Source organism: Rhinichthys klamathensis, unplaced genomic scaffold (genome assembly GCF_029890125.1).
Source record: "Rhinichthys klamathensis goyatoka isolate OS25496 unplaced genomic scaffold, OSU_Roscu_1.1 h1tg000281l_1, whole genome shotgun sequence".
In the NCBI taxonomy this organism is placed as follows: domain Eukaryota; kingdom Metazoa; phylum Chordata; class Actinopteri; order Cypriniformes; family Leuciscidae; genus Rhinichthys; species Rhinichthys klamathensis.
The window spans coordinates 8,000,031-8,258,314 of record NW_026606800.1 but is presented as its reverse complement, the minus strand read 5'-3'; the positions used below and the strand labels follow the sequence as shown (position 1 = coordinate 8,258,314).

Sequence of the window (258,284 nt, the reverse complement as noted above, 5' to 3'; positions counted from 1 at the left end):
ATGTGAACACTAGAGGGAGATGTAGGCTAGTCTCAAACATGCACTGCCGTTCAAGGTCAATAACAAAAACAACAGAACATAGTAAGGTTTTAGCCAACCTTGACGATTGGATAACAGTTTCACGTGGACAACATTTGCCGTTTAAATATTTGTAATGCGGTTAAATCTGAATAAACCTGGTTGTCACTTCTCTCTCTGTTTTAATTCCATTTTTGTTCCCTTTTTTGTCTCCCTATACCAGGGATGGGCAACTTCGGTCCTGGAGGGCCACTGTCCTGCAGAGTTTAGCTCCAACCCTAATTAAACACACCTGAACAAGCTAATCAATGTTTTCAGGATTACTAGAAAAGAGTTTTTGTCAGGGTTGGAGCTAAACTCTGCAGGACAGTGGCCCTCCAGGATTAAAATCGAATATCACTACAATGAAATGCGCAAAATAATTAAAACATTCCAATAAGTAAAATGTCTTTATTGTTGATTTATGGATTGATTTAAAACAATAAGAATAAAGTGTACAGAGGCCTGTTTCAGTATTGGCTCGTTTCCACTGAGTGGTACGGTACGGTACAGTTCGGTTCGGTACGCAATTATTTGCGTTTCCACTGTCAAAAGTTGTGAATGGTACCAAAAAGCCGAACGGTGATTGGTTGACAGAGTATCGTCACTTGCGCGTGCTACAAGGGCATTAGAAGCATACAGTTGAAATATAATACTACTGTTATTGTGTCACGAAATGTAGTTTAAGAATTTGTCAGGCGAGAAAGTAGTTTTTTAAAGCTCAAATCTGTGGTTTATTTATAGATTTATGATAATTTGAAGATCCATTCATTTCCAAGCAATCACCGGACGCTCGGCGCTCGTGCACCCCGCCTGGAGCAGCCTTTCCCCGGCTAGTCATTCCGATGTTTGCCGCTGACTCTGACGTCTCTGTAGTGGTTAAACATGAGATATAATTCGTCTTGTAGGCCTACAGACCTAACAGGCGATCTTTGGTCTCGTGAATCTATAATTCGTTCCCTGGCCAATAGTTTTGGCAGAAGGCTAAGTGAAGTTTCATATATTTGAGCGCGAATTTGTATATTTGACTGAATTGTTTGCTTTATAAAGCTTTACTGTATCTTTTTGTACCTTTTACTTATACTTTTATAATGGCTATTATTGATAAAACTGAAATTCAACAAAAATACCGGTAGACAGTTGTCATTTATTTTATTTTATTAAGATCATCTGTAATGTTGTTTATTGCAACATTTGTACCAATGCAATCTGCAATACATTGCCTGGAATACGTTTAATATTTTTAAATTTAAACGAAAAGAGGCAAGGTTGTGTTTTATATTTAGTTTTGTTATAAATACAACGTTACATGCAGTGAACATAATCGGCTATGCGTTGCCTGAACCACATTTGTGTGCTTAATGTTTAAAATGTATTTAAATTAAATCGAAAAGAAGCAGAGTGGTGTTTTGTAACATATTTTGTTTTATTGTTGCCTAAAATGTACATAACCGGAGTAGCAGAGCGAGCTGAGTGCGCATTCAAGAACGCGCTGTTCCATTAGCAGAATTACTGGACTCGCGTCCTCGGGTCATCTCCTGAGTCGGACTTTGCGTGGCTACTTGGTATTGAGAAACGCCTAATGCCAGCGCTTGTTTCTTGTGACAAACATGCCGAGAAGCAAGAACAAGATATGCTGTCTGTCATCCATTGTTGTTAACTATGTCGCTTTCTTCGCGCGAAAATGACGTCGGTCGCTAATTTCCGGCAAACGCCACGCCTATCAAGTAAGGGTACTGTTGGCAGTGGAAACGCTAGCCGGATCATGCTGTACCGACCCGACCCGACCCGTACTGTACCGTACCGTACCGTACGCCTAAAGCCTTGTTTATACTCGACGCGTCCGCACGAGCGCGAGTCTCCGCTGACTGCGCGCGGACCTCTCCATATGGACGAGGCGTTTATACTTGACGCGCTCGCCGTTGTGCTATTCTGTGAAACGACAGGGGGCGACTCGGAGTAATTCTCCTCTAAACCACCAGGAATCAGCAGTGAAGAAGTAGTTTGCCATTTATTAGTAGTTTATTAATTTCTGATTCATATAAAAAGAGTAATAAATGCAGTAGGTTTATTGTACTTTCACTGCATGTAAACTAGTAAACAACTGAAGCCTTATTGAAGAGTGTTTAAACCTTAATTTCATCAGCAGGGCTTACTTCTGCTATTGTAGGCTTATTTTGTAAATATAAGCAGTTACTTTAGAGTGCAAACTAGGTGCTTAATGTAAATGTGTTCCTATTCAAAAAATGAGAGGCTTTTATGGTCGCCCATCAATGCAAATGTCTCTGTGTATAGAAGGATCATAAACATGCTGATACAGACGCACCAGTTCGGCCAGATTCGGCTCGAAGTCGTTCATCTTCGGATGCGGCGCCGCGCGCGATGTTACAAAAAGTGCCGTGCACACCGCCAGGCGAAATGGGGTCTTGCGCACCCAACGCGCACGACCGCCCACACCGCAATGACGTCATTTTTGCCGCGCGCACTTCGCGCTCTTGCGGACGCGTCGAGTATAAACAAGGCTTCAGTGGAAACGAGTGGAAACGAGCCATAAGTTAACCCTAAAATGAGGGAAACTCTGGTTCCCTTTCGTTGTCACTCCGAGTTCCGTCGGATGACGACGAATGGGGGTTTCGCTTAGAAAGCCTATCGACTTCGAGTATACAAAAACGAGCCAATGGCAAAGAAATGCCATGGGTCTGCGGAATTTGCCCAGCGTAACTCCGCCTCACCTCGTGGGTATTTAAGGAGAACGCTGGCAGCAATTCAGACATGTTTTCGCTTCGGAGCCAAGAGTATCTCTTCACTCCACAGCCATTTCTGACTTCACTCTACGAGACGAGCCACTCTCTCCGGTGTTGGTGTGACGGCGATCTGCAGCGAGTTCACATTGCCTGCTGATCTGTGCAGTGATCTGCCAATGAGTGTGTTTCTCCCTGCTCGCTTCAACATTGCAGAGTTTTTTTCTCCTCTCATAAAAGAGCTTGCACGCGGCACGTCTTTTTAAAGACGGCTCGCCCGTGCATTTCTGGTTGCGGTCGACTCATTTCCGATTTTGATGGGCACATTCTCTGCTCTGCGTGCTTGGGCTTGATCACGCTAGAGCAGCGTTTGTGGATGACTCACGTTCTCCCCGCGGGAACGTGACCATCGCGTCATTACGGTCGAGACTCAATGATCTCGTTAGAGAGAGAGTCCCCTCATCCACACCCCGATCTAACACTCTCCACGTGAGGTGCTACTTCGGCTGGTGGCCAGGGTGACCTGAGGGTGTGAGTGTGGAACAAATCCCCCGACTGTTTGTCCGTGGACCACGCCCCCCTCTTCAGTGACGCAACCCGCGAGTGTTCAGGGGATTCCCCGTGTCTATTTTCGGATGCCCCGCGGGTTTCCCTTGACGCTCCAGAATCGGATCTGTTGTCCATCACAGCATCACAGGGCGGGCTAGAATCTTCAGGAAGTGAAGATTCGACAGTGCTGCCACTTTCGGGTGTGCATATGGCATTTGTCGAGTCAGATCCTGAGATGACGGCCATGCTTTCCCGGGCCGCTGCGAGCATCGGACTAGAGTGGAACCTTTCACCCTGTCCGAGCGCTCGCTGCTGGACGATTGGTTTTGGGTGTGGCCGCTGACTCCTGTCGGCGTCCACTCCAATGCCTTTCTTCCCGGATGTGCATCAGGAGTTCTCGAAATCCTCGAAGACCCCCATGTCTTCCAGCGATCCTTCGTTGATCTCCTCCGCCCTTCCTTCCCTCGACGGGGCCGCTGCCCATGGGTACACTGGGGTCCCCCCGGTTGAACGCTCTGTTGCGATGCTACTGTGTCCTCAGAGTGCTTCCTCTCGGCGCGATCCTAAGCACCCGTCCAAAGCCTGTAGTTTTTCGTCTACACTTGTGGCTAATTCCTATAGCGCTACAGGACAGGCAGCCGCCTCACTGCATGCCATGGCCATTCTGCTGGTCTACCAGACCCAGATGCTTACGGACATGCACGAGGGCGGGACTGACCCAAGGCTCTGCAATGAGCTGCGCACCGCCACTGACCTTGCTCTCCGAGCGACGAAAGTGGCCTTACGCTCCGTGGGTCAGGTGATGTCCAGCATTCTGTGGCTGAACCTGTCTGAGGGCGGACCCTTCTGCTTGACACCCCCATATCCCAGGTCGGCCTCTTCGGCGGTGCGGTTGAGGGCTTTGCCCAACAGTTCTCAACCGCCCACGAGCAGACTGAGGCTTATTCTGCCCCGACGGCCCCGCCGTCCGAGCAGATCCCTCGGTCTGCCCACCGCCGAAGGCGCCCTCCTGCGGCTCCCACCCCGCCCGTTCACCCGGGCTGGCTCTGGAAGCCGCAGGGGGACGCCACAGCCCTCTCCACCCCCGCCCGCTATACGCCGGGTTAAGCGGCACTCTTGAGATGGGCTGCTCAGAGATGGGACTCAGTTCTTTCCAGGAGCTGGTAGCAGGGCCACTCCTTTCCCTGGTGGAGGGCCGGGGAAGAATCCTTATTCCAGAAAGAACTGACTCTCCCGTCTCTGAGCACACAGAGTTCTCGGACGACACGGTGCGCCGCCCCCAGGCCGTGCACCCCTCGTCCTCCTCTGTCCCAGAGCCGGATGACAGTGCGCGCCGTCCCCGCACCGTGCCGCTCTCATCCTCCTCTGTCGCCAGACCCCTGGCAGAGCAGACCCCCGTGGAACGTTCGTCCTTCCCTGGTCTCCTCTGTCAGGACGCGGTCTATGGCTGTACCCCCACACAGGGCAGCTATGCCGTCCACGTCTGGGTCAGCCATAAAGCCTCGCTGCTCCACCGACGGAAAGTCTGTGGTTCGCATGACCCCGCTGGTACAGTCCTTGGGAGCCTGGCTAGAGCTTCCCAACCTGTCGCGCGAACGATCAGGCTCGGCTCGGCTCGGCTCGGCTCGGCTCCTCCCCGCTTCAGGGGAGTCTGCTCCACTATGGTTGGTGGCAAGGCCCCTATCATGAGAGCGGAGGTTGCTACCCTGATGGCGAAGGGTGCGACCGAGACTGCCCCTCCAGCCGAAATGAGGACCGGCTTCTACAGCCCGTACTTCATTGTCCCGAAGAAAACCGGTGGGTTACGGCCAATCCTTGTCCTGCGCGTTCTGAACCGCTCCCTTCACAGGCTGCCGTTCAAGATGCTCACCGCCAAACGCGTTTTCGAATGTGTGCGGCACCAGGATTGGTTTGCAGCGATCGACCTGAAGGACGCCTACTTTCATGTCTCCATCCTCCCTCGACACAGACCGTTCCTGCGGTTTGCTTTCGAGGGGCAGGCATATCAGTACGCAATACTCCCATTCGGGCTAGCCCTGTCTCCTTGCGTGTTCACGAAGGTCGTCGAGGCAGCCCTTGTTCCCCTCCGGGAACACGGGGTTCGCATTCTGAATTATCTCGACGACTGGCTAATTCTAGCTCACTCTCGAGATCAGCTTTGCGAACACAGGGACTTGGTGCTCCGCCATGTAGCCCGTCTGGGCCTTCGGGTCAACTGAGAGAAAAGCAAACTTTGCCCCGTGCAGAGGATCTCTTTTCTCGGTATGGAGATCGACTCGGCCGCCATGTCCGCGCAGCTTACGAGTGAACGTGCGCAGTCACTGCTGACTTGCCTGAGACAGTTCGAGGGCAAGAGTGCGGTTCCACTGAAACTTTTTCAGAGGCTCCTGGGGCATATGGCATCTGCAGCCGTGGCAACACCGCTCGGATTGCTTCATATGAGACCGCTTCAGCTTTGGCTTCGCGACCGAGTCCCGAGGTGGGCATGGCAACACGGCACTCTCCGAGTACCAGTTACTCCGACCTGCCGTCAGACCTTCACTCCGTGCTCGAACCTCAGTTTTCTACGGGCCGGAGTGCCCCTGGAACGAGCTTCCCGGCATATTGTTGTAACAACAGATGCCTCTACCACGGGCTGGGGTGCCATGTGCAATGGACGTGCTGCCGCAGGCTCCTGGACAGGACCCCACCGCCTATGGCACGTCAATTGCCTCGAGTTGCTGGCTGTACAGCTCGCCCTGCGCCGCTTCCGAGCCGTGCTCAGGGGCCAGCATGTACTAGTCCGATCAGACAATACAGCGTCTGTAGCGTACATCAACCGTCAAGGTGGTCTGCGCTCCCGCCGTGTGTCGCAACTCGCCCGCCACCTCCTCTTATGGAGTCAGAAGTATCTGAGGTCGCTTTGTGCCGTTTATTTTCCTGGAGCCCTGAACTGTGCAGACGAGCTCTCTTGGTTTCAGCCCCTCCCTGGAGAATGGCGACTCCATCCCCAGTCGGTTCAGCTGATTTGGGACCAGTTCGGGGACACACAGATAGATCTGTTTGCCTCTCACGACTCGACCCATTGCGCCCTGTTTTATTCCCTGACCAAGGGCACGCTCGGCACGGATGCACTGGCGCACAGCTGGCCGCGGGGCAGCAGACCCTGCGCAAGGTCAGGGAGGACGAGGAGCAGGTCATTCTGGTCGCGCCGTACTGGCCCACCCGGACCTGGTTCTCCGAACTCATACTCCTCGCGACAGCACCTCCTTGGCCAATTCCCCTGAGGAAGGACCTCCTCTCTCAGGGACGGGGCACCCTATGGCACCCTCGTCCCGATCTTTGGAACCTCCACGTGTGGCTCCTGGACGGGACGAGGCAGGTTTGAGTACCCTACCACCAGCGGTGGTGGCTACCATCACTTCCGCTAGAGCGTCGTCCACGAGACACGTCTATGCGTTGAAGTGGAACCTCTTCGTCAACTGGTGCTCTTCTCACCTAGAAGACCCCCGGAGATGTTCGATCAGTGTCGTGCTTTCTTTCCTCAAGAAGGGTTGGAGCGAAGGCTGTCTCCCTCCACCCTCAAGGTCTATGTCGCCGCCATTGCCGCACATCATAACCCAATAGAAGGTAAGTCTGTGGGGAAGCACGAGCTGATTGTCAGGTTCCTGAGAAGAGCGAGGAGACTGAATCCTCCTCGCCCTCCTCTCGTACCCTCTTGGGACCTCGCAGTGGTCTTAACTGCCCTGCGCAGTGCTCCCTTTGAGCCTTTGCAATCGGTCGCGCTTAACTTCCTGTCAATGAAGACAGCGCTTCTGATTGCATTGGCCTCCATCAAGAGGGTAGGGGACCTGCACGCATTCTCCGTTGACGAAGCGTGCTTGGAATTCGGGCCGGCTTACACTCACGTGATCCTGAGACCCCGGCCTGGATATGTGCCCAAGGTTCCTACCACTCCCTTCTGGGACCAGGTGGTGAACCTGCAAGCGCTGCCCCCGGAGGAGGCAGACCCAGCCTTGGCACTGCTCTGTCCAGTACGTGCTCTTCGCATCTATGTAGACAGAATGCAGTGTTTCAGGACCTCAGACCAGCTCTTTGTCTGTTATGGTGGGAAGCTGAAGGGAAAGGCTCTCTCCAAGCAAAGGTTGTCTCACTGGATAGTGGACGCCATTGCTTTGGCATACCAGCATCAAGGTCGACCGTGCCCCCTTGGTGTGACTGCCCACTCCACCCGGAGTGTGGCGTCCTCTTGGGCTTTAGTGCATGGCGCCTCGCTAACAGACGCTGCAGAGCTGCAGGCTGGGCGACACCTAACACATTCGCCAGATTCTACAATCTCCGAGTGGAGCCAGTCTCCTCCCATGTACTGTCTTTTTCAAGCTAACATGGGAGCCGTTCAGGTGTCTTCGCTTGCTCGCCATTCCACTCCACGGACTGGATACGTGCGATATTTCCTCAGGTGAGCCTTCCTCTCTGAAGCCCTGAGTTCCTCCAGCACTGTTGACGCTGGCGCCAGTGTCTATTGCCTGTGCGTCGACTAGGTGCCTCCGTGTGCATGGTTCCTCCTCTGAGTAACCTCCACATGTGTATTTCCACTGTAAGCCTCTTTGAGCATGTGTCTTTCCCTCGGCAAGCCACCTTGCCACCCCTGGGGTTGAAATATTCCACCTGCGGCTGGACGGAACTCGGAGTGACAACGAAAGGGAACGTCTCGGTTACGGATGTAACCCTCGTTCCCTGAGTAGGGAACGGAGACGTTCCGTCTTCCTGCCACTTCCGCTGTACCGTGGGGATCGCCTGAGCTCAGTCTTGGCTCCTCAGCAAAGAAACATGTCTGAATTGCTGCCAGCGTTCTCCTTAAATACCCACGAGGTGAGGCGGAGTTACGCTAGGCAAATTCCGCAGACCCATGGCATTTCTTTGCCATTGGCTCGTTTTTGTATACTCAAAGTCGATAGGCTTTCTAAGCGAAACCCCCATTCGTCGTCATCCGACTCAGGGAACGAGGGTTACATCCGTAACCGAGACGTTTTCCATTTCAGAATGGGAGGTATGCCTATGCCAAACCCAAGAAAGCGGGTAGGCTATAGCCTAAGTGAAGCCCATTTCTGAAAGAGAGGTAACTTATACTCAGAGTCATTTATGGTAACTTACTCTGTGAACTTAACCTGGTCGGGAGCAGGTTTCCTTCGGTAAACCCACAGTCTTCTCCCCCTTTTTAAAGCATAAGTGGTGTTTAAATAGCCTACTTCATTCATTCATTCATTAATTCATTCATTCATTATACACATTTGTCACACTGAGACTGTCTAAAATGCATGTAGTTTTTTTTATAAGATGAAGTTTACATAACTCCAAGTTATTCAATTAAACTTAAATAAACAAGATTGAGGTTACATCATGACGTTCTTTGAATTCAACTCTGGCATTTACTGAATATCACTGAACTGTGTTCATCTTTGCTGCAGAATTTCATGATGTTGCTCCATGCTGTTCTGCCACGCTCTGTAAAAAAAAAAAAGAAGACATGAATGTCCGTTTATTCTAAGATATAAACTGACACAATAGGCTACTCTGCACAAAAATGTGAAGAAATGTGAATGTGTAGATTGTGTGATGTGTAGACACACATAGTATTAACATTACCTCTGTAGGCCTCTCTGTGGTAGCAAACACTATTTCATCATCCCCACACTCAAAAAAATGCTGGGTTGTTTTAACCCAAATTTATCGACAAACCCAACTGTTGGGTTAAAAGTGCATCATCCTGTGAAGATGAGTATTTGGTTTAGTACACGTTAAACCTTATACTACTTGTCATAATTTCTTGTGTATTGAGTATGTTCTACTGGTAAAAAAGTATGGGGACCTCTTTTTTTGGGTGCTGTTGCCATGGTGATTCATAATGTCAGAGCTCCATTGATCATGGCTTTTTATAGTCATGCTGCAGTCGCTTAAGTGTGATTTGAGACAATTCAGAGTTGATTGAACTAACTTAAATCGGCTGTTCTTAAACCGAAAACTCAGTTTCACATCTCAGGATAAATCAAGTCAAGAGTTCACATTTTAGCTCAGAGTTGGTTGAACTTCCTTATGAAACGTACTCCCTGTTTTGTTCAGTTTGTTGTCCTGTCTCGTCAGTGTTAGAGTGTTGCTATTCTGTTTCCCTGAATGTTCCTGTTATGCTCTTATGCCCCATTCATCTCTACACTCTTGGCTTCCTTCTCTCTTTCATGCTTTTCTCTTTCAATTCCTTTCAGTTTTCCATTCCGTAGACCAGTCATAACACATCAATGTGACCATAGATGATTAATCAATATGGAATTTTCAAATGGAAGTAAAAAAAAACATTAAATAGTTGTTAATGCTCTCAGTGCCCCTCAAGCACTGGATATTATTTACAGTAAGACTGTCTGAGATAGTGTAACCTCGCCTCTCTTTGCTATGCAGCCTTAACCTTGAATCAGCCAAGCAACACTCTCTCTTTCACCTCTTTCAAATGGCAACACACTCTAGAAAACAAAGACCCATGGGGATGTCTCAAGACCTCACACCTCATTTCATGCTTCCTTTTTGTTGCTGGCTTTGCCTTTAGGGCCAATGCATTAAAAATCACTGCACCAATAAAGAAATAATGTAAAATCTTGTTTGCTCATGATTCAAATATTTTTTGGTTAAACACAGAGCCTATAGCTGCCTGTTTTCAATATCCCCAAAAGGCAATCGTGCTATTGGCTTCCTTTACTAATGGAAATGTTATGTGTTTAGAATGTTTGATCAGTGATTTGTTGCATTTTTTAAGCCCAAATCCTGGTTTCCATAGCGACATATGGGGAAAATAAACTACTACTTCACCTTTGCGTGACAAAGCTATAAAATGTTGAGTAAGAAGAGGGTAGGAAGTTTTCAAGTATGTGTTTGTATGTGTGGGTGGTGAATGCTTCTGTGATTTTCACACAAATCAGAGTTAAAAAGCCTTGTGACCTCATATCCCCTGACTCCACCTCCATCCACCCCTTCACCCATGGCACCATTTACACATGTCATTAATATCCATCATATCTGTCCACCCACTACCCCTCTTTTTGTCCAATGTCACTCCCAAAAGGCATTATATTCAGAGCTCATAAAAAACCTTCAAACATTTTTTTTAATGTTTTGCCTTGTTTTTGAAATTAGAACAATATTATAATTTCTGCTATAATTCATGACTCACTTGTTTTCTTCTTTGCCTATTATTAGAATGTTTTATACCATGTCATTTTTGTTTCATTCTCGTGTCTAGCATGATTCATTCTGTCATAATTATTTTCAGAATTCCTGTGGATTTATCTGGGTTAAATTATTGCTTATACCTCGCAGGCTTACACAAAGCTTTAAGTTTTCAGTTGGACCACAGTGATGGAATACTGCTCTATGTCATATGGTATCATGAGGACCGATTATATAGCTTATAAATAACCACAGATCTTCTGCATTAAAGGAGTAACATGTTCTGAAATAATCTTTAATTTATATAAATGCTAGTGTAGTGTGCATTAAAGTGATATTGATTAAATGTTTGTGGAGGGAATGTCAATACCTAAACTGAATGCCATGAAAAATAATTCTGGATCAGATGAAAAACAACAAATGGCAAATATTTGAGTCTGTAGTCAATATTTTTAAATATGATTTTTTTTTAAAATATATATTTTCAAAACAGTTTCAGTCTTCTTGGCTACTATATATATATTAAAGGGGTGGTATAATGGCCCTTTTTACCAGATGTAAAATAAGTCTCTGATGTCCCCAGAGTGTGTATGTGAAGTTTTTGCTCAAAATACCACACAGATAATTTTTTATAGCATGTTAAAATTGTCCCTTTTTCAGGGTGAGCAAAAACGCGTAGGTTTGTGTGTGTCCCTTTAAATGCAAATGAGCTGCTGCTCCCGGCACAGAGGCCCGATCTCAAGAGATCGTGTGTGTTAGCATGCAGCTCTGATTACTTCACACAGTCTACAGACACTAAAAATTTCAAAAACTTTTAGCCTTTTATGTTCAAACTGGAATGAACAATGATGGAGAGATTTAAGAAGAAGTGACAACATGCAGAACGCAACATGACGTTTCTGAATGGTTAGTTGATGAATGTATGTATCTGATGTGGAGTTACCGGTAACTATCTTTTAGTCATTGATTAGCATATTCTGTCATGATAATCTATAAATCGCTCGTGTCGGAACTGTTGTAAGATGCCTACAGAGTGACATGCTATTGTATTTGTGTTACGGAATGTATTGCAAAAGACTGATGAGGCAACTTGACCAGACTTCCAAATGTGCTCTACTACAACAACTCTTCCTCTTCTCATAGCCTTTGTTGCGTGTTCCCGGGGTCGGGGTTTAAAGGGGTCATATAATGCCATTTTTGTACAAGCTAATATGATTCTTTAGAGTCTAAATTAAAACTTTGTAATATACTTTAATTAAAAATTCTCATTAGTATTGTAAGAAAACACTTATTTTACCTGGTCAAAAACAGCTGTTTTCAGCACGCCGTTTCAGTGCATATGACTTTAAATGATAATGAGCTTTGCTCACCCCGCCTCTCTGTTCTGTGTACACGTTTTATTTTTTTACAGTCTATGTTTGTAACACAATAACCATAACGCCTTGTTCATTATAGACGTGGGATTATGAATTATATTGAGAACGTCGTACATAGAAAACATGCCGTAATGTACCCTGAGTGTAAACCTTAGACGCATCCATTGTGAAGCGTGCATCTAGCGATTTGCAAAGATTAATATAAATATTAAAGATTAATAAAACGTTACACTCACTTCAGTTATTTTGGAGGTTCAGCAGGAACACGAATAGTTGGTACCGGTCCAGGAGCAGCTTCTTAGCAAAACCAGCTTTATACTGACCCTCCTCGTTTATAAGCAGGATGGTGTGTGAAATGATTCGCGCAAATATGAAAGCATTGACGTTGCTCGTGGGGAATATTCCCTTCGAAAACAAACTCAGCCACTGAGTCTTCAGCGGTTCGGATTTAGGAACATTAAAATGACTGCTGTGTTCCTTATTGCACCCAAGAACAGAACACCACAATCGCTTAGACGCCATTCTGCTCATAGACAGCTCCAGCATATCAACAATGACCGCGCCGCGCAGACTATGATTGACAGCTGGCTCACGAGTGAGGGCGGGTCTGTGTTGAAACCCGGCTGTCAATCAACAATCGCGGGAGGGGCGTCCTACCGTGTGACGTCACACGGTCGAACGGCTTGATTTGAGGCAGGGGAAAACATATAAGGAGATTAAAACAAAAACACTGGATGGATTTTTATCATTTTATGATGTTTGTGTACAGGCACTGCCAACACACATTTCAGTACAATCAACTTGTAAAAGTGCATGTACCATTATATGACCCCTTTAAGTAAATTTGAGGGATGTAATGTCACCCCGGGAGGAATGTCGTGTAATCCCTATCAGTCGTTTGTTGTAGTCCTTAAAAAGCGATTTCTTTAAAAGAAAATATCTCCCTTTGCTTTGAACTTTGTAACTTTGCAGATGTTGTTTATGCTCAAACAGCAACAAATAACTTAAGTTAGAAAAGTGAAATCATAATCAACCACCCCTTTAATATAGGCTATTAACCCATGAAAAGCATATAACATATTAGGCATGTATTCTGTGATAATGCGTTTATTTTGAAATAGTACAAAACACAATAAACCATAGGCCTATATTACAATAAAATATGATTAAAATCCTTTCAGAGTTCCAGGCCTAAAGATCTTATCTGCAAGCTTTATGATCGGGCTGTTACATACTGAAGAAGATCTTTGTGAAAACCAAAGAAAATAAACAGCACAGCAGTGTGACCTTGTCTAACTGCTTAATCACTGTTACGGCAGTGACATATGTAAATAGCCTATTTGTGTCAGAACTGTATGTGAAAGTGAATTATATTAATACAAATTATACAAACTCAGCTATATTAGATGTTTTATTTCCATAAAGATCTGTTGTATACTATATACACACACACACAAACACATATGTATATTGTTTCTATATGCAAGCTACTTTGCTTAGCCTATACAGTATCCATAGAGTTTTTAATCTTTAAATGTCTGAGCCATGAACCCGTAACAACATGTCTTAGGAATTAGGTCCAGACGAGGACTTGGATGTTTGAGCTACTCCTTCACGCATGCAGAGAGGATGGGAGCAAATATGGTGCAGGTGCAGATGTTGTCAGAACATGTTCTCGTGAAGCGCAGACGACCTCGTCGCACGATATAGCAAGAGCTCGGCGTGAGACACACAATACGTTACCACAAAATCACCAAACCCTCCAGGCCCTCTGTGGGTGTGTCTGCATGGCTTGGCCCTCAAGAGAAAATATGTTAGTCTCAAATTGGTTTGCATGTCTTTTTCAAATATGGAACAGACGGGGGGAAAAAATTGCTCAGCTACCCCACAAGCTGATGCAATATTTTTGCAATTGCTGTTGAATTTTTTCTGAACTATGGTGAAATCAAAAACTCAGCCCATATTTTGACACTGATCAAAATTAGTTCTTTAAATCCACTAATAAGATTACTTGACTAAGCCGATCAAAAAAGATCACTACTGCACACTAGGGGTTGAACGACTTCAGATTTTTTTTCAAGTCGACATTTGTGTGATGAAAGCATAGGATGAAAGTCGAGTCGACGTCGACTAGTCGCTGATAACGTCATTAATGAACAAATAAGCCTGAATCTCGAGCCGAGACTCAAATACGGGTTGCCATGTCCAGAGCTATATTGACACAGCGCTATACATAACTGCTTACTTTTATCCGTTATTTTGTCTTTTGGTCGTTATAGTTTTTACAGATTACTGCTCGTTCTAAATCAGATAGGCTACAGATAAAGTAGCACAGTAAACATTTATATGAATGCATTAGTATTGCGTGCGTGTGAATTATTTCTACCTGGCAGCCTCTCTCTAATAGCTGTGGGTTTTAGGTACTAATAAATATACGCTTGAACTTTTCAGTTTCCAAGCTATTTTATTAATAAATCACAGATCAGTGTTGACAACTTAATGTCTGCACTACTGAATGATTCTCCCTGTGCACGCGATCTGCGAGCGATACAAGCTTCTGTAGGCGTGTGCATTACAATGCTGAACGACGATTCATTTATGTGTACAATAAGCTGTTTAAAACGTGCATTCTCCCGATAAATTTTGAGCATATACATAGAAGCCTATAATCAAACATCTTATGGAGCACTCTAAGAGTATGCATTTATTTGTCATTTTAACTGTTTGGACACAGAGCTTTAAATAAAGGGGTCATTTAATGATACATGCACTTTTACAAGTTGATTGTACTGAAATGTGTGTTGGCAGTGCCTGTACACAACCATCATATAATGATAAAAATCCATCCAGTGGTTTTGTTTTAATCTCCTTATATGTTTTCCCCTGCCTCAAATTGAGCCGTTCGATTTTGTGACGTCACACGCTCGGAAGCCCCTCCCACGATTGTTGATTGACAGCATCGTTTCAACACAGACCCGCCCTCTCTCGTGAGCGAGCTGTCAATCATAGTCTGCGCGGACCGGCGCGGTCATTGTTGATATGCTGGAGCACTGTCTATGAGCAGAATGGCGTCTAAGCGATTGTGGTGTTCTGTTCTTGGGTGTAATAACGAACACAGCAGTCATTTTAATGTTCCTAAATCCGAAACCGCTGAAGACGCAGTGGCTGAGTTTGTTTTCGAAGGGAATATTCCCCACGAGCAACGTCAATGCTCTCATGTTTGCGCGAATCATTTCTCACCAGACTGCTTTATAAACGAGGGTCAGTATGAGCTGGTTTTGCTAAGAAGCTGCTCCTGAATAAAGGATCGATAGCAGCTTTTCGTGTTCCTGCTGAACCTCTAGAACAACTGAAGTGAGTGTAACGTTTTGTTAAACTTTATATTAATATTTATATTAATCTTTGCAAATCGCTAGCTGCACGCTTCACAATGAATGCGTCTAAGGTTTACACTCAGGGTACATTACGGCATGTTTTCTGATGTTCTCAATATAATTCATAATCCCACGTTTATACTGAACAACGCGTTATGGTTATTGTGTTATTGTGTTACAAACGGTGTACACACAGAACAGAGAGGCGGGGTGAGCAAAGCTCATTATCATTTAAAGTCATATGCACTGAAACGGCATGCTGAAAACAGAGCTGTTTTTGACCAAGTAAAATAAGTGTTTTCTTACAATACTAATGAGAATTTTTAATTAAAGTATATTACAAACTTTTAATTTAGACCCTAAAGAATCATACTAGCTTGTACAAAAATGGCATTATATGACCCCTTTAAAGTGGACTTCCAAGAGTTCTTATCCTGTTGCGCCCTCTATAGGCCATGACCAGCAACTAGTCGATGTCAAGCTTAAAGGGATAGTTCACCCAAAAATGAAAATTCTGTCAGTAATTACTCACCCTCATGTTGTTCCAACCCTGTAAGACGTTCGTTCATCTTCGGAACACAAATTAAGATATTTTTGATTAAATCTGAGAGCTGGATCACTCCTCCATAGGCTTCTTAAGGGATCGAAACTGACTGGCCCAAAAGTTATGAAAGACATCGTTAAAATAGTCCGAGTGACTACAGTGGCTCAATCTTAAGTTTATCAAGCGACGAGAATACTTTTTGTGCACAAAAAAACAAACAAAAATAACGACTTTATTCAACTAATCATTTCCTTCTCTGTTCAGCCGTGATATTTCACGTAGTGAAACTACGCAAAGCTTCTAGGTTGTACGTCACGCATCACACACATGACCAGCGTCGGGCAATAGTGAGCCTGCGTGTGACGTGCAACCTAGAAGCTTTATGCAATATCACTACATGAAATATCACGGCCCACAGCGAAGGAAATGATTAGTTGAATAAAGTCGTTATTTTTGTTTGTTTTTTTTGCGCACAAAAAGTATTCTCGTCGCTTGATAAACTTAAGATTGAGCCACTGTAGTCACTCGGACTATTTTAACGATGTCTTTCATAACTTTTGGGCCGGCCAGTTTCGATCCCTTAAGAAGCCTATGGAGGAGTGATCCAGCTCTCAGATTTAATCAAAAATATCTTAGTTTGTGTTCCGAAGATGAACGAAAGTCTTACGGGGTTGGAACAACATGAAGGTGAGTAATTACTGACAGAATTTTCATTTTTGGGTGAACTATCCCTTTAAAGCGTCATGGACTCATGGCAGAGCATTAAAGTCGACTAGTCGGTGCAACCCCTATATTGCACACACCAGTCATAAAAGCTTGACAATATGGTAGTCATATATTGATTGTTGTTAACTCTACAGACATTTCATTTTAAAACAACGGCGTAATTTTATTCACTCCGAAAAGCCCTGGCTTCTTTAGTATACAACCTTTTAAAAAACGGTAGCACACATGTCTTTGGCTGGCTCACTTCTCCATAACCCATGGTTCATCTGGAGTTCAACTAAATTCTGATCATTTCCCATTACTGTACAACTCAACTCAATGGAAGATTCCCATAAATACATAATAAGAACATGTCAAATTATGGGACAATTATCGGAAAATGTGCAAATGTGCATTATGGATTTATTCTTTTAATATATAGTGGAACGTTTGAATCTGCAGGTCAGAGTAAAGTCAGTTCCAGTGATTGCGTTTCAGCAAGTGCAGTCTCGCTTCTCAAACCACATTAAAGGAAGGTGCAAATTCTCTGGAATTTTACTTTATTGCTCTCTTGATTGATTCTGTTCTTCAAATGCTTTTTTTTTTTTTGGAGTGACATGTAATTTGTCTGTAAGTGGAGCATGTGTTTAGGTAATCAATTCTATTTGAGGTCTACATTTTTTTTACTAAATCTATAATACAGGCTATATAATATAGGCTATAGAATGCTGAACGTTTCCATTTGAATTTATTTACGTATGCCTAAAAAAATACAATTTACATCAAAACCTCCTGGTTTATGCAAAATTTTAGCCAAACCAGTTTACAGTTAGACAGCTTGTGCATGCAAACCAAAAGTAAAACAATCAAATTTTACTCAGGATACTGCTTAAACCTCATGAAATTTCTGTACACAGAAAATCAAAAAGATGGGCATGCATAGTTTAAGACAGTTTAGAAGCCATTAGAAAATATAATGTTTTGTTGCTTCTAAAGAAAGAGCTCTAAAAACAATCCTGGGCCATTCTTATTTGCATAATATTTTGCTACATGCAATCACATACATATGTGCATAAGTAGACACTAATTCATTCTTATTTATTTCAGTCATGCAGTTATAAGAGAAAACATGATAGTTTAATTAATATGTCATTATCTTTCTTGACTTAATTCCATTTATGTTGCTTTTTAAACTTATAAAACATTTATAGTTTTCTCTACCGTGCTCAAAGAGATCTTTATGTTGAGCTGTGTGTGCAAACGGATGCATCTCATCATGTTAACTGAAGAATAATGAAACTTATTCTTGTCAGATTCCTCCCATTCATTTCATCCATTCTTACTTTCTGCCATCTTTCATCACTCCACATCTGCTTCATCCTCCTCAGCTCCAGCGCCACACTCCTTCACTGGCAGCAGTCCATATTCATTGAGGAAGGCCTCTACATCAGTAGCAAAGAACTCCTCGTTGAAATGCTGCGTAACAGCCAGGAAGTTCCCCAGCAGCTCTCCAGCCTTGTACACTAACAAGGTAGGCAGAACGTCATCTGAGAAACGCTCGCCAGCTCCGGTGGCGGCTGCTCGAATCCGGCAGAATTTAACACTGGTATATTCGGAGGCCAAGCAATCCATGCAGCTGTTAAGCGCATCGCACCCCTTCACTCCATCTTTGTAGATGTGCACCACCACCACTGTGAGCCGGTGCTCCTTCTCAATGACCTCTAGAAAGGCCTCGCCACTGTCAAGGTCATACACAGTCTCGAATTTGGGCCCGAAGCTCAGGTGCTCGTGCATCTCCTGCATGCATTGCTTACGGTACTTACGCAGACTTTTTTCATCATCTTCCTTTATTAACTCATATTCCTGTGCGCTCATCTGGAAAGGGAAAGAAAAGGAGGGAAATTCAAAGCTTGCAGAGTTTTGGGAGTAACTGCATTTATATTTGGGAGCAAATCCATTAAATCAGGGGTTTTCAGTTTTTGATGCCAAAGACCTTGTGAGGAACTAAAGAAACATTGACCCCACTTTTTACATCCTAATTCAGAAATGCATAGTTTTTTCTCCAAAGTGCTAAAATTTTTTTATTTTGAAATCATAGTCAAAAGGGGCAACCTTGCGATTGAATCCACCCACACAAGTGTCTTTGGGTTTCTGAGGGGACGACATCTGTCTTAGCAGCTCTCTCTTGCTGGGAGGCAGAACCTCCTGGTCCATGCTCTCCAATTTAAATTTACGCCAGTCATTGATGACACCCTTTGGGCCTAGAGATGGTTGGAGAAGAAAATTCCATAAATGAATGAACTAGATTACATCAATACGTAGACAGCCAAGCATAAAGACAAGCTATATAGCCTTATAGTCAGTTCAGTTTCAGTAGCGGATGATATCAGTTCAGGTCAGGTCAGACATATTAGAAATGTATTTTGTCTCTATGGTTAAGATGGGGGGTGGGGGAATGAGTAAATGTCCACACACTGATGTCATTTCAATAATTCAGTTTCCTGCTCCTAATGCAGGGTTTTCATGTGTGCACTAATCTTTGATTTATACACAAGAATACCATGCTGTTCAGGAAGCTGGCAACCGTTGGTGTAATGCAGGGATTCCCAAACTTTTTTGTCCGGTAAACCTCTTTAATCTTAAAGGTCCCGTTCTTCATGTTTTTTTGAAGCTTTGATTGTGTTTACAGTGTGCAATATAACATGTGTTCATGTTTCGCGTGTAAAAAAACAGTATTTTTCACACCATTTTTATCTGTATACCGCTGTTTTCACTGTCCAAAAAACGGCCTGATGACTACCTTGTTCTATGAAGTCCCTCCTTCAGAAATACGTAACGAGTTCTGATTGTGCCAGCGGCTCCTGTGTTGTGATTCGACAGCAGCTTATCGCACGTTGCCTGGAAAGGTCACGCCTCTTACCATAAATTGGAGATGCATGCGCAGCTGAGCCGTGGGAGCGCAACAAGACCACGCCCCCTTTTTTGTGTATTACTGTGGGCGGAGATTAGTCAAAAAACTGTTCTAGTTACGTCATTAAAAAAGGAAGTAGAGGGATGTAGTCCAAACCGGCCGTTCGCTGTAGGCTTTGAAAGGGGACTTCTGTTAAATAAAATATCTCGCTAGGCATTGAACTTTGAGCTTTATAATTTTACAGGTATTATTTATGCTCTAACAGCAACATTACACACTAATTAAAGTTTGAAAAATGGAATCGCGAAGAACGGGACCTTTAAATATTTTCTGAGATTTTAAGTTAATATATAAATTATTTAACAATACATTTGCATGTTCATGTATATGATTCTCTGATGTCGGTAAATGGTCACATGACGAGCAGGTAAACAAATCTTTTTTATTTTTTTATTTAAGCGTTTTATTTTGATTGGGTCTATTTTTAAATGATTTATTTTATTTTACATTTTTATGATTTCATTAATTATTAGCTTTTCATCAACTTACAAACTCCCTGCAGTTCTATCACAAACTTGAGTTTGGGAAACCCTGGTGCAATATATATGTATTTTTTTCTGTTCCCATTCTGCATGCTTTTGATTCTTTAGATTACTTCCCTTACCCTATGACATGTTAACTTTACAGTCTCACAAACAATAAGAGCCATACTGACCTGTGTGAGTTACCATCACTGGTTCCTCGTCCACCATTCTGTCAGACATTTGTATCTGTTGATTATCTGTGGGAAAAGATCAAATCTTTATCACATCTATCTTTATCACATCTATACAAAATAAATCAAATTCTCCGAATTTTTTCAACAAAAGTAACAAAAGATATACGTCTCTGAACTACTATTTAGTTCCTAACAAAGAAAACAAAAGACATATTAACAGTTATGTTCAGGCTTTTAAGGGACTCAAGATAAATGTATTAAATTCGAACAAATAGCATCAAAACTACTTAAGTTGGCATGTGGACAGTGTCTCTGTGTCGCCGAACCTGATCACTCTTTCTTGGAAGAAATAGGTTTATCAGGAGTAAGAAGATTAGATTACCCCATGATCCAATTTGTTTGCACGAGTGGACGTCGGCGATATGATGTCATGGAATGACAAATTAACTGTCCTCGATTCATTCAGGACATGCATCAACTTCCATTTCAACCCTGACACTTTAAATTGGATTTAGTCAGTTTACTTTTTAGTCTTTTTAATTCACCTTATTAGCCTATTTGATTCTACAAGCAATACCAATAATAGCATTACATAAAACTCTTACACACCACCTTAATGCCAATATTAAAATGATCAATGTAGATAATTGTTTGTGTTCAGATCAGACATTAAACTGATTTTTTTCCCCACTTCAAATGCGTGGATGTCACTGCAGCGGATTAGCAGCTTAATACTAGAGCTTAGAGTCTTCATTTTGCCCCCGCAGTACCAGTACCTTTCACTACTCTCAGTAAATCACAATTGCTAATTGAGATTACAGCTATGATGCAATTCATCGGCTCAGGTGGCAACAGTTAGAATCCTGTCAAGTTGCTTTGGAGGTTGCTTCAGTTTTCTTTGTTATCTTTTTTAAAACTTTGACAGTTGTTTTGAGCACACAGATAACTGGTTTAAATACTCATGATATTATCACAGTCTAAGATTCTTATCTTTTCTAAAAAATATATATAGGGGTTTCAGGATAGGACACTTTTCCCCAGTCATCTCAATTGCAAAAAGTGTCCCAATAATCCACATTTTCATGTTTAAACATTGATGATTATCGAACATTAAATTTGAGTTCCTCAAAAACTGTTCAAATTTGATGATGGAAATCAGGCTTTGCAATACTCTTTCTAGCCACATTGATTCTTTATTACTTTATCAAAGTCTTTCTGAATGTTTTTCTTTCAGACTGATCTGAATCTTTAACTCTTGTTGAATCATGCAGAATAATACACATGGCATGAAAGTTTGCATACTTTTCTAAGATAAATATACCGTAGACAACACTACTGCTATCCACAGTACATCAAAGCATCTGAGCCAACCGCTTAAAAAGCCAGCTCCAAGGCTTGCTTTAGATTCAAAAACAGGAATTCTGCTGTAACTTTTAATGTGTTAATCAAATGAATAAGTGTTTTTTTAAGTTTCATGCAATCTATATGGCGGTTACCTTATAGTTCATCAAAAATATGTTCAGGCCTATGATTACATAGACTTTAGTTAAATAACACTGTGACTGACTTAAAACTGTGAAACAAAACAAACAGGAAATTAAGACTATATAACATGCATATAACATGAAACTGAATAGACTTTAAAAATTCTGTAACTGTATGAGTAAATCAGTTATAACCTGCAAAATCAAAACGTTTGCCTGCTCACCTTTTTTGTACCGTCCGAGTACGTCCCTTCAGTGAGCTAGCCTTCCGTGAACTGTTATGTGGTCACTATCACCGTTGGATTGTCCTTCATTCTTTTTCGAGTGTGCATGGGGAGGGCACAAAGAAGCTTTCTTAAGTCAAGATACTTTGGGCAACTCTCTAGTGCAGAAATAGCACTGGGAACTTAAGAGGATTTAAGTGCAGTAATTAGACACTGTTTAGAACACAACCAATGATAAAGGTACCATAGAGAGGAGAGTGGTAAGAGTACAAGAGGATAGGTATGATATTGAGAATAATGTGGGGAAGAATGAGGTAAAATGTGAAAAAATGATGCTGAAATTAAAGAAAAAGGTTTTGGTTTCTGACACTAGCCTACATCAGATCTGCTTTGCATCTAATCTTAAAACTAATCTTAATTTATATAGAGGGATAGCAAATATATTAAGTGTTTTGGACACTGCAATATTTTAATAGTTCTAATGCTGATGACTGTTAGCCAGAATGTAACTTAAAGTTGGTGAAAAAGGATAACACTGGGATCTGATGTAGTGATTGAAAGGGTTAATTTAGCCTACTCTCTCTCTCTCTTTCTATCTCTCTCTCTTCTATAATTAAAAAAATATATATACACTACCTTCAAAAGTTTAGGGTCTGTACAATTTTTTTTTAAAGAAATTAATGCTTTCATTCAGAAAGGACACATTAAATTGATCAAAAGTGACAGTAAGGACGTTGAATGTAAACGCACAGATGGTACATAAATAGGATTGGCCTCATTAGTGCAAAAAAAAAAAAAACCACTCATCTTTTCAGCCTGTATCTCTAACTGTATCTCTAACTGATACCTAGCACACATTCACGTTTAAATTGAGTAGGCTACCACAGGCTAATTTAAAACTAAACGAAATTGTAGCCTACGCACGCTACTGTTGCTAAAAGCGTCTGATATCACGCACTTGGATTGGCTAGCAAAGTCCAACTGCGTCCTGTAAATCGCGAGTGGCTTGCATTGGAGGTGGTTAAGCCGAGCGTCTCTCATAGACGATAAGGGTGTTGTTGAAAATGGCAAATAGACTCCTCTTTGAAAGATAACAATGCCTCCTATGGTGTAGGTAATCCTAATCATAGAGCAAACATAAGTCATTGTTGCTGAAAACGTCTTTAGTCTGTGCAGTCGGTCAATGTTGAGGTGAATTGATAACTGGCGAAGCCCTGAGCGTGTAATAACATCGCGGATGGTTTTTACATCGAAGTTGGTTGAAAGCCATGTGCGTGTCATCTATAGAGGGTATGCGCATGACGTCAGCGTCGGCCGGAGTGAATGCGGTCACGCCCACAAGTGGCAAAAAGACTGTGCGGCAGCATTTGTTTTCAGCGTGAACGCCGTGAAAATCACACAAAACACATCTAAAACGGGAAAGAGCTTTGCGATTGACTGTACAACTAGATTTGACCAGAAATCTGAGGTACTGTATATTTTTACAGACTGCAAAAAGCTACAGAACAGACTATATTCTACATAATTGGATGTTTTTAAATAAACACTGACAAAAAACTATACAAGTTTTAGGGCTGGACGATATGATGATATACAGTATAACATTAATGTAAGTGATCACTTGGATTTAGACCTATCTATATTGTATTTATATAAAACGTTTACAGGCAAATTTTCTTAATTTATTTCCCCGGCGTCGAAATCAGGCACATATAAATGTCAGGAAACACGATTCCTGGCTGCATGTCAATATCCATGGATCACTGGATCTTTGATAAGTTGTAAGGAACACTATATCGAGTCCAACTTTTAGTTTAAACTGATAATAGTTTGTTTTACTCGCGTTAACGCAGTTTCCCCTATTAACTCCAGTCACGCAGCAGCTCTTCTGCCACTCAGTCCCGCTGAGGGGGGCGTGTTCCGGCGGGGAAGTGACGTTAATGCATTCCCTCTATATTCAAAAGGGTGCTATGCGTGGGCAGAAAAGCACGTGACAAAACGGCCTTATATGACGCCCTGAGAGATGAGAACGGGGGGCTGTTCCATAAATGAATCTTAGAAAATCGGGGATTAAACTCCAAAACCGGACTTGAATGAGCCTAACAAATAAGTTGGGGCTAAAGTGGTTCCATAAAAGGTAATTGAAGTTCACGCAATCTCACTAATTTGATCCAGGTTTATCTAGTCTAGATAATTGCGTGTGCACGCGTTTCTGAAGCAGCCCTAGAGGTCGATCGTGGATCAAATCGATCCACCATCAAACAGCGTATTTATGCGTTTGTGACATTTGTAATTTTTTTGAGAAAGCAAGAATCCCCAGTTTTAAATGAGTGGTTAGATTTAGTTTCTAAAGTACATTATGGAGAGGATAACATTAAATTAAGAACAAATGTATACATTTTGAAAAGATATGTGCAACTCTAAAATCAAAGAATATTCCATAAAATAAAGGAATATATATTGGCCTACATTAACTACATTTTTATGTAACCTTCCCTTTTATTTCTAGTTATTTGTTATTTTATTTATTTACTTATTTAATATATTGAATATTTGATATTTAAATAATATTACTTGAATAACTATTAGGAATTATGTGTCATTCATTATAAGAGTTTGATATATGTGAATGTTATATTTTTATTAATATTTATTTATTGTTTTATTTATATGTATGTGTTGGTATTATCACAAAAGAAAAAAAAGTAGAAGGAAAAATAAGGAATATTTATTGGGGAAAAATATGATGTCTTTAAAGGAACTGTCCATTTGTATAATTGTGTTAAATGTGTTTGAATTGAAAGACATAATAAAGTACATTATATATATATATACACTCACCTAAAGGATTATTAGGAACACCTGTTCAATTTCTCATTAATGCAATTATCTAATCAACCAATCACATGGCAGTTGCTTCAATGCATTTAGGGGTGTGGTCCTGGTCAAGACAATCTCCTGAACTCCAAACTGAATGTCAGAATGGGAAAGAAAGGTGATTTAAGCAATTTTGAGTGTGGCATGGTTTTTGGTGGGCCGTTCTGAGTATTTCACAATCTGCTCAGTTACTGGGATTTTCACGCACAACCAATTCTAGGGTTTACAAAGAATGGTGTGAAAAGGGAAAAACATCCAGTATTTTGCAGTCCTGTGGGCGAAAATGCCTTGTTGATGCTAGAGGTCAGAGGAGAATGGGCCGACTGATTCAAGCTGATAGAAGACCAACTTTGACTGAAATAAACACTCGTTACAACCGAGGTATGCAGCAAAGCATTTGTGAGCCACAACACGCACAACCTTGAGGTAGATGGGCTACAACAGCAGAAGACCCCACCGGGTACCACTCATCTCCACTACAAATAGGAAAAAGAGGCTACAATTTGCAAGAGCTCACCAAAATTGGACAGTTGAAGAAAAATGTGGCCTGGTCTGATGAGTCTCGATTTCTGTTGAGACATTCAGATGGTAGAGTCAGAATTTGGCATAAACAGAATGAGAACATGGATCCATCATGCCTTGTTACCACTGTGCAAGGCATGATGGATCCATGTGGTGGTGGTGGTGGTGGTGTAATGGTGTGGGGGATGTTTTCTTGGCACACTTTAGGCCCCTTAGTGCCAATTGGGCATCGTTTAAATGCCACGGCCTACCTAAGCATTGTTTCTGACCATGTCCATCCCTTTATGGCCACCATGTACCCATCCTCTGATGGCTACTTCCAGCAGGATAATGCACCATGTCACAAAGCTTGAATCATTTCAAATTGGTTTCTTGAACATGACAATGAGTTCACTGTACTAAAATGGCCCCCAAAGTCACCAGATCTCAACCCAATAGAGCATCTTTGGGATGTGGTGGAACAGGAGCTTCGTGCCCTGGATGTGCATCCCACAAATCTCCATCAATATGGGCCAACATTTCTAAAGAATGCTTTCAGCACCTTGTTGAATCAATGCCACGTAGAATTAAGGCAGTTCTGAAGGCGAAAGGGGGTCAAACACAGTATTAGTATGGTGTTCCTAATAATCCTTTAGGTGAGTGTATATATATATATATATATACACTCACCGGCCACTTTATTAGGTACCCCATGCTAGTAACGGGTTGGACCCCCTTTTGCCTTCAGAACTGCCTCAATTCTTCGTGGCATAGATTCAACAAGGTGCTGGAAGCATTCCTCAGGGAGTTTGGTCCATATTGACATGATGGCATCACACAGTTGCCGCAGATTTGTCGGCTGCACATCCATGATGCGAATCTCCCGTTCCACCACATCCCAAAGATGCTCTATTGGGTTGAGATCTGGTGACTGTGGGGGCCATTTTAGTACAGTGAACTCATTGTCATGTTCAAGAAACCAATTCGAAATGATTCGAGCTTTGTGACATGGTGCATTATCCTGCTGAAAGTAGCCATCAGAGGATGGGTACATGGTGGCCCTAAAGGGATGGACATGGTCAGAAACAATGCTCAGGTAGGCCGTGGCATTTAAACGATGCCCAATTGGCACTAAGGGGCCTAAAGTGTGCCAAGAAAACATCCCCCACACCATTACACCACCACCACCAGCCTGCTCAGTGGTAACAAGGCATGATGGATCCATGTTCTCATTCTGTTTACGCCAAATTCTGACTCTACCATCTGAATGTCTCAACAGAAATCGAGACTCATCAGACCAGGCAACATTTTTCCAGTCTTCAACTGTCCAATTTTGCTGAGCTCTTGCAAATTGTAGCCTCTTTTTCCTATTTGTAGTGGAGATGAGTGGTACCCGGTGGGGTCTTCTGCTGTTGTAGCCCATCTGCCTCAAAGTTCGACGTACTGTGCGTTCAGAGATGCTCTTCTGCCCACCTTGGTTGTAACGGGTGGTTATTTGAGTCACTGTTGCCCTTCTATCAGCTCGAACCAGTCTGGCCATTCTCCTCTGACCTCTGGCATCAACAAGGCATTTCCGCCCACAGAACTGCCGCTCACTGGATGTTTTTTCTTTTTCGGACCATTCTCTGTAAACCCTAGAGATGGTTGTGCGTGAAAATCCCAGTAGATTAGCAGTTTCTGAAATACTCAGACCAGCCCTTCTGGCACCAACAATCATGCCACGTTCAAAGTCACTCAAATCACCTTTCTTCCCCATACTGATGCTCGGTTTGAACTGCAGGAGATTGTCTTGACCATGTCTACATGCCTAAATGCACTGAGTTGCCGCCATGTGATTGGCTGCTTAGAAATTAAGTGTTAACGAGCAGTTGGACAGGTGTACCTAATAAAGTGGCCGGTGAGTGTATATATATATATATATATATGAGACAGTGTAGAGAAAGAATTCTCTGATAACCGAGGGCCGAGGCACTCCTTAATTAAAATGTCTTTATTACAAAAATGACATGTCCTAAACGGACAACTTTAAAACGCCTTATATATGTGTCTATATTGTCTATATTGTAGCCTTATTTAAGTTGATTGTCTGTATACTGTGTATTTATAAAGTCCAATAATGGTATTAGAGACTGTCAGTGGTAATATCATTGTGTTCTTGTCGGTCAGTGTTGAGGATCTGTGTAACAACTGAGGCTTAGCCTGACAGTTAGCCTGCCCTGGACCAGGCTAGTTTCCCAGCATAAGTTGCCAGGGTAACTGAGTTTGAACTTTTTTAAGTTTGGTTTTATGAAACCGAATCTACCAAAAATAAGCCTGACTAACCGAAATAAGCCTGGCTTATACTCTAATCTTGGTTTATGGAACAGCCCCCGGGTTGAACTTAGCTAGCTGTATCCTTCCTACTGACACAAACACAAACAAAAATGATTTAAATTAACTCAGAGTCACTGACATGACACATCATTTTATTACTTAAACACAAAAAGCCATTCTTTTATCATAAATTTGACTATAAACAAAATTATGTAGTATTATTTAAATTTGGTTCATTTTTCAGGAATTTCAAGTAAAATGTAGAAAAGCATGATGTGCTCATCTTGAATGATGACACGATGAACAATGTAACAAAATACACAATTAAGACTGAATTTTAAAAACAATTATACATTGACATGGCCTAATTGGGGTATTTTTTCAAAAATGCATGATAATTGTATTTAAACCGTATGGTTTATGAAGACATGTGCCATTATTTCTTTTATTTTCCTTTCCTTTCATTTTCTTATTAATGTAATTGAGAATGTAATACGTTAGGTATACGACTTGAAATGAACAGTCAACAGAGCAATGATTCTGTTTTAATCACACTTTCTGTATTTGTCTCCTGTCAATGTCTAAAGGGAATATCTCTGCTGATCAAAGAGTGGTTTGACAAACCTAAAGTGTGGGAGGTGAAGTTATTAGTCATTCGAGGTAAAAGTGGCTTCGTTTCTGCTCATGGAGAGACACACCCATATCGGTATCACCAGCAGGTGAGAATGCACGCCGCCACCCCCTTCAGTAGTTCAAATGGTTTGTCATTGTAACTGGGTGTGGTGTAAATGTAAGTAAACCCCATTAGGATACCTATCAGGGCTTGCCATGGCACCATCATCAGGGAGTTGTGACTGCAGGTTTTAGGAGATACCTGCTATGGGTGGGCTTCCTCTTCTTTCCTAGCGTTTGTCCCGCATTGGCCCTGCAGGGTCTGCTTACCTGCTAGGAATGGGCAATATGACATAATTCTTATTTCACGAAATGAAAACTTTTATTTCACGATAACGATATATATCATGATATAGATATTTTTATCTAATTTCTGTTATTAAAAATAAGAAAAAAGAAGCAAATTACAGGAACAATATAACAAAAATATTTTTTACAGAAATTTGTAAAAGTACAGAAATTTAATAACCAAATGTGAAAAATAAAATATTGCATAGTCTTCACTGTAAGGTCTGTGTACCTTCTGGTCATTTGATTTTCTACTATTTTTTTTTTTTCGGTAAAATGAAAATTAAGCTAGATTTTTCATATTTTTTGTTCAAAAAATGTGATTATGCTTTACTCTTGAGACGCACTAACCCGACTTTGAGCTTGATTTGTTTCGCAGGTGTGGGCGTCCCTGAGACGCTCCTCTTCAACTCATCCTGTCTTCTGTACACTGCCTGTTCCATCATGCAGATTAAGAGTTCATCTGGGGCCTATACCATGAAGCCGGTTTAGGTGGCTAGCCAGGAATGTTTCAGTTTAGTTTGCGCCAACCCTAGGTTTTAAGCACCATGAAAGTGGTTTGGCTTTTAGCAGTGTTCATCGCCATAGTAACTTAGCTATGGCGCTCCACGGCTAACCTGGTCCGGGGCAGGTTATGTTCCAGGTAAGAGGTTGCAAAACGAACTTGGACCAATCAGCTGTGAGCAAAGTGACACATGTCTGATGGGATAAAGCCACTCCATCTGTTTCTACTCCAAATTAAAGGTCACTACATAGCAAATGATTTTTAAAGACAAAATCGTCAGGCTTTTAATGCTTATTTAGAATAATAAATTTGTATGATTTAGAAATTATGTATGTAATTATTATACCCTTAATCGATCACACATGTACAATTTTAGTTTATAAATTATTATTACACAGATTTTAAATGAATAAATATATAAAGGTAATATAAATACGCTTTAGAATTAATAGATGACGCTATAAAATGACTACATGTGAGCTTAAATGTTCAATTCTCTCTATACCTTTATCAACTGTATAAACTAACTTCACAACTTTTACTTGCACTGATATACAGTAGCGAGACTTTTTCTTTTAGTTGTCTTCTTTCATAGACAGCTATTTTCTTCTTGCTGTGTACATTTGTTTAAATTCTTAATATTTTAATACTTTTATTTAATAAGTGAATTGCGCTGCTTCTCTCGCGAGAAATGAATTTCAATGAGTTTTGAATAAGTTTCACTCTTTCTCAGCATGTGATTGGCTGTTCGCTACTGATGTCACACCTAAACTCCTAAACTCAGGATCAAAGCCTGAGTTGATAGAGAAAGTCTAGAGATCAGCATCATGGTACCAACAAAGCCTGGTTGGATTGGTTTGGTTTTGTCAACTCGAAACTAATCCTGCAACCCTGAGTTTGTTCAACTACCTTCATGGTACAGGCCCCTGATAAACTGCTTTGCAAATTAGTAACAATAAAGTTTCTTAATACTGTTTAGGTGTTGCATATATTTCTTGCCAATATACATCTTGTATAATAGAGCACATACACTCACCGGCCACTTTATTAGGTACCCCATGCTAGTAACGGGTTGGACCCCCTTTTGCCTTCAGAACTGCCTCAATTCTTCGTGGCATAGATTCAACAAGGTGCTGGAAGCATTCCTCAGGGAGTTTGGTCCATATTGACATGATGGCATCACACAGTTGCCGCAGATTTGTCGGCTGCACATCCATGATGCGAATCTCCCGTTCCACCACATCCCAAAGATGCTCTATTGGGTTGAGATCTGGTGACTGTGGAGGCCATTTTAGTACAGTGAACTCATTGTCATGTTCAAGAAACCAATTTGAAATGATTAGAGCTTTGTGACATGGTGGAAGTAGCCATCAGAGGATGGGTACATGGTGGCCATAAAGGGATGGACATGGTCAGAAACAATGCTCAGGTAGGCCGTGGCATTTAAACGATGCCCAATTGGCACTAAGGGGCCTAAAGTGTGCCAGGAAAACATCCCCCACACCATTACACCACCACCACCAGCCTGCACAGTGGTAACAAGGCATGATGGTTCCATGTTCTCATTCTGTTTACGCCAAATTCTGACTCTAACATCTGAATGTCTCAACAGAAATCGAGACTCATCAGACCAGGCAACATTTTTCCAGTCTTCAACTGTTCAATTTTGGTGAGCTCTTGCAAATTGTAGCCTCTTTTTCCTATTTGTAGTGGAGATGAGTGGTACCCGGTGGAGTCTTCTGCTGTTGTAGCCCATCCGCCTCAAGGTTGTGCGTGTTGTGGCTTCACAAATGCTTTGCTGCATACCTCGGTTGTAACGAGTGGTTATTTCAGTCACTGTTGTCCTTCTATCAGCTCGAACCAGTCTGGCCATTCTCCTCTGACCTCTGGCATCAACAAGGCATTTCCGCCCACAGAACTGCCGCTCACTGGATGTTTTTTCTTTTTCGGACCATTCTCTGTAAACCCTAGAGATGGTTGTGCGTGAAAATCCCAGTAGATTAGCAGTTTCTGAAATACTCAGACCAGCCCTTCTGGCACCAACAATCATGCCACGTTCAAAGTCACTCAAATCAACTTTCTTCCCCATACTGATGCTCGGTTTGAACTGCAGGAGATTGTCTTGACCATGTCTACATGCCTAAATGCACTGAGTTGCCGCCATGTGATTGGCTGCTTAGAAATTAAGTGTTAACGAGCAGTTGGACAGGTGTACCTAATAAAGTGGCCGGTGAGTGTATATAGAGTAGAGAGAGTGTATATGAATTGTATGAGTGTGATCCCTTGCATTGTTTCCTGATAACAGTGGAAATAACTTAAACTACTCTGTCATTTTTGGTCATACAGATCATCATTTGAAGACATCATTTGAAACTGTAAAGGGTTTACTTTTATTTGCATACACTCACAATAACAACAAAAAGTTACAAAACAACTTTCTGAAACTCAGCCAATACTTGCCTCAAAGACATGAGAAACATGTCTAAAGAAATGTTTACATAATTTTCTGATTATGTAATCCGTATGAAGCCAACGAGAGGTACAGTGGTTCCCCTCTGAGCTCATTATTATTGGTGAAGCGCAGGCTATGTGGTAATCATCCATGTGAACATGTAAACATCACCATCGACTTTTCATCGTTTTTGGAGTAATTTTCACTGAGGAATAAGCCTTGAATTTACCTCAGCCTCTGAAGCTCAGAGGAAGAAGGCGATGCGATGTGTGGTTTGATTCAGGATATCGTTTCTGATGAGTCACTTACATTAGTTAAAGTGCTATTTTTACATAAACTTGTACACATTTTACTAGTTGATTTTTTCCAAACTATATCCTACATGAAAGACTGAATCAACGCAGGACTTCAAATGATCTGGATTGGAATAGTGAAAGTAAAGGCATTAATATGATCTCGCTTCAGTTCATAATTCCAAAGTAGACCTATAGCATAATAATATTATATATTAAGACTAATTATTACGGTGGAAATTTAAGCAATATTTATAATATAGTTAGTTATATTGTTAACTAATAATATTAGTTATTTTTATGGGGTTGGGCTTTTCCCATGAAACACAAATGATGTTATTATTTAAAAAAACAAAACAATTCTGCTGTTGCTTGGCTCGCCCGAATTGAGCTTGCGGTTACTGCATACAATGTAGTACAGAAGACTGAGGAGGTTTGACTAAAGGGGTGTTTCAGGGCCGCCCACACATTTCCGTTTCTTAAAAAAAAAAAACATTTCTCATTTCTCTTTAAGTAGAAACTCAAATGACCAGAAGGTACACGGACCTTGACCAGAAAGTTATTTTCTCTTTTGTTTGACTCAAATTAATGACACAGAGCAGCAGGTAGGTATATTAGGCTGTTGTCACTTTAAGACCAAATGCACAGATCCATTATACTGATACACATCTGGTTTACACCCAACTGTTTACTTTCCCTGAGAAATAACTGGTTGTGTTTACATGAATACTCCACACGATGGGCATTTTGACTTGATTGTATGTGTATTCGACCATTCAAGCGCAATAAGACGTGAAAGAGAACTGAATTTGCGATCACATGCTGAGAGGTGAGGCTTTCTGTGCAAGCGTGTACGCAGTGTCAGTCAGCTTGTGCACCGCATTGACTTCTTTTATTGTGCATATTGCTTATTGTGCTTTTTAACATCGAGCCCATCTCAAATTCGCAATCGCTTCTGAGAGAGGCAGGTTTCTGTCAGAGCACTTTAGCAGTGAGCCAGTCAGCACGAGCTCCGCACCGAGTTCCTTTTCAGGATATATTGTGCTTATAACTCTTTTTAATTTCAAGCACCGCTCTTTAAATTCTCATCCATGCATTTCATCACTCTGAAGTGTCAATAGTGGTATATATTTATGTACCGTGATATACACAATATAGCAAAATCTCAAACAATATATATATACCGTGGATATATATCGTCATACTCTAATACCTGCAATTTATTTTGCAAAGCTATTCTAGACTTCTGTTTTTGAATTGCTTTCAGATTTGTACAGTCTTTTCTACACAGCTTACTAGACATTGCATGAATGTTTGCATACCAGTACTTCTGAGAGATAAGTGGACTAGGTAACGGTCCCATTTTCAGTCACTTTCATAGTTTTAGTTGTCGCTATTTCTGGCCATTTATTGGCTTAACAGATTAAAGGAATATTCCAGGTTAAGGAATATATGTGAACCTGGATCACAAAACCAGTCACAAGTCGCACGGGTATATTTGTGGCAATAGCCAACAATACATTGTTTCAAAATTATCGATTTTTCTTTTATGCCAAAAATCATTAGGATATTAAGTAAAGATCATGTTCCATGAATATATTTTGTAAATTTCCTACCGTAAATATATAAAACATTTATTTTTGTGAGTGGATGCAGCAAAAGCGTGAACATAAATGGACAACTTTAAAAGCGATTTTCTTAATGTTTCGTTTTTCACCCTCAGATTCCAGATTTTCAAATAGTTGAATCTCAGCCAAATGTTGTCCTATCCTAACAAACCATAAATAAATGGAACACTTATTTATTCAGCTTTCAGATGATGTATAAATCTCAATGTCAAAAAATGTACCCATGTGACTGGTTTTGTAGTCCAGGCCAGGGTCACATATAAGTTAAGATCAATCGACAGCATGTTGACCACAATATATATATATATTGACTCCTCTCTTGTTAACTTTTTCATTTTTGGGAGAACTATCCCTTAAAAATTGGTGTGCCCTCTTTTGAAACAATACAGGAAACACTCCCATTTCCTTTTTACAAGCATCTACAAGCCAGTATGCACTTTAAAACATAGTCTTAGTGTTTCCCAACCTGTCTGATCAACATATGAAAACCACTGCACTGACTCAGACTACAGTGGAGTTTCTATTTTCTACCTTTTCAAATGAATTAGGATGCATCACAATGACCCACAAAGTTACACCTCTCTGTCCTATCATACGCCCACGCAGGGGCGTCACTAGGCCCTTTTTAGGGGGGCTTCAGCCCCCCTAAACTTCTGCCTAGCCCCCCTAAAAATGTGAGATTAATGTAGGCTACACAATTTCGTGTTCGCTTCAGTCTTGTTATAATCAGATTCAGCGCGTTCTTCATCTTCAATCCGCAGCGGCGCCGACAGAGAGCACGTCAGAAACAGAGGACAGGGTGTGTGTGTGTGTTCATGTGTGTTCATCTGAGCCTCATTGGTCTGTCACTGCTCGTCAATGTCAGAATATTTGAGATGACCAATCAAATCAAAGTAGGCGGGCTTTATGTTCACAGACGCTGCTGAGCGCGAATTTTAACAGTGCGACTCGACGCGTACGGTCAAGTGCGAGATAAGATGTAAGTAGCTAAACCTAACATTTCATATTTTACTTTTTTTAGGTCATAAATGTTAAACGAATGACAAAAAATAATCAGGCAAACTAATATAGTTTTGTCTAATTTCGCCATTTTGAACTGAAAATAGGCTGTAACGTGACTCATGTAATGTAATAATTAGTTTACAAGAAACATTAACAAAGCCGTTTTCATCATGTTAGGCACAAGATTAATAATGAATGTGTACATATTGAGGATATAATACAAATTGTAGCCTTTAGTAAATTAAAAAAGCTCAGCTTTAGGAGGGGAAGAGAAAGGGACGAAGAGACTGAGAAAAAAAGAAAGAGTGATGGAGATGAGAAGAGAGCAGGTATTGACAAATAATCTGCCCGCACTGACATGGTTTTAAAGCTATTTCTTATCCTTTTTTGGTCTTCAAACGTCTTGAAATGCACATATCAGAGAAATAAAAAATTTGAACCCCCTACCAACCTCAAATTTAGGACCTCTGTGACTAAAGCCCTGTCTACGGCCCTGTATTAGGCATAAGATCAATAATAAATGTGTAGCCTACATATTGTGAATGCATTTAATAAACTTAATTACCTTTAGTAGCTTTCAGTAAATAAACGCGTCTGAGAAAATGATTCATAGGCAAAATCAACCTATCAGTTGACCCTATGTTTACTTTCTTCACTGACAGACAAAAATGAAAAGCCTATATCAGTCAAAGCTCAGCTTTAGGAGGGGAAGAGACAGAGCAAGAGAAAAACAAAGAGAAAAAGAGTGTGATGCTGATGAGGAGAGAAAAATAATCAGCTGCTGCACTATCCAAGTTTTTTTGCCTTCAGAACATCTTAAAATGCACATATGTAGATCAGAGAAATCAAAATTTTCTCGGGGAGACCCCGAACCCCCTTTTTTGCCCTACCTCACATTAGGGACCACAGTTATTATAAAACCGTGCCTTTGCATCGTAATGAAAATGGTTAATAGTGATCTTTAGATCCTAAACTAAAGTGTTACATTTTTTTATTTAAAAAAAAAAAAATCATATTGGGGGCTTAGCCCCCCTAAAATGAAAATCCTAGTGACGCCCCTGTGCCCACGTTTCCATTTATGGTGAATAGGAATGATCTGAATGCCCAAAATTGCTTTAGAGTAGGTCAGAATTCCTCAAGGGCTCCTCATTTTCTCTGGCCAGACTGAGAAAACACTCATTTATGCACGCTATGCGTCGGACAATATGTGTGGAGACCCATGCTGGCTGAAGTCTGTTTGATAAATAACATCTTTACCAGGAAATTATGAGTACTTACTCACTGTCTCTCTAGCTTTCCATTGCTCATGGCAGATAAAACCCAAGAATTATGAAGTGAGGGGAAGACAACCCAGACAGGGTCAAAAGTGTAAATGGGACTTTGTAGAGTACAGGAGGGGGTGCTCAAGGTGCTTATTGAGATTTGGAATTATTGCTTAGAGGACTTTGTTGTGTTGTATGCTCTTTTTTAGCATACAACACAATGGGTAGGGGGGTGATGGGTTGGACTAAATCAGGCATTCCTGCATTACTTTGGTTACAACAAGGGGCAAAGTTGCAACTTTTGATGTCATGGTCTGAAAGGTGATGATGCTCTGTGGAAGTAAAGATACCAAAAAATAAATATAATAATAATAAATTATTTATTTATTTATTTTCATTGTAGAAATTACAATTTGTAAAAATGTATTTCTTTGAATTTGATTCCATTTGAATTCTACTTTTTAATTCAGGATACTGTTCCAGAATAGAATTAAAATTTAAAAGGCATTCTCAGTTCATACACATATTGACCTGCACATTAAACACAACATAAACATGATTTACGCCTTTAATTTTATGCAGATATCAGTTGATTATATTGTTATATTCTATTTTAATGAATTTGATAAAATAATTACATTTCAGTGAAACAAATTAAAGAGTTTCGAAGGCCTTTGATTGAAAAAAGAGAAGAAAAACCCCAGAGTACTGGATTAACACAAGAACAAAATAACCAAGCAGGAGAGAATGGACCACGTCACTAGGCTTTGCGGATACCTTATGGTGTTCACATACACACTCAAAACAGCGTCATGACAATGACCTTTCATCTGTCACATCAAAACTAGCCGATTCATTGTGGAATCCAGTGGCTCTGCTCACTGCTTACGCAAGGGAAACGCGATGGTTCACTTTCTCGTTCTTACACACCGATCTTAGTCATTTACTTTGTAAACCTTCTCACGCTCATTCATAGGTTTTTTTATTATTCTTTTTGTCTGAGGTCCCCTCTCTCCCACTGCGAGAAAAAGAAATGACTCATGTAGGGTCTCTTTACCGCCACCAGGTGACAGTACACGCACATCAACAACTTCCTGTTTGACCTTAAACTGAAGAACAGATACAAACATCATGGAGACAAACTTTATTACACTGTAAGTTGTCATTTATCAGATGTTTGAACCCATAGTAACGAAAAGTATACGTATTAGGGCTGTTGGGGTTAAAGGGATTTTTCTCTCAAAAAGAAAACTATGTAACGTTAGTCATTATTTACTCACCCTTGTGCTGTTCAAACTGTTCGCAAACACAAAATTGTATTTAAAATAATTTGTATAGAATTCCCAAGGCTACTTTTTGTGAGAAAACTAAATTTAAGTTGTTATTCATCGTTAAACTTGACATCAACTGTAATGTTAGCTCTCCATGGTGAGTTTATGAGAGAGGTCTGATCTGGGGTTCCTACTTTTCGAACGTAATCTTAAAAGCAATTTATCAAATTTCTTAAAGCTAAGAATCACTCTTACTCTCCCAGTTATTTAAGACAGCTCGAGAGGTCTCTCAAGTGGTTGCCAATAGGGGCTTGTGATGGGCACTGAGGAGACAGAGACGTGCGCGAATCTTTCAGGAGAGGAAATGTGAACACTCATTAGCCGCAACGCGTCGGTGTGCGGCTATCTGTAAACTGATTTTAATTGCCTTAGCCATGACTAAATAAAGGCTTTTTATATAAATTTACTTAATTGATAAAGTCTTGCCTAAAACACAAAACAAGCAGAAATAAAATAATTAAACAGACACTTTATATAAAAATTGTATTTAAGGACTTTTAGATTAGGCCTACATAAAACAAGGAGTGCTAAAAAGCGCTAGCCTGACTTCGTCATACTCATATTCTAGTCAGAATGTGAGTCCGATACTGCTTCATAGGGCTTTGATTATGAGGCGTGTCTTAACCGAACCAGGAAAAAAAAAAACTCTGCACTCAATTGGATAGACCTACAACCAATGAGAGCAACGCAGTAAGTCAACTACTTTGCATAGCACAGTTGTCAACTACAGAACTCAAATGCACGCACGCTGGAAGAAGTAAAATAACGAGTGTTGCTTCTTTTACTTGGCCCTCTATGAGTGCGACCAAAGGAGAAACTACAACGACCACAGGGTTTTCATTGCGTCCCATCTTCTTAGTTACCATCGGAGCCAGCTGATAAATTAAACTTTTGCCGAATCCCGTAGGAAGGACGGCAAACACATCTTTCCGATCGACAAATGCCTTGATTGCAGTTATATGTTCGTCTTTTAAAATGAATGCGCTGTCGATTTCTTTTACAACAGACGCGATAGCGGAATCTCTACATCTCAGTTCTCCAGCGGCAGTCATCTGTGAGGGAAACCAGTTCAACCCAAGCGCTCTTTGATAACGTGAGGATTACGTCCCTGCAGATCATCTGTCCATCATCGTATAAAGCCCGCCCTGGCAATTTGATTGGCCCGACGATTTCTGAACCGATCATAATTACTCCTCAATGGAGCGAGTCCAGACCGAACTTCCCGATCAAAAAATGTTGTGGGCGGGGTTCGGGCTGGCATCCAGGCTAAAAAAGTGCTGCACGGGGTGTAAAATCCGTATCCCGGTGTTCTTTGGGTGTAGCAAAAACGTATCAAGCCAAGGCACTCTGGCACTCTGTCAATTTAAAGGGTTAGTTCACCCAAAAATGAAAATTAAGTCATTAATTACTCACCCCCATGGTGTACCAACCCCGTTAGACCTTCGTTCATCTTCGGAACACAAATGAAGATATTTTTGATTAAATCTGAGAGGTGGATCACTGCTACATAGGCTGCCTAAGGGAATGAAACTTGACGGCCCAGAAAGTCATTAAAGAAAATGTTTAAATATTTCATGTGCCTACAGTGGCTCAACTATAAGTTTATCAAGCGACGAGAATACTTTTTGTGCGAAAAACCCCCATAAATAACGACTTTATTCGACTATTCCATTACTTCCTTGTGGGCCTGAGACGAGAGTTCAAGAGATTTCCACGACGCATGCGCGAGAACTGAACAAGAAGTAGTAGAAGAAGAACGTCCTCTCCTCAGTTCTCGCGCATGCGTTCTGGAAATCTCTTCAACTCTCGTCTCAAGGCCCACAAGGAAGTAATGGAATAGTCGAATAAAGTCATTATTTATGGGGGTTTTTTCGCACAAAAAGTAGTCTCGTCGCTTGATAAACTTATAGTTGAGCCACTATAGGCACGTGGAATATTTAAACATTTTCTTTAATGACTTTCTGGGCCGTCAAGTTTCATTCCCTTAGGCAGCCTATGTAGCAGTGATCCACCTCTCAGATTTAATAAAAAATATCTTCATTTGTGTTCTGAAGATGAACGAAGGTCTTACGGGGTTGGTACAGCATGGGGGTGAGTAATTAATGACTTAATTTTCATTTTTGGGTGAACTAACCCTTTAAATTAACTTAACAAATGACAATTATTAACTATCACAAACTATCACGCATAATTATTTAAATTCATTAACTGAACCTACATTACAAAAAACTGACCCGAGATCTGTTAAAACTACATATTCAACACTGGTTCATGTGTTGAACCATGAATTCAAAAGTATGAGCATTTGCTGAAATCACGTGACTTGGCCAGTTTGATAGGTGCTCCGAGCTACTGTGGTTAGAAACGAAAGTTTTCAAATCTTCATGAAGAAGTGTTTCGAGAGTGCCCATCATTGTTGTGCTTCCTCAATGAATGATGAGTGAATAATACATTTTAGTCTGTTCATCACACAATGATATTATATGGCTTCAGAAGACATGGACTATAGCTCACAAGTCGTATGGACTTTTATGGTGCTTTTGTGTTTTGAACAAAACTTGAAAGCTCTTGTCTGCTTTCACTGAATAGAAAAATCTCAGACAAGTTAAGAAAGACATGAGGATGTGAAAATTTTTAATGACAGAATTTTTAATTTTGGGTGAACTATTCATGAGCATTGTGCATGAACTATGTCCTATGTGCATGAACTATGATGATCATTAGCCAATACCGCACATTAGCCCCAGCATCACATGAAATATGACAACACTTCCAGAATGATGCACTTCAAAAACATTTTTTTCCACAGGTGTTTTATGACTGATTTACCCGTTTCGCCTAAGCCTCAGGGGAGACGTGAGAAAATCCAGCAATTAGACAGCTGTCACCTACACATTTAGATCGGTTTAACCTCTGCAAAAGGTCAAAACATCCCTGTCAATCCCCAGCTCTTAAAGGGGTTGTTCACCCAAAATGTTTAATTCTGTGATTAATTACTCACCCTCATAACCGTAAGACTTCCATTCATCTTCGGAACACAAATGTAGATAATTGTAATAAAATCTGTCCCTCCATAGACACTAGCTATACGCAACTACCTTTACAAAGATTGTAAAACTAATCCATACGAATTGAGCGGTTTAGTCAAAATTTTCTGAAGAGACCATCGCTTTATGATGAACAAATTTAATTTAGGCTTTTATTCACATATAAACATTCAGCAACCTACACAACAGTTATGATAAACTGAAGCTCAAGCTTGGTCATTTGATGTGTGAGAACCAATGAGGTTCATTCTCGTGTTACTCAGCACGAGCTTCCTCAAGAACCAATGAGGTTTGTTCTCGCGCGTCAAGCAGGTTCGGTTGAGCTTCTGTTTTCGCTGATCAATGTTTATATTTGATTAAAAGCCAAAATTCAATCTGTTCATCATATAAAGTGATCGAGACTCTTCAGAAAATTTTGACTAAACTCACAATTCACATGAGTTAGTTTTACGATCTCTTTATGAACCTTTTGAAGCGTTAAAGTGGTAGAGTACAAAACTGGCTCAGATTTTATTAAAAAATACCTTCATTTGTGTTCCAAAGATGAACGAAAGCCTTACGGGGTTGGAATGACATGAGGGTGATTAATTAATGACAGAAATTTAATTTTTGTGTGAACTATCCCTAATGGAAAGGTTTTGCCTTTATTTTTAAAACTGACTAAATAATATGAATAGCTGTATGTGAAGAAGACTAAGAAATATTGATCTGGTATTTTATAGAAGATTGATCTTGAGCCGCACCCAAATACTTACAGTAGTTACATTAGTCTCTGATGACCTTAACATGATAAGAATACACCCATGAATTGACTTTACAAAAGCTTATTACCAAATACAGTTTGTCATGGCTGGATGTGAGTTGTATGACGTAAGTTCTTGTTTATGTGCACTTGTGTTTACATGAGCACATATGTGTGTGTGTTGACCTTTAAGAAGTCTTCATGATTCGTCAAGCTTGTTTTAGTGTTTTGTTCATATCTTTGGTTGTGTTTGCGATGATCAATAAACAAAATAAATCAAATGCAGTCTTGCCAGCAGCAGCCAACCATTTGCTTCAACTAAAAATGTTGTCTTCATGCCACCTGCTAAACATGCTGCTTTCTCTTCTCAGAGCCTCCTCAAAATGTTTATATAGTCTAAATCAGTTTAGTCACCCTGTTTACATGCTGTAAACAAGTGAACAAGTTAGTGTAAGTTACTCACCTGATAGTTCAGTTTTACAGCCATACCAAACCAAAAATTACCAACATTTCATATAAATTTTACTCTGTCTTTGAGACATTGCAGATGAGCAAACACAAAAAATACATCTTCCAGATGTAAATGCAGACATCAAATAGACATCTCTGTGATGTACGTTGTGTGCTTATAGGGTTAGTAATTGAATATAATTGAGTAATATAGCAAATAATATTAGTCTATTGTCTTAATTAAGAGCTATAGAGTGCTAAATTGTAAAACAAAAAACAAAAAAACAATTGGGTTCTGATACCCTCAGATTGTTGTCATTTTCCTACAAAAATGGGTAATTTTTGCACTGAAGCTCCTTATATTTAAAGGATGTGTCCGTTATTGACATGCATTTTATGTGGCAGCTTATGACTATGTAAGGATGCTATGCTGACCTGCGTATCTGTGTTATGGAAACATTCCCCCTTATACAAATAGAGTAAGGAAGTATCAAGGAAGCTGGTGCTGTCCCTGGGTCTCAAACAAAACCTCTCTGTTTCAGGGTTTCCTTTTATAACCAAGATATCAGTTGTATCAGAGATGTAGTCTGTGGGAAATTCCCCCAAATTACTTGATTAAGGTATTGGTGGCACTTTCCCTGAGCTCTCTCTCTCTCTCTCTCTCTCTCTCTCTCTCTCTCTCTCTCTCTCTCTCTCTCTCTCTCTCTCTCTCTCTCTCTCTCTCTCTCTCTCTCTCTCTCTCTCTCTCTCTCTCCAAGAATAGTCACTATTTGTTACGGCAAAACAGGTAGAGTTGGGCACTTTCTGATAATTTGTCATTGCTGTTGTTTTTAAAATATGATCCAAATGGCTGCCATCCCATTTTGGTTTAATGTGAACATAATGATAATTTTTCATCATGGAAGAATACACACATAATAGATGATTAGAATCCAATTTAGAATTCCATTTTATAGCTCTATCAATGTTTGGGACATGTCTAAATAGTTTTTAAAATCGCGATGTAACAGAAGTAGTGACAGATCTTTGAATTGTGACGTACATTCAAGTGAAATGGATATCGAAAAAGAAAAAAATGGTTCTATCCATAAGTTGTTGATTAGATGGAGCTAGATCTATATGAAACCTTGCAGACTAAATGATTGGACCAGCATACTGGATTAGTCCAGCATACTGTCGTTTCACCTGAAGATCAAGTTATGATATTTTGGTTAAGAATTTACGAGATCAAAAATGTATTAATTTAATTTCATGCTGAATTTAAAAACCTGATTTGTGAAATTGTGCTTCTATAGGAATACACAAACTTTTTTTCATATAAAGAATAATTAAATAGCCTATAAAAAAATTGGGAGTAGCGCAATTAGACTGCAAATAATGGTTGAAAATGTAACCTGAAGCTGTCCCTCAGTAGGGGATAGCTAGGTTGAGACCATGGCTTGTAGTTACTGATACATTTATATTCCTCATAAATAATAATAAAACATCTTTGTTTGATCTGTAGTTTTGCAATAACGTTGTGCTACAAAGTGTATGTGTTGACCTAAAATGAATGTGACATCGTTGTTCTCCCAGTGACTTATTTTCCAAATTGATCTATGAATGGGGATTTCCTATTCTTTGTTTTAGTTTAGAGATCAAAATTTCCAGTTTCAGGTGACTGATCACAAAATTGGAGATGCAAGCCAAATATTAGCAATTAAACAGTCACAATCAGATCTGAGTGTGTGCGTGTCGGGGTGTGTGTGCATGTATAATTATTTGGACGAAAAACCCTAGCTACGTGAACATTTTACATTTTAATTAACAGTGATTTTCTGTACAGTCATCTAAGGTTCTGACCTGACCTGATCTGAACTGTTCATTCATTCCATGAGAACAGACTGCTAATTTAATGCTGTATGGGTTTAATAAGTCATTTGATATAATTCAAGTATAGAAAAAAGGTTCAAAATTGATCAGAAATAAAATGAGCAATCATGATTAGTAATATATAATTAAAATTAAGAAAATTTATTGTTAGATAGAAAGGAATTCATGTTTTATCAATATCGGAATGCACCCATAATCAAAACTATTACATGTGAGAACAGTACACTATTTTGAACTGTTTGTTAAATTAATTGCACTCATTTGAAGATGGTTTTGTGAAGACAGAGGCTTTCTAGATGATAGATTATTTAGAAGATTATTTATAGATTATTTAGAAAAAATATTTCGTCCCTGTAACAGGATTTTTAAAAATGATAGAATAACAAAAAATATTGTACAGTTTTTATTTTATTAAATTTTTTGGTGAAAAACAGAGGAAATTATTGTAATGCTGTACAGTGCGAGATCTGCATAAAGAAGGTTACAAAAGCACACAACAATCTCCTTTTATGATTCATACATTCTCTTATCAATTATGTGTATGGCCCATTTTTTTTGAGTAAATTCATTGCAATTTTTTTGGCTTTTTTATCACCTGTATGTCTGATCACTAAGCACTTCTCAAGAAACCGCACTATTTGGGGAATCATTCCTATTCATATCATGTTAAAAATGAAAGGATAATCAAATATGTAAAATTATTTTTAGAATGGAGCTATAGAGGTGACTAAGTAACTAGAGACAGTAAATGAATTTTCCCAAGAAAGAGTATGAGGAAAAGGTGTGCCATTGTTAATCTTATCACTATTTGCATAAGAAGCTAGACAGAAACTATCAAGTCAAGCCAAGTGGTATGTCTTTGTTGCAATGCCTCATTCTTGCCTAAAATATACACTAAAACCTGTAAACTGGCTGACGCATATTATACTGCATACTACTTAGTAATTTTAGAGGTATTTTAGGTAGTGTTTCATGCCTAGAGGACAAGGGGGCCAATTGACAATTTCAAAATATTAATTCTTGGGAATCAGATATGTATTTAAACATGCAGCATAAGAATTTCCTTTTAATTTGTAATGCATTCTTTTGAAAATGGTCCATAGCAGTGGTAAGAGGTATTTGTGACTAATCAAACACTCATTCGGTTACTGCTGCTCAAAGACTGGTGTGTTACTAAAACTTGTGTGTTAATACTAGTAAACTTAAAATGATATCATTTCCTTTCACACCTTGAATTAAATGCCGTTTTTTCTGGATGCCAAGAGGCATAAGAATAAGAGCAATTCTACACATAAATACCTTTTTGTAGCAAAGCCATTTTGACATTTTAGTGTTGTACTTTTCATTGATTCCAGTACACCTGCCAGAGAAGCATTACATTAACAATAGTAGTAATTGTCAAAGGTGGCTCCAGTGACGTGTACGACGAAGGAGATTAATAACAAAACAGTCTTTATTTAAATCTACAATACTCAGGAGATCATATGAGATCACACAAACACAACCACGTTAATAAGACGAAACCGGACACTGAACAGAAAGAACTCAAGGATTAAATACATAGGGAACGTAATCAAGGAGAACAGAAACGGGTGTGTGGAAACGAATTAACAACCAGGGAAATTAACTAGGAAGGAACTCAGACAAACAGAATGAAAACCAAACCAAAACATAACAGAATATACACGTTACAGTAATTAGGTGTTGTAAAATAACAAACACTAAAGTTGTCTTGCACATCTGTTCGCCTTATCTTGGCCAGGTCGCCGTTGCAAATGAGAATTTGTTCTTAATCGGGCTACCTGGTAAAATAAAGGTTAAATAAAATAAATAAAAAGTGAGCTAGCTTTTCTTTGGCTCCACATCTTTGAGTTAATCTTGAGAGCCTCAATAGAATCATTAACCATGTTATAGGTCTTAAAGGGGTCATTTAATGGTATATGCACTTTTACAAGTTGATTGTACTGAAATGTGTGTTGGCAGTGCCTGTACACAACCATCATAAAATGATAAAAATCCATCCAGTGTTTTTGTTTTAATCTCCTTATATGTTTTCCCCTGCCTCAAATCAAGCCGTTCGACCTTGTGACGTCACACGCTCGGAAGCCCCTCCCACGATTGTTGATTGACAGCAACGTTTCAACACAGACCCGCCCTCGCTTGTGAGCGAGCTGTCAATCATAGTCCGCGCGGACCGGCGCGGTCAATGTTGATATGCTGGAGCACTGTCTATGAGCAGAATCATTGGCGTCTAAGGGATTGTGGTGTTCTGTTCTTGGGTGCAATAAGGAACACAGCAGTCATTTTAATGTTCCTAAATCCGAACCGCTGAAGACGCAGTGGCTGAGTTTGTTCTCGAAGGGAATATTCCCCACGAGCAACGTCAATGCTTTCATGTTTGCGCGAATCATTTCTCACCAGACTGCTTTATAAACGAGGGTCAGTATGAGCTGGTTTTGCTAAGAAGCTGCTCCTGAATAAAGGATCGGTACCAGCTTTTCGTGTTCCTGCTGAACCTCTAGAACAACTGAAGTGAGTGTAACGTTTTATTAAACTTCATATTAATATTTATATTAATCTTTGCAAATCGCTAGCTGCACGCTTCACAATGAATGCGTCTAAGGTTTACACTTAGGGTACATTACGGCATGTTTTCTATGTATGATGTTCTCAATATAATTCATAATCCCACGTTAATAATGAACAACGCGTTATGGTTATTGTGTTATTGTGTTACAAACAGTGTACGCACAGAACAGAGAGGCGGGGTGAGCAAAGCTCATTATCATTTAAAGTCACATGCACTGAAACGGCATGCTGAACGGAGCTGTTTTTGACCAAGTAAAATAAGTGTTTTCTTACAATACTAATGAGAATTTTTAATTAAAGTATATTACAAACTTTTAATTTAGACCCTAAAGAATCATACTAGCTTGTACAAAAATGGCATTATATGACCCCTTTAAGGTCTTATGGAGACGATGGCAGTGGAATGAGGAAAAACCGCAAGGTCTCGAGACGCTTTAAAAAAAAAGTTGAACTGATTTTAACTTGAGCGTTTTTATAACTGTGTTATGCGCGAGACGCAAGACGCGAGCGCAACGTTATACACATCCGTCTAGCGGGTGTTTACATAGAAAAACAATGGAAAATTAGAGCATTGGAATGGAAAAACGTGTTCTGTGTGAACCGCCCCTTACTAATATGATTGGCATGTAGTCTGATGTAGGCTATAGACAAGAAGAGTTGCAAAGTAGCAAAGTGTGTGATGTGGCCGTGTTGTGGTGTAAAATGGATATTGAGACATGCTGGTTTCTCTGCAAGTGTTGTGCAAAGACTGTCTGGTCTAGAATGAGACACTTACCAGTTGATATAGCTGGAAATTTTGGATGGAGAGGTCCATTAGTAGTAGGGTCATGATGCTGATGCATGTGGATGTCTAGTTACAATGTTATATGTTTTATGACCAGAATGTCTCTACATGAAAGGGCCTCTGATATCACAACATGCATGGAAAAAAAATGTTTATTTATGAATTAAGGAAGACATCTTACCAAAGAACCTTTAACTGATTCATGTTTTTGGTTGGGTTTTCCCTTTCTGACTATAATATCCTCATTCCTGTAGTTTCTGACTTAGAACATCAATCTGAAACATGCTTCAAATAGCACTGACTGTAATTATAAACTCTATGATTTATTGTGCCAGGTCTTCTTTTTAAAATCATACAATATAGCTTTGAGTGAGGAACGTACTGACATTTAATACATTATTCACTGATGATTTTTGCATTCAAACTTGCCACCTCATGTTAAGTTATGAGACTCGCAAGAATCAATTTTGTTTTACAATATTGATCTCAAACGGCTTCTTCATGTGGCAGTTTATGTACACATATGTAAGGCCAAGATTTTCAGATTCACAGAGAGAATTACATTTTTTTATGAAAAACAGAGGAAAGCATCAGGAAAAATGACAAATGCAGATAGAATGCATAAGAATGTGGCTATGCATTATGCCATTGCATGGATTAATGTGTTTTATTTATTTATTGTTTAGTGTGTTCTTTGTAGAACATGCCACTGTACACTTGTATGGCTGAAATGTCAGTAAAGCAAAGTAAACTAAACTTTTGATTATTAGGTCAAGTGCATTTTTGGCAAAGTCCCTGGTTTAATCTGTTTTTATGTTTATTATCTTCCGTTAAGGAGACCACACAGAGAACAAAGTCTGGAATTTTGTTGAGAGATAATAAATTCTGAGGCAGTTCAGGGCAGGCAGAAACTTTTATATCATTTTAAACAAGGTTGTATTTTTCTGTAATTTCAAAGGGAAAAGTATAGAATTACATGTCTGTATGTTTCTAAGATTGATGAAAAGATGTCTGTTACTTATGAATGCCAACTTCCTGTTGTGCTTAACTCTCATTTCTTTTTTAATTCTTTTTTAGTGCTCGGAAGTTTAAAGGAAACCGGAAACTTTTGTATTCCGACATGCGGGGTGAAGTGTGAGCAGCATTTGCAAAGTATACACATGGCTCCTGCTCAAAATAAACATACAGTAATTTTATAATGAATATATTATTCATCTTTCAAGATAAGAGGGATTTATCTGTAAGGCGCAGATAGGCTTTGTGGCTCAGATTGCCTAAACTGGGAATTTTTGCTTCTTCCTTCAAGGAAAGTGAAATCATTTTGAATATGTGAGATATGCATGTGCAGACACAGGCACACTCTCCTATAAACACAGGCATACAGGAAGGTTCCTTCTTCACTGTCCTCTTCATTTTTAAACAAAGATATTACAAATTCAAAACAACCAAAGACACGCAATGTCATCTGACCTAATGAATGAGGCGAGTGGCACATACTGAAGATGTTATATATTTGTCTCTCCTTTTATGGTCTGAGAATGTTTACAGCATTAAATGGAGGGCCACAGACAGTGTGGCACACTGTAGTTTCAGTAATGATGAGTTAACACTCTGTCATCTTGCTCCAGGACCCAACTAAAAGCATTTTTATAAGCATTACCTCATTTGTGTCAGATGCATGGCAAGTGTTGACAGGTTTATAGTTTTCTCCAAATATGTTCATCTATATTCAAATTCCTTTATAGTGTGTGTGTGCTACATGCAGTGTTAAGATTTTAATATTAGAGGGTAGTTCACCCAAAAATGAAATTTCTGTTATAATATAATCACTCTCATGTCGTCTGTTTTCGTTCGTTTGTTGTTGTTTTTTTGGTCCATGCATTGAATGTGTGTGTTATTTTTGACCCCATTGACTTTCAATGTAGGCTACAGACAACAACAAATAAAATTAAAATATCTTCGTTTGTCTTCTACAAAAAGATGTGAAGTTAAAGTAAATGATGACATAATTAAAAATGTTTGGTGAACTATTCCTTTAACATGTAATGTGACTCGTGGCGGTTGTCGATAGTTTTTTACTATCATACACTGTAAAAATGATTTTGTAAAAAAAAAAAAAAAAGATACAACAAAGATCACTGGAGTAAGTTAAAACAGATCATTGTAGCATGGTATACAAGAAAATACTATTTCAGCTTACGGTTACATTTACTTGCAATTTCTGATTGAAAATGATTTCTACACCAATTTTATTTTATTTTTTTCAGTTAAAAAAAATCATTGTATTTTTTGTTAAAATGAATGTTGAAAAGTGCTTCTTCCTCTGATTCTATTTCTCTCTGCCAAGTTCTCACACTGGGAAGTGACCAGGGACCGGATCCAACTGCCCCTCATTTTCATCACTTGTCAAATGGCACGTATCTCCTCTCGAGCCACACAGGCTTTTCTCGGTGGCACGTCCCCTGGCCAGTGAAAAAAAAAAAACCCTGCGTACACTATCAATCGCTGAGGAGACAGTCTGAGGCAATGGAAACATGCGCTCCACAATCTTCCCTTCTGGCCCGCGGTGCCAATTTTATGCCAATTTATCACAGAGAATGGGAGCTTGTCCTTTAGTCTGCCCACAGAAGTGAGCTAGATGGACCTCATACAGTAAAGCTTTGGAAAGTCAGAGATGACCAGAAGCACAAATGCAAAGTCCTAATCACTTGCACAATTATGGGGCCTAATCGGACGCTTCTCGTCAAAAGCTTTACTGATTGCGGTACTTCTCTTCACTTTGATGTGGTCAGTGGTTCAGTTTTATGAGAACTGACATATTTACAGCTGTAGAAACAATGTGAAGAGAGCTGGAGGGGGTGCACACTGCATACTAAAGCTTGGATAATCTCTTAAAATAATCATAAAAAAGACCATAAATTAAGCTAGCTTGTAGCGCTGAAACCCTAATTGTTCAAATTTCCATAGATCAGCATTCTCCCCTAAAAGTGATTGGGCAGACCAAACTGTAAGTCGTATAGACTTGAGACTTTGAGGGCTGGTCGTACTCAGACTGTCTACAATGTCACCAAGGCTCGCCCCGATCGGCCTGACGGGGGCGCTACAGCGGTGAGAAGTATGAAACTCATAGGCATAGGCTCAAGTGTCTTATATCTTTGGAATCCTTGGCTCAAGATGAACAAAATGCATGCCTCGGATCCGATCGAAATGTTTTAAAATATTTTTCCACCTGAGATTGCCACCACTAACCTCCGACCAGATATTGTTTTGTGGTCTGGATCAGCACGCATTGTTCAACTGATAGCAGAGTTAACAGTGCCATGGGAGGATGCGGTAGATGAGGCATATGAGAGGAAGAAACTGCGGTATGCTCATCTGGCCACTGAAGCAGAACAGCGAGGATGGAGAGTCCAGGTTTATCCAGTGGAAGTGGGTTGTCGAGGATTTGTGGCACACTCCACAACCCGGTTCCTCAGAGACGTCAGATTCAGTGGCCAAGAGTTGCGTCGCACAGTAAAGAACTTATCTGAAGCAGCAGAGAGGAGCAGCAACTGGCTGTGGTTGAGACGGAAATATTCTGGCTGGCTGTGTACAGGCTGCCATGCTACGGTTTCATAGAATTCTTGAAAAATTCGAAGTGTCTGTTGGTTTATTTGTATAGTTTGCATAGTAATTACAGTTATTATGTTCCTGTGTATATTGCGTGAATGAGGGTTGGTGTTTGGGCAGATATCGTGTTTTGCGGTAGGTAGTATGCCATACGGAACCGTTTCCACTGAACCTACTTTAACGAAGACAGTGGGGCTCGACAGCCTTAGTCAAACGGGTTGGCGCGTATGGTTGGGTTGCGGAGAGATTGTGAGATTGTGGTTAGGTCACATGTGAACTACGAGGAAGGAACAACCTCAGCAGCAGGAGGGATGTAAAGGTCAGTAAGCTGGGCTGAGTTGAGTGGGGGACGGAGGGGGGTGATTCTGGGACGCCAGAGTCACTGTCGAGCCCTCTTGAGGTGTCGTGGGCTAGTCGACGAAACACTGAGGACAGAAGGTGCCCACTTGAAGACCCTAGAGATGTCCCCTACTCGGCTCAATCCAGACAGTTGTCGTGCTGGTCCACTGGGGAGACCGCACTGTAGTTGCAGCCGTTGTGTGTGCTGACGCGCCAAGTACACTGCAGCCGTTAACGCCGGACAGAAGGAGATTCACATCACCATATGGAAGGAAGTGTAAATACATGGAGAAGCATAAGTTACTGTAAAGCTACGTCTTAGTTTGTGCTTATCTTGGCGAAAGCCGAGTACAAATCAGTATGAAGTTTTGGTAACGCTTCCTTTTACAGTCCTGTTACCCATGTACTTATTATAGTAGTTATAATTACTGGGTAATAACTAGGTACTAACCCTGAACCTACCCCTAAACCTACCCCTAACCCATGTACTTACCTTAAATTAGCCAGTACTTTCTACTGTAAGTACACGTAAGTACTGTACTGTAAAATGAAGCGTTACCGAAGTTTTAACATCTACTCTCGTGTAATGGAAATCTTGGAATTTTGTGAACTAGTCCTAGGTTTTTGGCCTGATCGGAACCAAACCAGTGCAGCAAGATTCTCTGGAGTCTGATTGTCAATAATTATCAAACCAAGTAGAAATTTCTTTCATACATGTCATGGCGCTGCTCTGCTAATAGGGCAGAGACCGTCAGCAGTCGTGACGTCACATTGCTAGAATCTACAAACGGCTTGTTCTGAGACACTGCTTATGATTTATGGGGATTAAAAAAGGACTGGGTGGATTTTTACCATTAAAGGATGGTTGTGTGTACACAGTGCCCTTTAAATAAGAAAAAGGAATCACAATTAGTGGTGAAATAAGGGAGCCTGAAACCCTTATTGGTGTTCACTATACAATTTAGTATGTTGATAATGTATTGATAAATATGTTTTACATGTAAAAAAATAGGTATTCTGAGAATAAGAATACCACCTCCAGTTCATAGTGGTTAGGGTTAGTCAGAGCTCCTTATCCTCCCAGCCAGAGTTGTGTTTCCCAAAAGTTCAGTTTAATTGTGTTGGTAATGACAGAAAATGCAACCATAGTTGGCTTTGGGAAATAGACCCCAGCTCAGCAATTTATGACTACATCTCCCTCAACGAGGCTCGTCACCAATAATACAATCAATGTCTTTTGAACGATAATCTTTATTGACCACATCACACAGAACGTTCATGCAGATTTGTGTTCTAACATTGTGAAAGTCAGACCCTTCCTATCTGAGCATGCTGAACAACTCTTGGACTTACTACTGTGATGTATTTAAGCCTTCATCCATTCATTCCCAAACATCTGCAAATTATCCAGAATGCAGTGGTGCTTTGCAATTATTTTCATCCCTGATAATGTCATAGATGTGCCTTCAGCATAGGCTGTTGACTAACAATTATAACATCTGCCATCATAAAGACTAAATTTGTTGCCTTGGAATTTGCTGTGTGCATATTTTTATTTTATATATTTTCACACTACCACTCAGGGTTGTTGGAATTGCAAGTTACGTCTATTTTATTCGTGGAAATTGCTCAGATCGCTAATAAACCTTGTCTAATGATTTATACCAAATAAAATGATTATCTTGTTGCAAAATGTTAATACAAATCTTTTGAAGGAAATTCATTTTTTAAGAATTCACAGAACACAAGGTAAAAATATTAATTTATTGTGATTTATTAATTCATAGTCAAATTTCAAGTATAAAACAAGAAAATGTCAATACTTTTTTAGATTAAACAAGTGTTTAAAAAGTAAAAAAACAGTGTGAGACATTTTGTTAGAAAGAAAGTTGTTTGTTTAGTTAGTATTCTGAGATCTTGAGATGTTACATTATGGAGATTGAGAGAAACAAAGGAAGAAAAATGGCAGACAGTAAACAAACAACACAAGTTAAACCATTTAAACATTGTAAACAACTAGAAATGGGATTCAAGTAAAATCAAGACACAATATGACAGAATAAGCTGATCAGCATTATAGCGGTGCTGAAATCTGAGGTCTAATGTAAACATTTTTTACAATACATACAATGTACATAATATTTAATAAATAGATAAAAAATATAACATTAAATTTGTACAAAACTATTCATCAAAAATAGGAATTAAAAGATATTGTTCTCACAATAAATATCCTATAAATAAATAAATAAATAATTAATACATTTTCTTACAGAATACATCTGTCAGAGCTCAGACGTCCGTTCTTTTAGTAAAACTGTTGGGTTTACGTTTTGATCTGAGTGGGAAGTACTTGCATTAATAGTGGTTGGTACCGAATCTTTTACATTAGGCACATAGAAGGACGCCATAGGGCAGGACCCTTTGACATTATTGCAAACCAAATTCTGCAGAGAGGCAGTGTTTATAATCTCAAAGCCCACTTTGCCACCAAATGTGCTTGGTTTCCAGTACTCAGGGGAACAAATGGGATTTCCCATAAGTCCTTTGAGGGAGTAGGGGGCACCCATCTCCACCATGGTCTCCCCAAAGATGGCATTGAGCCTGGGTTTCTCAACCAGTAGACCAGTATAAAGCTCCACAGCATCCACGTCTCCGTACATCTCTTCAAGTTCAGCAGCCATTTCCTTTTCTCCTAAAACATAAAACAAGTTCAGTCAACTCAAATTGTCAACTGAAATACCACTCATTTTACAATATATGCAGGGTATGCTTATAAAATACAGCTGGGCTTAGGCAAGTTAATATGCAAATTTGTGTGTGTGCGCACTAAATACTGTAATAAATATTGTATTTATATTTATCATTATGTTTTAAAGACTTAAAACAGCTGCCTATGCTGAAGGCAAAATAGCTGCATTAGAAAACATCTATTTTCAGACCTGAGAAATATAAATATATTAACTCTCACCTGTCATGTCTTCAAAGGATTTGAATGGCTTCATGTTGAAACGTTTCCTGTAGGCATTGATAGATTGGTAGCGCATTTGCCTGCTGTCTTCAATTGACTTTATGGCCACCTTTAATACAGCCGGTGGAACATTACGCCCTCCAGCCACCTGGAGTAACAGAGAAGAGTTAAGATTCACCAAATCCTCACCACCAGTGGTAGACTTCTCCAAAATATGGTAAACTAAACGTATTTTTCTTGTCTTACCCTTCCAGCTATCTGATTGGTGAAGGACTCAACCAAGCTGTTGACGCCATGGTCTGTCAGTATAGATGTGTTAAAGAGAAACTGCTTGTAATTGTAGACTTCATCCTGGATGTGAAATTCATCAGGCATAAGGGGGTGCCAGTGGTAAAGGGTGTTGAACTCAGAGGAGATCCTGTTCTGGTACTGGAAACGCTCGTTGAAGAGAAGTTCAGGATCAAACTTGAGCTTAAAATTGTATCCACTAAGGTGCTGGACATAATCTTCAATCACAATTTTGATCGTCTCACCTGTAAAGTCAGAACAAACGTTAAAACCATAGAACCATCTTGTAAATGTGTTTTGAGGTAAATCCATTAACCAATCCTGCAAAATGTCCACTTTAAATATCGACCTGAATCTAAATGTCCTTCTCTACAGGACACTTACCAATAAGGATGAGCCGTGCGGTCTGAAACAGCCTCTCGTCATCCCAGTCAGGATGCTCCTGCTTTAGTATATCACACACTCGGTTGTGTTCACGTAGCCAGATGGTGGCATACATCATGAGTCCAGGAACCAGTCCAAAGGCCTCGTGACCCACGGCAAAACGTCGGGACTCAGGTATATGAGGAGGGTAGTGCATGTCTACTTGAACCTCACTGACTGTCGGAGGATAAACCTCACCATCCAGAATCTGGTTAAAGCAATGACCACGAATATAGTCAAATTTTCAGACGACCAGGCTTGCGATATTAAGTAACAAGACAGGAGAAATGTCAAAATTGCCTAATGGGGAGGGAGGGTGTGGTGACTGAGTTCAGTGACCTGGAGGAGGTTATTTTAGTTAATTCTGGGGTGGAAACATTCCTTACCTTATATCTCAGTTTTCCGTCCTTGAAAAGTCTCAGCTTGTGTTGGCGTTCAAGCTCCTGTCCATATATGTGACCCAAGTCAACCTAAAGACACCAAGCAAAGTCAGTCAGATACCAAAGTGAATGTGAGACGACCATTAATTAGTGCCACTTGAAAAGGTTATACAGTATGTATAAGATACACACCCCATGATTCAGGGCTCTTGTGAAAGCTGGACCTTTCTTCATGTCAGTTTTGAAAAACTGATGAGTAAAATGTTGGGCAAAGAAAGCGAACATAAGACTGGTGCGTTGAGGGTCTGGGATGAACTTCCTCCTGAGAAGCAGTTTCTCAGCCAGCAGCTTCACATCTGGCAGCTCTTTCTTGCCTGCAAAAGACAGAACAACAAATGAGTAAAAGACCTCCACTGTATATTTCTTCATTTTTGAGTGTTATACACCAGCCTAAAAGTGGACTCAGTGACTTTAATTGATGGACAGAAATATATATGCGCTTTTCTCGTCCACACACCCATGCAGGCTTCCTGTCTAACTGTGAAGCTAAAAATGTGAGAAAACAGGTCTGAGGAGAAAGAGACTCACCTGCGACTCCCATTGGTGTTGGGCAATCATTGGCGACAGGAGGCAGTGTACGAGTGTAGTAGGAGAGATTGGAATAGGCTTCCCAGCTTTTGTAACCATAGTCAGCATTGAATGTAGGGGGGCTGTCAATCAAATGGGCACGTGCTGGACCAGGAGGAAATAAACTTTTTAAAGTTAAAGTTTTAATTATAAATAAAAATGATCATTTAAATCATTATCATTTAAATCATTATAATTAAAAACTAATGTATACAAATAAATAAATAAATTATAATTTAAAGTATTTCAATTATATCAAAGATTAAAGTCAAATTGGAGGTTTTATTAAAAAGATTGTTTCAGGCATGAAAAGTGTCAACTTACATGTTAGCACGTATCGCATTATGCCATTTCTCAAAAACGACACTTTGTTGACAATATTCCACAAGCTTTTGAAGTGTGTGAGAATGTAATGCACCGTGTTGGGAGAAGGCTTCAGATAAACTTTAACTAATGTGAGAAACTCGGCTGTAAAAACGAAACCAAAGTAAAAAAGTTAGTTGGGTATTGATAGAGAACAGGAAGCTTATTCATTTAGCCTACAGAAGTCTATGCAGTTTTCACTTACGTGTTGTGCAGTTTTGACCGTAAAATCCAGTGCGTGTACAGTCACATTCATACGAGTCGGAGCTCATTTCAGTACAGACACCGCGATTCTGACATGGCTGAGAGCAACAGGGGTTGGCTGCATCACCAAAAAAATAGATTATTTTAGACGGCTTGACTTATATAGCACATAAGTAAATCATTTTTAAAAAATCATAATTGAATAGAATATCAATAAAAATGTATGAAGAAATGTCTTACCTCCTTGGCAAACCATGAACCCCAGGTGCAAAAGAATAAATAATATCAAACTATTCATTCCAGTGGCGTGTATTGGTAGGCCTATGTCTTGGGTCTTTCCTCTCCAGTTCAGATCAGAGAATGAATTATCTTTCGAGTGAGAGAGGTGTAGTTATATGAGCAGTCAAATGTGACGCAACGAGCTTGACTCATCGTTTAATGCAATACTGAGAATGACATCATGTTGGTAGCCAACCTGCTTATTATTGGATATCATAAACTAATATCCCGAAGGCTCTCGGAGACGATAGCCTAAAAAACCTTATAGCCTAGTTTATTTATGTTTTCCTAATTTATCATTGTTTGTCACTTACCAATAGAAAGCAAAACAAAACTGTTTTAATAGATTGTAGCCTGCCTAATAATAATATGCTAATCATATTTCAAGTTGTTGAAAAATACATTAAAAAAATACATTTCCTTTCAATCTATTTTTGTGGGGCGACATTAAAAACAGGCATGCTTTTATTATTAATTATTGAAAACATTCTACTATTAAATTAGTATAAAATAATCATCGTTAATGCATTAACTATATTTGTAGAAAATGTTTAATAAATATTTCTCAAAAATGTATGAAACCAACATGAATACAAAGAACTGCCATCTTGTGGAAGAAATGAAACATGACTCAACCGCTCAGCAGGTCCGCTAGCTAGAGAAACCTGTTTTCTTCTGCTACCTCTAGATAGTATCACTCTTTCTTACTGATTGTTTTGCACGAATTAACAGTGAGTTTTTTGTATATATATATATATATATATATATATATATATATATATATATATATATATATATATATATATATATATATATATATATATATATATATATATATATATATATATATTTCTGTAGTCTATTCTATATGATCAAGTTACGGGTATTTTGGCAGCAGAATGAAAAGCAGCAGCGGGATAAGAGAGACTGACGAAGATATGATTTTATCATTAGGAAGCCTGTAGTTCCTCCTCCTCTCTTCTTTAAAATCATAGTCTGACTCAAGCGCACTCTCTGCATAGAAGGAAAACGACAGATTTTTTTCTGGATTTCTGGCTTGTTGTACAGTCCAGCCCAGGGTAAGATGAAATGTTGATTACTCGGTCAGTCAGTGGTTACTGCAGGTAAGCTGTGCTTGTTGTTCATATAACGTCAAGTGAAAATATCGGTGCGTAGGCTAGTTCGAGGGAAACAGCTCTTATCTGCGGAAAGTTTTAAGTACGACTGCATTTTTAAGAAGTTTCCATTCGGTTCAGAATATGCTGTTTTATGTCAAAAGCACATCTCCGTTCATCTGGGACACTGAAGGACTGCTGAAGTTTGGCGATAGATAGGCGAATGGCACTGTTGACAGATAACCAATCTCTCTCAGATCTTCAGTCTTGAGAAGCGAGAAAAATACGGTGCAATCAAATTAACTTGTAAATTACTAATAGCGAGATTATAATGCACATCACAATGTACGAGATCTGAGTGTAGCGTGTTTGAAGTTTTACGTTTTTTAGGGAATAAAGTAACAGATTTAGAAGCAGCATCACTTCATAAACCAATTTTGTTACTAGCCAACATATGCTTAATCGATCACGGTACAATATAATATAATGTTTGTTAATGTTAATGAGTTTTGAGGCACTGTTATATTGATTTGATTTGCCTTCATGTCTACGTGACCATGTCCATTCAGCAGTGAGGTGAACGTGCTCAGCTCAGCGTGATAATGACACGCGCTGATGAGCATTAAAAGCATTCTGTGACACTCAATGTCCCAAGGGCCAGTTTGGGTAACAACTGATTTCTATTTGCCTTTTCTTTTCTTTTTTTGCGTCATTGTTTTTATGGATGGGCTAGTTTAACTGATCAGAACCCGACATTCTCAGTTATGCAATTTTAGCAAATATGTTGGATTGTGCAATAATATTCACTCCATCATACAAACAAATATAATGCTGAACTTAAAGCACATATGCTGATGATGTTTTTGCTGTAATTAATGTCGAAGTCATTGCAACTTAAGAAAGCAGTTCAGACTATGAAAGTCACTTGCACAATTTTACCCTCACCACAGACACTAGGCTATCTCGGTTGACTGGTTGCACACTTCCCGTTTCTATTATGATGATTTCCACGTCTTTTCATTCTGTCTGTAAAGCCTGCCTATGTATTCCTTCCTTTTTCTTTCATACACACACATACACACACACACACACACACACACACACACACACACACACACACACACACACACACACACACACACACACACACACACACGCATGCACCAAATTCCCTGCTACACCGGAAGTGCTCTGCTCATCTTAGTGCAAGGTAAGGAATGTTATAAGACAGACATAACTCAAAAGAAACCCTCATATATTACCTTTTGTAATACTGATCTCACAATATACTTTTAAACACTTTCAAACATGAGATCACAACACAAAAAGCTTCTAAAAACAATACAAATTTTAAAGCTTTTCAAATTTATGTAACTGCCCTAGTATTATATAGCACCTTTTCTCCCAGTATTTTATTATTTTATTTATTATACATAATATGTTAATTTGATATTTTAGTTGTTGTTATTCATTTTACATACTTTAAACTGTACCACAATGCCTTGTATTTGCCTCGTACATTTTTGCATTTTACTTGTCTGTAATTGTTTGTTTTCTTTAAGTAAGGGAGGTTAAATTTAAAATTTAAATGTATTTTTGTTAACTTTTTTAGAACTTGTAACATCATCCCAACCCTGTGTCTAGTCAGGATAGTGTTAAGTTATATTATGATAATGTACACTCACCTAAAGAATTATTAGGAACACCATACTAATACTGTGTTTGACCCCCTTTCGCCTTCAGAACTGCCTTAATTCTACGTGGCATTGATTCAACAAGGTGCTGAAAGCATTCTTTAGAAATGTTGGCCCATATTGATAGGATAGCATCTTGCAGTTGATGGAGATTTGTGGGATGCACATTGTAGGATTACAAATTTATTTAAATGTTTAATTTAGGTTCCATTACAATAGTAGGCTAAATAAACTGAGAAAGTTCTGTAGATTGAATTTAGCATTCAGATGTTGAGCACGAGATTCCTGTCCTGTTCTGTTTCTCTCTATACAGCCGCCAGACCTGTTTCTCTCTATTGTAAGTTAAATGAGTCAGATTACTGAGACTCCCACCTTTGTCTCTATGATAATTTAAAGTTTGAGCAATCTAGTCAGGCTGATTGGATTAGCATCTCAAGCCCCTGAATAACTGCTATGCTGATGAGATCAGGGCTGGGGGATTTCCGGTAACGAGCTGACTTCCGTACTACATTTGCATGTTTTGTTTCAGAGTGACTCCACCCCTATCTAATCCCGCCCTCTTATAATGTATATATACTACAATGTTTGACTCAAGACGTCAGACGAGATTGAGATGCTACAGCAACGCAATAAAGAACTTCTGCTTGAAAGATACCTCAACGTCTCCTGGTCTGCGCTTTTGACTTTTCTACACTTTAGAAGAAAATAGTTCACAACAACATCCAGGGCACGAAGCTCCCGTTCCACCACATCCCAAAGATGCTCTATTGGGTTGAGATCTGGTGACTGTGGGGGCCATTTTAGTACAGTGAACTCATTGTCATGTTCAAGAAACCAATTTGAAATGATTCGAGCTTTGTGACATGGTGCATTATCCTGCTGGAAGTAGCCATCAGAGGATGGGTACATGGTGGCCATAAAGGGATGGACATGGTCAGAAACAATGCTCAGGTAGGCCGTGGCATTTAAACGATGCCCAATTGGCACTAAGGGGCCTAAAGTGTACCAAGAAGACATCCCCCACACCATTACACCACCACCACCAGCCTGCACAGTGATGATGGATCCATGTTCTCATTCTGTTTACGCCAAATTCTGACTCTACCATCTGAATGTCTCAACAGAAATCGGCTTCACAAATGCTTTGCTGCATACCTCGGTTGTAACGAGTGGTTATTTCAGTCAAAGTTGCTCTTCTATCAGTTTGAATCAGTCGGCCCATTCTCCTCTGACCTCTAGCATCAACAAGGCATTTTCGCCCACAGGACTGCAAAATACTGGATGTTTTTCCCTTTTCACACCATACTTTGTAAACCCTAGAAATGGCTGTGCGTGAAAATCCCAGTAACTGAGCAGATTGTGAAATACTCAGACCGGCCCGTCTGGCACCAACAACCATGCCACGCTCAAAATAGCTTAAATCACCTTTCTTTCCCATTCTGACATTCAGTTTGGAGTTCAGGAGATTGTCTTGACCAGGACCACACCCCTAAATGCATTGAAGCAACTGCCATGAATGGTTGATTAGATAATTGCATTAATGAGAAATTGAACAGGTGTTCCTAATAATCCTTTAGGTGAGTGATGTTCTATGCATGTTATTAGACAGTGAGTATAACCTTAACATTATCTTTCCATCACATGTAATCTCTTCATACATTTGAGTTTAGTCCCCATTCAGATCATGAGGATCATGAGAAAATCACATTTTTATTATTTTTTGATGTAAAATAATTTTCTCTCATCCAAAAAAAGAAACGTATAGTGAAACTGTAAAAAAACATCCACAACTCAAGGTAAAACAATAAAATTATTTTAAAAAAACAAGATTCGAGTGTCAGTAATTTCAGTATAAATTATACCCTGTCATTGAAGAATTGATTTTATTTTTATTTATAGATATTACTTCTTATTTTTTTCAGTGCAATAGATGTCCAGTAGCATTGCTAGAAGATTTCTCTGGAAGCAAAGTTGTTTGAAGAAGTCTTAGGATAACCAGCCTGTTTTGTCTAATTTGACCGTGAAGCCACCATGTCACTCACAGATCATCACATCTTTGTAAGTAGAACACAAATCTTAGATTTATGCCTAAGAATAGCAGTAAAAGCCTAAATCAGTGGAGTCTGGCTTTCAAAGTGGTGAGCCAAAACATAAAACAGTTTGTCAGCACAGATATTTTTGGGAATGCACTATTTTGGTTTACAAGAACTTCTTATATTTCTGTTAAGTTTACACCAAGGATGCTGATGTCATGAAACGTCTCTGGTTGTCTAATGATCATACATAGGATTTTAGGATCTTTGTGCATATATAGATTGTTTCATGAGTAAGGAGCAAAATTGGACGTATTCTGTGGCATTAAATAAACAGAAACAGAGAAATCAAATGCTATCAGTCATACAAGTACATCAGCCTCCACATAAATTCTGGTGAATATATTGAGTTTAAAATAGATATTTGCATGCTGCTGGCTAACTGCCTCAAAATATGTACGTGTTGGTGTAAAAAAAGACATATTAATCACATCAACCTGACAGTGCTCGCATTAATCAGCACTTCCCTTTTTTTCCCTGTATTAAGACTACATTTCCAAAGTGAAAAAATATTTTTTTTGTATTTACGCTTAATGATGATTGTATTGAATGTTTTAAAATTAAGTGTTTATTTCTTAGGTTGAACAGCAAATTTCACACAAATTCCAAGTGAAAGTGTTGCGGGCTGAAAATGTCACCAAAGGAGCTCTCGGAGACCTGTGTGAGTATACTTTATATTTCATACTTTTAAAATGAAAAGTTTAGGTACTTTCAGAACAGTGATTGTATATTACACAGCATCATGCATTGCTTTCTTCAGTTACTAAACTTAAAGGATTGAGACCTGATTTGAGCACTTCAGAGAACGCTCCTAACACTAAACATGCTTGTAGTGGATACCCCTGACCCATATGTGGAGCTGTTCATCCCCACCGCCCCTGAGAGCAGGAAGAAAACACGACATATAGATAACGACATCAATCCAGAGTGGAATGAGACTTTTGAATTCATCCTCGACCCCAACCAAGACAACGTGCTAAAGGTAAGTAAAGAGCAGCTGAAAATTAACTTCCGCTTCTAATCTAAACTTAGTCAGCTCTTCTTGAACACCACAGTCTTAATAATAGTGTAATTTGTTATTCATTATATGCAGCGAAGGAGCAGAAATAAATATAAAATTGTAAATAAAAGATAATGAAATCTTCCACCATAAATCAATATCACAAAAAAAGTGTAAAAGTGCCCCCCCCCCCCCCCCCCCCCCCCTCCCAAAAACAAAACACAACAAAACAAAAACAAAAAATAGACCAAACAGAGTCAGAGGACACCAACCTCAAAATGTCTCTGCGTATTAAACTAGGATAGGAGAAGTGTTTTTTTAACACTGAATAAATTACACACTTCCTGATTCTTGCACTCACAATTCAGGTTACTTTAGTAAGGTCTTGCTATTTCCAACTACTTTCCAACTACCAATACTAAATGTAGTATGTTGAACCTTCCTTCGAATGTTTTATGCTGATCAGGCTTTTGGAACTCGTTGTTCTTACTTAGTAGTGTACGTACAGTACAGTCAGTCAATGATATGGTTTCTGTCTCTTGTTTCCAGCTGACATTAATGGATGCTAACTATGTTGTTGATGAAAAGTTGGGTACGGCCTCATATGACATCTCTAAACTCAAGGTTGGACAAACAGTGCTGGTGTCATTTCTTATAGGAAAAGTAAGTTATATCAATTTGAGGAGCACTTTCCCTTTAAGAGCACATGACACATGAGTTGCTTATATTTTCAAAGATTTCAAAAGGAAAACTGATCGAATGTACTTTTATATTGTACATTTTAATGCTGCGATGCCTGAATTTGCATACAATCATACTATTCATTTCTATACATTTATTTTTTAATGTTTACATTTTTTTATTATTAATTTTTTTAATTATATATATATATTTTTCATTTGTATAATGTCAACCATATTTCAGTTATTAACCATAACTTGAAACTAATCATTAGCTTATTATATCAGCAAGGATTTTGAAATCAGTGCATCCACTTTCTTTCTTTTCTTTTACTTGCGCCTAACTAGAAATTCAACATTAAAATCGACAGTTTGTAAACAATTCAATGGTGCATGTTACTCCAAAGAAAAAAAACTTTTGTCTTTGTAATCTTAAAACAAAATTTACTTTCTCTGAAACGACTTTCCTTTTCTGCTGATGTCAAATAAAATCGTTCTTTCTTTCCTCCGTGCCTTCTTCCTCCCTTGATCTGACCTGTGGTATTAATGTCTTTTCACAGATGACCAATGTGTACTTAGAGCTTTCCTTGGAGGAGTGGTACGTATCACAATGAACAAAACTGGCTTCTGTTGTGTATAGTAAGAACTTTTATAGTTGAACCGCCATAAATATGACTTACTTCTTAACTGTTCTCAGCTACACGATGGACCTGCGATTCAATCTGGATCTGTGCCCTAAAGAAAAGCTCTACAGACAACACCGGCGTGATAGAGTCATGCTGGGCATCAAGAAATTGCTGCACATGGAGAAACCTTCCTCCCTCCCTTCCTCTCCTCATGAGGTACCACGTATTAATCAACTGCTTTTGTAACCCCTCCGGTATTTCCGCAATAACAAGGACATTCTTGTGTCTATCGCTAGTGCGCCTCTTTAGGCCAGGGAAGTGAGGTTTACTCGCACAGCTGGCCTCGGTTACACTTTCTCCACTGGTCGTGCAGTTGCAGAAATACAGTATGTGTTTGATGCAGATGTCAGCTTACTGTCATGCAGATGGAGACACCTAATGAAGTACAGAAAGCCCAGACATACATGACATAGTGAGAAAAGAAAATAGACTGAGTAGAGCTGCTGACGCAGAACTCCCTCAAACAGCTCAGATTTCCACATAACTTTAGCAAAGTCATTATCTACCAGATAAGATATGTTGCCACATTAAGCAGACGTGACAAAATATTTCAATATTTAACCATTAAAACTCTTAATAAAAATGTTTTTGTGTTTCATTCTCTGTATTTCTTCATTATCAAGTTTGTTTTCTTTGGCGCATTTTTCTGACTTTGCTAGTTCCAGTTCAGTCTTGGCTCAGCATGTGAAAATGGACATAGTCCAAATATAAAGAGGAAGTGTTAGCTAAGACTTGTGAGAACTCACAGGACTGGTGTGTTACTTAGTGGATTTCATAAGCCTCAAAAAAAGAACCAGGCAGGAAATTACAAAAGTTGAACTGCTTTTCTGCACGTAAATCGATCTGGTTACAATGCTGTTAGAAATGCTAGCCTTATGGCTAAGGATCTGCAGCGCAAACTCAAAGATGCTGCGTTCACATCTTGGTAGCACAATTATGATTTTCTGAAAGCTTCAACTTCTCTCACTTTTAGCCAGGCAAAAACAATCAAAATTTATTTGGTGTCAACCTGTACACGTTTCGGTTTGGTGTCATTTATCAAAGCCAGTGTTACCTGGTGCGCTTTCCTTGTTCTGAAAAAGTTGAGATGTAACAGAAGTAGCAACAGATCTTCTCTTTTGCATTGTCATGTACATCTGAGTGAAATGGATTAGCAAAAAGAAAAATGTAGGGCGGATATTATTAATTATGTCCATCAGTTGTTCAGTGGATGGAAGCAGATCTGAATGCGAGTTTGCAATTGATTGTAAGAAAGGGAAGGGGTTTAAAGCGTTAGTTCACCCAAATTTTTTTTATTTCTGTCATTAATTACTCACCCTCTTGTCGTTCCATACCTGTAAGACCTTTGTTCATCTTTGGAACACAAATTGAGATATTTTTGATTACATCCGAGAAAGGTAGTAAACATATCGTTAAAATAGTCCATGTGACTATGGTGGGTCAAACTTTTTGTGCGCAAAAAAACACACAAAAATAACGACCTTGTTCATCAATTTCTTCTCTTCCATGTCAGTCTCTGACGCTGTTCACGTTGTAAACACAGAGCAGCGTTTTTCTACGTCAGAACGCCAGCTCAGTATTGGCCGGATCCTGCGTCAACATCACACGCATTCGCAAAAAGGTTGAACCACTGTGGTCACATGGACTGTTTTAACATTGTCTTTACTACCTTTCTGGGCCTTGGAAGTTGCAGTCTAAATGGGGGGTTAGAAAGCTCTCGGATTTCATTAAAAATATCTCAATTTGTGTTCCGAAGATGAACAAAGGTCTTACGGGTTTGGAACGAAATGAGGGTGAGTAATTAATGACAGAAATTTCATTTTTGGGTGAACTAACCCTTTAAGCTGACAAAATGATTGGAAAAGTACGGCGTACATCACCAGAGAGAAGTCTGGTCGCTTTCACCGACATACATGAAACATGCATGGATGAATCGTTCACAATCGGATTAATAGCATGTATTTAGAAAATATTCAATTTCATTTGGACGTTAAATGTTTTGCAAGAGCATGCTAAAAGTGAATTAAACTTCAAACTTTTAAATCAACTTTAAACTAGTTCTCATCTTGCATTTGCAATAACTCCACAATGACATAAACGCTGCACAAATTACTGAAATCCAAATTCGAGACAATCCCATTATTCTTTACACTTTGGAGTAATTGTACAGTAAATCTTTTTGGCTGAAAAAACTATGAAAAGGTAAAATGCTAGCTTATTGCTAGTATTTCACTAGCATACTGCTGTGCTGCTAATATTAGTTTTTTCTTGCATGCAGGTTCCAGTGATTGCTGTGCTGGGCTCAGGGGGAGGTTTCAGAGCAATGGTCGGGTTCTCTGGGGTTATGAAGGCTTTGTATGAGTCTGGAGTTCTGGACTGCGTCACATATGTTGCTGGACTCTCTGGATCCACCTGGTATGAGGACATGCTCATCTTTTAATTCCTTCTCAAATAAATCCCAGTGCAAACCTACATTTGCTTTTCTGTCTCTCACAGGTACATGTCCACTTTGTACTCCCACCCAGAGTTCCCCACTAAGGGCCCAGAGCAGATCAACCAGGAGCTGATGAGCCGTGTGAACAGTAACCCTCTCCGACTACTCCTACCCAAACACATCACTAAATACGTACATGCCTTGTGGAGCAAGAAGGCCTCTGGGCAGCCTGTTACCTTCACAGATATCTTCGGGATGTTGATAGGCGAGACGCTCATTCCCGCTGTGAGTATCTGATCTTTTGGAGAGAGTTTCCTTTGCCTTTACTTATTCAGAAACATACAACGCATAACTGGCAATACAAAGGCTTCTCTTTCTGCTCTCTCAACAGAGGATGGACACCAAGTTGAGTGAATTGCAGGAAAAGATAAATGAAGCTCAAGCTCCTCTGCCCTTGTTCAGTTGCCTGCATGTAAAACCAGATGTCTCTGAGCTCAAGTTTGCAGGTAAAAGGGCAATTTATTTATTTTTATAAATGAGACTTTCTTATTGCAAAATGTTTCATTATAAACCATATTATCAGTATAACAAATTTCTACAGTTTCTATGATTACAATATCAAGGATAGGTGTTTTTTTCTCACAACTAATTGTGTAAGGTAACTATACCTTGGAAATACATAAAAGATCATTATCAGCTACATTGTTGTTAGAGTTTTCACTGAATGAATGAAGGGGGATCCCATTTATAGTAGTCTGACCTTTTGAATTGCCTGGGGAGAACTCGATTACGTCAGAAGATTAGTTCAAGAATGTGAATAACCATGTAGAATGTCTTTTTTTAGTATACTTGTATTGTTTTTCTAAAGCCCTAAAAAAAACTGAAGTGCCACACGTTTTAGTTGTTTAAAGATCTGTCTGTAATTGAATATAGGCCACTCTTAATTCTGTTCACTCACCAACATGACTGAGCAGGTCATGCCTCGTGAGCTGGTGGCTGCTCTTTCTGGTTTGAGACTGAAAAAATGTACTATAACTATAACTATCTTACGTAAGAAAGTAAATAAAGTTCTCTAAATTCAGTCAAGTTTTTGTTATAAATATGCATCAGTACGGTTTGTAAAGTCTAACTGCGGCTGAATGAAAGTAACTATTTAGACACAGAGGCACTCAAGGGAATCACCCTCACGTCACGTTTCATTGAGTTTCCAAAATAGTCCTATGCAACAGAAAGACTTCCGAACCACTCCTACCTCTACAATAGACTAAAACTGTGGTGACTGTCAATACCTCAGACTTTGATTAATCCTTTTTTGTCTAAAAAAGCGTCAGTCGATTTTCTGCAGGCCTTGTCACACAAAGTAGCTTTTGTGTTGTAAGCATTTTGTTTAGTTGATTCATGCATCTGCCTTCGTCAAGTGACACGCGTTATCAACACTGCCAGGGAACTGAAATCTGAAACATTGCTTTCGCAAATTCCCAGAAACTATTTGAAACATGCTCTTTGTCATTGTGTTTATTTTGAAACTAGTTTTGGTCTGTTGTCCAAAATTATAATTCGACATCCTATTCTTACTGTGCTTGTTACTGTTTATTTGTTGTTATGGGCATGTTTCGCAGACTTCTGTTGATTGTGAATACATTTCTATTGAGGTTATGGTTGTGTTTTGATTGGCGTGTTTTAATTGACAGACTGGGTGGAGTTCAGTCCGTATGAGATCGGAATGGCTAAATATGGAACCTTCATGACCCCTGACCTTTTTGGAAGCAAGTTCTTCAGAGGAAATGTGATCAAGAAGCACAAAGAGAACCCTCTTCACTTCCTTATGGGTATGGGCTCTTTTTCTGAATTCCTCTAGTAAGCAGAGAACCATGATAAAACCATGTGTTTTTATGGAAATAGTGTCACCAGATAGTTGGAATCTTCACTGTCAGAGTCAAATGTCACCTGATTTAAGGGTGTTGGTTCAGTCATTTGCAATGATCCCATCCTTGCTGTATTGTAATGCGAGACAAGTTAGTGTTGTAATTCAGTGGCGCAAACTCAAAATTTACATAGTCGCTGTGACCGTAAAGAAACATTCTTCGAAGGGTGTATCGCAAGAGTTTCACTGGAGATTTACTCTTTATTTTTAAAACGGTGACGTGAAGATCAGCAAAAGTATTAATCTACTGTTTCAGGCTTCACATCGTCTATAGAACGGTATTTTTTTTAATTTCTTACATTTTACAATTTTGCTTCCTTGCAAAATAAAGACAAAGATTAAACAAATGATTAAATGTCTGGATTATATTTCATCCTAATATTAATAAGAAATTATGATAAGAAGAATATGAAGCCTCTTTTTAGGACCATTAGGTCCATTTTTTTTATAATCATTGGTTGTACTGAATTTATAAATAATTTTTAATACTTTTGGTTTTGAGGTAAAACATGATCAAATATACAGCATTAAAGCCCCGTTTACACCTGGTTTTAAGATGCGCTTTGGTCGATCGAATCACAAGTAGACGAGGGAGACACATTCCTGTTTACACCTGATTCCTTCGATGGGAGGGTCTATGGGCGGGTAAATGTATGTTTTTTTTTTTAGATATACATTTTTTCCAAAATAAGCTCACGCTATTTACACATGAATGAGGCAAAAAAAAACATACGCCGAGGAGCGGCTTTCGTTTTTGCTCTGAAAGCCGCAAGACCACACCGAATGCTGTGAGTTTGTGTTAGAAATCAGGAATGGTGAGAGAACATTGTGCTTGGTACGTTTTTCGTCTTCATATCAAATTGGGTCTTCAACCAACAAAGTTTAAATCCCATCTTCCCATAATGTTTACGCATTAGGTCATTAGGCATAGATTAGGCGGTCTTCTGTGGCTGTTTGAACACATTCGACCACATGAGCGTTTACACCACGAAAGCAATCCGGTCGAATGTATTTTTGACTACCTCTGGAAGTGGTCAAAAGTGGACAAGCTAAAAACATTTTAGACCCCATTTACACCTGTATTTAGCATCGTCCACTTGTAGATGGGATACAGTGTGTTTGTATATGTTGCACAGGTGTGTGGGGCAGTGCCTTCTCCATCCTGTTCAACAGAATTCTGGGATTGAATGATGCGACGAAAGGCAGCACCATGGAGGAAGAACTAGGTACGATCACCAGCTGTATTAAAGATCCAAGACCAGTTTGCTCTTCTACTCTTTTTAGCTACATGTGCATAATCATCTTTTTGCCACAGAAATTTCCATAGATTTATGTAGAATTTGAATGTCCTTCTCAAGTTTTATAAATTCTTTGTCCCATGTGTGTTATATCTATATGTATTAATAATATTCATGTTGTGTCAAAATAGCGATAGAGGAAGAAAATTTTGCAGAATGATGGTGCCTTTAGTGTTTGCATGTCTGATGGTAGGATGGTAGATTCATAAAACTGTGATGGTTATCAGACAGCTACACCAAAGTGTGATTACAGTTGTGCAGATGCAAACATCCTGGCACACACACACTCTGTATTCTAAGATGACCTGAGAGATTGTGATGATCTCAGTCAGACATCAGTTGGAGGTGGTTTGCACTGTGGCTTTGACGCTTGTTTTTACTTTTATTCTACAGAACAGATCAAACCGGAACACATTGTGGGAGAGGACAGTCTAGATAATGATGAAGACTCAAATAAAGGTGAGATTTTAGACCATGTAAATTACACAGTAAGTATCTTAGGGGTTTTCAAACATTTTGATGCCACGGATTCCAAATGTCCCTGCGGTGGACCTCCTTCTCAAAATATAAAGGCAGCTATGTATTTGCATGTATAAAGGCCAAATTTGTTCTGAGGAAAAATAAAGAATATAATTATGTGCAAAATATTATCTGGAAAATATAATTAATGTATACCATTGTGGCCTTTTTTTTTTTTTTAGAGAAAACCCTGATTAAAACGGCAACCTTTTGTTTAACAGCAAAGGCATTTAGGTTTTAGAAAAAACTTAATTTTTACTCAATGAGTTCAATTCTTATTAGAATATCAATGCAAATGCATGAATATAATGGAAAATGGATTTTGTTTTTTGTCTTACACGTACAGAGGACGAGTATCAGGCCAGCTGGATGCAGCGCATGGTTAGCTCTCTCTTCAGTGACTCAGTTCTTTTTAATACACGAGAAGGCAGAGCAGGAAAAGTACACAACTTCATGCTGGGCTTAAACCTAAACAATGACGTGCCATTTTCGTCTTTCACTGAGTCCGTCAGTCCCACAGAGGATGAAACTGATGCGGTCACAGGTCAGAGTTCATGTTTGTTATGGTCATTTAAGTTTACTGAATTAAAGGGTTAGTTTAACCAAAAAGGAAAATTCTGTCATTAATTACTCACCCTCATGACGTTCCAAACACGTAAGACTTCCGTTCATCTTCGGAACACATGAAGATGTTTTTAATGAAATTTGAGAGCTTTCTGTCCCACCAATGACAGCCTACGCAACTACCACTTTCAAGATTTCATCAAAAAGATCTTCATTTGTGTTCCGAAGATGAACAAAAGTCTTAGGGGTTTAGAACGACACGAGGGTGAGTAAATAATGACAGAATTTAAATTTTTTGGTGAACTAACCCTTTAACCTGAAGTGTTGCCTTATTGTTCTTTTCTGATTTTGGATATTTCAGACCCATGCGAGTTTGACCGTATCTACGAGCCATTAGACGTAAAGAGCAAGAAGATCCATGTGGTGGACAGTGGCTTGACCTTTAACCTCCCTTATCCTCTGATTCTAAGGCCTCAGAGAGGTGTTGACCTCATCATCTCCTTTGACTTTTCTGCCCGACCGAGTGACTCAAGTCCTCCATTTAAGGTTAGTACTAGGGCTGTCAGTTTAACACTTTTATTGAGACTGATAAATTATAAAAACAAAGCAGGGAACCATGTCACAGTATTGATAAATGTGATTTATTTTATTGATTAATTAATCAGCATATCATGTAAAATCACGATCATATGTGCACAGACAAGATGTATGACATGTAGGTTTTGTAAATGATTGGTCCTTTGTAGGAACTTCAGCTAGCTGAGAAATGGGCACGAATGAACAAACTTCCGTTCCCCAAGATCGACCCAAAGGTGTTTGACCGGGAGGGGCTGAAGGAATGTTATGTGTTTAAGCCCAAAAAAGGAGAAAGGAACTGCCCAACTGTCATCCATTTCGTCCTGGTCAATATTGAATTCAGGACATTTAAAGCCCCAGGTGTGTGTTAATTTGTTTGTGCAAGCGTCTGTTTACATAAAAAAAAAAAAATGTATGAAATGTCAAGTCCAGATTTACAGTCAAGACCAGGGATCTCCTTTCTAAAAAAAACGGAGATCTTTCCAGTTGCGTCTTTATCTGTTTACACTGTCCTGTGATTCGCACATTTGTTTGTGTAGGAAGGTCTGTGTTTGACGCTTTTATGAGCTGGCTGATTTACATTCCATTTTATGTAATGCATGAAGTGGGTGTGTTTCTATATGTATGTATTCAATCTGTTTATATGCTTTGGAAGACATAGATTATGTTTTTTTAACATTGAAAATCATAATGATCAACAGACTGGGGACTTGGTCATTTCAGATCACTCAAACTAGTTTAAAAAAAAGAAAAAGAAAAAAGATGTTTTAATCAAAAATCAAGATGTTTTAAACAAAAGTGTGGTTTATTTTGAAGGTGTTCCACGTGAAACAGACAAAGAGAGAGAATTTGCAGACTTTGACATCTTCGATGACCCAGAGACGCCCTATTCCACATTCAACTTCCAGTATTCCAATCAAGCTTTCACTCAGCTGCATGATCTTATGGAATTTAACACGCTTAACAACATAGAGGTCAGCCCAGCTCAGATTCATGCTTATTTATATTCTTGTGCAGGCTTGTTTGAATCAGGTTCTGAACGTCACTGTTTCTTTTGCTTCATGTTTAGGCTTATTTATGCAAGTCACGTTTTAAATAATCTTTCATACTTTATCTAGGTCATCAAAGAAGGCATAAAGGACAGTATCTTGTATAGGAAGGAGATTCCATCTCGCTGCTCTGTCTCTCTTTCTCTCAGTGAAATACAAAACAAAAAACTCCTGAAGAGGGAGTCCAAAGGACAAGCATACCAATAAGGAGGCGGTCTATCATGGCATTCTCGCCACAGGAAGTTTACAGATGTCACACATCTCATCATGGAAACTTTTTTTTTAAACTGAAAAATAACTTAACAGACTGTGAAACTAGATGGTCTGGTTTGGTGCCCAGAACATGTTTTCAAGTAGCCTTTTAAAGGAGGAGGGAGAACTTGTGACTGACACCATGAAAACAGCATTTACAATGTAATTGTTGTCATTAAGTTGTGCGGATGTAGCAATTCCAGAAAGTGTGGTGTGAAGTGCCAGAGTAAATGTAAACAAATCAACTATTTCTTCCATGATACTTAGTTTAAAGTGCTTAGAGGTTTACTTCTTGAAGACTTAAAAAGGTGTTTCCCCCCAAAAGAAACTTCCATCATCATTTACTCACCCTCATGTCATGAAGTTCTAAACAGTTTATCATCTTCTGCAGAATATAAAAGACATTTTGAAGACAGTTGGGGTCCAAACAGCATTTAACTTTCATCGTATATAGACAAAGAAGAAATTCATACATGTTTGGAAAGACATAAGTAAATGATGACAGATTTCTCATTTTTGGTTGAACTATCCCTTTATTGCAAAATTGTCTTCTGATTATAATAAGTGAATCAATCCCAAGAATGTGACTGAAAGCACCTTTGGGCATTTGGCGTGTTTGTGTATGGTTTAATGGCAACTGCTAAAACAAGATCCTGATTTATCTTTATGAACTAAGGGAGTGCCTCAAAAAATAATAAAATATCCTGAGGTACAAAACAAAACATGAAACCATGGAAATCCCACAATCTTGTGCGAGTCTGTTAAACAGGTGTTTTTTAACCCTGTCTTGTTTAATTTTAAGTTTCCCTTTAAATGCAGAGATAGTTTTTATTTCTAGCTGAGTCATTTCCTTTTACCCTTAACCACTATTGTCTGTTAGTAAATGAGTGAAAGAGAAAGGAGGTGTTAGTTAATCCTCAAACCGACAAATCAATTTCAGGAGGATGATGTAATAAATTATTTTTACACAGCACAACCATGCAGACAATCCCAGTAGGTCATGCAGGTAGCATAAAAAACACTGACTATAATATTTGCTCCACTATACCTGCTACATCAGTGAATGAGGACTGGCTGTTTTAGATGACTGAATGTAAAGTGTCGCTCTGATGTCTTACTATAGAGCATTTTTTAACATTTGTTAACATTATACCCTAATGGATGCTCATGTGTATTAGCTTATTAGATTTATTGAACAGGTTATTGGTAGTTTGTACGTGTAGACTCACACTGACTAAGTATTAATTCACTATTTATTCATATAACCATTAATACTTATGTTAAAAAGAGTTGTATGTTTTACTACAAAGAATTTGTATGCATTGTTTACACTTAATAAAACAGCTTATGATGGTGTGTAAATGGTGTGTGTACTTTAAATGTGTGAACAATGAGTTATTGTCCTTATAATGCATTTCAATGCCATATCATATTAGTCGAAACTGATGTTTTGAGACCTTTGCAAAAGCTAGGGGCATTTCTGACCTACATTTATAAGAGGATCTGTTTTCAGCTGAACGGTCTTTTACCCTCTTATATATTAGAAAAAACATCTGAATACTTTAGCAGATGCACATATGTTCTCACAACTTATATCATCTTTCATTATCATATAAAAATCCTACTGATAAGTTTCAAAACATGTACCATAATATTTATGTACAAATACACAAAATATGTATCATAAATATAAATGGCTTTTGTAAGTACAACTAAAAATGTTACTTTAAAGTAGAATATAACAAGCAATGTTACTTTAACTTAAAGTAGAATATAACAAGCAATGTTATTTTAACTAATCCAACGTTTATACCCTTTACAGACATAAACGCGTAGATAAAATGAAGGTTGTTTATTTGGACCTGGTGATGCTTTGTGGTTTCTCTTAATGAGGAACGTCATAAGGAATGCCTTTATGTATGTGACTGGAGGCGAACTGTAATGCAAAGTATGAACCTCTCATTTTAAACATCCGCTGCCAAACGGTTATTGCATCACAAACACATCACGCCTTACGTTGTTCTGAATATAATAGGTTTCTAAAAAAAGACACAACAGTAGGCTAAATTCCTAATGGGTATTGAATGTCTTTCAACTCGTTTTAAAGATAATAAGTCAGACAATACGGATGAGTGAATCTTCAAAAGCTTTGTTTTTTAACCAATTGTGGGCTGTCAAACAGTGTATCTGATAATGGCCAGGGTTAAGTATCGTTTCACACTAGTAGAAATGGGAACGCACTTTTAAATTATTATTATTATTTCTTTTACCTTGTGTCAAATACAGTATTAATATGAATTGTAATGCCACAATGTTGCACAAACTGCCTCAGCTTACCTCAATAAATATCCAACCACTGTCTATGGTTGCAGAAACTTTCGCTCTGTTTAGGCTATTCATCTCAGGGAAACAGTAAAAAATGTTCAATGTTGAGTTAACTGGAGTGATGAAGAGAGAATTCCCAGCAGTTATCAAAACAGGTCGGCCTAACTTACCATTCGAAGCGTATTCATTCAATTAATATCATTGAGCTAACTGATATGCAAATAAGAAGGTTAACCCAGGCCCCAGGGTTTACATTTACAGTGTGAAATCTCGAAACCTGTAGGATTAATTACTTACCGAGCAACAGTGTGAAACAATAAGATTAGATTAAATGAATACGTTTACCCGCCGTTTAGAATAGGTTAACATTTTGAAGTGTGAAAAGATTTAAAGAGAGCGAAAGTGTTCTGGCGCCATCTACCGTTACCTGACCACCACTGCATATTAATATAATAAATGTTGCTATTATTAAATAGACATAATTAATTTAATTTAATTTAAATCATATTTTAACATTACATTTTAATATTATTATTTTAATTTACAGACAGGAGCAGAAATTGAAATTATAAGCTGGAGGCAATAAGGAGCAGGAAATTATTTCAAGTCGTCTTGCAGACCCATTAGAAATTTGCTGAGGTGCCCTAGTGTTTTTTTTTTCTTTTTTAGGAACTTCACTGGACTATTTAGGAACCTTCGCTGTACCCGATAGAGGGCGCGCTATGCGGAAGTGATGGAATCCATCACTGACTACAGGGCTGCAGGATCCGCCAGGCTCGTTTACCATAGAGAACTGTTACATTGTGTCCGTGCACAACATAGGTGCAAAAGCGTTTAGCTTAACATCAGACGGGGAATAAGTTGCGCTCATCATGTCAAAGAATACAGTGTCCGATCGTTTCCGGAAAGTGGATGTGGATGAATACGACGAGAACAAGTTTGTAGACGAGGAAGAGGGGGGAGAAAACCAGCTGGGTCCAGATGAGGCAGAGGTGGATTCTCTCATCAGACAATATCCTTCTTTATTCACCAACGTGTGCATGATCCGATAAAGTCTTGCATTTTCAGAGCCTCCAGCTTATAAAAAAATCTCCGTGTGTGCTTGAGTGGGTAATTATGACATCAGTAATGGGCGTAATACGGCTAATTAAATATTTTGCTCCAGAAAGTGTGGATAAATAAATAATTAAAAGCATAAAGTGCTTATTAGCAGTAGAAGCAAGCGATTTAATTATTTTGTTTTCATTCAGCACGTTATCATGTCATGGCATGGCATGCACTGATTGTTCATAATTCATGAGTTGCCTGATAGACCAGCTGGCCTAGAGATTTCTGTACATCACAGACTCGACAAACACAGAACTGGGTTGTGTCCATTATTCTACTCATTTACTTTTATTTACTAGACGAACACCCATCCAGTGGATGCAACAATGATAGCGTGGTCTATATAGTATGTCCGTCTTTTACAGTTTACAAAGTGAGGGTCGTCACAAATGTCCTATAGTGCTGCATCATGAACGGGCAGTTGTTCACATTTAGATCTCTGAAATGTCCAGACATGTCTTGACATTCCAGACATTGTTTTAATAAAAGTGTTTCTGCAAAAAGATGCGGATCTATTAACTACAACATATTATTTTCCAGGCTGTGTGGGGTTATAAAAACGTTTCTGTAATTTGAAACGTGCATTATTTTAGTACAAGGAAGTTGAATTCATGTCCTTATATGTCCATTTTGGAGTACCCAGGGCTTTATTTCCTGTTTCTAATGTTTTTTTTTAGCCCCTGTGGTTGTCTTGTGATACCTCAAGTGCAGCCTGTCCACAGCATGCATAGATGTTGAAATTGTGTTATTATACAGTATACGGTGTTTTTCTTAACTGCACTCTGCAGAGGGAACCTCATGGGTGCCCTGCAGGCAGTGTTAAAAAATCCACCAATCAACACAAAGAATCAGAACGTCAAGGTGAGCCATGGCACTTTTTTTTCCTAAAAGGAAAAAGTATTTTCCTCTGATCAGCTATAGAAAATCATAGCATTTTTGTTCAATTCAACAGAATTTAAAATTGTATAGAAAATGTTGCATTACCGGTATTTGTGTTTGTTCTAGAGCTGCTGTAAAGCCCAAACAATCTCTGTTACTTTAATTTCTATTATCACTGTAAATCTGCTTTGAAACAATCTATATTGTTAAAATCGCTATATAAATGACTTGACATTTTGCTTATTGCCATTAATATGAAACAACACCTGTGAACATGCAGCTAACTTCTCTATTAATGCATCATACTTGTGAAGTGATAGGAACCAGATTTTATCTGACCTTTTGTAGGATCGTGCTGAAGGTCTGGTGCTGAAGGTGCTCAGCTCCTTCAAGAGTACTGACATAGAGAAGGGAGTTCAGTCTCTGGATAAGAATGGAGTGGACCTGCTCATGAAATACATCTACAAGGGCTTTGAGCGGCCGTCCGAGAACAGCAGCGCTGTCCTGCTGCAGTGGCATGAAAAGGTAGGGTTAATAGTAAACGTAGTAATGTTTTAATAGCAAAGCGGGTGTGTTGTGCTCTTAAAAGAGGCCAGTAGCTCAATTCTCAATTCTCCTCAGGCTCTCTCTGCAGGTGGAGTGGGCTCTATCGTGAGGGTCCTAACAGCCAGGAAAACTGTGTAAACTGCAAGACGATTAGCACAGCGCACAGAAAACAACAACAACCTGCCGAGACACTCAGAACAAAGCGATGACTTTCCACAGGGTACCGAAGAGGACCTCTCATCAAATTTCAATGCGTTTTCACCCTCTTCTGTTATATCACTCTTCACTCACATAGTCAAGAAATGCATTACTGTGCCATCAGTAGTATGTTAGACTTACCGTAGCTTCTCTCAGGAATACTTTTCTATGCTCTTCTGTATTGTATTCAGCAATTCTGAATACAAGGAACTTAAGTTTATTATTAATTTACACCATGTAACCTCTGTTCATTTCAAGCCATTCACACACATGCAGACTAAAATAACAGTCACAGATTGGTCGGTGTGTCTTACTGGCACTACGTCTGTCCACATTGACCGTGTCGGATTATGAATAATACTCTCTGGTGCATTAAACCTTCCCGTCACTGATCCCTTCTCGTTTGTTCTAAATCGGCAGACGTTATCCCATAGAATTGAATTTGTCATAAGCAAAGCGCATTTGCTCTTATACTCGTATAAGACAAAGTTAGATTGCTGATCTTATGCATCATCTGAAACAGCTGCTTTATTTTCTTAGCAGATGTAGTCATCTCACTAATCCGTGACTTTCACTAATGCTGTTATAAATGTCTTGTCTCAATGTACCTGTTTCAGCGTTCCAAAGCACTTATTGACATGGACCATTGTTATTGTATGTGTCAGAATGCATATGTCTGTATCCATTGTATGTCTGGATATGTTTTTAAGCCAACTGTTGAATACTGCCTCAAAGCAGATCATTACTGATCCAGTCTGATCTGAGACATATCGTCTGATCAGGGACCTGCCTCTACAAACGACAGTGCAGACACTCAATAAACCAAACCGGTATAATGACTGCCTTACAAAATATTCCTTTTTTATGTTTGTGCTTTTGTGATTGAATAATAAATTGTTAAATATACATCTGATGACCTGACTTGTATATTTTTTATTTATATGTTGGAATATTGAAAGCTCTATTGACAGCATGAATGTGTCAACTTTGTTTAAAAAAAAATCTTTTTCAAGATTATTTTTCCTAAAAATTGATATTGTCGGTGAAATAGCGTTTAACCCTGAATATTCTTTCCAATGTACACTACAATTCAAAAGTTTGGGTAGTAGTAGTTATATTTTATGTTTGTACCAAGGCTGCATTTATTTATTAAAAATACAGTAATACTGTGAAATATTATAAACTTTTATTTGAATATATTTTAAAATGTAATTCCTGTGATGTAAAGCTGAGTTTTCAGCAGCCATTCCTCCAGTCTTCAGCACCACACGATCTTCAGAAATCATTCTAACATGTTGATCTGATGCTGAAGAAACATTTATCATTATCAATGTTGAAAACAGTTGTGCTGCTTAATTTTTTTTTATGGAAACCATTTTCCAGAATTCTTTGATGAATAGAAAGTTCAAAAGAATGGCATTTATTTGAAATAAAAGTACAAGAAAAGGGCTCCGAGCTCGAAATTTACCCCCCTCCCCATCCCATCCCTGGCTGGGATAGGAATAATCGAGTGAGAAGTTTTGAACTTTTGAAGCTCAAAAATGAATGTATCAACAACAACAAAAATAGATTGTACATTTTATTGCTTTTTAAAAAAAGGGAATACAACATAGTATTACAAATAAAAAACCCAAATACTTATATACATATCATGACAATAGAATACACCTTGATTACTGACAAAGTTACAAAAAAATAACTATAAACCTGTAATGATAATGAGAAATTGCTATTATGTGCATAATTACTGGTTGACAATACTCAATTCTTGAGTAAAGGTAGTGCTTACCTGAGGTGGACTTCCTTTTCATTTTTATTGCAGATGCGGCTCAAACTCAAACCTCATCATCATGTTAACAAACACAAATTTAAACCGATAAAATCTTCCCCATCTCATTTCATAGAAAGCAATGGAGGGAATTGAGTTTCTTTCATATATTCAAGCAATTCCCAATAATTTAATAGGTAGACATATATGCAAAAGTATTCTATAACACCACCCATAGTCTTGCTGTACATTCTGATGAAGGATTCTTGCAGCCAGCGGAGTGGCTGAACCGTTAACCCGCCTGCGGTCTTAAAACTGGTTTCAAGTCTCTCCAATGAACTCCAGAGAGCAACGTCATCTGTCTGCAGGACTCTACAAAAGCGCTCTTCCAGCCTACTAGGCCTTACACGTCAACATGACCTGTGAGAATCTCTTCAAGTGGCGGATCTGCACTCACACAAACACACTCTCATGCAAAGATGTACAGGTCGCAGTCATGCTTGTACAAAAACGGCACCATTCTCAGAGGTTGCGCTATAAAAGATTTCATCCATATGGACTGGGTTGTACATTTTCTATCATGCTCTGTTTTTATCTATCAGTAAATTACTGATATGTCTGATTTTTCTTTTGTTGAAACGCCACTAATATTACAAGAACCATGAGCTCTTTGAGTCTTTTTTTGGCCTTTTCTTACACATACTTTGGTCTCACAAACTCGTCACTTGATTTAATGATGAATATCTCAAATTATTCCACTGGCATACACTTGCAATCTCTTGTTTCTCTCCCAAAATCCTCTCTCATGTCTCTGTCCTGGTTTATTTTCACAGGGGTGCTTCAAAACGTAATTTTCTTCCCTTTTCTCATCCCATTAAGAAACCCTTAATTTGGGAATATTTCTAACGTAGGGACATTTAGGAGACCAGATTCCTTATTTTTTATCTGTCAAAAATTCATGAAATGACAGATTTTTGTTTTAGCGCAACCTCTGATCATTCCCTCTCTTCGTAGGCTGTGGGATGTAGTAAAGTGCTCAGTACGGATAGGCTGAGACAGCGATGTAGACAATGAAGGTGGTCTGGTACTCTATTCCTCCGTCGGCACTGTAAGACAGGGCTCGTACCTTCATGCGGTACGTGTGAGGTTCGCGCAGAGGCCGGGTGGTGAACAGAACACCTTTGAGGTTTTCGTCCCGGAGGGCGAAGGGCAGAGTTGTGTCCTCGTCGACCACTAAGAAGGAAGTGCGGGGGTGGACGACTCCATCCTGGGTGTAGGCAACCAGCCGGATCAGGTCCTGATTGGCGGCGATGCCGAAGGGCAGGGACAGCAGTTTGTACTCCAGTGCATACGGGCTCAGGGCACACTCCAGATCATTGGGTGGACAATTCTTCAGGCAGAACCTGAGAGGAGAAGCAGAACTCACTTTATTTAGAATGATCAACTAAGTAAAACCTGACAATTGCAAAGAAAAGAGTGGCAGTCTCACCCTGTGGTTGGATCCCTCTGATAGTTGGGAGGGCAAGGTGTGTCGATGCATTGGTAACTCCCTCTCATGTTGAAACACATCCTGTTTGCACCACACTGAATGTTCTGCTCCAGGCATTCATCTATGTCTGTCCATATAAATACCAAAAATGAGCAATACAAAATATACTTATATTTAGTATATTTAGACTTTTCTTTAGATTTTGTTAGGTTGCTCTCTAGAGAAGTTAGCACATATATTATACGTTTTTTATTGAACGTCTTCATATTCTTACCTTGGCAGGTTTTGCCATTGTTCATAAGGCGATAGCCGTTGGGACACAAACACCTATGGCTGCCTGGTGTGTTCATACACTCATGTTGACATGTATCCCTCTGTTCACATTCATTAATATCTACAAACACAAGATGGGTAATTATTAATGGGCAATTTTCTGGAAATCATGCAATGCAAGTGTCTCCATATATATATATATATATCTTTTAAAATGTGTGACTTAAAAACCACATTAAAACTGAGAAATACTCAGTTTAGAAATCTAAATCTTGCACACACTGCATACACACTGCATACTTTTTAATACATTCGCTTATCAGTTACTGTAATAGTAGCAGTTTACAATACTCTAACCGTTTAAAGATCAAGAATACAGTATAACGTGTCATATCATACATATACATACATGTAGCATTTGACATGAAACCCAAACTCCACTACAGATCAACAGTTACTCTTGTAGTTACCTAAACACTGGCCATTTTTTGCCTTAAAACCAGGAGGGCAGGTATTAGTATCCCTACGACTGCGTGATGGGGCATTGTTCGGTCTGTTGGCCACGTGACCCCCCCCGATGGGGACATATGAGTGGTAACTCTGGGAAGTCAGGCTATGGTAGCGCTGCTGGTAGGAGCTCCGATCAGAGGAGGACTGTGATGTTCTGTACCCATATGAGAAACTTTCATAGTTGGGCAAGCGCTCGAGTCCGGCACAGGACTTGCCATCACCCAGCAGGTGGAGCCCCGGTGGGCACAGGCACTTGTAGCTGCCAGGGCTGTTCACGCACTGATAGGCACAGGGCACTGGTACCACCTCGCACTCGTTTATGTCTGCTCTCACAACAAGGCCAACACAGAGATAGAGAAAAAAAAAAAAAAAAAAAAAAAAAAAAAAAAGGGAAATAGAGTTAAAATTAAAATGGGGAGATCAAAAGAAAATAAAAAGAAGGGGATGAGAAAAAATACTGGACATGAGTAGATATCCCTCAAAAGCATGTTTCTCATGCAAAAAATATTATTGTGTTTTTGTTGTAAAATATTGAGTCTATTTAGTGATTCCTCGTTATTTATTTTAAAACCCCATGTTTTTGAAAATCAAGTTTTTAATGTTGTTTATATGTCTGTGTGGTGTTATAAATTTGCACATGGCTTGTCTTAAAGCATATTAAAAAGTCAACACCATTGCTGAGTATTTTCTCCTAAAAATCGCAGCAAAAAAAAAAAAAGACAATAGGCCTATAGTGGGTGAATTATGTATATAATGTAAATTACGATGTTATGTTGAACTATATGCCTTTCTCCAATGGCGTTCTAAGTTGTTCAAAGTGTTTGTAAGGATGCTGATTTTTAGAAGGCAGCTGTCTGACTGAGATGGCGAACGAGAACATGGTTTGTGTAACATTAGCTGTTTGATAACGTAGTCAAGCCAAAGGATTATGTGTCTGACATTGTAGAGAGTGACAGGCCTACATAAAACACATCACCATTCTGATACATCAACTTGTAGACGAGCATGTATGACTGAGTGGAGGCGGGGTTCATTAGCATATTCATGAATCCACGTGTACTAAATGAAGCAAGGGTGTAGAGTTACATTCAAGCTATTTTAAGTTTTTAGGGATAAAATTATTGACTACAGGGGGACTTAAATACATGATATTCAGTTAACAAACTCAGTGATTCGTTTTCTGAATTCAGAACTGAAGAAAAACTTTGAATGTCAAAACTGTCACTAAAGGAAATTAAAAAAATTGCCACAGCAAAGCATAGCACTTCTGGGGAGAATCCCAAGCAGGAAGTTGAAGGGTAAGGTCAAAGATGATAGACACAGATAGAGGAATGACAGAGTCATTATAGTCGTGCTGGCCTTGCTGTGAGTGTGAATCTACTTACCAGTATAATATCACTCACAATTACATCTGTAGCAGCTCAGAGAGACTTGGATCCTTGATTTGGTATCAGTGACTGTGCCTTCTTTGTTTCTTACGGTTATAGGTTGGTTAGTTTAAAAGCACTGTGGCAATATAAGCAAACTGTGTGGAAGGAAGTGACATCACAGGTTCTGAATGCTGTTTAGGTGAGGTACACAGAAATGAACTGTAGCAAAAGAATGAGGTAGGTAAAGATGAAGGGAGGGATGCAGGTTGGCATTTGGCAAGAGAGCAGCCCCGGATGTTGGTTTGTTGGGAGAGGATTAGAGTTAGGTGTGGGGGACACTACGTACCAAGGCAGGGGCGGCCCACACCCTGAGAGCGGTACCCCCTCGGGCAAGTGCAGTGGTAGCTACCTCTGGTGTTTTCGCAGATCTGATTATACCTGCACTGATGTGTGCCGTCATGGCACTCATCAATATCTACAAGCAGAATAAAAATGTATTATTTTATTTGATCATAATCTAATTATGTAAAAAAAAAAAGTATAAATAATAACAAAGAATTTATATTTATGCTAAATATAAACAAAACTTGTTTTATTAATTTAAAGTTTTACTCACACACACACACAAACACACACACACACACATATATATATATATATATTTTTTGTAACATAATGGCCCTCAGCCCCAAAACATAAGCAACAAGATCTTCACAAACCTATGCATGTGCTATTGCCTCCTTTGGTCATGCCAGTAGGGCAGAGGTCAATGCAAGTGTATCCACCACGTGTGTTTTTACACTGTTGATCTGAGCGACACACTCTCTGTTTGCATTCATTTATGTCTGAGGAGAAAGAATCAGCACATTAGTTTCAGTTGGATAATTTTACAAACCCAGCAAGACTAAGCTATAAACCACGAGACAGGTTTTTGATGTACCAATACAGCGCCGATTCCTGAGTTGGTACCCCGGCTCACAAGCACAGCGGAAGCTGCCAATGGTGTTTAGACAGTGCTGATGACAAGGGTTGGATTCCTGACACTCATTCACATCTGTAGAAGCAAGATAAAAGCAATTGAAATGCATGCTAGCATGAAGATAAATTAATAGAGAGAATTAATATAAAATGCAGTATGCCATACAAAAGTACACATATAAACAATATACATAAATAAACGTATAAAACTAGGGACAATTGTGCACCTAAGCAGCTCAGCCCATCTGCTGTCCTCCTAAAGCCCCGCCCACAGCGCATCACACAGCGATATGAGCCAATGGTGTTCTCACAGTCTTGTCCATCATGGCACATGTGCCCACCCTGTGAACACTCATCAATATCTACGGTAAACAGAAATTAAAGCAACTGTTCAGCTTAGATTACATAAATAACACATCATACACTACCGTTCAAAAATTTGGGGTTGGTAGGATTATTGTTTTTTAAAGAAGTGTCTTATAAATGAAGTCTCTTATGCTCACCAAGGCTACATTTTGTTTGATCAAAAATACAATAAAAACACTAATATTGTGAAATATTATTACAGTTTCAAATAACTTTCGTACCCTGGCATGTTCTACCATCAGCTGAGATGGCGAGACCTCTGGGACAGGAACAGTAGTACGTGCCTATAGAATTGTGGCAGGCATGTGAGCAGGGGTTTCCGTCCACACACTCATTCTCATCTTCATCAGCAAAAAAAGGACAAGCAAGCACATAATCTCATCAATAAAAGAACTTCTTGTGTATTCACAAATGGAGACTATTATCTGTATTATACAGTAAAAGCAATACTGTCTGACTGTACCTGCACAATATGGCCCAGCGGGGTCCAGTTGAAAACCGCTGGGACACTGATTACTGCGCTCTCCTGAGGACGAAAATATATTGTAATTGAAGAAGGATCGCTTTAAAAACTCATATAAACTATTAAATAAAACAAAACTAAAACATAATGATAGGCTAGAATTTAATGATGTTTATGGATGCACTGGACTAATAATTTTGCATTACATTAAATTAAAAAATATTAACCAGGCATTAAAACATTGCAATATAGAGAATAAAAATGGAAAAAGGTTTAGTATTTCATAAGTCCAGCATTGAAAAAGCTTGTTTTGAAAACAAATAGATGCAAATCAAATCAAATCAAATCAAATCAATCAGTATGATGACTGATATAACACAGATACTGAATGAAATTATTTCCTAATGTATTTGTGTATCGTACCTTTAGCAATAGTGGCATGGATGGCAAACTCCAGCATCTCTTCTAGTGGACGGTACAGAGCGCTGATAGCCGAGGCGTGGAGTGTCTGCACCAGATAGGGCATCTTTCCTCTGGAGGGTCCGTATGTGATGGTATGATTCCACGAGTAAGGCACGCTGACCCTGTCTATACTGAACATACGTGTAGACAGAGCATACAACTGACCAGGACCAGTCTGGATGTAGTCTTCAGTGTAGTCCTGGAGTTTAAAAATATATTTCAATGTGAGTGATAAAGTTTACATTGTTTAGCATTCTATTTTCAAAGTATAAAAAGGTAAAAAAAAGTTTATGAATTCAGTGATGGAGAATCAACCTTGAGACTGATGTCTGCATTGGAGGGCAGTTGCAGGATGTGTCCGTTTACTACGATGTCCAACAGAAGCGTTCCATCTGAGTCGAGCCCTCGTGCCACATGGGTCATTCGGAGAATCTCTCCTATAGTCAACACAAACAAATGAAACAAAGAAACCTTTGAGGAAAAATGCAGTTTACAAGGATTGCTACACATCAAGTTGATTCCTCTTACCTGTGGCAAACTCCACCTGAGTTTCACGTCTGAAGATGCCATCTGTGAGGGTGTAGCCATTGACAGCTTCCCCCAGCTCCTGTGCTGTGGTCCAGTAAATGGGGTTCAGGATGGAGATCAACTTCCTCATAGCAGACCCTGGATGATTTAGCAGAACATATACAAGCACCAACTTAAATGACAGTTTTCTTTTAAGTTTTTGATTCATAATCTTCAACTACAACCCATAAAGATTTCCACAAAAAAATGTCATATACTGACAAATACTTTACATTCGTAATATTAAATATGATGCATTGCTGCTCGTAACAAAAACTAAGCAGCAGAGACTGACCCAGACTCCTGGGTATATTAGTGATGGTGGCCTGTATAACTCTCCCTCCAGTGGGACTGCTAGAGATGGTGGCGTTGAGGATGGCAATGCCAAACTCCACATCATTAATGTTCCCAATGATACTTCCTCTTGCTTTCTGAGGGCCACCTTAGAGGGAAAAGTTCAGACAATGAGTACAATCATATCTTGTTTAGTTAACTTAAAATCAAGGTCAGAAATTAACCAGTGGTTGGGGAAAGTGTTTTGTCAACTTCTCTCATTCTTTTCTAGGCCTATATAAAGATGTATGCTTCTACAGTCACTGTAGTGATCTATAGCTGTCAAACACCTGTTTTCCTCAGTGTTGGGGGTAACGCATTAAGTGAGTTACGTAATCAGATTACTTTTTTCCAGTAATGAGAAAGGTAATGCATTACGTTTAAATTTACGACAAAATATCTGAGTTACTTTTTCAAATAAGTAATTCAAGTTAAGTAGTTTTCCCATTTATTGACTGACACCTCTCCTCTCCCAATGTTGAGAGAAATTGTGAGTAAGAGCAGAGGCGTTTTGTGCGCTGTTAACATGATGGTTATTGTAGTTCTAGACTAAATGTGAGCAGGCATTTACTCATCTCACTAGCACAAAACAGATTCAATATTCCTCAAAAAGCATAAAAACAGAGAAATGCTAACTCAGAATTTTATACAAACCTATGTTAAAGGAACACTCCGACTTTTTGGGACTTTAGCCTATTCACCTTATCCCCCAGAGTTAGATAAGTCCATACATACCTTTTTCATCTCCGTGCGTGCTATAAGTCTGTTTGACGCACCCACCGCTAGCCTAGCTTAGCACAAAGACTGGATGTAAATGGTTGCAGCTAGCATACTAATCCAAATAAGTGACAAAATAACGCAAACATTTTCCTATTTACATGTTGTGATTTGTATAGTCACAGAGTGTACAAAAAACAAAGTCACATGAGACACAGACAAATTTTAACCGTATAAATACTGGGAATTATATTCTCTGAAGGCGAAGCACTGCTACTTGGGCGGAGTGATAACCGCAGCACCTGAGACGCGCTCTCTGCTCCTCACCACGGCGCGTCTCAGGTGCTGCGGTTATCACTCCGCCCAAGTAGCAGTGCTTCGCCTTCAGAGAATATAGTCGCCTTCAGAGAATATAGTTCCCAGTATTTATACGGTTAAAATATGTCTGTGTCTCATGTGACTTAGTTTTTTGTACACTCTGTGACTATACAAATCACAACATGTAAATAGGAAAATATTTGCGTTATTTTGTCACTTATTTGGATTAGTATGCTAGCTGCAACCATTTACATCCAGTCTTTGTGCTAAGCTAGGCTAGCGGTGGGTGCGTCAAACAGACTTATAGCACGCACGGAGATGAAAAAGGTATGTATGGACTTATCTAACTCTGGGGGATAAGGTGAATAGGCTAAAGTCCCAAAAAGTCGGAGTGTTCCTTTAAATAACACAAATATACGTTATGTAAGTAATCTCACTGTCTTTGCTGCTGACCTTTGATGATCCAGTTCAACCATTCTAATAAGCAAAAACTACTTTACATTAAAAGCCCATTTGTATTTTATTTTTTGTTTTATTGCTGAAGTAAGAGTGTTGAACATTCTTCTTTTGTGTAATTTCACATTAGGTGTGAAAGGACCTTTACATTTGTCAAAAAAGCACTTTTGTTGTTTTGTTATAATAAACCAAACAAGCAAGGCCAGTACAGGAGAGAAAAAGTAACGTAATGCATTACTTTCCATAAAAGGTAACCAAGTAACACAAGTAGTTACTTTTTTAACTCAATATTGTAATGCATTACTTTTTAAAGTAACTTTCTCCAACACTGGTATTCTATGTTTCAATGTGTAGCTAATATAAGCAACGTAAAAACTCTGTGAGTGTTTTCTTCACATTCAGTTGAATTCATCTAAATTCATTACAACCTACTAAGACAGACAGCAGAGAGCTGTAAATTCTTACATAATGATAAGCCACCAGGCAATTATTAATATTATTGTGTTATTATGATATTATTTGACATTATTTACAGCTACAATTGTATTTGATTAGATTTTATAGATAAGTCATAATTATAAAAATAAACTAATACAAATTAATTTCTGACACTCCTCAAGATCATGTTAAATCGTTAAAAAAATTCTTGATGAACGTCTTGATTAAGAACCATACATATCTAGTGGTATGTACCTGGACATGGCTGTATGTTACATCTTGATAACTGGGTGGAGTCTCCTGGGCAGGGTCGGCCGCTGTTGCTAGGTGATGGATTGTTACAAAGTCTAACACGTGTCCGTTCTCCACCTCCACAGGATGCTGAACATTCACCCCAGGACTCCCATGAACCCCATTTACCATCAACTTCACACACACATAGACAGAGCACAGAAAGGTGTAATCAGTTATGGTCAAAATTAATTAAAAAAAAAAGGTCTTCTACATCTGACGTGGTTTGCATCCTCCATTCAAGTTTTTGTCAATCATAATCCCAAATTTAGGTAGATTCTCTTGTATATTTATTAATATATAGCAACTACAGAGTATGGGTATTTGTTGTGCAATATACACTACAGTTCAAATGTTTTGGGGTCAGTAAAATGTCAGTAAAAACTTATTTTTATTCAGAGGGGGTGCATGAAATTAATCAAAAGGGGCAGTAAAGAATTTTACATTGGTACAAAACCAAAGTCTATTTCAAATAAATGCTCTTCTTTTGAACTTTCTATACTAAAATAAATGCTAAATGAGCACCAAATCAGCATATTAGAATGGTTTGAAATACTGGCTAGAGAATTGGCAGATACAAATTCAGCTTTGCCATCACAGAAATAAATTACATTTTAAAATATATTAAAATAGATAAAAATTTTTGAGCATAAGAAACTTCTTTGAAAAGAAATAAAAAATCTCACTGATCTCAAACTTTTGAACGGTAGTGTATGTATGAGTGCTTTACCAGGGCAGTTGGCTGCGTTGCACTTCTGGATTTGAGAGTCTGATCCAGTACACGCTCTGCCTCCATTTGCTGGTCGAGGATTGTCACATGTTCTGTAGCGACGCATTTGTCCACCGTTGCAGGTCCTGCTACAACTGCCCCAGCTGTTCCATGGGCCCCAGTTTCCATGAACTATGAAGAGAGATTATTTGAACTTATAGCCTTCTTCAATTACACCAACATGCCTGTGTGTTTATCATATGTAAAATGTATTTCCTCACTGGGACAGGGCTCATTGTGGCAGAAATCAATGTGGATGTCATTTCCCTCACACTGCCGTCCCCCATGCTGGGGGGCGGGGCTTGCACAGATACGAGTCCTTTGCCTCGTACCGCCTCCACAAGAAACACTACATGCCCCCCAGCTTACCCAGGAAGACCACTTGCCATCCACTGTTGAAGAAGAGAAGAAAAGTCTTTTTAAATTCACACTAATGATGTGCCAAACTCGTATGACTTTGTGTAAAACAAAATAAGATATTTAGCTGAATGTCCAAGCTGGGAACAGCTGTTTAATGTAACATTTTCATCTCTTTAAATAAAAAAATTATAATTTTCACCAGAACGCTTACCAGGGCAATTCCTCTCATTGCACACTTGAGTCTGTGAGTCAGGTCCTTCACACGATGGTCCTTCAAATGAGGGCGGAGGGTTGTTGCAGAGTCTGAGTCTTGTCTGCATCCCTTTGCCACACGTTTCACTACAAGGGCTCCAAGGCAACCAGGCACCCCAGTTCCCTGCCACTGACAGATATGAAGCCAATCAGACTGATAAAGACAGATATACTCATGTTTAAGCAGGAGAAGATATGTTCCTCCACTCACCTGGGCATGGCCTTATACTACACATAATGGCCTCCACTGCTTTGCCCTCACAGGCTCTGCCCCCATGCTGGGCAGGAGGATTACTACAAGTCCGCACCCTAGTCCTGTTACCCTGACCACAGGTACGAGAGCACTCCTCCCAGGAAGACCACTCGGACCAATTACCATTCACTATGGGGACAAACAGACAGCATGGAGCCATGTTAACACCATCTAGCAAACCAAATATATTGCTAGTACAACTTTACAACACTTAACTCATTTTTACAGATAAGCACTAAAATATTCAAAAATATACACTGTTGTAGTTGGTAACATTTTTTAAGTTTTCTGAAAGAAGTCTCTTATACTCAAGGATACATTTATTCGATCAAAAATACAGTAAAACCGTAAGATTGTAAAATATTATTACAATTTAAAATATATATTTTTCAATTTTTATATATTTTAAAATGTAATTTATTCCTTAAACATTTTCATTCTTTTATGAATAGAAAGTTCAAAAGAACACCATTTAGTTGAAATAAAATTATTTGTACTATTACATGTTTTTACTGTCACTTTTTTTTTCAATTGAATGTGTCCTTGCTGAATAAAACTATAAAAAAAATACTAACCCCTAATTTTTGTGTATGTGTATGACAGTAGTGTATGAATCTAACAAATATAATGTTTGTTAATGTTTTAATAACAGTTATAACGTGTTAACAATATATCATCTATGAAGTGCACATAAACTTCATTGATGATATATGATACAGGCCTGTCACTTGCACTGGTGTGCCCAAATAAATAATTTGTCAGTTTTGCATACAGTACAATTTTCACTCACAAATGGTGAAATGCTCACAATGTAGAGCCCTGCAAAAGCAGCAAAAGAGATGAAAAGGTAAACTAATGTACCTGGGCAAGGTTTGCCTTGACAGCTGCGTGTTTCTCTTGCTGAACCAATGCAGTGGCGTCCTCCGTTCGCAGGAAATGGGTTATTGCACTGTCTCAGTCTCCTCTGCACTCCTGTACCACAGGAAACACTGCAGGCTCCCCACTCCATCCATTCAGAGAAACCTCCATGAACTGCGAAACACATAATTTAATCTTCCATTATAATACATCTAACTGCATTATAATCCGAATACTTACAAAAGTCCAAAGCTCACCTCGCACTGTTAGGGTCACGCGTACCAGCACAGAGCCTAACAAATTTCTTGCCACACACTCATACTCAGCCGTGTCCTCTTTTTGAGCACTACTGAGTCGAAGAGAACCGTTTTTCAGTCTGGTGATGTGTTCATTACCCAACAGGGGGCGCCCCTGACGGGACCACTCAATGACAGGCACAGGCTCTCCCTCTGCTTGGCAGTTTAACACGACTGTGGAACCAGCATCTACCACTGTCTCTATTGGCTCAACTGTGATGGTAGGAGAACCTATGGAATATCACTAATGTTATTACAGTAACAACATAAGCAAGTGCTTTTTTTAATATCCATATAAAGTTTTTTTTTTCTGTGCGAGTATTCTATGTGACTTTTACTGCAAATTAATAACTTTAAAGGACTCATTTTTGTTTTATACTGTAGACTTACTCTGTAAGGTCAGTGTAACTGTTCTCTCCACCACTCCTGCATCATTTGTGGCCACGCACATGTAATTTCCAGCATCTTCGCTCTACAAAAATTACAAATTGATACCATTAATTATTTATAAAACGTTACAAAAGGACAGAAATACAAAACATCTAGAAAATGAAAGATTTTTTTTTAATCTAGGATAGATGGGAAAAACGTTGTAACTATATTAACCCTCTTGTATCGTTGTAAAAATAATGGCTATTTTGGTATCTTCTTGTAGAAAAAAGTCTATTTTTTTTTGCTGTATGTCACAATTTTTCCCCATGATCTGTAAGGCATTAAATAAATATTGTTTTTGTTTGAGGTTGCAAGCAGATTTTGAAGGTTCATTTTATATGCCCCCCTACACAAAAATGGGAAAAATATGCAGAAAATTTAAAAAAATAACTAAGATAACTTCATAAGGCAGATATTTGACTCAGGCAGGCACTTAAACTTTTTTCAGTATATCATTTGCTTTGATATGATTAGCATTCTGTTGCAAGAGTTAAAGAAATATATCTTCTGGAACTACATTGGGGTGAGTAAAAAATTTAAACTTTAATTTTTGGATGAATCCTCCTTTTAAAAGATATAAATGCAGAGCAGTTTATATGCTTTTCATTTGTGCAGTTGTATCTGTGATTGTAGTGTGCAGTCAGGACTGTTGTGTTGTGTTGTGTTGTGTTGTGTACCACTGTGCCGTAGATGGCTAGAGATCCGTTGTCAAGCTGACGGATTCGATTGCTTATCTGGACATTGATGCCCTTTTTGCTCCACTGGATGGTGGGCAGAGGGTCTCCTCGCACCTCACAGTTAAGTATGACATTCCCTCCCAGGGGCTCAATGCGATTTGAATGAACATCTCCGTCTATTATTGGTGGTTCTGGAGAAATTGGACAAGAGATTCAAGTTTTTCACAATGGACAAGCAGAGTAGGTCATCATTTAATAGAAGTGCAAATGTATACCTTTAACAAAGACAAATCCCAGAGATTTGATGGATCCGACGCTGTTCTCAGCCATGCAGGAATAAGTGCCTGAGTCGTCTTTACTCACACGCTCAATTACAAGCTCACTGTGGCCATTAATATGACCATACTGGGCTGTGGGCAGAAACAATACTTTCCTGATTCTCACATAACAGCCTATTGACACATGCAGCATAACTAGTGTTGAACTATACAGGGGATGCAAATTGGGGATATCTGTAGGCTCAATTTGAGGGATGATCTATACCAGGGATGATATTGTTGTTGAATGCCCACGTGATCTTGGGTGAAGGGATGCCGGTGACACCGCAGGTCAGCAGGAGGCGCTCTCCCTTGTTGAGAGCCACATCCCCAAGGAGCTCAGTGAAGACTGGATGTGTGTGGATGGACAAATCAATGGTGCGACTGTCCTGCCCAACTGAGTTGGTTCCAACACACGTATAACTCCCAGAATCTTCCGGCTACATACAAAAACTGTCACAATTTTGTAAACACTCTGAATGCAAGCAGTTTAAAGATTGGGACTCTGACCTGTGCAGTGTCTATGAGCAGCTCTCCTGTGGGGAGGATTGTGTATTCTCCAGTGGTGTCGGTAAGAGCAATATCATCTTTCTCCCAAGTGATGGTGGGCTGTGGGACCCCTTCTGCCACACAGGTCAACAAAGCTTGGGTGTTCTCCACCACGGACACCTCTGACTCTCCTACACGGATGGAAGGAGGTACTGAGGTAGAGAGGGAGAAGAAATAAATAAATAAATGTATGACATTATTATAATAATTATAATTCACATAAATCATGAGTTAAATAAAAAAAATCCTTATTAATATTATTTTTAATCATATAAATCAAATAATTATTAAAAAAATGATTAAAAAATATTCTACTTATAAAAGTTATTCTACCGGATCATCATGATTATTATTCACATAAATCATTAAATAAATTATAATTACTAATAACATCAACTAATTAAAAATAATAATAAAAGATATTCTACCAACATTCTGCTTAATATTCTAACAATATTCTACTTGACAAAAGTTATTCTACAAGATAATCATGATTGTTATTATTACTATTTATCACATAAATCATAAAATAAATGATTATTACTATTATTATTAATAACATAAACAAATAATAATAATAAAAATTCTACCAATATGTTAATAAAAAAAATTATAATAAAAAAAAGTTAATCTACAAGATGATAAATGCACTAAACAATATTATCAGTCAATTATAATATTTATAAATTTGTTCCATCCATTTCAATTAGCCCCTAAATCACTCTGTACAATGAAGCCATTTATTTAATCCAGTCCATCTATTTCAGCATCCCACTGACTCACTGTGTACAGTAAGGCTCATCTCAAGACTGGTGGTTCCAGCCACATTAGCAGCAGTGCAGGTGTATCTGCCTGTGTCTCCAGATTGGGAAAAGGCGATCTGCAGCGCCCCTGTGCTGAGGACCCGCTGGTGCACGGACTCGCTCAGTGACTGCCCGTCCTTGTACCAGGTGATCGAAGGAGTGGGGAAGCCCTCTGAGTGGCATTGCAGAGTTACAGATGCATCTAGTGCCACAATGTACACCCTTATGTCTGATGTTATGACAGGAGGCACTGCAAGAGAAGTGAAACTTATAACATTTGAGAAACCATTTCCTACAGACATCTTAATTTTCCTTACAGCCTATGTGTGAGCCTAACCTTGCACTCTGAGTTTGGTTTTCCCTAGTGCAGTGCCTGCTGGATTCTGAGCCACACACATGTAGGTTCCAGAATCCTCAACTCTGGCTTTAGATATCTGCAGACCACCATTGGGGAGCACTGTAAAACCACCTCCTGATGATGAAAGGTATTAAGTTGGTGTCAAATTATTTAAAGGCCAATTCAATGAATCAATTCATCAGTAAGAATTTTTTTTTGTTAAAGAAAGAAATGAATACTTTTATTTGCATTAAATTGATTCAAAGTGACAGTAAAGGTGTTTACACTGTTACTCCCCCCCCCCCCCCCCCCCCCCCCCCCAAATTAATGCTGGGGGGGGGGGGGGGCTCTTGGTTGTGGTAGAGGGGGATGGACAGTTTCCACAAAAATATTAAGGCACATTGTTTTCAACAATGATAAGAGACTTTAAATAAAATGTCATTTATCAAATTATTAATGACCCCAAACTTTTAAATGGTAGTGTATGTAATACAATATAATTATATATAATTAATTAAATTATACAGAATTATTATATACATTAATTAAAATAATTAAGAAATTAATTAAATGGTACTGAATATATGATTAGCTTGTCACTTATCTCCATGGCATGCCGATTTTGCTTTCACCTGCGGTAAAAATGTTGATGCTCTCTTTCTGCCAGGTAATAGTTGGGTGAGGGGAGCCCGTTGCTCTGCAGGGCAGGGTCACATGATTGTTCAAAATCACATCCAGTGTTGATGGGTGTGACTGTATCACCGGAAGTTCTGTAAAATGTAAATGCAGACAATTATTCATTGCATAAATGTCCAAATTACAAAAATGGTATAGAGAAAAATGAATGTGGAGCCACACATGGGCATTTGTTATATGTGATCTTATTAGACAAAAATAAAATTAAGAGGCATATTTAAAAGCATGATATGTTTAAGTGTTTCTGCATATCTCATACCGTGTACTGTGAGCTGAACGTGTCGGTGTGCTGTGCCTGCAGCATTCTTGGCCACACAAGAGTAACGGCCTGAGTGACTCAGATCTGCAGCTGTGATCTCAAGAGGACCTGAGAGAAACCAAGGAAATAGAAATGTAACATTTAGATTAACTTCAAACATCAATTGTTCCTTTTTCTCACACTGTAACTACATAAAGCTAACCTGACGGTAGTATCGTATAGCCCTCTCCCTCTTTAGCTAGTCTCAATCCATCTTTGCTCCAGTATAGGACAGGATGAGGCACTCCGGATGCAGTGCAGCCAATGACCACCGGGGACAGTCTGCTCACCACAAGCTCTGTGGCCTCATCAGCAATAGAAGGAGGAACTGTAGAAGGGAATGAATATTACTTCCTCCTGAAATGCACACGTTGGCTGTGTCCGAAATCGCATACTTCCCTACTATATATGAAAAACTGTATGTACCAAAAAAAGTATGTCCGAATTCACAGTACTCATAAAAGACTAGGCAAAAAGTTACTGAATGACCTACTTCTTCCAGCGAGATTCTGAAGTGTTCATATGATGGACACTTTACTATCCCATGAGGCCACAGGAGAGGAGTGTGAATAGTAGTGAAGTGATGCTGGTAGGTCACATGACAGTGACAACAAGCTAAATATAGTATGTCCGGATCACAGTCATACTATACACAATCATACTATATAGAAATATAACATACTTGTTAGTGTCTGCAAAGTAAATACTTAATTAAAATAAGTACATACTTAAAAGAGTATGCGATTTCGGATGGAACCTCACATGTAAATGAATGTCATATATGGCAGTAGGGATTCACCATGTACAGTCAGCTGAATTTCTCGGCTCTCCTGGCCTGCCTCATTGGATACAACACACTTGTACAGCGCTGTGTCCTCTACTGTAGGTGCGATGACAACCAGAGAGCCTGAAGACAACAGCCTGAGGACAGATTACAAACTGATTAACTGGATACAAGCATGAATCTCAAGTGTCTTACTGTGCAATGTTGAGCATCAGGGTCATATTGTGACCCAAACCAGGAGTAATGCTCATTTGGTTGATGATACAGTAAGAGGTGATAAGAGGAGAGGGAGGAAACCTGGCTGAACCTGTACATATTCTGGTTCTGGTCAGTGTTAAGGGCTTGGGTGTTTTTGGTCCAGCTGACTGAGGGTTTGGGGATGCCAGTGGCCTCACAGGATAGCGTGGTCTGGACGTTCACCGTCACAGTGATGTTAGTGGGACCCTCGGCAATGGAGGGTGGCACTGGAGAAGGAAAGAATATTTGTGCTTACTGTATATTAGGACATTTCCTTGGACAAAGAGCCAATATATGAAACAGTGATAAACAAACAGTAGCTCAAACAGTACAGCATGACGCTAGCAACACCAAGGGAATGCATGAACTCATAAAAATGTAAAGCTTGAATTCAGTGCTATGAATGCGTAAATGTACATGAAAAGACTGAAAATACAGGACTGAAAATAAAGACTATAGGCTGTAGATCAGTAGTTGCCAAAGTGGGTGCCATGACAACTGGCTAGGGGTGCCGCAGAATCTCAGCTTTTTTCGAACTTAAACATCCAAAAATAACTATCCTACCTACCATATAATATTTTTTTATAGAATATATTTAGAACATATAAAAACACCAACATATGAGCATGCCCAATCGAATATAAATAAGCGAAACAACAACGATATATTTCATTCATATTTAAAGTTTAAATCGCCCGCTCTGCTCAGCTCCGCCCTCTGTACTGGTGCGCGCTCAGTTTTATATTTCACACAGAGACTGACAGGATAGGGCAAAGATGCGCTAGGGTTCTCATCCCTGGCATACGTGAAAAACAAAAAAGGCAGAGCCTGTCAGTGGAGCATGATCTATGAGTTGCACTATCCTCGATCTACCCCCGTATATCAAGAGGCTGTACTCGCAAAAGCAGGCACATGTATCCCATTAAAATGCCTGTGACAGTTCCATGCACAGATATTTTAGTTTCATTTTTTTAAGTTATAAGGTCAGGTTTGAACAAAGCAAATGAGAAACTAAAGAAAAAAATGTAATTGGAGTTGGTTATTAGCTATTATTTAAAGAGTTAAGTATCAATCTTTAAATGTGTTTTGTTCCAATGATTCCCACATAAAGTAATTGGTTCAAATCACTTACTGAAACAATTGTTGTCATGAAATACACTTGTCTGTTAACAATGAGTTGACAGTTTGAACGTTCTTGTTCACTTTTATTTATTTTGAAGATCTGAGGTGAATTGTTGCTTTCAGTACGGCTATAAAATACACAAAATTATATTCAAACTCACACAGACGCTTATAACATTAAATATAATGTTGCGGCGCGTGTCTGTTGTGATGCATTCATAAGAAATTCATGCTGCTGTTTATGCTTCATTTGTTGTTTGCTCATCTAGATTTAATTTTATACGGGTCAAAATCACTATAAAGTGCCTTTATTTTCCTCATCAGAATCACCATGAACATAATGCAAAATAATGAAATTCTGAGGTTTTATGATAAATCAACAAACATTTGAAGACCAATGATAAATCTCTTGAAATGTGTTTTTCTCATTTGGTACCATTTTCTTTGATTGGATGTATGTGACTTTGGCATGTCGCACACGCTGCTCAGCTAACTTCAGTGGGTGTAAAAAGTGGTTAAATGACAAAAAATTTAAATCATTTTTTTAATATTCTTATTTTTCTCAAGTTGTTTGATAAAACAAGTCAATTTTATCATTTATATGCTGTTTTCATAATAATATTAAACATATGTATGTACGCATGTACATTTAGTTTAATTGGGTTGGGGTGCCATGGGGGGAAAAAATGCTACAACGGGGTAACCTGGCCCTAGCCAGATGAATTTCGCTCCGCCTAGCTTCACTCATCCATCTGGAACCGATCCATTGAAATGGCGTTTCAGAAGGCTGGGCCTTATCAAAAATCCTTGCATATGATTGGATAAGCCACTTGTCTGTCATCTTTATCGACGTGCTATTTCAACCACTCACACTACCAGAGGAGCCATTTGGTAGATCAAGCTCTTGCCAAATCCGGTCGGGAGAAGGGCGAAAACATCGTTTCCACCAACAAAAGCCTTAAGAGCCGTTCTCTGATGTTCTTTTAATGAAACAATATTAGGTAGATTGGACAACACGGATGAAATAGCAGCATCAATGTTAACGCTTGCTTCCTCGATGCGAGCCGCCATTGTTGTCTGAATCAAAACAGTCTCACGGTCGCTTCTCCACTACGTCACATCTATGAAACTCCCGCCCTGCGTCCTGATTGGCTAAACCATAAAGTTGGTTGGAGAAATCACTCTCAATGGAAGAGGTTCCAGATGGATGTGAGTGAAGCTAGGCGGAGCGAAATTTATCTGGCTAGGGCCAGGTTAACAACGGGGTGCCATGCTTTCAAAAAGTTTGGGAACCACTGCTGTAGATATAGTGAGTTGATTAGTTCTAACTGTTAACTTGTGTTAAACAACCAGTTCAAAACTAATTTGTTTGTGATTTGAACTATATTAATTACGTTGTAGGGTTGTGTTTCAGTACAGCAAAAACTAGCTAATTTCTCTTTTTAGTTTCCATTTTAATTTTACTTTATGTTTTAGTAATTTTGTTATGTTATTTTTATTTTTCATTTATATTTTGCCAAAGCAAAATGTCTAATTTTCATTTAAGTTAAAAAAAAAAAAAGTGTTTCATCTAATATTTATCTTTTATTTAATTTCAGCTTTATTTCGATTATCAAAACGGATTTTTAATAGTTTTTAGATTTTGTTACAATAACAACACTGTTTTTTTTTATCATATTTAATCTATGTACAACTACAGTATTGCATGTATGTCTTACCATAAACTTGAAGACTCACCATAAACCTGAAGATCTACTCTCTTGCGCTCTGTTCCCGCCTGGTTGGTGGCCATGCAAAGGTAGCGGCCCGTATCTGTCACCTGGGCTGAGAAGATGTGGAGTGAACCATCCTCACCAAACCTGTATCTAAACGTATAGGGTGTTTGTTATTTCCCATGAACAAAATTGAGAGTTATGAAATGCTTTGAAGTGATATGTGGTGCTGACCTGGGGTTGTTTCCTGCCAGGATGGATCCATGCTTCCTCCAGGTAATGCGTGGGGTGGGTACTCCATTCACAACACACTCCAGAACCACTGGTTGATGTATATTAACCAACACAGATTGAGGACCATCCTTTATTGTGGGAGGGACTGAAGAGAGAATGTTTAAATTAGCATATTAGCTCATACACATAAATAAGCCCACAATATTTTCCTCAGGAACACAGGTGCCTTAACGTGTATAGAAATTGCTGGTCACCATTGACACTAAGGTTGAAGTGGCGTCTGGTTTCTCCAGCAACATTGCTGGCCACACAAGTGTACTGGGCACCATCTCTCAGCTCTGCATTGTTGATCTGCAGGTAACGACCGCTGGACAAAACACGCACTCGTAGAGACATCTGGAGAAAACATTGTAAAAGCTATTTAGCTACATTAATTTATATACATTTATATTCATACCTCATTTTGTGTCATATTAAAAAAAGAAGAAGAAATTAATACTTTTGTTTAGCAAGGATGCATTAAATTGATCAAAAGTGACAGTAAAAACATTTATAATGTTACAAAAGATTTCTTTTTCAAATATATGCTGTTCTTTTGAAACAGCACGATTGGTTGGTTTCAACATTGATAATAAGAAATGTTTCTTGAGCACCAAATCAGCATGTAACAATGATTTCTGAAGGATCGTGTGACACTGAAGACTGGAGTAATGGCAGCTGAAAATTATAAAACCTATAGAAGAATGGGGGAACAAATTATAAAACTAAATAGTCACTTAACCACATTCAATACTTGTTTAAAAAGGAAAACCTCTAGAAATAAATGGAAAAAAAAAACCTCTAAAAATAAAAAATACTGTTTCCATTGGATACCTTCAGTGGTGCTCCATTTTTAAGCCAAGTGAGAGTTGGAGGTGGAACTGCATCTGATTTACATTCAAGGGTCACCTGTCTGTTTTGCAGTACAGGCACATCTTGCACACCTGTGTCTCCAGCGATGTTGGGTGGCACTGTTGGAAAAAATTGTCGTTTGGCAAATTACTTCAAATGAGGTGACATTTTATGTTGATATGATGGGAAACTTTGTAACTGCTTTTAAGACTCACCATGTACTCTGACTAGAAACTCTTTATCATCATCTCCAGCAGGGCTGGTTGCCAAACAGGTGTATCTTCCAGTGTTCTCCACCTGTACAAAGATGGGAGATAACACAACATGATTTAGGAACATGTCACGCTTTTGTCACATTGAGCAACATGGGAGAAAAGATAGGAACAAGAATGCTACTACCCATTTTGACACCACATTTGTAGTTTTTACCTGAGCAGAAGCAACTCTGAGCACCTCTCCATCTCTGAGAAGCCGTATGCTGTCTGTCTGAGGCAGCGGTCGCCCATCCTTCAGCCAGGTAAGTGTTGGTAAAGGTATGCCGTCAGCCTCACAAACCAGCTCCAAGACATGATTCACAACCACAGAGACCTCAGCAGGCACACCAGACCCATTGATCCGTGGTGGGTCTGAGAAAGGGGATAAATGTCAATGAGTCTGTGACAGAAGGAGTCACTTTGGTCTTGTTTTATTTTGTCGTACTTTCTCTCACCCAGTACTTTGAGGCTGAAGTGGCGGCTTGCGTCCCCAGCCTGATTATGTGCAGTACAGGTGTAGCGTCCGGTGTGGTTGACGCTCACATGAGAAATCTGCAGGGTGCTGTTTTGGTTGAGGAGTGACAGGTGAGCATCTTTAGGTACTGCTGCACCATTTCTTAGCCAAGTAATGGTTGGACTGGGCATCCCATCTGAAATGCAGATGAAAGAGGCCGTATTTCCTCTCACAACTGTTACTTCTTCTGTGCTGCCCGCCCCGTCCAAACTGGGAGGAACTGAGAAGAATGACACAGTAAATTTATGGGTTTAATACTTTATGGCATTTTCTACATTTTATCTCTGAAAATGCACAGGCAAGTTAACTCACCATACACCTGAAGGTTGTAGTGTCTGTTGTCCACTCCAGCTCTGTTGGAGCCCACACAAGTATAGCTCCCACCATCTGAAACCTGTGCACGAGCAATGCTAACACCAAAAATGACAATCAGATGCCGAGCATTTAGTGCTATGAATCATGCCATCAGCTCCATTCATAGCGGGATATGAACACCTGCCACTAGCAAAATGCGGATACATGTTCGATAAGTGCCTTATCTACCTACCACTGTACTTAACTACAGGTGGACTACGTACTCAATAAGAATAAAATAAAGAAATGGGTTCTTTTTTAACTCAGTTGAAGTTTTGGTACATTGTGCAAGTGTGCAATTCAGTGTTTTTATTGTTAACAAAAATTAACGCGAATAAATTATTTTTGTTAACTGAAATTAAATATATATATATATATATATATACATACTTGTATATAAATATTACATAACAAACGTAAACCTAAAACTATTGCCTTGGCAACTAACTTAAATAGGTTTAAAGGTTTAGTTGACCCACAAATGAAAATTCTGTCATTAATTACTCCCCCTCATGTCGTTCCAAACCCATAAAACTTTCATTCATCCTCGGAACACAAATGAAGAAAGTTTTAATTAAATCTGAGCGATTCCTGTCCCTCCTTAGACAGCTACGCAACTACCACTTTGACGCTTGAAAAAAGTTAATAAAGAGATCGTAAAACTGATCTAGATGAATTGAGCGGTTAGTCCAAATTTTCTGAAGAGACACGATTGCTTTATACACTGAACAGATTTAATTTAGGCTTTTATTCACATATAACAGAACTGGCTCAGATTTCATTTTAAAAAATCTTTCATTTGTGTTCTAAAGATGAATGAAAGTCTTACAGGTTTGGAACAACATGAGGGTGATTAAAAGATGACAGAATTTTCATTTTTAGGTGAACTATCCCTTTAAGTAGTGCTAAAATACAAAAAAAGAAAGAAATTGAGATAATTTTAGAAAGCACATAAAAGTACTAAAATTCAAAATGTAATTGAAACCTGAAGCTACTCGGTAACTCAAATTAATATATACTATAATACTATATAAATAATACTAAAATAAATATTAAATTATAAAATCATTAATTTTATATATTTGAAATAAAAATAGCTTGTAAAATGTAAACCTTCATCTCAAATTTAAAGAAATTAGGCAAGGTGTGGCTTAGATGCAAAAAAAATTATTTCCCACCCTGCGATCATCATGATTTAAACATGTTAGATCTCTTACCGGAGGACCTGGCCAGCAGACAGCAGGCGGATCTGAGACGATATTGGAAGCGGCAGACTGTTCTTTAGCCAGTTGAGCTGTGGAGGTGGAGAACCACTAGCTACACACTCTATATTTATTGAGCTGTCCAGCACCGCGGTCAGTTCCTTGGCAGCAGGTCCGTTCCCCTGGATAAGAGGAGGAACTGGGAACAGGACATGCAGCTATCAAATGTCTGGGAAAATACTACTGCTGTGTAGTGAAAAATTATGTTCCACTTCTCGCACTCATGTAAAGATACAACTCACCATATACATTCAGGCTGAATATTCGGTCTTCCTCTCCAGCCTGATTGGTGGCCACACATGTGTATTTTCCACTGTCGGATGTGTGGATGGCTGTCACAGTCAGTGTGCTGCCATCCGTGCTAATTCTGAGGAAAGGTTGACTTACGTTCACCCTTGTGACTTGTATTGTCTCATTACCAAGAGAATCATTATGCAAAAGTACTATGTAGAGAATACACTGGATAGTTTTACAGCATAACGGCACAAAAATCTAACAATGCTCTCACTTGATGTTCTTCTGGGCAGTTCTGCTAAGTGTCTTTCCATCCTTCAGCCACTGGATCTCAGGGGTTGGAGTTCCTTCAGCACGGCACACGAGCTGGATGCTGTCATTCAGCAGAACACTCATCTCACTAGGTAACTCAGATCCTACAATGATTGGTGGGACTGAAGAACAGACAATACAGATGGCAATTTGGTAAAACTACTAGATGCATGTTTGTTTAATAAATGCTTCTGTACCTTGTATTATAAGATGGTAGTTTTTGCGGGCCTTGCCCTCCACATTGGACGCCAAACAGGTGTAAGTGCCGCTGTCAGATAACTGTGAGCGGGCAATCTGCAGCTTACTGCCCCCGGACAAGATATGCATATCCACAGACTCTGAATTCTCTAGAAATACAATAAAAACAAGCATAATTTGACTTTAAAATGTGAAATGTAAAGCTTAAGTGATCTGTAGCTCATCTATCTCACCAATCACTCTGCCGTTCTTCAACCAGGTGAGCGAGGGAGGAGGGATCCCTGAAGCATCACAGGCGAAGGTGACAGGATTACTGATGGTTTCCACCACACGCTCCACTGCTGGGCCGTCCAGCCGTGGGGGAACTGCATGTCAAAGTGTGAAGAACACCATAATTGTAGCTCTATGCTGTAATACTAGAGGTCTACGCGGGACCTGATCAGATTTCTTGGGCACGGGATTAAATATCCGATTGAAAGACGGTGGCGGTCAGTAACTCTACTGGTGTACTTTGGACGGGGGTGGGCGGCCCGGCCGCCAACATCCTTTGACAACAGCGTGTCCGCACTTCACTTGAAATTAACACAAATTTTTACAGTGGTGGTGTTCACACAGTAACCAGTTCCCTGCCCTGAGCAACCTGGCAAGATGTGTTCTATGCATCCCTGCTACGAGCGCAGCTTTAGAGAGAACATTCAGCCTTTGTGGTCAGATTTTGGAGATATGTAGGCTACTGAAACCGTCGTCAGTCAGCGACATTCTATTTTTGCATGGATGTTTGTTTGTTTTTTAAATTCATTTGCATCATAGCTAGTAAGCCAACAGTTTTCGTTTATTTATATTTTTGACTTATAATATAGTATTTAATTTAGCCTATTTTTCTCTGACATTATTTTTTACTGTGTTAACAGTAAAATATGGTAAAAGAATTCTGTATCACGATAAGGCAAATAAAAATACCAAATAAAATTATTGTATAGCCAATATTTCATATTTGTTATCCCCAATCACTCTCTCAATTTCTAGGGGAAATTTAAATGTGAGATTCTTTAAAACGAGATCTAAATTCAGCAGGATCAGTCGGGTCGGGAAGAAACTTATTCTAAGCAGATAGCGGGCGAACACCGTGTGAATTTTAAGCGGGAGCGGACAAAAAAACAAAAAACAATCCCGTGCAGACCTCTATATCATACTTAATATAATGACCCACAATAAATAAGAGGGTTTATTTTGTTTAAAGCAGTATGAGGTAAATCTTTTCAACAAGATATTAAGAAATGTTTCTTGACCACCAAATTAGAGTCATGCGACACTGAAGACTGGAGTAATGGCTGCTGAAAATTCCGCTTTGCCATCACAGGAATAAATTAAAATGTTATATTAAAATTGGCATATAATTAATTTTTAATAATTTAATCATTAATTCATTTATTTGAATATTAATTGAATTAATATTAAAAGATTAAATCATTCATTTAAATTGTAATAATATTTCACAAAATTAATGTTTTTTGATCAAATAAATGGAGCCTTGGTGAGCATAAGATAATTATAAATAATATAAATAATATAAATGTTTTCTAAAATCTTACATATATACACACACACACACACACACACACACACTTTTAAGTATATATATATACACTGCAGTTCCTGTTTCTCACCATGGATGTTGAGATGGAAGTTCTTGTCCACTTGACCTGCTACATTTGTGGCCTTACAGACATACTGCCCAGTATCTGACAACTGAGAGAGAAAGAGTGATTTAAACTTCTTGAAACAAACCTTTTACTTTATTTTCTGAAGTAAATGTGAGTGCTGCTTGCACATGCATGTGCAGTACAAAATTCACCACCATGAAATGGTTGCTAGGTTGCTGCTCACTGGCCTATTATATTTTTTTCCACTCATTTTATCACTACCAAAATCATACATCCACTTCACTTCATCCAAAGCACCTGCTAATTTTTTCACACACACCTCAGTTTCTCTCAGTTCCAACATTTGTCCATCAGCCAGTATGCGCAGATGTGCAGTCTCAGTGATGGGCCGTCCATTCTTATACCAGGTAATGATGGGAGGAGGCACTGCATTAGATTCACACTCCAAAGTAACAGATTTGCCCACCAGTACATTTAACACCACTGGAAGATCCCCACTGCTGTGTCTGATACTGGGGGGAACTGGGAAACCAGATACCAGTAATTTAGATCAGTGACTTCCCAGAAATGTTGAAATATTAAAAATGTTGTTAGTCATATTAAAACAAAGATTGTCTGCCATACTTGTTTGGATTGAGACATGCTATACTGCAGTTTTATAACAAGCAAATATAAAACACACAAAAAAACTGTACATACTGACCATATACTGTAAGATAAATTATTTTTTGGGCTTCTCCTGCTGGGTTCATGGCCACACAGCTGTATTTCCCACCGTCAGACATCTTTGCTTTCAGGATCTGGAGAGTACGACCACCTAGACAGAGAATGAGAGTAAGAGGTGGAGTGGAGGAAGAGAGATTTATGTGTAATATGTATACAGTGAACAACACTATGTAGTCCCTCTATAATGTGTCAGTAAGCATGTGTACCAGGCATTATGAGTGCGTTGGTGCTGGCCTGTAAAGGTCTTCTGTCTTTGAACCAGCTGAGGGTGGGAGGTGGGAGTCCAGTGGCCTCACAGTTTAGAGATATGAAATTATTCACCACCACAGTCACATTCTCCTCTCTGATGCCGACAATAGAGGGAGACACTGACAACAAACACAAACAAACATGATATCACTAATAATTAGTTATAAGACTGAAGAGTGAAGCTCAAACAGTAGAGTATGGCACTAGTACCTGCAACGTCATGGGTTTAATTCCCAGGTAATGCATGAACTGATAAAAAGCTAAACTTAAATGCAATGCAAGTTACTTTGGACTAAAGTGTCTGACAGATGTATAAATGCAAATGTAAATTAAAACACAGCAACACAAACTGCAGTAAACCCCTAGGAACAGTACAGAGACTTAAGACAAATGTCTTACTCAAAGATAGACTCACCATGCACATGGAGGTTAAATGATTTCTCTGCTGTTCCAGCAAAGTTTTGAGCCACACACACATAGCGTCCTGTATCTGTCACCTGTGCATTCAAAATCTATAAAACACAAAAAATATGTAAATATTTTATATATATTAAAAATAACTTCAATATTATATATATATATACAAATCTGTCACTGTTCACTGTTGCAACACAGTTGATTAGTTTCTCACCTGCAGTGTCCTGCCATTGGACAGAAGTCTGTGTGTGTTGTCTGGGGTGAGGGGTTGACTGTCTTTGATCCAGCTAATTTTAGGAGTGGGACTTCCATCCACCTGACACTCCAGTAATGTGGTCTTATTAACCAGCACAGTGACCTCATCAGGCAGGTCACCATCAGCTCCACGAATCGAGGGCGGCACTATCAAAATCCAAGTGCACAGACAAAAAAAAGACTTTCAGTTGTTGCCCTTATAATGTTTAGAATTTAAAAAAAGGTAAACACTCAGGTTGGACTCACACAACACTCTGACATCATATTGGATTGAGTCTTCTCCAGCCTCATTCACAGCCACACAAGTGTATCTCCCAGAATCCTTTGCTTGAGCTCGAGGGATCTGGAGGACTCTTCCGCCTGTGTGAGAAATAATGTAAAAAAAACAACAAAAAAACAAAGTGAAATTCTTGTTTACTCATACAGAACATAGTATCAAAGTATCAACATATTTAACAAATTATTTTTCCATGATATAATCAAAATATTGCAATGCAGCCTCTCACCAGGAAGAATGAGTATTTTATCATTAGAGGTCAGCAGGTGCCCATCTTTGTACCAAGTGAGTACAGGAGGGGGGACGGCATTGGTCTCACAGTACAGGGAGAAGGGATTATTAAGAATCACATCCTTCACGTCTCCATTATTACCAGGGCCAGAGTCAGAGTCTCCAAAGCCTCGGAAACTTGGGGGAACTGAGCCACAGACAGGATTTAAGTATTATAAACAGGGATAAAGCCTGAAGATAATTGCACAAAATCCACAGATAAACGGTTTAAAACAAGCTGAAAACGAGATCCAGACATAATACATTAAGCACCCACTAGGGGCAGTCATACTCCTTAAAGTTGGTGTTTCTCAAACATTCTTTTGAAAAAAGTCTCTTATGATCATTCCTCATATTCCTGTGATAGCAAAGCTGAAATTTCAGCAGCCATTACTTCAGACTTCAGTGTCACATGATCCTTAAGGAATCATTATATATGCTGATTTGGTGCTCATTCAGAAACATTCAGGATTCTTTGATGAATAGAACATTCAAAAGAACAGCAGCAATTTGAAAGAGAAATTTGTAACATTTTACATGTCTTTACTGTCACTTTTAATGAATTAAATGCACCATTGCTGAAAAAGTATTTTAAAGCCCCCCTGTGGTGAAAATCAAGCTTTTAATGTTGTTTATATGTCTATGTGATCTTTTTAATATGATTTAAGACATATTAAAAAGAACTAACGTTCTTCTTCTACTACACAGCGTGCGTCTTACAAGCAGAGGAAGACGCGCGCTGTACATAGTAGTAGAAGAAGAACGTCAGTTCTCGCGCATGCGTCCTGGAAATCTCTTGAACTCTCATCTCAGGCCCACAAGGAAGCAATGGAATAGTCGAATAAAGTCGTTATTTTTGTTTTTTTCCGCACAAAAAGTATTCTTGTCGCTTGATAAACTTATAGTGGAGCCACTGTAGGCACATGAAATATTTAAACATTTTCTTCAATGACTTTCTGGGCCGTCAAGTTTCACTCCCTTATGAAGCCTATGGAAGAGTGATCCACCTCTCAGATTTAATCAAAAATATCTTAATTTGTGTTCTGAAGATGAACGAAGGTCTTACGGGGTTGGTACAGCATGAGGGTGAGTAATTAATGACTTAATTTTCATTTTTGGGTGAACTATCCCTTTAACCGTTCTATTTCATCAGAAACGATCTTGAAACAGGGCTTTAAGTGTAAAATACCGAACTTGTCCTTTAACTGGTGTGAGTGAGTTAAGGCGGGGCTAATTTTCATATTCATAGAACCACGTATACTAAATGAGGCAAGGGTGTAGAGTTACATTCAAGCTATTTTAAGGCATGAAGAATTTAAAAAAATCATATTGACCCCAAACTTTTGAATGGCAGTGTATACTATAGTGTATATTTAATTCTGCATTCTGAACTTGTAAAACCCTTTTCACCTTGTATATTTACATCAAAGTCCTTCTCATCCTCTCCAGCGATGTTGGTGGCTACACAGGTGTAACGACCTGTATCGGACACTTGAGTGTGTTTAATCTGAACTATACGACCGTTTGCTGTGATACTGAGGTGACCATCTGCTTTCAGGATCTGCAGAGAGAGAAACACAGTGGAGTGAAAACTCGGAGTTCCAAATAAATTCTCATAGGAGTGAAACACTGCATAGTTTTGTCATATACTGTATCTATGTATGTATGTATTTCTCACCTGGCCATCCTTGTACCACACTAGCGTAGGTGTTGGGATAGCCTGAGCTTCACACTCCAGTGTAAGGGTGTTGTTAACTTTAATTTTCACCTCTTTAGGGGCCAGACTCTCTCCTGGGATGTCATTTTTATTGATAACTGGAGGGACTGCAAGAAAGGAACATGTATAAATAGGTACAGATAACTGACACACAAAGAGTGTTATATTCCTCTACACCAAAAGGTGGCGATGTAGCTCAGTTCTCACACGCACCGAAAACTTTCACCTCGTAGTTCTTCAGTGTCTCTCCAGCCTCGTTAGTCGCCACACATGTATATCTCCCAGCATCCTCTTCTTTAGCATTCAAGATCTGTAAAGTGCGACCACCTGTCACAAGATACAGTAGTAAGCGAGCTGGTCGCATAAGAAATGTTGGATATGAACATCTGAATTATTTTATGCTACAGATCCATAAAGATATCTGACCTGGAAGTACCCTGACGTTGCGGCTGGATTCAAAGGGTGTGCCATCTTTGAGCCAGGTGATGATGGCAGGGGGGTATGACTGGGCTTCGCAAACAAGAGATGTAGGACTATTCAGTGTCACAGTAACGTCTTCAGCTGAACCTTCTGGACCAGAACCAGCGATGGTGGGAGAAACTGGGAGCGGAAACATAAATAAGTACACACACTACAAAAAGACTACAAAGAGACATTTTAACTCCCCCCATTCAAACATACCTAACACATTGAGGTTGAAGTGTCTGCTCCTGTCTCCAGCGCTGTTAGAGGCCAGACAGCTATACCTGCCTGTGTCGGACACTTGCGATCCACTGATCTGCAGGAAACGCCCATTTGACATCACCTGCAGCCTTGCATCACTAGTCAATGGTTGCCCATCCTTCAGCCACGTGATCTCTGGAACTGGATAACCTAGACAACCCAAAAAAATGGTTAATCAGAGGGAAGAGATCAGGACAGAAGCCAATTTTGTAATTTGTGTCACTTACCGGTGACCTCACAGGCCAAAATTATGTTCTGTTTTTCCTTCACTTTCAAATCCTCCACTGTGCCCTCGTTCACAATGCTGGGCGGCACTGAAGTTGACAGAATAAAGATGAAAATAAACATTTCAAAGTCTAGTGATATTCCTAAACAACATGTTAACCATCACACGTGCGCTCCTGACTGAAAGCTTGCTTGGTAAGTAACAAAACTATGCTAACCTCTAAACTATGCTCCTTGTTTTGTTTTTGCATGGATCCATGGATAAAAAGCCAATCCAAGAATGAAACCAGTGAAAATTTCCATCCAAGACTGTTGACATAGTCAAGGAAAATTGTTTAAATATAGCTGTATTCAGAACAAAAATAAAAAATTGCTCCATATATTGAGTTGTTAAGGTAGCAAGCTTTGAGTCGAACGCTCATTTGTTGTAAATTTTAGACACAAACTTGACAAAAAATGTAGACACAAACTGTCGAGTCAAGCTCAAGATATTTTCATGTTTTATTGAATGACATAAAATCCATTACGTTTTTTACGTTGTCTTGAAAAAGCCAGTTGCTAAAAAGTGCTGTGTTCATTTGTTAATATTATCTTGATCAACAAAACATGAAAGTATCATAAACTTGTGTTGGTCAGAGAGCTTATTTTCTACAATAATCCAAATCCCAATGGTATAATCCTATTGGCTTTTTTCAAGGGAACCAGGGTAATGCTAACCTCCAGGTCGGCCTACAAAAATATGTCATTCTCTTAGCACTCTATTGGAATAATCTGTGAGTATTAGTCAGTTTCCGTGAGAAGTACTACTGTTGCGGAGTTGTTGCCTGTGAAGACTGTTTCAAATCAAGAAGCTAGCTGCCTATGTAAACAGCAGACATACAGCTACAAAAAACAACCCTAACTCATGTACAGTGCTGTGTTACCCAGGACATTTAAGTCGAAGTTCTTCCGCTCCTCTCCAGCAGAGTTGGACACGATGCAGGTGTATCTCCCAGCATCCTCACTTGCAGCATGCATCAAACGCAGGCCTCGTCCTCCTGAGATTATTAAAGACATATATGAGACTCATCTGTTGCCATGGTAACTGGTAACAGCACAGGTGACTGAATGATGGAATGATTTCTGCACATTGAATTAAATGGATAGGCCGTTTGTACTTCTCTTAGGGAATTACTTAATCAGCTATAAATCAAGAGCCTGAGATTTACTCAGAGGAGAAATGCATCTGCAGAACGAATAACGAGTTTCACTTTGTCTTTGAAAAAACAGGCTTCATAAATGTCCCTATTGGTTTGGTAAGAAACGGGAGACCTTCAAGTTAACAGCTGTTCAAACAGAGCTTAACCCATCAACACAAGTCAAACGTCCCATTTTCACCCTTTAAACGAATAATTATCACTAAGCTAAGCTGATCACCTGAACAAATACGTTATTGTCTTTCCTTCCCTGGTGTCCCTTTCTCTTACAATGAGGAAAGGAGTTTGGGGTCAGCCAGAAATTATATACAGTATATCTTTGGATGAGGTTTGCAATAGGGGTGGGAATCACAGGGTACTCACGATATGATATGATACATGGCTCACGATACCAATAATATCACGATAATTCTATCGCAATTCTGTGATAATCAATATATTTCTAGACAATCCTTAATGGATACATCACGATATCTGTCTAACTGTGAAAACAAAATGCCTGTGAAAAGGCTAAGTGCAGGTTTTCTCTCTTTATTCAAGTCCAAAACAGCACACAATTTTTTTCAGTCTGTAAATTAAATTGAACATTTTAAGTCAATTAAACATTTTCAAGGAGATCAGGCTGATGGCGTTGCAAGTGGCTTTGCATGTTCGTGGTATTACCCGTGGACTTTAATTTTACCAGGCAGTTCTTGTATATTGCACACTCTTTGTCGATTTCGTATGTCCCATCTATGGTATAAAAACCAAAGTGTGTCCAGACTTTGGACTTAAACGTGGCTGGGGCATCTATGATTTTACTCACAATGCTGTCCGCCGTCCCGTTAAAAAACTCTTTTTCTTAAGCTAGTTAACTTATGTTCACGTTTCCCTCATTCATGTGTTGAGCGCTACCTCGAGGAGCCATGAAGTACCGACGCTGGGAGCAGGGAAATCTATTTAGAGAGCCATATTTTATTAATTAAAATATTGATATTTGGTGCCAGCGAATTGATTCTGGAATTGCACGGAGAAGTACAACGATCTGTTTCCCTATCGATATTTTGTCCCACCCCTACTTTGCAATACAGGCAATAAGGCTAGCAACACTTCTAATCCTTTATTGAGTGGCAATATTACAGACTGAATATGTGATCAATAATGTGTCTATCTTACATATTGTGGTCCTGTTTTCTGTCCAGCTCCATGTCTTTGTGGCATACTGGCGGACAGTCTGAGAATAGCTCAGCACAGACTCACTTACAATGTGGTTCATTTATGCAGGTGACCTCCGGGAAGTTTATGATGTCTAAGGTTACAGTGATGGATGTACCTCATACTTGCTGCTAGCCGAGGATCAGTATCTGTTTACACTGGAAGCCGAAAATGGAGAGTTTATGAGAACATCTGTCCAGCTATTTTCCTTTTCAGTTACCCACTGATCTGTGGTGTTTGGCTGCTTACTGAAGCTATCTTGTTACTTGAGTTATTACACCTGGTTAACTTAATCTGTTAACTGTTACTGAGCACCTTACCTAGACTCAGTGGTGTAGACATTTTGGAGCAAGACAAATGCATTCATTAAAGGAGTTGGTACCTGCGATGACCCGAACAGAGCTAGACATGCTGATCAGTTGGCCGTCTTTAAGCCACGTGATGGCTGGTGGTGGAATTCCAGAAGCTTCACAGGTGAGAACAACCGGGTTCTTCACAACAACACTCACATTCTCAGGCATCTGTGTCTGACCGATGATGGTGGGAGGAACTGAATAGATGATGCACATAAAATGTCAGTATATGTGAATGACAACAACAAAAAACCTATACATATGGATTAAGTAACATTACTTTACTAGTGATTTGAAAAGTTAGTTTGAATTTTGTTAGTAATATGAACAACAGTTACAGCTGAATTGATTTAACACTAAAATAATAATAAATAATAGAATAAAATGATACACTAAAATAATAAAATGATAATATTATAAAATATTTTTAAATAGTTAAAATGATCAAATAATAACATCACCTAAATATTTGGAAGGCCAGTGGAAATTGAGAAAAGTTTTCAGGATAATCCATTTGGTGATGCTAGTGGCTCAGAAACTACACATAAAGAAAACTTTGACTTTATTCTTACCATGAATATTGACGTCATATTTCCTGTCAGCCTGTCCTGCCACATTGACAGCAATACAGGTGTATCGTCCGGTGTCAGCCACTTGAGCATCCTGGATGCGTAAAAGTTGGGCCTCGTTAAGTATTTGAGCCCTGCTGCCGGTGCTCAGGGGTCTACCGTCTTTCATCCATGATATGGCAGGTCTGGGCACCCCATCTGCTTCACACTTCAGAGTGATATCTCCACCTCGCGTCACTGTCTCCTCATCCTGATTTGAGGAGCTTATGGAGGGACGAACTGTTTGGAGTGAAGGAAAGAAGAAACATGGTGGAATAAAGAGGATTACTGTATCTTTGTGAGGTGCATTTGAGTTAAGTCTGGGTGATATGGGCCAAAAAAAAATTTCCAATCCTGATTGGCGCTGCGTCACCTCGTGACATGTGACCGTGAACCATGGAAGCTATAAAGGGCAGCCGGCATAAGGAGCACTGCCTTCCATCAGTTTCTGCTCATTAGCAAGCACTCTATTGAAAAACTGTCTGTCTTATTTATTGTGTGTCTGTCCAAAAAAAAAAAAAAATGATGGCAAGTGACAAACAGTTCAGACTGTGTGTGTCTCCCTGCCCTAGAAATATCACAGGTGGGGACACACATGAGTTATGTGTGAGTTGCTTGGGAGTGGAGCATGCACGGGCAGCTCTCGAGGGAGTTGCCTGCATGCACTTTGAGCTTCTGCCTCTCAGGACATTCAGCTCCAGTCTTGCAGTGTTTGATGAGAGTCTAAGCTCGCGCTCCGGCATCTGCCGAGGTTGGATGGCATCTCAGATAGTGGGGGTCACAGTTGGAGATAGCAGAGGAGTTCGAGATGGCCTCTGCCCTTTGTCGACCCGAGCCTTCTGTCTTCAGCGCTCTCGCTCAGGATCCGGAAGCCTGCTCCGCGGCTAGAAAGCCTGATGCTGGGGCTGTCTAGTTCTGAAAAATTTAACATCCTTTGCATTGATGCAGGGGATATTGAGGACTCGCCACCTCTATTGCCTGCATATTGGAGCTCTTGGAGTTAGGGCCTGCCTTTCTTTCCCAATCTCCATACTAAGGTATCGAGAAAAGGCCATTCTCTTCCCGTATTTCCAGCCCAATGGTTTCTAATTATTCATTGATCCTGGGGCTCAGGGAGAATGGCTATGGGGTGATGCCTAGGATAGAAGGGACTTTAGCATCATATCTCACCCCTAACATTAAGTCATCCCTTAAGGCCCTGACACTGCCCACCAAACCCTACATAGTTACATCTTCTTTGGTGGGCAAAGCTTATATGGCGCCAAGTTAGGCTGGAGCATTCCTGCACACGATGGCCATCTTGCAAGTAATAATAATAATAATTCATTACATTTATATAACGCTTTTCTCTGCACTCAAAGCGCTTTACATAGAAGGGGGGGGGGGGGGGGGGGGATCTCCTCAACCACCACCAATGTGCAGCATCCACCTGGATGATGCGACGGCAGCCATATTGCGCCAGAACGCCCACCACACACCAGCTTATTGGTGGAGAGGAGACAGAGTGATGAAGCCAATCAGTATATATATGGGGATGATTTGGAGGCCATGATGGACAGAGGCCAAGGGGCAAATTTGGCCAGGATGCCGAGGTTACACCCCTACTCTTTCGAAAGACATCCATGGGATTTTTTATGACCACAGAGAGACAGGACCTCGGTTAAACGTCTCATCCGAAGGACGGTGCTCTTTGACAGTAGTGTCCCCATCACTATACTGGGGCGTAAGGACCCACACAGACCACAGGGTGAGCGCCCCCTGCTGGCCTCACTAACACCTCTTCCAGCAGCAACCTGGTTTTCACAGTAAGTCTCCCATCCAGGTACTAACCAGGCTCAGCCCTGCTTAGCTTCAGTGGGCAACCAGTCTTGGGCTACAGGGTGAAATGGCTGGTGGCGTAAGTGTACCAGTTCGACTTGTTAAGGGACCTCGATGAGGGCAAGGGGGTCACAGACCTGTCTCTCCGGACTACCAAGGAGACGGCTCGTGCCATCGCCGCTCCATGGCAGCATTAGTAGCTACGGAGGGGCAACTCTGGGTAAACCTCTCTGGCATCAAGGAGAAGGACAAGACCTTACTCCTTGATGCCCTGCTGTCGGATGTCGAGAGGTTCCAGGAGGCTAAGGAACAATAGGCCGCATTCCAGAGGTTCATCCCTAACTGCTATCAGGGGGCAGCCCCAGCCATCAACATTGAGCTCCTTCCACAGACAGCAGCAGAAGCCTGGGGATCAAAACGGCACTCTTGCCCGAAGCCTCCTAAAGAGAAAACAGATCTGAGAATGTTATTCTCGCAAGGAAGGCTTTGGGAGAGAGGTCCTGATGACAAACGTAGGCCTCTGTGGGCGGTCCCCCCCCAGCTCCTCCAAGGAGCCCTCAGAAAATCAAATTGTTAACCCTGCCACCTTTGGCGCTTCAGGGTGCATTGGTTTCCAAACGAACACACATCATAGTGTTCAATAGAAAAAGGGGTACAAAATCCATTTTGGAAACCTGGGTTCCTGTCCCAGGGCATGGTGTTAAGAACATCTTGTCATCGGGAAACAGTGACAACAGATGTATCCCTCACGGGTTGGGGAGCGGTCATGGAAGGTGGCTCATCATGGGGTCTGTGGAGAGAACATCATCTATCTTGGCACATAAACTGCCTAGAGATGTTGGCTGTACTTCTAGCTCAGAGGTACTTCCTCCCGTATCTAAGAGGCCATCATGTTCTAGTTCGAACAGACAATATGTTGTTGGTCTCAAACATAAATTGCTGGGGCAGGAGCCTATGGTCCAGACGTGGCCGAGGCTATGTCTGTATGCATTTCCCCCGATTGTTCTGCTCCCAGGAGTTCTAGATAGAGTGTGCCGGGAAGGGGTCAGTTTGCTCTTGATTGCCCCGTTTTGGCCGGCCCGAGTATGGTTCTCGAACCTTATAGTCCTCCTCGACGACCCCATGGGAGATTTCCATCAGGAGGGACCTTCTATCGCAGGCCGGGGGATAATATTCCACCCTCTGCCAGAGTTATGAAAACTGTGGGTCTGGCCCCTGAGGGGATCAGTTCATAAATGCTGCTCTCTCAACCGAGGTTGTAGAGACCATTTTAAACTCTACAGCTCCCTCCATATGGAAACTATATGCCTTGAAGTGAAGAGTTTTCACTTAATGGTGCAGAGAATGCCAGTTGGACCCAGTTCACTGCCCAGTGGCTTTAGTGCTGGAGTTCCTTCAGGACTGATTTTCTGCTGGTCTTTCCCCCTCCAGGCTTAAGGTCTACATGGAGGCCTTCCACGCACCATTAAGCAATGGATCTTTGGGTAGACACCACTTGGTTGTTCGTTTCCTGCGTGGTGCTTTGAGGATGAGGCCTGTGGCTCATGTGAGGGTCCCAGCCGTGGTTCTGGAAGAGTTGTCCCTGGCTCCCGTTTTTCTGTATTCTTTGTTTAATTATTTAAACGGGGCGGCAGTGGCTCAGTGGTTCATGTAGGTTGTCTACAAACCGTAAGGTTGGTGGTTCAATCCCCGGTTCCACCTGACCAAGTGTCGAGGTGTCCATGAGCAAGACACCTAACCCCAGTTGCTCCCGACAAGCTGGATGGCGCCTTGCATGGCTGACACCACCGTTGGTGTATGAATGGTGAGTGAATGGGTGAATGTGAGGCAATATGTAAAGTGCTTTGGTGGCCATTGGGTCTGTGAAAGCGCTATATAAATGCAGTCCATTTACCATATACCATTTATTTAATACTAATTTATTATCAAAAATGGCATGAAATGAACTTAAAAAACTTGTGCTATTCAGTTCATTTTTTAAAAATGCAATCAAATGTAAATTTAGCAATTTAGAACGAAACATTGCATTTTTTATTAAAATAAGTTTACTGTATAAATTAAAAAATATCTTGTTTGTATGACCTCGGAGTAGGGTTGGGTACCGAAACTCGGTGCCAATAGGGAACCGGTTCCGACGTAAACGGTAGTAACCAGACCGAATAAGAAAGAAAATTTCGGTGCCTGATTTCGGTGCCTAACTTCATTAGGCACACACGCGCACACACACACACACAAGGTCTCTCGCTCTCTCTCTCTCCGCCGTGCGTGTGCTACACAGTTTGGAGCACAGTTTCTTCTGTCTCGCATGCGCGCTCTTTCTCGCAAGGTTTGGCTGCATTTCACGTGTAAAATTACGTGTCAGAACGCCCTCTGGGTGTGCCGATAGTCTGAATCCCATATAGAATCAAGCCAATTCATTGGCTGATGGCGCCGCATCGACGCACTTACGTCGTCATACTATGCTGTCGCGCGCGCGCCATCTGCTCCTCAGATTTCTCTGCCGAAAAAGGAAGCTGGTCGGCAGCGCGAGGAGCTTGGCTGCGTCCCGTTCCCTATTGAGAGATATGTTACACCAACCAGAGATGTTCTCTTTCATAGGTTCACTCAACACTGCGTAGCTAAGAAGCAGTGGATTTGTATTTGTAGGCTGCTGTATCACGTGCCGTTTGAACTGACGCGCTACAGCGATCTGTCACATTTCAAAGAGCCAAAACGTTATTTATTGTGTGAATCTCGTAAAAATATTGACAGAATCTGACAGCTGTGGATTTGTTCCATATCAAAAGTAACCTTCTCTGTCTTGTCTGTCAGTGTCCTCTTTGTCCGCGATTTTTCTGTGTGAAAAGGGTCATTTGCGTGAGTCTCACGGTCAATGCGTGAGAGTTGGCAGCTCTGCCTGCTAGTAATCTCTATTAATCTCCAGTATTATTACATTGTTTGATACAATATTGTTTCATTTGATATTATGTAAATATGAATTTTTATTTTATATTGGTTTTATTATTACCATATGTTACTTGTATTTATATTGTTTAAAGATTTAAGTTAATATTGTGTCCAGTTTGGCCCTGTAAATTAAAGGGTATTATTTTTTGATAAAGTGTGTGCGGTTTCATTTTCTTAAGTACCGATTTAAGAACCGTTTAAGCACCGGAACCGTTTAAAAAATACCGAGTAGGTACTGGAATCGGATAAAACCCAAACGATACCCAACCCTACCTCGGAGTCTCAGTAAGTGTTTCGTTCATTCAAATAGAAACATGCAAAATATACACATATGATATTGAATATGATATATGATATTGTGGATATATTTTTCCAATAAATATCGACACTGATTTCTCACCTAGTCCAAGATTGACCAATAGTGCCTGTAATGTGAGAGAAGATGCTGTACCGTAGACTTGCAGATTGTACTCTTTCATTGCACTGCCAGCTGCACTGGTGGCCAGACAGGTGTAAGAGAAAGCATCTGCCTTCTCAGCACTGGAAATCTGCAGCTGCCGCCCACCAGAAAGAACACGCACACGTGAATCTCCCTTTAGCTCTGTGCCTAAGAGACACACAAAATAATACACAAACTTAGTGTAAGGGTTTGTTGAAATGTGACTAATTATGAGAGTATGAAAATGACAATAAATGTGATGAGGATAGTGATGAGGAGTTTTATAATCTGTAGGAGGATGGTGATGATGAAAACAGTCATGATGAGCCTCACCGTTTTTCTTCCAGGTGAGACGGGGAGGAGGGATCCCACTGGACTCACAAACAAGTGTCATGAGGCTGCCCTCAATCACAGTCAGAGAAGACACCTCATCAGATCCACGGATACTGGGAGGAACTGGGGGAAAAAAAATAATAGAAAGAGAAACAATTATATTATACATTATAATTTGACTCAAGTTCAGTTTATATTAAATTTTAAGCACTCACCCCACACGTTCAGGTTATAGTGCTTCTCCGTTTTTCCTGCCACATTGATTGCCTCACATGTATACCTGCCTGTGTCCTGGACCTGAGCACTGGTAATCTGCAAATACAAAATAATAATCAAATTAATACCATCTAATGCCTTTTAAATTAAAAGAACAGCAATCCAAAATGAACTTCACTTGCTTCATGATGCTAGGGTGTTGTAATTTCCAGGGTGTAGTTATATGGTTCCTATGGTATGCTGGGTGGTTGCTAGGGTGTTGCTAGGGACCTGCTAGTGTTATCTGGGTGATTGCTAGGTTGTTGCTTTCTGGCCCAAATCAAAACAGCTTACAGGCTGATGAATGTACTGTACCTTCAGAAAGCTGCCGTCCTCTGACAGGCTTAGTCCTGGTTTTCTATATAGCGGTCGTCCGTCTTTCCGCCAGCTCAATGCAGGTGGAGGGATGGCATCGCTCTGACAATGCAGCTGCACTGACAGACTCATCAGAACAGTTTTGTTTACCTCCTCACCCATGATGTTGGGCGGCACTGAGGGACAGAGACACACACACAGATAAATTCATCCTTGGTAAATAACAGTGTTATTATCTTTAAAAACTTACTGACTTTTGAACAGTAGTGTAAACACATAGAAAATTACTTTCAACAACTGAGTTACCCTGAAATACACAAATGATCAGGTTTCGAGTAAGAGTGTTTTATGAGCTCACCGTACACACGTAGGTCATATTCTCTGTGCTGTTCTCCACCTGCATTCACAGCCACACAGGTGTAATGACCTGTGTCACTGACCTGCGCACTAACGAATGACAACACCCTGCCACCTGACAATACCTAGCCAAAGAGGAAATTGAAAACTGATATAACATGTTCATAACCTTTAAGTAGAGTTGACTGCAAACCAATATGTATAAGTACGCATGACAGCATCCAAACTCCTACACGCACAGACCTGGACGCCATCTGAGAAGCTGGAGACAGGTCTGCCTTCTTTAAGCCAGGTGAGGCTGGGCATGGGAACTCCTGAGGCTTCACACTCTAACCTGACTGGCTCATTCACCACCACTGTTATCATTCCTCCTTTGCTAGAAATGGAGGGGGGAACTAATGGAAAGAGACAGAGAACATTAGATGATAAAACCCAAGAAATATGTCAGGAAACATAGTCAAACTTTTGACTGAAAGATTGTTTCATACTCACCATACACCTGCAGACTGTATGTGAGCTCAGTGCTGCCAGCCACATTGATGGCCACACATTTGTAGAGTCCAGCATCTGACACCTGCGCACGGTCAATCTCCAGCACCTGACCTCTACTCAGAATGTTAACACCTGCAGCGTTTGTCAATGGACGACTGTCTTTATACCACGTCACAGCTGCAGCAGAAAAGGCATGAGGGAAAAAATGTGTCTAAACTACAACCTCTGTACTTTTGTAAACTATTACTAGCCAGTTCAAATGTAATATTGCCCTAAAGAACAGGAAATTAAGTATGTCTCACCTGGCAAAGGACTTCCTGTTGCCTTACACTTCAGCTGAATTTGGAAGCCAGCAAGGATGGTTTCATTGAGTGTCTCTCCAGCATACTGGATGCTGGGAGGTTCTATAAAACACATGCACAAACTTATTTACCATGGTGCACGTTAGGGTATTTAGGTGAATTTCAATCAATCAGTCAATCAATATACAGTATATATATACAATTTTTGATTGATTTAATTCATTATGAGATATTTTTTGAGGTTTAAATTAGATGTTGAATGGTTCTACAAATTGGCATTATGCAAAATATAATTTCTTAATTTTTTCTTTTGATTTTGACAGTGTTTCGGGAAATCAAAGTTAATATGCTGGCTGTTTTTATAAGTATTTCCTACCATGCACACTGAGGCGAATGTGCTGTTGTGCCTCGCCTGCCGCATTAGTTGCCACACACGTATATTTCCCAGCATCCTCCAGCCTGGCCTTCTTTATGTGCAATACCCTGCCTGCGGATTCCAGCTAAATGCCAGATGGAAAAATAATGAGAGAGGAGATAGTACATGTGGTTATGTAAACCTCCTCAAACACTTGATTTACTTTAAAAGGCTTCTGTCATGCTTTAAAGTCTGACCTTCAGAAATTCTTGTGTCGTGTCCACAGGACGGCCGTCTTTGAGCCATGTAATGCTGGGAGATGGAATTCCACTGACCACACACTGAAGGCTGATTGATGTGTGGAGGACCACTGACCTCTCAGCTGGACCAGTAGAACGAATAGCTGGGGAGACTGACAGACAAATATAACAGAAATAAACAATGAAAATTTACCAAACATGTATCTGAAACTTATACTTTATAACTTTTTTATAACTTTTACTTCATAACTTAGAGAAACCTGAAAAGTCACCTTAGGCTTCATCTCTGTGAGCAGTTGAGGTAAACATCAAATAAAAATATTAGCAAAAATTTACAGATGTTTAATAAAAATCTATAATGATCATTACCATGTACAGACACTTTAAACTCTCTCTCTTGTTCTCCAGCCTCGTTGGTCGCTACACAGTGAAAAAGTGCTGTATCAGACACCTGAGCGCGCGAGATGACCAATCGACGGCCGTTTGATGTTATCCGCACCCCTTCGCCCTGCCTCACCGGTACGCCATCCTTCAGCCACCTTCAGAGATAGACAGATGCAAATGAGCGACATTTTAGTTCTGCATATACAGTATGATTATGTCATGTGTGGATGTACTGAAGTCCTCACGTAATAGTTGGAGTAGGTGTGCCTGTAGCGTAGCAGTCCAGCTCTAGGACATTGTTGAGGATGACCGTGGCATCTGTGGTGTCGCTTGCCCCATCAACAACAGGAGGAACTAAATACATACACACAAAAATTATGGTCAAACACTACAGCATCTCCGGAATTGTAAACCAAACATGTCTTTGAAATAATGCGTAAAAAAACTCACATAATGAAAACGCATAGAGAGTTAATAAATGCCACATGCTTGGGTCACATGGATACTGACTCTACCATTGCCCTTTAATCTTGCTGAATCTTTTATACATTTCCTTCATTTGTTGTTAACCAGTTTACTGGCTCATAAAACACTATGCTGTTGATTTCCTGCAATATCATTCCAATGATGCAACACAAATGTGGACTGAATGATTATGGCGGTCTGTTGGATGCATGTATTAGGACCATAATGGTGTACAGATGTTTAGAAGATCAATGTGCAGGTCGAGGCATGATCTGTCTCGCCCATGACCACAAAAACACAAGACACCTAAGTTCCTGATTCCTGTGGATAGTGAAGGATGGGATGCCTGAAGAGATTTAGAAGTACTTTGTGTTTTTTATCTCCCTGTTTAGGTGACTTTTTCTTGAATTGTAACGGATCACAAAAAAAATGTCAATGTGTGTCATTATACCTAAGACACTGACGTCATATTTGATCTCCCTCGCTCCAGCAACACTGGTAGCTACACAAACATATCGACCAGCATCAGATGGAAGTGCACTGAGGATTTCGATTTTGCGACCCTGCTCTAGAACACGCAGGTTCTCTCTAGCAGCCACCGGTGAACCATCCTTTAGCCAGGTCAGTGAGGGAGGAGGGTGACCTTCAGCTTCACATTTCAAAATCAGAGATTTACTGAGCACGACCTTCATGTCTGTGGGACCATCAGAACCGGCAGTGATGGAGGGGGGAACTGAATGATGACAAAAAAGGAAGAGTGCACATGAAAAAGTGTTACCAAAAGCTAAAACTAAATGGCAATAAAGTTTTAGCATGTAATTTTTTGCACTAATACCACACTTTTCTACTGTACAAAGTCTGTTAAAAAACAAAAAACAAAACAAAAAAACCCCACCTTTTCTGACCAGTGAAAAATACCTAGTTTTTTCTATTGCTTTTTACTGTGTGTTACCTATTTACACATGTTTCTTTACAAATATACACTAAAATTCAAATGTAAAAATATGAATTACTTCTCTTTTTTTTCCCGAATGGTATAAGTTTCTATGTTACTTTATTTTTATTTACTGATTATTCCTTTCTTGTAAAATGACTTTGAGTCTAAAAACCAACCAACCAACCAACCAACATACCTTAATAACAATTAAAAAAACAAAACACTAAAGAACTCTTTAGCAAGCCCTCACCATAGACATCAAGCTCATAATTTTTCTCAGCGGTGCCAGCCACACTGGTGACTTTACAGGTGTACTGTCCAGCATCTGACATTTGAGCTCTTGAGATCTTAAGGAACTGCCCTCGGTCCACATACTGGGTCTGTCTGCTGGACAGAATGACCTCTCTGTTCTTGTACCATGTGATGGCAGGGAGTGGCACACCCCGTACCTCACACTCCAGAGTCACCACATTACCCAGCAGAACTGTCACTTCAGAAGACGTGTTTCCTCCCTTAATGCTGGGTGGCACTGAGTTGGTAGAATGGAAGGACAGACAGAAAGGGCAGCAAATTTAGCATTCTGTCGATGTGAAACCCATATTTGAAACCCAAGACATTATGAGTCAAATTACCAAAGATACTGAGGTTAAAATCTTTGGACTGCTTTCCTGCAGCGTTGGTGGCGCTACACTGGTATCGTGCCTGGTCACCCAAGCGAGCACTCTTTATCTTCAACTGCTGTCCTCTGTTTGAAACTTCAATATTGGGGTCACCCAAAAACACTGGCCTAAAACACAGAGTGAAACGGACAGATAACGCTAATTCCCCTAGTATTGTTTCAAAATGTAAGAATCAGGGAGGAATTCACTGAAAATTAATTGCGCACCTGACAGTGTTTATTTGCAAGCACAGTGTTGATTTAGCGACTTATTAGCAAAAGGAATTAAGCAAATCAAGTAAGGATACAAACATTCATAACAACTATTGGAGAATGCAATTTGCAAGACACAATTCCCAAAAGTCTGTGCTGGGTTATGGAGAATGCCAAAATTAATTTGGTAAAAGCACAACATTAATTGTGCCAGGCAGGAGTTTTGTGAATCTATGATAAGCATAATTTGAAGACTAAAGATGTTAATGCTTGAAACATCAACAACAAATTTAAATGCTTGTGCATTTAGTACCTGGTTTAACTGGGTTTCGGGTGGTTAGCAAATAAGCGCAAAAGTGGTGCAACTTTTTAGTGAATTCACCCCTCTTTTCTTTAGAGGAGAAGAATTAAGTTTTCTTTACAAAGCTTTTTGGAGTAACTTACTTCCTGTCTTTGTACCACTGAATTGTGGGAAAGGGATCGCCTTTGACCCTGCATTCCAGAATGATCTCTTGATTAAGCACGGCAGAGAGGTCACGTGACCCAACTGTCCCAATGATCGTAGGAGGAACTAAACAGAGAAAAGACCAGCTTCATTAGACATAATACCAGCTTGTAAAAAGACAACACTGTTAATGTCATACATCATAGTAAGTGGATGTTATTGCAGAATATTTTACCCAACACATCTAAGTAAAAGTCTCTCTCTGTGCTTCCAGCAATGTTGATGGCCTTGCAGGTGTAGCGTCCGGCATCTGCAACAGCCGCTTTCAAAAACTTAAGAGTTTTGCCCTTCTGCAGAATCTCCACATCGCTGCTAGAAACCACCTGGTTAAATGATACAAGCTATTGAGAAATTATAAATAACAAAATCAACAAATATTAACAGAATTCCTTAAACACTGCAAGTGAATTTTAACTCTATTTATTGAGTTATTTATAACCTATTTTAAAAATATTGATTAGAATAAATAACTTAAAAACATCCAATATTAATAAAAGGCATTAATAATGATTATCTTTTGTGAAAAAAAATCCTAGAAATATCTGCTATTCTAACATGAATCTGAATCAGCAGCCTTGAGACGGCTATCCCTGGAGTGTGATTAGAAATTTCCTAATTGTTGACTTCATTCTGAAATTGATTCTGGTAAAAGCACATTTATGAGAAGCTCTGTGTTTTTTATGACTGTTCTTGGAGCTCAAACCCAGTCATCAAAGGGAACTCATTTGTGATTGGCCTCATTGAAGGAAATACCACTTTTATTTCTCATTAGGCCTCTTTTTAACTGGTTTTACTTTATGCACATTTAACTGAAATGGCATTTGCAATGCGGTTAACTTCCATAATATGATGTAATTCCAAACAGAATATTCAGCGGGAAATAATGTATGGCTGGACTTGATTTTATCCACCGGGAAGTGACTGGATTGGAACGTCTTAGGCTACAATATATTTTTTTATTAAATTATTATTATTATTATTTAATCATAGTCTTGGTTAGGTAGGTCTATAATAAGGACTACAGTTCGTGGTTAGGTCAGCAAAAAAGTTGCCTCAGAAGCAAAGTTTTTTTTTTCTTTAAGTTTTTTTTTACAATCAAGTGCATGGATTATGCACCACAAGACAATTTATAAACAATTTATACCCTGTTTACCCTGTATACCAATTTAGACAATTTATAAAGAATGTAAATGGGGTTAGTTTTCAACACGTTATATGATTAATGTCGGACCCCGCGTCAAGGTGTGAATTAATAAACAGCAGCACTGACCACGACTCCATCTTTGTACCAGGTGATGACAGGTACAGGTGTGCCTGTGACATCACACACCAGGTTGGTCGGTTGATCCATCGCTACAGAGACATTGGACAGCAGGCCATTGTCTCGAATATCAGGTGGGACTGGATTAAGGGGAAAGGGGAGAAAAGAGAAGAGAAAGATTGTGAAATTTGCTGAAAGCGAAACAAGCTTAATAAATGTTTCAAACTGTTACACTAACCATTGACCTTAAGCTGGTATTTTTTCTCTGTTGTTCCAGCATCATTGACAGCTACGCAAGTGTACTCCCCGTTATCCAGAGGGGACACAGAGGCCAGGATTAGAAGTGTGCCATCCTCTAAAATAGACACACCTGGCTCATTCCCTGTCAACTCCTGACCATTCCTAGACCACTTTATTATTGGCTCAGGAGTGCCTGCAACAGACAGAACAAAGGGAGTTGAGTAACAACTAATACATACATATTAAATTAAACAATATTGTGAATATCGCAGTGATTTTAATGACATTTTTGACCATTATGTTTCCTACAGAAGGCAACATTAGACTAGATTTGCAATCCTCCCTTGTCTTGCAGCTCATGAGAATGTTAAGACTGGAATGTTTAATTTTTCTTTGATTAATTTCCATGAACCACATCAAGCTGGTGAGGAACTGTCAATGAACTGATTCAAAACTCTGATTGAACTATTTGATTGTGTCATCACTAAATAACAGTCTCTGCATAGCGTTTTTTATATGTTAAAATGTTTTAGTAAAAAATATACACAACCGTTCAAAAGTTTGGGGCTAGTAAAAAAATTTTTGACAGACATTTATATATTTTTATTTAGCAAGGACACATTACAATGATCAAAAGACAATTATAATGTTACAAAAAGATTTCTGTGTGAGATAAATGTTATCTTTTTGAACTATACATCAAATAATATTAAACTTTATCATATTAAAATAGAACATTTTTCACAATAGTACTGTTTTTACTGTATTTTTGATCAAATTAATGCAGCCTTGGTGACCATAAGATACTTCTTTCAAAATCATTTAAAAACCGACCCTACGTACAGTACTTACAGACCCTTACGGACCCCATACTTTTGAACAGTATTGTACATAGGCAAATACACCTATTTATTACCTTATTGTGACGATCTGCTGCTGGAGTGCCTGCTTGAGCCGCTGGGGGGCACTCCTTCCTAGTTTATTGTTTCCTTTAGGTTTAACCCTGGACTGTTTATGGTTGATTTCATGCACCTGTGTTTGATTATCTTGTTTAGCGCACCTGTCTTAAGCCTGAGTTTTCCCTTGGTTCATGGCTCAGTATTGTAAGTGTCATACTGCATCCTAAGCGTTTTCCTAGTTCCTTAGTGTTTCCTAGTTTCATGGTTCCTGGACTCCCTGCCAGTATCTGGTCTTCCCGTTTGCCTTATCCTTGCATTATATGTTTGCTGATCTGGACTGCTTACCTGGTTTTGACCCCTGCATGTTTTCCTGTACCTGTCCCTGGATCTTCCCCTCATTAAAGCCTGCGTTTGGATCAACTCTGTCCATGTTCCTTGTGCAGTTTTATGACAGAATACTGAGCCACTACTGATCCAGCGGCTGAGAGGAACACGGACCTCGTTATGGATCCCACAGCGCAGATCGGAAGCCTCCGTCAAGGAGAACGTCCTCTCAAGGTTTTTGTGACAGATTTTTTGAAGCTCGCTCGTCAGTCCTACTTGAATGATTTCTGTTTGATGATGTTCTTTCGGGGAGGACTGTCTGAACCGCTCGGGTCTGCTATACCGTTTCCGTGTTCAAGCTGGACTCTAACCAAATATATTGACCTGGCCCTTTCCATGAGCGGTTCGGCTTTTACTGTGGATTTTTTGAAACTTTAGCTTCACAAAGGACCCGACGATTCGCCACTTTACAAGGTACCCACTGAATCCACGCATCAATTGTCTCCCGGCGAACCCGCGCTTCACTTGAGCCAAGTCTTCACTTCTTCCCGCCGAGACCGACATGCCTGAGTTTCTGTCTTCCGAGCCCGCGGTTCACGAGTCAAGTCCCGAGTCAAGTGAGTCAAGTCCCGAGTCAAGTCCCGAGTCAAGTGAGTCGAGTGCCGAGTCAAGTGAGCCGAGTGCCGAGTCAAGTGAGTCAAGTGCCAAGTCAAGTGAGTCAAGTGCCAAGTCAAGTGAATCAAGTGCCGTGTCAAGTGAATCGAGTGAGTCAAGTGCCAAGTCAAGTGCCAAGTCAAGTGAATCAAGTGCCGTGTCAAGTGAATCGAGTGAGTCAAGTGCCAAGTCAAGTGAGTCAAGAGCCGAGTCAAGTGAGTCTAGTGCCGAGTCAAGTGCCGAATCTAACCAAGTGAGTGAATCTAGCCAAGTGAGAGATTCAAGCCCAGTGAAGCGCCGTCGCAGAAGGAGGACTCGTTTGGCTCGCCAGGCTCCGGAGGGCGTTCCCAGATGCCTCGCCCTGCCGGCCCCGCCTCTGCGCCCTGCCTGCGCCCTTCAAGCTCCGGGACGCCTTTCCCGAACCCGTTTACCACCTGGAGGTTTCTCCCGTGGATTTCCCCAAGTATTTTGGGGGGGGGGGGGGGGGGGGGGGCAGGAGGTCGACATGGACCCTCATCCGAGTGTGCTCCGCCCTGGCTCCCTTCCGAGTGTGCTCCGCCCTGGCTCCCTTCCGAGTGTGCTCCGCCCTGGCTCCCTTGCGAGTGTGCTCCGCCCTGGCTCCCTTCCGAGTGTGCTCCGCCCTGGCTCCCTTCCGAGTGTGCTCCGCCCTGGCTCCCTTCCGAGTGTGCTCCGCCCTGGTCGTCGGCACGCCCTGCTCCGCCCTGGTCGCCCATGCTCCACGGCCCAGGCCCGCCTTCCCTGTGTCCTGGTCCCATTCCCCTGCACGGGCCTGGCCCCCCATCCCATCCCCCGTCGACCTCCCTCCGGAGCTCTTAGGAGCGTCTGGAAGCCGCTCCTTAGAGGGGGGGTTATGTGACGATCTGCGGCTGGAGTGCCTGCTTGAGCCGCTGGGGGGCACTCCTTCCTAGTTTATTGTTTCCTTTAGGTTTCACCCTGGACTGTTTATGGTTGATTTCATGCACCTGTGTTTGATTATCTTGTTTAGCGCACCTGTCTTAAGCCTGAGTTTTCCCTTGGTTCATGGCTCAATATTGTAAGTGTCATACTGCATCCTAAGCGTTTTCCTAGTTCCTTAGTGTTTCCTAGTTTCACGGTTCCTGGACTCCCTGCCAGTATCTGGTCTTCCCGTTTGCCTTATCCTTGCATTTTATGTTTGCTGATCTGGACTGCTTACCTGGTTTTGACCCCTGCATGTTTCCCTGTACCTGTCCCTGGATCTTCCTCTCATTAAAGCCTGCATTTGGATCAACTCTGTCCATGTTCCTTGTGCAGTTTCATGACACTTATACTGCATTGGCCAATAAATGAAAATGATTAAATAGGATTCTTGATTTAGTGAAAAACATGCACTTAAACTAGATTAAATATCTAGATTATTTTTAACTAGTGTTTTAGTTTTGTATTAAACATTTTTATATCAAAAACACTTTTATGCCATTTCAGACCAAATATACACATATCAGTATATTAAATATTGTAATTTTAGTTACATCGCCCAGTTCTAGTGACATATCAGTATCTAATGATCTTAGTGTATAAATGGTGATTTCTGATGACTCAGGTGCATGTTCACCTTTGGCAGGACAGGGGAAGGCAATCTGCTGGTTAGCCACTCTCTCCTGTAAAGGGCTGTTGAAAGGGGGCTCAGAAACCTCCACCACAGGAGGGACTGTGGAGGGAAAGAGGCAATACATGAAACTTATAGTTCACTTAAAGCCAAATAGCTGTAATCACAACAATAGTTGCCAATATCTTTCTGACCTTGGACATGGAGCTGAATGATGGCTTCATCTTGCCCGGCGATGTTGGAAGCCACACAGGTATAGGCGCCCTCATCAATAAGCCCCACTTGTTTCAGAGTCAGAGCCCCATCTGAGATCCTGTAATGAGACCCGTCCAACAGAGTAGCACCATCCTTCAGCCAGGACACAGAGGGTTCTGGGACTCCCTGTGCGACACAGGGCAGGTCTATGGCATGTCCCACCTGCACTTTCATGGCTCGAGGACCTGCACGGATGCTGGGAGGAACTGAGAGGGTAAAAAGAGAGAAAGTGGTATTAAGAATAGAGAGAAGTAGAAAACAAACGCTCTTGCATAACATGCAATTTGAAGTGATTTTTTGCTCATAAAGCATCGACTATGCATAACAATAGCAAACTTTCCGTATTTGCCCTTGGAAGTTACTGATAATTTTCTCACATCTTTTTTGGGTGTTAATCTTCCTGATGAGACATTTGGTAGCTGTGATAAATCAAACAGCGCATTCCTCTTTGCTGTAGCTTTCATTTCTCAGACTCAGTTCTGCTAAAGTATTTGCTCACAAAAAAACTGTAATCAAGATTAAAATGACTAAGGGTTTAATTGTAGTCATTATAGATACCTCTTTAAATATGTTAGTGTGCTCAGAGTGGCTTATGTTTGTAAGACTCTATAATTATTATTGTCAGGTTTTGCTTAGAGCGACTGAGGCACAGCTGATCTCTCCTTCCATGCTTTCGGGTGTACACCACATCAGCCCTGCTGAAGTTCAAATATGGGTGTTAGGAGGTCAATGAATCTCACTTGGCCTCTTAACACCAATGTAAACATTCTCATGTGCACAGTCACTGTGCAGTGTAATAAATATAAGCAACTATATCTATATATGCATCACAATACAATTTAGGTTAATCGCAATTTCTTTCAAATTTCTTTTATACTTTTGTGTATGTAAATACCTTAAACCTTAAAAAAGATGAACGTAACAGTCTTTTAAATAATCTTTCATTAAGTTTATTTTTCTTACCCCCATTGGCAGTATTTGTTGTTTCTCTTTTTTAAAGATTAAAGCAAGCTTGTTTTAACAAAATATAGTTTTGTTTAGGTTTGTGCTTAACCCTCTGGGGTGGGCAAACACGCCGGCACGTTTTGCTCGATTTTTTTCACATAGCTGAAAAATAGACTTAAAATACTCCGCTAATAGATATAAAATAGCATGTCTCTAAACGCGAATACTATTCACCCAGGCATGAGCAATATATCTTTATCATCATTTAAGTGTCTACTATTAAATTATCTAATTCAAAATGAAAACAAATATTCTCTGTTTATGTATTCTGTATGAAAAGAGAGAGATGTCAGTCGTTCTCATTATCGTTCTCGCAGCTCATTATCTGCTAATGTGAACATGCCCACAGAGAGCGCGCACTATTCAAACGCAAATGATCTGAGGCAATCCATGCAAACCTGTCAACGCCCACATCAACTCGATAAAACACATCGGGCCCTATTTTAACGATCTGAAACGCAAGTATCAAGCGCGAAGCGCAAGTAACTTTGTGGGCGGGTCTTGGGCGCTGTTGCTATTTTACCGGCGGGATAAATTACTCTTGCGCCCGACGCAAATTTAAAAGGGGTTGGTCTGAAATAGCTATTCATAGGTGTGGTTTGGGCGTAACGTGAAATAAACCAATCAGAGCGTCGTCCAACATACCCTTTAAGAGCAGGTGCGCATGTTGCATGGCGGATTGCTATTATAACGGCGGATTTACCAAGCGCGTGCCAGGAGCGGTTCACAGCCGAGGAGACCGACATTCTTGTCAGGACCGTGAAAGACAGAGAAGTGACGTTGTATGGGGATGGGAGAAACCCACCCAAATCAGCGTCAGTTAAACAGGCGTGGGAGGAAAAAACTACATTTTTTTACATCTTCATGGACACCACAATGATTTCCCTCTTGTGTTAATATTTTTCCTTGTTATAATGTATGATTTGCAAAAATAAAAACTGCTGCATCTGTGTTGATGAGAGAATCAAAGTGTATGCGCGTTGTGCATCCGCTACATTATGGCCAAGCATGCGCGCTTAAAATAGCATTATGAACAACGCGCAACGCGCCACTGACTTTAGACTAGGTTTTTTCTGGTCAGTGGCGGGATTGTTTTCTGGAACTGCAAAATAGCACTAGGGAATGTTTGCGCCGAAACACGCCTCCTTTTTGCGCCGACCCGCCCAGGGAGCGCAAATTCATTTCCTAGTTTACCGACGTGTGTCTGTGGAGGGAAAAGCCCGCTTTGCGCAGGTGCAAAATAGGAATGATACATGCGTCAGTGTACAAAGTCATTTGCGCCGGGTGCAAGATAGGGCCCATCAAGTTTAATCAGATTCATGTACTTTACGTCGTCTTGCGACGCTGTGAGGAATAATACTATTGTAATAATAATCCTGGAAAATTTACCTCAGAAGTGCTGGTTTAGTTTCATTTCGAGGAGCAACGGATCCAGCTAAGGATTGTGAATAGTAAGTTCTTTATTCTTAAGTGCTTTGTTTTAATCGCGATATGGAATAGTGTCTGTAAAACGCAAAAAGACTGTTTAAATTTGAAACGTGTTTCTGTGTGTGAATGAATGAACGGCACAAATGCGCGCTGTTGTTTACAGGCACTTACATTAGTAAACATGTTATTTTTACATGAACACATCTGATAGTTTAGCTTTTACCAAACTATATTGCTATTGGCTACTAAGATGAGTAAAAATCGACTGAAATATGTTGAAATAAAATGTCTTTGAATAAGCAACGTATTAAACTGCAAATTAACATTTATATGCCCTAATATATCATAAAAACGATATGTAACAGACAAAATATGAAAGACAACATTTCGTTGACTAGTTTTGGATGTATTATAAAGTTTTTACTGTAAAATAGACTACTGCCACATCAAATAAGCTTTTCTTCGCCAATTTCTGCTCATATGTTAAATATATAGTATGTTTTGTCAAAAATAAAGTAATCAACTAAGATGTTATTATAGTGTTTGTTACAATGTAGGCTATATTCAAACTAATGAATCCTTAACTTTGAAATATGTATGATGAAATGTATACTTTTTAAAAAGAAAGATTACACTTGAAATATTGTTAAAATTGTAATTGTTGTTAATTTACATGTGAAAACATTTAAATAAACTGGCAAAAAAATATATTTACAAGGTAGATGTAAACAAAATCTTAATAGGTCAATATAAGCTTTCTCATTAAATTATATATTATTGTTTTTTATAAGTGACACATTTGGGGAGAGGATATATTCCAAAACTGAAAATACAGTATGATAATTAACTGCACAATTACTAGAAATGTTTACCTTGGATATTATACAATTTGCATGCATACAAAATTTGTGGGAAAATTTGTTTTTTCAAGATGTTTCCAACTCTAACTTTGAACCAATTCTGTAGAATGGCCCATTTAGCCTATTTGAAAAGGATTTGTTTCCATGTACTAAAAAAGCTTTTGACTTTCATTTATATTTGGATTATATATATACCCTCTCAGTGACATACCTGACTGAAAGGCTCATTATGTGGCTCATTATGTGGGTCATTGTCTTCTCAGGTGTGAATCACATCATTATTCATGATCATTCACGCCCCCACGCATATTGCCTTTCTAAACAAAAAGTGCCTTACAAAATTTAAATCAATGTATTGTTTTATGTGAATGATTAAGCAGGATGATTTTCAGATCATTTTGAAGCAAAAACTCTAGGCGACAACATCCATTATATTAGTCAAAAGTCTTGTAGACACATATTAAGTATGTGTTTTGTGGCCTTATTTCAGAAACTTTAATTTTAATTTTTTTCAATAACCATGCATAAACATTATTCTCTCAAAAATACAAACATGTACATACATGTTGCTCACATATGTGACCCTGGATCACAAAACCAGTCATAAGTCGCACGGGTATATTTGTGGTAAAAGCCAAAAATACATTGTATGGGTCAACATTATCGTTTTTTCTTTTATGCCAAAAATCATTAGGATATTAAGTAAAGATCATGTTCCATGAAGATATTTTGTAAATTTCCTACCGTAAATATATAAAAAAAATATTTTTGTGAGTGAATGCAGCACAATCGCGAACATAAATGGACAACTTTAAAGGTGATTTTCTCAATGTTTCGATTTTTTGCACCCTCAGATTACAGATTTTCAAATAGTTGTATCTCGCCAAATATTGTCCTATCCTAACAAACCATACATCAATGGAAAGCTTATTTGTTCAGCTTCCAGATGATGTATACATCTCAATTTTAAAAAATGTACCCATGTGACTGGTTTTGTGGTCTAGGGTCACATATTATGGTACCCCTGTTTGTGCTAAATAGAGTGTAATGACACCTTTGCCATGCCATTATATGTTTATAAGCAACTGAAAAAAGCACAAACGTCAGGGCATGTCAAAACATCTCAAGGACCCCAAAAACACAAAAAAGACCCCAGAGGGTTAAATAGAGGAGAGACAGGAACTTGCTGCATTTACAATCATCTACTATTTATACAGTCATGCTATGTTTGAAACTGTTCGCTCAATCACTACTTCATTATTCAGTATATAGTGAATACCACATGTGAGTGTCTCAACTCGTTCATTTACATTGTGCTCGAAGTGGGCTGGACTCACACACCCAGCCGGCCTGGGAGTACCGGCACTTTTTTTCCTACTTCAAGCACTGTGTTTGACAACATAGTCACGTCATGTCCCAAATGTAAAAAAGCTAGTACCTGAAATCCAAAAATCGTATTTCAAACATGTAAAATGTATGTTTAAACTCTAATTTGTGTCATATATGATAAAAATGGTACTTAGTAAATGGTACTTATCTTAGCATGGACTACACTGAGCAAAAAGCGAATTACGAAAGTGCTCAGATATGTGCCTTTCTGAAAAAATAAACGTAAACACATGGAAGTACTTACCGAGATGAATATGGTGTGTGATGTGTAATTGACTATCAAATACGCAATAATTTTGCGTCATTTAATGATGCTCGTGCAGCATTGTTTTACAAGCGGTTTTCAGTCAAAATGTATTTTATAGTTGTGGGTACGAACAGAGCACTTGATATCAACTCATGATGTATATTAAAATAAGACTGATTGAAGCCTGATGTCACCGAAAGACCAATGTGGCAAAGTGATTCATTTAAACAGATGAGACCTGCTTTTTAACACCTGACACAAAACTGTTGTTGCTTTGATAAACAAATTTCAATTGCAAGCATAAATTGTGAGAGCATCCAAGTAAATAAATGTGTTCTGTTTCTCTTACCCAGAACGCTGAGTTTGACTGTCTGAGTGAAGTTTCCAGCTATGTTTGTAGCCACACACCGGTACATGCCACTGTCAGTCACACGTGTTTCTGTGATCCTCAAGGAGCCTGATGGCAGCTGAATATGTCTATGAGAGAAGAGGTTACATTTGAAAGGAGGAGAAGAGGCTAAAATGTGAGACTAACTGTTCTTTAGCATACTGTGTGTAAAACCACACAGATGCTCCCAGTTTACAGAGAAGCTTCCGAAATTATACCTCTGTTTACTTTCATGCTGAGCTGAAAAAGGAGAGTTTAATTACTGTGTAATTTTTATCTGACCGCAGTCTTTCTGCCTCTAGGTTGTAAAGTAAACATCAGCCTTTGAAAAACAATGCAGAGAAAGATTTATAGTGTTTAAAAATAGGATACAAGAGTCTTATTTATAAAATGTATGCACGATGAGATTTGATTTGAAGTGTGAATAACTGAGTGACAGACTGAATTATTCAACCGTTCAAAAGTTTGAAGTATTATTTTTTTTCATGTTTTTGAAAGAAGTCTCTTATGCTCATCAATGCTGCATTTATTTGATCAAAAATACACTAAAACCAGTAATATTGTGAAATATTATAACAATTTAAAACAACTGTTTTCTACTTCAGTATATTTCAAAATGTAATTTATTCCTGTGATGCCAAAGCTGAATTTTCAGCAGCCATTACTCCAGTCTTTAGTGTCACATAATCATTCTGATGTGCTGAAACATCCACTGATGAGCCAAAATATTATGACCACCCACATAATATCCAGTTGGTTCTCTCATCGATGAGGCATGGACTCTACAAGTCCCATGAAGGTGTCCTGTGGTATCTGGCACCAAGATGTTAGCAGCAGATTCGATCCAGCACATCCCACAGATGCTCAGTTGGATTGAGATCTGGGGAATTTGAAGGCCAGGGCAACACCTTGACCTCTTCATCATGTACCATAGACCATTCTTGAACAACATGTGCAGTTATATGCAGGGTGTATTATCCTGCTGAAAGAGGACCCTTCCACCAGGGAACACCATTGTCATGAAGGGATGTGCCTGTTCTGCAACAATGTATAGGCAGGTGGCACGTGTCAAATTTACGTCCACACGAATGACCGGACACAGGTTTTCCAGCAGAACATTGCCCAGAGATTCACACTCCCTCATCCGTCCTAGTCCCACAGAGCATCCTGGTGCCATCACTTCCCCAGGTAAACGGCGCACATGTACATGGCCATCCACGTGATGTTAAAGAAAACAGGACCAGGCGACCTTCTGTTGCTCCAAGGTCCAGTTCTGCATGTCCAGTGTAGGTGCTTTCGATGGTGGCATAATAGGCACTTTGATATGCAGCAAAGTGTGATGCACTGTTGTGTTGTGACACATTTATCCTATAACCATCATTAAAATGTTGTGTTGTAACAGTTCTAGTAAACTGTCACCTGTCTCCTATGGTGAATGAGAGTTGCAATTTTACTCCAGGCCATTAGAGGGCACTAGGGACCCCTTATCTCTACACAAGAGTGTAAAAGGAAGAGGGAAGTGTGAGTTAGGTATACCTGTTAGCTGAGAGCAAATGCTCTTTCCATGCTTGGAAAACCCTGTTGAGGAACATATGTGTTCAACTTCTCAATGTGAGTTGATTTTATTCGTTTCTTTATTATTAACAAAGGTATATTGTGCAAAAGTATTTTGCTTGCTGAACCTCATGTTATATTGTTTGTTTTATTTTGACCAGAGGGTTTTGGTATCTGCTTGATATTGAGGGTTCTCAACTTGTTCAAGCTCTTGTTGTTATCTTCAACGTGGAAGTGTATCTGGACTTCTGAACAAAAGACACTTTTTCCGTGGATTTAACCCTTGGCGAACAAACATGGACGATGTACTTATAACATCTTAAACACCTACAATGGTGATGGACCAAGGACAATTGGGATAACTCTGGACTTTGAGTTGGTGCACATTTATGAGGTTTTGCTTGTTGTATGGTGACAAAATGTATACTTGACCTAAGGGGAATATAACTGTTGGCAAATGGTGATTGATCCCGCCTCATTTATTTATGTGACCTTTGACCTTAGTGTTACAGTGTGACGTGCGGATGTGCCACAGTAGACCTTCTGTTGGGTCGGACCAGACAGGATAGCCTTTGTTGCTCTTGTGCATCGATGAGCCTTGGGGGCCCAACACACTGTCACTGGTTTATCCCTCCTCGACCACTGTTGGTAAATTCTCACCACTGGTGACAAGGAGCAACACACAAGAATACACACAGATATACTTTGACCCAGTCGCCTTGCCATTACAATTTGTTCCTGGTCAAAGTCGCTCAGATCTTTATTCCTGTCCATTTCTCCATCTCTCCCCAAACTTTTGAATAGTAGTCTAAGCAATAAATTATTGACAATGTTTACATGCACAAGAGCATTTGAATGGTTAGAATGTGGTCATATTTAGATTATGTATGATCAGATTTTGAATTTCTGCAAGATTTTATAATATAATATAATATATTATTTATTAATCATTTAGGAAAATTTTCCATGCATATGGACATTTCATAAATTATGTAAAGTAACAATCAGAAAATTATTGTACATTGACATACTACTCATTTCTTTATAAATAATATCCCAAGTATTTGTGTATTTTTCACATATAACTTGAAATGTTCTTCCTGAAATCTGTGAAGAAACACAGAGACATAAGCAAAATTGATACCTGGGAGAGAAGGGGGAGATGAGCTGCTTGTCTTTGGCCCAGGTGATGATGGGAGGAGGTATGCTCTCCACGTCACATGGCAGCATGACATCTTCACCCACTGTTACCGACATCTCCAACAGCTTGTCTGAGTTATTTTGCATTTCTACACCGCTCGGCCTGGGCTTCACTACACATTTACAAAGACATACAGTATGCAAGTACAACAGGGTGAGATTGGAGGATGTACCAAACTAATACACAGGAAACAAACAAAGCTGAAGAAAACATTAGACGTTTTACAGTATCACAGAACTCAGAGGACTGGTAAAATTGATCAGACAAGTAAGTAGATCAAGCTGCTCTAACCGTAGATGGTGAGCTGGACCTTTCTGGAGCTGTATCCAGCAGCATTCGTGGCTGTGCACACAAACTCGCCAGACTCTTCACCACTGGGGGAGACAATGTGAAGACTGCCATCCTCAAACAGAGAAAACACACTGCCAGTCACATCCAGCAACTCCCCTCGCTGAAAAACAGCATCACACATTCATTTTATAGCAATGTACAATGTAAGGCTGAAATAGTGAGACTGACCTGCCGTTTAAATGCTGTTTTTCTGACCAGATAAGCGTTTAATCAAAAGTCAGTACCGTAAAAGAAAGTGTATTTTCTGTCCAAATCCTAATTGTATGAGCATGTGTTTGTGTGAGAGAAAAGAGGGAGAAACAGAAATGAGACACATGTACCTTAGACCAAGTGATATCTGGTTTGGGGACTCCATGTGCACGACATGGCAGAGAAATGGGCGTCCCTTCAATGGTACTGAATACTTGAGGGCCGTGTTGAATAGTGGGCATCACTGGAGAGAAAATGTAGAAACACTTGGTTTAGTATGAGGAGGGATTTAGAAAAAAAACTAACCTGTGCAACACTGCACAGAAGGTATTTTAACAGTTTTTAGGATACTGTACAGGCCATGTACTCTATCCTATAATAATGTAGACTCAGACTTTTCATCAGTTAATGTAGACTGCTTCCTTAAGTCTGATTGTATTCGAAAAATTTGAGTTTTTGTCAGTTTACATTCATTCTTGAGAATGGAATGTTCAAAAGAACAGCATTTATTTTCAGCATCATTATAATTCTTTTGTAACATTATAAATGTCTTTACTATCACTTTGATCAATGTTACTGACCCCAAACTTTTGAATGGTAGTGTATTTCATTATTTGTGTATGTATTTGTTTTACGTCTTACCGTAGACGTTGAGTATGGTGGTGCGGTTGCTAGATCCCACCACGTTTTCGGCCAAACAGGTGTATTGCCCCCCATCCTGCTGACTGACCCTTTCTATATGTAGACTACCATCACGTCTCACGGTCACATATGGACTTGATGTAACCTGACACACACAAGCACACATTTAAATCACGTTTAATAATTGTGACTGTAAAAATATTTAATGACTACATGAAATGCACAGACTTCAGGGCCTATGTGAGTGCACATGTGTTAACTCACCAAGCCATTGTCATGTAGCCAGTGTCTCTCAGGAAGGGGGTTTCCAGCTAGTACGACACAGGGGAGAGTGACCTGCTGGTCCTCTATCACACTGACCATTGTGGGACTCAGAGCTATCAAAGGAGACACTGCACACAAAATACACATATTAGGATGGTAATATATACAGTATTATGGAAGTATTACAGATACACAAATACATTCAAAAGTTTGGGGTGGGTAAGATTTTTTTTAAAGAAATTAATAATCTTATTCAAAAAGGCTGCATTAAATTGATTAAAGTGGCAGTGAAGACATTTGTAATGTTACAAAATATCTTTATTTCAAATAAATGCCGATTTTTTGAACTTTTTATTCATCAATAAATCCTTAAAGAATGCTCATGGTGTCCACATACAAAAAAATTTCAACAGTAGTGTATATGAGAATGCCACAGGTAGTTTTAAATAGGGTAGTTTCAAAAAGTTTACCCGCTACACATACCACACTGACAATAATGAGCCATTACACCAAAACCTGAGGTATTATGCATCCTATGATTTATTCTCATGAAGAGCAAGATGTTTTTTTAAAAATAAACCTGATCTTATTAAATGTGATTTTCCTAATTCAATCAGACAGAGTATGGTTAAGTCTCCACTGGCAACAACGGCACTGAAAACTCAGTGGACTGGCCGCACCTCTGTTGTTTTGCTTGTTAAATTTCCATGGATACCTTGGAATACATATAGAAAGTGTCACATGTTATTAGGGCTCAGCAGAGTAGAATTATGGGACGGCTGAGACACGCTGTGAGACCTCATTAGTGACCTTTAGCTTTAACTCGATGTTATGTTGTTTTTACAGGACCACAAAAACGCAGTCACTCCCTCACACACAGATATACGCTTACACAAGAGACACTTCTGATCTCACAAGTTTTGGTATGATACTCATCATTAGAAGCCTCCAGTCTTTTTATAAGTCACAGTGTAAACTGTATTGATCGAAAATGCCTTCTTTTGTAATATACACATTAGGATTATTTATTAAACCTACCAAAGTTCACCAACATGTTCTCCGATAATATATAAGAGCAGGGGGTCAGAATCTGACTAAATGTTATCATATGCTTTACTAATTTTAGCTAAAATCAGGCTTAAAATCAGCCCATATGATGAAATGATGTTCAAAATGCTGCTTTCTTCAAAAAACTTGGAATAAGCCATTTGCTTAGGTGCATGTAAATACTGTGAGCCACTGCTGGGTTTCCAGCGCTTTCATCAAAGACAAAAGTATTAAAGGATGCCTGAATTCCTTTGATTCTCTATTGGCAAAGCTGACACATGCCCACTATACTCTCAAAAGCTCTGCTGTCACACACATGTAAATACATTCCCATCTAACATCTACAATATAACTGAACAAATGCATAAAAGTAATCTAATAACCAAAGTATACAGACTGCAATGCAATCATGGATGTTTTAATGTTCAGATCTGGTGCGGTATAGAGAATGAATTTGAACTAAGTCTGGTGTTCGCCTTCTATTATTGCATCTTTTCTCTCTTAACCAGAAACACATGTACCCCTGAGCCTTTTACTGTAAAATCATATGGACCCAAACATCGCAAACTAAAGCTTATGGGCCTCAGGCCAAGAAAATGTGCATGTGACTAAGATAAAGGAAGTGCAAAACAATTAATATCCCACACCAGCTTCTTCCTTCAAGTGAGCTGCTGACAGAAGGATCAGCATAAACTTGAAACATAACTCTTCAGTTGTAACTGCAGCATATTTCAGATGTCATACCGAGTCCAGTGACAGTGACTTTGGCCTTGGCCTGGATTTTGCCAAAGTGGTTTTGAGCTTCACACACATAAGTGGTCTCATCCTCTACCGAGAGGTCTAAAAGGCAAAGGACAGAAAATCATATGAACCTTTGCAATTTGTAAAATTCATTAAAACACTACTTGTATCTTCTTATAAAAGTAAATATTAAGAAATGCAACTAAATGCAACACACACAAAAAATATTTTCAGTTTAAAAGCATCCAATGCTGTATTTCTCTGAAAATATTCTTTCTTCAGTCATCATTTTTATAAATAAATAAATACAAAAATAAATAATTAAAAACGAAAGAAAAAATATTAACAGTTTAAGTACATCCAGTGCTGAATTCTAAAAAAATTCCTTGTGTTAAATAAATGTATATCATAATATAAAAATTAAGAATAATAGTAGACTTTTGTTGATAAAAACTCAAGAGAGAGAGAAAAGGAAAAGAGAGGCACTGACTGGTGATGAAAAGGCCCCCATCAATTTTTTTAGTGACAGTACTGGGACCGCGGTGCTGAGAGAAGAGTGAGACATTGTCATCTCGTCTCCAGGAGAGCTGAGGTTCTGGGTGGCCTCTTGCATGACACGGCAAGGTGACGTTCGTGCCGATATCAGCAGACAGATCTGATGGCTTTTGTGAGAACTGAGGAGTAGCTGTGGAATACAGTTAAAAGATCGAATAAAGAACAAAACAGTAGTCTGATTCATTTATATATACAGTAGGGGTCTTCAATAGACAGTTAAAGGGGTCAAATAATGCCATTTTTGTACAAGTTAATATGAATCTTTAGGGTCTAAATGAAAACTTTGTAATATACTTTTATTAAAAATTTGAATTAGTATTGTAAGAAAACACTAATATAACCTGGTCAAAAACAGCTCTAAATGATAATGAGCTTTGCTCAACCCCGCCCAGTGCCGGCGGTATGGGGGGGCATTGGGGGCAATGCCCAATGTATTTGATGCCCCCCCAAATTGAATTATGATATAATTTACAAACTAATATCAGTTTAATTTAATTCACATTTCAGTGAGAAATAATAAAAATATATGTCTACAAACTTCCCATTAGCTGAAAATATAATAAAGTCAACATAAAACCACAGTGTGGCGCTGTGAGGAAACCCCCCCCCCCCCCAATCACGCACGTTAATAATGAATGAAATGTCTTTCAGTTGGCGCGAGATTCCTGGCTGCATTCAAAACAAAGCAAACAGATGAAAACGCTCCAAAAATGGACATTACAAAATAGTTCAAAACCACAGTTTCTCCTTCTACGTCGATTAACGATAAAGGTAACTACATGATGCTTTTTAATAGTAGGCTACTGTAAACGCTTATGTTAGAGCAAAGCAGAATAAAGATGTATAGCTTTTTTTTTTTCTCTTCCGCCAGTGAGATAGCAGTAGCAGTTAAACTATATCCTGTCAGTGAGAGACGGTGTGCATGTTCGTTAGCTTTGTTTATAATAAAAGCTGTGGTCAGAGTCGGTCTTGCAATTTTTTTGTATAGGCCTTTATTTAATCAACTTTTTTGCACGTCTTGCAACAATGTGTAATGGTTTATGTGTTTATTGTATGGGTTGCATCACTTCATGGTAATAGCTAACAGAAAAGGCAGTAGCAATAATAAATATAGGATATCTGATATCCGAAAAAAAGTCCCCATACAGTGCCCACCCATTGAAAATAAATGCCCCCCTGCTGAGCGCAGTCTGGAGCCGGCTCTGACCCCGCCCCTCTGTTCTTTGGGCTGTTTTGACACATCTGTGCAACCATATCAATTTGAACCGGAGTCGGACCCGGAACAAGATGACGGCCGCAAAGAACTTCTTCTGGAGGTGCAGCAGGAAGATGAATAGTTGGTACCGATTATTTTTTCAGAAGCAGCTTCTTAGCAAAACCAGCTCATACTGAACCTCGTTTATAAAGCAGTCTGGTGAGAAATGATTCGCGCAAAGCATCGACGTTGATCGTTGGGAATATTCCCTTCGAAAACAAAACTCAGCCACTGCGTCTTCAGCGGTTCGGATTAAGGAACATCCAACTGACTGCTGTGTTCGTTATTACACCCAAAAACAGAACACCACAATCGCTTAGACGCCATTCTGCTCCAGCGTATCAACAATAGCGGACTATGATGACAGCTTGCTCAGGGCGGGTCTGTGTGGAAATGCTGCTGTCAATCAACAATCGTGGGAGGGGCGTCCGATTTAGTGACGTCACAAAATCGAACGGCTCAATTTGAGGCAGGGGAAATATAAGGAGATTAAAACAAAAACACTGGATGGATTTTTATCATTATGGTTGTGTACAGGCACTGCCAACACACATTTCAGTACAATCAACTTGTAAAAGTGCATGTACCATTAAATGACCCCTTTAAAAGACGTCAGCCATAAAAAGGCGTCCCCTTGCCACGGACTTGAGACTAGCTTGGAATTTTCTTACTCAAAACACTGCCTGCTGCTGCTTCTGATTGCTTTTAGAGGAGAAAGCTGCCCATAACTCCTGGTCAAGAGTTAACTTTCTCCGTAATAATAGCTTACTGGCGAAATAGATTTGCCAAACAATTCGGTGAGTTTCTGGGTTTGTGCTCTGGAAAGCATCAAAAGGTTTCTATTTACAACGTGTTTTTGCAGCGTTGAGGAATGTAGCCAATCACAAACATATCTGTTGACTTCTTGAACACAATGGCCCATCAGGGATGTTTAAGTTAGAATCCACGCATCCAGTGGCGAGTTGAAGTTCTGCACGTTGGCAAATCCTCTCATCATAACAAAACAAAAAGTGTAGGTTGTGCGGTGCCACGTAACTAGATAGTATATTTTAAGGAAATGTATCTAAATATGTTTTTAAAGGGGTAGCACATCTCCTTAGCCTTACCCTGGAGTTGGTTCACCCTCCACCTATATGAGTTCAGCTAAATGTCTCAGTCAACCCTAATTCGAATAAAGGGTGTGTAATATAGCCTTACATCCCACATCCAGCGTGATGTACCCCTGTGCAGATCCAGCTGAGTTCACCGCCACACATGTGTACTCTCCTGCATGTGTGTCCAGAGTCTGCTGAATGCTCAGAGTGCTGCGCTGAGGGTCTATACTTAAAACTGCAGATGGCTTCAGCTGAATGTCACCTGAAGATCAAACATACAGTACATTAGGGCTGACAGTGCCAAAACAGAAGGTGTGCATAAATGACAGTAGGATGTCCAGAGGTTTAGGAGGACACTAGCTGACCTTTGTACCACAGGACATCAGGATGTGGAACTCCCGTGACCCTGCACTCCATAATGGTTGTTTGTCCTAGACCAATCAGCAGGTCAGAGTGAGGGACTGTCACCTGTGGAGACTCTATAGAGGGGAAAAGATCACAGGAAACCTAATTAAAGACTAGAGTATAACCATAGGGTGGGACTGAATGAGTCAAATGTCTCACTTATTTAGTGTTGTGAGAAGTTTAGCAGTAAAAAAAAATCCCAAATAACATTTTAGACTTTTGGTTTGGGATTTTTTGCTTTCATTTAGTGGTGTTACACAATTTATCTCTTTACTGACCGACGTAGCTGACAAAAGCAGTTTGAGTGTCAGTTCCTGCCACATTACTCGCCAAGCATCCGTATGTCCCAGCATCCTTTGGCCCCATGTTCCTGATGACCAGTGTGCCATCAGTGGTCATTCTGTGCCTGGGTGAGTAAAGCATAACAAGTTAGGAACACTACAGTAAAGGCTAACAAATAGAGACAAAAGTAAGACTTGTATTTGTTACCTGCTGGAGCCCATAATGAACATATCATTGTGTATCCACACCACCATGGGTGAGGGGTAGCCTTTGGCCGAACACCTGATCCAAACTTCCTGACCGGTGCGGAACGTCTGGTTCCGAGGGTCAACCGTCACCACTGGTGGCTCTAGTATGAAAATGAGGTGATCATGATGTTTGATAACATAACCAAATGGACCAGCTGTTTCTAAGACAAGTTCTGCTAAATGTATCTGTAGCAAAGTTCAGGGAAGAAGGAGGCGGGAACCGGAGAACAATCAAATAAAACTTTATTTAAATAAAATAAACAAACAAAATACCGAAAATAAAATATAAATACCTGCCAGCAGCCCCTCACGGACGACTGCTGGCTACCAAAATAAAATATAACAAAATACAAACAAAAGCAGGCCTGTTCCTCTCTCGATCATCCACCCCGTCGCTCCCCTTTATGCTTCCGCTCCTCCGTGAGAGATGCGAGACCGGTGTGCTTCACAGGTGCTGCTCATTAGCAATCGCACCACCGGCCTCGCGACGTTCTCTCACGTCCCTCGGCCGTCCTGCTCACCACAGTATCTTCGTTGCTTCTTGCACTTTTCAGGACACTTTCAAAGTGAAATGTCCAGTGAGCTAAAAGCATGTTCAGTTTGATCCGAAACAGATGAATGTAAATCTGGCAACGTTTTGTCACGTTGGTTGATGTATTTATCGTGGCAGTTCGGAAATGAAACGCTAAACCCTACCTTAAACTTAACTGAAAAATGTCTTTGCTGAAGCAACCATGCCATTTTAGATTGCTTCTTCAAGTCTTTGATCTCTTTTATTGTGAATCGTACTCGAGAGCTCTGCATCACAAATGTAATGCTGTATCAGGTGAGGCAGCGAGCAAGTTTATTGATTTGAAAAGCTATACATATTGAGCTGGTTATGTGATGCAAACATCACAATGTATTGCTTTAGAAGTCATGAGCTTTGGTAAAAGTGTTTTGAGGTCATAACACAATATTGTGCAAAGAACCGTGTGAAAATAAGTCTTTATCAATCATAATTTGTGTGAAAAGGAATAAAAGTTGTTAGTGTTTTACTGCCACTAGTGTTCATTTCAGCAGGAAACTGCAGTGAATTGTATATATTGGTTCATTTTTGTAGTTTTGCAGAAAGGTAGGTAGAGGCATGTTTTTGAAAGTTCTTGGAGTGAAAAGGACTGATCACTGTACTAAAGTAAATTTATTATCAATCTGTCAGGTAATATTTGAAAATATCAAACAGTTGGATGAGATTTACAGACATTTAGAAAATATTTAGAAAATAATTACATTCACCAACCAATTAGTCATTAGTACAATCTTAACTATAGATGTGTGTTTGTAAAGAACATAACTGCATCGAAGTAATGTTCACATGTGGTCTCCACAATACCCTTTTAAAAAATTTCCTGCTTTACACCCATGATATGATTCTGAAGCCAGCCAAACATATTTCACAGCAATTCTCCTATCATTTCTTCTTTTTTTACAGAAACACTAAAGTGAGATTATTGGTTCCAGATTCTCTGAGCTGCTAAAGCAGAGGCATGCTCTTGATCAATTCATGATGTGCAGCCCCTGCTGAATGAGAGTGTTTTCTCACTGCTGAAGCCAATCTGATGCATGTCTCTACTGTTCTCTGACCTCCAGTCTCTGCTTGTCCCATATGCCAACAGAGCAGGATGTGACATCATTGGCAGAGACAGGAAATATACATCATAGCTCTGTTCCAAAACCTAGTGATCTGCCTATATAGGCAGCTTACTAGCTAACAGAAATAAACAGCATAAGTGAAATGGAACTGAAATGGAACCGCATAAGTAATTTTATTTAGAACGCTCTACATAGACAGCTACTCTGCGTCTCATTCAAATAGCGCAGGGGAGACTCGACATAACTGATTTCAATAGAGTTTGGCGTTAGCATGTTGCTAAGATAATGCTGCAATATGGCAACAAGCATAAAAAAACATAGCACATATATTTTAAAAGACACTTTCAAAAACATAAAAAATCTTACTAACCATAAACTTTTGAAAGGTATAGGCTAACCCTGACCCAAAATATTGATAAAAATAGTTTATCTCTTTCTCTCACCTCGTCTTCTACCATGAATTCGACCTTTGGTCTTCTACCTACTGACCTTGACACTGCAGTCTGGTATTGTTTTCTCTGTGAATACACGCAATGCTGCCTCAAAATATCAGGTATCTTAGCTATAATGAGATATTTTAGGGGGTGTTTACACAAAAAACTGACAATTTTTATGTTTTGGGTTTTGGCCATTCATTTCCACAACAAAGGAGTTTTGAGGGGGCTGAAAACACAAACTTTTGAAAACGGGTTTCAAAGTGGAAGTTTTTGGGAACAATACCATTATCGCCTGTAAACTACAAGAATGCGAATTTGTGAAAATGGTGATGTCATGCGCATGAGTATTATGTGTTCAGTCTATAAGCATGTAGTGTTTCTTTACAAAGTGACATCGCCAACTACTTGCCTAGAATGCACAGCGTTTTTACTTTTTAGTCATTTTCATGGATCTGTGTGAACGGGGATCGTTTTGACAATGTTGTCGACTGTACGCTAAACCTTTCATTTTCATTTCATTTCATTTATTGTTCTATTCTCTTTTCATGGTAATGCAACACAAAATACCACAAGAACAACCTAACAAATCCAACAAACACAACAAAAGTACATTCCATGACAAAAAGAACAGGAGTAGGATGAAGAAAAAAAATCTTATAAACTCCTACCCCATTCCTACAAAAACAAGATTCACAAATTAGATGACCTCACCGACATAAAATGACAAACACCAAAAATAGGAAATATATATACACACATATACACATACATATACAGACTATAGCCCAGACCAGATATAATCTACTTTCAATTATAACACATTTTTTCTCTCTTTGTTCATTATTATTATTGTTATTATTATTATTATTATTATCATCTATTAATACTAATTCTGCTTACATAATACTAAACAAACAAAAACAACAAAGATGTAATAATGGCAGGTTCAACAACCAAAATAACACCGAAAACATAATTGTTGTAATAATTTTATTAGTTTTCACATTCATCTTTATATAAATTAAGTATCTTTTGTTTATAATTATTTTTAAATTGTAAGATATTTGAACAACATTTTAGATCATCTTCTAGAAGATTCCATCTTTTCACACCAGAAACTGAAACGCACATTTGTTTGAGGGTATTTCCAGCAAAAGGTTGTTTGAAATCATTATTTCTTCTGCTTGTCTCACTATTTAAAGTAAAAAGGGTTTGCAGTCCATGTGGTAACAGGCAGTGTTTAGCTTTATAAACAACTAACAAAGTTTGTAAAGAAACCAAATCCTTCAATTTGAGTAGTCCTGACTCCAGAAACAGTCCTGTAGTGTGTTCTCTTGGAGCAACTCCATGAATTATTCTTAAAGCCCTTTTTTGCTAAATAAATAAAGGCACTAAATTTGTAAAATAAGAATTCCCCCAAATCTCCAAACAATACATCAAATATGGCAAAATAAAAGAACAATATAGGATTCTCATTGCCTTATAATTTAACATAAACTTTACTTTACTCATAACGGCAATGTTTCTACAAATTTTATTTCTTACATAAGCTATATGTGACTTCCATTTAAAATTTTCATCAATGAGTACACCTAAAAACCTAAATTCTGACACTCTCTCAATAGTTATTCCATTAAAACTCAAACTAACATTTTCAGAACATTTTTGATTTGTAAACAACATAAATTTTGTTTTACTTAAATTTAATAACAGTCTATTTTTATTAAACCATTTCTGAAGTAGGACCAATTCTTGTTCAATAGTTTTCATTAGTACGTTTAAGTTTTTCCCCGATGCAAAAAAATTTGTATCGTCTGCAAAAAGAACAAAACGTAAAATCTTTGATTCGTCACAGAGATCATTAATAAATAAAGAAAATAATTTAGGCCCCAGCACAGAACCTTGAGGGACTCCACACTGTATGAGTTCCAACTTAGATTCATGGCCTATATACTCTACATATTGTTGTCTATTTGCTAAATAACTAATAATCCAATTTAATACTACACCTCTAATTCCATATGTCTGTAATTTAGATATCAATATACCATGATCAAGAGTGTCGAAGGCCTTTTTAAGATCAATAAAAACACCAATCGTATGATTTTTATTCTCCAATTCTGTAGTAATATCTTCTGTGATTTTCAACAAAGCCATAGTTGTTGAGCGGGTGCTTCGAAACCCAAACTGATTATCGTGTATCAAAGAATTTTTTTCAAGAAAACAATCAAATTTTTTAACAAAAAGCTTCTCAAGAATTTTTGAAAATTGTTCTTGAAAAACGTAAAGGAATTTTTTTTTCCGTTTTTAGTACATGGTTGTCGTGTAAACGTGCCCTTAGTATGCAGAATAAGTTGCCTACCTTTCGGAACAGGGTAAAACGCTGTAGGCAGATCACAAGGTTTTTGGAACAGAGCAAATCACTGCTACAAGTCAGTAATATGGCTAACATTACACAATGTTGTAACAGAGATTTACAGGTCTTCTACTGTATTTCAAATGGAAAGCTTGACAGGGATGAGTGATGTAATTTCCAGAACCCCACTTTGTCATGATTAAAGTGGACCCAAAACGAGACCTGTCAAACAAAAAGAGTCTATTGTGCAAGGGAGAGCCATTGTGTGTTGCATGCTCAGGCAGTTAAAGCATTGCCGTTGAGAGGTCACTTTGTGTCTAGTAGTAAAGCTGTAATTATCCCAAGTCTTAGTCACTAAATTGTACTCTAATAGACTTGGTCTGCCTAAAGGCCAAATTTTAACAACTCTCTGACGCTAAGCATCACTAACACCTCGTCATCTACGCTTTTTTGCCTGAGGCTACTATAATTCAAACAGTTACTATGTTTCTGTAAATTGAATGTCTACTGTATGCATATTAAAACACATTTTTAGTATGCAAATCCTGTGGCAGCAAGGTCACTTAAAACAGTGTAACTGCAGTAAATATCAAAATATTTGTTTAGACGTTAACACATTTACTGCAAAATGTTCAAACTGTAACTTCATACTTCATGGCAATGTAAATGGCAAAAGTAGTTGGAATACCCAATATTAAATGGCTAAATATTATTTGGGTCTCTGGACCCTCTAAACACATAGATGTATATCTGACTGGGACCGGGGTTGTAAACGGTGTGTGTGGACAGTACAGGTCAAAGTAAGTAATGTTGTGTAAAGCTAAGCATTAGGGCAGATGACTCTGTGGATTGGCCAGGTAACACTATGTCAGCAGTCCCACTTCAAAGGGCCCCTAATGACTAGGACAGCACAGGAATCCCAGCAGGTGGTGATTACACACACACACACACACACAAAAGCCAAAGACTGACACACAAAAAAAATACGAAGTGGCCTAAAGTGTAGCAGCAGAACAAAAATAGAGGGTACGGGAAAAGGAAGCAGAGACTGATAGACAGGGACAAGCAGGCAGAGACAAACAGAAATATTTCTTTAAATATTTTAACACAAAATTAGAGCTAATACTATTATTTCTATTTCATTTAAATGTAATTAGATTATTATTTCAAAATGGTGTGTATATGTATGTGTATTCCATGGAACAAATGATTTGGCCAAGCAAAGCATTTTTTACTATGTCAATAAAGCTTCTTGAATCGTAAATACTGAATTTCGAGAGATAAAGACAAAAAATTATACTGAGGCAGAGAGAGAGAGAGAGAGAGAGAGAGAGAGAGAGAGAGAGAGAGAGAGAGAGAGAGAGAGAGAGAGAGAGAGAGAGAGAGAGAGAGAGAGAGAGAGAGAGAGAGAGAGAGAGAGAGAGAGAGAGAGAGAGAGAGAGCAGAAACCAAGACAGAGCCAAAAAGAATTAAAGTGTGATGCAGGGAAAACCAGTTCCTCAGGTCTTGGGAAAGAATGTTGTGGAAAACAAAGAGACTCATCACTCAACAATGAGGTAAAATTATACAGTTTATGTCACTCCCGCTCTACTGTTAATAAAATTCAAACCCGGCCCTCAGGGGCTTGACACATTTAATCATCATAAAAGACAATCTCAAGTCACATCTATCCATCAATATTACCTACAAACCACATACTTTCAAATCAAAACAGCTTATTTTTAATTCATTACAACAGAGCATGACTAATAAAAAATTGCCTCAGTATGAGAAACAGAAAACAAGCCTTGATTCTGTAAGCAATATGCAACACTTAAGGTCAGTGAGGTCACATAATTAATCATCTCTGAAGCTCAACCGAGTCTTTTATCACACTTATCTTTGGTTGGGTGTTATGAGACGTTTTCTTAGGGGCCATTCAGACAGAACACAAATTTAAAAAAAAAAAAAATGTATTTAGAACGCTGTCATGTGCGAGATGCTGCAAAAGACGGTGAGCGCAACAGCCAAACTTATCTGTCTACAGTATGCTTACACAGAAAAACAAAGGAAAAGCAGCACAGTGGAATGCAAAAACACGTTCTCTGTGAACGACTTATTAACCCTCTGGGGTCTAAGGTGTTTTTGGGGTCCTTGAGATGAGTTGACATGCACTGACATTTGTGCTTTTTCCAGTTGCTTATAAATATATTAATGGCAAAGGTGTCTTTACACTCTATTTAGCACAAACAGGGCTACCATATGTGAGCAACATGTATGTACATGTTTGTATTTTTGAGAGAATATTGTTTACTCTCACCTAAAGGATTATTAGGAACACCATACTAATACTGTGTTTGACCCCTTTCGCCTTCAGAACTGCCTTAATTCTACGTGGCATTGATTCAACAAGGTGCTGAAAGCATTCTTTAGAAATGTTGGCCCATATTGATAGGATAGCATCTTGCAGTTGATGGAGATTTGTGGGATGCACATCCAGGGCACGAAGCTCCCTTTCCACCACATCCCAAAGATGCTCTATTGGGTTGAGATCTGGTAACTGTGGGGGCCATTTTAGTACAGTGAACTCATTGTCATGTTCAAGAAACCAATTTGAAATGATTCGAGCTTTGTGACTTGGTGCATTATCCTGCTGGAAGTAGCCATCAGAGGATGGGTACATGGTGGCCATAAAGGGATGGACATGGTCAGAAACAATGTTCAGGTAGGCCGTGGCATTTAAACGATGCCCAATTGGCACTAAGGGGCCTAAAGTGTGCCAAGAAAACATCCCCCACACCACCACCACCAGCCTGCACAGTGGTAACAAGGCATGATGGATCCATGTTCTCATTCTGTTTACGCCAAATTCTGACTCTACCATCTGAATGTCTCAACAGAAATCAAGACTCATCAGACCAGGCAACATTTTTCCAGTCTTCAACTGTCCAATTTTGGTGAGCTCTTGCAAATTGTAGCCTCTTTTTCCTATTTGTAGTGGAGATGAGTGGTACCCGGTGGGGTCTTCTGCTGTTGTAGCCCATCCGCCTCAAGGTTGTGCGTGTTGTGGCTTCACAAATGCTTTGCTGCAAACCTAGGTTGTAGAGTTGGGTCCGAGTCCACCTTTGTGGAGTCCGAGTCAAGTCCAAGTCCTTAACAATCGAGTCCGAGTCCAAGTCCGAGTCCAAAGAGGGCCGAGTCGGACTTGAGTCCGAGTCCTTAACATCCGAGTCCGAGTCGAGTCCGGCCGAGTCCACAAAAATTTAAATGATTTGAAATTGACCTTTCACAAAGACCCGCCCCTCTTAGTTACTGTTGCTATCTCCGATAAGCCATTCCGCTCTCACTTCACATGTTCTCACACAGTGAAAAATATATTGCGGAGCAAAGAGGACACTGACAATGTGCCAACATACAAGACAGAGCAGCCTACTTTTGGTATGAAATAAAAGTTAAATTATTTTAATATTTTTTTTTTTAAATAATTATGAAATTCAAACAATAAATACTGTTTTGTGGTGCTTTAATGTGTAGGCCTCAGTTCAAGCAGCACATGAACTGATAATCTCTTCTAGTTATAGCACAAATTAAACATGAATGAAAATCAGAACTGCAAAAAGAAATCAATACACACCATTTTTTGGTCTCACCACTGAGCTCTTAAATTAATATTTTAAACCTTATAAAATTATTGCAATGTATAGTCACAGTGATACGTTTACCTATTGTACATCTTTCAGAATCTGCAATGTCAGAATCAGAATCTCAAGAATGCAACACGATGCATTAAGAGCCAGTGGGTACAATTTTTAGCAAGATGATGTGATGATTAAATTTTTCTAATATTGTTTTACATGCTAATATCTTTTTTAGCCTCTGAAGGGCAGGACTAAATTAATTAATTAATTTCTAAACAAAGTAAGAACAATTTACACCAATTTACATTGTTCAAAAGTTTACACCCCCTGGCTCTTAACAGATGCTTCCTTCTTGAGCATCACTAAATGTTTGCAGGGTTTGTAATAGTTGTGCGTGAGTCCCTCAGTTGTCACCAGTGCGAAAAGATGGATCTCACAATCACAGCCACTGCTAGTAAGGAGTCAAATATGAAGAAGATGCTGGAAAAGCAAAGAATGTGCAGGAGCTGGAGGATTTTTCCTCATGAACAACCATTACAAAAACAAAAAAACACACACAAAAAAAACAGTTGTGGATCATTCAGGTAATGGCACACAATATAAAAAACAAGTTAATTTGTCTTGTATTTTGTGTTTGTATTTTTTCTTGTGGACTAGGCTATTAAACATCTGTTATGTAAAAAAGCTTTTTCAGTGCAGTACTAAACAGAACAATGTTTTTATGATCCTTTCTTATAAATAAATAAAAATTACATTTTGGAGATTCTGAAAGGTGTTTGTAAACTAAAGTGTAAATGTACCAAAAATCATAAAACTATTAGACGCCAAAATGTTGCTATGGTTACTATGTCAATCATCGCAATTTCATGACTCACATGACTAAAATTTGGCGGATTCACTCCCACATTTAAATGCATTTATCACTCTTTATAATTTACTGTGTGAACGTAACCACTGGTCCTCTAGAAGCACGAAAAACAAAACTATTAGATTGTCAATAGCGCTCCCTTTAAGCCATCACTTACTTACCGCGTTCTGCACTCTCCCTTAAACTCTCGTCATAAACACTGAAGTTGTCCGCACTGCACAGTGAATCTCTCATTTATATCGCGTCTAGACTTTGTTGATTATGAGGGGATTTGCAAAAGGATAAAGCTCGTGCTGATTCTGAACATACATTTAGAGCGAATTCTCCGCATGTAGACTAAAACGCCTCTGATTTGCCACTGTGTTCATGCGCTTAATATACATGTCTGTGATTGGCTACAATGCTCAACGCGGAAACAACACAAGTAGTTTCGTTTCGTTTTTGAATAATTTTTGTGTCCTCTAGTGCCCGGACTCGACTGGACTCGGACATTCTTCCGAGTCTAAAATGTCCGAGTCCGTGTCAAGTCCGAGTACAAATTCATCCAAGTGCGTGACAAGTCCGAGTTTGTTCAAAATTGGACTCGAGTCCGAGTCCGAGTTCAAATACCCCAACTCTACTCGGTTGTAACGAGTGGTTATTTCAGTCAAAGTTGCTCTTCTATCAGCTTGAATCAGTCGGCCCATTCTCCTCTGACCTCTAGCATCAACAAGGCATTTTCGCCCACAGGACTGCCGCATACTGGATGTTTTACCCTTTTCACACCATTCTTTGTAAACCCTAGAAATGGTTATGCGTGAAAATCCCAGTAACTGAGCAGATTGTGAAATACTCAGACCGGCCCGTCTGGCACCAACAACCATGCCACACTCAAAGTTGCTTAAATCGACTTTCTTTCCCATTCTGACATTCAGTTTGGAGTTCAGGAGATTGTCTTGACCAGAAACACACCCCTAAATGCATTGAAGCAACTGCCATGTGATTGGTTGATTAGATAATTGCATTAATGAGAAATTGAACAGGTGTTCCTAACAATCCTTTAGGTGAGTGTATACATGGTTATTGAAAAAAACTAAAACTTAAAGTTTCTGAAATAAGGCAAACATTTCTAGTAATTGTGTAGTTATTAATTCTCATACTGTATTTTCAGAAAGTTTTGGAATTTGTATCCTCTCCCCAAATTTGTCACTAATAAAACACAAAAAAATTTGTTTTTTACAATTATTACAATTACAATAATTACAATTACAACAACCATTACAATTTTACTAATATTTCAAGTGTAATCTTTTTTTGTAAAAGGTATATATTTTATCATACATATTTCAAAGGTAAGGATTCATTAGTTTGAATTTTGGAACAAACACTATAATAAAATCTTAGTTGATAATTCGATATACCTACTTTATTTTTGACAAAACATCCCATCCTATACTATTTAACATATGAGCAGAAATTGGCGAACAAAAGCTTATTTGATGTGGCAGTAGTCTTTTTTTTTTACAGTAAAAACTTTATAATTTATCCAAAACTAATCAACGGAATCTTGTCTTAACATTCATATTTAGTCTGTAACATATCGTGTTTATGATATATAGCATATAAATGTTAATTTGCAGTTTGTTGCTTATTCAAAGACATTTTATTTCAACATATTTCAGTCTATTTTTACTCATCTCAGTAGGCTATAGCAATATAGTTTGGTCAAAGCTTGGTCGAGTGTGAATGAACGGCACAGATGCGCGCTGTACAGCTGTAGTAAACAACAGCACGCGCCTGTGCCGTTCATTCATTCATTCATTCACACACAGACATGCGATTCATATTTAAACAGTCTTTTGCGGTTTACAGACACTATTCCATATCGCGATTAGAACAAAGCACTTAAGAATAAATAACTTACTACAATAACTTACAGCTTGATGCATTGCTCCTCGAAATGAAACTACCAGCACTTCTGAGGTAAAATTTTCCAGGATTATTAGATAGTATTATTCCTCACAGTGTAGCAAGACGACGTAAAGTAAATGATTCTTATTAAACTTGATGTGTTTTATCCAGCTGTTGTGGGCGTTGACACGTATGCGTGGCTTGCCTCAGATTATTTGCGTTTGAATAGCGCGCGGTTTCAGTGGGCGTGGTCACATTAAAACTTAATGAGCTATAATGAGCTGAAAAGAAAACGACTGACATATCTCTCTTTTCATACAGATTACATTAAAGCTGCAGTCCGTAGCTTTTTTAAGTTACAAATAATCCAAAATAATTATATTTAAAAAAACTTATTCTGCCAGTGGTCAAAACTATCTGCTTGCCATAGCTAGATTCAAAACGGTTAGCTTGTAATAATGATTTTAATTCCAGTGGTACTGGTGGGTTTCCGCGGGAAATTCGAGCATGTCTTTGTGTCATTACGTCACACCCGTACACATAAAGAAGGAGTTTCGGCTAGCCGGCTATACTGCGTGTGACGAGATGTTTAGATGTATAGGCTTTTCTCGCAGCACTTTACATAATTAAACTTATGGCATCCAGAAAGATCCAAACAACAATCATCAGTGTCAACTAGAGTTATAAAATAGCTGTTCAGCAGTTATAAAACCCAAAAGACTTCGTACTTCGGATTTAAGGTGGCTAGAGAAAGAGAAAGAAACCGTCTCATGCGAACACAAGGATTTAAACATCGGCGGGGCTTTTGAAAAGTGCGTGAACTCCGTGTTTTGAAGGGGTTCAAAACGGAAGAAGAGACGGCTTTTTTCTGCTGAACAAGTAAGTTTAGACATTTTAATAGTTCAATCGTGTAACAGTACGTTTTCTTAATTCACACAGTTATGGAGTTTCCTTTGTTGTGCCTTTCTCGTTTTGCTATTATGGAGAATATGAATTCTGAACTACACAGGTAACCATAAAACACATTAAATTTAACATTAGTCACGCAATGCTGATGTGATGTTAACATGAACAATTTGAGAACAAAGTAGGCTATAATTTGCACGGTTGCTGTAAATCGCGTTGAATAAATCTAACGAAGCTTATCATGTCGAATGCTTTTTCCCCCTAAGTTGGTCAGAACAAAAATGGATGTTACTTACTTGTTCAGAAGACATTTTCTTATGAAAATTCTTATGTTGGTCAAACTTTCAAAAAGTGAATCTGTGATTCTGTATGACAGTATCCACACAGCGCGGTGACTGACAGCACCACTCGCCTCAAAACACTGTGTTCATCCGCGCTGTTTCATGCCGATTTACAACCCACGTAAAGATGATAATTCCGCGAATCACTGCAGTTACAGATTTCGAACAGAGAGATGGCGACAAAGAGGAAAAGCTACGGACTGCAGCTTTAACTGAGTATATTTGTTTTTTATATAAATTACTTCATTTAAAAGAAAAGAATTCAAGCTTCATGCCTGTGTGCCTGTATTCCTGCTTGACTGAGTATTCGCTGAGTTACAGTTCATTTTTGGACGCGTTTCAGAATGGACTTCACTGACTGAGAGAACGCAGAATTCGCATTATGTTTATTTTTCTTTATTTGGCGAAAAGCACAACACTTTGTTTTTATTGTGAGTATCCACAAAAAAAAATAGAGACTTAACAGGATCTAATGATGTACAACATGTAAGATCAAAATCAACAGAGTATTTAGAGTCTCTTTTGCACTGATAAGAAAAAAAGCGAGCTGGTATCGCCGGTGCGACCACCGACCCCAGAGGGTTAAACTTCAGTTCTGTTCTGTTAAAAAGCCCATTTCTCTTTTCATTTGTGATATCATTTGTCATTTTTCTTTTGTACTTAAAAGTTATTTTACCCAGTGAGAGAAAGCAAAGTGATCTGCCAGCGTTGTATACTGTCAGAGGAAGTCTTCTTAATTCTGTGTAAGAAAGGGGCGCAGAGCCTGTTTCAATGGAAACTGCAGGATCGCAAACAGTGAGCAAGCCCGGCATAAATCACTTTCACAAGTGCTATAAAATATTGCAGTGAAATACTACAGAAAGGATGCAGTGAAAACAGATCTTGTGTTAGAGAGAAGCGGGAGAGTGAACTGCCAAAAGCCCAGTGAGAATAGCTTTTTCTATGCATCTAGAACTAGAATTGAAGTAAAATGAGCAAAAAGTTCATTATGATTGCATTGGAGCAGAACGAATATGCAAGAAGTAAGCTGCTCTCAACAGTAAAACTGTTGTAATGATCAATCTTTTGTGGCTTATTGCTTTATCAAAAACACAAACACACTTACCTTGCACATTGAGGTACACACGAGAAGCGGAAACTCCACCCTCGTTGGCTGCGTTGCAGGTATACCAGCCGACATCATCAGGACTCACTCGCTGGATTTCCAAGGACAGGTTGGCGGTGACACGTATGCGATGGTCCAATTTTGCATCCACGTCCCCTCTCTGCCAAGTCAGGTTAAAGTGCACCGTGCTGGTGACCAGACATGTCAGAACGACATTTGCACCAGGATACGCTGTCACATTGGAGGGCACTGTGATAGCAGGAGGAGGCTCTGCACAGACACAATGAGTCAAGGAAATGTGATTATCAATCTCTTTATCCTGGAGCAATTGAATTCAACAGCCTAATTTGAATCCATTCACATTCACTAATTATTTTCCAGACCTCTCTGAGTTCTCATAAGGTCTTTGGATGTCTGTGAACTCAGCAGACCTGACAGTTTGTGCAATGAGTCTGAAATGTGAAGGGAAACGGGGAGGGTGATGACAGATGTGTGGATTAGGGTATAAGTGGGGAATTTATACAGGAAGACACATACATTTCATAAGGGAGGTTTTCTCTGGTACTCCTGCTAATCGTGTCACTGGCCCAGCGACAGCACAGTCGGGGAAACAGCTCAGAAAATGGGACAGGGAAAAGGAGACATGTCTGTCTTGATAAACTTTTGGTCAACAATGAACCTATAAGAAAAACGTGACTTCTAAGTGATCATTCCAGCTGAAGGGGAATGTCAGATTCCACGGTAACCCTGGGTGTTATTAAGGCTGTATCTCACCATAAAGCCAAGACAGCAGAGTGGAGCCGGAAGACAGGAAGTGAGGCTATTTGTGCAAGGAGTTTGTGTAAGCACTGTCGGGGACAGTGTGGTGTCAGGTTTCCAACAACGCCACAATGCCATGAGGATACAGTCCTGTTTATTTTTGCAGTCCTTGTTCAACACAAAACCAGACATTGAAATATTTCTCTTGTATTGAAAGGAACAGTAATATAAATCTAATCTGTCTTTCAAGTACAAAATCTGATTGCAGTGACACGAGGACATTAGCAGTGTCTCAAAAAGTCTAGTGAGCTATCTACCTAAACAGATTTTTTAAGCATGAAATTCAGTCCGATATTCGAATACGATTTGTCCGAAAAAATGTCAGATGAAAATTCACTTTCTGACAGTAGGTGTCACTTATGGAAAAGCAGAAATATTTTGTGTTACCCTGGTACACAAAGCACTATACATACTTTAAGAGTCGCATTTGCATGCATCTAATAGGCAAAGGATTATATACTGTAAACAGACATGAATTTAGACTTGTTAGGAGTTTAAATGGATATTAATCTTTACTGCTAGAGTGCAAATAACTTTTATCAAAAAAATTAAAGCTGAACTTGTGTAATTTTTGTGCAACTAGCATCACAAAACTGAATTGAAAAAATAATTTCTTGAACACATAACCACTCACTTGCATGCATGAGATTGTTCATGGGCAACACATGTGTTACACAGAGCATGAAGTAAACCAAAGATTATAATGGGCCATTTCATCTGAGGAATCCAGTGCTCTCTCCACTTTGGGTGAAATGAGGGCAGATTTTTGGAACAACGCTTAAATCTGAGTGGATCACATTTGGATTCTGGCTGGGTGAATTGAACTCACACACATGTAAGTGGACTTATGAGAAAATATGAGAGAGAGAGCTTCTAGGCATGTCAGATGTGTGATATCTCAATAATTTGCCTCATGCGTATTCCTCATATGTTATCTATTACGCAGCAGTGTATAAGGTTGAAATATCTGACCGTTCAGTCATGCACAGAGTTTAGCAAAGGCAGCATGCTTCAGTGCTCTCCTAATGGTGGGCATCTCCCTGAATCTTTGCAAACATTGAATGATTCATGTTCAACTTTGTTGTAGTGTATACCTCATCATGTCTGTTAAAGGTGATTTCCATTACACGAGAGTAGATGTTAAAACTTCATGCTGATTTGTACTCGGCTTTCGCCAAGATAAGCAAAACTAAGACGTAGCTTTACAGTAAACTATGCTTCTCCATCCATTTACGCTTCTTTCCATAAGGTGGTGTGACTCCCCTTCTGTCCGGCGTTAACGGCAGCAGTGTACTTGGCGCGTTAGCGCACGCGACGGCTGCAACTACAGGACCAGCACGACAACCGTCTGGATTGAACCGAGTAGGGGACATCTCTAGGGTCTTCAAGTGGGCACCTTCCGTCCTCAGTGTTTCGTCGACTAGCCCACGACACCTCAAGAGGGCTCGACAGTGACTCTGGCGTCCCAGAGTCACCCCCCTCCGTCCCCCACTCAACTCAGCCCAGCTTACTGACCTCTACATCCCTCCTGCTGCTGAGACCTAACCACAATCTCACAATCTCTCCGCAACCCGACCATACGCGCCAACCCGTTTGACTAAGGCTGTCGAGCCCCACTGGTGCGTTAATATGCAGTTTCAGTGGACAACGGTTCCGTATGGCATACCACCTACCGCAAAACACAATATCTGCCCAACCACCCGTCATTCACGCAATATCCACAGGAACGTATACGAACAAACCAACAGACTCTTCAAGTTTTCAAGAAGTCTACGAAACCGTAGCGTGGCGGCCTGTACACAGCCAGCTAGAATCTTTCCGTCTCAACTACAGCCAGTTGCTGCTCCTTTCTGCTGCTTTAGATAAGTTCTTTACTGTGCGACGCAACTCTTGGCCACTGAATCCGATGTCTCTGAGGAACCGGGTTGTAGAGTGTGCCACAAAACCTCGACAACCCACTTCCACTGGATAAACCTGGACTCTCCATCCTCGCTGTTCTGCTTCAGTGGCCAGATGAGCATACCGCAGTTTCTTCCTCTCATATGCCTCATCTACCGCATCCTCCCATGGCACTGTTAACTCTATCAGTTGAACAATGCGTGCTGATCCAGACCACAAAACAATATCTGGTCGTAGGTTAGTGGTGGCAATCTCAGGTGGAAAAATAAGCCGTTGGTCAAGATCAGCCAGCATCTTCCAGTCCCTAGCAGCTTCCAGTTGTCCTGGGCGAGAATTGGTGTTAACAGCTTTTCTTGGTGGTTGCTCGCCTGGGTGGAGGAATATTGTCTTCTGCGTGTAATGTTTTGCTAGAACAGGTGGCAACTTATTGGTCATGTTACGCTTGCCTTCTAATGCTAAAGCCAAACATCGCAATACTTGGTCATGGCGCCAAGTAAACCGACCTTGGCTAAGAGCCACCTTACATCCTGTCAAAATGTGCCTTAATGTGGCAGGTGATGAACACAAAGGACAAGAGGGATCCTCTCCTACCCAGAGGTTTAGGTTCTGCGGTGATGGGAGAACATCATATGTTGACCTAATAAGGAAACTGATCCTACTCTCTTCCATTGACCAAAGGTCTTGCCAGCCCATCTTACGTTGTTCCACACTCTCCCATCTCATCCACTCTCCCTGCTTGGCCTGGGAAATGGCCTTTATACACCTCATCCTCTCCTCCTGCTGTCGCACCTCGTTGACTACCAGCTTCCTCCTTTGAGCTGGGCCTGCCTTGTGCCATTTAGGAGGAGCTAAACTGAGCCCAAACCCCCCTCTCCCATGCTGTACCTGTCCCACGATATCCCTAATTTGAAGGGCAGCCTTTGCCTCTACTACAGATTTCTTTGCTGACCACTTTCTACCAGTTTTTAACACAGGGGCTGCCTCCCTTACACATTTGTCGCGTGACTCTACTAAGGTCATTTCCAGTCTGACCTTGGCACACTTGAACTCCTCGGTTAAAGCAGAGACTGGCAGCTGCAATATTCCTTTACTATAAAGTCCTACTCTGCTGAGGAACTCCCAACCATTTCCTGATGTATGAACTTATCAACACTTCCAGCTTATCCACTGTTGTCAAAGAAACGTCGTACACGGTCAGTGGCCACAGCAACCTCGGCAGTAGACCAAACTGAAAGCACCAGAGTTTTAGTTTACCAGGTAGAGCACAGCTGTTTGTGCTCTTCAACCCTTCCACTGCTTGTCGTCTAACTTCTCCCACCCGAACTGTGTCCTTTAGATCCCCATCGTACCATCTCCCAAGACTCTTCACTGGCTTCTCAGAAACTGTTGGTATTGCCTCACCATTAATGAATAATGTTTTATCTACTACCTTTCCTTTAACTATCGAGATGCTCCTTGATTTAGAGGGCTTAAATTTCATTCGTGCCCATTCAATATTATCTGTTAACTTCCCCAATAACCGATTAGTGCAGGCTACTGTTGTAGTCATGGTTGTCATGTCATCCATGTATGCTCTGATTGGTGGTAGTCGCATCCCAGAAGCCAAGCGCTCTCCTCCTACTACCCATCTTGATGCCCTCATGATTACTTCCATCGCCATGGTAAAAGCCAGTGGAGAAATGGTGCATCCTGCCATTATTCCAACCTCTAGGCATTGCCATGCAGTGCTGAATTTTGGAGTTGAGAAACTGAATTGCAAATCTCCAAAATAGGCTTTCACTAAATTTGTTATTGACATTGGTACTCTGAAAAAAATCAAATGCTGCCCAAAGAAGCTCATGTGGCACTGAACCATATGCATTAGCCAAATCCAGGAATGTCACATGGAGCTCCTTCCTCTCCTTTTTAGCTGACTGAATTTGTTGCCAGATAACATTGATGTGTTCTAAGCATCCTGAGAACCCTGGAATGCCCGCTTTTTGAACTGAGGTGTCAATGAAGCCATTCTTTAAAAGGTAGGTGGACAATCTCTGGGCAATAATGCTGAAGAAAATCTTACCCTCAACGTTTAATAGTGAAATAGGACGAAACTGACTGATGCTTGTAGCATCTTTTTCTTTAGGTATAAAGACACCACCTGCTCTGTGCCATGCTCTAGGTACAACCTGTTTTTCCCATGCCACTTTTATCAATTTCCACAGAATTCGCAGAACTCCTGAAGCACTCTTGTACACTCTGTACGGAACTCCATTAGGCCCTGGAGATGATGAAGCCCTTGCCTTTCTCACAGCCTGCTCTACCTCTTTCCACTTAGGTGCACAGACCTCCATTTGGTATTCTGGTGGGTTGATAGGTGGTATGTCTGATGGAATTGACATAGGCTCATGCCTTTTTGCATCTGTATGCGTGTCCTCCAAATATCTCTCTAGCTCAATCCTAGATGTTTTTAAAGTGCCATTCTTCTCACTGGTGAATAACTTCTTTACGAATTTGAATGGGTCTTTATAGAAATTAGCCCTCGCACGTTCCTTCTTTTTGTAGCGTTTCCGTAGGCGCTCAGCTCTGCGTAATGTTGCCAGCTTATCTTTGGCCCTTTGTAAGAGATTGAGTCCCTCCTTCTGACTTTGTTCTGCTCTTTTCCATTGCTTCCTCAGCTGTCTCCTTTCTCTAACTAACCCTTCAATTTGTAAGAATTTATATCAAATTATCCAAAAACCACTTGTACAGTGTTATATATTACTTTCAATTATGTACTTACATTATCCTAAATGTTTCCAAGAATTTGTAAATTCAGAGAAATTCATTTTAAATAGTGCCCGTCCCTTGTCACTTGTCGCCTGTCAATGACGTAATATTAGCGTTATCCCTGGTTCTGTTTCATTCTTACTGACCACCAGAGGTAGTGTAAACACTATGGATTATCGCAGCGCCAGCTAGATAGGTCGAGAGAATATACCAGCAAAGTCACGTGGCGTGACGTATGCTGAGCCCTGGAGGGTAAAGCTATAGTAGCTCAGCACTCTACCTCTTTCGCTTTCTCGCCTAGTTGAGATAGGTTGTATTGGTTGAGTGACGCGCTGTCAAGTGCAGCTTACAAGAGCAGCGAGATTCGTCCTCACAAGCTGTGACAGCGCGTGTCTACGCCATTTCAAGGATTTGGATTTTCAAGGATTTGGATTTAAATTAACGGCACTTGGTGAGTTTTGTTTTTTCATATTGCTTCGTCTGTAACACTCTGTGCCTCTCGGTGCAATCCGGTGGCTTGTGTTTGCCGCGCTATGAGTTAACGGTCTCCCGTTGACATAAGTTATCTACTTAGAGTGTTTTTTCCTCGTATCCATGTAACACTTTTTGTCCCTCGGTTCAATCCGCCGGCCATTTTAGACACTTTTTATCTTTTTTCGTAAAATTTTTTGTTGGTATTACCTGTCGGTTCACCCGAGCTAATCGTTTTATTTTATTTTTATCATTTTTTCATCCCGCTTAACTTAACCTTACGGTACTATCCGAGGGTGTTATTAGCGAGTAACTATGGCTCACAGCTCGATAGCCACTGGTTTTCCACTGACTTGTAAGCTGTGCACTAATAATCTTCTCCCTGACGACGTTCATGACATCTGCCCGTCGTGTTTGGGTGTTCAACATCTGCGAGAGGCTCTCACGGACCCGTGCATGCACTGCAGCCTTTTGCCTATGTCGGAATGACGGCTCCGTCTTGCCGAGTTAGACCCTAATTCTACAGTGAAACTAGGGCAGTTAGATGTAGCCCCTTCGCGCACTTGGAAGCGCAGTGCGTCGGCGGCAGCTGGTGCTCCCCTCCCAGCTAAGAAGGCCAAATCGCGAGATGATGAACATTCACATGTTGAGAAAGGTTCACTTTCTATGACGGTGTCGTTGCTTTCTTCAGAGATGGCAGAGCTGAAACGCCTGCTTCACTCACTACAGCCGGTCACATCTGCTACACCTGTGAGGATGACACAGGAGGATGAGAATGTTCAAAACCAGGGAGCTGGGGAAGGGTCTCTTGATTCCCCTTGTTTTTCTCATCGTTCAGAGTTTGATGTGCTTTCTACAAGTGCTTCAGATTCCTTTTTTCACGATCATGGGGATCCTATGGATGTTGCTACACAACCATCACCTCAGGCTGTTTTCACTGGTTACCCAGCAGCAGAGGGCTCTAGTGGGGGGTCAGTTCAGTCGTCTGGACAAGCCCAGTCCTCCTCCGATGACACTTTGGCTGTGCTTCGAATGGCAGCTGCTCGTCTAGGACTTGATGAGTCACCTGTCCAATCTGCACAAACTAATGTGTTTTTCAGACAGACCACAGCTGCAACTTCTTTTGCCATGCCACCATGTAAGGATTTTGTGGCTGAATTCTCAAATGCTCTCACTGGTTCTGGTCCACCTAAGCGGCGCTCAAAGATTGCTCGAACGCTAGCATCTATGGCTGAAGCAGATTCTATCGGGGGTGGGTCGTGCTCCGGAAATAGAGCAGCCTGTGGCAGCTTTGGTGGTCTCTCCTGATGAGGCTCTACGAGGGAATGTGCGATGCCCCAGTGCGCAATGCGTTCGTACGGATTCCTTGCTAAAAAAGGCATACGAGTCTGTTGCCTACATTACTCGAGCAGAAAACACGATCTGCCAGTTACGTCTTGCTGCCACCAGTACGCTGGAACCTGCAAATGCAGATCCCTCTATTTCACAATTTCTGCAAACTGCTCTGTTGGCAACAGGCCATGTGACCCGCGAGCTGGGTAGTCTTACAGCCACGCTTCTGGCAGCCCGCCCCCAAGTGTGGCTTGCCCAAGCACGACTGCCAGATGACTGTAAGAAAACCTTGAGAGATCTTCCTTTTGTTCCCGGGCATATCTTTGGTCCAAATGTTCCGGAACTGTTGGAAAAGCGGGTAAAGCTGTCTGAAGCCACTCGTCAGCTGACACAGGTGCAGTGCAACCCTACCTTTAGGATGCCAGCGGTTCAGACCCGACATCACTATGCCGCATCAGAGCAGCGTTTCCGCGGGCACGCTACACCTCAGTCACAGCCCCCTCAAAGACCTCGTGTTCCTGAAGATGCGAGAGTTTTTTCCCCACCTCATCGACAGTTTCCAGGAGGGCCCCGTCAGCGCCCCCCCGCCCCCCGCGACCACTAAAAATCGCACGCGTAAAGCCTGAGACAGTCAGGCCGGCGGTCGATCGTTTTTCTGTAGAGCAACGAGATCCCGCAGGTCTCTATGGTTGACTCACGAGATCCTGACATGGTGTCAGCCACGACTCGCTTCACTGAGGGCAGCTCATATTCCAGAAGTGTGCAACCAGACAGCAGATGCTCTTTCCAGGGATCAAGTACATCCAGGAGAATGGAGGCTTCATCCAGATGTAGTGCAGGAAATCTGGCTACGATTTGGAAGAGCAGAGGTGGATCTTTTTGCTTCAGAGATGACCACCCACTGTCGCTTATGGTTCGCAAGGACAGAAGTGTCGAGCCCCCTGGGCCAGGATGCGCTGTCTCACGAATGGCCGAACTGCCTGCTTTATGAGTTTCCACCTACCCCTCTGTTATGGGAGACATTGGACAGGATCTCTCTGTGCAAGCACAGAGTGTTACTCGTGCCACCACGATGGCCAGCCAGACCGTGGTTTCCTTTGTTGCTGAGACTTCTGACAGGAAATCCATGGAAGCTTCCCCCCAGGAAGGACCTCCTCTCCCAGTTGGAGGCCAGTGTCTGGCACCCGGACCCGGCTCGTCTGCAGCTTTGGGTCTGGCCATTGGGTTAAATCCTTCCCTGGAGCATTGTGACCCTGCTGTTATTCACACCATCTCTAATGCTAGGGCTTCTTCCACACGACAGATTTATGCTTCCCGTTGGAAGCTTTTTTCTGCATAGTGTGAGGAACGGGGTCTCGATCCTGCAACATGCGACATTCCGCGTGTCTTAAGTTTTCTTCAACGTTTACTGGAGGAAGGAAAAGCAGCTTCCACGGTGAAAGTGTACGTTGCTGCAATTTCTGCATATCATGTTTCAGTTGGTGGCTCTTCTCTTGGCTCTCACCGTCTTGTCTGCAGTTTTCTGAAGGGCGCACGCCGTCTGAACCCTGTTCGGAATCCTCATTTTCCTGTGTGGGATTTGTCACTCGTACTTGCATTCCTGTGCTCACCCCAGTTTGAGCCCTTGCAAAATGTTGACATTAAATGGTTGTCCTTGAAGACTTATTTTTTGTTAGCTATTGCTACTGCGAAACGAGTCAGTGAGTTGCACGCGTTGTCTGTTAGTGAACTGTGCTTGCGTTGGTTACCGGATGGCTCCGGGGTGGTTCTACGACCCAATCCTTCTTTTCTTCCGAAGGTCCTTCTTCCTCAGTTCATAAATCAGCATATTGAACTGGCCTCCTTTCAGACTTCTTCAGGGTCCGATTCAAGTGCCCAACTCTTGTGTCCTGTTCGGGCCTTGAAGTGTTATGTGAACTCTACTGTTCAATTTAGACGGTCAGACCAGTTATTTGTCTGGGATGGTGGTGTGAAGAAAGGTGCTCCAGTGTCGAAACAGAGGTTGTCGAACTGGATAGTGGAGACCATTACGCTGGCTTACAAGGCGGCAGGGAGACCACTGCCCTGGAGACTAACTTGCCATTCCACTAGGGCCATTTCATCTTCATGGGCTGTTTTTAGAGGAGTTTCCCTGGTGGATATCTGCACTGCTGCTACCTGGGCTTCTCCATGCACGTTTGCCCGGTTTTATAAGGTCAACGTTGCTGCTCATCATGCCGTTAGTTCTGCGGTTCTTCTGGAGCAGCCTTAATTTCATCAGGTGGGTGGCATTCCTCATGACTATGTTGGTATGTGTCATCCGTGTTTACACTGCCTCTGGCGGTCAGTAAGAATGAAACAGAACGCTAGTTACGCATGTAACTGTGGTTCTGTGAATTCTGGATGACCGCCAGAGTTCTCTGTCACTCGGAATGCGCGAGAAAGGCGTACCGAGGTAGAGTGCTGAGCTACTGTAGCTTTACCCTCCAGGGCTCAGCATACGTCACGCCACGTGACTTTGTTGGTATATTCTCTCGACCTATCTAGCTGGCGCTGCGATAATCCATAGTGTTTACACTGCCTCTGGCGGTCATCCAGAATTCACAGAACCACAGTTACATGTGTAACTAGCGTTTCCGCTTGTACTGCCATAGTAACCATGGCGACAGATGTGGACAACTGCGTAACGTCTAGCGGCCCTGCTAGCGGAACGCTCACGCTGTTGTTGTTTCGTTCAAACATTATGGACCATGGCATGCAGACTTTGAGACAAAAGGAGAACTAAAACAAGAATCAATATCAGCGTGGCGTTTTCGAGAGCTCCACACGTCCGCAACAAACTTCGCTCTTGCATGTACTTTATTAGACAGGTGAGCAAATCTACATAAAACAAATCAATGTTATATAGCTCAACATGATGAAATGTTAGAATATGATCAGTATGTTATTATAATGTTGATCTAGCTTACTGCTAGTCTCATATAGCCAACAAACTAACACATAGAATAACATTATAACTTTCAACACACTCAAATGCTGTTTAGTATGATAGTGTAACGTTAGACCAAGTGAAACAGCGCTGCGTTACCTCACAAGTTTAATTCGTCAAATAAACTGACCAGTTTAAGTAGTAATTCAGCACTTGCGGGTAGTTCGGTGGAATGAAATATCCTCATTCCTTAATATCCGCGGGACTCGCGTGTGACGCTGATATCTGTCTTTCATTAGCAATCATCTGCTTCATACCACAGTCATGTTAAAAGACATGAATGTTTTCATTCATCCATAAACATTATTAGATCCTTCAGAATGACGGCAAGTTCCATGATTCCGCTGATCACAGCGTCATCAATCTACGCCTTTGTTATTGTAAGACGCTAGCGACCCCTAGCAGTGAAAAAAATTACATATTGTAGCTTTAATGTTACTGATAATAACAGGCTATAATGTAGTTAAAAATGAAAGGTGACATTCTAACCAGAAACATCAAGGTAGGTTTGAGCCCGTCCTGTTCCGGCACTGCTGATGGCGATGCACTCATAAAAGCCCTCGTCCTTCAAGGACACCTGACCGATTCCCCATGATGCATTAGCAGACTCCCTAAAAAGATAATGAAAATGTAAATCCATATAAAATAAATCCCTTCCCAAATAAACACCCAAAGATTTAAATTATTAGACTATCAGCACTGGGCCCTTGAGCACAGGATTAAAAGAGCCTGCTAAGTGACCTAGTAACCAATTAACTATAAGTTCACTGGCACTTCAACACTATCATTTGAAAGCCATTTTCTACACTTATGTAGCATTTTTTCCACTTATAATGTTAGTCAAGGTTTCTACCTATAAAAAAAAAAACAGTATTCATTTAGATCTGAAGGATCATGTGACACTGAATATTGGAGTAATGGCTGCTTAAAATTCAGCTTTGACATTACAGGAATGAATTATACTTTAAAATGTAATAAGATAGAAAACAGATATTTTAAATTGTAATAATATTTCACATGATATTTTTTACTGTATTTTTTATTTTAAAACAAAAGCATAAGAGACTTCTTTCAAAAACATTTAAAAAAAAATCTTACCAACTCCAAACTTTTGAACTGTAGATCATGTCACTTTGCAAAACATGTCAACTACCCATCTACCATTAATTAGCATTACCTGAAAAGTTGGTCCACACCTACACGTAGTCCCTCCCTAGTGAAACGCAAGGTATAGGGGATCAGGCTATCCACAGAACACGTAATTGCCCCCTTCTGCAGGTAGTAACCCGGAGTGTGAGTGGGCATGCTAACTTTGGGCGCATCTAAAAAAAATGAAGAAAAAAACACACTAGTAACACAGACAGTAAAATTACAATAAAAACTACCAATATGATACTTAGATTGAATATCTTGTGGTAGTATCCATCTACACAAATCTGACCTGGCACAATGCTGGAGTAAGAGACACTGGACACTCTCTGAAAGAGGAAGCCATCACTGTCATAGCCAGTGACACGCAAAAAAAAGGCCTCTTTGGGCGGAACAAACTCTGTGATATTCCAAATGCTATAAGGGCGTCGCTCAGGGAAGTAGCGAATGGGCAGCGTCTTCATTACATCACCAGTGATGCTCAAGAGTTCCAGGCGGTCAGCACGAGCAGGAGGGGAAAGACCAGTGGTGTTTAGCAGGATGAAGGTAGGGATTCCTTTGAGTGTGTGTGAAAGAGTGCAGAGGTTAGAAAGGTTAACCAAAACATGTTTTAAATGCTCAAGTACACAGCCACTATGTTGACCTCATAAATTTGACAGCGTGTGTGGTCCAAACAGATTTTTTTTTTTAAAGAAATCAATACTATATATACAGCAAGGAGGATGATCAAAAGTGACAGTAAAGACTTTTATAATGTTACAAAAATTTCTATTTCTAATAAAAAAATAAATAAAGAATCCTGAAAAAAAATGTCATAATAGTTTCCAAAAGAATTTTCAACATTGATAATAATAAGAAATATTTCTTGAGTACCAAATCAGCATATTAGAATGATTTCTGAAGAATTATGTGACACTGAAGACTGGAGGAATGACTGTTGACATTTTTTAATTTAAAACATTAAAATAGAAAACTAATTTAAACTGTAATAATATTTCACAATATCACATATTTATTGTATTTGTGATCAAATAAATGCAGCTTGGTGAGCCAAAAGAGTTATTTCACAAACATTAAAAAAATCTCATAAAAAACTATTGAATGGTAGTGTACCTTCTATGACTTCAAACACCTTTAACTAACCTTTAAATAACCTTTAAATAACTCACCTTGGACTGGCCTGCTGGATGTCATTTTGAAGTCCAACGTTTGTTTTCGGGAAAAGCCTGCTCGGAAATCGATGGTACTGAGGCCTGATATACGGACTGAGTGTCTGCCCTCACTGGACGTCTGAGGTCAAATTGACAACACCACAAAGAAATAAACAAATAGAAAAGTTATTTGTATTTGTTAAGATAACAGCATTCAATTGTAATGATATAATTCGTTTTTCACATGGAAGAAGCCCAACAAAACTACTTTATGTTGACAGATTCACATAAAGTCAAGATCCAGATCATCTCAAGATCCACAGATACAGCACGCCTAAAATTCTTGAACATTAAGAATGACTCTCTTTCTTTCTTCACTTTTGGCAGATGGAGCAGTCCGAGTCATTTAAACATGATCCCTGCTGTTCCGTGCTGCCCTTTATGACTGTTTTGGTGCTGAGGGTCTGGCGTACGCTTGATGTTGTCTGCATCTCACTGCTCCAGGGCGAGCCATGGCAACCCATCCTTTGCTTGCATTCTTTTGAAATTACAACCATCCTAAAGAATTACCATGGGCCATGAAGCACTGCATGATATGACGCCAAGAATGATGAGGAGAAGATCCTGAAAGATTCCTCTGAGAGATGTAGAGGATAGGATGGGATATGGGGATAAAGGGGCATTCAAGAGATTCAAGGGAAGGCCTTCGCAGAGCAATTTACAGAAGATTAAGATTAAATTATATCCATCCATCCTGTTTTTAAAGCCTGTCTTGAATTAGTCCTGCCAAGTGAAATTCAGGCCAAACATTTACTAATCCAACCTAAAACAACCCTGAGGCAGAACACCCCGTCAGACGAGATGGTGGTCACAATCTGCATGCTTTCTGACAAACATTGACATTATTTAACATTATATATCGACATGCAACAGAACAATTTAAATAGCCAAATTATAAATAAACTTCATACTCAGGTGACAAGTGGTAACAAACATAACTTCCTCTGAACATAGCAATGCCATTTCCGGGAATGATGTAAGGGACAACAATTCTCTTTAAAGGTTGTATCAGCGATTTCAGGCCCAAAAAAGGCCCAAACATAAATGATCACATTCATCTAATCTTTCCTAACGATCCGCTAGCTGCCCGCCCCATAAGCAGGCCGTCAAAAAACACGTCTCAGTAGGCAGCCTAGGCTCTGAGATCTGCACACAAAAACAATTGGTTTCACCAACCACTCAAAACCAAAATAAATAGTGTTCCAACCAATCACCGACATGGCCTTTTTTGGGCCTGAAATCTCTAATACAACCTTTAACTTTCAGGAAACCCATTAAAGTTACGGTCCATATAAAAATATAAATGTTTTGTGCATTTTTTAATCAAATGAACGCAGCAGTTTTAAAAAAAAATGTAGTGACCTCAAACTTTTGAATGGTAATGGAATGTGTAAACTACATACATTTTCACACTCCTTTTTATCTGAGCATAGCTGAACCAAACCTGTTTGTCACAGGACAGATCATGGTCTAAGACAGCCAATTTCAGCACACATACTATTTACACGACTTGTGAAGGGAGGGAGGAGAAGAGGTCGTGCGGAAGAAGAAAATAAACAAACAGAGATAGGGTGGACTCTGCACGGATCATGCCAGACGAAGATCTCACCCCTCTCTTCAGCGCTAAAGTAAATTGAGGATGACATGGTCTCTCTTTACATTCCTCTGCACATAAATCATCAAGCTCTCCAAATTTAAAGAACAGCCATCCCGCAGATCGAGCAGTCTTTGAGAGGTTCCCTTATGTGTACACGAGCCACAGGGCACAAATCAATCAGGCAAAAATGTTGTTGTTTCATTTAACTGGCCCTTTGGGACTTTGTGTACCCTGAAGCAACCCACTACCCAGTGGGCTAATCAAAGGCCCATACAACAGATTCCACAACATGTGTAGAGCAACGACATAAATGACTTCACCACACAACCTTGGCCTTCAGTACCTATCCATCAATCAGCAATTCGTTCTTATTCTGAGGAGATAAAACAGACTAAAGCAATAACTTTACCTTTCTGGAAAGCCACCAGTTACAGTTAAATCATCTACAATGACACAAAAGATCTGTCAAATGTGTATGTGCATCTTAGTCTGTGATAAACCAGTTCATCACCTTTATGGTCCACATTCCTGGCGCTGGGTCTTTGAGGTTGAGGACTTTGGCAGAGTTTGGGATGTGAAGGAGCTCAGACAGACCTTCCTTCATCCCGATAAGTTTTCCTAGGAGCACAAGAAGTTCATGCTTCAGTTCTTCATCACTCTACACTATGTGTTGGTTCTGGGAAGACTCTAAACAGACAGAGGACAAAGATGTTCTCCTTACCCTGAGAATTTCGGATTTCGATGTTCGGTGCAGGGCCGCTTAAGGCAACAGTCACTTCCTTCAGGCTAGGGTCAAAGGGGATCCGCCAGGTGTTAGCAAGCCCGTTTTGGTGATCAGTCGAGAGCAAGTGAACCTTAGAGGACTGCACTGCCTCCTCTACCCATTTCAACACCTACAGTGAAAAGATTTTTAAAAAATGAGTAAGTTTGGATGGTTTGATGACGTTTATGGATGGCTTATAACTTCGATGTTTCTATGATTATTGGTCAGGGTTCTGGATCTATGGAAAAAGGACAGAAACAAGGTCCATTTAAGCTTAAGGATAGAGATATTGAACAAATCTATAGCAAAGGGCTAGGATTTTAGAGATTTTAAAATGACAGTACATTTTGAGAAGCAGTGCTTTTGGAATTATAACTCCAAATAAAGTATTTTGTGTCTTTTAAATATTTCAGTTTGTGTTTGATTCTAATGTCAAAATTCTGGAGGATCACCATCTCGACCGCATAAGAGGATTGATAGGAATTTTTTGGAACATCAAAAAAGAGCAAACTTATAAATCCTTGGTTTTCAGAGAACTATAAAACAGTATCCTGGACTTATGTTCATGTTACCATGCTCAAATTAAGTAAAGCCTTCATCCATGAGCATACTGCATAACTGGACCTCAAGCACCTCTATTTTCTATTTTCTAATCTTTCTAATAATTTGTTCACTCTGTCATCTAAGGTTATCGTCAAATACTGTATGGGGTGGTGTCTAGTGAATAAAAATCTGGCCTGGAAACCAAACCAGAATATTAAGAGATTTCATTATTACTCCTTGGAAATATTACAATAGCAGCAGTGTGCTATTCCCTGAAACACAAAGAAACAGCAAATTGACATTCTTTGGGTAAATCAAACAAGGCCAAGCAGTCTTACCTCATTGACTTGTTTCTTGTCGAGATGGAATACCTGTCCTGAGCTGGTAGAGGCAATCTCCTCATACACCTTATAGCCGATATGCGATCGGTCATCACAGTCACCGGTCAACACAAACACCACCTGCCCGCATACATACACACTGAACATTTAGCAGAAGCTTTTATCCAAAGTGACTTACAAATGATAAATATGTAATATGCTAATATGTAATGACCAAAACAGGCAAGATCTTTTAATAAAATCGAGAGAATGATTTGACCTGTGACTGTTTCTGCTGAATGAGCTGAAGAACGTCATGGGTCAACTTGTAGTCTTTTGATCGGGCATCCGTAAACACATAAATGTAGGACCCTGGTAGGGAGATTTCAAGGGCAATCTTAATGGCTCCAATGCTCATCTCTGGACAATCTCCACCTCCCTGAAACGATCCATAATTATTTGTCATTAAATCAACAATAATTATGTGGGGGGGAAAACACAAAGAGCTGTCTATTATTTTATTTATTTTCTCTATTGCTAGGAGACATAAAGCTTGAGTTTTTAGGGAGGACAAGTCACTAAGGCTGAATTTATTTAAAACACAGTAAAAACAGTAATATTGTTCAATATTATTTCAATTTAAAATAACAGCCAATACTCCCCGATCCAATAGAAGGTCACTTGATCCTTCAGAAATCATTCTGATTATTTGGTGCTCAAAAAACATTTCTTATTATTATCAATATTGAAAAGTTTTCCTGCTTAATATTTTTCTGGAAACCATAATACATTTTTAGAGGATTCTCTAATGAATAGAAAGTTCAAAAGAACAGGATGTATATAAAATAGAAATCTTTTGTGACATTATAAATGTCTTTACTGTTACGTTTGATTAATTTATTGCATCCTTGCTGAATAAAGGTAATCATTTCCAATCATTTCCTTTTGAACAGTAGTGTATATATATATATGATTTTTTCTGGCACATTAATTAGAACTTACAATTAATCCATTGTATTTTTAGTTAGCTACTCCAATTATCTGTCCATTTTCTTAACATTGCTGTAAATGGCAAATGTTGTCATTTGGAGACAGAGTGTTTCCTCAAAGGTTTCTTCCTCATTTATGTAGACATTCAAATTTGACCTTGCCACTCTTTACATTTATGCATTCTGGCATCCATCTAAAGCAACTTAAATTAAATCCAAGGTATATATTTGGTCAGTTCTTACATTCCCTGGGGGATCGAACCCAAGACATTCATGTTGCCAGAACCATGCTCTTCTGTTTGAGTTACAGTATTTCCTCTTACACTTGGCTTGCTCATTGTAACCCTATTTTTCTTTGCCTTTTATCTTTTTTATTTATCTTCTCTTCTCTGTCAAACTGCTTTGGAACAATGTGTATTGTAAAAAGTGCTGCACAAATAAATCAAAATTAATGTGAGTACACAGTCAATGTGTTCTGTCGATGACAGAACTTTGAGGAATCTTAAATTCAGATTCCTCAAAGGCAGATATTCATCTTAATTGCAACAAGTTGGAAAAGGGCAACGAGCAGGTCAGACAGCAAGTAGATTTGGCCTAATCATGAAAGTAGAAATGTACGGCATCATGTAAAGCTTGTCATGGGAGTCATGCCTGCAACTGATGTTGTCCTTGGAATGAAACGTGGAGCACAATCTTGGACCTAAATGGATGACTTCCAAGAGTTGTTAGAAAAGTTTCGTCCTTTTAACCGACATGGATAAAAGTAAACCGTTTTCTTATGTTTGTGTACATCAATGTATCTGATATAGGTATGTCTGTCTTTTCTCACATGGAGGGTTAAGATTCTTGTCTCCATGCATTCCAGGGGGCATGTGTCTAAATGAAACATCTGGAAGCGAGTGATCTTTACTTCTCTGTTCTTTACACAAACAAACACACACACACACACACACACACACACACACACACACACACACACACACACACACACACACACACACGCACGCACACACGCACGCACACAGCAGATAGCAAACCCAAACATAGAACAATGAAAAGATTGTAGGAAAGGTAGGTTGTTCTCAAGCACTGGAAAAGACATTACAAGCAAACAGTGATTTAAGTAATCAATCCCTTTTACAAACTCCAAACAAACTAGACCGAATCCTGCTCTGCTTGAACTTCTGCCTCAGAGAGAAAAAAAAATATTTGTGCCAATACAGAACTGCACTTAATCAGTGAGTCTGCATTTCCACTGCTTTGCCCCAAACAGCTGAGACAGATGTTGAGAGCGAGAAAAATACAAAGAAGATACTTTAGACTCATTCTGAGCAGACATTGCTTCCTTAATGGGGAGTCCATGTCAAACTGTTAACATGGCAATTCACCTCCGCAATCACATAAATTACAAACTAGGTCTGTCAATAATATAATAACGAGATTTAAGATTTTCAACCACTACATAGAAATATGAATGAACATCATAAATTAGTAAATTAAATATTGAATGTTAAATACGTTCAAAATTATTGGTTTAAAGATCTTTAATTAATATCTGTTAACTTTGAAATCCCTAAAAATGCATTTGGTAAAATCTTTTTTCTCTCAAAATTTCTTTGGACCCCGGATAACAATCTGGATCACTTGTGGCGCTTTTCCACTGCATAGTACGGTACGGCACGGTTCGGTACGGCACGCTTTGGCGCTTTTCCACTGCATGGTACGGTACGGCTCGGCTCGGTACGGCTCACTTGTGGCGCTTTTCCACTGCATGGTACGGCAAGGTACGGCTCGCTTCGGCTCGCTTTAAATCAGTGGTCACCAACCTTTTCAAGCCTAAGATCACATCCCAAGTTCAAATGTAAACCAAGATCTACCACTTGCAGAAAATTATGAAAAAACAAGGCCACAATGTAGTTCTACTTTGACATTCTTTGTTGCCTGTTAGTCACTAGCAAAATATTTATTTAACTATACAAATAGTATATAACTATACAAACTGTCAACTATAATTCAACATTTTCAACAGTAATAAAACATTGTTAAGTATATATCCACAGGCTTATTACTCATATATAAACACAATAATCAGTCAATTACAGGCTTAAGCCAATAATGTACTGTTTCATTTTCCCTTTTAAAACATAGGCTATTTCAAATCAAAATGGTAAGTGCAACTAGCATACAAAATATTATGACAACAGTCATCCTTCAATTCTTCAAAAATATTTTCACACAAATTACAGACCTACTACTATTCATTACCTCAATAATCAATCAATTACAGGCCTAAAACAGTCATGTACAGCACTGATTCTCTTTCCCTTTTCCAACAACATAAAACACAGATCTCCTTTTAACAATAGCCAATAAAGGGTTTTTCCCGGCTCTAAATGAGGCGGAGGTTGTAAAATCGTAACACTAGGGGGGTCCGGGGGCATGCCCCCCCGGGAGAAAAATTTGTACATTTTAAAGATAAATTCATTAATCTGGTGCACTTTGAGTCACTCGAATCTGTTGTTAAAAATTAAAAATAATCCACCTGCCAACCACCCATATTCTTTGATTTAGATATCTGCATCTGATCATCACATTACAATTATTCAATTAAGCATGATAATATGGTAACATATCACACTGAAGTAGGCTGATTTAAAATTAACATTTATTTAAATTAAAAGTTCTTCTTTTGGCAAAATTACATTTCCTTTATAGCCTAAACAGAGGCTTTAGCCTACTCCCTTTAAACTTAAATTGTCAATGTTTCATTTTTGAAAACACTCTTATCGGAATAATTTTTTGTACCTTTATAAAGGGCATTTTCCCCCTAATTTTATTTCATGTAGGCCTACTGGTATGCTCTAAATTTCATTTCGACAAGGCTGTTACCAAACAAATTAAATAATTTACATTGAAAAATTATAACTGTATTAAATGAGATCATGAGATTGTTTTGAATATTTTTTGAATATACAAATAAGGAATGTTGAAAAGAATGATACTTTGAAACCAAACCGCCAGTAGAAGCGGCAGGCGGCCGTCTTAATGAGCGAGTCATTGAGTCATTCATTCAAACGATTCGTTCAAACGGCTGATTGATTCAGAATGAGGCGGTTTAATAATGGGTAACGTTAATTGAATCTTTGACTGGAGCGATTAGGTCAAAACGCTGAATCATTCAGTGATGAATAATGGATGAGTGTTGCTGTGAGATGCGCTGGTTCTGTTGTTTGGAACTATTTTCGCTGCTGAAACAGAACAAAAACAGTAATTGCGTCTAAAAATGTAAGTAACTTAATTTTAACTATTTGTTTATTGAACTGTTATGAAATCAATATCTTGGTTTCAATCGTGCTTGCATTCAGGAAAACAGCACTCTGGTCGTGTGTAGTCTATAACGTTATATTGTTTGCCGCCTCATAATTGTCTATGCAGGAAAACCCCTGCAGATTTCAAACTAGCAATAGCCTACTCCCTCACCGTTGTGCCATCCTTTAGTTAGCTTGCGTATCGTTAGCTTGAAGAGCTTGATGTGAGCGTAGTGTGAAGTGGCTGAGCTGGTTAAAGCGTGAAGCCTTGTTTATACTCGACGCGTCCGCATGAGCCAAAAATGACGTCATTGTAACGGCGCGCGCGCCTCTGCATCCCCTAGACACGATTTACTACACACAGTAGGCTCACACATGGTGCATTTTTAATTAATAAATAATAAGGAATACAAATATTGGTGTTTTTTCTCTGATTTTGAAAACTCTTCGCGATCGACTTAAAATGCTTCCAAGATCGACTTGTCGATCGCGATCGACGGGTTGGTGACTCCTGCTTTAAATGGTACTACCTCTGTCGAGGTTCCAAGCGTACCGTACCGATACTAAAATGTGACGTTAACACACTGCAGATCACTGATTGGTCAGACAGAATCGTCACTACCAGCGTCATTGTATTTGCGAGACATCAAACCCGCTAGATTTAAATAGCCAGTAACAGCCACCGCTGTTCTTCACAAAGAACCGGCAAAAGTAATGATTATGAATATGTAAAATATAGCAAGGAGATATTTTAATTGTTTATTAATAAACAAGTGTTTTCTTTGTCGGCTAAGATGAAGTTGACGATGCTAACTCGCGATCTTCAGTAGCCTAGTGAATGCGCCAGAGAGAAATGCACATTTCATAAGGATTACATAAGCAGAGAGCAGTCTGTATGTTACGGGTGTGGTGCAGGCAGAGGAAGAGGCAGCAGTCAACAGGTCCAATTCAAATATAATTTACTCAAACAAAACAAGGATCACGGGAAACAGCAACACACCATACACAAACGTTACATAAACGAGAACCGACAAGGAGTGAGGGAGAACACAGGGTTTACATAGACAGAGAACAGATTAGGGAAACAAGGCACAGCTGGGGCAAATGAACTAGACACAGGTGAATAAACTAAACACTAACGAGGAGCGGGAAACTGGAAACAGACTGAACCAAATACACAAAGAACGGGGGAAACACAGGACACACATGTAACATAACGCCCCCTCCAAAAAGGCGCGTCCTCGCGCCGTATAACTTCAAAAGGGGTGGGGGGGCGGGCGCCCTGGAGGCTGACGAGGGCGTGGCCTACCCTGAGCAGGAAGCCTCCAGGGCGGAGCAGGACGTGCAGGAGGCCAGGGCGGAGCAGGACGTGCAGGAGGCCAGGGCGGAGCAGGATGTGCAGGAGGCCAGGGCGGAGACTTTCCCTCGGGCGGCCAGGGCGGAGACTTTCCCTCGGGCGGCCAGGGCGGAGACTTTCCCTCGGGCGGCCAGGGCGGAGACTTTCCCTCGGGCGGCCAGGGCGGAGACTTTCCCTCGGGCGGCCAGGGTGGAGACTTTCCCTCGGGCGGCCAGGGTGGAGACTTTCCCTCGGGCGGCCAGGGTGGACAGGCCACTTCAGGTGGCCAGGGTGGAGAGGCCACTTCAGGTGGCCAGGGTGGAGAGGCCACTTCAGGTGGCCAGGGTGGAGAGGCCACTTCAGGTGGCCAGGGTGGAGAGGCCACTTCAGGTGGCCAGGGTGGAGAGGCCACTTCAGGTGGCCATGGTGGAGACGCACCTTCAGGTGGCCTATATCCCCCCCCCAAAACTTTCTTGGGGGGAATCACAGGCTCTGGGACAGGCTCTGGGACGTGGACAGTCTCTGGGTGGGCAGACGGGACGTGGATCAGGTCAGGCTTGGGAGGGCTGGATGGGACCAGTAGAGAAGGCTCTGTAGGGCTGGCTTGAAGCTCAGGCTCTGGCGGGCAGGCGACGGGCTCAGGCTCTGGCGGGCAGGCGACGGGCTCAGGCTCTGGCGGGCAGGCGACGGGCTCAGGCTCTGGCGGGCAGGCGACGGGCTCAGGCTCTGCAGGGCTGCAGGGAAGCTCTGGGCTGGGTTCATGGGCTGTAGTTGATGTGTGTGCTGCCCACACACACAAAACAGCCACGGACACCACAATGAGCGCTGTGTCTTCCAGAGCAGACTCAAGTGCAGCATGAATGGGCTCCAGCGCAGGATCAGCGGGCTCCGGCGCAGGATCAGCGGGCTCTGGCTCGGATTGGCTGGACAGAACCAGCGGTGCAGGCTTGGCTGGGCTGGACGGAACCAGCGGCGAGGGATTGGCTGGGCTGGACGGAACCAGCGGCGAGGGCTTGGCTGGACTGGACGGAACCAGTGGCGAGGGTTTGGCTGGACTGGACGGAACCAGTGGTGAAAGGTCGGCTGGACTGGACGGAACCAGTGGTGCAGGCTTGGCTGGGCTGGATGGAACCAGCGGTGAGGGCTTGGCTGAGCTGGACGGAACCAGCAGCGAAGAGGGCTTGGTGCTGGACAGAACCAGCGGTGAAGAGGGCTTGGTGCTGGACAGAACCAGCGGTGAAGAGGGCCTGGTGCTGGACGGAACCAGCAGCGAAGAGGGCTTGGTGCTGGACGGAACCAGCAGCGAAGAGGGCTTGGTGCTGGACGGAACCAGCGGTGTAGAGGGCCTGGTGCTGGATGGAACCAGCGGCGAAGGCTGCTCTGGGCTGGACGGGATCAGTGGTGGAAGCTCTGGATCTATGCTGGACGGGACCAGCGGTGAACAAGTCTCAGCAGGATGAGACTCACGATTATGCTTCAACACCCACTGCACATACTTCACAAAGTTCCCCCGAGGCCCATCTCCGGGCAGGCGTGCCTTGGTCTCAGCATTGAGACCTGCCCGGAAGAACACACTGAGGCTGGTGTCATCATAATGAACATATGGTACTAAGTTCAAATACCTCAGTGTGTGGGCCTCGAGGGACAGATCCTCCTGGGAGAGAAGCAGAATCTCTACTGCTGCAAAATCCATTCTCTTCTCTTTTTCTTGGTCGGTTCTTCTGTTACGGGTGTGGTGCAGGCAGAGGAAGAGGCAGCAGTCAACAGGTCCAATTCAAATATAATTTACTCAAACAAAACAAGGATCACGGGAAACAGCAACACACCATACACAAACGTTACATAAACGAGAACCGACAAGGAGTGAGGGAGAACACAGGGTTTACATAGACAGAGAACAGATTAGGGAAACAAGGCACAGCTGGGGCAAATGAACTAGACACAGGTGAATAAACTAAACACTAACGAGGAGCGGGAAACTGGAAACAGGACTGAACCAAATACACAAAGAACGGGGGAAACACAGGACACACATGTAACACTGTAGTCTGTTTTCTTTCGTTTTGAATTGTTCTGTTTAAAAGTAGACGTGAGGCAAGTAGGCTACCTTATATGCTGAGTTTCGGTTCATTTATGAGACCAGCTACAGATCACACGCCGGCGCCTCCGTTTCCTATCTATCGTCTGCTATATTTACTACTTCTTATTTATTAAATCCAGGCAATTGGTTGATGAAACATTGATTAAAATTAAGATACAATTAATACAAAACGAAATTCAGGTTAAAGAAAGGGTTTGTGCTTTCTGTTGGATGTCTAAGTGAAAGTTTTAAAGCATCTTTTATTGCCGCTTTCAGAGCGCTCACGTCCGTAACATTGTTTTTTCCTAATAAATGCGAACACGAAAAATAAAATAAAATAAAATGAATATTTTATGTACTGTGGAGACTGAGAGCCAACCCTTCTTCATCCGGTGCGTATTTGCCTCCAAGTTTGTTTGTTTTTTAAGCAATCAGAAATCCGAGGGCACTGCTATAATCCCACCCACTTTGAAGCGGTTCTAACTGCAGTGGAAAACCAAACCGAGCTAAAGCGAACCGAGCCGTGCCGTGCTGAGCCGAGTCGTACCACGCAGTGGAAAAGCAAAGCGAGCCGAACCGTGCCGCGCCGAGCCGAACCGTACTGAGCCGTACCAGCAGTGGAAAAGAAGAGAGGAGAGTACATTGCTGACAAATCACAAAGGTGCTCATTCAAATCATTGTACCTGCCAGATATACTGAATGAATGAACCCATACTATTGTATACTATTATACAAGCCAAAGATGCCATGTCATGGGTGCAATACTTATAAAAAAAAAAAAATCAGTTTTGAACAGCAGAGTCACTATTCTCTATTGATTACAGTACAACATGTTTGCAGTCTTTATTTGGCAGTTAAGGCTCATTGGACTGAATATGGATTCAAATAGAGCTGTGATCAAACATGTCAACAATCCCAAAGCAAAGTGCATGAACTCACCTGGACGTAAAGCTCCCGCAGCTCATCCTGGAACTTCTTTGGATCTGTTGTTATTGTAATTGGTCCAATCTCTGCAGAAACACAATGATTGCTATTAGAGGCAAAAATAAGCTGCTGGATCATGGCCAAATGACCTCATAGATCGAAAGATAAAAATGGGTTCTGTTTTGTCCACACAGATGCTAAATATTTGTGCTGGCAGCCAGTGGCGGATGTCTAGCATCAAGGGTCACAGTTGAACCGGGGTGACAGGGAGCTTCCTGTTCAGTGCCAGAAGGTTTTCTGAGACCTAGAAAGGTCACAAAGATGCAGTGACAGAGAAATCTCATACATAGTGGCCAAAAGAGAGAACACTATTTTGTCTATTTAAACCATACTACACAGAGTTTGTGTCGCTTGTGCCCATATTACGAGCTTAAAGGCCAGACTAAGGCACAGATAAACTGTTATGCGAGTACATTTTAATAGTTTAATAATTGGACAAGGCAATATCACTTAGTTACATTTTAATTTATTTAATTGTGCAGTCCAAGTATAGAATTAATTGGCGTAGCATGCTGTGGTAGGTAACCCCGCTGGGTCTAACTGGCAGTGGCTCTGTTCTGAAAGACCAGCCTGTTCTTATTATGTTCCCATCAGCTGTTCTCCTTCATAATAGGAAAGACCTTATAACTCAGGTATGCTCTTCTGTCAGCGGCCGAGAGAGTCTGGCGTGAGGTCATTGTGCTGCGGTTGCCTGTGTCAGTGTGCAAGGCCAATGACTTTGTGTGCTGTTTCTAAAGCCATGTTGTCTCTGCTTTCCAGCTTTCTTTCTTTGTTCAAGGTTTGATGAGCTGTAAAACTGTTAAACATGTTTTTTCCCAAGGAAGCATAAAAAATAACTATAGTAGTGCCAAGACGACAGCCTGTACTGAACTTAACAAATCACACACAACATTCATACACATTGCAATCAGGCACATATTTAATAACACAAAATAGTCACATTAGTATGATTATTTTGTTAAACGCAGGGAGAATTTCAAACAAATAGTCTATAAAAGGGAAGCTTTTCCCAAACCACTCAGCAAATACATCCCTTTTAAATCAATTCAAAAGCATTTTACGTTGAAGAAGTCAGAAAGTGCATTAGAGTCCAAAAAATACAAATTTCTTGACACAAAAATTATAGGGGCTGTGCAAGAGAGACTCTAATATATTTTTGATGTATTCAGTATCTCTGACGTGTATTTTTATTTTGTATATATTACCATCTTCAGCAAATAAAAATGTATAACTGGTTTTCAATGGTTTGCTTTTAGTTTATGGTGAACAAAGAAAAACACTGTATAAACAAATGCTTGCAGAACTCTAAAATCTCCCTCGAGAGAGAGATCGGTTCAGAGCGACCATATTTTGGCAGTGTGAGAAACCCTTGAAGTGTAGAAAAAGAACATTTAGGCGATCAAAGCCGTGTTTAAGAGTAACAGGATAGTAATTTTGACTGCTGTGCATGCTGAACTGCCTTTCAAGTGAATGCTTTCATGAATGGAAAAGTTTACACAGTCCTGGGACGTTTCTCTCGATTACAGAGTTTTATCTTAGCAGCCTGGGCACTGGTCTTCTTTTACCTCTCCTCTGACCATCACAGTTAAGGGGAGCCTGGGCAAAAAGTACATGGAAACAAAAAAGAAACATGCTATGAGGGCTCTTAAATGCCAGTTGCATTTCCTTTGAAAAGGAAAATTAATGACAATTAGTTTTGGAAGACATTTAGGAGAAGGATGGTCAAAAGTTATGCATTTAAGATCATGGAGCATAAAAGAGAGGAAAAACCTTATAGAACCTGGGATCCGAAATTAACCATAATAAAAAGAAAGAGAAAGTGATATATTTAAGCTATTTGATTTTTGGTCAGTTTGGATCATTAAAATAAACAGCCCAAGCATTTTCTCATCATGAGACATGTTTGCAGTTACCATTTAACATTCAAGTGGTCATAGTTTGAGGAATCACATTTGCCTTGATCTTTTGAGAAAAAAAATCACAAAAACATTGTAAACTCCAGAAGTTTCAGAATTGCCTAATCTGCAACTATCTAACCTCAGACAGAGAACCTCACAAAGAGAACCTAGAACCTCACAAAGAGAAGCTATTAAACTAACAAACCTAGAAATGCTATCCCTATGCTCTCTGCCTTCTATTATTATTATTACAATATAATTTTCAAAAATAAAAGGTTTACTTCACTAAAGGCCAAATATCCGTCTATATGAGAAATTAAGGAAAACGCTTAAAAAGAGATGGATGGAGACTGGGAAACCACTGTGGAAGTTGAGTTACTAACCCTCCACCACATCTCTCCTGCCAAAGACCAGAGAGTTTATATAGTTGTGGAAGCAATCATATTAACAGCCCTGAACATTTGTTTTCATCTCTTTTATTCCAGCAATCAGAAGAATCTGAATCAAACTCATTGGGCCCTATGAAATGGAATGATTAAGAGCATCAGATGCTGTTTATGCTCCAGGGATAAACATGTTGCATTTATTAAGGGGCACTGACCACAATGACAATGTAGATGCTGTGGCACTTTTATGAGATCATCCTCTCTTTTTTTAAATGTTCAGATAGAAGTCTTTCTGTAGCAATTTCCTTTACATCTCATTTTGTTGGTAGATCCAAGATGAGACATTTGATGACCATATTTATGTATTTATTTTTTTGGATCATATCTTTAGAACCCTAATGGCTACAAATAAAATTATTATTTCCCCTGAACCATTCAGTCCAACCCGACAAGATGAAAATCCTCGATTTCATTTCTGCCTATAAAATTGTCCCACCATTTTAGATTTTCTTAAAAATCTACTTTTTCAAATTCCCCCTAGGCCGTTAGTCTGATCTTCGCCAAAAATAGGCACACAGCAGCTAGGGACAGTGCTGGCAAAAATGTATCAAAAGAACTTTGATTAACTGAAGTAGAAGTTAATTAATCGGCTGCTGAACGCAATATCCAAGCTTAACAAAACTTGACACACAAAGAAAACAGGACATTCGAGGACACACACACAGTTTTGTAAAATTCCGCCAATAGGGGGTATCCAGCAGCGAATCAAATTTCAGCGGCTAACAGCAAATCTGAACGGCCTACTGTTATGAAAATCAATATATTTGTACATTGTGTGAAAACACAGGATAAGGACTCTTTTAAGCCTAATGTTTTTCTATCAGTTTCCATCCCTCTGATTGGAAATAGATTCATAGATCTAATTCATTTGTATAACTGTATAATTTGTATACTGCTGTCCATTTAAAATGAAAAGACCATTTTATGTCTTTGTCACAATAATAATAATTATAATAATAAAGTGCCTTGAGATAAATGCTTCAGATAAAAAAAAGTTTTGAGCTGCAAATCTTCACATTCATTTAAAATTGTCCTGTGCTCCTGTCCAAGTATTTCATCTAAATTTAAATGTTGAATATGAGTCCACACATACACCACATCTATTTTGATCAAACCCATTCAATTGGATCTCTAATCATTCACATGGGCTATTGGTGCGTGGACCCCGATGATTTCTGCTTGCGGCTATATTTATAAATTGTAGTTACATGAGTCAGCAATCGAGTCCAAAAATAACATAATGAATACACTAATTACTAACAGAATTGACATCATGTACTGTTAAACATGTGAAGGAAATAACAGTTATAAAATGTTTAAAAACATCAGCTGACAGCAAATATTCAGCATCTTGCCAGGAAACTACCAAAACAGTAAGCCTTTGTAAGAAAGGAAGAAAAAAAGATGACAGATGAAAAGGAACAGTTCAATCTGCGCCGGGATTGCCTCCACATCACCACAACCAGTGTTCAGGACAAAATCACAAAACTCCAAACCCTAGAGTGATTCATACATGCTGAAGCATGGAGTATGGAGACAAAAAAAAATAAAAGCAATTTAGCTGACACTAAAGCCTTCACATAAGATATTTACAAATTATGTGTTAATGATATAGAACAGAAGCAAGCTATTGATGACAACTTCAGAATGCAAGGACTACACTTGATTCAGGGGTCTAAAAACCAATCTGTTTCTAATTTAGGCCCGTAGCATGATTGGTTTGGACTTGGGTGTATGTCATTGGCTAAGGAAGGCTTAGGGTTTCCAGTAGGAGCTCTCTGGAGGAGAGTCCAAAACTTGATTGACACCTTAGAATGGCTGTTGATGCGAAAGCACCCCATAAAACTGTCGAAACAGGTCAAGATTTTTCCTTCAGTATGTGACTGCAGCTGCTGCCAGCACAACAAAAAACAAGTTGTGTTGTGAACTTTTGCAGCGCGTTTCTGTATTTGGATGTGTTGTGAGTATTTGGAGCACACATGTGTTGTGAAACTGATGAAGATGTTTTCTTAATTTGCAGGTGTTTTTCTATTTGCATGTGTTTTCTTCATTTACAGCGCGTTGAGCTCTCTCGGCCACCGTACAAAAGCCATTATTCCCCCCAAAGTACGTAATCAGCCATTATACACCTATATACAAGATGAGGGGGGAATATATGAGGGACAAGATTTCTGAAGTAAAAAAAGTTATCCAAAAAACTTGCATTGAAGGAGACATGTGTAGGAGACTTTTCACAGAGAGTTGGGAGGTGGGCTCTTTTGTCAATTTGGTTCAGTAAACAACCACCTAGCAGCCACCCAAAACACCCTGGCAACCACAAAGAACAACTTACAATACCCTAGAATCGTGGCAAGTTATACATGGGCAAGCACCACAAAATGTGTTCAGAAAATACACAAATCTACTTTAATTCTATTGTGTTCCAACTGAGGAACTGCAAAAGCATTTTTAAAAAGTCGCTTTCAATTGATATACTACCTTTCAAAAGCTTGAGATGAATAAGATTTTTTAGGAAATTAATACTTTTATTTAACAAGGATTAAGTTGATCAAAACTGACAGTAAAGACATTTATAATGTTACAAAAGATTTCTATTTGAAATAAATGCTGTTCTTTTTAACCTTCTATTCAAAGAATCATGATTTTTTTTTATCACCGTTTCCACAAAATCTTAAGCAGCACAACAGTTTTCAACCTTGATAATGATAAGAAATGTTTCTTAAACACCAAATCAGCATATTAGAATGATTTCTGAAGGATGATTTCTTTGTCTTTCTACCTCAATAACAAACTAAGGGATATGTCTTTAAAATGCACAAGTAAACCTCACACAAGTGGGAAAGGTACATTGAGCAAAATGTTCTTCCCAACATGCACTGCTGCTGGATAATCAGAAGGTTTATTGACAGTGAGCGTAAGAGCTAAGCCCTTAGGACAAGTCCGGCTGTCTAAAAGTCTCTTATTTGACTTTTTACTCAAGATTTGACTCAATATTTAACCCATATTTAGAAGAGTTAAAATAAGTTATAGGAGGAGAGTAAACTTTACACACAGTTTATGTCATACCATGTTCAAAAAAGTTAATAATAGTTTCTTGGTCCTTTTCTTGAGCAATGCTTCACTATAAATCAGCTCATCTCAGCAACATATGAATGGTATCTACATAACATGTGGCTTCTATTACTCTCAACATACAATAATTTAAAAAGCAGAAACATTGGCTGCAATGTAAGACTGCTGGCCCTAACATATAGAGTGGTGGTTGATGCACATTTGTTTTTAAGCCTTGCCAAATCACTGGTTGCATAACTTTCTCATGACATAAATGGACTTAACTGAATTGTAAGATGCAAACACTGTTGGTTTACAATTGTGACCAAAGTAATGATATATATCTGGATAACATAGCTGCACAAAGTTTTGTTAAAAATGCGAGAGCTTTGAAAAGCTAGGCTGTCCCAATTGTATTGGCATCATCAGCTTGAACAGGATGAATGTAACAAACAAATCACTCGCATTTGCATTATATATCATCGGTTTTACAGCAAAAATTGATCCAGTTTTGGTACAGTATGAGCTTGTTAATGGCAATGGCAAGTGTAATGGAAACCAACTGTAAATTGGTGCAAAGCATTTGTCAATATTCATATGAGCCCAAAAGGACTAACAAAAAAACAAAAACAAAATATTGTTGAACCACTTCATATGATGTAATGTGCATAAACTCACAACAAATGTTGCTCTCATGTAAAGTACATTTGTTTCATTGTGTCAGATATCTTATAGACAAAGACCTGGCCCCATTGGCCGCATCACTGGCACCTTCGACCACACACATGCTCCACTCACTCAAAACCACAAACCCAGAGAGGACTCCGTCTAACCATCCATTTCCTCACACTTCTCTCATCCTCACACCACAAAACTTTCAGCAGGTTGGCCTCTAAAGAAAAGCCTAAACTGATGGTCAGAAGGTCTCCATCGCTTGCTCTGTAAAACCAAAAGTCAGACCAGAGATCATGATACAGACACAGCAGATGCTGACATGCCAGCTGGGAGCTGAGTGGCGTTTTTTCAGCCGCTCAGGAAATGTTTCGGCAGTGAGACGGCGACTCCCCTGGGAGAAAAAAAATGGGAAGACAGAGAGGGATGAAGAAAGACAGGAATAGACAGACCCAGAAAGGAATGCAAATCAGGGGTCGAGAGCAGGGGAGAGATGAAAAAAGACATGAAAGCTAATCAAATCCATGAAAAGGACAGAAAATCATTAAGAAGAAATCTCTTGCTACTTCCAATCTTTCAAAATGTTTTTCTAGGAATACTAGACATTTTAATAATGTAAAAACAAATATATTATTATTAATTTATATTTTTTACATTTTGAAACAAGAAGGTGTCACTTCTTGACAGCACTTCAGCTGTTGTCTTTTGTAAACTACCATGTCATGTCAGATGCAGTATAAAGCTGGACCTCATTCGGATGAGACAAGTTTTCCCTTGAGGAGGATGTCAGGTAAATGAGCCTTTAACATACTTCTGTCAGGTCCATTAAGTCAAGAACACACAGACAAAATAATTAGAATTATTTGAATAGATTGCAAACAGGTTGATGTTCCTGAATTGAAATTTGGCGGTATGGCTCTGTTCAGGGAGTCCTCTGACCTTTCATGAGCACCATGAAATAGCAGAGAGTCAGAGGACAGCAGCAGCAGCATTAGGGAATGCTCACACAGTTTTAGACTGTGAGAGCTAAAATATCCCCCTGTGAACAGAGCAGCAACATGACATAGCAAATGCCACGTTATGCATGAGGAGGAGCTGGGGAGGTGGCGGGCATCAGAAGCGAGCAGCGAGCCAGCAGAAGCGAGCAGCGAGCCAGCAGAGCGAGCAGCAAGCATGTATGAGCAAGGTGAATGAGCTTTAAATAGGGCGCCTTGTTTGAGCTTGGCCATTGAGCAGCGAGGGGAGTTAACCAGCTAATGCAGCTCAGCTGGAGCAGATCAGCTGACGGGACAGTGTTGATAGCAAATAGCATAAGCAGCTGCTTGACTACCTGGCCTGCCAGAACTGACGCTGACGCTCAATATGCTTAATTCCAAATTGGAACATGTCAGTGTTTTTCCTCACACAGCCTCATTTACTAAACAAATTAGGTACTGATTTTCAACTAATTTAAAGCTCCTCTGAGAAATCTAACTCCGGTCGGATTTAGGAAGGTCTGTGATTGTGTGTATAATTTTTTCACTTCTCATTTATTTTGACCTTTGTCAATCTGTAACTAAAGCTAAATGTCTTGTTCCATCTCATTATGGATTTGGACATTTCCCCAAAATGTCTGGGTTAAAAAAATAAAAACAAAGATATTTGGTGACAGTTACTGCTGGCTTCACAATTACATCCAATGAAAACAGTCAATTAAATCAATAACCTAATCACAGGCTGCTCAGAATGACCACTGTTGTTGCACCATCAGGTATAATCTTCATCTTAATCAATTCCTCCCTTAATTATATTCATAATTGTATAATTTTATCTTATGTACAGGACTTGATCATTTCAATGTTTTTTTTTTTTATGTATACATCCATACTCCCATAGTAAAAAGTGGTCAACTGGTATAGGTATTTTGATAGCCTATGCTGATTCCGATATCTTAGAGCAACATTAATTTTACATACAGTACAGAGGGACTATGACATAAGTATGACTTGGCAGCATATAGAGCAGCAGGAAAATTGTATCTGCGAGTTCTGGTCAACCACTAGTAATACCGTTAATTACAGAGATTCTAATCCCATCCAAATCAGTACATGAAATCACCAACATCCCGCAGTATGCTAATAATCGTGAAACAAAATAAATTTAAAACCCTATCAGAATGTTTTTTTGTGCAAACAAAGCATTTGCGTCGCTTCACAAATTTGAGGTTAAACCACTGAAGTCACATGGATTACTTTAATGATGTCTTTCCTATCGTTCTTAACCTTGAAAGTGGTAGTTGCGTTGCTCCCAATGGAGGGACAGAAAGCTCTCAGATTTCATAAAACATATCTTCATTTGTGTTCCGAAGATGAAAGAAAGTCTTACGGGTTTGGAAAGACATCAGGGTGAGTAATTAGCCTACTGACAGAATTTTCTTTTTGGGGTAAACTAATCCCTTAAGAGAGCTCTGACGACAGAAGAGAAGCATGCCACATGCTTCATTTCAAACAAAAATGTACCCATTTCACATGCTTGATAAAAAAAAAACCTGTTATTATTTTGAATAGATAAATATAGACTCACATTATCCAAAATCATGTCACTAAACACTAAAAGGGTTGGCACAAACAGACTCCATTAATACAAACCAAATGAGTCACCCAGTCAGAGCAAAAAACTGAAAAAAGAGTCAAATTTTTATCATAATAAACAGTTGTGAAGTGCTAAGTAATCAACTCCTTAGAGCCTAGCGTGTTTTGAGAAATTTTTGACATAGAATTGCATACATTGTGTGCACACAATTTTTATATACGAGGCCCCAGGACTGTCAGATCAGTGGTGTTCCCTTTAACCCTCTGGGGACCAAGAACGCGCCCGCGCGTTTTGCTGTTTTTTTTTCACATAGCAGCAACATAGACTTAAAATACTCCGTCATTTATGGTCATATAAATAAAATCAATACATGATTATAAACTATAGAATATAGAGGGTCTTCTTTTTTTGTGTAAACTCACATTAACATCAAAACCTTGTGTTTTTTTTTAAATAAATAAAATAAACAGGGTGCGCTTTCAGCTCACTCTGTCTCCGCAAAAATCTTTCTGAAACATGTCTGGAAAATGAACGGAAACTCCGCTAATACTTATCACACAAACATGAAACATACGTCTAAAGAACGCTTTAAATTTCTACTTTTAAATAAAACAATTCACATTTAAAACAAATATTCTCCTGCAATGTAATCTGTCTGAAACTAAAGAGAAGTACAGTTTCTCCTGTCTCAGCTCATTATCGTTAATTTGTTCACACCCACTCGCAGAGTGCGCTATTCATAAGATAATGTGTTGAGGCCATATGCTATAGATAAACACCCCTTAAAGTCACTATGAAATCACAATTGACAATTCTTATTTTTTAATGGAATATTGCAGTATATATTATAAATGACTTATCCGTGCACAATGTGCACATCATTCTTTTTTTTTAATTCATATCTCCTCATAATTTTTTATCAAAATAACTTCCCCTCCTTCTTGGTTAGTTCATCTTTTCTCTTCTCTGATGACGTGTTTACTGGCACGAGGGCAGGACAACCCAAGGTCACTCACATGAGATCACAGCAATAGCAAACCACAATGATACAATGATCCAATCATTTCCCCATGGACAAAATCAAGTCCTGCCATACATTTTTGCTAATGCTAATGTATGTTAATGTTGCCTTGATTCTTCTCTCCAGATCTCAGGAATCGAACTCTATGTAATGTAGATCTACCAGTTTAGACCTGGAAGACAATTTATGTTGTACTGTAGGTCTCAGAGATGCATTTTTAAAACTACAATTGACAAAATAACTTTTAAGATTCCTCAAACTTTGATATTTAATAGTAATATAATCTACTTAAACATCTAAACTTTCAATTAAAACACCTGGTAGATTATGATGCCTTAAGACTCATGCTCAGACTCAGTAGCACCACTAACAGTAGAACTAAGAAATTGGCATAATTGAGCCAAACATATCTGTCAGAGTCAAATCATATATAACATCCCCAATTTCATCCATAAATCAACTTTGTGAACTGTGTGTATTTTGACTAAGCAACTATTTGGCCTGAAGCAAGTGAAACTTCTCAACATCTAAAAAGCACCTATAATTTTCCACCGACTTATAGCAGCTTCTAATGCAATTATGCTCTAATGGTATCCATGTTTGTCTTTCAAACATCTGAAAATCATACTCAGGCCAAATGTTGTCTTTTGCCCTTTCATCTTTCATTCCAAACTCATCTCAAGTTCAACATCCCGGCAGACTTCGACATTTGCACGGCACCAGTCACAAAAGGTCACAGAATCTCTCCGTGTCCAATCAAAACAAAAGAAAGCGCAATCAACGGTCAAATAGATAGTCACAATCTAGCTGGAATCCCAAGAATTGCAGCAAATATTTCATAATACTTGTAGTTTACTACCGTTCAAAAGTTTGTGGTGGTCAGTAAGATTTTTTTAATATTTTTGAAAGAAGTCTCTTATGCTCACCAAGGCTGCATTTATTTAATCATAAATGCAGTACTATTGTGAAATATTATTACAATTTAAAATAATAATAGTTTTAAGTGCTTTACAGTTACTACATTTTAAATGTTTTTACAGTCACTTTTGATCAATTTAATGTGTCCTTGCGGAATAAAAAAACCCCCCTTTTGATATATGTCAAGCCCCCATATAAACATTAGGTTGTTTGAATAGTTTTAAGTGTTTAACAGTAACTACTGGGTACAGTAGCACATTTTTGAAAATGGCTCCTTGTGTAACACCTGAGGCACTGGAATCAGAGCACGCACTGTTCTCAAATTAGAGAGTGTAATATTATTCTCTCCTCATCATTGAAGAGATGAAACAGAAGAATTACACCATACTCCACCGTATTCTGAAACCCTATTTAACCCACCCCACCCAGCGTCACAAATTCCTGCCTAATGGCATCATTACGGGCTGTGGTCATGCCAATCCCCTTGTAATCTAGGGGTATTCCGAGATGAAGGATGCTTCTAAAGATGAGCACCAAAAGGGTCAAAGAGCTGTTTAGTTGAGGAATGAGCTTTGAAAATGTTAAAAGCATTGCACGCATCAATGTTCCTCCTATCCCGTTTTGAAACAGTCGTAACTGGTCTAACTAAAGGGAGCAGATGCGACCAATCAGAGTGAAGAGAGCTGCAATGCTCCTTAAAATTATTTAGGTGATTATAAACAAGTTGTAAGCATGTGTCAGCATAGGCGTAGCTTGACATTTGAGCTTGGGGGTCAAGTCGTTCACCAAGCCAGTCGATTTAGTCAGTCACACTTTTAAATACATTTTACATTTTCTATAGTAAACTTATAAATTCACACTCCGTGTACCATTTAAGTGGTTTACTGATTACGTAGAGCCGCAGCATGCGTGAAGTACATCTATTTTTGCAGGGTTAGCAATAAACACATTGAAAATAATCCTACATGTTTGTCAACCGAATTTCAAAGTAGGAGTGATTTAAAACAGATATCTGTTGGGCATGATTAAAGTTAAATGCACAATAACAGGCACACAAACATTTCATATTTATTAAATCTTACTGAAAATGGCCGCTGAAGCAGTTTATATTCTAAAATCTATGTTTACGTTTTGTTCTTTTTGAATTAAATAACATTTGGATGTAAATGGTCCTCTTCCTGACATTAATGCAAAAGCTGCTACGACTGAGTGTCCTGTGGATCACCTTTATGAGATTGTCTGGGTCTTGAGTCATCAAGCACAGCATCGGCATCTGCCTTTATTTTGGTTAGGTCCAGATTTATCTGCAGTTGTTGTACGTTATTTAAAAAAAACTACTGAATATCCATTCACGCCACAGAGCAGTATAAACCATAGGCATAGGCATAGGCTATTGTCCGCCAAAATTCAGATTTGTCAAGCAACAGCTTCTTACGCAAATTAGATTGGGGGAGGCATTAGGGGTTGATTTGATTTATTAATGTAATTACAAAATAACCATTTATAATCTACATTTAGTAATGGGCGATATAAACGATATGCAAAATAAACGATACAAAATTGGTCTACGATATGGATTTTAATTATATTGCACTATCGCGATAATGCATGTTGACGCAATCTACCCGCAAAATTTAGAGCCACGAGCTGCAAACGGCTGCAACGCATCATCGTATTCGACATCTTGAGTAAACATGGCTGAAAGCGAAACGGAGGAGCTGGTAAAAATAACCGGTGCAACATCAATTGGTTCGGATTTAAGCCGTCCGACGAGCAGCAGCAAACTATACTCTGTATGGGCAACAGTTCTGGCTAACGCCTGTTTCACACATATTCCGTTTGCAGTGCATATGTAGGCTATATATTTTTTCCGTACCCATGTTAACAGGCCTGCACGCGGATGCGGTGCGGCAATGCGTTCCAGGAGCGGTGTGGATACAGCAGTGCAGTGATCGTTTCCACACAGTCTATTTCTGCTGTGCTGCACGTGCTGAATTAAAGTGACAGCGCATGGTTCATGGTCAAAATGAACACGGATTGATATGAAAATATAGTAATCTTTTTACTAATATAGTAAAAAAAAAATATATACTATTTTTCAATCATTTTCTTTTTAACTTTAAGCTCGGGGTAATTAAAGCAAGGAAACTACACAGTAACATTACCTCAACAACGCGACATAATGGATGCACTTGTCTCTTCGTGAAACAAGTTCTTTGTGATTGCAATATTTCTTGTAAAAAAGATTTAAATGCAAAAGAAAAGGTATGAGAGAGCTGTTTATGTCAATTATGTATGTTTTAATTTAAAATGTTTGCGATGTTAACATAAATGTATAAATGTTTTGCCACTTGCTTGAGCAACTTAATATATAAATCTATATAGAAGTAATAATACGTTTTTAAGTGTTATAAATTTAAACGTGAATAGCCTAAGTCTTGTGAAAGAGTGCGTATTACTAGCCTACTGTCTGTGTACAAATAGAATCACAATGCTGAAACTCTTTTATATTATTTTATAAAAGACACTAATAATATAAATAGTGATTTGAAATAAAAAATAGAGGATTAATGTTGTTTGTCGTACAGCCGTAGATCAGTTGCGCACTGCAAACGCACCATATGTGAAAGCACAATAGCGCGTGCTGCTCCTGTGCCGCACACCACCGCACTGCACTGCACACGGAGTATGTGTGAAACAGGCGTGCACTACAGGAAATAAACCCAATACTTTAAGCTTTTTCTTTGTTAAAGTCTCTGCACCTAGTGTACTTGAATTTTATTCATCTGCAACATTATGTTCTATAATTACAGTTTTGCATAATAAATGTTTTTAAAACAAATACATTTTGCAGTTTGGCTTTTAGTAGGGAGGTTAAGCCCAAAAAATAGGCCTTTGACTTCAAGTCATGATGCAAAGGTCTCCTTTGGTATGGAAGTACCTTAGGGTCATACAAATAAATTTATCCCAAGACACAAGTGAGATCACACTTTGTATCAGAAATAAACATGTTTTTTCAAAAATGCCCGCCAATGCGCCGAAAATACTCTAGAGCCCATATCTTTGCTTCTGTTATCGCTATAATGACAAATTTGGTGTCAAAGTGTACATTTTTGGGGTCAAGGAATCCAATAAAATTGGTTTCAAGTTTAAAAAAATAATCATTTTCCCCATACCATGACAATTGGGGGTAAATATGCACATTTCACATAAAAATTGTCATCAGAGTGACTTTACTTATCTTTTCGTTCAAAAACTTTAATTTTGTATTTAAGCAGTGCAGCTACTTCTGTACAATACATTTGTCCTAAGTAGCATGAGATTTCGACCAGTCAGGAGTAGCCTATAGCATATCAGTTCCTGCAACAACACATCCCATCTGCACCAGGAGCTGTGACAGCTGTTGAAGGTCAGAGGTGACAGGTTAACACTTTGAGGTTCGTATGACTTTCTCATTAAATAGAAAAATGTTTTTAATGTTAGATAACTAATAAATAGCTAGCTAGTTGACTATGGAAAAAAAACCTTAGAGGGAAAACCTCTTTTCTCGAGAATACTGAAGCCAAAAATTATCCTTATAATTTGTATTAATTTAAAACACACTTGCTGCAGCTAGCAGACCTAGGCGAGGCAGCTCGCGCGCCTATTGGATGCTATGCGGCAACTGCTGCAACCTATCGAGGCACTGCTCGTGACATAAGCACCAATGAGTGGGCGTGTGGGCGAATGGGCATGGCTTATGCCTATATAAGCCAGAGCTCGATAAGATGCTCCTTGGTTTTCATCGACTGAAGCGAAACCAGATGGTAGCACAAGCACGGCAGGGTTACGCAACACTCATTCCCTCTTCTAGAGAGAACCGAGGTTACGTTAGTAACCGTGACGTTCTCTTACGAGAGTACTCTCGTGTTGCGTAAGCTAGCTTACGCTACGGGAATCCAATTTTAAAACGCTGTGCGTGCTAAATCTACCACAACACTGACCCAAGGGCGAGCGCCCTGAGTTCATATGATATGGGGATATAAAAAGCCGACATTGGGAATGGATGTATAAGCCAGTGAGATAGCGTCCACTATCCACCTGGAAAGGCTATGTTTCGAGGCAGCTAGACCTTTAGATCGGCCACCAAACGAAACAAATAGCTGTCCTGACCGTCTGAAAGCAGCCGAACGTTCCACGTAAATTCTAAGGGCCCTAACCAGGCAAAGGAGATTCACGTCAGACTCACTGTCAGATCCGAAGAGAGAATGTCAGATTGAAGAGGCGGTGGTACCAGTACCAGTCGGTCGTCTTCCAAGGTTTCAGAGCTGCGACGCATTTCTGATTGACCCTGAGGCGAAACAGATCGGAGGCCCAAGCTTGAGCCACCACTGCAGTGGGCGCATGCGCAGCAGACCCAGCTGGAGTACTGATGATGATGAGGCCATAAGGCCCAGCATTTTCTGAAATCTCTTGAGCGGGACTATAGTGCCGCAATGTTCAGTATGCGCTCTGGCGATAGTCGCGCTGTCATTGACAGCGAGTTCAGCTCTGTGCCCAGAAAGGATATTTCCTGGCTGGGGGACATCGAGCTCTTCGCCCAATTGACTGTGAGACCAAGATTCTCGAGGTGTTCGAGTAATATGGTCCTGTGTTCTATGAGCTCTGAATGAGATCGAGCTAGAATCAGCCGATCGTCCAAATAGTTCAAAGCTCGCATGCCCTGAAGTTTCAGGGGCGCGAGAGCCGCGTCCATGCACATCATAATATACAGGATGCCAGGGACAGGCCGAACGGTAGGACTGTGTATTGATATGCCTGGCCCTCGAAGGCGAATCTCAAAAATCGCCTGTGACGAGAGAATGTCAGACTCGCTGTCAGATCCACAGAGACTTGTGCTCTGAAAGGAGTGGCAAGTACTTTGGGGACATAATCATGTCTTGGTTTGAGGATGACCTTGGAGTCATTAGGCCCAAACTCAAGGCACGACGCGCAAACAGAAAGTGCGTGTAAGTCACCCACCCGCTTGACTGAGGCGATAGCCACCAGGCGGTTTTCAATGAGAGATACTTAAGGTCCACAGACTGTAGAGGTTCGAAAGGGGCACCCTTCATGGCCTCCAGGACCAAGGAAAGGTCCGAGGGGGGGCGAGGAGGGTTCATCCTTCTAGCTCCCCTGAGGAAGCGGACTACAAGGTCGTTCCTACCCAGTGACTGGCCATGCGAATGTTTGACAAACGCAGCAATAGCCGCCACATATACCTTGAGCATGGATGGGGATCTACCCTTATCCAAGAGCTCCTGTAGGAAGGAGAGAACCTCCAACACCCCACAATCTTGTGGATCCAGGTTGCGAGCTGAGCACCAACCTGAGAACACTGACCACTTGGAAGCATAAGGCCGTCTAGTAGAGGGCGCTCTAGCTTGCGTAATCGTGTTTAACACTCCGTCGGGGAGACTGACGGGTACCCGTTGATGGCCCACACATGCAGAGCCCAAAGCTCGGGTCGTGGGTGCCAAATCGTACCCCCGGCCTGTGAGAGGAGATCTCTCCTCAACGGGACAGGCCACGGAGGCAAGCTCTGAAGCTGCATCAGCTCCGGAAACCAAACTTGGTTCGGCCAGAACGGAGCTACTAGAAGTACACAGGAACCGTTCTCCCTTATAGGCTTGATTACCTGAGGTAACAGCATGATCGGAGGGAAAGCATAGAGAGGGCGGCTGGGCCAGTGATGGGCGGCCCAGCCGCCAGTGATGGGCTGGGCCAGTGATGGGCGCTGAACCCATACAAGGATGCGTTCTGCCAGTGCATGAAGGTTCCGTGATCTCAGACTGCCCTGGCGATTTATGTAGGAAACCACTGACATGTTGTCCGTGCGGACAAGGACATGGTGGCCCTTTAGAAGGGGAAGGAAGAACCGCAAGGCGTTCTCGACCGCCTTCATCTCTAGACAGTTTATGTGCAAGCTCTTTTCTTGGCTTGACCACAGGCCAAAAGTCGGTCTGCCCTCATAGAGGGCGCCCCAGCCCGAATTGGAGGCGTCTGTCGAAACCACTATCAGTTTAGAGATTACTTCCAGGTTTACACCTGTCTGATACCAGTCGACCGCCTTCCAGGGCTCCAGAGCTGTGACACAGTTCTTAGTTACCTTGAGACGTAAACGACCGGATGCCCATGCTCGACGCAGGACCCACGTCTTCAGCCAGTGCTGTAAAGGGCGCATGCGAAGCAGACCTAAACGAAGAAATTATTAAGTTGTGAATGGACTGTGTGTTTGGCATGCGTTTTTTAATAAAAAAATTGCATACTTCACCTCCAATTGTCATGTTAAGGACAACATTATTGTTTTTTAGTCTTGGAACCTATTTTATTGGACTCCTTGACCACAAAAATGTACCCGTTGATACCAAATGTGTCATTATAGCTATAACAGAAGCAAAGATATGGGCCTCTCAAGTATGGTCGGTGGCCATTTTTAAAAAATGTGCGTATATAAGATACAAAATGTGATCTCACTTGTGTCTTAGGATAAATTTATTTCTATGGCCCTAAGGTACTTCCATACCAAAGGGGACCTTTGCATCATGACTTGAAGTCAAAAGTCACTTAACCTCCCTACTATTTCCTTATGGTCTGTCTAACCTGTTCTGAAATGGTTCTATTATAATTTATATATCGTGATATATATCGTTATCGCAAGAGGCTGCAATGTATATCGCAATATGGATTTTAGGCCATATCGCCCATCCCTATCTACATTATTTGTATATTACATTTGAGTTGAAAATATTAATTAAAAAAATGTGTAAAATCTTTCAGGTCCCCCCACAAGCTAAGCCCATGCATGTGAGTGTTCATTCACAAAGCACGCAGTCAAACTATTTGGTCAGTTCAGCTATTTTTATTTGCGATGTGATGTAGAAAGATAGTGAGATAAAGCTCAATCCAAAACAGCTGATTTTTACAGAAAAACAATGGGAACTATTTGCTTTGGAAGCGACAGGTGACAGATATTCATCTCCACCCAGCTGCCATCATTAGGATCTTCAGGAACCTGGAAAAATTCAGCCTGGCGTCTGTAGTAATGATCCCATAAGAATGCCAATTCTGCTTATTCTCTGTCTGAAGGTTATATTATTTGTCACGACATTTCCTGACAGTTTTAAGACAATTTCCTGATTGTCTCTGATCTGACTCTCCAGCTCCCTAAAGCTTGTCCAGAAGCTTTGGACATTCAAAGCGTGCACATAATAATATGATTTAAAAAGTACTAATGAAAATGCAAAACCTTGAAAAGAGTGAGAAATAGTTTTAGTATTAAGTCACCGACAGTGTTATCTTGGCCCCAAATCACACATTTAAATACATGAACTAGATGACAACGATATTTACAGGCCTATATGTGTGTGTACTTATAAATGCACAGTATGTGTGTGTGGGAAGTACATCACTGGACTCTCAGGAAAGCAGTAGCATAGGGAGCCTGTGGCCACACACTGCTCAATGGGCCAACTGCTCTTTAAAAGATCTCTGGACATCTGAAACTCATTGAAACCTCCACTGACTATTAACCCTTATTCAGTGCCCAAGGGACTTTCTATTTCCTCTTCCAGGTTATAGTCAAGAGAGTTACTAGAGGATTAAGCTTTTTACCCTCTATGGACTGCATTTATATAGCGCTTTCACAGACCCAATGGCCACCAAAGCGCTTTACATTTTGCCTCACATTCACCCATTCTGCCACTCATTGTCAGCCATGCAAGGCGCCATCCAGCTCGTCGGGAGCAGCTGGGGTTAGGTGTCTTGCTCATGGACACCTCGACACTTGGTCAGGTGGAACCGGGGATTGAACCACCAAACTTCTGGTTTGTAGACAACCTACATGACCCACTGAGCCACTGCCGCCCCAGTCTATGCATGAGTTTTATCCACACATACTTTAGTATGGCCTGAATAAATCAATCAACCAACCAATATGTTTACTTGGGTTGGATGGTTAATCAAACAAACCCAAAAATGGACCCACATGTCTGACTAACAGGTAGGACAACTCAACTAGGCTTTTTCCTTACCATTCTAATCCATGGCAAATAATTGGTGGTTGGATAGATATTAATTTACTACTGAAAGTCCTTGAGAATTGTGGCTAAATCTGAAGGCAAATGTGCTAAATGACCTTATTAATTTAAATACATTAAAATCTAGGCTATACACAGAACCAGCAGTCAACAACAGAGTTTGATCCAAACCTTCCTATCCTGGGAGCAGGGTTGTTTTTTGATTTATGCAATAAAAAACATGGACACTATCCAGAAAGTAACTCGCAGATTGACAATTTCTTGACAAACAAGCTGCTCATGTTATGTGTTGTCTAAATAATGCATATTCCACTCCTTTGGCCGCATCACCCATCATCTGCATGGCTTCATAAAACGATCTACAATAATGCAAACAAACAGACGACAGCCTGATTTCAGTACATGATTGCACACATCTGGAATACTGATTTACTGATTTTGCGAAGGAACAGGCAATCTTATGCTCCCTCTGCCTCTCTAAGAGACTTCTTTTGTGTTGCAAATCTTTCGGTTTAGTTACAGTGGACAGCGCATTCAAGCAATAACCAGATACAGAGTGCATCTTGAAAGAAATTCCTGAGCGCCCCAAGGAGTGGATGGAAAATGTATTTGGCATGCTGCATTTGGACACATTAGGTCAGATTCAGGTTGGAACGAAGAAGGGGGAGGCTTTACATCTCTTGAGACAATACTTTCTTTTGAGACTCTCTCTCACTCTTCGAAGGCGTTTGGAGAGTCTAGATATATCGTTTTGTATCCTTAGTACCATATTAACCACAAGATGTTACCTACCCAGCAATTTTATCATGCCATTTTCTCTTTTAGACTTTGTTAGATTAGAGAAGTGAACTTGCCTTTGTACTTGAACTAATTACAAAGCCAAAACACATCCATCTCCTCTGTTCATATGACAAAGAGCACCATTTTCAGAAGTTGAATTACGCATAAAAAGCAAATCAAATGTGCATGCAACATATTGAATCGTAACCCATGCCTCTCTACTCAGAAAATACCTAATTATTACAACTATTAGAGTATTTAACTGTCCTGTACAGTCATTAAAGTGTGACTGCACTAGCAAGTTTTCAGATGCTTCCAAGGTCGTTCCGCCTGGATAGATGGAATGATAATGACAGTGAATTCAGCACAGAGAACATCTGTGCACTACAAACAATGCTTTGATACCTCCTGTAGGTGTGAGATACTCCAGCATGAAGCAACTCTCAGCAAACTAACAGATTTGTCATGTTTCTGGCAACAAGTCCCTCTTTTAGACGAGCTACATATGTAAACATCCTTAAAACAAGATACATTTACTTGACAAGCAGTTGTGTAGCACAATACTTTATTTTTAGAGAATATGTAGTTATTTTCTACTTCATCATCAAAATTATTATTTTTCTTGTTTAAAGAATAAACCAAACTAAAATGCATTAGATTTATGCTTAAACAAGAAATAAAAATTTAAATATACCTACTCTCTAACAAGTCTTAATATATAACGAAACTGAGCTTTTCAAGTAAATGTATCTTGTTTGATGTGAAGATGTTTTACTGGAAAACACAGTAGGCTAGGCTATATGATTTATATTTGTTTTAAGTTCTCTATAGGGAGAAAGAAACAGGTTATCCTTAATCAAGCCAAAGATTTCCTATCTGCCCTAACAATAAGTAGCTACGAATGAGAATTTTGTCCAAAAGGGCAAAAAATAACGGAAAATAACGAAAGGTCATTTGCGTTTGATATACCTGGGTCATGAAAAGGCACCAAGGCGAAGTTGTACAGATGTCTCTGGGGTCTGCTGAGGGATGTTTCCAAAATCTTCGATGCTCCTTCAATAACTTGCACTAAATCATCGTACATGGAGCCTGTGACATCAAACACAAACGCCAATGTAGACGCTCCTTCAGGGATTTCTTCATTTGTGTCCTGGGCTGCTGATAAAACGTTAAGAACTATTATCAGACCAAGAAAAAACGGCGAAGGTCTCAAGTCCATCTTGAGATTTCCAACTGCTCCTCAGTAACAACAAAAAACCTCGACCGAAAAATAAATCAGCGACGAGCTAAAGGAAATTGACAAGACATTGGTTCGAAATGTCAACACGGGCACTTGTGGGGAAAAGTAAAATCTTTGGGGAGACAAAAATGAGAGGAAAAGATTCAGAGTCGGATTTCTCCTGACAGTCGCATGCGCGAGGATGCTCAGAGTTTGTTTTAGTGCGCGCGCGTCCTGCTCCTCTGAGGTTTCTGAACAAACTGTCGCCTTTACAAACGCTGATCCACTATTAACTTCTTTTCACCAGACGCGTCACGCGAGACAACAAGCACCTCAGGCAAACACTGACTCGCCGTATTAAGAATCTGATTGGTTCACAGCTCTTTTGGGGTCTCGGGGGTCCGTGCGTATTAACAGACATATGGGCGTACATTTCATGGCTCTATAAGAAACCAATTTTAAAAAAGCAGATGATAAAACGAAACAATCAATCCCAATACACAATAAACATGAAGAATTAAACTGAATATAGCCTACTTGTCCCTCTTACAGATGATTAAATGAATGCACTAAAATAATATGTGATGTAAAACACCACAGGAAATCATGATATTAAAAATATATAAACACTCAATACATTGTAAACAGTCATAAAACAATAAATACCAGTAAAGAATAATACCTCGTTCTAAAATTCAAGTTCTCTAGACTCCATACACAGAGTTCAATGCAGAGCTCTCGTTTTTGTTCCTTTACCACCACCTATTGGCAAGTTACAGATGCTGAGACAACTTCTGCAACATCATTAGCCTGCCAGGCGACCAACGTAAAAGGGCAATGTAATTGTGGAAGGTCAGAAAATATGCTATTACATGTATTTTTGTTGGCGGTTTGTTTTATGTAAAATGTTGGGAGTAAGTGAAAAGTTTGTTTGTAAGACTGTAACAAAAAAAAGGATCAGGGTCAGCAGATTTTTGTGAGTAGGCCTAATGGAGTGGTAAAAAGAATTAAAGACTGTGCAAAAGAAGAGCCAAAGAAATGGCAATGCATGGTAGAATAATTAATGAACATATCCTGGTTCACAGTTTTGAGTTGGAACCCTGTCAGACCACAACACATAAATACCATTTTGGTTGATGAGATGGTAATATTAAGTCATTTGGAAAAAAGTGCAAGGGACTAGTTCATTCACAGACCATGACGTAAATGAGTTGTTCTTTTTTAGTTGTTTCATTTAAAAGTGTGTTTTGCAGTAGGCCTAGCCTATCGTCGTAATTATAAAATCCATACTCTAAAATGGCAATAAGTGTTTCCTACCTCCAAAATCAAAATACTTGGTAAAAAAAAAGGCTTCTCCGATCTTTCTTCCAAAGTATTCATCTTTGTTTGAAGCATCTTATCCACTTTTTTTTAACAAAGTTTACAAAATATGTATAATATAGTATGGCATTCCAAAGCAAACATGGAATTAAATGATAGGCTACTGAACATGCTTCAACTTATATATATATATATATATATATATATATATATATATAAACTCAAATCTCTTTAAAGCCAATGCAGGATATTCACTTAATTCATTCCATGTTCTTCCTTGAATCACCTGATACTTTACAATTGGGGGGGTTATTTTAACCCAATTAGCACCCAATTTCCTTTGGATTTACATTAATCCAAGTCAAGACTAATCGAAACCTCAATCTCCATGTAAATGGTAGCTCAAAGCAGGTCTGTTAAGGGCTTGAGTGATTACAAGGGTGACTTATTCTCCCACACTCCCAATCCACCGAACTCCCCACAAAAAACTTCATTTTGTCCACTAGAGTGCACCACATCACATGCAAAAGTATTGCATAAAATCCTATGAATCTTTGTTGAAAATAATGCAATAGCATAGCAATTGTATAAAAAAAAAAAAAAAAAATCACAACAAAGAAAACACAATGAATAACAATGTTTTAATTTATAGTAATATTTCCATTATTTTAATGTTTATTATTTATGTATAAATAAATTGAGCAAGCATTTTAACAAAAGCTAAAAACACATACCACCACTGACCAATTCATGACACAAATTCAAATCTACATTAGATTATAATATCAGTAAACAATTCTAACAGTCACACCCTTGGCACCTTAAAGTATCAACTTTGCATACTGGATTACCTGGAATTGACTGAAAATCAACTCTCAAAACTTTTTCCATGTTCGCACAGGTGTGTTGATCTTGAGTCTTCTTTGGCTTGAGATGATGGTATGGAATCAAGGCAGGATGTTTATGTTGGATATGCCCACCGATCTGCTGGTTGTGGCTTTGAATCAGGGCCCAAAACCAGCAGACTGCCTGTGATGGTGGATGCCAAAAGTCAAAGACACGATGGTAGGAAAATATGACCCAAACAAAAATTGTACCAGCTACACATTACTACCTTGACATCCAAACTTGTACACACACTACTTAAGGGTAATGGGTACTGCTGCAATCTACTATTAAGGGTTATGAGTATAATCAAAATATGAAATTAAATCATGCACCTGAAATTATTGCAGTTAAATGTTCATTATAATTCTATATAATTCTGTTTAGGCACAAGACAAATACACACATCTGTACATAGTTAATGCAGAATGTGTTCACCTAAACGTGACCGACCTTACACCAGCTTTACACCTAACTAGTTGGGAATTTCAGCAGTGAGGTGCATGGCAACCTGAATAAATGCTGTTTTTACAAGCAGGAACCAGGGAAATGCAATATTGTGCAAAGTCTAATTGCCAAATGGGGACTGGATACATAGTTAAGCAAACCAGTTCTCTGCCAAACTCAAGAGAAAGTTTGAGTCTGAGTGTTTGTCTTTGCAATGAACTTTCCAATTTTATGCAACCTACCATACACATTATTACATCTATGGTAAACTGACACAACTTTTATTGTAATGTGTGTTGCACCACCGTGTACGTACAATGTTCACTTGTTTTTCTGCTATTGCACCATAATTTGACTCAAGGGATCAATAAAGCATCTATCTATCTATCTATCTATCTATCTATCTATCTATCTATCTATCTATCTATCTATCTATCTATCTATCTATCTATCTATCTATCTATCTATCTGTCATCCGTCCATCTATCCCATTGAAGAGAACATCTAAGTTCCCTTTCGAGGGAACTCGCGATGCGTCATCAACGCTTTGGGAACGCCCCCAGTGTGAATGCGTCTGAGCATCAATGTCAACTAGTCCAATGGAAAGAATGAGCGTCACGGGCGGGTGACGTCATGACCAGGAAGGGATAAAAGCACATCCGGTGAAAGCCGGCATTAGCTTCTGTGTCTCAGCAAGCGATCTGTGTTACTCTGTCTCTGTCTATTTATTGTTGTCTGTTGCATTTATATTGGAAGAGTTATGGCGAAACAAGTGTACAAGCAGTGTGCTTCTCCCTGCCCACGTTATTTAACGGGTGGGGACACACACCAGCTTTGTGTTATTTGTTTGGGAATGGAGCATGCGGTCTCAGCCTTCGAGGGGGCTGAGTGCCAGCATTGCGAGATGCTTCCGCTTCGCATGCTCCGTTCTCGCCTGTCACTCTTTGACGAGAGTGGTCAGGTTCGCGATCCTCAGGGTGCAGGACCCGCTGCTGCCGAGGCAGCACGGAGAATGCATTCCTGGGGATCGCAAAAGGATCTTTCGGAGGGGTTGGAGACGGGTCCGAGGGCCTTTTCTCCTTCCTTACCCGGAGGATCCAGTGCTCTCCCCCCGGTGTCGGAAGCCCGCTCTGCGGATTCTTCCGCCCGGGGAGAGAGCCCTCCATTACTTCATTGCTCTTCCTCTGAGGAGGTTGATGTGATGAGTATGGACAGTTTAAGCACACACACTGGGGAAAGAGATTCAATTCAATTCAATTCAAATTTATTTGTATAGCGCTTTTCACAATACATATTGTTTCAAAGCAGCTTTACAGAAAGTGCATTTCAGAAATGTACATAGAATAATATAGTTAGTTAATCATCATGTATTAATTTAGGGCATAACATATCGCCGGCGTTGAGTCGTCTCTTCACAGGCGTCGAGTCGTCTCTTCATAGGCGTCGAGTCGTCTCATCGCAGGTGTTGGAGCGTCTGAAGTCTCCGTGAGAGGCTGGATACAAACTGGAGCTGACGAACGCTATTTACCTCGGGACTAGCGTCCCGAGATAACAGCAGAAAAGCAGATGGGAAATAATTAGCGTAGCTGCTGTTCATAATATTAATGCAGTCGATCTGATTCAACAGTGGTGTAGGAGCCATACACTGGGTTTGTTTGGGCTTTTATTATGTTTTCTCTTTTCTTTGCACTACTTGTGTACATGCACGCGCTTCATGACGTCATCGGTTACTGTGGGCGTGACCGGGGGTGTGGTGTCTGTATTAATGTGTGTGTGTGTGTGCTCACCTGTGGGCAAGCTTGGGTTTGGATTATGGCTGCAGGGTGAGCATGGGGAGAAACTTTCTGTTGACCGTTACCACTGTTGTTCCCATCGATACTAACATCTATCACTGATGTCTCTGAGGTACCGTTGCACTGCTTACAACATGCATCACTCAAAGTAAGTGATTGGTTTTCTATGTATGTGAAATCGCGTAATAAAGAGACTTAATACGTACAATGGTTCAGCGTGACGCGTCTTCAGTGTAAATCCTCATGTTTCAGCCTGCTGCGGCGTTCGAGTTGTTTTGGTTGGTTTTGTTTTTGTTTTAGTAATATACGCCGCAATATTTGTCAACTTCAAATGGTCCAAAACAGTCCAAACCAACTCGACTGAAGGGAGGCTCATCAGGAGTTATTCTGTTGTAAGGAAGGTCAGCCATTTTCTGATGTCCAGGTGAAGCAGACAATCTACGACAGATGACACACTTAGCCAAAACCTTTCTGATGGCGGCACAAGCACCAGGAATCCAATATTTCTGACGCAGATGAGAAAGCATGTGGTTTCGTCCACCATGGCCTGTTACTTGGTGTACATGACGGAGAATAAGATTGGAGATGTGTTTATCTTTAGCCAGTATAACTGGATGTTTTGCTTCAGCTGGCATAGCTGCTCTACTAAGCCGTCCTCCAACCCTAATGAGATCACCATCCAGGATCGGGTTGAGCTTGTAGAGATGGCTCGTCCTCCTTACGCACTCTCCTTTCTTCAAATTGGCCAGTTCCTCCGGAAACATTGTTTTTTGACAAAAACAGATAATACTTGACTCCGCTACAACCATATCCTCCATAGACAGAACACCCTTTGGCACTTGAGCCTTAAATCCTTCCATCTGGACCTGTAGCTCTTTTTCCAACTGCTCAGAACTTTGGTCCAATTCAGAAAGGTTTCCTCTCAGCAGCTTTCGATGTCGTACCAGAGACAAAAGTAAGGTCTTAACCTTGAGAAGCCAACCAACAGCCCTTTTAAGACGGAGCCAGGAGGAAAAGTAATCAATGAGCTTCTCCACTGGACTGACCTGCTCAACCTGAGCCGCATTCACCATCACAGCCTTGACCTCCGGGTCTCCAATCAGAGTGTTTTCCAAGGTCTCAGGATTTTGGGGCCAACTACTCTCAGGCTCATGAAGGAAATCAGGACCACAGAGCCATGCACCAGTCTTTAGCAATGACTGAACTTTAACACCTCTGGAGGCTAGATCTGCAGGGTTGGTTAACGTATTCACATACCTCCATTGGGATGCATTGGATATTTTCAATATTTCAGACACTCTGTTTGATATGAAGATTTTAAATCTGGACGTCACATTGTTTATATATTTCAGAACAGAAGTGCTGTCCGTCCAAAAAACCGACTCTTGAAGGTCCATTTGCAGCTCCTTCCTCCACAACTTGTCCATTCTGCTAGCCATCACCGCGGCAGTCAGCTCCATCCGGGGAATGGTGACAAGTTTTAGAGGAGCTACTCGTGCCTTTCCCATTATAAATACACTGTGGGTTCGACCTCTATCATCATGGAGCAACAGGTAAGTCACAGTCCCAAACCCTTCCTCACTTGCGTCTGCAAAGTGATGAAGTTGAGCAGAGACAAGAAAACCGAAGTCCACAGGTTTTAAACATCTACTAACTTCCCAACTTTCAAGCTCGTGAAGCTCTTCCAGCCAAGCCGTCCATTCTTTAGTCACTGAAGAGGGCAAAGGTTCGTCCCATCCCAAACTTCTCCTACAGAGGTCTTGGAGGATTTTCTTGGCGGACAAAACAACAGGTGCCAAGAAACCAAGAGGGTCATAAATCGAACTCGTCACAGACAAGATTCCTCTTCTTGTGAGTGGATGAGTTTTGAGTGTGATTTTAAACTTGAATGAGTCAGATTGAACACACCACTGTACACCCAAGACATACTCTATGGGCAGAGCATCACTATTCAAATCCAAATCTTTCACCTCCTTAGCGCGCTCATCCTGAGGAATAGTAGCGAGAACAGTGCGTCGGTTGCTAACCCATTTTGTGAGCTTAAACCCACCTTCCGCACACAAGGCACTAAGCTCTCGACGTAGAAAGACTGCTTCCTCTTCAGAGCCAATGGACACCAAACAATCATCAACGTAGAAATGATGCAAGACCGTGTTAACTGCATTAGAACTAAAGAACCTTTGATTGTCTTCAGCACACTTCCTCAGGGCGAAACAGGCACAACTAGGAGAGGAAGTAGCACCAAACAGGTGTACCGTCATTCTATACTCCACCAGCTCCCGACTGCAATCTCCATCAGGCCACCACAAGAACCTTAACAGATCAGAGTCTTCAGCCGGCACTCGGACCTGATGATACATGGCCTCAATATCTCCTATGAGCACTACAGGTTCTTTACGGAATCGTGTAAGCACTCCCACTAACAAGTTTGTGAGATCAGGTCCCTGAAGAAGCTGTGAGTTCAACGATGTCCCCTGAAACGTCACTCCACAATCAAAGACTACCCGCAGTTTTTTTTTCTTAGGATGATACACCCCATGATGAGGTATATACCATACCCTTCCATCACAACGGGTCGACTGCTCGGTTGGAACTCTCTCTGCATAGCCGTTAACCAACATCTTGGACATGAATGCGATGTAATCGTTGCTAAAAGATGGATCCTTATTCAAACGTCTTTTAAGACTCAATGCACGCTGTTCTGCCACTGTCTTATTGTTTGGCATTTTGAAGTGTCTTTGCTTCACCGGCAAACCAATACTATAATGACCATCAATGAGCTTAGTAGACTCTGAGACCAACTCATTGAAGCGCTTATCCTCCACTGACAGACCAGGTTGTTCATCCTGCAGAGTTTCAGGGAAATCCACCTTCAGCTGCTTCTCCCAAAGCTCATCAAGCCTCGCCACTGAGATCCGATTAACTGTAATGTCAGGCTGCAAACATTGTTCATTGATATGACAATCTCCATGAAGCGGGCCATTCACCGTCCAACCCAGGATGGTTTTAATCGCATAAGGGCCCCCATTCTCTGCACGAACCACCTCCCACGGTTCCAGAGCTTGAGGAACGTTAGTGCCAATCAGAAGATCCACATCAGAATTGATCTCTGGTATCTTTATGTGTCTTAGGTGCGGCCATCTTTGAAGGTCCTTTGAGCTTGGAATGTTACCTCGATGAACCGGCATGTTCTGTTGAGTAAAAATCTCAGACAGGCCACAGAAGTTGTTCGAGTCCAGCCCGGCGACCTCCAAGTCTGACAACTTGTAACTGTCAACCACTTTCTCTTGTCCCATAGTCCTAAGGAGAATTCCCAACTTCTTCCCTGTAAGATTGAGTCGAGTCATGAGTCGCTCTGTACAAAACGAGGCGGTACTCCCTGGGTCCAAAAACGCATACGTGACCACGGTCTCTTGCCCCCTCTTAGATTTCACTTGAACAGGTAAGATAGAGAGCGTACAATCCTGCTTACCGGCCCCAGTCAAGCCACTAGACTGAACAGACACCACAGCACCGTCTCTGGCCATATTCAAGCCACCATTGGCCTGAGTCGGACTCGTTGGTTTTGCTGTGGGGTGGATATGCAACAACGTGGGATGCCTATTATTGCATACTTTACATGTCATACGTTTTCGGCAGTCTTTACTCATGTGTCCAACGCACAGACATCCAAAACACATACGGTTCTCCTTCAAAAAGGAAATTTTCTCATCTTGTGTTCTTTTATCCAAACTGAAACAAGCATCTAACGAATGCCCAGCCCCACAAAACAAACAAAACTTCGCTAGCGAGTTCTTCTCCCTTTTAAACCCAGGCTCCATATTATTCTCAGCAGGTGCTACAGTAGTAGCAAAACTACTGCCTCTAACCTTTGAACTAGGTTGAGACCGAACCATTTTTACTTCATTTCTTCCACTCGCAAATGTCTCTTGTATATTTCCAAAAAGAGGGTCACTCGCCATCTTGACTTGCCTCTCAACAAACTCTACAATATCTGAGAACGTAGCTCTACGATGAAACTTCTCATAAATATCGCAGGCCACACTTCTCCAATAATCCCTCAGCTTATAAGGCAGTTTTTTCACAATGATTTGCATATTCGTAGGTACGTTCAGGTCACTTGCAGAAACTCCCATAGAGTTGCAGCATTCCCGCAACAATAAACTGTAGGCCCGTAAAGCCTTGACATCTTCGGCCTTAAGCATCGGCCAGGAAAGCACCTTGTCCATATAGGCAGAAGCTACCTTAAATGGATCCCCAAAATGCTCCTGAAGTAGTGATTTTGCCTTACTATAACCATGGGACGGAGGCAGATGTTGACAACTCCGGATCAAATCCCTGGGCTGACCTCTCGTATACTGTTCGAGGTAATACAAACAATCCGTCTGACTTTGTGTTCTCGCTTCAATGTTGTGTTCAAATCCTCTTATGAAAGTTTGATACTGCAGTGGATCTCCATCAAAAACTTGTAGATCTCGCTTAGGCAAGAGAAAAAGTGACTGTTGTCCAACCAATAAAGACGTGATTTGATTTTGCCTTTCTAAAACTGTGAGAAAACGCTGATCGGAATCACTCACAGTTACAGGTGCAGCTCCATACTGAAGGTGAGTAATGGGTGGATTAGAAACACCTTCTGGCAAAGTGTGCTGATCAACTCTAGTCACAGCAGCAGGCAGAGTAGGCAAAGTTAACCGACCGGCCGAGGTCGCAACAGTAGGCAACTGGCTTGTGTTATATGTTTTGGACCTCACAGAAGCATAACTTGGACGCGAAACGTCATCTACCAACTCTGACACCAATGGTTGAGTATTAAACTCAGGCACAAAGATTGCAGCTTCATGGCTCAACTGTGTGCTTTTCCCTCTTTCCACATAAGAGTTCATCCCATCTAATTCCACAGAAACATGAGACGCACGAGATCCTTCTGAAACCTTGAACACACTCATTTTAGCCATAGACGCTGCCAGCTCCATATCCATCTCCAGCACCTCCTTCTTTCTCCTCAACACTTCCTGCTGTTCCTCCAGGGCATGCTTCTTGCTCAGCAGCTTTTGACGAGCCATAAGAGCAGCCGTCTCAGCCTCAGCTCTTATTCTGGCTGATGATGTAGTAGACATGGGTTTACTCACTACTGTACTGAATCTCTTTGACCTCAATGACACATTAGACACACTATCACTTGGCCTAACGTCGTCATCTACATTTTCCACAGGTTTACCTATACATGCCTCATCGTCGAAAACAGCAGATCCTAAACATGGTGCAACAACGCCCTCTGCTGGTGCCTCTGGCGCCTCCAGCAGCCATTTATTTGTCTCCTCCACAAAAGCAGTTTTATGGTCTTCAACACTGTAAAACCAAGCATTTTGTTTTTCTTGTTCCTCAGGTGGGAGCATAGGAACCACAACACCATGAATATGACTTGCTTCTGTGAACAAACTCGACAAACTTTCAAGACAAGACCGTATTTTTTCAGCATTTCCAACACTTTGCATTAGGTCTTTAATTTCTCTTATTGCATCTTTAATTTTTCTTACCTTTGCTTGGCGTTCTTCTTGGAGCCGTTCCAATTTATATTCAAAAGCCTTGGGTGTAAGTTTTACTTGTCTTTTCTCAGTTGACCTGGTACCAGTCGACTCCATTTTCGTTTACAAAATAATCCAATAATGACCAGAAATATCTGCTAATAAAATGCTAAAAACAGCACCCTTTTTATAACTTACGTTTCCATATGAACAAGGTACAATGCGTTGTCATTGATTCCCTCTAACTTATTCACTGAAGCTAAACTAACTCAACCCTAGTCTTCTGTGCATACTAGCGGTGGGTATTTATGTACCTAAATACCGATAGTCTTGAACCAGACTGATCGTCTTAGAACCAGAACTACGGCGGCACTCCCAAGCGCAATGCTTCACCCGCTTGACACACGAAAAGAGAAAACATAATAAAAGCCCAAACAAACCCAGTGTATGGCTCCTACATTCCGGCCCCCAATTATTTTATAGTAATAATTGACCACCACTACAACCCTCTTGTGGGAGACAAACACCAGTTAGAAATGCAAAGTGAAATGTTAGTCCTTTAAAGGTCCTGTTAATGTCAAAGTTCATGTCCGCTATATCCAAAGATCTTCACTGCTCCTCTGCTTCCTGCAGAAGGCAGACTTTGGTTATTGGCCTTGTCAGATACGTTGTCTTAGTTTTAATCCGTACACTTCGCACCAGTCCATTTTTGTCCGGAACAGTATCCACAATTCTTCCTGTAATCCAAGCATTGCGAGGTGCCATATCAACAGAAAATGGCTGACCTTCCTTACAACAGAATAACTCCTGATGAGCCTCCCTTCAGTCGAGTTGGTTTGGACTGTTTTGGACCATTTGAAGTTAAACGTGGAAGAGCTGTGGTCAAGAGGTATGGACTCATTTTCACGTGCTTAGCGATGCGAGCCATACATCTTGAAGTTCTGTCTTCTTTGGACACAGACTCCTTCATTAATGGTTTCAGAAGGTTTTTGGCGAGACGTGGTCAAGTCTTGGAAATCCATTCGGATAATGGCACTAACTTTGTGGGCGCTGAGCGTGAATTGAGGAATGCCATTGAGAATCTGAATCATAACCTCATCAATGACGTGCTGTTACAAAAGAATGTGAAATGGGTTTTTAATCCCCCAACAGCATCCCACCATGGAGGTGCTTGGGAAAGGCTAATTCGGTCAGTCCGTAAGGTGCTAAACTCTATTTTGAAGACTCAGACACTGAATGAAGAAGGCTTGGTGACACTGTTCTGTGAGGCTGAAGCTATTGTTAATAGCCGCCCTTTAACCAAGGCATCAACAGATCCTCAAGACTTGGAGGCCTTGACTCCTAACCATCTACTTCTGCTTAAGTCGCAACCGCTGTTGCCACCAGGATTGTTCGAGAAGGAGGATGTTTATGCTCGCCGTCGCTGGAAGCAAGTGCAGTATATGTCGGATTTGTTCTGGAAGCGCTGGGTGAAGGAATACCTTCCTGGACTTCAGGAGCGCCAAAAGTGGAATACTGCCAAAAGAAACTTTGCCCCAGGGGATCTCGTGGTGCTGGTGGACGATATGGCACCTCGCAATGCTTGGATTACAGGAAGAATTGTGGATACTGTTCCGGACAAAAATGGACTGGTGCGAAGTGTACGGATTAAAACTAAGACAACGTATCTGACAAGGCCAATAACCAAAGTCTGCCTTCTGCAGGAAGCAGAGGAGCAGTGAAGATCTTTGGATATGGCGGACATGAACTTTGACATTAACAGGACCTTTAAAGGACTAACATTTCACTTTGCATTTCTAACTGGTGTTTGTCTCCCACAAGAGGGTTGTAGTGGTGGTCAATTATTACTATAAAATAATTGGGGGCCGGAATGTAGGAGCCATACACTGGGTTTGTTTGGGCTTTTATTATGTTTTCTCTTTTCTTTGCACTACTTGTGTACATGCACGCGCTTCATGACGTCATCGGTTACTGTGGGCGTGACCGGGGGTGTGGTGTCTGTATTAATGTGTGTGTGTGTGTGCTCACCTGTGGGCAAGCTTGGGTTTGGATTATGGCTGCAGGGTGAGCATGGGGAGAAACTTTCTGTTGACCGTTACCACTGTTGTTCCCATCGATACTAACATCTATCACTGATGTCTCTGAGGTACCGTTGCACTGCTTACAACATGCATCACTCAAAGTAAGTGATTGGTTTTCTATGTATGTGAAATCGCGTAATAAAGAGACTTAATACGTACAATGGTTCAGCGTGACGCGTCTTCAGTGTAAATCCTCATGTTTCAGCCTGCTGCGGCGTTCGAGTTGTTTTGGTTGGTTTTGTTTTTGTTTTAGTAATATACGCCGCAATAAGTGGTATAAAAGATTTGCCACCTGTTTCCCCAGCATATGAGGAGCTGGTGGATGTGATGTCTAGGGCTGTAGAAAAATTAAATATTGAATGGCCAGCTGAGAAAAGGGGTGCTCGTCCCAAAAGCAAATTAGACGAGCGTTTCCTTTCTTCAGCTACATCACCTCCACCACGGGGCCTTCCCTTTTTTCCTGATCTACATAACGAGTTATCTAAATCATGGGATAAACCGTACTCGTCACGTCTTTTCAGCCCTCAAGTTCATTTATATTCAGGTATAAGAGGGCTGAAAGAGTACGGTTATGAGGCGATGCCCCAGGCTGAACAGACGCTCGCGAGCTATCTGTCACCTGGTCCAGCATCGTCTCTGAAGGCCTCAGCTTTGCCCACTAGACCGCTTAAAGCAACTTCGGTGTTAGTGGGCAAAGCTTATACGGCAGCAGGTCAAGCTGGAGCATGTCTGCACACTATGGCAGTGCTCCAGGCTTACCAAGCTGACCTGCTGGGGGATCTGGATAGGAGTGAGGGAGTGGGTCCTGACGAGGTTCGAGAACTTCGTCGGGCCACCGATCTGTCTCTCAGGGCTACTAAGGAGACCGCCAGAGCAATTGGGCGGTCTATGGCAGCCCTTGTAGCTACTAAGAGGGATCTTTGGTTAAATTTGGCCGAAATAAAAGAAAAAGATCTGGCTTTTTTATTGGATGCTCCGCTTGAGCCTTCTGGTCTCTTCTGCGACGCAGTCAATGCGGTCGTCGAGAGATTTCAAGAGTCAAAGAAGCAAGCGGAGGCGTTTAAAAAGTTTCTCCCTCGCCGTGTCCAGCCCCCTGGGGCTGCTGGGCGTGAGCAGCCCCAGCCGTCGAGCTCCTCATATCGTGCGCAACAAAAAGAGAGTGTTTCGTCTCGTGCACCTCCACATAAACACTGGAAACAGGCGCAACACTCTCAGTCGAAGTCTTCTAAGTCGAAGCCGGATCTGAGGACCGTTCTTCAGGCGAAGAAGACTTCGGCTCATAAAAAGAGGTCCTGACGTCAATGGCGTCAGACCTGTGAGGACGGCCCCGACCGAAGTGGAGCGGTGTACACCTCAGAATACGGTGCCCGTTCCACTTCGGGGTCCTCACGGGACCGTTCTGCCAACCCCGTCACCCTTGGTGCTTCGGGGCGCAGCGGTCTCCAGCGAGTCGCTGATGCTATGCTGCGGCACTGCATCGGTTTCGCGCCCTCTGAGGGGGGTTTTAGAGCAGCCAGTTCAGGTAGTTCCTGCCATTATGTTTCAGGCTCCAGAACTGGCTGTCTCGTTAACACCAGAGACCAGCCTCGAGAGGCTGGTTCCCTTAGTAGATTTTCTGGCAGCGTGGAAGCCACTGCCAAATATTTCTCGTTGGGTCCTGCAGATTGTAGAGAAAGGATACAGAATCCAGTTCGGTTCTCGTCCTCCTCGCTACAACGGGGTGTTGCTCACAGTAGTGCATCCCGAGCAGGCTCTGGTAATGGAGCAAGAGGTAAAGGCCCTGTTAGCAAAGGAAGCTATAGAACAGGTGTACTCACCCGACAGAGAGTCGGGTTTTTACAGCCGTTATTTCATTGTTCCGAAAAAGGATGGAGGGTTGCGTCCCATTTTAGATCTTCGTCTGTTGAATCGTTCAGTACAGAAACTCAAGTTCAAGATGCTGACACTCAAACAGATCGTGACTCAAATCAGATCCGAGGACTGGTTTGTCACGATAGATCTGAAGGACGCTTACTTCCATATCTCCATCCTCCCTCAGCACAGGAAGTTCCTAAGGTTTTCTTTCGGGGGCAAAGAATACCAGTATCGGGTACTTCCTTTCGGTCTAGCTCTATCACCCCGCACGTTCACGAAATGCGTAGATGCAGCTTTAGCCCCACTCAGGCTTCAGGGCATACGTATTCTGAACTACATCGACAACTGGCTGATTCTAGCGGAATCAGAGCAGTTGGCGGTTCGGCACCGAGGTGTCGTTCTCGCTCATATGCAGATGTTGGGGTTGAGGCTCAATGCCAAGAAGAGTGTTATTTCTACAGTACAGAGAACCACTTTCCTTGGTGTGGTATGGGATTCAGTGACGATGCGGGCCACTCTATCGCCCGTTCGTGTAGCTGTTATCCTGGCAGCCACAGAAGAGCTGAGGCTAGGCCAGTCACGCACTGTAAAACAGTTCGAGAGACTGTTGGGTCTCTTGGCAGCAGCGTCCAACGTGACACCTTTTGGCCTGCTGTACATGAGACCTTTGCAGTGGTGGCTCAGGACCAGAGGGTTCTCCCCCCGAGGGGAAACCCACTTCGTATGATCAAGATCACGCGGCGGTGCCTTCGTGCCTTGGTTATATGGAGGAAACACTGGTTCTTAACCCAGGGTCCGGTGTTGGGAGCTCTTTACCATCGAGTTGCTATCTCGACAGATGCTTCCCTCACCGGCTGGGGAGCGGTAATGGAAGGCCGCTCGGTTCAGGGTCGGTGGAGGGGTCATCATCTTTCTTGGCACATAAATTGCCTGGAGATGATGGCTGTCTTCAATGCGTTGAAGCAATTCCTCCCAGACCTGAGGGGCCATCATGTGCTCGTCCGTACAGACAACACATCGGTGGTCTCTTATCTGAACCGTCAGGGGGGTCTGCGGTCGCGTCCGCTTTGCAAGCTGGCGCACCAGATCCTCCTGTGGTCTCTGGGGAAGGTACTCTCCCTGAGGGCAGTGTATATTCCTGGGGACCAGAATATTGGGGCAGACATCCTGTCGAGGCAGGAGCTGAGGCCAGGGGACTGGAGACTCCACCCCGAGGCGGTGGAGAAAATTTGGGAGTTTTACGGCCAAGCAGAGGTGGATCTGTTCCAGACAGCATATGACGCACTGTCTACTTTGGTTCTCCCTTACTCACCCAGCCCCCCTGGGGCTGGATGCTATGGTGCAGACGTGGCCGAGGCTACGTCTGTACGCATTTCCCCCTGTTGCTCTGCTCCCAGGAGTTCTGGAGCGAGTCCGCCAGTACTGAATAAGCCTACTGCTAGTAGCACCACGCTGGCCGAGTCGGATCTGGTTTGCGGACCTGATCCATCTCTTAGACGGTCCTCCCTTGGAGATCCCGATCAGGAGAGACCTTCTGTCTCAGGCCGGGGGCACAATATTTCACCCCCGACCAGAGATTTGGAACCTGTGGGTTTGGCCTCTGAGGGGGCCCAACTCATAGAGAGTGGTCTCTCAACTGAGATTGTTGAGACCATTCTAAGCTCCAGAGCTCCAGCTACTAGGAAACTATATGCGCTGAAATGGAAAGTTTTTTCTGTATGGTGTCACCGACATCAGTGGGATCCGGTTAACTGTTCTGTGAACACAGTACTCGAGTTCTTGCAGGAGCGCTTTACGTCAGGTTTATGTCCTTCCACACTTAAGGTTTACGTGGCGGCCATTGCGGCTTACCACGCCCTGGTGGGGGGTACATCGTTGGGTCGAGACCCCCTGATTACACGTTTCCTTCGTGGCACATTGAGGCTGAGGCCTGCAACTCGCACTAGGGTGCCAGCTTGGGATTTGGCAATAGTACTAGAAGGCCTGTCTAGGGCTCCATTCGAGCCCTTAGATTCGGTTTCAGAGAAATTTCTTACCCTTAAGACTATCTTTCTGCTAGCTATTTCGTCCCTTAAGAGAGTTGGAGACCTTCAGGCCCTTTCGGTTTCCCCCACTTGCCTTGAGTTTGCACCGGGGATGGTCAAGGCATTCTTATATCCGAAACAGGGATACGTCCCTAAGGTGCCGACCTTGATTCCGAGGCCTATCGTGCTGCAGGCTTTCTGTCCTCCTCCTTTTACATCTGCAGACCAGGAAAGGCTGAACCTCTTGTGTCCAGTGCGAGCACTGGATACTTATGTTCATCGGACATCGTCTATGAGGAAGTCCGACCAGTTATTTATTTGCTTTGGATCACCTAAGAAGGGTCTTCCTGCTTCTAAACAGACGGTTAGTAAGTGGATAGTTGAGGCTATTTCACTTGCATACGAGTACTCTGACCAGCCGTGTCCTTTGGTGGTCAGAGCTCACTCTACGAGGGGTATGGCGGCCTCTAAAGCCTTATTATTTGGAGTTTCTCTTCAAGACGTATGTGATGCGGCAGGCTGGTCCTCACCGCTCACATTCGTCAGGTTTTACAGTTTGGACCTGGATGCTGCCCCAGGTTCTCAGGTGCTTAGTGCTTAGTTCCAACAGACTGACTCTCAGGTACTTGGAATTCTGGCGTTTTGGGTATTCTCGTTCCCAAAGCGTCGATGACGCATCGCGAGTTCCTTCGAAAGGGAACGTCTCAGGTTACGACTGTAACCATAGTTCCCTGAGAAAGGGAACGAGACGATGCGTCACCCTGCCATACTTCCTGCATCCCTGTGATCGGCTTGCTTCGACATTTTTGAAGCTAATGCCGGCTTTCATCGGATGTGCTTTTATCCCTTCCTGGTCATGACGTCACCCGCCCGTGACGCTCATTCTTTCCATTGGACTAGTTGACATTGATGCTCAGACGCATTCACGCTGGGGGCGTTCCCAAAGTGTCGATGACGCATCGTCTCGTTCCCTTTCTCAGGGAACTATGGTTACAGTCGTAACCTGAGACGTTTTGTGTGAAACCCAGGCCACTGGTCTGAGATCTGGGATTATTTTGGCAGATCTGATGCTCTGTCGTGATTTATGGGTTTTTTATGCTTCACATAGTTACACAAGTTTGCTCTTTAGTACGTTAAAAACGGTCGCCACCCATGTGACGGATATCAACAATGGGCATCAAGCTTTTTCAAAGCATGTGCTTTTGTCCTGAAAACAGCACACGTGACACCTCGTCCCATCCTTCCCCACATCCCAACATAAACTGAACAGTAAAGAAGCCCCATCAGCTCTGTAATTCAATAGGCCTAATCCCTGGGATTATACTGAAACCTAATCTCCACAGAGACCCTCTTTGTGTCCTACTACTATGAATCCATCCAGTCCACTGCACCTGCACTAAAGCACACGGAAATACACTGATATAAACATGTAAACTGACACAAAATATTAACCTGTATGCAAAACTGCATTATACAGTAAGCATTAGATCTTAATTTTAAAGCAGGTTTTTGAGAATGCTGATAAAATCAACTGAGAACATTTATGAAGTATTCAATATTAATTATGAAATGAAGACACTATGAGGATCGCCTCAGGGAAAAATACACAACAGATGTACACAAATGAAGATAAAGAGGCATGGGATACGAGACGGGTACAAGTGGCACCCTAATGAAGCCCACAGGAATGTTGAGTAGCTGCCATGTGAATGGCCTCTGCTGTTTTTTCTGGACGTGCCATTCTGTACGGACTGCACATTTTTCAGTCCAGTAATGACGCACCCTACAATGCTTTGTTTGGAACTGAAAGAGGTACGCAGGGTGCACGGGCCACTGGATAATGAAGCGAGCAATACTGGCTGGATGTAACATGCAGGGAGAGCCCTGCGGTGCCCACCGAAACCCATATACGAGAAGAATATGTTCCCTTACCAGGATTCAAGCTTTTGTTTTATAGTTTACACACAAAAAAAAAAAAAAATTATTTCAATTATTTATTCTTTTTTAATTTATTTATTTTCAAACACATACCAGGAATAATCAATGTGGAATTTAAAAGGTTAAAAACACATATGCGGAAAATTGCATAAATATTTTAATAGCAAGCCATAAACAGCTGCAAATTGCAATCAGTGCTGTGGTTATAGATAATGAATAAAACATCATGGCTATATTATCCTTAAGAGGCACTGTAATGAAATGAGCTCATTAGAGTGAATTAAGCAGAAACCAACAGAAGGATTTATGGCAGCAACTGGGCATTTTGTAAATTATAAATGCAGTTTACACAGCTTATAAGCTTATTTTGTTTTGCAAATGTTGGAGGAAGATCGATCAAATTCCCATGGTCCATAATATACCCAAATAAACAGTATAAATATCGAAATGGGATATAAACTGGCGAACAGACACAAACAAATTCCACAATCTTTATCTAGCAAGGCCACGACATCCTCAAACAGTCACGGTTGTTATCGTATGCCTGCTGCTTCTTTGTGTTTACAATAACTGTGTTTCAAGGGAAATGTGTCATTTCAATTGCACAAAAGCCTAATCGCACTGTCACTGTACGATAATTCTTATTCATAATACTATCTGCTCATCTGTATGCCTCCTTCAACACACATGCAAATTGCAAACACAACAACCAATCAATCTCCTTATGAATTCCCGCTGTCTACTCTCCCGTTCCGACAGGAGACGGCTGGCACGGAGGTGAACAGAGGGGCAGCCTCTGTCTTCAGGGTAACTAGGAAACAGTGTTACATAACCGGGATGTGATGTGCGGAAGAGCGATGTTCTGATTTACAAAGTGATTGGGGGGAAGGGATGAGCAAAGATTGGCTGAGGCCTTTTTCAGCTGAATGAAATTTATAACTGTTTATAGGGTGCATTGGGTGAATTCAGCAGTATGCACACAATTACTTTTGGTAGTGTTGCAAAAAGTAGTCACAAGACTAGCATTTTACAATGAAATAATTTTTCTGCATGTCATCCAACAATTAACTGGCATCAGAGAAATGATGAACGTGCGAAAGGTTGTTAAATTAGCTATTACATTACTATTTACATTTCAGGTAAATATTTTAGGTCAAAGGGGTTCAGCAGACAAAAAGTTTGACAATCCCCATTCTTTGGTGATCATGTGGAGGTATAAAATATTTTCCCATATCCCAAGTATCTTTTCCGGGCTCATTGCATAGGACTCCAGGTTCAGCTGATTGGGTGACCATGAATGACTGGAATGTCAAACAGGAACACTGCGTATTTGGGAACAACACTGTTTCCATCAGACTCACACTATCCATGACAACAAGGGATGGAGCACAAGGTACACACAACCTGGGAAAGAGATACCGTTTCCTTCATAACAAGTGTCCGTGGGTCACACACAACACAAGCATACAGAACATGATAATCTTCTCTGATTAACTCTTTTTTTATAGATTAGAGTCACACGCTTATACTGTAAGCAGAGACGATGTGTTTGGATAAAAAGTCTTTATCAAATTGAGGTCATTCATTATCAGAATAAATAGAAATCATGTGAAATGTCTTAAGACAGAATTACTTCTTTTGAAACCCTATACAAATACAGACCTTCTATAATGACAGAAAAGTTAAAGGCTTTTCTGTACTTGAAGATCCAATTGAAATCTGACTTGTGAGTGGATTTGAAGCGTTTCGCATCACCTGAAAAGCTCCCAAATAATTTGCTTTAAATCTACTGATATCAACTGTATGAAGTGACCGTTCGTTCAGGTTGGACTTTAGGAATTAATTTGCTTTTATAAGCCCTAAGCTTCTCCATTTTCTCAACCCAAAATAAGATAATTTATAATAATCGTTAATTCAAGACATTATGTCTCAGTATCTTAAGTCCAAGAAGTACTGGGGGCTGTGTGTATGTGTGTGTATATGTGTGAGACTGTGCAGAGCTGGTGCAGAAGTCCTCTGGCAGCACTATATGCCCGAAATACAAACAACAGGTTGAGGTTCTCACAGAATGAATTGGCTTAATGTTTAATAGAACAACATAGAGCTCAAAACCGGGTCCATTTAAAAGCTGAACATCTTGACAAAAGAGACGACTGACATTGATTAACTTAACCTCTTTATTTCTTTTCTCATGTGTCCTTGAATAAACTCCTTTTTTCCTCCCTCATAGTACTTTTGAGGCACTTTCTCACCCTCCTTTTTGGTTAAGCCCTCAACTCTTTAAAAGAACTCTCTCAATCCCTTGTTTCTCTTTCCCTATAATTTCCTGATTTTCTTTGGACCTGCTTGACATGACGAGATATTTACATGTAATTATTATAATCACAGCATTCTCTGAAATTTTACAATGGAAATCCAGCTGACTTTCCTGTAACCACTTAATGCAATTCACTAGTAGTGAACTTGGTAAACAGCACATAATCCATAGACTCTCCAAGTTAATACTTTCAATACAAAGAAAGTCAGCTGAATCTCCACCGTAAAAATTCAGGGAATGCTGTAATTTTATAATTACATGTAAATATCTAACCATTCATAACTCATTTCTGGCCTATCCTCTGTGTCCTTGGCAAAGTGACTTTGTGTCTGTTGCTGTGAATTTTATGTGTGCTGTATTTGTATTCTGAGTGTGAGCAGCAGTCAGCACGTGGCCTTCAAGAGCTCCACCATGTGATTCCTTCCTGAGGGCAAGAACAGAACCCTGTCAGAATATCACTCTATTCTGTCTTTCTATCTTGACGGATATGTGAATTATGTGAGGACAGACAGACAGGTAGATAGATACTTTCATGTCCATAAAATACACACAGCCCTTTGCTGTTAGTCAAGAATGAGGAAAAAGACATCATATCTAGATGAAGGTCATTCTTATTATCTTAAGGAAAAATGTAATGCTTGCTTGGCATGAGCATGTGAGGAAGTTACAATGGCACCTTGGAGTGCATGTGGGCAGCTGAGGGAAAGGGCAGCAAGACCATGAAGAAGCTGAGGGGAGACGTTCACACACAGTATCAGCACTGCAAAACAATAACAGATAACACCTACACCAGCATACCAGCATTCTGAGGCAACAACAGTGGGAAACAAGAGCGTAGTCAGTGTTCCAAGAAATATGCTGTGTTTTTGCAACACAGAGTGTGGAGGTACATAACAAAGCACTGACCAAGATTTGGGTTAATCATGGTCAAAGGAGGCCGCTGTATAAATGTACAGTGTTTAAATTTCCCCATCTGCGTGAAATTACATTTAAACAGCACTTTAACATCTGAAAAAAATTAACTCCATTGAGAGAGAAAGACATCAGATGAAATTATTTTCAAATGATAAAGCTGCGTTAGCTCAGCTTAAAGAGTCACTAATGAGATAACATACATTGATTGCCTATAATGCCTGTCTGCACTGAGCATGTGCAAATACACACAACAACTGAGTGTCATTATCTTTTTGCAGTCCAATAATCCAAAAGTGAACAGCAAGGTCCAAAAGTCTAAGTACTCACTTTGTGCATTTTTTTGTTGTTGAAAATTTCTTAGTTTGGTATGTCATCATTACAACAAGAAATAGTACAAAATCTGATATAAATACTTTCCGATTTTTTACTAGTTCTAAGCCACTGATGGTGGACATAACAAAAACTAACAAATGTAAACATTTATTTAGCTTAATTTAGTTTTACATTGTACATTGTCTTACATTTTTTCAAAATCCAAATAAAAAAATTGTTTATTTACAGGTTTAGTTGTTTTATTGTAGATTTTAAATGTAAACTTTTGACCCCATACTGTATAGTCTACTATGTCAATAAAATTAAGAAAAATAATATCTCATCTTTAGTTAATTGTAATGTGTTACTCACTGGACATTCAGTTCTCAGAAAGCATATATGATCATGGGAGCATGAGAAGTTATCTTGTTCAGATATCCGATATCACTTCTACAACTACAATAAGCAGTGCATTCATAAACAGGAGTATGGACATTCATACGAGAACCAGACTACTCCATTTTTCTGGTCCTTTTCAAAGAAGTAGCTTTACATATTCACAAAGCCTTTAAGCAAATTAACAGGCTTTTCCATTGCTAAAACACTGTTCCACAGCACTCATCCAATCACAGATAGTTTGGCCAAACCCAGGCTGGCCTCTTGCCATCAGTGGTTGTACCCATAGATATCCATAATAAAGGCTAGATGTCTCGTCCGCGCTGCTGGCCAATGAAGGTCGACGTCAGCACCTGGCGGCCATCTTGTCACAGGCAGCTCGCTCACTCGTAACATTGTGTTAATGGTGCATGTACTTTTTAAATAACCATAACTTGCTCAATTTTCTACCGATTTTCAAACGGTTTGGTTTGTTATAAACATCAGAGATGTAGTTATGACACTGCACACTTATGAAAAATAAGTGTATAAATAAATAATCAACCAAAATTATCTAGCCACGTTAATAACGTTTGTAAGAAACCAAACCGTTTGAAAATCCGTCAAGATTTCAGCAAGATAAGAGTATTTGTGTTCTCACCATACACCAGTACCACAGAGCCCGCCAGAAAGCTAGCCTGTGACAAGATGGCCGCCGGTGATGACGATAGAGACTCCGCCGTAAGACATCTAGCCTTTATTATGGATATGGTTACCTATCAAACTCAGAAGTTCCCCTGACTCGACAAGAGATATAAGGATATGTGGCGGCCCGCAACTAGTTGAACTCTGGTTAAAAGTGAAACAATTTATTGATACAACGGCCACTATTTGCTGTCAAGTCTGAAGCCGGATCAGTCAAAAGGACTCACATTTTGCACAGAGATTACTCTGAGCCGCAGGTTTCAATCACTTCCAGACTTTAGGTCTCATTCATAACTCTGCTTCAGTTACACTGAACCATTACCTGATTGCTGTTAAATGTTTACATTATACCTGTATGAGATCACCTGGCGGGTCGTGCATGAAGCCCACAAATATCATAACAGATGTAGTCAGAAAGTACCATTAAAAACTCTTTAATACCACTTCCTGTGTATTGTAAGTAATTTGTGGGTTTTATAAAGGCAAACATTATTATTATTATTGCACTTATTAGAATTAGAACACCATGTGCTAACCAGGAGACAACAAGCAATTTATTACTGCAAAACTACTGTTCACAACCACAGCCAGTTAGATGATATTTGATGTTTAATATATATGAGGAGCAGGATTTTGGGCCAATGAGATTTCACAATAGGCGGGGCTACCCACTACATCATAAAACACAATTTACAGGAACTTTTATTGCTTGCTGATTTATCATGTCAACCCTTGACATGGTGTAAATTTTAAAATTCAGCAGATCACAACATTTATTAACATTTTATATCTCAAATTGTGCTGTTTGTTGAAGAATAATGTGATTTTTAATGTATGAAAAAAGAAGAAAGAAATAGCAAGCTAGCTATTTCAAGACAGCTGTTACAGAATGCAAACACAGGAGAGGAAGATGGCAGGTGAACAGTGAGGTTTATTTACAACAATGGGGTAGTGAGGAAGTGAGCAGTTAAATGGAGTCCAAAGGATGATCTTGACGGCGACAGATAGGAAAGGAAGACGCTGGAGATAGGGGGAATAGTCCACATGGCATTAACGAGACCGGCCAATCAACTGTGGTGGAGTGTGAGTCTAAATCAGGGGTGGGGAACGTTGATCCTGGAGGGCCATTGTCCTGCAGAGTTTAGCTCCAACCCTGAAAAAAACACTCACCTGCCTGTAACTTTAGCAATCCTGAAGACCTTGATTAGCTTCAGGTGTGTTTAATTAGGGTTGGAGCTAAACTCTGCAGGACAGTGGCCCTCCAGGATCAACGTTCCCCACCCCTGGGCTGCGTTCCAGTCCAAAATTGTCATGCCCTTCACTCGCTAACTTCCCTCCGTCTTGTTCACTCGGATGTACGTCATTGCTTACGTTGCACGAGTGCCCACTACTGGCGGAAACTGCAATTGGCTGAATTGGAACGTCCTAAGCCCTTGATCACTTGGAATCAGCCATGGAGTTGATTTATTATTTAAAACATTTTTTCCTTTAAGAATTTGTTTAATGCAGCATCCAAATGTATATAGGTGTGTTTGGGTTGTTTTAAATTAAAAATATATATAATTAATATATCAGTTGTTTGTGGTGGTGGTGATTAGACGAGATCTGCGGTGACGTCACAATTGTGTTGCATTGTGGTATATGGAGCTGCCTGAAGTGTACATATAAAGTAGACTCGCTCCCTCGGTCAAAATCGAGGGAACAAGTGTCTGTCCATATTCCCTCGTCCAGTTCACGAAGTGGAACGCACTTCAAAATGGCGGCAGGGATTCCCCCGAGGGGAAGTGCTTAGGGAAGTTCGCAAGTGCATGTCTAAAAGTGGACTGGAACGCACCCCTGGTCTAAATAGAGGCAGTTATGAGGGTGATGATGACGTGCAGGTGTGTGTGATTAGGCAAGACGTGCAGGTGGGAACAGAGGAGAGTGATGGGAGATGAAGGCAGAGGGCTCTGGAACAACGGCAGCCATCTTGGCAGAGGGCTCTGGCGTGGCGGCGACCATCTTGGGACGAGACTCTGGAACAGTGGCGGCCATCTTGGGACGAGACTCTGGAACGGTGGCGGTGGTTTGTCTCAGCATTGAGGCTTGTATGGTAAAAGACACTCAATGATCGGTCTGGGTAGGAGGTAAGGCACGCCAGATCGAGGAACGCTGCGGTGTGGGCCTCGAGAGAAAGCTGGTCCTGGTTGATGCAGAGGAGAAGCACAGCACGATCCATCTTTAATGGTATCGGTCCGGTCTTCTGTTACGGAATGCAGACACAGGAGAGGAAGATGGCAGGTGAACAGTGAGGTTTATTTACAACAATGGGGTAGTGAAGAAGTGAGCAGGTAAATAGAGTCCAAAGGATGATCTTGACGGAGACAGAGAGGAAAGGAAGACGCTGGAGACAGGGAGAATAGTCCACATGGCATTAACGAGACCGGCCAATCAACTGTGGTGGAGTGTGAGTCTAAGGCCCTGTCCACACGGAGACGCATTTAGCTGTATACGAACAAATTTTGTATCGTATCGGCGTTTCGTCCACACGGATCCGGCGTTTTGGGAGACTGAAACCGCTATTTTTTTAAACCGGGTCCCAGAGTGGATAAATCTGAAAACGACACCCTTGCGTTTTCGTATGTACAGCCAATCCGTATATTTTGTGAAATGATGATGCCATCACCCCACGTGTCGACCCTAGTCAGACACCGCTGTCATGTAACAGCAACAACAACTGCGGACTACATGCGTGTGTTCATGCTGCAGAAGCTACTGAGCCTCTTTTATTTCTTTACTTATTATTTACCGTATAACTTCAAATAATAGCCGAGTCCCAAATAGACACCTGTACAGGTTTGGATCTTAAATAGAGGCCTGGTCTGTTTTTTAGTTTCGGGTTGTATTTAATCTTCTAAAACCCGTCAGATATTCTGTTTAAGCCAGTTCTGATTGCGCACGTAAGAGAGCCCTGCGCATCTGGGCGGGAGCTGTTAGCGCAAGAAAGGCAGGCAGAGTTAGCGGAGGCCGGAGAGGGAGAAGCGGAGGAGAGCGACGAGCAGGAGGAATTCGCCAATGAACTAGTTGAGGATCGCGGTGATGATGATAGTGATGAATAGGGTCATTTTGTATCACATGATTGCAGTTGTTTTACAGGGTAGCCTTCATTCTTTCTTGTTGATGTGTTTCGGGCAACAAGTTCATAGGCTCGATGGATATTACCGGTAACTTGTATTGTTCAGCCCATGGATGTCACATTGTTTCATTTCTTTATGCTGCCAATAATCTAAAGGGGATCCAACACCAGACGAGAAGCGCAGCGCCACGCCGCGTCTATGACAACTCAAGGTATCGCACACCGGACACGCACTTTGTCGGTTTATATTGTCAGCAATATTGTTATGTTTAAGGACATTAAGATCATGTCTGTACTATGATTGTACTGTACAATTAAATACAATCGTTGCTTAGTCTGCAGTCTGAATTCACTTTATCTCAGAGCGTCCGTTAACTGAATGAATTGAGAATGTCACCTGAAAATCCGATAACATCAGCAATTTTCATTCAACCAGTTGATTTCTGTAAATGAATGTAAAACTAAATGTATATTGCAGCACAGGGTGAAGTCAGTATATGCATAACGACGATTTGAGACAAATAAATGTAAATTTAATATAAAACTATGTAAATGGCACTGGCGTGGCAGGATTTTGAACAAGGTCCTGAGCCGTTGTCGTCGCTACGCTTCACGTGTGCGACCCCCTTTAGACATACGGTATAGTAGGCTAATTCTTACATTAACTGATTTGTTAAACACATTCGAATTTATAAATAAAACATAATATAATGTGCTAACCTCCGACTGTCATGCTTTCCGTCTATCAGCCTATTTGGATCGTTATCTCTAGGCCTACACTCAATGAACAACATCTCAACACTAAATTAAAGGCCTGTCTCAAATACAAGCCGGTGCAGTTAGGCGATTTGGGAAAATAAAAGCCAGGGCTATTATTTGAAGTTTTACGGTACTTGAATGTAATTTTATTTTATTTCTTTATTTTACTTCTTTATTTATATTTTCTTTAAAATTCTATGATGCTTGTCTGTTGTCTGATTAAGACATTTCATATTTTGTACTAGGCCATTTATGGTTGTTTATATTGTTCAATAAAGTTCAATAAAGTTCTTGGTAAAAAAAAAGAAAAAAAGACTGAGCTCATAGTTATTATACAGCGCGTTTTTTTTAGAACGAGGGGAAAAAAAACATTGGATAGGGAAAGCTCTGGCTTCGTGTGGATGTGGCCTAAATAGAGGCAGTGATCAGGGTGATGATGACGTGCAGGTGCGGGAGATGAAGTGCAGAGGATGGTGATAAGGCTGATCTGTGACACCAGCAAGCAACTACTTAGTTGGTTTCAACTACCAACTTGTTCTGCAAGGATCTGCAATTGAACAGGTCCTGAATAATAATAGTAAAGAGCAGAAGGCATTTGAGTGTAGCCTCGCTCTTCATCAAAATTCAGTGCTATTGAAGAGTACAGCTATTATTTCCTTCTCCATTTTCAACTCACTAAACTAGACTTATTCACAGACACAAGCTAATTTAGAGGCTCTCATATCAAGTGAATGTTCAGGAATAGGATTCATTAAAGGAGAGAAGGACGGAGAGGTGGTGAAAGTGCTTTGAGAGAAGTGCCTGCTAACTGCCACATGATGGGAAAGCAGAAAATGATTATTTATTTATTTACATTAGCGTTTTTCTATGGGTGTCTGTCTATGTTGAATATAGCCCATTTGCTATTTTATATTTCGCTAGAATTATGATTTAATTTTTTGTGTTAATGCTCTCTCTGGGTTTAAAAATTAATGCTGATACAATAGTGGATTTAGCTTAATAAAACATGTGCTTATGAAATATACAGCATCTTTGAATCAATGTGCTAAATGAACGTACTCCAGGCAATGGAATGCAAATCCACATTTGATAAAGCATTTCCTGTGTTTGTGCACATGGCATCCTGAATTACATAACCACTCACAACATGATCTAACCTCACCCTGTCAGAGATGACCCTCTCAGGGAATGACATCTATATTGGGTAACCATAGAATGGCTGTTCCTCCTATTGAAAATTGATTTATTTGGTTGAATAGGACGAGACCAATGCTGTTACATATTGCGTAAATGCCTGATCACAAGGGCAAGTGTGTCCAATGGATGGGCTGTTGATTCCTAGTTTCCCTGAGTGTGCAATTTCTACAATCAGCCTTGGTTTGATTGACTTATCACAGTTTGTTTAAAACACAGGATAGTCAATTTGGTCTTAAGAATTGCTTTGAACACTGATTTAGACACTGTTCAATTGGACATGAAATCTGAACACACTAGTGAGATTTGGACAAACAAATGTATCAACAATAATCAAAGGCTTTGTCAGTCTTTTAAGAATTTAGAAAAGGGACAATAAAGCTTGTGTAAAGATTGTATAACATTGCATTTGTTCTTTAAGGATGAAGCATGTCACTTATTGTTTTCCCAATCACTGCCATTTCTGAGACTGGTGTTAATCTTGTAACAAAATGATTGACCAAAATGTTAATTATCGAAGGATCGAAGGAAATTTAGCAATTTTAGTTAATTAAAATGTTAAATGTTTTGTTGACTAAAATTAGATGCCATTTTACGCAGAATTAATAAATATAACATGACAAAATATTGAGAAATTTATAAATTATTTCTGTCAAAAGACTATAACTGAATAAAACAAGAAAAACTGCGAAACAACGAGATAATGCCGCATCAACTTAATTTCATTAGTGTGTCTGTCATAAATATGAAAATGCATAATTGTAAACAAAATCTATTCCTATCCAAAATCCTGTCATGTTGGGACATGTGAATGGGGAAATGTAATACGAGTTAAATGAATAACAAATCATTTGAAAAATCCCATGATGGGCATTTAATGATACTGTCATAATGTTAATGAATTTCAAGTTCAAGTAGTTCAAAAACAACAGGGAACATCCACAAAAGGGGTGAGTGAGTGAATGTGGGAAGAAAGAGAGGGAGAAAGTAAGCAAAGAATAAAGAAGGCAGGTGAGAGGATTTGTAATTTAGTTAAAAGCTGGGTGGCTGTGTGCGTTCTCTGATTTAATGACCAGAACTAAATCTAAATAGCAAAAAAGAAAGTGCTATTGTCATGGAGATATGAAGCTTTTGTTAGGAATCCGACATTAATTGCCTGAATGTTTTTCTATGAGTCAAGATTCTCTAATACTACTATAGTGGTCTGGTAAAGTAAACACGTCTGCTGGCTTAAGGCCAACAACGAGCAGCACAGTTCTAAAGTGTGTGAGCAAATTTCTGACCTACTTACCACGGTCAATGGAAAAGGGAGGGGTTGAGTAGAATAAGGATGCTGGCTGGACTAAGGGCATCTGAGGGAAGGTGGACACAATAACCACAAATAACCACAGTATACTGGAGAAACACAGACACAGCCTCTGTCTGAACTCTAAGGAAGCTGAACTTCTTCCCAGTCAGTGAATGACTCAACAGATAGTGTTTTATGAAGGCCAGTGTTTCTCAAATGGTGGGTCACAACTCAAAAGTGGGTCACAAGACTGTTCTTAGTGGACCGTCAAAGAAACATCAACAAAAAAAACGTATTTCTAAAAAAATTTCTGATGCAAACCTTCTATTTTGAAAGACGTGCATGAAAGTTAGACGCAGTTTAAGTAAACCGTGCCTGAGAAAACCGTGTTGTCCTGATTCAGTATTTGCGGTCAGATGAAATGTTGTCAGGCTATATGTCAGTGTCACTATTCTAACGTTATATTCGTAGCTTGTTGTCACGAAATAAAAAGTCTCTCACCTCAGAAAAACAAATTTTCCTGTCCTATCAGACGTTATACTGTGCTCATAGCGCGCGCTTTCAATTGCAAGTGCAAATGCGGCAGTGCACACGTATATTACTTGATTATAAATTAATAGCAAAAGAAACGTCTCGGTTACTTACGTAACCTCGGTTCCCTGAGATGAGGGAACGAGTATTGCGTAAGGCTAGCTTACGCTATGGGAAAACTAATTTTTAAAACGCAGTGTAGCTGCACAGAAAACACAGATGAGTGACGAGCGAGTTCATTGGCTGTGCCGCGGCAACTGCACGAACCTATGGCGAGGCGGCTCAGACGCGAGAACCAATCAGGCTGCTTCGCGCCCTGGCACCCGCCAGAATGGGCCCATTCAGCCAAAGGTAGTCAGGTTAAGTCGATCCAGATCAGCGATCCCCTGATCAAAGCACAGTAGCACGGTGGGTTACGCAATACTCGTTCCCTCGCTTGTAAAGCGGGAACTTCCAGGTTATAAAATCTGATAAATGTGGACGGCGAGGCCCAGCTGGCCGCCGCACAAATATCTTCAATAGGTATTCCATTTGACCAAGCCCATGACGAGGCCATGTCTCTCGTGGAATGAGCTCTGACGCCTAAGGGGCAATGAAGGCCCTTAGACTCATAAGCTAGCGCGATAGTGTCTACTATCCAGCGCGATAATCTGTGCTTTGTCACACCAAGCCCTTTGGTGAGGCCGCCAAAGCATACAAAGAGCTGTTCCGACTGTCTGAATGAGGCGGAGCGCTCCAGATAAACTCTGATAGCCCTGACGGGACAGAGTAAATTCGCGTCTCTTTCGTCTTCTGGCGAGGAAAGAGCTGCTAGTGAAATAACCTGTGCTCTGAACGGAGTTGAGAGCACTTTAGGAGCATAACCATGCCTTGGCTTAAGGACGACCCTGGAGTCGTTAGGCCCAAACTCAAGGCAATCCAAGATACTTTGCCCGAATAGGGGTCCAGGCTCCGTGCAGCGCACCAGCCAGAGAATACCACCCATTTCTGAGCGTAGAGGCGTCTTGTCGAGGGCGCTCTTGCCTCAGTAATAGTTTTCAGCACCCCTTCCAGGAGACCCCGGGTACCCGTCGAGGGGCCATACATGAAAGGGCCACAAGTCGGGACGTGGATGCCAGATTTTCCCGTTTGCCTGCGTGAGGAGCTGTGTCAGCTCGGAGAACCATAACTGGGTCTTCGAGAGAGGTGCTATTAGTAGCACTGCACACTTGCTCTCCCTGATCCGTTCGATGACCTGTGGTATCATCGTGACCGGAAGGAATGCATAAAGCAGGCGGCTCGGCCAATCGTGGGCAAGCGCATCCCTGCTCTTTGAGAAAATAGGCCTCTTGGGAAATAGTCCCTACTCTTGACCATAGGCCAGAGATGGGCCTGCCCTCGTAAAGGGCCTGCCCTCGTAAATAGTGGGCACGTGACCTACATATGACACAGACCGAAAAGTGCTCTTTTCGTGCTTTGTGTCGGCGTTTGTTTGCAGATGAGCGTGTTTCATTACAGGCCCTTTAACTGCTATTTTTGCATTTCCAGCCACCTGAAAAGAGGGGACTGGGGAATGCATGAGAAGCTTTTTGGAAATCGGTCCGGCTTCGGCGGGACTCGAAATCTCTCTCTTTCTTCCTATGGCTAAGAAGGCTTGCGAGGCTCGGGGTCCACCGTCTGGTTCGCCATGCTCCGTCCGATCGCCTGGGCTGTAGACTTTGTGGCTCGCAGGGCCAGGTTTGTGGTGCTGCGTAGATCCTTGAAAGCCTCTGGTTCAGGTCCAGACTCGTCCATTGCACGGAGAAGTTTGGCCTGAAAGACTTAGAGTACAGCCATGGTGTGAAGCACCGAAGCAGCTTGGCCAGCGGCAGCGTAGGCACGGCCGGAGAGAGCTGAAGTGGCGCGGCAAGGCTTAGAAGGATGTGACGCTTTAGCTCTCCATCCTGTAGTGGTTGGCGGGCAGAGGTGTGCGGCCACCACTTCCTCGAGGGGAGGAATCACCTCGTATCCCTTTTCCAGAGCGCCGTCTATTGTAGAGAGCGTCGAGGAAAATGAAGTCTTCAAGCGAGGTGAGTAAGGTGCTTTCCACGACTTAGTCATCTCATCGTAAACTTCCAGGAAGAAGGGGGCGGGTCTCTGTAGAGGGGCCTGTCGGCACCCCTGTAGGAACCACTCGAGCCCGAGGTCTTCAACGGCCTTGGTGAGCACGCAGAGAAGTTCTGCGTCAATGCTCGTCCTCGCGCTGGCTTGTGTTGACGGTGCAGGGCCGGAAGCGGAGCACGCCCACTCGTCACAGTCGGATTCAGCGATAGAAAGGCTGTCATCCTTCTCATCCTCCTCGTCCGATGCTCCAAACGAGGCCTGCCGCTCGCATGGAGGGGCGTTGGTCCACCTGCGTGAACATGACCGGCGAGGGAGTTTCTCCAGGAGAGGGCGAAGCACGCGGGGACTGGCCCGGCGTGAGTTCGTTCGCCTCCGTCCACTCTGGCATCCTTTGTGAACGCCGCTTTTTATTGCGTGCCTCGATCAAAGGGAAAGAGAGAGCGGGAGTCGCGGGGTCGTAGTTGGCGAAAACAGCCAGTCGAGCCCGCAGGGTGGGGAGATCCATTTCATCACATTCAGGGCAGCCGCCCTTAGCAAGTGCAGCTTCAGCGTGGTCACGGCCCAGACAGGAAGCGCAGAGGATGTGACGATCTCCTCCATAAAGATGGCCTCTGCACGAGGCACAGTTAGAGCGAGGCATTTGAAAATACGCCTCGGAATTTGATCTTTTAGTGAAAAGAGTGTGACGCGACGGCGAACACACTAGTTTTGCGTTTGAAAGGATATAGCGCGCAGGATGGCACAGCAGAACAGCGGGCTGAAGGCGGTGTCCAGTGAAACAGGAAGCCGGCTTCCTCAGACTGCAAAGCAGGTGGCTTGAAAGATGGAACTGAAGAAAATGGATCTAGCAGCAGTACAAATTTGCATCCTCTCACAGAAGGATTTTTCCCTCGAGGAACACACACAGGAATTCTTAGACCTGCTCCACCCCGAGCCTGAGCACGACAACTTAGCCGAAGCCCAGCGAGGATGTAAAATCAGAGCCCACTGCAGACCCAGTGCCTACTGCCTAGGAGAGCCAAGTCTGACCAAGTGCGTGAGGAGCAGAGCATGTGAGCAAAGCGGAGCGGTGTGACGCTCAGCTCAATATTCCACATGTCATGTTGCTATGTACGTGCGCTCCCCTCAGTCGCTCACAGCCCAAGCGAACACTCCACTCATGAACCGCTCATGCTCACCGGTAAAACAAATCCCGCTCAGATCCCACTCTGAAATAAAATTGCTCTTTAGTAGGCTAATTGCTTCACGTTTGTAATGAATTTCTTGAATAAATGTATCAATTACAGTAGTAGGATTATAGTTAGCAGTTATGATATTTAGGGGTGATATTCTGTTTCCAGCGGCGGAAAAGACACGCTCATCACTGGAAGAACCACTGGGGATGATGAAAGACTTTGTGAACAACCCTGGCTTGAGGGAAGGATCCAGCATGGGTTTTTCAAAAGCCATGGGGAATCCAGGAGCCCGACCGACTGAGGTGGAGACGAGGGTGGTAAAGACCCAGGCGGAGTGGGAGTTGTGGGTCACTTTTGGCTCCTCCTGTAGTTGTCTCCTCCATCGTCCTTGGTGGTCCCCTCTGCCAGCTCTGCGTCCTCCTCCTAAGCCCCCTTCCGCCCTCCTCTTTTGGACTTAATATTAAAGGAGTCATACTGTATGATGCTAGACTGGGTAATTTCATGCCGGCGATTTCATTCCGCCCTGCAGCTCAGGCTGAAAACCTGTACATTCTTTTATCCTGCTTCCGTTACAATTTTGCGGGAACCAATCACAAACTGGCTTATCCACCTGGCACGCTATTGGCGGGTTTAATCCAATCCAATTTCATTTAACCTCTCGACGATGCTCAATGGCTTCTTTTTGATTTAGCAAACAAATCGCTCGAGTGGGTGTAAATACCACTCACTTTCATGTTTTTTTTTTTTGCACAACATGAAAAAAATCGCTCAATGCCATTGCTGCTTCTGCAAACTGTGATCAATGCTCCAAACCAACACGTTTGTTGACGCGTTTCCTGCCTGGAGTTTTCGCTGCAAAATACATCACCCGGATCGTTGGTCTGATTGGTTGAAGGACTATCCAATTGCGTCATTTGAACTATGCCCGTTGATCACGCCTCTTGTGCAGTAGAAAATACATAGCAGGGTCCCCAGACCAATGTTCAGTCTTAAAAGATTGAGCTTGGTCTGGTGATAGCCAGACTAGTATGATGCTAGTATCTGTATGTATCTGTTTGTGCATGTATACAATCTCCCACAAAACGATTTATTCCGTGTTACAGAGAACACTGATCCAGAGCTGCCTAAAAGGCCTTGATCAATGTCCAGATATTACTTCTTCAAATGTCCACGTCACAATGTGAAATATTAGCATAATTCCCGCCCAAAGGCATATGCAAAGAAAGAAGGCCTGGTTTCAATGAATTTAACTGTTTTCATCATGTCGCGGAGACGCTGTGTGTTTGGATGGAAAACTGGTAAATTGCGTGAGCTTATTTCATCCATTAGATCGAAAGATCTGGAAAAGCCCATACTACCCATAGACCCTCCCCTTAAAGAAATCAGAACAGAAGTGGTTGACAGTGGACAAAAGAGACGGATTAAAATACCAGGTTTTAACCTGTGATCTAATTGACCAAAATGCATCTTAATTCCAGGTGTAAACAGGGCCTAAGTTGTTTGGCCAATCACAATGCACTGGCCTGTGGCCTGGGTCAATAGGCCAATGGACCTTTTTCACAGACTGTGATGACGTGTTTTAAATGTCATCAGCATCGTAAATCCTGCCAAGTTTTTTATATCATTTTTTTTATATTTATTATAACACTATACTTGGTATTATATTACCTTTGCATCAAATTACAAAAAACTATATTTGTCAGAATGCTGTTTCTATTACAGCGGCTGTGGGAGTGATGGTAAAGTTGACATATCTCTTTCCACTTACTGCCGTTATCAATCTCTCTCTGCGTTTTACGCTTTTTGAAAGTTGTGAAAACACTATTGGGGAGTTTTGTTTACCCAACTATAACGACTTCCGCTTCTGAGAAACCCAGAAATGTGAAAAGGGTCTATCAGAGCTCTCTGAACTTTTCGGAAGAAGGGGCATTGTAAAAATGATATGTAGTAATAAAATTAGATGCGCTACATTCAACTGCTCAATATAAGCAATATATGTGTCAGATTACGATCGCTGCCGATTGCCGAATTAATGCTGCAGTCTTAAATGCAAGCAGCCAGGATGCCTGCAATTCATAAGTCTAATGAGCCATTTTAAGGTGTAAAACAATAGGGATAGTTCTTAATTCATCGCTGATTTATTTGTGGTTCTAGTGTCAATTGGTGGTGTTTTAAATGAACACATGGGTATAGCTCATTTAGTTTATGTGTATTATGATGATACTTAAAGGGGTCATGAACTTAGAAATCAAATTTTCCTTGAGCTTTTTATAAGAGATCATCATACTATAAGAATATCAAGTAAGTTTAAAAAATTGAAAACTTCCTTGTTATTCCAAATACAACTTTTATTGTTACCAAGCCCAGCGAACGACTCGTTCATGAATGTACCTCTTTATGACGTAATAGGTGAAAGACCGCCTCTGCAGAAGAAAATCAACGCCTACTTCATCGTAGCAACTTTGGCCCCGCCCACTAGCTTGTTGAGACTGAGATGACGAGAGGAGATACAGGATAGACAATAAATAATGGTCCAAATAACTTCCAAAAGATCCCCAATATTAGGAATGTGGTTATTTTGTTTATTTTCAACAATGTGAATGTCTTTATTTATTTGTATTCAGTTCATTTCACTGTGGATTCTTTGGTAAAACAGTCGCAATTTTGGCACAAGCTTTGCAAACAGACTTTACTATATGGACTCGACAATGCCACAACATGTAATTAACTGTTAATTCTAATGCCTCTTCACATTGTTATAGTAGGATGAAAATAATCTGTTATTTGAACGCTCCCTTTGCAATCGCTGGAGCTGTCAATCAAACAGGGCGTGTTTATCAGTGACTGAGTTCTGGACTCGCGCCAAAACTCCTGTAATAATTAACAAATCTCCTATTTGCATTGTGTTTGCACTGTTAGTTATGATGAAAGCATCCGTTATTGTGCAGAAATCGAGTTGCAATGACAAGATCACATTCATGCGCTGAACATGTCTGTGATCGGATCCAATGCTCATCACTGCAACCTTTCTAAATATACCGATCTAAATATAATGCCATAGATCTAAGTATAATACTATATAATCAACACTATACACGATTAATAAACCTTGAGAGTTGTAAAAGCGTGCAAGTTTGAGAGAGTTCCACATGTAATACTATTTAATATGCAAAGATGTCAGCCAATCACAGCAGTGGGCGTTTACTTTACACTGAAGCCTCACAGCAGACACGCCCCTTCAAATCAGGGTAGGAATAAGACCTGTAATTTCTAAATTATGACATTTTTATATAAAAATCATACTAACATTATAAATGCACCACAGGAAACATTATAAAACAATAAAACAATGCAGTTCAGAATCCCTTTAAGGGAAATAGTTAAAACATGTTATGTTGCTTACTGCTTTTATGTCCATGGGGACATTACAGACATGGATGATGTCTTTAATCCACCCTGGAAAGTTATTATGTTCCATTTAAGACACTACCCATAGTGTTTTTATCTTAAGAATAAAAAAACTTTAAATGGAGACAAAATTACAATAATGTAAACCATGAGCCATGTGAGAAAAACACGGAGGTAACTCTTTATGACTCATAAAGACATAATTTAATTCACCAGGATGCTCTTTAAGTCAGCCTGATAGTGATTTAAAAGTTTCTGATATCATTACCTTTCACCAAAGAAAAACAGACAATCCAGTTTCTTTAAGGACAGTGCAGTATACAGTGAGTATGTAAGCATGCATTAATTATGTGTAGTATACGTCTTCATACTGTACACCCTGTGACCTAGTTTTCTAGTTAAAATATATATGAGCATATCCATTTTTGTACTTGCACTCACTCTTAACATCTAATAGTTTTTTTTTTTAAAGCTGCAGTCCGTAGCTTTTTTGGGGTTAAAAATTATCCAAAATACATATTTGAGAAAATACATAACCAGCCAGTGTTCAAAACTCTCTGCTTGCCTTAGCTCGATTCAAACCGGTAAGCTTGTAATAATGTTTTTAATTCCAGTGGTACTGGTGGATTTCCACGGGAGATTCGAGCATGTCTTTGCGTCATTACGTCACATCTGTACACATAAAGAAGGAGTCTCGGCTACTAGTATAAGCTATATTGCGTGTGAGGATGTTGGAGGTGGAGATTTATAGCCTTTTCTCGCAGCACTTGATATAATTAAACTTGTCAATTTGATGGCGGATCCAGAAAGGTTCAAACGACAATCACCAGTGATAGCTGGAGACTCACCCGTTGTAAAATGAAAAAGACTTCGCTCGGACTTCGGAGTGGCTACAGAAAAAAAGAGACTGCAACCGGACCCATGTGAAAACAAGGACACATATCGGAAGGACATTACATGTAGTCACGCAATGCTGACGTTGTTAACATTAACAATTTGAGAACAAAGTATAATTTGCACGGTTTTGCGTGATATGATAACTTATAAGCGCTTGTTAGATTTAACCAGCGCGATTTACTGCAATGTCAGAACCAGAACAAAAGTGGATGTTAATTTCCAAAAAGAATAATCTGTGATTCTGAATGACAGTATCCACACCGGCGCGGCGACTAACAGCCGCACACTCTCCTCAAACATTGTGTTCATCCGCGCTGTGCCGCTTCGAAGTACAACTCACGTAAAGTTGATAATTCCGCGAATAACTGCAATTGCAGATTTCGAACAGAGATGGCGACAAAGAGGAAAAACTGTAGACTACAGCTTTAAATAAAATCTAGAAAATTATTCATTATAACAATTATTAAATATAATAATTATTTTAACATTTTCTCCCATTCTCCCACAACAAAAACTAATTGACTCGTAGGTTGATTTCTCAAAAAAGTATAAACACTGGCTTTGTTGCGCTATCAAACACTGCTATTTGTTTGATCATCACAATCCATATTTTCAGACTAAAAGGAAGACAGATGGCAAATCCAAATGGTGGCGCTAGTGGCACTGAAATTACATGGGTTTCATTCACAAAAAACAAGTAATGGTTGATAAAACCAATATTAATTGTTTTATAAATTAAAAAAATTAAATAAAAATCACGCTCAAACATCTAACATGCTATATTGACAATGAGCTGCATTGGTTTTCTATTCTATTCATATTCCCTTTTAGAGCATTCCTTCTGCTAAACAGTTTGTTTGTTTGTTTTGTTTTGCTGAGCTAATTCAAATGTCCTGCTGAAAACATTCCCCAGACTCCTCACGTGTTAGTTGCAGTTGTGAGAAATTGCCTCTCACCTGCAATATTAATACTGCTGCTGTCAGAAAACATCTGTGCCAGTAGACTGAGGATTTCAGACGAGCTAACCACACAACTACCACGTGCACTCACATCACACACACAAACAATGTGATTAAAGATCTAATTATGCATGAGGATTCAGATTGGCCGTGTATCCGTTTTTAACTCGAGGGGACAGGAACAAACACTAAAACACTTTTTGTGCTGGGTTAAAAAATGACACAAAAAATCTCATCAGTATCAAAGTTTTGGAGGGCGCTACATATGCTTCATATCTGCTCTCTTAAACTATATATAAAAATAGATGTGTTATGTAATGCTATATTTGTGATTAGATTTATTATTCCAAATTCACACATAGGTATATGATCTGAACTTTTTGATATATTGCAAATATAAAATATATAAAACTATTTAGTTACAGTGTGCATCTGAAATAATATAATAAATATAAACAATATATTTTAAGATCCTGCATTATGTGATGCAAAACCGCATTACTATTATTATTCTGGACTAATGAGCAGTCATGTTGCTTAGGAAAGGTCCGGTCATTGGTCAACACTTTAAATAGCCACAAATTACAATAATTACATCTCAACAAAGAGAACAAGCCCAATCTCTGGCCTCCTGGATGGACAGTGATCTGGCCACCTGAAAGGGCCAGATTGGCTTAGTATGTAAACAGGATCTCCAGTTAAATCCTGCTCTTCAGTTCTGCCTACAACTTTGTTTTGAAAAAACCTGATCCGCATGTGGACAAACGCTTGTCAGTTCAGTTGTAGGCGTAGATTTGCTAACAAAGGCCAGGATGTTTCTCGAGCTTCTGTTACTGGCATTGTGCGGTCAGTGCATTACACTGGCTGGCAGTTACAGAATGGGCAGCTTAGCACTGCCTTGGGCTCATGTGTCTATAGTCGTGCCGCTGATCCATTTATCCAATTATGATTTACAATGCTGGCTAAGGCAGAGAGTCTTACCTGTGCAGGAGAGAGGATCATTTGTAAAAATTTGGCTCTGACATCATACACTCCTGCATCACATAAGAAGCTAAGCCTCTTTACACATGGGGAGGTGAAGGAATGCATTATCGGATATGGGTATTGGAGGTCTCGACATCTAAAAGTCATATTCAGGACACTCATCATTCTCTCATTTGTGACAATATGCACTGACCAGTCACCACATGCAAAGATTAAAATCACCTGACAATCACTGACAAAAATGCCAGTGAAAAAGCATGTGGTTCTCAAAATTTTTGCCTTTAAGGCCCTCTAAAAAATGGTAAAGGCCTCATCCTCTGAAACTAGTAGTGTCAATAAATGAAAATAAATACAAATAATTAATTTCATAAGTTAAAAGGGTATGTTCTTCATTAAAAACAACAATGTCCGAGAAGAAAAAAACATTAGAAATTGTAGCCTATGCGTTTTCACATAAAATTGATTTGTCAATTTAGGTGTTTTAAAAACTTATCTTGATTTTAAGTATTTTAACTACTTTAATATAAACTATTTTAACTAGTTTTAAGTCGTTAGTGAGACCACCTATTTTAAATAATTTTAAGAAGTTTACTGAGGCCGCCTAGTGTACCACGCCTCCGTTTGAGAACTAAGACTGACTGACTGAGCATGAAATGCATAAAGCAAATGAGATATATGCAGGGAACGCAGGTAATTTATGCCAAAGGCAAAAAAACAACCCAGTTGTATATCAACCCAGACTAGTTTTACTAGCCGTTTCCCCCCGACTCCAGGGCCTGACCTCACCTCACTTTCCGTCGGTACTTTTCCGCAGGCGGAGCTCTACCGTGACGTCACGCGCGATACAGCTCCTCCGTGGCTTTTGTTAAGCGCGTGCTCCAGAGTCGCTGTCAAAGCTCGCTCGCTGATCAATCTCGATACCTGGAACGACAGGGTTGTACGGACGCAGAAACGTGCTATATCTATTGCTTTTGCAATATCCCCAACCAACAGCTTTTAATTGACCTTAAATATGTCTACCATCGTCTACCGTCAAACAGATCAGGTAAGAATCAATCTTATATCAGTAATGACTGAAGCTTCATGTCTCCTGTCCTCCCAGGATTCTTTCATACTAGCAGCTACGTGTTTATTTTTAAAGATCTACAACTGAATTTTTTTTTTTTTTTTTGCTTCTACATTGTTATTTTGTGTTACACATACAGACACTTCACTTGTATGAACTCACGCGATTGCCATATGGTGCGTTGTAATCACAGTCTATGGTTGTAATCTGCTGTGCAATCGGCAACTGCATGCGTTGCTCTCATCAAGAGATAGAATCGCTCGCGTGAGATCAACGTTTGCTGTGTGCACTGTGCAGCAAACCGTGATTTTTTTTCTTCTTCACATGTTGAGTTTTTTATTTATTTATTATTTGTAATTTATTTTAAATGAACGAAATAAAGTGAGTAATATTTTCCTACAAAATAAACGGGCGTTTTTACAGTTAACGTTACAGCGAACGTCACCAACTGGTATTTATAGTATTGCGGGTGCTGAAATATTGCACATTTAATTCATTATACATTGGGCAAGCAGCTCTACACCCACTACATTCATGTAATTTCCGTTTCATTTGAAAAGAGGCTTGATTGTGCTAACAATGATTATGCTGTTGTTGTCTGCTCACAATTTTAACATTTTTCCATTCTTAAAATGAAATAATCCTTTATCCTTCATCATCATTAAAAAGAACAGTAAATGCCGACGAACACACGAATGAAATTAATGAAAAATAGGAACGGGACGATTTGTCAAGGTAAAAAAAAAAAAGAGTGACCGGTGTGGTTCATTGAAAGCAGTGCACGTGTATTTTGACGCAGAACATACATTTTACCTCGTCGTTGATCTTTAGTCAGGAATATATTAAAATTACGACCAGGTCCTACTGACCTAGTTTTGGATTTTACTGTAGGCTTGGTCGAGATGTTCAGAAACGTTCTAGGTTCCGTATGATGCAAGCTTCATTGTGCGGGGAACGTGTATACGAGGCGTGTTGATGGACACGTCATCTGGCCAATCGTATCGCTCGGAATCATACGTTCTGGCCTATCAGGATTCGTGGATGTAATGGGGCGTAACCACAGAAATTTGTTTCTGCATGTTTTATCGTTTGCACTTAGCATCGATGATAGTCAGATGACATTTGATTGGGATTAACATATGGTCTCATACATTTTGTAGATATTTGGAAATATATGTAAACTATGTATATTTGTAGAGTTTAAATTATTTACACATTATTCTTAATTATTTTATGAAGCTGCATTTCTCTAAAATCATCTTATTTCCAAACCTGACTTAATTTCTTTTGTGGAAGGAGATGTTAGGCAAAACTGGGTGAACTATCTATAAGGTACCTATTTGTTTAAGTGATATATGGAAAAATGTGTAGGTATGGCAAATGCTGTGGAATTTCCCTGTCTGGTTATAGGTGTTAATAATATTATTATTATTATTATTTGCTTCTTTTCTCTCTACATATATGTTATCTCTACATTATAGGCTACCTGTAATAATTTTCACAACCTATGTTCCCACTCCCACAGTAGGCCTACATCCCATTTACAGTGTTGTACACATCAAATCTCCAGTCATATTTAACAATCCCATTTACAAGTCACAGGAATCCGCAGTTTCACTTCTCATAAAGCCGTTTCCGTTCCTTAACTCCACATCTGCCAATGGATGACCTAATTGTCACTGCAATGCTTTATTTGTAAGGGAAATATATGCAGCAAATGCTGTGCTTCCTAAACTACAACCTTTCCTTGTGCATTTTGATACATAGATTCTTATAGAGTAGAAATAAAAGGCTGTTTTTGTATTTATTTTCAGAGAATTACTTGGGTGTTTAATTGCCTTTCCTCCATTGCATGTTGGTTAATATGAATCACTTGCGGACATTTTCTATTACGGCCACTGTGAATAAAATCAGTGTTCTGTCTCTCAATTTTCAAACATTCTTTATACGTGGTGAAGGATTATGCAATTTTCCAGCCTGTTCTCATGTGTGAGATCACCTGTTGGCTCTGTTAGCTCACTCCTTAAACTGTGTTCTCCCATTAACCTTTTTCCATAAAGGTTAGCTTTTTATTAGAGAGGGGCAGATATAAATAAAGAAGCAAAGATCCCAGCTTTGCTGCCCTTTCCCCTCAGAATGTAATCTGTAAATTCACAAAGTAAATAAATAAAATCTAAATAAAAAAATTCTACAAAAGTAATTATTGTAATTATTATGATGGAGCAGTCATAATGTGTTTCCTTTCCATCTTTGTAATTACGAGTTTAAATTTCTGCTCTTCTGCTGCCTGACCTGTGGGTTTATGGAAAGAGTAGCAGTGTGTTTTAGTTTAGGCTGAGAGAGAGTAAATCACGGATTTTGGCAGGTGTTATCTAACCCCTGGAAATGCAGCTCGGTCTGTAGTTCACATCTGAATATGATTTTATGATATAATTTTTCTCCATGCTTCTTCCATAGCCTCTCATGATCTTGCACAATCATTTGACCAGAATGTTATTTTTTGTTGCACACCCAATGCCCGTCCTACACATTTTATGCAGACTCTACATAAGTTTATCACTGTTGTGCAAGCCATTCATGAGCTTAAAGGTACATCGAGGGATTTGTCAACTCAGTAAAAAAAAAAGTATGTTGGAGCTTATTAGTTACTATAGACGTCCAGGGCCATTCATTAAAATCATTATTATTTGTATAGCATTAACAATGCCAAGGTCATGACTCATGACTCATGGTCTTGATTCCTGGTAAAATTTGCTGTGAATCAATTTGCATAGCAAAATCTGGCCAATGATTAAATCTAAATGTTAGCAAGCCTGTGTGTTTCGGACACTGAGTAATGTAGTTCACCTTTTTTCTCAGAGCTGGCGGAGTTCCTAGAGAGAAAGCGTGACTTGCAAAACAGGGGTCTCATGACGAAGACCAATATAATTGTATATGTCGCTTGTGATCATGGGCACACTATAAGCGGGTTGAACTATCTAAAATTGCATGCAAGGAACACAATGTCCTCTCTAGCCTCAGTTTTATTTTTTAGCATGGCCATATGCGATGCATTAAGTTGTTGCTCAATCTGGGTTATCTGTTGAGTACTGCTGCAGAGTCAATAGAACAACTGTTGCTGTGTGTTTCAACCCATTCTCATCTTTCTCTCTCGCCTCGCTGTCTGTCCCACGCTTTCTGACTGAGCGGGCTGTTCTCTGCATGCCAGAGGGGACAAAAAAGATTATATGCACAAAATGGTCTTTCAAAGTGTTTTTCTGCCACTACGCATTTAATATCCGTCCGTCTTTTTGTCTTTTCACCCTCTGCTTTGTCAGTAATTGTATGAGGTTGCTGTGGTTGTCAGCACACAATGAACAGATTTGTGAGTCCATCTGAAGCTGCAAAGTCACCGTAGGCTTTATCTGTTGTCTAACCCGTAAGTGCCCTGGTTTAAAGTGTCAGTTCCTGATTCCACTCCAAGTGGACCAACAGCTCTCAGATTAAGGTCACTAGCTTGACACTGAACAGTTCAGACTTATCAATGAGTGGAAAGTTTCACGATTTAAAGGTCAGTGACATTACTTTAGTTATTTTTACCTAAAAATATTTTTGTATTGTAAAGATCAATACATATCTTAAAATATCAGATAATTTGACCGTTTACTGACAGGACATGGTTAATTCAGGTTGTAAAATGTGGTGTACTCCCCAAAATAAAAAATAAATAATGAATGAAAATTAAATAAAGTGTGTATATATATATAAATATATTAAAACATTTTTAAAATACTGGCATATGTTCAATGGGTAATTTTATTAAAATTTTAACTTTTATTTGTTTCAACACATTCACTTAATGGGTTATATTTTAATTTATTTATTTATTTATTTAAAGGGGAGCTTTCCTTTCGGATAATCTTATGACCCTTCATTGATTTTATTAATATCTCTTGACTTTTTTTGTTTTTAAGTTGGAAGGAGTTTTGATTAACTTTAGATTTGAGATTTAGTGGAATAAACTTCAGTGTTGAAGATCAGACAGTTGAAACAAGAAAGGTTTTGGTGAGAACTTACAATGAATCATAATTTAATGCTTCCATCTTTTTACTCATCCTTGTGCTTGAAAGCGTTTCTCCAATGGCACTTATCTTCAAGAGGAAGCATCTCTATGAGAAGGTAAATTAAGGCCTAGAGTTTTCCGATTACTGTTTTCAATAATCAGCCCCTGCGTAGGAAAGAGCAAGAGAGGATGAGCAGATTATCCAAAGACCTCCACTGCCTGCATTTACGCCGACTGAGGCTGAAGTGAATAAAAGGATGTGTGTGGAAAAATACCAGCAGGTTTTCATGCAAAACACAAGGATTCCACACACTGGAGCTCATTTGTTTTTCGCTTAGCATTTTTCCATCCCCACACAGCTGAAGCCACATCATTGTGGGAATGTGATAAATCCATCAAAATTGCTGACCGAGTGAGGAATTTTCTTGGTTTTGTGACCATCCTCCGCCCCTAGAATTGGGCCATCTGCTGGCTGAAAAGGCATTGAAAGACCTGTGGAAATTTCCAGAAATCCTGTGGGTGTGGTAGTGCCATGTGGTTAACGGGGGAAGGACATGGAGAGAATTTGTGTTTGGGTGTTGTAGAAACGGTCTGACCAAGGGAGGCTTGATGGGAAGGTTGGAAAAGCATGTTCTGAGATTTAGGCAGCTTCTTGAATTAAGTCTGCATGAGACCGATTCTCTCAGGATTAATTTGAACTGTCTGTGCAGCAGAAGTGAAGGCTGATCCCGAATAAGGCACGTGCTTAACACCATGAAAGCAATCAGTAGTGCAAAGCTGGGTCAGTCTATGATCTGCAGCGTTTCTGCCCTTGAGCGGCACATGAACCTTTCAATTCCATTGGTTTTTTTCACATCAGTAATAGATGTTGTGGACATTGACGTTCTAAAAATTGCCATTGATGTGATCAGTGTTCCTGATAAAATCCTGCTATATGGTGTCATTATAACCTCTTGTTTGTTATTTGTCCTGCAGGTTATAATGCACGATCAACACAGAAAAGGTTTGAGTCTATAGCCAACGGGACACCCGAGGACTTGATTGCAGTCACTCTAAGCCTGAGAGTTTGAGTCACCTCTGACCCCCTGCTGTGCCCTCTGGTTGCCTGGCATTGCCTTTTCCATCCACTTCCAGTGAAGTAAGACTTAGGCACTCCCATTCCTGGTTCTTCTTCACTCGTGCCTTTTTACCGCTTTCCCAAGTAATCTATCTCTCCCAGACAAACGCCATTCGGTATTAGGTAAGCGCATGACTTATACATGAGACTTAGTGTTATGTAGATGGTTTTATAGTGATTATAGACTGTGGCAGCTTTTTAGCCAGCAGCTAAAATGAATGATACATTGTATTTTTGTGTGCGTGGGTGATGTTTATGTAAGATGCACTGTGTGGGAAAGATATTTTGAGGTAAAATCATAAAATTGAATCAAGATTGTTTTTTAAAAAAATTTTTTGCTTTTGCAAAGGCTTAATTTCCAAAAAATGATTCCCAACGGATATTTGATCTTTGAGGACGAAAGTTTCCTGGATTCCACCGTGGCCAAGATGAACGCCCTTAGAAAGAACGGACAGTTCTGTGATGTGAGACTTCAGGTAACACACCCTTTTTTAACCTTATTATTCTCGGTGTCATTACGAGAAGGCTGAAACATGACTCAGGGAAGAAGAGTGTGTTTCATTAGACGCAGGTCCTGGATCTTTGAATGGCCTTTAGCTGTGTGACGTTCATTAATAGACAAAGGCAAACCCTCTGTGTTCATAATATTTCAAAGAATGCTTGAAAGCTCAAGTTGTTCCAAAAATGCATGAGTTTCTTTCTTGTGCAGAACACAAAAGAAGCTATTTTGAAGAATGTCTGTAACCAGACAGTTGACGGTAGCCATTGACTTCCAAAGTATTTTTATTTTTTCTACTATGGAAGTCAATGGTTACCTCAGCTGTCTGGCTACCAACATTCTTCAAAATATCTTCTTTTGTAAATGATGAAAGAATTTTCATTTTTGGGTGAAATATCCCTTTAATGATGCTGCCAAGCTATTACTATTGTTAATACTTAATATTTGGGATTTGTTCAAATTTGTATAGCAACCACTCAGAACACCTTAGCAACATTTGACTGGCCAAACATATCTGAAAATCCAGATTTACTTCAGTTCATTTACTTTCTGTTCATAAATTAAAACAAATGGTGCCTATTTCTTTGTTACAATGCCATTATAGACTTAACCGTTGCCTTTTTTTATCTCTGCAGGTGTGCGGCCATGAATTGATGGCTCACCGGGCAGTGCTGGCTTGTTGCAGTCCGTACCTGTTTGAGATCTTTAACAGCGACCTGGAACCTCACGGAATCTCCCATGTGAAGTTTGAGGATCTGGACCCTGAGGCTGTGGAGATCCTTCTCAACTACGCTTACACTGCCCAGTAAGAGACACACAACATGCAATTAGGGCTGGGCGATAAAACGATAACGATAATTATCGCGATATAATTTTTCTTGATAAAACGATATCAAGAGGTCGATAAATGTTCGATAATGTTTATGCGCCAAAAGCGGAACGAAACTCATTTGAACCGCGGGTGCTCACGGACCGTTTATCCGCTCGGCTCAAAGTCCAAACGGCAGCGCGAGCTCACTAGACTAGAGCAGACGCGTTTACTCTGATCGGCCTCGGTCACAAGATCCATTGAGAAGCGCTAGAGTTCAGCGAAGAACACAAATGTTTAAAGGCAGATGAAACACCGCTGACAAACAGGAGAAACACTGCGCGCAACGATATAGTCATAATCTGAATTGATACTGAATCCATTTAGCCTACCATGGATTTACTACTGTAAGGTTAGCCTAGTAATATTAACTGCACCATGAAATGTGGGATATACATATTGAATTGTATAATATTATTAATGTAGACAATGTATTAAATGACTAATGTAATATAATTACAGTATTTAATAATGTATTTAACTGTTAGGCTACTGTTTTTCATACAAATACCATAGAAACCATAAAGTTACATTTTGCCATGATAGTGAGGTGCTATAAGTTAGGCTATGCCTGGTTTTATCTGTGGTTATCATGATCTAAATGCATGATACTGGATGACCAATGGTTTTTAATAAAACTCAAACAGTCAGAATATTACATTTTACCAAATAAAAATGTGATCGTTACATTTTTTTTTTAAAACTTGAGTTAGGATGCAGATTTACTGTCAACTCACTATCAAATATGCATTTCGAGACAAAACATGTAATTTGAATATTGTAGCATAAACTGCAAACTGTGCTGAAGAAATATTTTTCTATTCAGATATTAATTTTGTTAAGGAAAAATGACAAATGTTTGAATGTTCTACCTCAGATTTGTGAAATGTTCACCTGTTTGGCAAGTGTTTGTCATGATATGTTCTGACAATAAAGAGTAGTTTAAAACCACAATTAACGCTCTGGTTTCTACAACTTTCACTTAGGAGCAAAAATCTGCCTTTAAACGGTTATCGTGATAATTATCGATATGCAATCAACCAATCAGAGCCATCATAGGGCACTTTTTCTACCATATTAATGGCTTCCCATTTGTGGCGATCAATGATTTCTGAAATTTAATTTTGCTTTCTGCAGGTTGAAGGCAGATAAAGAGCTGGTTAAGGAGGTTTACTCTGCAGCCAAACGGCTCAAAATGGACAGAGTGAAGCAGGTAGGCATATTAAGCATGTTTTTGTGTATTTGTGACTGGTTTACTTTAGATGAAGCCCTAACCTACTCTTTTGTACCTGCTACCTAGATCTGTGGCGACTACCTTCTCTCCAAGATGGATTCCCAGAGTGCCATCTCCTATCGCAATTTTGCCAGCTGTATGGGAGACGGGCGTCTGCTGGGCAAGATCGACAGCTATATCCAGGAGCACCTTCTAGACGTGTCTGAGCAAGAGGATTTCCTCAAGCTTCCACGCCTTAAAGTGAGCTGGCCTTTAACCTTTCAGGTCATGTACTATTCTTGATTGCACGCTTATGCTAACCACATACTTTCTTTTGGTCCGCTTTATAGTTGGAGGTGATTCTGGAGGATAACTTGACCTTGCCTAGTAACGGCAAGCTGTACTCCAAGGTCATCGGCTGGGTGCAACGCAGCCTGTGGGAAAATGGCGAACCCCTGGAGCGACTGATGGAGGAGGTCAGTACTGCGCTCCACTGTGAGCTCCTCTCTCTCTCCTCCCTCACTTCTTCCCCCTCGTAATTCATCCCATTCACAGATTTAACAGGTCCGTTCACACCAGCCATCTTAACGGTAGAGGTCGGTTGGGTTTGTTCTCTTTGGCTTCCATATATATTTTTTTGTTTGCTCTCCCCCTTTACCCACAAATCACCCCGCGCCTTTAAGAATATACGTTTAGGTACAGAACAGGGGCTGTTACACCCTCCGCAAAGGCGAGTGGGTAGTCCAGGTGAGCCAATCTAAAAGCCTCCTGAATGTTCAGTGCTGTGCAGTAACTGCAGCTACTCTTGTCTGCTCGCAGAGAGTGACATGGCATGTTGCCGTCCCAATGACATCTCTCTCTTCTCTAAGCAGGTGTGTGAGTGTGTGAGTGAGTGTGCGTTCTTTGGGAACCAGCACTAACAATTCTTCCTCCCCACTGATTTATCTCTCCTTAGGTTTATTAGAGCAAACATCAGCAGGATTCTCACAAGACTGAAGAAACCAAGACTGGGGGCCTCCAGGGTAATGAGTCAGTGAATGAAAGAAAATAACAAAAGAACGAGAGGGAGCCATGGTGAAAGAAGTGCTAGGCTCCTGTCTGTTAATCAAATGCACTCACCAACAGTACACAGTTCATTTAAAATGACACTTCAGATCTCCAAGTATAAATGCGTTGAACACTTCAAGACATTCACATATTAAGTCCACCTCACATACGACACCTCACACAACACAAGTCAACTGGCATATGCATGCATTGCAAAGTAAATTAAAGCATATTACACAGTTGTACATGCACACACTTACAGGATATTCAGATAACTGACTAAAATGAATGGTTTATGCCACTAGGGCATTTTACATTTACACAGTATACATTTGAATACTGATTACGTACCGTTGAAAGTAAAGGAAGAGAGCCATCGGCTTCATAATGGCACCTACAATGTCTTTTCTTCTAAATAAAGGAAGTGGAAACTGAGTGCAGCTTAGAGGGATGTTCTCAAGTCACTCTCAGTTCCTAGTTCCTTAATCTGCCTTTGGACACATTCCCAGTAGGGATGGGCACAAGTACTCAAAAGTGACAGCTGCAATAATTGCATTACATGACTTTTTCTCTCGTTTTCAAAATTTTACAGCAATCAGTATTCAGTAAACTACAAGAAGCTACTATAGCTATGCACAAATGGCCTCATTTGTAATTTTTTTATTTTATTTTCAGCGTTACCTACTGGTCCTAATCAGTTGGCTTCAGCACTGTAGACAGTCGGTCAAGGGCAGCTCCTTAAAAATGTGATACTCATGGTGCAAGACACTTAATAACTGCAACTGTGCTGTACTCACTTAATATATCTGTCGAGTACCCATAGACAAAAATACCGAAATGCCCATCCTTAATCAACACTGATGCACTTTTTTATTTTATTTTTTATTTTTACTTATTTAAATTTATTGCACTACTTTATTTAATTTCAGTGGATTTTTTTCAGTTATTTGAACTGAATTTTGTATTTAATTTGGTTTTGAATTCACTTTTCTTTAAGCTTGAAGACGATCCAAGATTTTTTTTTTTTTAAACGAGGGACTCATTTTTTGAGCTGTTAAAGTTGAAAACAGCTAACCAGTGTTGACCTGGAGTTTATGTGATGACGTCTGATTTGACTAACCCCCTCAGCTGAGAAGATGGCTGCAGGATGACCCCCTGAACATGCACTGATGAAGCTTGTTTGTTTCCTTCTCCAAACTTAAATGAAGGTTCCCAAGATGCTTTGTGGCGAAAGTATTGTGATCCACATTCTGCTGTTTTCAGTGCAGTGAAAAGCCCCGAAGATCTTGTGAAATGATCCACAGCAACACTGTGTTCATATTCTTAAAGAAGCTTTTTTTTACCAGCATCTTGCAGTGAATGAGCGCTATGGCCCTCCCCTTCTTAACTTTTCTTTCTTCCCTGACCCACGTTGTTGGGTGTTCTGTTGTCATGGAGACAGCCACATGGGTTTTGTTGTCGCTGTGTGTTTTGCAGGTGCAAACGCTGTACTATTCGGCCGATCACAAGCTGCTCGATGGGAGCCTGCTTGACGGGCAGGCTGAGGTGTTCGGCACTGAGGATGACCACATCCAGTTTGTGCAGGTACACAACCAGCGCTGAGCTCTTCTCAGGCTGGACCGCAGCAGACCCGTAGCGAATGCAGGATTTAAGTGTAATGCTAGCAGAGCAGCTGCTTTGTTGTGCTGGGCTGTTGAGTCTGAGCGTTTTAAGGCTGAAGAGATCACGGTGTGTCCGTGATGAGTGTGTGGATTGGGTTTTAGTGCTGCTTATAGTGTGGCTTTACATTGGGATTAGATTAATGTAGATATAAGGTCAAAGAAATATTCCAAGGTTCAGTACAAGCTCAAATCAAAAGCATTTGTGGCGTGATGTTGATTATCACAAAAACTAATTTCCCCAAGAGAAGCGAAAATGGAGGTGAATGAGGCCAATTTGTAAATTTTTAAATAATCTTTAAACATTCTATTCTATATACTAATCTTCTTCGAGTTATATCCAACTCTGTTGCCATGACAAAGTAATGGCTAAAATGTCTGTAAAAATGAAGATTTAAACCGCCTTACAGCTCAAATAATACATGGTGTAACCGAAGAATCAATGTATGTCTAAAAGTGATAAGCTTCATATTTCCCCCCCTTCACTACAATTGTTAGTACCTTACCAAAACCTAATGGTTTGCTTTTTAAAAGAAAATGAGGCATGAGTCAAAATGATTTTTGTGGTAATCAACATTATGCCGCAAATGCTGTCGACTATGCTTAACTTTCAAAGAACCAGGATTATTCCTTTAACCTGATGTAGCCTGCATCTGATAAGTTGAGTCGGGTTTACGCCTAGACGGGTCTGGGACTGTGTGAGGTTGTATTTGTGTGGACCATGGGCTCGGAGTCTGTAGCTGCACTGTGCCTTTGCAGAAGAAGCCCCTACGTGAGAATGTACACCGACAGCTGAGCACCAGCTCCTCTGGCAGCCTCTCCCCCGGATCTGCAAAACTTTCCTGCAAGCAAGAGTGGAAATACATAGCTTCTGAGAAGACCACCAGTAAGTTTGCACCTTTGATGTGTTCATCAGATCGTTGAGACTTCTCTGCGGTCCCTTTAAGTTATCTTTTCCTCTCCCCACAGACAATACATACCTGTGTCTGGCTGTGTTGAACGGCATGCTGTGCGTGATATTTCTGCATGGGCGCAGCAGTCCCCAGGCCTCGCCCTCGTCCACACCTTGCCTAACCAAGAGTCTGAGTTTCGAGGGCCAGCCACTGGAAGAGGAACCTGAAAAGCTGATGGCACCCATGCGATATGCTCGCTCTGGCCTGGGCATCGCTGCTTTGAGCGACCAACTCATCGCCGCAGGTTAGTGGACCACAAAAAGAAACTTCTGAATGTCTCTCTTGACTTCGTTAAGCAACTCTGATCTGTTATTCAGGAGGCTACAATCGGGAAGAGTGCTTGAGGACTGTGGAATGTTACGACATGAAGACTGACAGCTGGACTTTCATTGCTCCAATGAGGACTCCACGTGCTCGGTTTCAGATGGCCGTGCTCATGGTGTGTGCATGGTCAAATGTGTATTAAGAAGTAGTGTTTGAAAGTGCTGTGAAATAACTTGTTTTTATCCAATCAGGGTCAGCTTTACGTGATGGGTGGGTCCAACGGCCATTCTGATGAACTGAGTTGTGGGGAGACGTACAACCCCAGTGCTGATGAGTGGACTCAAGTGCCAGAGCTCAGGACCAATCGGTGCAATGCAGGTAAAAACTTCACTTGTAGCATTTAAAATGTTTTTCATTTATTTAGATAAAACACTATAGCTTATTTGCCATAACATAAAACCAAAAAATTATCTGTTGGTTTTAGCCAGATTCTGTGCATCCGATTTTTACGATTTTCCCGATTCAAAGAGATTTTGAATTTGTCCATTCAACACAGAGAATACAGTAGGTTTAGATTCATCAATTATTGTTTTCTTTCTTCAGGTGTCTGCTCTCTAAACAACAAGCTGTATGTTGTTGGGGGATCAGATCCTTGCGGACAGAAAGGTCTGAAGAACTGTGATGTTTTTGACCCTGTGAGCAAGGCCTGGACCAGCTGTGCCCCTTTAAACATCAGTAAGTCATGTTGACGTCAAAAATATCCCTATAATTGCTTCCACAGGGGTTTCTGGCACTTAAGAGATCACAGCTTAAGCGTACAGCAGGGATTACACTGATAAAAAGCCAGATGGATCTGCAGAAATGGTTCTCAATGTTATTTTCGTGCATCTACAGGGAGGCATCAGGCTGCCGTGTGTGAGTTGGATGGCTTCATGTACGTGATCGGAGGAGCTGAATCATGGAACTGTCTGAACAGTGTGGAACGCTACAACCCAGAATATAACACTTGGACCCTTATTGCCCCAATGAACATAGCCCGCAGAGGAGCAGGAGTGGCTGTCTATGAAGGTAAGCAAAGGACAAATTGCCAGTATATGACCATTAAGCTTGCATATGGTGACTGATTTTTATTTTTTGTTGTTGTCTCTCTCAGGTAAACTCTTCGTGGTGGGCGGCTTCGATGGCTCTCACGCTCTGCGTTGTGTTGAAATGTATGACCCTTCCCGCAACGAATGGAGGATGCTGGGGAGCATGAACTCGCCACGCAGCAATGCTGGTGCTGCCGTGCTCAATGATGTCATCTATGCCGTTGGCGGCTTCGATGGAAACGACTTCCTTAACTCAGTTGAGGCCTACAACCCTAAAACAGACGAGTGGAGCCCCTGTGCCGATGCCTTCACCAATTCCTAAGAGCCAGGGGCCGGGGAACCAAATGGGGACGGGGGGTTATCTCACTCAAACTAACAGGCTTAGTGATGTAATCGTGCTTTGTGATGTCCTGTATGTATGCGGGAGGGTGGGCGGGTGGGTTTTTGAGGTGTGAGGGTGGTCTCGTTGGGTGCTTCACAGGAGCCACCCATGAGGCGGATTTTTCTTACAGTGTTTGGGTGGGGGAGGTCCGTTGGGGGTTGCTGAAAGCAACATTAAGCCTTTGCATATTGCATACTTTATTTTTTGTTGTTGTAAATATTGTTGTTTCTTTTTTTCTTTTTTTTTCTTTTTAAGAAGAATGCCAACATTTATTGCACACTGAGTGTACCTTTTTGATTTGAGTAGTTTTGAATTTCTCAATAATTTTTAGCGAGTTGAAGACAGGATTGATTGGTTGAACACATTCAGGAAGTTTTTTGTTGTTGTTTTTTGCTCACTTCATTTGAAGCTCCATGCTTATACAAAGCCTTATTTTACAAAACATTCAAACACATGGCTTTCCTTTTTGTATCATTAGCCATGACGTAGGATTACTGTACCAATCTTTAAAGATTGCCTTTTTTATATTTTTGATACACTGCAACGTAACCAATAGATTGATGGATGAGCTAGCAGGCACAAAACACCCATGAGGTTATGAACTAACCAGTGCCAGTTTAGTTACACTCACATGCGTATAGTCAACCACGCTTCAGTGCTCTTGCTCAGTAGATCTTTTGTTACCATTTCTTTTGTTTGACTGATTCAAACAAGTGAGACGATGCTCATTTCCTTCTTGATATCGTCTCTTTTAAATATTTTCTGTTTAGCAATTGGAAGCAACAAAAGAGTTTTTTGGTCAATTTTTGGTCAATTTTTTCCTCAATTATTTGGCGAATAAAATTCTGTACTACATTTGTTATGAGCTGATATTTCCTTACTAATAAAACCATTTCAGCCTGTGAAATTATTTTGGTTTGTGTCTCTAGAAACAATATTGAAAAGGTCTCATTTACTTGGATTGTGCATTGAGGATGTTTTGTACATTTTATCTCAAGAACTGAATTTTGGTTTTACTTTATTGTGTTACATGATTCTGGTAGGATTACACTAGTGTTTAGTTTATAAGTGGGTTTAGGATCAGATGAAGGGAAACAAGGCAAAAGAAAACTGGATAATTTATTATCAGACCATTTATTTCTCCTCTTATCCAACAATCCAACTTCCACACTCCATTCACAAATACTAACCTGTTTTAATCCTAAGCAAATCACATTAGTCGTGCTGGCAGGAAGTAGGCCAAAATCACAAGGTCTACAGGAGGGATTATAGGTATTTTCTGGCACTTTATACTCGGGTCAGTCACGAAGTCACTGCAATTACCCTCTGGTACTTGTCTGTGGTTTCTACTGAGATAAGGAGGATTGAAAAAGCGAGGAACTCCGGAGTGTCTCAATAATTGAGACGTTAAATATTTACCAAAAGAACTACACACAATGGGTCTCATTCATGAAACACGAGCAGAACGAATTTTTGTGTAAATCGTGTGTAAAGTGGTTCTGGCGTAAATTTTCGGATTCATTAAAATGTTCGTATTTTACAAATGTTAGTTGGTACACAAGAAATCTACACCTGCTCCCAGCCACGCGTAAATAGTGCGCTTAACACCCGAACGTTTTGCTCATTAATAAGGCTGCATTTTAATTCACCTTAATCGGGTACATATTTGCACAGCATTTTGAAAAAATATTATATATAGTAATTACATACGGTTTTTCTTATTATGAGAGCTAGTAATAGCATCTGCGATGGTGGTCCTTCTCCAGTTTGAATACTATTTTTCCGAAGTGAACTAATTCGTTTTTTTGCTCTCAAGCTTAACGTCGAACCATTTTCTTCTCACTTCTGGGAATGTTCGATTTCGATTAACAGATGAAACTCCATTTTACTGCATCTAATATGCTGCCAAGCTTCCTTTTTTTTTAGGACCCGATACGCCACTATGTACGCTTAAAAATAAAATGTGGCGTTTTGAATGAACTTCTGATAATAAAACTTCAATTTCTGCATCTGAGAATTTTTTTTTTCATTCGCATTCATGTCATAATATGATGCCCATATATAGTTGTCAGTCGGATTTAATGGGCGGGATTTATGGTAATTGAGAATGAACGTGCACGCGCATCCCATTTACGACTGATTGGAATTCATTAACACACACACACATTTCACTATCACATATGACGTTTACGAAGTATTTGTGAATCAGGAGAAGAGTTTTCGGGAAGGTCTCTTTACGCGCAAATCACTCACATATTTACTCGTATATTTACGAATGTTTCATGAATGAGACCCTATGAGTTTTTTGCATTACTGACTGCACTGCTTTTCTCTTATTTTCGCATGCACTGACTAGACAGTAGGCCTCGTGTCTTGCACATGACAAGGCGTTCTAAAAACGCGGTGGTAAGGTTAAACAAATTGTATCTTTTAAAAATGCATCTCTAGACCTTGCGGTTTTTTTTTTCTGTGTCTCGCGTTTTTAAAACCGCGTTATATGTGAACGCCCCCTAATTTGGCGTTCAAACAGCAGCATAATAGGGTTGTCATCCCTGTATTTGAGTCCTATATACAATTACGTTCACACACCGTTCGGTTGTATTGGAGAGACGCACGCATTCTATAACCGAACTCACACTCGTAGATTTTTAGGAAGCACAACTGTAATTTTGGCAGATCTGTGCTGTGTGAACGGAACTGTACAGGACAATTTGGTAGTCTGCAAGCATTTTCAGCAGGATTAGGACTATAATCTTTTGCTAACACTTTACTACAAGCCTTTATATATAATGCGTTATAAAATGTTTTTTTCATGCATTAATTATGCCTTGTAATGCACCTTATAATGCATTGTATATGGTCTCATGACTAACTGTAACCACAGTTATAAGAAATTATAATACTTATGTTACTCCTTTAGAAC

The 258,284-nt window shown here is 40.3% G+C and overlaps 7 protein-coding genes across 10 annotated transcripts; 3 read left to right on the top strand and 4 right to left on the bottom strand.

Moving 5' to 3' along the window:
• Window positions 1-17,496: 17,496 nt before the first annotated feature.
• On the bottom strand, window positions 17,497-20,263 carry pdcb (phosducin b). Of its 2 annotated transcripts, none has more exons than XM_056269136.1 (3): window positions 20,164-20,263; window positions 18,650-18,798; window positions 17,497-18,412 (listed from the first exon to the last, which is right to left on the bottom strand). In XM_056269136.1, exons 1-3 carry the CDS (start codon window positions 20,210-20,212, stop codon window positions 17,897-17,899), a joined length of 714 nt encoding a protein of 237 aa, XP_056125111.1. In that variant the 5' UTR covers window positions 20,213-20,263; the 3' UTR covers window positions 17,497-17,896. The 2 variants fall into 2 exon arrangements, with proteins under 2 accessions (XP_056125111.1, XP_056125112.1); XM_056269137.1 differs by having other exon boundaries at window positions 18,671-18,798.
• Window positions 20,264-52,658: 32,395 nt separating this feature from the next.
• Window positions 52,659-56,082, bottom strand: ptgs2b (prostaglandin-endoperoxide synthase 2b). The gene is made up of 10 exons (XM_056269135.1): window positions 55,927-56,082; window positions 55,688-55,804; window positions 55,444-55,587; window positions 55,081-55,224; window positions 54,685-54,866; window positions 54,499-54,582; window positions 54,074-54,320; window positions 53,648-53,934; window positions 53,402-53,549; window positions 52,659-53,125 (listed from the first exon to the last, which is right to left on the bottom strand). Exons 1-10 carry the CDS (start codon window positions 55,982-55,984, stop codon window positions 52,716-52,718), a joined length of 1,821 nt encoding a protein of 606 aa, XP_056125110.1. The 5' UTR covers window positions 55,985-56,082; the 3' UTR covers window positions 52,659-52,715.
• A 2,138-nt stretch (window positions 56,083-58,220) lies between these two features.
• Window positions 58,221-72,362, top strand: pla2g4ab (phospholipase A2, group IVAb (cytosolic, calcium-dependent)). Of its 2 annotated transcripts, XM_056269133.1 has the most exons (18): window positions 58,221-58,290; window positions 60,697-60,832; window positions 61,447-61,528; window positions 61,701-61,849; window positions 62,417-62,530; window positions 63,108-63,145; window positions 63,245-63,389; window positions 65,512-65,648; window positions 65,730-65,952; window positions 66,059-66,173; window positions 67,359-67,496; window positions 68,728-68,817; window positions 69,283-69,348; window positions 69,755-69,952; window positions 70,334-70,518; window positions 70,719-70,908; window positions 71,365-71,522; window positions 71,667-72,362. In XM_056269133.1, exons 2-18 carry the CDS (start codon window positions 60,806-60,808, stop codon window positions 71,802-71,804), a joined length of 2,193 nt encoding a protein of 730 aa, XP_056125108.1. In that variant the 5' UTR covers window positions 58,221-58,290; window positions 60,697-60,805; the 3' UTR covers window positions 71,805-72,362. The 2 variants fall into 2 exon arrangements, with proteins under 2 accessions (XP_056125108.1, XP_056125109.1); XM_056269134.1 differs by lacking the exons at window positions 58,221-58,290; window positions 60,697-60,832 and having other exon boundaries at window positions 61,628-61,849.
• Window positions 72,363-74,999: 2,637 nt separating this feature from the next.
• Window positions 75,000-77,001, top strand: arpc5b (actin related protein 2/3 complex, subunit 5B). Its single transcript, XM_056269393.1, has 4 exons — window positions 75,000-75,187; window positions 76,071-76,142; window positions 76,509-76,685; window positions 76,782-77,001. The coding sequence occupies exons 1-4, from the start codon at window positions 75,047-75,049 to the stop codon at window positions 76,842-76,844; spliced, it is 453 nt and encodes a 150-aa protein (XP_056125368.1). The 5' UTR covers window positions 75,000-75,046; the 3' UTR covers window positions 76,845-77,001.
• Window positions 77,002-79,600: 2,599 nt separating this feature from the next.
• hmcn1 (hemicentin 1) lies at window positions 79,601-202,599 on the bottom strand. Of its 2 annotated transcripts, XM_056269530.1 has the most exons (107): window positions 202,032-202,599; window positions 181,604-181,674; window positions 173,232-173,390; window positions 172,970-173,092; window positions 172,047-172,218; window positions 171,837-171,943; window positions 169,687-169,807; window positions 168,810-169,073; window positions 168,546-168,690; window positions 167,858-167,979; window positions 157,135-157,404; window positions 143,942-144,083; window positions 143,731-143,858; window positions 143,413-143,526; window positions 143,151-143,309; window positions 140,634-140,828; window positions 140,147-140,242; window positions 138,356-138,483; window positions 138,092-138,236; window positions 137,581-137,693; window positions 137,201-137,360; window positions 136,853-137,021; window positions 134,116-134,243; window positions 128,777-129,043; window positions 128,589-128,684; window positions 125,116-125,310; window positions 124,887-125,017; window positions 123,792-123,939; window positions 123,556-123,682; window positions 122,873-123,027; window positions 122,491-122,769; window positions 121,755-122,036; window positions 121,084-121,192; window positions 120,824-120,993; window positions 120,452-120,606; window positions 120,216-120,339; window positions 119,840-119,941; window positions 119,538-119,714; window positions 119,289-119,440; window positions 119,047-119,170; window positions 118,689-118,864; window positions 118,334-118,430; window positions 118,119-118,241; window positions 117,798-117,953; window positions 112,547-112,822; window positions 112,004-112,171; window positions 110,155-110,268; window positions 109,234-109,320; window positions 108,965-109,156; window positions 108,710-108,883; window positions 108,497-108,610; window positions 108,245-108,390; window positions 107,977-108,127; window positions 106,526-106,714; window positions 106,266-106,379; window positions 105,979-106,166; window positions 105,763-105,859; window positions 105,305-105,466; window positions 105,076-105,189; window positions 104,692-104,894; window positions 104,376-104,457; window positions 102,942-103,073; window positions 102,708-102,857; window positions 102,473-102,632; window positions 102,207-102,331; window positions 101,920-102,103; window positions 100,661-100,758; window positions 100,290-100,568; window positions 100,010-100,206; window positions 99,796-99,877; window positions 99,563-99,699; window positions 98,944-99,085; window positions 98,690-98,834; window positions 98,481-98,608; window positions 95,692-95,848; window positions 95,400-95,521; window positions 94,764-94,928; window positions 94,562-94,669; window positions 94,239-94,376; window positions 93,607-93,741; window positions 93,250-93,519; window positions 92,428-92,618; window positions 92,144-92,357; window positions 91,876-92,010; window positions 91,601-91,791; window positions 90,882-90,963; window positions 90,453-90,722; window positions 90,199-90,369; window positions 89,296-89,466; window positions 89,044-89,214; window positions 88,694-88,864; window positions 88,434-88,604; window positions 87,668-87,838; window positions 85,446-85,592; window positions 85,112-85,249; window positions 84,899-85,020; window positions 84,545-84,782; window positions 84,122-84,184; window positions 83,880-83,999; window positions 83,520-83,654; window positions 83,255-83,368; window positions 83,034-83,159; window positions 82,661-82,789; window positions 80,905-81,267; window positions 80,436-80,555; window positions 80,162-80,288; window positions 79,601-80,075 (listed from the first exon to the last, which is right to left on the bottom strand). In XM_056269530.1, the coding sequence occupies exons 1-107, from the start codon at window positions 202,279-202,281 to the stop codon at window positions 79,709-79,711; spliced, it is 16,869 nt and encodes a 5,622-aa protein (XP_056125505.1). In that variant the 5' UTR covers window positions 202,282-202,599; the 3' UTR covers window positions 79,601-79,708. The 2 variants fall into 2 exon arrangements, with proteins under 2 accessions (XP_056125505.1, XP_056125506.1); XM_056269531.1 differs by lacking the exon at window positions 80,905-81,267.
• Window positions 202,600-207,022: 4,423 nt separating this feature from the next.
• Window positions 207,023-212,122, bottom strand: LOC130103060 (uncharacterized). The gene is made up of 2 exons (XM_056269244.1): window positions 208,563-212,122; window positions 207,023-208,475 (listed from the first exon to the last, which is right to left on the bottom strand). The coding sequence occupies exons 1-2, from the start codon at window positions 212,120-212,122 to the stop codon at window positions 207,023-207,025; spliced, it is 5,013 nt and encodes a 1,670-aa protein (XP_056125219.1).
• A 29,918-nt stretch (window positions 212,123-242,040) lies between these two features.
• ivns1abpa (influenza virus NS1A binding protein a) lies at window positions 242,041-255,605 on the top strand. The gene is made up of 15 exons (XM_056269550.1): window positions 242,041-242,209; window positions 247,248-247,512; window positions 247,739-247,865; window positions 248,524-248,693; window positions 249,894-249,969; window positions 250,057-250,230; window positions 250,320-250,445; window positions 252,493-252,600; window positions 253,434-253,560; window positions 253,644-253,871; window positions 253,945-254,066; window positions 254,143-254,269; window positions 254,495-254,626; window positions 254,786-254,959; window positions 255,045-255,605. Exons 3-15 carry the CDS (start codon window positions 247,755-247,757, stop codon window positions 255,299-255,301), a joined length of 1,932 nt encoding a protein of 643 aa, XP_056125525.1. The 5' UTR covers window positions 242,041-242,209; window positions 247,248-247,512; window positions 247,739-247,754; the 3' UTR covers window positions 255,302-255,605.
• Window positions 255,606-258,284: the final 2,679 nt, after the last annotated feature.

Excerpts from the sequence above, each read along its gene's own strand:
- pdcb (XM_056269136.1), bottom strand. The coding sequence starts at position 20,212 with ATGTCTGACAGAATGGTGGACGAGGAACCAGTGATGGTAACTCACACA. Across the intron at positions 18,799-20,163 it reads AGTGATGGTAACTCACACAG|GCCCAAAGGGTGTCATCAAT; the intron begins GTCAGTATGGCT and ends AACCATCTCTAG. Across the intron at positions 18,413-18,649 it reads TGGGTGGATTCAATCGCAAG|ATGAGCGCACAGGAATATGA; the intron begins GTTGCCCCTTTT and ends TTCCCTTTCCAG.
- ptgs2b (XM_056269135.1), bottom strand. The coding sequence starts at position 55,984 with ATGAATAGTTTGATATTATTTATTCTTTTGCACCTGGGGTTCATGGTT. Across the intron at positions 55,225-55,443 it reads AATGCGATACGTGCTAACAT|CACGTGCCCATTTGATTGAC; the intron begins GTAAGTTGACAC and ends CTCCTGGTCCAG. Across the intron at positions 53,935-54,073 it reads CGCACGGCTCATCCTTATTG|GTGAGACGATCAAAATTGTG; the intron begins GTAAGTGTCCTG and ends CTGACTTTACAG.
- pla2g4ab (XM_056269133.1), top strand. The coding sequence starts at position 60,806 with ATGTCACTCACAGATCATCACATCTTT. Across the intron at positions 60,833-61,446 it reads TCACAGATCATCACATCTTT|GTTGAACAGCAAATTTCACA; the intron begins GTAAGTAGAACA and ends TTTATTTCTTAG. Across the intron at positions 67,497-68,727 it reads CCCTCTTCACTTCCTTATGG|GTGTGTGGGGCAGTGCCTTC; the intron begins GTATGGGCTCTT and ends TATGTTGCACAG.
- arpc5b (XM_056269393.1), top strand. The coding sequence starts at position 75,047 with ATGTCAAAGAATACAGTGTCCGATCGTTTCCGGAAAGTGGATGTGGAT. Across the intron at positions 75,188-76,070 it reads TGGATTCTCTCATCAGACAA|GGGAACCTCATGGGTGCCCT; the intron begins TATCCTTCTTTA and ends GCACTCTGCAGA. Across the intron at positions 76,143-76,508 it reads CAAAGAATCAGAACGTCAAG|GATCGTGCTGAAGGTCTGGT; the intron begins GTGAGCCATGGC and ends GACCTTTTGTAG.
- hmcn1 (XM_056269530.1), bottom strand. The coding sequence starts at position 202,281 with ATGGACTTGAGACCTTCGCCGTTTTTTCTTGGTCTGATAATAGTTCTT. Across the intron at positions 173,093-173,231 it reads TTCAGCAGAAACAGTCACAG|GTGGTGTTTGTGTTGACCGG; the intron begins GTCAAATCATTC and ends GTATGCGGGCAG. Across the intron at positions 80,556-80,904 it reads AAAAAATGGCCAGTGTTTAG|ATATTAATGAATGTGAACAG; the intron begins GTAACTACAAGA and ends TTGTGTTTGTAG.
- LOC130103060 (XM_056269244.1), bottom strand. The coding sequence starts at position 212,122 with ATGCTCCCACCTGAGGAACAAGAAAAACAAAATGCTTGGTTTTACAGT. Across the intron at positions 208,476-208,562 it reads CTCACAAGAAGAGGAATCTT|GAGAAGTTTGGGATGGGACG; the intron begins GTCTGTGACGAG and ends AGACCTCTGTAG.
- ivns1abpa (XM_056269550.1), top strand. The coding sequence starts at position 247,755 with ATGATTCCCAACGGATATTTGATCTTTGAGGACGAAAGTTTCCTGGAT. Across the intron at positions 254,067-254,142 it reads TTCAGATGGCCGTGCTCATG|GGTCAGCTTTACGTGATGGG; the intron begins GTGTGTGCATGG and ends TTATCCAATCAG. Across the intron at positions 254,627-254,785 it reads CTGTGCCCCTTTAAACATCA|GGAGGCATCAGGCTGCCGTG; the intron begins GTAAGTCATGTT and ends GTGCATCTACAG.